General features: G+C 53.1%; 7 protein-coding genes and 1 long non-coding RNA gene across 17 annotated transcripts; 3 read left to right on the top strand and 5 right to left on the bottom strand.

Annotated features, from left to right (window-relative positions):
* Positions 1–2,223: 2,223 nt before the first annotated feature.
* Positions 2,224–81,812, bottom strand: LOC116949536 (cytohesin-1-like). Of its 4 annotated transcripts, none has more exons than XM_076072400.1 (13): positions 81,689–81,812; positions 18,111–18,193; positions 12,487–12,551; positions 9,094–9,160; positions 8,333–8,451; positions 7,687–7,771; positions 7,141–7,249; positions 6,674–6,822; positions 5,793–5,905; positions 4,738–4,816; positions 4,331–4,402; positions 3,072–3,220; positions 2,224–2,343 (listed from the first exon to the last, which is right to left on the bottom strand). In XM_076072400.1, exons 1-13 carry the CDS (start codon positions 81,708–81,710, stop codon positions 2,265–2,267), a joined length of 1,191 nt encoding a protein of 396 aa, XP_075928515.1. In that variant the 5' UTR covers positions 81,711–81,812; the 3' UTR covers positions 2,224–2,264. The 4 variants fall into 4 exon arrangements, with proteins under 4 accessions (XP_075928515.1, XP_075928513.1, XP_075928512.1 ...); XM_076072398.1 differs by lacking the exon at positions 81,689–81,812 and adding an exon at positions 47,966–48,799; XM_076072397.1 differs by lacking the exon at positions 81,689–81,812 and adding an exon at positions 26,197–27,057 and having other exon boundaries at positions 4,738–4,814; positions 5,794–5,905.
* Positions 81,813–92,370: 10,558 nt separating this feature from the next.
* Positions 92,371–122,519, bottom strand: LOC116949553 (ras-related C3 botulinum toxin substrate 1-like). 3 transcript variants are annotated; one of them, XM_032966976.2, is made up of 6 exons: positions 122,218–122,519; positions 119,016–119,087; positions 111,483–111,600; positions 107,198–107,260; positions 99,849–100,008; positions 92,371–98,385 (listed from the first exon to the last, which is right to left on the bottom strand). In XM_032966976.2, the coding sequence occupies exons 1-6, from the start codon at positions 122,250–122,252 to the stop codon at positions 98,255–98,257; spliced, it is 579 nt and encodes a 192-aa protein (XP_032822867.1). In that variant the 5' UTR covers positions 122,253–122,519; the 3' UTR covers positions 92,371–98,254. The 3 variants fall into 3 exon arrangements, with proteins under 3 accessions (XP_032822867.1, XP_032822866.1, XP_075928506.1); XM_032966975.2 differs by lacking the exons at positions 119,016–119,087; positions 122,218–122,519 and adding an exon at positions 113,837–113,859; XM_076072391.1 differs by lacking the exons at positions 119,016–119,087; positions 122,218–122,519 and adding an exon at positions 112,767–112,785.
* Positions 122,520–123,870: 1,351 nt separating this feature from the next.
* Positions 123,871–144,384, bottom strand: LRRC45 (leucine rich repeat containing 45). Of its 2 annotated transcripts, XM_032966931.2 has the most exons (17): positions 144,126–144,384; positions 142,274–142,335; positions 142,043–142,113; positions 141,633–141,811; positions 141,206–141,334; positions 140,628–140,740; positions 139,445–139,503; positions 138,112–138,189; positions 137,450–137,585; positions 137,101–137,178; positions 134,919–135,030; positions 133,904–133,974; positions 132,793–132,885; positions 132,127–132,219; positions 130,864–131,037; positions 130,211–130,358; positions 123,871–129,755 (listed from the first exon to the last, which is right to left on the bottom strand). In XM_032966931.2, the coding sequence occupies exons 1-17, from the start codon at positions 144,382–144,384 to the stop codon at positions 129,544–129,546; spliced, it is 2,067 nt and encodes a 688-aa protein (XP_032822822.1). In that variant the 3' UTR covers positions 123,871–129,543. The 2 variants fall into 2 exon arrangements, with proteins under 2 accessions (XP_032822822.1, XP_032822825.1); XM_032966934.2 differs by lacking the exon at positions 138,112–138,189.
* LOC142930188 (uncharacterized) lies at positions 137,482–142,802 on the top strand. The gene is made up of 3 exons (XR_012946248.1): positions 137,482–137,590; positions 140,652–140,778; positions 142,280–142,802. It is a non-coding gene; the product is annotated as an uncharacterized LOC142930188 (long non-coding RNA).
* Positions 144,385–154,109: 9,725 nt separating the features above from the next.
* TMEM143 (transmembrane protein 143) lies at positions 154,110–189,461 on the top strand. Of its 3 annotated transcripts, none has more exons than XM_076072389.1 (9): positions 154,110–154,382; positions 165,899–166,227; positions 167,662–167,760; positions 171,985–172,281; positions 182,986–183,134; positions 184,378–184,448; positions 185,733–185,881; positions 186,335–186,578; positions 187,523–189,461. In XM_076072389.1, the coding sequence occupies exons 2-9, from the start codon at positions 165,931–165,933 to the stop codon at positions 187,699–187,701; spliced, it is 1,485 nt and encodes a 494-aa protein (XP_075928504.1). In that variant the 5' UTR covers positions 154,110–154,382; positions 165,899–165,930; the 3' UTR covers positions 187,702–189,461. The 3 variants fall into 3 exon arrangements, with proteins under 3 accessions (XP_075928504.1, XP_075928503.1, XP_032822836.1); XM_076072388.1 differs by lacking the exon at positions 154,110–154,382 and adding an exon at positions 161,114–161,722; XM_032966945.2 differs by lacking the exon at positions 154,110–154,382 and adding an exon at positions 161,115–161,722 and having other exon boundaries at positions 187,526–189,461.
* Positions 169,788–181,813, bottom strand: LOC116949543 (tetraspanin-17-like). Its single transcript, XM_076072390.1, has 3 exons — positions 180,956–181,813; positions 175,314–176,098; positions 169,788–173,923 (listed from the first exon to the last, which is right to left on the bottom strand). The coding sequence occupies exons 1-3, from the start codon at positions 181,040–181,042 to the stop codon at positions 173,602–173,604; spliced, it is 1,194 nt and encodes a 397-aa protein (XP_075928505.1). The 5' UTR covers positions 181,043–181,813; the 3' UTR covers positions 169,788–173,601.
* A 449-nt stretch (positions 189,462–189,910) lies between the features above and the next one.
* Positions 189,911–194,086, bottom strand: FMC1 (formation of mitochondrial complex V assembly factor 1). The gene is made up of 2 exons (XM_032966981.2): positions 193,581–194,086; positions 189,911–192,403 (listed from the first exon to the last, which is right to left on the bottom strand). Exons 1-2 carry the CDS (start codon positions 193,701–193,703, stop codon positions 192,158–192,160), a joined length of 369 nt encoding a protein of 122 aa, XP_032822872.1. The 5' UTR covers positions 193,704–194,086; the 3' UTR covers positions 189,911–192,157.
* Positions 194,087–194,541: 455 nt separating this feature from the next.
* Positions 194,542–208,235, top strand: FLCN (folliculin). Of its 2 annotated transcripts, none has more exons than XM_032966939.2 (12): positions 194,542–194,622; positions 195,658–196,182; positions 196,507–196,653; positions 197,159–197,380; positions 197,989–198,155; positions 198,426–198,517; positions 199,015–199,217; positions 199,817–199,930; positions 200,764–200,887; positions 201,190–201,324; positions 201,769–201,871; positions 206,131–208,235. In XM_032966939.2, exons 2-12 carry the CDS (start codon positions 195,766–195,768, stop codon positions 206,324–206,326), a joined length of 1,920 nt encoding a protein of 639 aa, XP_032822830.2. In that variant the 5' UTR covers positions 194,542–194,622; positions 195,658–195,765; the 3' UTR covers positions 206,327–208,235. The 2 variants fall into 2 exon arrangements, with proteins under 2 accessions (XP_032822830.2, XP_032822831.2); XM_032966940.2 differs by having other exon boundaries at positions 194,601–194,645.
* Positions 208,236–215,838: the final 7,603 nt, after the last annotated feature.

Raw genomic sequence — 215,838 nt, 5'->3', positions numbered from 1 at the left:
TTGAACTTTGGAACATCAACGTCACTCCGGAACGCGAGGGTTGCTGTCGCGCGGCGTGACGGGCTAACGCGACGCCGACTCTCGGCCGGCTCCATTCGGTCTCCAGGCACACGCGGTCGAGACAAAGACGGCGGCGGGACTTTTCTCCAAATCCAACCCCCCCTCCCCCCCACCCTCTGCCTCCGTCCGCACCCACCGACATAAATGGGTCCACGGCGGACGCGGCCGATTGGCAAGCAGGTCGCTTGTGCGGTGGGGTGGTAGAAGTTTTTTTTTTAAGTCTCTCCCGCACGTTTTTTCGCGCCCGATCTACACAAACGTGTGGGCCAGCGTGAAAGAGCAGGGCTAAAGAAAGCTCTCCAGAATTTCCCAGCGATCGCGCAGCGGGCGGCCCTTCCGCCGGCGGTGGCGTGAGCGAGCAATCGCGGGGCCGGCGCCTCGAAATGCCGCTCGCACCATTTTTGGTTGTCCGACTTTGTAGCGACGCAGAAGGGGGGCCTCGGCATGAACTCTCGCCCGGAGAAGGCCGAAGGCCAAAGCCCTGCGGTAAACGTAACCGCAACGGAGCCGACCCTTAGCCAGACGCTTGCCACGTATGGAACGCTCTTCGAAGTAAACTGCAGCGCGCCCCCGCGTCTGCACGGGCGCGCGAAATATTTCCCTCCGCACAGACATCGATATATATGTGTGTGTGTAACTCGGTTCTATCCAGACGAAAGTAAGAATGTAATTAAAAAAAGTTATAATAACCGATTAGCGTCCTATACAATAATAATATTACCACTACGTACAAATAGAAAAATGAGGATCGCCATTCACGGTGGTTCCCACCACTTGTGACCTCGCTCGGTTGTCGTGCCCGGCGTTGCTCAGCGCATGACGTCCGGCTCGTAATTGACTTTTCAGGTCAGGTCGGGTCACGCGAACACAATCGCCGCTGTGTGTGTGTGTGTCGTGCTCACTCCTCCACCCGACGCGGCCGGAAACCCCCCACCCCCACGCACACAAAGTTGTCAGTACCTCCGATTAGCACTGTTGGCCACGTACGGTGCGAAAGAAGTTCAACATACACACACTTACGTAGCACGGCCGTATGTTGAAGAGTAATCCGCACAGTTGTTAAACCCGTGCGGATAAACTCCCCATCGCGCTGGCGATCGTCTGCAGCGACATTCATTTGGAGGTGTGCATATTGTCTTCCAGCCGACACACACACACACACAACGCCACTTTTTTATCGAGTGCTCCGGAGAAGACAGAGAACCAGGACGGCGCGGCGACCCTGACTGGCGTGGGCGACCGAAACGACGGACGCCGCGCTGAGCAACACGGGGGAGGGGGGGGGGTTGGGGGGCTGGCCCACAACCCGAGAACGACGTCGCAGAACCGCCGCGGCGCTTACACGGTCAGGCTGTCAAACATCCTGGGAATTGACATACTCCATGTGAATTCCCATGTGCACCCCCCCCCCCCCCCCAACTCCCCCATCACCGTGGACAAGGTGAATCGTTAACACTCGTCATGCTACACGGAAGCCTCGCTCGGCATCCACCCGAGGCCCGGCAGGGGCAGGCCTCGGCAAGTCCCCACGAGCGGTCCTCTCCTCTCTTTAAGACAAAACGACGTCGACGACGTGCGGGGCACGGACCGCACGGCAGGTCCAGCCCCCCCCGCCCGCCCCTGGCGTTCGCCCGCCCGCTCGTGCGGGCGCACCGCAATTGGCACTGGTTTGACGCGGCTTTCTCTCGATCGCTCCCGCATCGAGTGTGGGAACACCAGCCGACTCCCGCGTCCGCCCGAAACGTTGCTCCTCTCACCCACGCGTCGCTCTCACCCACGCGTCGCTCTCACCCACGCGTCGCTCTCACCCACTCGTCGCTCTCACCCACTCGTCGCTCTCACCCACTCATCGCTCTCACCCACTCGTCGCTCACACCCACGCATCACTCTCACCCACGCGTCGCTCTTCCCACCCACGCACAGATTTCTGACGTGAGCCTTAACATTTTTTTGCACCACTTTGCATCCGGAACTGCCAACAGCCACCGCCCCCCCCCACTTACATCCACCCTCACGCACGAGCGGCACACCACCGTGGAAAAGTTACAGCCTCCGGCTTTTGTCGGAATGGTGCCCTGCGCGGGGCCCGAAGGCGTGCAGATGGTCGCCGGGGGAGGGAAAAAGAGCCCCTCCCCCCCCACTCCCCCCCCCCCCACGCCCCCCCCACCCCTAACCACCGGTCCGTGGCTCGACGCGGCGCCATCTTAGCTCGACTTCTTGCTGGCCACCCTCTTTTTCCTTGCCGCCAGCATCTCGTAGAAGGGGTCTTTGCTGATGCTCGCCCTGCAGGGGGGGGCGGGGGGGGAGGCACAGAGCGAAATATTTTTCTCTTTAGAGATTCGTATGCAGCCCCCTTGCCACGAATGATTTGGCGATCGCCGCCGCTGTCGCATTGGCAGCGGTGCACAAGCACGGTTGACGACAATGGCACTGAAACAACAACACCGTGTGAACGTGTGTTCGCGCGTGTGTGTGTGTGCGGCCGAGCGGCAGAGTAGCGGTTAGCGCGCTACGAACCCGGCGACCCGAGTTCGATTCCCTGCTCATGGCCAATGCCATTGGCGATTATCCGAACCGGTCCTGGGCCTCCTCTCGGTCAAATGAGTACCTGGTGTGCGGCGTGTAAACATCGCCACTGGGGAGACAAAGGCGGCAGGGCGTGGTGCTGGCCACCCACCCCCTCGTGTGCCGGCCTTCATAGGTGCTGCTCGCTAACAGCACTTGCCCCAACAGTCTGTTAAGGCTGCACGGGGGATCTTTGTCTTTTTGTGCGGCTTGAAAAGGAAAATTAAATAATAGGCGACGTTTCGGGCAATGACCCTTTTTCATAGCACAACGCTGACCCTCGCACATTTGCTATGACGTAGGGCCCAGAAGGGCCTTCCCACAATGGGCCGACTGCAGGGTGGGACCCCTGAACCTTGGTGTCCCCGTCCCCGCCCCTGGGGGGGTGGGCGGTGGGTTTGGGGGGTCGGGTGGGGGGGGGGGGCAGTGGGGGGGGGGGCACTTACTTGATGCTCTTGATCCACTCGTCACGCTCCTCTGGCGCCGGAGCGGATATGCGGTAGACCACGTGGTTGCCCTCCACCACCCGGCCGTCCGCCTCCGTCTTGCACGCCTTCACCAGGCCACCGCCGTCGTTGTACAGCTCAAAGCAGTTCTGTGTCAGCGGGGGCGGCGGCGCCGAACAAGGGAACGATTGAGAGTTGGAGCGAGCGGTGGAAATTCCACGTTCCCATGGCCGGGGCGGCGGCGAGAGGGGGGGGGGGGGAGTCTATCCAAAGGACAAACCCGCTCGTTTTATCGATCTCGGAGTGATGATGGATCGAAATCAACCCACCACGGTCAGGAGTTCAACTTGTGACCTTCCGATCGTGAGCCGTCCAGGCCTGCGCTAAGCTCCGGGAAATATTTCCCCGCCCCCCCCCCCCCCCCCCCGAACGCACAGCCCTTTTGTTAGTCCACTGCTGGATGAAAGCATCTCGATCGTGGGGGGGGGGTTATTCGACCATACTTCGCCACACTGGTCACGGAGAATGTCGCTGAAAACCGCGGCGAGGATTCGAGTGCGATGGTCGCTGGGTTCGTAGTGCAGAGCGCAAACCGCCACGCTGCCGCTCCACCCAGCACAGGCGCCCATCGGGGCCCACGCGCTGCGATTCACATTCATCGTCGCCCGCCGTGTGGGGTGGAGTGCGCGGGGTGGAGTGCGCGGGTGGAGTGCGCGGGGTGGAGTGCGCGGGGTGGAGTGCGCGGGGTGGAGTGCGCGGGGTGGAGTGCGCGGGGTGGAGTGCGCGGGGTGGAGTGCGCGGGGTGGAGTGCGCGGGGTGGAGTGCGCGGGGTGGAGTGCGCGGGGTGGAGTGCGCGGGGTGGAGTGCGCGGGGTGGAGTGCGCGGGGTGGAGTGCGCGGGGTGGAGTGCGCGGGGTGGAGTGCGCGGGGTGGAGTGCGCGGGGTGGAGTGCGCGGGGTGGAGTGCGGGGTGGAGTGTGCGGGGTGGAGTGTGCGGGGTGTGGGGTGGAGTGTGCGGGGTGGAGTGTGCGGGGTGGAGTGCGTGGGTGGAGTGCGCGGGGTGGAGTGCATGGGGTGGAGTGCGCGGGGTGGAGTGCGCGGGGTGGAGTGTGCGGGGTGGAGTGCGCGGGGTGGAGTGCGCGGGGTGGAGTGCGCGGGGTGCAGTGCGCGGGGTGGAGTGCGCGGGGTGGAGTGCGCGGGGTGGAGTGCGCGGGGTGGAGTGTGCAGGGTGGAGTGTGCGTTGTGTGGGTTGGACTCTCACCGGCTTCTTGGGATCGTCCACCTCCCGAATGCTCAGGTTTTCCAAAGGGATGATCCCACGAGGTTCCTTGTCCTACCCAGACACACGCACGCTCCCCACGGTCAATCGTCGTTCCCCACGGCCGCTTAAAAACACTTCTGCGAGCCTTCTCGCCACTCCACCCTGGCCTCAAAGCGCACCTAGCCTGGCACAAGTGCCGCCGTAGCGATGTTTTAGACGATAGTGCGGATAACCTTCGACTGGACATCTGTGAAAAAAGAGCTTTACAGCTCATCGGATTCCTCCAGTGCAAATAAATATTCTGTTCGTTGTTGGCGAACTCGCACGGGTGCAGGTGTAGACTGGGGGGGGGGCGGGGGGGCAGGGGGAATGGGGGCGGGAGGGGGGGCAACCCCCCACTCACTCACCGTGGTGTACTCAAAGTAGTAGAGGCAGTTGTCGGTGAGGATGAACCACCGCCGCTTCCACGTTTTTACTCGGCCCCCTGCAGCGAACACAACAGGGCCCTCGCGTCAGCTTCAGATAAATAAATGAGTGAATGCGTCGCCGTGCCGACGACGCCGTAGGATCCATTTACAGACACCCCACCGATTTGCAACGGGCCCTCTCGCGCTCTCCCCTCAACGGCCGAGCGGCGAAGGGATCTCTAATGAGCGACCCGAGTCAACGTGATGTTGGTGCCCCGAACCAGTGAATGCTACTCCTGCTCATCGTCATCGCCAACCCTGTCATCCCTGACATCTTGGCCTGGTCTTTCCTTACTCCTCCCCCTTCCTTCTTTCCTGCCCTCCTCCTCCTCCTCCTCTCTCGCTCATCTTGAGCTGCGCCCCGTCCCTCTTTGTCCATCTCATGGGGGAGGGGGGGGGGTGTAGGGGTGGGCTTTCGTCCCGGCCCCCCTTTCCCTCTCCCGCCGCTCCTCTCCCTTTCCCCCAATCATTCTGCAACATCCGGGACTCGGCCGCCCTTCCCCGTGGTGGTGCCGTGCCACGGCTACAACAGATTTGTTTTTTTTTTTGTTACAACGAAACAAGAATAAAACGGGGGAGGGGGGGAAAAAAAGGCGCCCGAGGTGGAAACGGATCGGCGGCGTCGCAAGGAGCGCGTAAAGTGGGGGCGAGGTGAGGGGGGGGGGGGGGGGGCGAGGTGAGGTGGGGGGGGGGGGGGCGAGGTGGTGGGGGGGGGTGATTGGGGGGGGGTGCGAGGTGGGGGGAGCGACGCGAGCGATCGCACGTACCTCCTGCAGCGGGGAGCAGAGAAAGCAGTGAACGGGGAGAGAGAAAGCAGCCGTCATTCACCAGGAAGCCGTCGCACGTTGACATTATTACCACAGTTATTGTTACTATTCGGAATATCTACTGATACCGGAGGAATCCGATGAGCTCAACAACAAAAAAAAGCTCATCGTCTGAAAGTCCAGCGAGAGAGAGAGAGAGAAGCGGCGTCGGGAGCGGCCGCGCACCCACCCAGCTTGAGGAGCCAGCCCTCGCGGTCGGGGTTGAAGAAGGTGTGTGTCAGGTCGTTCCCGTCGTCCTCGGGGATCTTGAACGGCTCGTTCTTGATGCTTTCGTACAGGTTCTGAAAAGAAGGGGGGGGGGGGCGGGAGAGGAGGCGCGGGTCGCACGGAACAACGCCGAGTCAGCCAGGCCCAGTCAGCCACGCCGAGTCAGCCACGCCGAGTCAGCCAGGCCCAGTCAGCCACGCCCAGTCAGCCAGGCCCAGTCAGCCAGGCTGAGTCAGCCACGTCGAGTCAGCCACGCCCAGTCAGCCAGGCCCAGTCAGCCACGCCCAGTCAGCCAGGCTGAGTCAGCCACGCCCAGTCAGCCACGCCCAGTCAGCCAGGCCCAGTCAGCCAGGCTGAGTCAGCCACGTCAGCCATGCCAGGTCCTCCGCTCGGCGGCGGAAAGGCCGGTGTGTAGCGCCCCTGACGATGCCCCTCCACCCCCCAATCACTCCTCCAGAGCCGTCCCCTAAGGGTACGGAGAATCGAGGGGGCGACCGCCCCGGGTCCCGAACTTAGAAATGATGTTTTGGTCCCCGCCCACTGCCCAGGTAGCTCGACCCATCATGGATCGAGCACGAGGCCAGATCATTTGGAGCAGGGCGACAAAGCTCAGATTCTTCACAAATTCTTCACAAATTCTTCACGCGGCCACCGGGGACTGACTTTGTGGACTGCCCAGGCCAAGCCCAGGGCATTCGGTGGCGTCAATAAAAAAAGGAAAGAGATTCCAAAACGGGGAGTGACGGTGATTCTGCGCCTGGATGGAGCTCGCTCGGTGGGTTGCTGTGATGGGGGGGATGGGGGGGGGGGGGAGCGCGGGGGGGGGATGCAGGGCCACTCACCCGGAGCAGCTCCTCCGGCAGGTCGCCCCCGTCGTTGATCCCGCGGTTCATGGTGACGAAGCGCTCCACGGTGAGCTTGTCGCGCACGTTGGGGTTGTGCAGGCTCGTGTTGAGCATGATGATGGCGAAGGAGAGGACGTAGCACGCGTCTGCGGCGGCACAAACACAAAAAGGTCCCAACACCGCCCGTCCAACCCCCCCCCCCCGCCTCCGTGGCCTTTAACGGACTGTCGGGACGTGTGCCAATGGCGAGCACCCGTCGTTGTTGCAGAAAACGTAATGATTGCGAGTTGTTTTTGTTGAGGCGGCGTGCGTGTGTGCGAACGTGAATGCGTGTGTGCGTGTGTACGTACGTGGATGCGTGTGTGTGTGTGCGTGTGTACGTGTGTGTGTGCGTGCGTGTGTGTGTGTGTGCGTGCGTGTGTGTGTGTGTGCGTACGTGTGTGTGTGTGTGTGCGTGCGTGTACCGGTGGACTGGAACACCCCAGGGTTACACTGGCAGTAGCGCGCCGCAAACGCCTCCATCATGCGGTCGATCTTCTGGGCCTCGCCCGGCAGACGGAAGCTCCACAGGAACTGCCTGCATGGACACCGACACCGACATGGTCACTTACATGGTCACCGACACGGTCACCGGTCACCAACACGCTCACCGGTCACCAACACGCTCACCGACACGGTCACCAACACGCTCACCGGCATGGTCATGGTCACCGACACAGTCACCGACACGGTCACCGGTCACCAACACGTTCACCGACACGGTCACCGGTCACCAACACGTTCACCAACACGGTCACCGACATGCTCATGGTCACCGGTCACGGTCACTGACACGGCCACCGGTCAAGGTCACCGGTCACCGACACGGTCACGATCAACCAACACGCTCACCAACACGCTCACCGGCACGGTCACCAACACAGTCACCGACACCGATACAATCATGGTCACCGACACCAACGCTGACACCGGCATCGTCACGTCATCGACACGGAGGAGGTGAGAAGAACTCGCCTGAGAGCTTGCACCAGATTGAGGTTCGTGAACTCGTGGAGGTCGACAAAGGCCTGCAGCACCTTCAGGTTGAACTCGTCCCTAGGTGGATGCGACACGGGAAAAGGGTGGACAGGGATCGACAAGCCAACGGTTAATTCAAGTAAGTTTGTTAAGCGCTTCAACACAACGCCTTCAGTACTCCGATACAATTTCTTCAGTACCCATCTGGTATCCAATGAAACGAAACTTGTTTTTATTTCGCCAGGTAAGGCCTGGTGAGCTACATAGCTGCTGTTTCTCAGAAGCGACCTGGCCGCAGCTCAACAAAGCGGCTTATCATCGCGTGGGAATTTAGAGCAGCCAATTACTCTGAACGCGTATTGATTCTAAATGTGGAGGGGACAACTGGACAACCCGGGGCAAAATCCACGTGGCCACGGGGAGAAAGACACGTAGGTGTAAGGGTTGGGATCAAGCCCACGACCTCCTGTGTACCAAGTGAGGCTGGTAACATCTCGCCACCGTGGGGCCCGTTGATGGATAAAGGCCGTTTACAAGCGGCAAGGCCTCGCTCGCGTGGCCATGGGCCGTGTGAAGTGAAGTGGAGGCCGTGTCCGGTCCGTGGACCGTCGGCCTCCAACCCCCCCGTTAGCGCCGCACCTCTCTCCCAGGTAGTCGCCGATGGCCGTCTTGTTCAGCCCTTCGCCCTTGTAGAGGAACTGAGCGATGTCTTCCGGTGAGCTCTTGAGCAGATCGTTCTCCACCAGGTAGCGAATGCCCTGTGAATAGAAGTGACGCGATCATTACCATCATCATCATCACCGACCATCGTCAGCCACCGTCCATTGCTGGGCGTAGGCCTCCCTGCCAGGCCGTCCCGTGATGCAACGATCCACCGAGCACCCTGCACACGAGCTGATTTATTCGCCTCCACCTACGCGGGGGCTTACGTCCCCTTTGGCTGCCACTCCCGTCATTAATTTTCCACCGTGCTGCTACAGTTGAAGAGTCTTCCGCGTGCATTGTTTCTGCTTAAAACTCGGGACTTTATTGTAACAGTTGTGGCACGAGAAACTGGGAAAGAAAAAAAATCGTGACGTTTAGTCAAGTGCGGCGACCCTAATTTGTGACGATCAAGGAGAGGCCACGTGTTTTGATCGTCACAAAGCGAGCGGCCTCTTCCGACGGACGCCCTCCGACACGCCGGGCGCACACGCTGCTCAGCGCGATATCCGCACTGGGTTCTATGCTCCGACGACACGACGCCGTTATTTTTACGAGTGACGTAAACTGGCGGAAAAAATGAATCCGCAATTGTTATTTTCTTTTACGTAATTTTCGTTTATTTTAGAAAAGTTTTCTAACATGATGAGGGATGATAGTGCCGGAGAAAGACTGATGGCGACGGGAGTTCCGCTTGCCTTTTTCGGGTCCATGTTGAACTTCTTGCGACCGGCTGTCATCTGCTTGTTGCGCTGCATGGTTTTACTGCAGGGCAGAGAGAGAGAGAGAGACCAGAGATGACGCTTCACCGTCACCGCAGAGCGTTTCGCTCACGTTCAAGCCACACTGCCCCCCGTCGCCAACAACGTTTAACACCAGCGGTGAAGAACATACGGAGCCACCGCGACTTTGTTCGCCGCGGTGGAGAGATGGTATAGAGGAGCGCGTGGGTTCGATCCCAACCCTGACGCCAGATGTATATTTGGAGTTTGCATGTCTCTCTCCCCTTGATTTTTCTCCGGTTCCTGCGGTTTTTCCCTTCGCATTTAAAAGCATGCGATTTAGAGTATTTGGCTGTTATAAATGTCCACGTGATGATAAGCCACTTCGTTGAGCTATCATTTGTGATAGCCTGATCGCTTCTGAAAAATAGCTATATAGCTCAGTGAGCCTTACCTGGTAAAATAAAATATATATATTTCACTCATCCCGTTCATCCGTGGGCTATGACCAAATCACCCCAATCACCCTGACGCCTGCTGTAAACTCCAAATATACAAGCAGGCGTCAGGGTCAGGATGGAATCCACGACCTCCTGCATACCAGTCGAGACAGTTAACATCCCGCCACCGGGCGCCCCTAAACAACTTCGAAAGGGCCCAAGAACGATATTCATCCATCCCTGCGAGCGCCCTCCCTCTGGCCTCCCTTCCATTTCGCTCCGTCCGTGGCTATTAACTCGGGAAACTTGGCATGACACACTCCTCCCAGCTCTCCTCCCCCAGCTTCTTGTAACTCGCGTTTACATTTGGCCTCCGAGCCCTGCTAACCGGGGCACTTGAGAGGCACCACTTAAAACTGCCCAAACGGCACTGTGGTTTGAATTTTAGAAGCACGCGCTTCCGTCACCGCAAGGAGGCCTTTGCGTCGCCATCGGTGGCCGGCCACTTGCATTCGAAAGTCCGATTGGGCCCTCGGTGCGGAGTGGGTTTCCCGCAATTCGTTCACACCGTGGCTGCTCACGTACGGCAAGTGGCCCGGCTATCGAGTGCGCAGGCGGTGCAACCGCGCCGAGGGCTCGTGGACCGCAGCGGGGGGAGGGGGGATTGGGGGAGCCCAGGTTTTCCGGGATACAAAGAGGGGGGCCGGGCATAATAAGGGTTGACCAAAAGCGAAATGTTAGATCCTCGCAGCATGGGCCCATGCCAATCAGAGTGTATTACGACACTGCGGCGTGCAGCTGTCTTTGTTTCTTTGTTGAGAGTCACAACAAGGAGTGGGACTTGGCGAGTCCGTTGTAATCCGATCGTCCACTGGGCAATAACACGGGGAGCGGGCAGGGACAAGCGTGCCTTGGTGCCAACACGAACAGGCTCCTGCATTCAACCGAGGCCTGATGTTGTCAGGGCAGCCCAGCTGCTTGCGGCTGCTGTGCCTCTGCTAACCCCCCAACCCCCCCCCCCCCCCACGACATTCACACTTTAGCTCCCACACCACTCTGCAAAAAGCCGAGCGGCGACCGCCTTGGCCAATGCGAGCCGGATCTGTCAAGTGGCTCAACGTGCCAAAGGCTTAAAGGCGGTAGCGGGCCAAGGCAGCTGCAATCCGCCTGTCATCCCAGGCCAATATCAATAGGTACTCCGTGGCCTCACCCTTCGCCCCCCACCCCCTTCCTGAATAGTCCATCCTCAACACCAAAGACAAAGAGCCCCCGCCGTGTAGCCCTTAACAACTTGTCAGGGCAAGTGCTGTTAACGAGTAGCAACCTTTGAAGACCGGCATTGCACACGAGCGGGTGGGTGGCCAGCACCACGTCCGGCCGCCTTTGTCTCCCCAGTGGCGATGTTTACACACCGCACCAGCTGCTTATTTAAGACTAAGCCAACCCAATGTTGGCCACGAGCAGGAATCGTACTGGGGTCACCGGGTTCGTAGCGCAGCGCGATAATCACTACACTACCGCTCCCCAATACCAACACCAAAAAAACAAAGCTCCCCCCTGTAGCCTTAACAGACTGTTGGGGCAAGTGCTGACAGCGAGCACCTATGAAGACCGGCACAGCACATACACACTCACAGAACCATTCAGATTTACATAGCGTCTGAACACAACAACAGCACAGCGGTACATAGTTGTTGAAAACAGTGTGACTCACGCATCGTGTACAATCTCTTCTGTTCTATTTCGGATTGACATCGCGTCCTTCCCAGGGCGCTTTAAAACGCAAGCCGACGGCGTTCAGAGAGGGAGCTGACGGAATGGATGGAGGGGCCTGGGAATGGGGCTGCTGATGTTGCTAGGGTAGGTCAGGCAGAGTATGGTGGAGTGTGATGGTGAGTGACGGTGTCTGATGGGTGCAGCGTGGACGAGAGGCACTGGGGTATGGGGCACGAGCGTGAAGTGGTGAAATGGGCACGGATGAGGGTCGGTTAAGGGTGGTAGGGGCAGAGGTCTGGTGGCCGGGTAGTTGAGCTGATGGAGGAACACGGCGTAGGGCTGGGGAAGAAATGTGGTTAGATGCACAGCGGTTCCCGAAGAAGCTCCCGACGGTTTCACGTAGAGCGAAATGTCGGACATGGTGCCGAACGGCGCGCGGTAGGGCCCGAAAACACGGAGAGACACAGCGAGGGGGGGGGGCTGGGGGGGGGAGTGGTAGTGTAGTGGTTATCGCGCTGCGCTACGAACCCGGCAGGGCCAAGTTCGATTCCCGCTCATGGCCAACGCCGATGACGATTGTCTGAACCGGTCCTGTGCCCCCCCCCTCCCCCCGATGTCGACTCGGCCTCAAATGAGGACCTGGGTGCGGTGTGTAAACATCGCCACTAGGGGAGACAAAGTGCTGGCCACCTGAACCCCTCGTGTGCCGTGCCGGTTTACATAAGAGCTCGCGAACAGCACTTGCCCCTACAGCCTGCTAAAGCTACGCGGGGGATCTTTGTCTTCGGGGGGAGCGGGGCCGGGAACACGAGGCCTCACGGTCTCACGGTCCCAGTGAAGCGGGCCACAACAATAGCAGGCCACCGCTAACTGCCTCCGACACTTATTAATCCGTCCCACGCTTTCACCCCCGGGTGCCCTCCTCCCCCCACCCGCTACCTGTTTCACCTCGTCCGGGCCTCGTTTTCCAGCCGCTGATCCCCGTCGCTCGCCCTGCCCCCCCTCCCCCCCCAATCGGTGCCAGCTCAGGCATTTTTAGCCGGTGTATAAACAAAACAGCTGTTCCCGAAACACCGCACGGCGCGGTGGTCTGCTGGAAGTTGCGGTTGTCATATAGTAGAAAAACACGCACGGCTCTGCAAATTCTTGAGCATTTAGAGGAAAGAGGGAGCGAGGGAGGGAAAGGACTTTGCGCATGCACGCACACACGTACCTTCCATCCATGAATTCAATGGTCTCCATCTCATTCATCACGTCCGCTATCTCATTCTTTAGTCGCTGTGAATCGACAAGACACAAGCGCGCACGCACGCGCGCGTTAAGCGACGATTCAATTCCTACACGTTTACGTTTCAACAAGGATTTTAAAAAGATGCAAGCAAGTATTAACAGAAACCGCGTCTCCGCATATGAATACAAACGCGTTTTTAAGTCCATTGGCCCTATCGGCTTTCCAGATGAATACGATCACCACCACCATCGTCATCATCATCGGTAGCAGCAGCAGATAGCCACCACGCTCCAACGTTGATCAACATGTCTGCCTTTACATCATCATCATCGTCATCGTCGTCGTAGGCGTCACCATCATGCCCCAGCGAGTCGTGTACGCGACATCGTGCTCTACTTTGCTCTACCGCTGGACGTTCCGTCAACTCCGCTTTAACCGCGCGTCTGTGGTGCGGTGTGGAGATGGGGGGGGGGGGGAGTCCCAGTGGGCTTGCTCCGAGTGATTGGGGAAGATTGGGGAAGGCTCCCCCCCCCCCCCCCCCAAGGAGAGAGAGCGGTAATCGACAAGCGGTGAGGTTAAGAACGCGTGACCGCTCGCGAAGCGCTCGAATTTGCATTTCAGAGAGGATGACATTCGCGCCTGCCCGCTGAGCCTGGGTGTGGGGCGGATCGTCGGACAGGGCAGAGAGGACGTGCTGCCTTGCACCACCACCCGAGCGTGCGCGGCTGGCAACAGCGGCTGGCGGACATCGTTGCGATAATAAATCATGGGTGTCAACCCCTTATCAGTGCCCCCCCCCTCTACCTTGTTATGGACCAATTCAGACCTTATAGGTCGCCCCCGTGCCCCCTTGTAAATCTCGACGTTCTTCCTGCAAAGTCCCATCACAAGGGAGAAACGCAAACAAATAAGACATTTTTGTCGCCCCTATTGAAACGGCTGTACGCTGTATGTACCTGAAAACTCAATTTCCCTGCACAAGAATAAGGGGTTGACAGCTGTGATCAATCATAAACGCGGTGGTGGTGGTGGTGGTGCTGCTGCTGCTGCGTTGGCAGTGGTGGTGCACAGAGTCTACAACAAACACTTTCCGCGCCACTAACACGGCATACAATCGGCAACGATTCGGGCCAATGGAGACGACTTCACAGCACTCTGGGTAAATGTTGGCGTGAACAGAAGCAGCCGGAGATTTCACTCTCCCACGAGCGCCCCACTCACTCTCCCACCCTCGCACTCACTCCCCCCTTCTCACTCATCCCCTGTCAATCTCCCCCACTCCCTCCCCCTCACTTCTCCCCCTTTCACCCCCTTCCCACACACACCCCCCCCAACCCTACTCCCCCCCCCACACTCCTCTCCCACACTACACCCTTTTCACCCCCCCCACCCACAACTCTCACCCCCCCACTCTCACTCAATCCCCCCTCTCACTCCCTTCCCATACCTCCCCTCTCACTCCTCCCCCCTCTCACTCCCCCTTCACAATCTCCGCCCCGCCCCCACGCGCCTCCTCCCCCCACGCGCTGCAGGCGCCCCCCCCCCCCGCATTGAGCCGGCAGTGTCGAGTTGATTAAAGCGGCTGGCCCCGTTCAGCTGCGACCACCACCACACACGCCTGTCTGTGTGTGTGTGTGCTTAATAACATTAAACTATTATTGTTAACTTGACTATTAATTTTACCAGGCAAAGCCCAACTGGGTCTATATAGCTCCTATCACAAAATGATAAGCTCCACGTAAGGGGCCGTCCATAAATGACGTCACGCGATTTTGGACGATTTTTGACCCCCCCCCCCTCTCGTCACACGGCGTCACAAAGAGTCAGACCCCCCCTCAAATATGACGTCACAAAGCTCTGCCCCCCCCCCAAAAAAAAATAAAACATGCTTCAAATCGCTTTAAACTTTTGTCATCGTAGTGCGTATTTAATGTGGCGCTGCACTCTGATGTTATAGGAGAAAACATTTATTAAAAAGTCTATTTAATTAAGTAAAACGTGTTGTCTTTATTTAATTAAAGTTGCGCGTTGTGATGTGACGTCACATTTCTCAACCCGTCACACATCGTCACAAATGTCTCACCCCCCCCATCACCCCCAGCTGCGTGACGTCATTTATGGACGGCCCGGTCGTCGTGTGTACAGTTACAGCAGCCACACACTCGAAAACGCGTGGTCGCGTTGATTCTAAACGTGGAGGGGGAAAAAAACCCGGTGGACCCGGAGAAAAATTCATGCGACCACGCAGAGAGAGAGAGAGAGACAGGCACACCTCAAATATTCAGTTTAACACGTGGCAGGGTTTCGTGAACCAATATCCACAATAGAGGTTTTTGGGTTTGATCGCGTAAAAATATAAATTGTGTCGTTAAACTCGCCACCACCCGACACAGCCGATTAGTAAGGTTTGTCACGTATACAAAACGTGCCAGCGAGTTACTAGCACAGCGCACCGCTGTGTGTTTTGGAGAGAAACCCCACTGCAACATTTACAATTTGAGTACGACGTTTCGCCAGTAATTACAAGCAGCACCATCAGGCGGCAACCAGATTATCTGGCTGTTGCCTGATGATGCTAGTTGACACATTCATTCGTACACGGGATCTAACCCAAAAAACGATCGTTATCATTGCGAGCTGTTGTTGCGCGTTGTTATTATTGTGAGAGTTTGGGAAGAAAAAGAGACGACGACGATGATGGGAGGGGGAAATTCCCGCTCACGGCCAACACCGGTAACGATTACCTAAACCGGTCCTGGGCCTCACCTAGGTCGACTCAGCCTCAAATGAGTACCTGGTGCGGTGCGTAAACATCGCCACTGGGGAGACAAAGGCGGCCGGGCGTGCTGCTGGCCTGCACAAACCCCCATCGCGTGCCGTGCCGGCCTTTCACTGGTGCTACTCGCTAACAGCGCTTGCCCCAACAGTCTGGTAAGGCTATACGGGTGGCTTTTATCTTTGTTGTTGTGACCTGCAATGTGGTGATGGTGGTGGTGGTTGTTGAACAGCGCAACTGTGCATGAGATGGCACAGTGAGTCTGGTAGATCCGAGTCCTCCGCATGGTTGGAGCCGTGTGCACGTAGCGGACACACCGTGTCAACCCACACGGTTTCACCCCAACCACCGCGTATTCTTGTGCGTGGAAGTTGAGTTATCAGGTCCATACACGGCGTACAGCCGTTTCAATGCGGGCCAATTTGTTTCGTCTATTTGTTTGTGTTTCTCCCACGTGATGGGACTTTGCAGGATGAACGTTGAGATGTATAAGGGGCACTGCTAAGGGGTTGACAGGTATGCAGTGGTGAGTGTAGTGGTGAGTGTACTAGTGATGAGTGTAGTAGTGGTGAGTGTAGTAGTGGTGATTGTCTATGTGTTTGTGTTTCTCCCACGTGATGGGACTTTGTAGGATGAACGTTGAGATGTATAAGGGGCACGGGGTGACCAATGAGGTGGGAGTTGGTCTGTAATGGGGTTGACAGATATGCGCGGGGGTTACGTATCCATACTTCACCACACTGGTCAGTGTGAGTTTGTGACCCCGGCGGGGGGGAGGGGGCAGCGGCAGGGGGGGGGGAAGCAAAGACAATGGGGGGCGTGGTAAGGAGTAAGAACAATGTACTGTGGCTGCACTAACCTCTGCCGGCAAACACTGATTTTATATTCGAGAAAGAGAGGCAGATTTGTTGTTGTTGTTATTGTTGTTCGTGCAGCGACAGCGGGCGCATGTGCACGACTACCTGCGCGCGTGCGTCACAGCCCGGGGAGTAGCGCGCTGGCGAGAGGCGAGAAAGGCAACGGTGGCAGATGACGACGGAGGAGAAGGAGGCGGAGAGGTCAGGGGAGGCGGGGAGGCAGGAAGGAAGGGCGGGCGAGGAACAAGAAAGGATGGGGAGAGGGGTGGGGAGAAGGGGGGTCACAGGGCCACAATGGAGGCGAGGTTTCACGGCATGAATCACGGGACGTGGCGTCCAACCCACTTCCTCTCCGTTGGGACCGCCAGCCTGGGCTCTCACGGCAGGGCCGTGGCGATACGTACTCCGTGTGATACATACTCCGTGTGATGATACATACTCCGTGTGATACACACTCCGTGTGATACATACTCCGTGTGATACATACTCCGTGTGATACATACTCCGTGTGATACGTACTCCGTGTGATACATCCTCTGCGCGATACATCTCACTCGGCTTAACGGGGGTTCAACGTGAAGCAGTCAGGTTGACTGATGAGCCAGAACCCACCGGTTCACTCTCGTTCACTGGCGGTCAGTCACCCGCGTGTCACTCTTCTATCGCTGCTACCGTGGGTCGCCCTGCCCGTGAACTTGACTCGTCGGTTACTCTGACCAGACACTTGACCGTCAAGTCACTCGCACCGTGTTCAGCGCCTCCTCCTCCTCCTCCTGGGCTCACACGGCGGGACCGTGGCGACACGTACTCCTCCTGCTCTATCCATTGTGCGGGTGGCTAAGCGCAAAAGGTTCGAGCCTCGAAGCCACCCGTAGGGCCTTGCCCCCGTCGTGGTAAGCATCTACAGTTAGGGATCGGCCGTGGCGAGTCGCAGATCAGAGATATTTGTATGCACGGTTTGTTGAACTTCTTTCGCACCGTACGCAGCCAACGGCAAAAGTCAACGCAAAAAGGAGTTCTAGAGCAGTGAGTTTTCAATCTAGATGCTGATTTAAAAGTGCACAGCTCCGGTGGCTTTTGAATATCGGAAGGAGAGAGCGTTCCAGACGGCCCCAGAATCGCATCTGAAAGCGCCGCGCGATGCGGTGACCACCGCCGTCTCTGTTCGATGTTTCGGCCAAAAGCCGCCGCCCGCCGCCACTGCTGCGAGCCTGACCGGAGTTAGCGTGACCGCTTACGCTCCTTGACGAGATCAGCGAGGATTGCGCGGTTCTTTTTTTTAAAGTCACAAATCAATTTCATTTAACCGGGCCGAGAACTCGGGGGAGACGAGGATGAGACGCAGTTGCACGCGTGACCTGGGTCACCGAAATGGCAAACCGCAATCACCAAAAAAAAAGAGACGTTAGCCCATTAAACGGAGACAATCCAGTGCAAATGACATCCAGGATAGAGATTGCATCGACAGGAGAGGTTTTTTTTTTATTTGATCGCGTAAATGTGCCGTGAGACCCGTCACTACCCGACACAGCTAATCAGTAAGGTTTGTCATATGAACAAAACAGCACATCCGTGCGTGTTGGAAAGTAAACCCACAGCATCTACAATTCCATTACTCCGACGTCTCGCCGGTAATTATAACAACCAGCATCATCAGCCGACAGACAGAATTGTGGAGAAATCCTCCTCCTGTTTGGGCCTTTCATAGAGGTGGGGGTGAATGCGATGTCGTCGCTTGTGAAGAACGGGGGGGCGGGGGGGTGCGGGGTTAATGTAGTCACATATCCATTGTTTATTGGGTAATTCACAGTTAATCAACATACTGAATGCGATGTGTGCACATTACCAATGTTAGATCGCGCTCAGCGTGCCAATCAATGCCCCACAGAGAGTGGGGGGGGGGGGGTATTGATTGGCACATTTGGGGGAAAAGGGCTTCGCCAACAGATGATCGGTTCTGCTCAGGGTCTCACCTCGATCTCGGCGAGTATCTCCTGCTTGCGGCGGCGAACACTGCTCAGCTCCAGCTGCTCCTCGGGGGTCAGGTCTGTTGGCACTGCAACGGCAGAGGGGAGGGGGGTGTGAGCCCACAGCCAGGCCATCGTCATGGTCTCGAGTCGGCCAAGTTTGACACCAATCGTAGATCGTTGGGTGCCGCCGGTGGCTCGGAGGCGTTAACTCCCTCGCCTGGTGTGCAGGAGGTCGTGGGCTCGATCCCGAACCTGACGGCTGCGGCTGTGCGTTGGGAGTTTGCGTCTCTCTCTCTCTCTCTCCCCGTGGTCGCGTGGATTTTTCTCCGGGTCCTCCGGTTTTTCCCTCCACATTTAGAATCAACGTCTCTACGCGTTTGGAGCATTTGGCTGATATACATTTCGACACCATAAGCCACTTCGTTGAGCTATCATTTGTGGCCATGTCGCTTCTGAAAACGAGCTACGTAGCTCAGTGGGCCTTACCTGGTAAACTAAACAATTGTTTTATATGAGAATAGGTTTTTCCCCTTTTATCTGTTGCCAGATAAAAGGGGAAAAACCTATTCTCATACTCTTTGGTTCTTTCGGTAAAGTCACGTACGTAGAAAAATAATAGGTCACGACGTTTCGGTCGCAACACAAGCAATCGTCAGCAGGTGGGACAGCCACAGCAATAAAAAAACAAACTTCTGAAGTAGGCGAGAGACCTGCCGTGGCACGAGGTTCTATATTCTCATATTTTGGTACTGACAAAGGAGGTCCAATGATGTAATTGTTTTATAGTTTTTAGTTTACTACGGCATGGTCTTTAAAACTGACCGGGCTACTCCAGAGAGACAGCCTCTGGAGTAGGCCCTCGTCTCACCAGCGGATGTCTGTCACAAATAACTTCATGGCTCATCAGTTTCCTCCGGGACAAATAAAGGGTTCACACCATTCTGATAAACCACGGCGGGACTCCAAGTGACTGTGCCATCGACACCGGCCGGCCCGGGTCGAGACAAATGGAAACAAACCCACGGAGAGAGGGGAGGGAGGGGCTCACTTTCACACTTTCCACGGAGTCCATCAGCGACCGGTGCCGAGCCCCGTCAAACTCGCCCCCCCCCTCCCACCCACCCCTCGAGTTTAATCGCAGTCGACGGCCAAAAGAGCCGGGATTCGAACCCAGGGCTCTCGGCGGTGCCGGCCGAGCGTCTCTCCGAACCGGCCGCTGAGGCCGCGGAGGTCACGAGGACCCAGGGGACCAGGGGCCTTGCTTGCAGGGCAGGGCAGCGGGAATTATCCCCCAGAGTCCCCCATGGGTGAGTCCGCCCGCTGGCCCTGGGAGTCCGCTCATTCGTCGGCAAGAGGAGCGTCCCTCCTCCCACCCCCCGCCGCTGCTATTCACGAACCGCTGTGCCGAGTGCCGGCGGAGCGTGCCGTAACGTATTAGTAGAGCACCTTGAGCTACTTGTGTAGGTAGCCAACCGCGCAAATCGGAGGTATTGGCTTCATCGTGCCCCAACACCCATTTAAGTTGAGAGGCAATGGAAAAAACAAAATATTCTACAAAATATTGTGGGGGGGGGGGGGGGGGGCACGAACCCCTCCACCACTGACGCCGCTTTAGTACTCAAGAAGCGCTATTCAGGTGGAAGCGAACTAAGCAATGCTGTGCACTCCTCGTCTCCTTCGCGGGGAAATGCGTCACAGGGATACATCGCAGATTCATAAAAGGGACGACCGGCTCCTCGGGGCGTGTTTTCTTGTTGCCGGTACAAGTCTGCGGGTCTTGAACCACCGTCGCCAGACACAGCTGCGATTTGCCAAGTTTACCGAAAATGATCATCCACGCATTGCATTTTCCATTTAATTTTTGTTCATCGTTTTACGTCACTCATGCCAACGGCATTCCACGACACGCATTCTTTTCCTTTCCATTCCACGAACCCCTTGAAAAATTACGCCCCTCTCCCGCCCCGCCCCCCACATCTTTCCTCCCGAAGGAGGGCAACCCCCGTGCAAACCCGACGGCCGCGCGGCCGCCAGCGATACCGATGATGTCGCCGAGCACCGCCCATCACCTCCCGTCCAGCGGCACGCTTAGGAACAGGTGCAACTTTCCGCCCCGCCCCCCGCCCCTGCCTCCTCCCCCCCCAAATATCGTTGCATTGTCTTATTGAGTCGAGTAATGGTATCAGTAATTGGTGAAGGAGCCAAGGAGGGATTGCTGAAATAATCGGAAGAGCCCAGCCGGACCGGAGGTCTTTGATCGCTCAAGTCACTGATGAACCCACATTTTGTTCGACCCCATTGGAATCCCCGCCCCCCCCCCACCCCCTCTTGCAGCTCGGTCATGAGATAATGTTGATGAAATCTGTTAATCTCAACGTACGGCCGTGTTCATCGCGAACTGGGTCTCGATAACCTTATGTTCCTGAAGTCTAAAAAAAATGCGTAGCGGCCAGTGGAAACGAACATACAGTGCAGAAACCGCGCACGCACGCACACACAGACGCACGCACGCACGAACACACACACACACGGACGCACACTTCCTGTGCCCAAACAGGAAATTATTTAATAGCATTCACATTTCCTGGCCTCCGCCCGCTGGGGGGCAGGAACTGTATCAGATCGAAGAGGCATGGGACGAGAGGCCCTCCGGAGCCGCAAACCAGCTCGACCGTTTGATCGCGCAAAAGGAGCCGATTGAAGGCATCGTGTCGCTGCGCGCTGCGGAGACGGACAACGTGAGAAGACAAAAAATCAAATATCCTTTACATGAGCGGTTCTCAACCCGTGTGGGACTCGCCGGCCCACCCCCCACCCCAAGCCTTTCAGCTGGAGGGGAGGGTGCAGTCTGCAGAATGGATACCGTGCAGGAGAAATTACAAATGAGAACGCTGCCACCGTTGAAAGTTTTCACCGACGATGGGGGTTTGTTTTTTTGGCTGTTGGTCAGAACAGCCGCCTCCGGAGCAATAACTGGCACACACAGAGAGAGAGAGAGACGCCTCCGAGGGGGGAAAAAAATCAGGGCAGACCCTGGGAAGAAGATGAATATCGCACAATGCCGGAACAGGGGCGATAACTTTATGTGGGGAGAGCTACAAGCATTGTCTTGGGCAGTACATTTTTATTATTTTTTTTATTACACCGCTGACAAAGACCGGGACTTTTTAACGTCTCAGGGAAGACTTCCAGCTTTCCCAGAACGGCCGCTGCCTCCTCGACAATAAATCGGACGATCCTGGGATTAAAAAAAAACCCAGGACAGGTGGCAACCCTGGTCCGGAGAGGGCTTGGACGGTTGACCGTCGTGCGCAAATACGGAGACGTAGGGCTGCAGAGAGTCGTAGGGCTGCAGAGAGTCGTAGGGCTGCAGGGCTAAACCCTATTAGCGGAGGGGTAGTGCAGCATAATCCACTGTTGCGCTGAAATTCTAATCATCTACGTGTGGCTTTCGCCCGGTCTCAGGTGACTATTCGTGGTCTTGCCAGAGTTGATCCAGGCAAGCCCGACTCGTGCCGATGAGACGCCACGTGGGGGAAACCAGGGCCCCCCCCCCCCCGGAGTTTGCTTGCACTGAGCCAACGCCGCTGAAAGTGTGCGCTCCGAGAGAGGGTCACGGGGTCGTGTGAGAAGTATCACTCTCAATGCGTATTATCTATGCACGTACGTTGAACTTCTTTCGCACCGTACGTGGCCGACCGTGCTAATGGGAGAGACGGCTCTGTGAGGGAGAAGGCGCCGTCTGAGAAGCGTGGTTAAACAATCCCCCCCCCCGCTCCCCCGTTCCCACCACCACAACTTGCAAGGGGTGCGGGGCAGAGAGGCCTTGATCCAGCAGTGGATTGACAAAAGCGGCCAGACGTGAACACACGCGTGCGAGTCAAACCTGCCAACAAAATGTACAGCGACGCCTTGAAATTGTCGCACAGCCTCCGTCACCATCGTCGTCGTCATCATCATCGCACCTTGCGCTAAACAGATGAGCTTCAGCGGCCGTCTGGAAACACTCTTCCTTCCGATATTAGGAAGCCACTGGAGCTATGCACTTTAAAATATAGATTGAAAGCTCACTTCTTTCGAACTTGCTTTATGTATTTTAAGATTGTTGTCCTTTCCCCCGCACCTCCGATTAGCATGGTCGGCTACGTACGGTGCGAAAGAAGTTCAACATACATACATACACGTACGTACGTAAACCCACCGGGGTAAGCGCATGGCAGAAGGGCCAGGACTCGGATACATTGGCTGTCTGCCCGTCCGTCCATACCTGGGATGCTAGAATCCACGTACAAATGGTGCCATACGAATGCAGCTTAAAGTGTAAAGTTGTATGCATTACGTCCGCACGGTTGAACCTCTTTCGCACCGTACGCAGTCAACCGTGCTTATCGGTGGCGTAGTGGTGGTGGTGGTGGTGGGGAATTACGCCGTTGAAAACCGGACACGAAACCGAGAACCGGACACATCGATCAAAAGAGAATGCGCGCAGCAAGAGAGGTCTTTGGAAAAAGTCATTTGTTTCCCTGCCTGCTATGGTTGGCTCTGTCTCTCTCTCGCGCACGCTCGCTCGCGGAACAGGAATCGCCTGCAGCCTCGCTCGGCAGCGCCGCTGTTACTGGGAGCCCGGCTTCCAAGCCCGAGTGCAGACAAGCAGAAAATGAACATTACATAATTGCGTTGAGTCCACGCGCACGCAAAACACACCGAGGTTGGCGGGGCTGCCTGTTTATCGAAGCTTGCAATGAAGAAGGTGGGGGAGCCAGGAGAAGGGGGATGATGCGGAGGAGTGACGTTTACCGTCAACTTCGCCGCGGTGTATTTCCACGCCGCTGAAAGTCGCTTCAGGGCTAAAATAATCAAATGCTCGCGTCGCGGAAAATTGTAAACGCTGGACCGATTTGCGGTTAAAGATGGGTGTTGTTGGTGTTGTTGTTTACGCGCTTGCCGAGCACAGGGCCAAAATGGGCAAAAATGGCAATCGGCCAGCAACAAATGGCACCGTTACACTTGCAACGGGTTTTCTGGGAATTGAGCGAGGTTATTGTTGTTGTTGTTGTCGGAGCTTGGGGTGGGAACGATGACGACGATGACGGGAGGAGAGGATTCCAAAGTGGAGTGGTGCGAGGGGAAGAAGGGAAAAATGAGAGGTGAGGTGACCAGCAGTGTGGTGAGTGGTGGTGGTGGTGAGCGGTGGTGAGCGGTGGCTGGACACAGCACGGCCCCGGATGAAACAGTCAAGAGCACCAATTGCGGCTCGCAATTGCTACCCTGAGTTGTGACCAGCGCTCAGATTGGTGTTTACATTTTTGTTTTACGTTTACCAAATTCTTCCAACTGTTGACGCTATCCATCCGTGCATGGGGGGGGGGGGGGGGGGTAGGGAGGGGGCAGGGAGGTATGGTTGGGGGGGGGCATTATCTACCTCGAGCGCCCTTCAGTGGAGTCACTTCCGCCAGCAGTGGCGTGAAGCAAGCCATTTCAGGGCTGCCTCCTCCTCTTCTTTGTCAGCAGTGGCCTGGGCCGCTAATGATAGCTCAACGAAGCGGCTCATCATCGTTGTGGAAATTTAGAGGAGACAAATGCCCTAAACGCGTGTTGATTCTAAAATGCGGTGGGAAAAACCCGGAGGACCCAGAGAAAAATAATGCACGCGACCACTGAGGAGAGAGAGAGAGAGATGCAAACTCTAAATATATAGACGTCAGGGTCGAGATCGAACCCACGCCCTCCTGTATACCCGGCGAGGTAGTTAACATCTCACCCACCGTACCTTAGTAGACTGGTCAATGTGACACACACCATGGTGGTATGGCAATTAATCATGTATGCACAGACACAGCCTACATAATTGATAGACTGGAGACACGGACTTGACAGTTTATGAATTAAGCTTCACTTGGCAAGCTGCAGAGCATCTGTCGCACGAGGTAACGGGCGGACTTGGCGCACGGAAACAGCCGGAACGCCGACATTAAAAGGCAAAAAACAAAGCTCTTCCCCACGAGACTTGGAATCGGAGCGCATGTTGCTCGGCATCATGTCAGAAGTTTTTCTGCAGGTGCTAGGGCGTCACAGATGGTCGTGGATTCGATCCCGACCCTGACGCCTGCTGCTGTATATTTGGAGTTTGCGCGTCTCTCTCTCTCTCCTACCCGTGGTCGCGCGGATTTTTCTGCGGGTCCTCCGGTTTTTCCCTCGACATTTAGAAGCACGAGTTCAGAGTATTTGACTGCTACTGTAAATTTCCACGTGATAAGCGACTTCGTTGGGTTATAATTTGTGACAGCCAGGTCGCTTCTGAAAAAGAGCGACGCGGCTAAGTGGGCCTGACCTGGTCAAATTTCAAATTGTTTAGTCTGCAGTTTTAGTTCAGCTTCTGCAGGAACTGGACTGAGCGGCTCGCTGTCAGTTCCCGGAGAAGCTCCCAGCAGGGGGAGAAAAAAACGTCGGACACCGCGCCGAAAGGGTTGCGCGCGCGGCACGGCACGAGCCGCCAACGCCGTGTGCGGCACGACCGCGAACGCCCAGCACGCGCTGCAGCGTCAACAATTGTTACGTCGAGGAACACACACCGTCATCACACCAACTCCGCTCAGCCTCGCAGCAGCAGCGGCGGCGGCGGCGGCTTTTGGCCTGGCCACCGAACAAAGACGGTGGTCGCCGCATCGCGCGGCACTTTCAGGTGCGGCCGTCTGGAACGCACCTTGCTTCCCATGTTAGGAAGCCGCTGGAGCTGTGCGCTTTTAAATCGTCCGGATTGAAGACTCATTTGTTTAAAACTGCTTTCGGCGCTTAGTTTGTTGTCCTTCACCCTCTCCTCTCCCGCGCCTCCGATTAGCGCGGTTAGCTTACGTACGGAGATGCGGAAGAAGTCCAACATACAGTACATACGGACGGCGAGAAAGTAATTTGATGTTCCTTATCTCCAGGAGTTCACTTCCCTGTACACCGTTGACCTGCTATGACTGCATCAGTGTATACTGACTGTGGTGGTACCTGCTATGATAACAGCAGTGCATGCTGACTGTGGTGGTACCTGCTATGATTACAGCAGTGCATACCGACTGTGGTGGTACCTGCTATGATTACAGCAGTGCATACTGACTGTGGTGGTACCTGCTATGATTACAGCAGTGCATACTGACAGTGGTGGTACCTTCAATGATTACAGCAGTGCATACTGACTGTGGTGGTACCTGCTATGATTACGGCAGTGCATACCGACTGTGGTGGTACCTGCTATGATTACGGCAGTGCATACTAACTATGGTGGTACCTGCTATGATTACGGCAGTGCATACTAACTATGGTGGTACCTGCTATGATTACGGCAGTGCATACTGACAGTGGTGGTACCTTCAATGATTACAGGCAACCGAGCTCACACATTGCCTTCGGAGGACCAGTCCCACTGCGGTTGAGCGATGCATCTCACACAGAGCGCAGCGCACTCTTTGCCCGTTAAAGACAACCGCACACACGGGTCCAAAGTCAACAACAGCAGCAACAGCAACCGCAGCTTCCATTTGCCACCACGTGTAAAAAAGTAGCGGCTGTTCGCTACAAAGTGACAGCGATGTGGCCAAAGCGCTTGCGTCAGGCCAGGTGCACTCCGAGGCCACGTGAAGCATCCAAGACTCTCCGCGCCAGGCCGCCCCCACCGAGGAGACAGCCTCCAGAAGCTGAACGAAAACCAAAGCAACGAGGCAATGCCTACAGCTGGCCACACGAGGCCAGGGTCCGATACAAAGCGAGAAAATAAACGAGCGTGCAGCTGCACCGTGACTCGTGGTACGCACGTATGCGTGTTGAACTTCTTTCGCGCCGTACGCAGCCAACCGTGCCAATCGGAGGTGCGCAGCAGCCGTAGCGGAGAGGCATTACTGGACGTGGTGTGCCGTGCGTGCGCACAAATATTTTCCTCCCGCCCGGCTGAAATTCGTCGCTGCCCGCGACTAAAGAGAGGTTGAGCGCAACGACGGCGACGACGACGACGACGACAACAACAACCGCCGTTCGCCACTAAGTGACGTCTACTGCGGCGCTCGTGCCAGGCTAGGTGCACGGGCGCGACCGACCGGCTACCGACCTCTGCGTCTGCGCGGAGCCCCCTTGGCCCCGTTGTGGTTGAGGCTGTGAGACCGCTGCACGGAGACTCGCGTGGCCGCGGCGCCGCCGCCGCCGCCGTCACCGCTGTCATCGTCAGGCTTCTCGTCGCGGCCTCGCAGCGACGCGGTCCGCGTGAGAAAGCGGGCCACGCGGCCCCCCGAGGAGGACGTGGAGGTGGTGGAGGACGAGGAGAAGGATGAGGAGGAGGCGAGGCGGCGCTGTATGCTGGCCCTCACGTGGGACATTCGCAGCTTCCCTTGCATGGCCAAAACTTGAGCGCACTGATTTTATATGTGTAAAATATTACTTTTTACTCTCGCTTACGTGAGTTGAAATGCAATTGTACGCAGAGTCAGAAGAAATACATTAATTGCCCGCGTTATGAATTGAAGTGAGAAAAAAAAGTCTGACGGACTCGTTCATTGACGTTCGTCAAACAAAAAAAAATACTGATAACAAAAATAAATATCGCCGATCTAATATTTAACAACAACAAAATTACCGAGTAACGATCGCGTTCAAATCGAACACGAAAAAAAAACTCCCAGCGCTCTCCAACGAATAAATACAAACGCAACAGATCGTGCGCTGGGCTACCGACACTATCCCTGACTTAACAACAACAACAACAACAGAGCCTCGCCAATCCGCCGAACTCGCTGAAAGGTTGGCTAACGATCGAGGGCTGCCACAGCACCCACGGAGCGGACGAGCGGAGCGTTGCGCTCGTTGGCACGGCAGCCGGCGTGTGAGAGGCGATCGTCAGCGCTGACAGACTCCAACGGTCGCCGTGACTCACGAGGCAGGACGCAAAAATTCAGTTCCTTCAATTGGACCTCGCACAAATGTACGAGGTGCAGGGTGGGGCCACGATACAACTTGGTGGTGGTGGGGGGGGTGACGGTGGCGGTGGTGGCGGTGGTGACGGTGGGGTGGGGTGCTTTCCAACAACTCAACAAAATAAACCATTACGCCATCGCTGACAGATTTCTTGACGCGGTAGGATAGGACGTCATTCGCAGCAGCAACGGTCGCTGTGGACAATGGTGAATGTATAACGTCAAAAGCTGTAAAACATATATAACATATATATGTTATATATGTAATATATATAACATAGGGAACCGAAGGATAGCAAATGGGCGCTTACTGCAGTGAGGGGCTGCCCCTAATGCAGTAAGGGGCTGCCCCTACTGCAGTAAGGAGCTGCCCCTACTGCAGTAAAAGGCTGCCCCTAATGGAGTAAAGGGCTGCCCCTACTGCGGTAAAGGGCTGCCCCTACTGCAGTAAAGGGCTGCCCCTACTGCAGTAAAGGGCTGCCCCTACTGCAGTAAGGGGCTGCCCCTACTGCAGTAAGGGGCTGCCCCTAATGCAGTCAAGGGCTGCCCCTAATGCAGTAAGGGGCTGCCCCGTTGGGATTTTTTAGCCGGTGCCCAACTTCTCGGGGATACAACCGGACCCGTAGCGTCTGTCCGTCCATCTATCGCCGTGTGTGTGTGTGTGGTGGGGGGGGGGCTGTCACGATAAACTGTCGCACAGTTGATGGACTGTGAAATTAAATACGAGTTCAAAGTTGTGTTGATACTCCAGTAGAGACCTATGCTAGAGAACGCAATACATGGTGATTTTTTTTTTAACCGGTGACAATAAGTTAGACTTTCCGTCCAATGGCGCGTAACATCAGCGGTAGGGAAGGTCACTAATTAAACGCTGTATTTTGCGAGTATGCAATCCTCTTTTTGGAAATCGTCGCAGAAACCCGTGGTTAATAGGCGTTGGTTGTTCTAGCCTCGCTCAGCTACCCCCTCCCCCCCACACCTTATCAGACGGCGCGTTCTCCTTCACATAGCCGTCTCTCCGATGAGCACGGTTGGCTACGTACGGTGCGAAAGAAGTTCAACATACAGACGTACACAGGGATACACTCGTGAGCGACCTCGGGCCGGCCACCTTTCCCACTGTGGACCAAACCCCGGGCGGATTTCTCCGCGCTCGATGACCTCTTCTCGTGAAACCTCGTGCGGCAGTAATCGTGCAATAAATTTCAACAGAAGAAAAACCTCGAGCAGGTCTCGTGCAGTACATAAATTCCTGCTGCCACCCCGAACGCGAATGACGCCAACACCCGGAGCGTACCGGGTCACACCCGGATAGGAGACAATGGCTAAGACTGACCTCTGCTCCCAGTGCATTGACACCTCCTCCCCCCACTCAACACCCCAGAATTCACCCGCAGCTTCGCGGCTCTAGATGCTGCCCGCAGCAGTCCACGCGTAGCCCAGGTGGACGGTGTTTAACTTGGCAGCCCAGCGATGCGTGACCGGTGTGTGCGTGCGTGCGTGTAACAGGGCTGGAGCCCGAACGAAACTTCATGGGCAGACGGAATGTTGGTGCTCCACTTTTTGTGTACTCACTGGGCTCTCTTTATCTTTCCGTCGGTGAAAACCCGTCCCGAGTCTCGGCCAGCAGTGGTTTGACCAAAAAGCGAGTACGTTTAACGGAATTCTTGTAATGTAGGGCGATGTTACATTGTCATCACGACGACGACGTTTATCACCATCATCAGCCATGGTCAATCCACTGCTGGATGAAGGCTGCATTAATCCACCGCCCACGGTAACTACGTTGTAACAATCCACCCGGCACGTGCACACGAGGTTATTCTATAGCTCCATCTCCGCGGTGAGCGTGCTCTCTCTCTCGGACGCGTTCCCTCCCCTGGCTCCAGACGACGTCGTTAGCCTCGACCGCCGTTTCATTGTGCCTTGCCAGTGACGTGTGCGGCCCAAACCCGCTTTTGTGGAAGGTCAAAGTGACGTCTCGGGATTGCGCGTACGCACGTGTACGTATGTTGAACTTCTTTTGCGCCGCACGTAACCAGCCGTGATAATGAATCGGTGGTGTGGGAAGGATGGATGACAAACTAAATACAAAAAGCAGTTCTAAAGAAATGTATTTTCTGTTTAGGATAGTGGTGTAGTGTAAAGTGGTGTAGTGCATAGTGCAGTGTATTTTAGTGTAGAATGCAGTGCGTGGCGTAGTGTGTGTAGTGTATAGTGTAGTATGTATGTTGAACTTCTACCGCACACCGTAACATAGCCAACCAATCGCAGGTGGGGTGAAAGGGCAACACACCAAACACAAGAGGCAGTTCTAAACAAATGCCCCACCGCGTCCACGCGTCCGTCTCTCAGCCACTGACGTAAAATTGGAGAAGCAAAATAAAAACGCCGAAAATTGAGCAAAGAAGCGTGGAGCCGCACACGCTTGGAATTTCACCGAGAGCCAGACGTCCTCGCTAACTTCACTTGGCGCAAAGGGAAATTAATACAATGATAAACACGGTGAATGTCAAACCGATTAGGCGAAAACATCATTTGGCACCGTGGTTTTTTTCGCCCCCCCCCTCTGCGAGCCCTGATCATAAAACATAAAAACCGTGCGGAATTCCTGGATAACACCGCCTCCATACCGAATGAGACTTCTCGCGACACGCCACAGAGCATTCGCCCGCTCGCACAGACCGACAGAGAGAGAGGTGCGAGTGGCCACAGATGAGGAACCCCAAGTTCGATTTCAGGGCGAGTGATATCTGGGCGCCGCAGTGGAGAGGTGTTAACTACCTCGCCTGTTACACAGAAGGTCGCGGGTTCGGCCCCGACCCTAACGGCTGGATTTATCTCCGGGTCATCCGGTTTCCCCCTCCACATTTAGAATCAACGTCACGCGTTTGTGGCCAGGTTGCGTCTAAAAAAGAGCTATATGGCTCGGTGGGCCTTGCCTAGTAAAAATATTTTGTTTTAAAGTTAAGTTTTATTAGAATCGATTCTTATTGCCCCCCCCACACCCCCACCCCCCACCACCACCACCTGACCAACTCTCACTGAGCAGCGTGGTGATGCATGGTCACGCAAAACGACCACAACCGACGCGGCACGGCGAGGCTTCCATGCGGCGGCGGATGATAAAAAGCGCCGTCGCGTCACAATGGTGCGTATGAGCAAGTGAATATAGCAGATCGAACGAACAAAACCTAGGGATATTGAAAGGAAAATATCGACAAACGCTGATTTGGCATCGGCGCATTCCCGATCCCTCGGGGTCACCAAAAGAACCCCGGAGAATCACCACGACGCGAGGGGTTCCGCGTACAGTGCTGCCTTAAGCGGATACGTAGATAAACTATTTGTGGAATTTAATAATAATTACACCACCTGACGACCTTCGCGATGACGCTTGAGCTTCGGGCGTAATCCGAGACTCGTGGAGAGAACCAAAACAAGGGCCACCGTCGCTGTCAAATGAAAAAAAAATACCCTCGCGGTGACGTTTCTACGAAGCAAGAAAATGTATTTTAACAGCCACTTTGCTGGCCACTTAATACGTACGGCGTGACCTGGTGCGGGAGGCAAGGTGAAGCACGGGAGAGGGAGTACCACGTCTGTGGATTGCATATGGACCCACGACTTCACTTCGCACGGCCCACGACTTCACTTCACATGGCCCATGACTTAACTTCACACGGTCCACGACTTCACTTCATCCGACCCCTGACTTCACTTCACATGGCACGCTACTTCACTTCACACGGCCCCTGACTTCGCTTCACATGGCCCACGAACTTCACTTTATGAGGCCGGCGGTCACCTGAAGCCTACCACTTCCAAACGGCCCACAAACAATAATAAACTAAAACTAACTATTTTAATTTTACCAGGTAAGGCCCACTAGAATAGCTCTTTATCAAAAGCGACCTGGCAACAAATGATAGCTTAGCAAAGTGGCTTGTCACGTGGACATTTCTGGCAGCCAAATACTCTAAACGCGTGATGTTCATCCCAAATGTGGAGGGGGGGAAACCGTAGGACCCGGAGAAGAATCCACGCGACCACGGGCAGAGAGAGACACAAACTCAAATATACAGCAGGCGTCATGGTCGGGATCGAACCCACGACCTCCTGTATACCAGGCGAGGTAGTTAACATCTCTACGGGCAGAGAGAGACACGCAAACTCCAAATATACAGCAGGCGTCATGGTCGGGATCGAACCCACGGCCTCCTGTATACCAGGCGAGGGAGTTAACATCTCTACATCAGTGCGAGCGTTATAACCGCACGTCTAACTCCGGAACTGTGACTCGACATCGCCGTGGCCGTGAGAGGAAAGCAGGCGCAGCCAACCAATTAGTGCGGTGAACGTGAGCGCCGATTAGTGCTCGCATTGTTGGTGGGGAACGCCGAGGAGTTGTGTGCGTGTCAAGGAGTGGTTGCCTGCCAAAGGTATTTAAAAGTCCTAATTGGCCCTCGGTAATTTAAGGTTTCCCCGCAACCGGATGTAAAGACGAAAAGCGATTTATGTTATATCAAACCTGTCAAACTCTGTATCGGTGCCCTGCCTTATTACAGACCAATTCAGAGCTTATCGGTCACCCCGTGCCCCATATAAATCTCAACGTTCATCCTACAAAGTCCCATCACAAGGGAGAAGAAACACAAACACATAGACATGTTTTTTTGCCCGTATTGAAACGGCTGTACGACGTATGGACCTCAAAACTAAATTCCCCTGTACAAGAATTTCGGGGTAAACCGTATGGGTTGACAGCTGTGTTATATAGCTCCGGTTGTGTCGCTTCAACGCAAGGCAAGGCATTCCATGTTGGTGTAGTCGGTGTGACCAGGGGGGGGGGGGGATCAGGCCACTTAATTTAGCCCCAACAAAACGCTGCCGCTTTCCCCCACCCGTCCAGCAGCGGATCGATAATGACGCGCGATGACACAGACGATGACGCTGCAGCGTGGCGTGCTATTTTTGGCTGGGGAGGTCGGTTGGTTTTTTGTTTCAGCCGAGCCTGGGTGACATCGACAATCGCCTTTGTGAGTCTTCTCCCGGGCGGTTGCGCACGTGGCCACGTGGCCACGCGCCCGCGCTCGCGCAGAAAAGGGGGAAATGTCACGACTTGACACGGAGAGAGAGACAGAGAGAGACAGAGAGAGAGAGAGACAGAGAGAGAGAAGGACCAACTCCTCCTCGCGCCCCTTCGAGGCACAATGCACGACGCACTCACGTCACCCACCGATGCCGCAGGTTCCGACCTACACACACACACCACGTGCGCGTCGACGATAAACAACACCGCTGCGTAAAGTGCTATTTATAGAACCCCCACCTCTCTCACCCCCCACCCGCTGTGTCAGGCCGTGTTTGCAGTTTTCAGGCTGTGTTTGCTGCGGGCACGCCAGACTGTACAGCGTAAACAAGATTCGCCTCTGGGCTGCTTCGTGAGAGGCAGGCAGGGGCTTGCTTTTGGTCAGAGTGCAGAAACCCGCAGTTCTCGCTCTCAGCCCTGTTGCGGGATTGCTTGTGCCGCAGGGAGGCAAGAGGCGCAGCCCTGCGATTGCATTGCTCACTCCACTGCCGGCAGAAGGGTCACCACTCGGGGGAGCTCTAGAGCCCCCCCCCCCCCCCCGCTCTTACTAACAACCCTCCTCTCTCCCCCCACCTCTAGAGGCTCTTTGACACAATCTTCCACACTCGCAAGATGTATCGGGAGGGGTGGAGAGAGGTTGAGGGTGGTGTGTGGGGTGAATTTATTTCAACTTGCCCAGCGTATCGAACGACCGCTGAATTCCACGTGCGGAGACCGTTACACCGGTGTAGCAACAACAGCAGCAGCAGCGTCCCAACATTCGTTTGAGTCTGTGATGAGAAGGTTGTTCACCCAGTACAATATTATTTCTATCATCATTGGCAGTGCCGAATTTTCCGAGTAGCACAAGTAGCCACGATTGCTACGGGCCCCGCACTTTCAAGAGCCCCGCGCTAAATGCTTTCAAGCTATCAATGACGGTTCAGTGATTCTGCACTTGCTCTATTACTATAGTACTATACCGCCTTCAACTTTTATGAACGACTGGGTGTTTGTTTAAGGTTAGCGATTTGTTGTATTGTCTGGATGTATAGAAAATGAAAAAATGCAATTACTTTACTATGCAAGAAATTGTTTTATGTGCTTAAATATTGACGTGTTTTTATATTTTATTTAGGGCCCCTTTATAACACCATCATGCCACAGGCCCCGCACGAGCTTCATCCGGCACTGCCACAACCACCACCGCCGCTCAACCCCAACTCTTAATCGTCTCGTTCCCGTGTAACTTCCACCCCCCACCCCCACAACCACCGTGCCACGTAACACACCCCACCGGTGGCAAAGCTGGCGTGGCCTCGGCCCCTCGAGCACCCCCCCCCCCGCCACGACTTCCCTGCAGGCTGCGGTACCCACAGACAAACGCGGCGCCGTTGAAAGACAAAAAAACGAGACGATGGGGATCCACGCGCGGGTTTCATCGTCCGCGATGGAAGCTCGCGGTCCGCCCTCAACCGCGTCGGCTGCGCAACAAACCCACGGCAGCAGATTCGGGGATGATCAATACCATGATGCTCGAATGGAAAATAACTAATTGGCATCTTCTATTAACGTGAGAAACCTCACTAGTTGATTACGTCGGGTGGTGGCGGGTTTAACGACACATTTATTTACGCGATCTAACCCCAAAAACACCTCTTATGGATGATATTGGTCGCGAAAGCCTACGAAGTGTTAAAGCAGCGACGATACACTCCTCCGCGCTGCTTCCAACGCCGTTGTCTGGCCAACTTACAATGTGAAGCTGGGCTTGTTTGCTCTGCAATCGACACCAGCCGTACGTACGAAAGAAGAATAAGCAGAAGCAGCAGCTGCGGTATACACAAACTAACAAACAAAAACACGTGCAGCTCCTCCGCTAATTGTCGGGCAAGGCCAACCACGGACGGATGGCCGGGTGGGTGGCTGGTGGGTGGGTGGCTGGTGGGTGGGTAGGTGGGTGGTTGGGGGGAGATTGGGAGGGGGGGAGATTGGGAGGGGGGGGATTTGGGAGCCACACAAATAATTAAACACCCCTCGGCATCTCAATTTCACGGCCGACACCGCGGCGGGGTGGCTGATCCTGGCGCACGTGTCGAGTCGATAAGATATTTAAATAAAAAAGAAAGAGTTGGCTTTTTTTTCTCCTGCTGACAGACGGCTGTGCGCAGGGAGAGAGGGGGATGGGGCGCGGGGGGGGGAGAGAGAGATTGGGCGACAAAGAGAGAGCGCGAAAGACGAAATATAATCAGTGGAAATAGACCGCCCGTGTTTCTATTGCCACAATTGGTGCAGTGGTTCGCAGGACAATACTGTATAGTACACTCAACGCGTCTCTCCCCTGTTGGCAACCCCCATCCGCCTGTACGTCCCCCCCCCTAACCCACCTACTGGTCACTGACACGATAAGAAGGGCACTAACGCTGAACTTTATCCGTTGTTGTTGTTGTTGTTATTATTGCTGTGCTACTGCTCCAACAGATGTTTTCTGCACCGCCCTCTGCTGACAAAGCCGTTCCGCGTTAGGTTGGGGAGCGGAGGGCGCGGGGCTCTTCCAGAGGTTACCCAACGAACGGTGGACCGGCATCTAACACACGAACCTGCCTCCTCCCCGCTTAGCTTCCGAAATCCCACCCGTTGTATGTTGCGCGGCTCAACGCAGGAGTCCCCTTCGCATGAACGAATTTGTCGAGGCGCTGTAATTTGTAATTGGATTACCAATATGCCTCTCAACGCTCATGCTACTCGCCTGCGGTGCCCTGTGACCACGACCCATCTGTTCAACCTGTTACGGAGTTAGTGTAAGAGCATCATTGGTCTTGGTGTATCATTGGATTATTAGTCATTTGGCGGTACGGATTATAGAGGGTTTCCCCCTCCCTCCCCTCGCATCCCCACCTCCTATATCCTGGTTATTTTGCTTTCTTCCCATTCACAAATGTCAGACACCACCTTGACTTACGGCGTTCTAGTCCTGGCCAGGTGGCAGCAACAGGGCAGGAATGTGAACTTCTTCTGCACCGTACGTAGCCAACCGTGCTAATCGGAGGTGCGGGGGAAGGATAACAGGCTAGATGATTTAGAAGTGCAAAGCTCCAGGGGCTTGCTAATACCGGAAGGAAGAGCGTTCCAGACGGCCGCAGAAGCGCATTCGAAAGCAGCAGAGCGAGTAGCTCGAAATCAGATGGTGTGCGAGTTCACAGCCTGGTTCGGGGAAGGAAGGGGGGTTGACTCATCCCATCATCCCTCTGGGGTCGATCCAAATGAGAACCACTCTGTAGGGAAGTCACTAGTAGTTGTCATATGAATGTGGAATTTCCTCCACCGGCTCAGCACTGCAAACGTGAGACGAGAACCACCGTCAATGATCAAATGTTCGTTTGGGCCCCGAATCACTCGGAGCACTATGAGCATGCACCCAGCACTAGGACTAGGAGCGGCGCCTGCTGTCCGTTAGTGTGAGTTAGCGCACCGGGTAGAGCGCCCGGGCACAGAGGGCAGGGGTAAAATCCATGGTGAAATCCATGGTGAAAAGCGTTAGGAAAAACATGGGGAAATCCACGGTGAAATCCCCAGTCAAATCCACATTGAAATCCAGAATGAAATTCATGGTGAAATCTACAGTGAAATCCATGGTAAAATCCACGGTGAATCCACGGTGAAATCAAGAGTGACATCCGTAGTGAAATCCATAGTGAAATGCACGGTGAAATCCAGAGTGAAATGCACGGTCAAATGCACGGTGAAATCCAGAGTGAACTCTATGGTAAATGTCATGGTAAAATCCATGGAAACGAGTGCCGTTGTAATCAGTGGCAATGGGCCACTGAGTTCGGCATCTTTTCCCCCAAGAAACCATGGGGAAATCCACGGTGAAATCCCCAGTCAAATGCACATTGAAATCCAGAATGAAATTCATGGTGAAATCTACAGTGAAATCCATGGTAAAATCCACGGTGAATCCACGGTGAAATCAAGAGTGGCATCCGTAGTGAAATCCATAGTGAAATGCACGGTGAAATCCAGAGTGAAATGCACGGTGAAATCCAGAGTGAAATGCACGGTGAAATCCAGAGTGAACTCTATGGTAAATGTCATGGTAAAATCCATGGAAACGAGTGCCGTTGTAATCAGTGGCAATGGGCCACTGATTTCGGCATCTTTTCCCCCAAGAAACCAGAGCAGGAAGCGGGCTGTAAAGGATTTCTGTTTTTTTTAGGGCTGTTAAAATATACGAGCAACTTTTTTTTGTTTAGCCGTGGCACACACCAGGGCAAGAGGGAACAGAGAAAGAAATGGCAAATGAGGGGAAAAGGTTTGGAAAAGGAACGGAGAATCGGGAGCAAGAGGGGTCAGGAAAGATGAGGAGGGGGATGCTGCATCAGGGACTCTACGCTGCTGCTGTTACACGTAGGAGGGTTGGCGTCTGTTTTCACAGTGGGCGGCGGGGAGGAGAGGGGGGAGGGGTTTAGAGTGGGGGGAGTGGCCACACAGGAGCCACGAGCTGATTTGGATCGAGAGAGAAATACTTCTCTTCAAATTAATGCGTTTAAGTCGCAGCAAATGAGGATCTTTGTTGGTGTGGACGTGCACCCCCCCCCCCGCCCGCCCTCACCCTTGTCACTCCACTGCTGGATGAAAACCTCTCCACAGATCCGCCGCCCACCCCTCGCAACGTTAGCGATGCAACAACAACAACAATAACGACAACAACAGCAGCCTGCGTACAGTACTTCCTGTAAACAAACGTGACACAATCCAAAGACGAGAAATAACATCGTTGTAACGAAGAGCGGCGGATGAGTAGCAACGGATTTCAATCTGTGCCACTGCAGCAGCAGCAGCTTCCGTCTCTTGTGAATAAAAAGCCGGTAAACACACACTTAGCGTTAACTGCAACAACAACGAACTACTACAACAACAACAATGAAATACAACAACAATGAACGTTTGCAGAGGGCGTTTGCTTAGCGTGCCACCGACGCTCCTAACACGAACGCCAAATGCTCTCTCCGAAAGCGTAAGGTAGAGGATCTGCAGTCAGACATAGCAAACACAATGCCCCCCTCCCTTGCCCCAACCCACGTCCCACCACCCTCTTCATTTCTTCTCTCTTCCTTTCTTCTCCCAGCCAGCCAGCAGCAGGGCAACAACAACAACTAGCCCCTAAGTACTTCGTCTGATCTGCCCGATCAGACAGACAGAGGCGCTAGAGTGATGTGCAAGATAACGGCAGTCCCAGACTCTCTCCGCACGCTGCTTTTGATGAAAGGACAAAGCGGCCGCCTTTAGAGGAGGGCGCTGTCGAACGGAGACGGAGGAGACCACCCGCGTGTGGCCTGCAACGCCTCTTTGGCACGAGCGCTGCTATCGAGCCACCCATCGCGGCCGACCCGGCACACGATGGGGGTGGACGTGGCTATAGCACCCCCCCCCTGCTCCCGGTGCTGATGGTTTTGGTTGTTGTTACGCACCGCAGCCGCGTGCTCAGTTGAGGCCGCGTCGACCTAGGGGAGGGCCCAGCAGCCGTTCGAATTATTTTGGCCACCGTTCGTTGGTCGTGAGCGGGAATCTAACTCTGATCATAACCGGGTTCGTAGCGCAGCGCGCTAACCGCTGCACTGCCGCTCCCCACAAAGACAAAGATCCCCCGTGTAGCCTTAACAGACTGTTGGGGCAAGTGCTGTTAGCGAGCACCTATGAAGGCCGGCACGGCACACGAGCGGGTGGGTGGCCAACACCACGCCCGGCCGCCTTTGTCTCGCTCGTGGCAATGTTTTTTACACGTCGCACCAGGTACTCATTTGAGACCAAGTCGACCTAGGGGAAGCCCAGGACCGGTTCAGAAAATCGTCACCGGTGTTGGCCGTGAGCGGGAATCGAATCCGGATCGCTGGGTTCGTAGCGCAGCGTAGCGCTAACCGCTGCACCACCGCTCCCGACACACAGCCACGGACGGATCACCACCACCATCACTCCCGTGCAATTACCTGTCACCCCACTATTTATCAAACGGGCGAAACTTATCACGAAGGGCAAATTCACGCACAAAAAAAATACCCTTACAAACCCAGAATCAGAATCTGTATTCATCCTGGAAATATCCGATGGGCTATGAAGCTCTTTTTGTTTTGTTTTAGATGTCCAGTAGGGGGCGGCTTTATAAAGTTAGAACAACAAGACCCCACCCCCTCCACCCAGCAAATGTTCATCACACGAATTGAAAACGACAAACCCGAAGGCCCTCTCTATCTCATTCGTTATCAGCCACGGGCCCGCCGTGTGGTCGGGTGTCTATGGGCTCTCTGGGTGGCACACAAAGCCACGATAATGACATCACTCCCCCCACCCCGCAATGATTATGACATCACGGTGGGATTTATTTGCAATTGGGTAAAGATTCGGATTGAGGCCCTTCATGAAGTGGCTTGCTAAAGACACCGCCACTCCTCACTCTCCCCATCTCAGTCGCAATTCACGCAGCTGAGAGCCGTCGAGTTTTGCTGTTGCGGCCTGCCACAACTTTCGCTCGCCGTTGCAATCGACGCCATCCACCCCTCTTTGTCTCTTTAAAGTAACCAGCGCGGTGGGGGTACAACGTGGGTGTCCGTGCCTCCTGAAATACTTGAGTGGGATTTACCTGGTAAGATTTTAAAAAGATAATTTATTTTTATTTGTTAAATTTTTGTTAGCGATTTGTTTACCTCTCCCTATACATTGCACGCCTGTCGTGTTTTTGCACTGTTTGTCGTTGTAACATTCTGATCCTGTGTCCCTTGCTGGACATCTGTTAAAAAGAGCTTCATAGCTCATCGGATTCCTCCACTATACATATTAAAGTGATCTCATTCTGACGTCATCTGGCCAGTGCGGCATTGTAGGGCCAAAGTTACCCTCTTCCGGGATGCGCTGAGAACTCCCTCTAGTGGAGACTCTCTTCCTTCCAGAAAACAACATTTGGCGATGCTGCTTCTGCTGCTGCGTTGGCCGTGGTGCACAAGCAGAGTTAACACACACAAACCCAAGTCAACAAGCTCCTCAGTCACAACGCTGTGTGTGTGGCTGTGGCCAAAGAAGATGAGAAAACAGGTCAAAAGTTGGTTGGGGCAATTCTATTCTAGTCTCGCGGGTGGCACTATGCGCAGGAGTTTGACATCACCGATGTTGAGATCTGCTGCTGGTCACGATGAGAGATGGCTTCACAGAGAGATAGAATTCGCGTCATTCTGCTGTTCCTCCTCCGTTGAATGAGCGCAGACCACAGTGGGTTTACTGCACGGCCTATAGCTTGCGTTGCATGGCCACAATGGCACTCCTGTGGGTCTGTCTTTAATGTATCGCTATGGGTCTCTATGCATCTCCGTGGGTCTATGTATCTCTACGTGTCTCTGGGTTTACTATAGAGTCCATAGGTTGGGTTGCATGGCCACAATCGCCCACCTGTGACTTTGTCATTAATGTGTCTCCATGGGTCTCTATGCATCTCCATGGGTCTATGTATCTCTACGTGTCTCTATGGATTTGTTACACGGTCCATTGTTTGAGTTGCATGGCCAGAATCGCACTCCCGTGCCTTGTGTATTTAAATTTTCCATTCGTGGAGGAGATGCGTGCATTGGCCTGCTGATGTTCTGATGCGGTTGATGCTTGCGCCCGCCAGTGTCATTCGAGCAGGGGGAGGAGGAATGTCAAAGCCAGGAGCTGCGACTGCTTTGGGTCTTAAAATTGCCCTTCTTCACGGCACTTCATCCAGCAGCAGCAATTGCAGGGCTGCGCCTTTACCACGACGCTGGTGCGGTCGCGGCGAGGAGGGTAGTGGCGGGGGAGACTCGGGGACTGGTACCAGTTGGCTCCAGCGTCTTCCCCCCCGCCCCCCGCTTCTCCGGAACAAAACGGAACAAACGCCGCTCTGGCACGGATTGACGCCCTCTGTGCACGCAGGCGAGGGAACGCCGTCAGCTGTCGCCCGCCGTCTCGCTCGTCTGGCCGGGCCCAGCTGTTGCCCACGTGCCGCCACGGGTCACTGCGGCGGTGTCAGCGCGCTAATGAATGGGCCGCCCTTGTTGCGCGCCCCGGGGGTGCGGATGACGGGGGGTGCGGATGAGGGGGAGGGGTGCGGATGATGGGGGGCAGGGTGCGGATGAGGGGGAGGGGTGCAATCGTGGGCGAGACGTTGGCTTTAACGACGCGCGCGCCAAATGCCAGCAGAGGAGGGCACGGCCTGGAAAATGGGTTTTCATCTCAGTGTGAATTAATTTAAGCAATGTCCGGTTGTGTTGTTGAGCGGGGTGGCGGGGGGGAGGGCGGAAAACCGAACGGGATTTCGATGTTAAATGTTTATTTCAGCGCTCCGATATGGTCACGTGCTGCCCTGTCGTGTTGTTGTTGCTGTTAGGCACGAATGCCCCCGACCCCCCCCCCCCCCGACTTTTCGCTCCACGTGCCGAGAGCGTGCACCCTCGGGAGCCGAGTTGACGAAGCACGCCCCTGGCGAGTGGAGCGGAACGTCGGACATCGCGCCGAACGACGCCCGCTCGATCACCAACATCAACGGACAGCCGCCTCGCAGCACGGTGGCGAATCCCTACGCCGCCGATGCCAGCCGTCGGTCGGAATCGAACTCAGGTTGCGCGGTTCGTAGCGCAGTGCACCGACCACTACACCGCACCACTCCACCCCCTTCAGCAGAGTGCAGAAAACTGTACTGTACCGGTATCTGTTGTTGTTAAAGAGTGGATATAAGTTATAATAATAGGGATTTTCCCTTTTTTGTCTGGCAACAAAACTGAAACCTTTTTACCAGGATTCATGTTACTGCATTAACCACAATAACTGCAGTCAAAATGCAAACAAAAACCATACTATGATAATATATGTGGCATTGTCCTTGAAACTGATTGGTCCACACCAAGGGACGGCTTTCTTTTGAGCCTCGACCCAATTGGTGCTCGACCAGATGACGCCAATTGGGTCGAGGCTCAAAAGAAAGCCGTCCCTTGCTGTGGACCAATCAGTTTCAAGGACAATGCATATATTATCATAGTATGTTTTTTGTTTGCATTTTGACTGCAGTTATTGTGGTTAATGCAGTGACATGAATCCTTGCAAAAAGGTTTCAGTTTTGTTGCCAGACAAAAAAAGGGGAAAAACCCTATTATTACATTTTGGTACTGGCAAAAGGAGGTCTAATGATGGATATAAGTTCTTTGCGTAACGAGTTTCGGTCACCAACTCTAAATCGTCAACATCGAGGGCACCGCAATGTTTGTTCATCCTTTTCACCTCTCACGACGATTCCCCCCCCCCCCCCCCCCGCGAAATTATGAAACGTAACGATGACTCAGTTGCGCGCGGCGTTCCAACAAGATTTTTGTTCTCTCGTCGCAACGAGAAGCGGAATCGCGAATCTAAACGTGGTGGGGTGGGGGTGGGGGGAGGGGGAGTTGGGGCGCAGCGTGCGATCTGCTGGAGCGCTCCTCTGCATCACGCATAAGCAATGTCCTCCCGACGACACCAAACAACGCAGCCCACGCGCGACATTCCCCTTCCTCCTCCTCCTCCGTCCGGGGCACTCCGTTACAATCACGTAACCCGCTTCGTTAACCGAGCCGCCGCCGATGTCCCGAATACAACTAAAATTAAAACACACATCGATATATTTGGTGACGCTACCCGCTTGCAAGCTGCGTCGGTGCACAGGCGCAGCCAAAGATGACGCGAAAGCCCAACGCGTCCCTCAATAACATCTCCCGTGCGTGGGGAGCGATAGTTCGGCGGTTAGCGCTACGCTAGGCAGACAAAGGCGGCCGGGCGTGGTGCTGGCCACCCCAACCCCTCGTGTGCCGTTGCCGGCCTTCACAGGTTGCTCGCTAACGGCACTGTTAAGGCTACACGGGGGATCTTTGTCTTGTGTGTACTGTGTGAACACGTGTATGTATGTGTGCACACTGTGTATACGGGTGTTTGTGTATACGCGGGCATGGCGTTTCTGTGCATGTGTAGCGGTCTTTTGTGTGTGTGGCCTTAACAGTGAAAATAAAATATCATCGGCGACGTTTCGAGCAACGGCCCTTCTTCCACAGCTCGTAAATTGAGACGCCGGAAAAGAGTTCATTACCAGGGTTGGAGACTGCACTTAACACCATGGGGCCTGATGAGAATACATTTTTTTTAAATCAAAATACATATTTGCTGACGACCAGTCTGTATTTAAATAGGCGTGCGAATTTACACGAACAGCAGCTCGTGACCGAAATAGATAAGCAGAGGATGACGTCTCTTTCGTTTAATTGTCACCACAAGATCTATAAAAAAACATTTTCTTTAACAACTCATCGGCCCCAGCGGTGGCCTTCTGTGAGCGCGCGTTGCAGCGGCACTGATTCAGCAACTGACATTCACCACAGATCACTCAGTACCTGGGTCTATGTTTAAGTCTGTGGGTCTCCCAGGTAATTATCCGGGTCTCTGTGCCAGTCTATAGATCTCCGTACAAGTCTGTGCGTCTCTATGCGCGCCTATAGATCTCCGTGCGAGTCTATTGGGTTTCTATGTGAGCCTATGGGTCTTTATGTGAGCCTGTGTGTCTCTATGCAAGTCTACCGATCTCCGTACAAGTCTGTGCGTCTCTATGCAAGCCCATACATCTCGATGCGAGCCTATGGCTCTCGATGCGAGCCGATTGATCTCTGCGCGAATCGATGCGTCTCATAGGCGGCCGGGCGTGGTTGCTGGCCACCCAGCAGCCTTCACAGGTGCTACTCGCGAACAGCACTTGCCCCGACAGTCTGTTGAGGCTACCCGGGGGGGAGGGGTAGGGGGGATCTTTGTCTTTGTTTCGCGATGGGTGCACGGCAGGGAGAGAGGGAGACGTGCACCAATGCCGCACTTTGATGGCGAGCTCACAGCGAGCTCGTTCACATCTGGCAGTCGTTCAACTCGTGAGGGTGGCCAGCCCCGCCCCCCACCCCCCAAACCTCCTCCCCATGAGCCCCACCCCCCGACAGCCAGGTCAACAGGGGTCACAGGTCATCACATGGAAAATGTTTGTTTTGTGCTAAACTTGGCGAAGTCTGTTGTTTAACACGCGGGATTTCGCAACCAATATCATTCGTAATAGAGGTTTTTCTTTGGGTTAGATCACGTAAATATAAATGTGTCGTTAAACCCGCCACCACCCGACACAGACAATTAGTAAGGTTTGTCACGTAACCAGAACGTGCTGCCAATTCGCTACTAGTACAGCACTCCGGTGCATTGGAGAGCAAATCCACAACATTTACAAATGTTGTGAATTTGCTGGTTACGTGACAAACCTTTCTAATTGGCTGTGTCGGGTGGTGGCGGGTTTAACAACACATTTATATTTACGTGATCTAACCCAAAAAAAACTGTATTATGGATGAGATTGGTTGCGAAAGCCTACGTTTTAAATAGACTTCGCAAAGTTTAGCAAAAAAAACATTTTTCATGTGATGCCCTGTGACCTCTGCTCGCTCGAGGTGCGGGTGGCCACAGGGCGATTATGATGCGCGCCTAATTAAATTATTATTATTGTTGTTGTTGCTGTGCTAGTTTACTCATAGGAAGCTTAACCTGAGGCTGAAAAACTCTTTCTTTTTCAGAATCAGATTCTTTATTTATCCTGCAGGAATCCGATGAGCGATGAAGCTCCTCTTTTCCCAGATGTCCAGCAGAGGCGGGTCAGAAAGTTACAACAACAAAACGATACAAAGGGACGGTAGGAGAGACGATAGGAGTGCAAAGTGTAGGTAAGGGAAGCGAATCGCTAAACAAAAAGGTCAACTGAAACTAAAACTATTTTTAGTGTACGAAGTAAGGCTCGCTGAGCTGCGCAGTTCTCATTTTCAGAAGCGACCTGGCCACAAATCCTAGCTCAACGAATTCGCTTGTCATCACGTGTAAGTTTATCGCAGCCAGGATTTCACAGCGGGGAGCGATTTTGCTTTGTTATAATGCCCCCCCCCCCACCCCCCACCCGTCCCGGTTTCCCCACTAACGTGCGGTATAAAAAAAAGACACGCACACACACATATGGACTCGCTGAAACATCTGAATGTACAGAGGCCTGCAGAGCTTGGGGGATTGCTGGTACGCACCGCGCCACAGCCTGTACCCCCCCCCCTCCCCGCGCTCCTCCGTTGTTCCTCGGCGATCGTGAGATGCGGTTTGCGTGGACGATGACGACGCGGAATATTAAGCTACAAATATTTAACTCCTCATTATTATTGTTATTAAACATTCGAGAGATCGCGTTAATTGAGGACGTCACCACGGCCACACACATGCACGTTAAGGCTGATGAACCGAAACGTCGTAACTCCCATAAGCGGTGGACTTCCCTCGCCCTCCCGGGTGGGGGAGGGGAGGGGGGGTAAAGTCCCCCCCCACGCCACCCCCTCCACCCACTTAGAATTCATTAATTAATCAATCAATTGTCACCAAAGTTCCTCCGTGCCCGGCACAGAGTTGGTTGCATTAAGTGGCAGCGTGTGGTCGACCACCGCATGAATACCGTTCTCGATTTACGATCTCACCTCCCCGCTAAGTCTCAAAAGCCGGCGGTGATTACTTCCACCCCCCCCCCCCCCTGCGTTTATCCTCTTACAATCCAATAACGACAGGGGCAGCTGTCTCTTCACTCTGTCCCAAACCTTCATCATCATCTGCCGTGGCTCTTTAAGGGACTCCTTCGTGAGCGTTTATTTGTTGAAGGAGCCGCCGTGTCTCGCATTCATCGCGTTGCATTGCTGCATCTTGTTATTTTGGTTTGCCGATGCCTGGCCGTGGTCAATCCACTGCTGGATGAAAGCCTCCTCCAAGCCACTGCCACCTCTCATCATCGTCGTCATCACGATCCATGGGTAGATATCCCACAGGTGTTCACTGCATATTTCGTCTTTCGTTTCCACTTTCCTCTGCCTTTAATCTCTAGTGGCGCACATCAATGTAACGATCCACCCGGCACCCGTACGTCAACTCAGTGCATCGCTCCATCCTCTGGATGGAGAAGGTGGTGGTGGTGGCGGTGGTGGACATGCACGTGGCAGCCTGCAATCCACCACTGTGGAAGCGGCAGCGAGGGTTGATGGATCACACACACGCCGTTAAACTCCCTTCCCGTGGGCGTCGAGGAGGTGCCGTGCCATGGTTCACCAGCAGAAGGCAATACAGCAAGTCGACTAATCGCTATCTGTTTCCATCTGTATGGGGATCGAGTGTTGCGCCCTCGCGCAAGAGGGTGGGTTTTTTTTTCCTTTCTCCGGGTGCTTCGGTTTCCTTCCTCCCACTCGAATAACAATCTCGTCATTAAATGGCTGAAAACATTTTAAAGTAAAAACAAAAACCCAATTTGGCAGTACCCTCCTATAAAAAGCCGCACGACTCAGTGTGGCTCTCCTTAATAATATCTTGAGCAACGTCGCAATGCCTTGCCGGGCAAAGGGACTTGAGTACCCTGTGGTACTGGATTGGGGCACCCGTACCAGTGAGGTACTCGGCGAGAGGGAGAGACGAAATAAGTGGATTCTTATTTTCCCTCCAGCAGCATTGGTTTCATACCAGCAGAACCCTGACATTCTGTGTCTCATCAGCGGAGGCAGTCTCGCTTGAACCAATGCTGGTGAACAGCCAGATGGTTATGGAAAAAAGGACCCCTCTTTGTTAGACGCGGGATCCCTCTATTTAAGACCGGAAGCAGGTGGATGGCTTCACTATTCTGGCAAATCGCCCGATGACGCTGGACGTGATTACCAGCGAAACGTCGTACTACTCAAATTGTAAATGTTGTGGATTTACTCTCCAACACACCGGTGGGCTGAAGCCGTAAACTAATTGGCGCCTTGTTCACGTGACAAACCTTACTGGCTGTGTCGGGTGGTGGTTGGGGTACGACACAACATTTATACTTACGCGATACAAACCCACAAACCTTTATTATGAATAATATTGGTCGCGAAAGCCTCCTGCGTGTTAAACAGATGGGATCCCAGTTAGATATTGATCCCACCAAGTTTGACGCCAAAACTACATAACATATAATGATCAACTTTCCCTTGCCTGCATCTATATCACGGCAAATGGCTCTAATCTTTTCAGCCATTTGAGGCCGCCGCCGCCGCCGCCGCCGCCGCCGACGCCGACGACGATGATAACGAGGAGCCCTTCCCCGGTTTGAAATTTTGTCGCCGCAGGCGCAGGATGTGGGACGGAGACGACAGCGGCGATGGGTCGGTGGAGGAGAGAGGCCAGACCGCCCTGGCCGGACCGTGCCCGTGGCGAACGCTCTGGACACCGTTTCCGCAGAGGGCCAAGCCCACAGGCGGCGGGGGAGGGGGGGGGGTTGAATTTGTGCCGAGCACCGAATTCCTTCTCTCCCCGCGGATGCAATTTTTTGTTAGTTTTCAGACAGTCTCTCCCCCTCACTTTTAGAAAGCTGGACGGGTGATGCGACCGCGGTGGAAGGCTTGCGGCTCGAGATGTAGACGTCAACCGGTGTGACTCCAGTTTGGGCGAGTATGCACGTGTCGTTAAACCCGCCACTACCCGACACAGCCAATCAAGTAAAGTTTGTCACGTAAACAAAACGTGACAATTAGTTACTAGTTCAGCGCACCGTTGTGTTTGGGGCTGCGCCTTTGACATCGACTCTCTCTTTTTTTGTTTTTATTCCACAACGAAGCCGTTTTACAATGTAACAAAAAATAAAATTCGCCGCGCAGGGATTCAAAATTACGCAAGAAGGGTCTTCAAAAACGCTCCCGCCTTCATCCGCTCCGACTTGCAAGGTCGAGCGGTGAAGGTCACGACAGCAAAAAAAATATATGTAAATCTTCACACACGATTCTATTTCTGTTCATTTTTTTATTACTTTTTTACGCCGATGCAAATATCTGATTAACACCTTCCCTCTCCAGGAGAGTCCCGCACACCCTCTAATTGGCACCACGTGAGCTTATTTACGATTCATCCCCCCCCCCCTGCCCAAACCAAAACGCAACCTGTGACCAAATCACCCAGGGGCCCCCAGGTGGTTCGCGATCCGAAGGTTGCGAGTTCGAGTCCTGGCTGGTAGGGAGTTTTGACAGAACCCTCGCACGCTAACGCGAGGAGCTCCATTTGAAAAAAAAAAAGAGAAACGGTGAGAAACAACGGTAACCAAATCTGGGCACCAAACCAAATTCCTGCCACCCCCCCCCCCCTCGACAAAACACACAGATCATGCCAATTTCCCTGCAGATTGGTCCGAGGTATTCAAAGCCAGGAGAGGTAGCGCAGCCACATTCCCACGCCCGGAATGAGAATATTTATTTATACTGCAGGAGGAATTCCATGTGCTATAAAGCTCTTTGTTCGCAGATGTCCTGTAAGGGGCGGGTCATAACGTTACAACAAACAACACAAAAAACATTGATTGTTGTGCAAAGTACAGCGAAGGTAAAAAAAAAATCACCCAAAAAAACATACGAATAAAACTAAAACCATCCCCATCCTACCAGGCAAAGCCCATCGAGGTATTAACTTGTTTTTCAGAAGCGACCTGGCCGCAAATGACACCTCAACGAAGTGGCCTCTCATTCGGACATTTATATCTCAGCCGAATAACCGAAATAACAATCTAAACGCACGTTCCTCCAAATGTGGAGGGAGGAAAAGAAACAAACCGGAGGACCCGGGGAGGTAAAAAAAAAATCCGCGCGACCACGGGCGGAAAGCGAGAGACGCGCAAAACTCCCAAATATACAGGAGGCATCGTCAGGGCCGGGATCGAACCCACGTAGCCCCCCAGCGCCACCGGCCACGACAGATCTCCGACCGACCTGACGAGTCGTGTAGAGCCGGCGCGAGGAGCGAGTGGAGGCTGGCAGCGCACAGCTCCGCCACACTGCCCATGGCGCGCACACGCAAGGGCTGGCACCGCCACTGGCCGCTGCTGGGAGCGCCGCTGAGAACAAGCGACGCCTCGCTGCTGCTGCTACTGCTGCTCTTGACGACGACGAAGAAGACGATGGTGGTGATAAAATGATGCTTTGGACTTAATCCTCACACGTCGCAACTTCTCATCTCCACTGGAGGTTGAGTACTGTTACTGTTGATGCTGATGATGAGGCTGCTGCTGATGATGCTGCTGCTACTGATGATGTTGTTACTGATGTTGCTGCTGCTGCTGCTACTGATGATGCTAATGATGATCAGTTAACGTCTTCTGTGTCGAGTTACTCGGACCACAGCGAGACGGAGGCAGGCTTCACGATCACCAACAGCGCCGCCTCCGAGCTGCGATTGCCACTGACAGCAGCTCCACTATAGACTGCGTCTCCTCCTCCTCCTCCTGCTGCTGCTGCTGGTGGTGGTGGTGCGTTAACTCGTGAGGCTCCTGTGCGGGAACGCGGGTTACGGCTCCCTGGCCACGCTGCCTTTCCCTATCGATCGATCGATCGGTGGTCTTATTCCTCCTCCTCCTCTTCGCTTGCTGCTGCTGCTACGCATCAAACGGAGTCCGAAATCTCGAGTGTCTCCGATGGATCCTGCCTTTTACCCCGCCCCCTTTAGCACTTCTCGTTGTTTTGATTCGCCCGTCAGTCGATCTAAGCTGCCCGGGACGACGTGGAATAGGGGAGAGAGGCGGGGGGGGGCACGATGCTGCCACCGCGCCCGTTACTTCTCAATGAGCCGACGAGCAAAGGAAGCGCCCACGGCCACCACCGATCCCGGTCCTCTGCACGAAACGGTGAGGACGGGAATCCGGCATAGGCGGAGGGGGGGGGGCACCTCGGTGTTTGCGAGGCACAGAGAGAGAGAGAGGGAGAGAATAGGGGGCGGCTTACCCCCTTCGCACACACAATCACCACCAACCACCAAGTAACCACCACCAAGTAACCACCACCAAGTAACCACCACCAACCACCAACCACCAAGTAACCACCACCAACCAACAAGTAACCACCACCAACCACCAAGTAACCACCACCAACCACCAAGTAACCACCACCAAGTAACCACCACCAACCACCAAGTAACCACCACCAACCACCATGTAACCACCACCAACCACCTCGTTCCGTGCGGCGGTCCGAGTTTAGTTGAACGCGCGAGGCCTCGTGCGAGCGACGGCCACGCGGCGTGCCGACCTCACTCACGCAAACTCGCAGCCCCCCCCCCCCCACCCCCCACGTGTTCTGTTTTCTCTCCAACTGCCCCCCACCCCACCCAACCACCACCATCGCCGCCACCGTTCGCTCATTCACTTATTCATTCTCTCATTCATCACCCCGCCCCACCGCCCCGTGCGTGCGCGCGCACGCACGCGCACACACACACATGCACACACGCACAAAGGTAAAGATCCCCCGTATAGCCTGTAACAGACTGTTGGAGTAAGTGCTGTTAGCGAGCACCTATGAAGGCCGGCACGGCACACGAGGGGGTGGGTTGGCCAGCACCACGCCCGGCCGCCTTTGTCTCCCTAGTGAAAATGTTTACACATCGTACCGGGTACTCATTTGAGGCCGAGTCGCTCTAGGGGAGACCCAGGACCGGTTCAAATAATCGTCACCAGTGTTGGCCGTGAGTGGGAATCAAACTCGAGTCGCCAGGTTCGTATAGCGCAGCGCGTTAACCGCTACACTGCCGCACGCACACACACACAAAAGATCAAAGATAAAGACAAAGATCCCCCGTGTAGCCTTAACAGACTGTAGGGGCAAGTGCTGTTAGCGAGCACCTATGCAGGCCGGAACGGTACACGAGGGGGTGGGCGTGGGCGGCCAGCACCACGCCCGACCGCCTTAGTCTCCCCAGTGGCAATGTTTTAATCCACCGCACAAGGTACTCATTTGAGGCTGAGTCGACCTAGGGGAGGCCCGGGACCGGTTCAGATAATAGTCACTGGTGTTGGCCGTTCGCGGGAATCGAACCCGGGTCGCCAGGTTCATAGCGCAGCGCGCTAACGGCTACACTACCGCTCCCACACACACGTACACAGACACACACACAGACACACAGACACACACACGCACACACACACACAGACACACACAGTCCCACACACACGTACACAGACACACACACGTACACACACACACACACACGGGTTTGTTTGTTTTTTACCCGGCAGCTGTTCGAGACGCCAAGCGATCGCCGGGCTGCGCCCACGTGAAGGCTCAAATGGGGGGGGGGGGTGGGGGAAACAGGCGCAGCCCCTGCAATTACCGGCCCCGGGCACCGCTGGTGGGAAAATCCCCAGGAGGTGGTCACGTGCCGCGAGAGAGAGAGCTCTAGGGACTACCCCGCGCCTTACCCCACCCACACGTGGGCAGGCAGCCGATCGTCGACAGTCGGGTACTGTGAGTGCCAAACCGTGGTGGTTGTGAAGCCCTCTTGGGCTCACCACCACAACCACCACCACCACCGGCTCGGGGCACCCGTGCCGCATCACCGTCCGTGCGTTCCCAACCACCGCCCCACCACCACCACCTTGTAGAGGAAGATTATGGACGGCCCAGTTCCATACTAATGCTGATTTAAAACTGGCGGCGATCGTCCCTCGAGAGGGAAGATAACGGGACGGAAGCGAAGCGCCCGCGGATATTTCGGCCACCGGCTCGGGGCGATGTTGGGTTCAAGTCGGGACGTCCGATTGTTGTTGTTGTTGTTTATTTTGTACAAATCGTCGTAGCAGCAAATGAGAAAGATGGTGTAGTAGTAGGATAATAATCGTGCGTATTTATTCAGATTCCGTTTAAAAATAGAGACTCCGTCGCCCTTCTCACACCCCCTCCCCTCCGTTCGCCATAGGAGGTGGGGATATCGCTTTAATCGACGCCGCATTCATTCGCGAGGCGCTCGGCTCTGCCCAACTCTCAATTGGGTGTAGAGAAAACAATTAATGAAATATAATTTTTTTCTACTATTTACGAGAATACCGCCCAAAGATACCACTCAATTCTTAACGGAATAATAATCATCACAGCGCGGGCTGGGAACACGTAAACATGGGTAGAGAGCAACCCGCACACAAACGCAGCCTTTCATCTGTGGAAACTTCTGTCGACGTGACCACGATCTCCTCGATGCCCTTGTAATAGGTATCGATCTGGTGTTTGAACATCTTAACGCCAACGTTTTTTATAAATAAATAAATGTGCCGTTTTAAAAATAAATTTATGCAAACCGACACACCTGATGATGACCGTTTGAGTTATGGTCGAAACGTCGTGAGAATTTTTTATTGTTTTATATATATTTTGTTATTTTGTTGTTTCTCTTCAACGTGCCTTTACCGAAAAAACTAAGAATATGAATTACTGCAGTCACGAAAGCTTTAAATCAAAATTTAAATCTTAACGGCTGTTTTATTGCCAGAAAAAAAGGTATAAAGCTTATTCTTATAATTCTTTTGGTTGCAACAGAACCCCTTTTGTGCGTTAAAAAAAAAAACATTACAACAACAAAAACCACCGAGCAGAAGGATTCCATTTTGGTTCCTCCGGGGTCACCGTCAAAAGAGATGTGACCGACTTGACAGCGACGCAGCGACAGGCAAACTGTGGAGGAGCAGCGGCTTTGTCCTCACGAGGCCTCATCAGCGCAAGCGTAGGCCACCCACCGATGCTCACCGCTGCAAAGCGTGCCTCTCGAACAACAGGACCACAATGCACTTGTTCGGGAACGTGCTGTCAGGTCGGTGTAGGTTTTTTTTAATAACAGCACGTGTTTGCCTGTTGTTCTGGAAACCCGAGTGCATGCCGATAACTACAAAGGAGTGGAATACAAGGGGGGGGGGGGAGGGGTATAACAGTTGCAGCGTCGGCGAGCACTTTGTTTTAACATTAATTAATTGAACCCTTGTTTTAATATGACCACCCCGGGCAATACCAGAGCGCCTGACGTCACCACACGTCACAATACCCTCACGTCAATCATTCCAACTCCTCGTGGAGAGCCTGATATTAAAACAAAACAGCTGCGCGGGGGCGATTCCGTCTCGTCAGCACCAGCCGGGCGGCCTTGCCATCGGCGATTCCGAATTCGACGATTTCGAATTCGGCGATTTTTAGTATTATTTTTTTACACGTGGAAACGTTCACACCTGGAATTAATCACGGGAAAGTGTTTTTATTTTATTTTTACCAGGTAAGGCCACACTGAGCTATGCAGGTCGTATTTCCAGAAGCGACCTGGCTATCACAAATGATAGCTCAACGAAGTGGCTGATCGTCGTGTGGAAATTCAGAGCAGCCAAATACTCAATGAACGCGTGACGTTGATTCTAAATGCGGAGGGAAAAACCGACAGGAACCGGAGAAAAATCCACGCGACCACGAGGAGAGGGACATGCAAACGCCAAATATACAGCAGCAGGCGTCAGGGTCAGGATGTAACCCACCACCTCCTGTATACCAGGCGAGGTAGTCAACATCTCCTAGCCACCGTGATGATGATGAGAGAGAGACACGCAAACTCCAAATATACAGCAGGCGTCAGGGTCAGGATGTAACCCACCACCTCCTGTATACCAGGCGAGGTAGTCAATATCTCCTAGCCACCGTGATGATGATGAGAGAGAGACACGCAAACTCCAAATATACAGCAGCAGGCGTCAGGGTCAGGATGTAACCCACCACCTCCTGTATACCAGGCGAGGTAGTCAACATCTCCTAGCCACCGTGATGATGATGAGAGAGAGACACGCAAACTCCAAATATACAGCAGCAGGCGTCAGGGTGAGGATCGAGCACACGACCTCCTGTATACCAGGCGAGGTAATTAACATCGTGCCACCTTGGGCGCCCTATGTATGCAGAGAGAAAGGTGGAGGGGGGGTTATTGAATTCCTTCTGCCAGGGCCCATGTCAAGCATGCGACATGGCAGGATTTCATCTCGGGAGGCTGCCTGCTTGCCGGTCCCCAGAAACGCATGCCACAGCTGGACGATGCCCTTCCCCCTACGCCGTACGGGTCATGTTGGCTTATTAGGCCATACTTCACCACGCTGGTCAGTGCGGCTTGGTGAAGGCTCCGTGCATCGGATGGGGGAGAGAGGTGGGGCGGGGGGGTACGTTATCAGTACCGTCCCGTACAACAATGCAATATGCTGTACTGCCCTCTACCGATCGCCACGTGGCACTGCTTGGCACGCGACTGCCCGTCCGAAGGACCGCAACAGGGCTCGCGCCCGCTGAGCTGCCGAGATCCGACGATGAACGAGAAGGTCGCGAACGCGCCGAGCGACGCGGGGTCACCCTGCCGCTTCCGTGGAAAACGCGAACCGACGTTGCCGCACAAGAGGGCTGGCTACGTTGTCATCCATTTGCCTATTTCTTGCACTTCGACGTTGATGCTCACGTGGAATACTTCCTTAGGCAGGCAGCCAGCCAGCCGCGCATCGGAGGTGCGTTCTCGACGCCGGCACGACTGGAGACCGCTAAGACGCGCGCACGCACGCGGCGAGAAATCATCCGCGCCCGGGTCTCAACAGTCGTGTGCAGCGCGCGCGTGTCTGTAGGTGTGTGAGTTAGCCTCCCCTAGGTCGACTCAGCCTCAAATGAGTACCTGGTGCGGTGTGTAGACATCGCCACTAGGGAGACAAAGGCGGCCGGGCGTGGTGCTGGCCACCCACCCCCTCGTGTACCGTTCCGGCCTTCATAGGTGCTCGCCAACAGCACTTGCCCCTACAGTCTGTTAAGGCTATATACGGGGGATCTTTGTTAGGTCGACTCAGCCTCAAACGAGTGCCTGGTGCGGTGTGTAAACATCGCTACTAGGGAGACAAAGGCGGCCGGGCGTGGTGCCGTGCCGGCCTTCATAGGTGCTCGCTAAGAGCACTTGCCCCAGCAGTCTCCGCACAGGCTATTAGTATGCGTCGGTATAAAGACACAGCTGAGTTTCTATTGAGGAACCATTAAGAGCGCGTCATGCAACGCATCCGTCAAGACAAAGCGAAGACCGCCCCTCGAGGTTACGACCCAACAATCAATCGTCGCGGGGTTTTCCTTCGTTCGCATAAACAACACGGTAACAGCAAAAAAAACATTTTCAACGGCACGTGGTTCGGCCGCCAGAGGTCGCAAACACCGCTCCCGAGAACGACAGACGGACAAACGCGACCACTGAGCACGCGCGCGCGTTCTTTGGGGCCGTCCATAAATGACGTCACGCGATTCTGGACGATTTTTAACAACCCCCCCCCACCCCCCCCATCGTCAAACGGCGTCACAAAAAGTCAGACCCCCACCCCCCCCCCTCAAATATGACGCCAGGTGCGTGACGTCATTTATGGACGGCCCCTTTGTTTATTATGTAAAAAAATACAAATGAGAGAGAGCCGGTGCGATGGGGGGGGGGGGACAAACACAATGCGGTGAGGTTACTACTTTACTCTAAAGAAGGTTACACGTCTCATAGCGCGGCGCGTGGTACATCAAGCCTGGGAAATGCGGTGCAGGAGAGACGAGGTGGAAAGAAGGTGGGGGGCGGGCTAGGGGGACGGCCGTAAATGACGTCACGCACCTAGGGGGAGGGGGGTCAGACATTTGTGACGATGTGTGACGAGGGGAGGGGGGGGTTTGAGAAATGTGACGTCCCATAAAAATGCGCAACTTTAAATAAATATAAACAACACGTTCTAACGTAATTAAATAGACGTTTAAATAAATGTTTTCTCCTACAACATCAGAGTGCAGCGGCACATTAAATACGCGCTACAATGACAATAGTTTAAAGCGATTTGAAGCATGTTTTATTTTTTTTTGGGGGGGGGGGGGGAGGGCAGAGCTTTGTGACGTCATATTTGAGGGGGGGGGTCTGACTTTTTGACGAAGAGGGGGGGGGGTCAAAAATCCTCCAAAATCGCGTGACGTCATTTATGGACGACCCCCGAGCCCAGCCCAGCCCAGCCCCTCTTTTGTCTCTGCGTGACATCCCCGCAGCTCAATGAGCAACGGCGGTGGAGCGACTGCGAAACGTTTGGCACGCGAACGAGCGGTGGCACTCGCCCTCCTCCCGCTGCACACACGAGCCGCCTGCTTGGCTGCGCAGATTTCTGTCGCTTTTTTTTGGTGTTTATGTCGGCGAGCAGGAAAGAGGGCTGGGTCCTCTGACGAAGCGAGACCGTCCGTCTTGCACCATTAAATCAACCAATCAACGGCGGGTAAAAGGCCATCGCCTTTCCAGCCCGCACGCGCGATGGCGCCTTTTTTTAATATATATTTTTCCCCACCACGCAAACCGAGCCGCCGCCGGTGCTGTGCCGAGCCACGGCACCGGCGCGGCTCGTGGAGCCGTTTGTTTTTCCACTGCATAAAAAGCGAGCTGTGCCGGTGACGTCACGCGTTCATTGCGCTGTGCAGGGGTGGGTGGGGATGGGTGGGGGTGGGTGGGGGGAATTTAATCAACTTCGCCCCCCCCCCTCCACTGTTCGCCCCCCCATCATTAACCCCCCCCCGCCCCCCACCGTATCAACTACCGTGTCAGAACCAGCGACCTCCACATTGCAAGCCCTCTGTGCTGGGCTGCTAACCATGCCACCCGCTGTTGCAACATTTGGTAAATGAACGGTAACGTATTCATACCCAGCGGGCAATGGATACCCATTGCAATGTATATGCATTCATTACCCCCCCCCCCCCCACCGGTCTGGCCTTTGCACAAGAAGGACTCACAAGTAATGCCATCACACTTATCCCTCGAGTGAAGGAACGAAACAGGAGGATTTCTCCACAAATCTGGCTGTCGCCTGATGATGACGGTTGTAATTACTCGCGAAACGTCGTACCCGGATCGTAAATGTTGTTGATTTACTCTCGTAACGAATTGGCACGTTCTGCTTACGTGAAAAACCTCACTAATTGGCTGTGTCGGGTGGTGGCGGGTGTAACGACACAACGTTCATATTTACGCGATCTAACCCAAAACAAAACCGGTATTACGGATGACATCAGTCGCGAAAGCGTAAGTGTTCAACTAACTTATTATGAACGAGCTTTACTACCCGGGACTTGGAATCTTGTCTTGGATTAATAGACGGCCTACGCGGAGGGATGGGAAGGGGGGGTGCGTGACGTCAGCAGGCACACTGCGTGACGCTGCTGCATTGCGGGTGACATCACAGATGTGACGTCACCGCTCACTTGCCGTGCAAAATATATCCATTATTGCGCCCCCCCCCCCCCCCCCAAAAAAATACAAAAGTCTATTTTTAGAATTTTTGCATGGTGTACAGTCTGGAAAGTACCCACATGCCAAATTTCAAGTTTGTTGCATGTCGGGAAGTACGCTAACCATTTCGAACAGACACACATTCACAGATTTCCCTTTTATATATATTTAGCTTTACTACGACTGCTATTGCTATACAGTTCCAGGCCCCCGCGGACCGTGTTGCCAATGCAACGCCCCAACACAAACAGTGGAACCATCCAAAGGCCACCACCACCATCTGCGTGCGTCCGATTGAAATTTTGGAGAAAGGCCACTTTTTATACATCCAATTTTGGACGGCGTAACCACCCCTCCCTTCTCCCCCACCACCATCACCACCCCCGCAAACTCCAATGAAATGCCCCACTTATGCTTGGCACTTATGCTTGACTCTCGGGCGTAGCGACAAGTACACAGCTTGGGAGGTGCGTTCCACTTTTACGCACAGCCCAAGCCCTTTTGGACAACACGGCGCTTAACCTCAAATAATGCGAATTCAATGCCGATGAAGCCTCGGGGGAGCTGAATGGGAGTTCAAAAGAACTCACGAACAAACACCACGTCGTGAGAGACCCAAACGCAGAAGATCCCCTGGGTGCTGACCATGCACCACGAAGGGCCCCCCCGTGTGTCCACCCCGAGATCGCACCCACCGCACAAAACCCCACGGGCAGCAGATGCGGATGCCCGGTGCACGGATTGGAAAACTAAAAATAATTAAAACCACACCGGTAGCGGTGCGACACTGTGGGTCATCCAGAACCAGGATCCGTACAACGCACAACGTACGCGACGCGCCCGACGTCACAAATACCAAGCCGGAGACATCGGAGCGATTCCGCCACTCCGCTGCTCCTGACGCGGTTATCTGGGCTCGAGCAGCTGAATGCGAAATTGCAGCTGCTTGCTCTGCATCTACATCGGCCGCCGTACGACAAGAAGAAGATACGAGCTCGGAACGGAATACGTTGCAGAGCCGGGCAGGAATGAAACCTATTTTTTTTTTTTTTAAAACCTTGCAGCGTTGTTTCAACTGCCACGCCAGCGGAAGATCGAAACCCCGGCGACCTCTGAGATTGGCGAGTCCAGAGCGCCGACCATTCCACCACTGTTCAGGAGCACGTACATATCAAGTTTTGCTTTGCCATGCGTAAAAAAAAAAAAAGGCTCGGTGGGTTGTCGAGCTCGATTTGAGATTCGGGGAGGGTCCGTCTAGCGCCGCCTCGCGACTGATTTTCGGTTCGTCTCTTTTGACTTTCCAGCTTGGAGCGTACCATTTCACACAGAGGGGGGTGGGGGGGGGGGGTCCATGAGGTGGAGGGGTCATTTGAATGGGCCTCTTTGTCGAAGCGCACTCCCCCCCCACCACCATCAAATGTGGACTGGCCTCCTGAGAGCCCCTTGGCCTGATGTTATGCATTCCATACATTCCTTATGCAACTCGCCTACCCCCCCCGCTCTTCTCCCTTGTATGTAGGTCTCCAAGCTCAGAATCAAAATGTGTATTTATACTGGAGGAATCAGATGAGCTATGAAGCTTTTTTTCGCAGACGTCCACGACATAATCTATTGTGAGGCATGGGACGAGAATGGCTCCTCGATACCACGGTGGCAATTGCGAGCAAATTCTTTTCTCGAAGAACTTTATCTGCAGATCACGACTGGCTATGATAACAATCCCCTCGTGGTCGCTTTTAACGAGAACATCGTGTCCATGAAGGGCACTGGAGGGTAACGCACGGAGGGTATCGTCAGGAGGGGAAACATCCGATTGACCATGACAACAGACAGCAAGAGTGTGTATGAAACAGACGGTACGCGCGTTAAGAATTCTGCCCACTGTGGACACTAACCATGGTAGATACCAGAAGTATATTCTTGGTTCTTTTGGTAAAGTCACGTAGAAGGGAAACAATAAAATAATAAAAATACACAGCAAGAAAATGTGAAAATTTGAAAATGTTCTTGCTGTGTTTTTCACACCTGATGATGATCGCTTGTGTTGCAGTCGAAACGTCGTTATAATTGTATTGTTTTATATTTTTATTATTTTATCGTTTCCCTTCTACGTGACTTTACCGAAAGAACCAAGAATATGAATCCCTGCAGTCACGAAAGCTTTAAATCAAAAGATACCAGAAGTGTTTTCGAATTTTGGTGGTACCGACCACTTCCCACCTTGGCTCGTGGGCTAACAGACCCAGTGTAGCGAGCGTCGAGCGAGACGGGGAGGGGGTCAGAAGTTGAAGGAGAAAAATATTGAAAAAAATAAAAAAATATTTTAAAAATATTGAAGAAGAAGAAAAAAAACACCCACTACAGCCCGACCGCCAACACAAACTACTACGGTGCAGTGGTGGCTACTACCACTTCGTACAACACGACACAAGCGTTGCATTGCAGCTGTTGAGAATTGTAAAAAAAACAAATCCCCCCCTTTCATTGCTGCTGCATAACGCTGGGTCCGCAATTGGCAATCAGCTGGCCGACTAAAATGCGGAGACACAGCACGGAGCTACCTCTGCTTACAGATGCGTTTAGCTACGATGCTCTACAGCAGTGGTTCTTAACCTTTACTACAACCTTTGGCACCTCTTTGGTTCTCAATCGTAAACATTGTTTTAATATAGATGTAGAATGTGATTAAATAAATAAAAAGTACTTACGTGCCCGTGCTTAATTTGTGTTTAGATTATGTACCTTCTAAAAAAAGATCTTGCCCTCGTCTCGCACCCCCAGAAGGGGCATCTCGCACCTGGGGGTACACTCCAGGTTAAGAACCACGATGCTTTTCAGCAGGGGTGGGGAACGTCCGGCCCGCGGGCCGTGTGAGGCCCGCGAAATAATTTGGTCTCTGGCCCTGCCAAGGCAACCGCAGGCTGGACTCTAAGTTCAATAAATCTAGGAGCACACCTGGAAAAGCAGTTGCGAGTAGCAACATCATCAATACCAGCTAACATCATCCATACCAGCTAACATCATCAATACCAGCTAACATCAATACCAGCTAACATCATCAATACCAGCTAACATCATCAATACCAGCTAACATCGTCAATACCAGCTAACATTATCCATACCAGCTAACATCATCAATACCAGCTAACATCAATACCAGCTAACATCATCAATACCAGCTAACATCATCAATACCAGCTAACATCATCACTACCAGCTAACATCATATCAGCTAACATCATCAATACCAGCTAACATCATCAATACCAGCTAACATCATCCATACCAGCTAACATCATCAATACCAGCTAACATCATCAATACCAGCTAACATCATCAATACCAGCTAACATCATCAATACCAGCAAACATCATCAATACCAGCTAACATCATCAATACCAGCTAACATCATCAATACCAGCTAACATCATCAATACCAGCTAACATCATCAATACCAGCTAACATCATCAATACCAGCTAACATCATCAATACCAGCAAACATCATCAATACCAGCTAACATCGTCAATACCAGCTAACATCAATACCAGCAAACATCATCAATACCAGTTAACATCAATACCAGCTAACATCAATACCAGCAAACATCATCAATACCAGCTAACATCAATACCAGCTAACATCATCAATACCAGCTAACATCATCAATACCAGCTAACATCATCAACACCAGCTAACATCATCAATACCAGCTAACATCATCAATACGAGCTAACATCATCAATACCAGCTAACATCATCAATACCAGCAAACATCATCAATACCAGCTAACATCGTCAATACCAGCTAACATCAATACCAGCAAACATCATCAATACCAGTTAACATCAATACCAGCTAACATCAATACCAGCAAACATCATCAATACCAGCTAACATCAATACCAGCTAACATCATCAATACCAGCTAACATCATCAATACCAGCTAACATCATCAACACCAGCTAACATCATCAATACCAGCTAACATCATCAATACGAGCTAACATCATCAATACCAGCTAACATCATCAATACCAGCAAACATCATCAATACCAGCTAACATCGTCAATACCAGCTAACATCAATACCAGCAAACATCATCAATACCAGTTAACATCAATACCAGCTAACATCAATACCAGCAAACATCATCAATACCAGCTAACATCAATACCAGCTAACATCGTCAATACCAGCTAACATCATCAACACCAGCTAACATCATCAATACCAGCTAACATCGTCAATACCAGCTAACATCATCAATACCAGCTAACATCATCAATACCAGCTAACATCATCAATACCAGCTAACATCACCAATACCAGCTAACATCATCAATACCAGCTAACATCATCAATACCAGCTAACATCATCAATACCAGCTAACATCGTCAACACCAGCTAACATCATCAATACCAGCTAACATCGTCAACACCAGCTAACATCATCAATACCAGCTAACATCGTCAACACCAGCTAACATCATCAATACCAGCTAACATCATCAATACCAGCTAACATCATCAATACCAGCTAACATCATCAATACCAGCTAACATCATCAATACCAGCTAACATCATCAATACCAGCTAACATCATCAACACCAGCTAACATCATCAATACCAGCTAACATCATCAATACCAGCAAACATCATCAATACCAGCTAACATCGTCAATACCAGCTAACATCAATACCAGCAAACATCATCAATACCAGTTAACATCAATACCAGCTAACATCAATACCAGCAAACATCATCAATACCAGCTAACATCAATACCAGCTAACATCGTCAATACCAGCTAACATCATCAACACCAGCTAACATCATCAATACCAGCTAACATCGTCAATACCAGCTAACATCATCAATACCAGCTAACATCATCAATACCAGCTAACATCATCAATACCAGCTAACATCATCAACACCAGCTAACATCATCAACACCAGCTAACATCATCAATACCAGCTACCATCATCAATACCAGCTAACATCAATACCAGCTAACATCATCAATACCAGCTAACATCATCAACACCAGCTAACATCATCAATACCAGCTACCATCATCAATACCAGCTACCATCAATACCAGCTACCATCATCAATACCAGCTAACATCATCAATACCAGCTAACATCATCAATACCAGCTAACATCATCAATACCAGCTAACATCATCAATACCAGCTAACATCGTCAACACCAGCTAACATCACCACACGCCTCGCCAAAGAGAAGCAATTCCAGCCATCGCAATAGGGGTTTGAGTTAATGAAACGTTTGACCAAATATAACAGGGTAATTTTCAAGTTGATATTTTTGTATGGCCCGCGAATGATGTTATAAATACCCAAATGGCCCTTGGCAAAAAAAAAGGTTCCCCACCCCTGCTCTACAGCAACGCATGCATGGGTCTGTGTGCGACATTGTTTGTTACATCGAAGGTGGCAGTGGGGGGAGGGGTAGAGTCCAAACGTTTAGAGCGAGCGCTCTGGCTAATGATATCTGGCCAAATCAACCAGCATTATTTTGTTTATCAAGCCTGACCCTGCAGAGGGTCCCAAAAAGACCGTGAGAGGTGGCGATGGTGGTGGCGGTGGTGGCGGCGGCACGGGGAGGTCTTAATCCAGCAGTGGATTGACCACGGCCGACGAGGACGACACAGTCATTCAGCTCACACGGGGGTTTATTTTTTTTTTTTAAAGCATTGGCTGAGCTCGGCTGGGCAATCTGGAGGGCACAACAAAAGCCAGCGCTGTGGCAATGAAAGAGCTTGAAGCACCACCGCGCCCGCAACGAATGAATTGCATCGCGGGGCGTGGGGCTCGGAGGGCATTCATCAAGCCCCACCCCCCACGCCTTCAGCCCGTAAACCCTCACGACGCTGGCTGACTGTTCAAGCTGGGCGCGGAGTGCCTAAAGCTCCCCGCGGCAGGGCGGCTGGGGAAAAAAACACCTCCGCGTCTCCGATTAGCCACGGCCGGCTACGTGCGGTGCGAAGGAAGTCATGCATACATTCCTACTTACTGTACGTACCTTGCCCCTACCAAGGGGCCCGATCGGGCATTCAGATATTAGCTTTGGCGGGCAGCCGCACATTAACGTCCACGCGTCGTTACCTAAATACGAGACACACACGCACGCACACACGCGTCGTTGATGCCACTGGAGCTATGCACTTTTAAATCGTCTCGATTGAAAACTCATTTCTTTCGAAACGATGCGAAAGAATTTCGACGCATAAACACGTACATGCGGAAGTACAAGTCGCAGCCCTGCGATTTCTTGCTCACGCAACTGCTGGTGGAAGGGGCCTCCAACAGAGGAAGCTCAGGATACCCCTCCCCTCTCTCTCTCTCTCTCTCGAGGGTACTTTGGCCTCCTCTTCCACGCTGACGAGACGTCTTAGAAAAGGTGGGAGTACCCACACTTTACCCCACCACACCGACCTGCCGATCGACTCACCGCAGAAGGAGCGACCGAGAATGGTTAAATGAAACTTGCTTAAATCCATGCAAAATTAAAAATTAATATTTCCCCTCCAGGACCCAATTAGTGCGGCTAAGATGCTCGCAGTGACGGGTAAATATCGTTTGGAGCAAGTGCTGTTAGTGAGCACCTATGAAGGCCGGCACGGCACACGAGGGGGTGGGTGACCAGCACCACGCCCGGACCGCCTTTGTCTCCCCTGTGGCGATTTGAGGCCGACCTCGAGGAGGAGGCCAGGACCGGTACAGATATAATCCGTCACTGCTGTTGGCCGTGATTGGGAATCGAATCGGGTCGTTTTGTTCGTAGCGCAGCACAGCGCTAACAGCTACACCACCGCTTCCCACACACACATAAACACACTCACACGCGCGCACATTCTAACTCCCCCCCACCACCACCCAAAGCAAAATGTTTGGCATCCCTGCGGCAGAGAGCGGAGTGGCTGGACGACGCTGACAATAAAACAAACCGCGTGGCCGCCCTCCCTCTGTCCCTGGCGTCACACAAAGGGGGCCGTGGTGGCATTCCCACGTGACTCTCGGCCCAGCTGTGCACAGGGAGAACGCGCGGGCGACACACCGACGCGAGTTGATCGCACGCACGTGAGCACCCCCCCCCCACGCCCCCAAGTGCCTCCCACCGCCAGACCGCCTCGTTGTGGGGAGGAGGCGAGGCATGGCAGGGAGGGTAGTTGCTGCTGATGCTGCTGCCTAACCGGAGGGAACGCTGAGGAATGCCCGGCTCCTTTTGTTCCGATTCTGCTCCCCGTGAGAACGCGGCCCCCGCTCTACAGGGGACACCGATAGGCGTACGCGTCCAGCCCGTGTCTTTGCCAATCCACTGCTGGATGGATAAGGACCTCTTTCCACCCCCCCCCCCCCACGTGCCGCGTGGCTCGTGGAGGTTTGGTTGGCCGATATCTCGCCGCGGCTCGGGCCAAGGCGGGAAGCGTGCACACGGACGGCATAGATGTACAGTACAACAATGGATATCTATCGTTCGACTGCCCATCACGTATCCCCCACCGCTTAGAACCCCCACCGCTTCCACCCCGCCCCCTGATTTCCCCCTCCCTGCCCAAGAAAATCCAAGACAAATATGTCTCTTGATAGTCATCGCCCATCCAAGCAATTATCCAGGATCAACGCTGCTTCGCTTTCCAGATCTCACGAGATCGGGAAAATTTCCAGGCGATTCGCTCCATCGGCAGGAGCAAGCAACAAGACGGCATTCTGACGATGACCGCAACCAAAGGTCAAATCAAATTAAAAACATTCCCACCCTGGAGCGATTTACATCGGTCGCCTTCAGATGTACATTTGGAGGTCACGTGGGCCATGGTTGTTGTAGTTTGTAGCCGTAGGCGAGCAAAAGTCTTTGATTCTGCACTTTAATTATTAACTTCTTAACTCGTGGATCGGGCATCCACATATCCTTTGAGGTCTTGGAATAGCCGGTAAACCTGGGCGCGGATGTCAAGGGTGACGACCGCGAAACACGAAGAGGCCCGGGTCACGGTTGCTGGCAACGACGCGAGACGTTCGTCGAAAACTGCGGACTGCGATCGCGAAAAAGCGGCGCTCGCTCACTCGCTCCCTCCCTGGCTCGCTCACTCGCTCCCTCCCTGGCTCGCTCACTCGCTCCCTCCCTGGCTCGCTCACTCGCTCCCTCCCTGGCTCGCTCACTCGCTCCCTCCCTGGCTCGCTCACTCGCTCCCTCCCTGGCTCGCTCACTCGCTCCCTCCCTGGCTCGCTCACTCGCTCCCTCCCTGGCTCGCTCACTCGCTCGCTCATTCACACGCTCGCTCCCTCGCTCTCTCATTCACACGCTCGCTCCCTCACTTGCTCATTCACTCGCTCGCTCCTCACTCGCTCGCTCCTCACTCGCTCATTCACTCGCTCGCTCCCTCACTCACTCGCACGCTCGCTCCCTCACTCGCTCATTCACTCGCTCGCTCCCTCACTCACTCGCACGCTCGCTCCCTCACTCGCTCATTCACTCGCTCGCTCCCTCACTCACTCGCACGCTCGCTCCCTCACTCGCTCATTCACTCGCTCGCTCCCTCACTCACTCGCACGCTCGCTCCCTCACTCGCTCATTCACTCGCTCGCTCCCTCACTCACTCGCACGCCGGCCTTCCCTCGCGATCGTTGGCGAGCGTCAATAATTCAGAGGCAATCAGCAGCGCCCCGACAATCGGGAAGGCACGGGGCCGCCAGAGGTTTCACTTCTCACCGTGCGCCTCCTTCTCCCGTCGCAGAACAACAGCGCCGCACGAATTACACGGGGATGGGATGGGGGGTGATGGGGGTGGAGTGATGGGGGGGTGATGGGGGTGGGGTGAGGGGGGGGTGATGGGGGTGGAGTGATGGGGGGGGTGATGGGGGTGGGAGTGATGGGGGGTGATGGGGTGGGGTGATGGGGGGGTGATGGGGGGGGTGATGGGGGGGTGATGGGGGGGGGGGGGTGATGGGGGGGGGGGGTGATGGGGGGGGGTGATGGGGGGGGGGGATGGGGGGGTGAAGGGGGGGGGTGATGGGGGGGTGATGGGGGGGGTGATGGGGGGGGTATCACCGCAGCCCATCCTGAACAAGCCGGACGGTGCTCTCTCTCTCTCGTTCTGCATCAGGTTTCTGGCAGAAATATTCCGCGTCGGTGCACGCGTTGCGTTCTCGTCGGGGTTGCGCCTGCCCGGCGTCCTTTTTGCCTGCATCTCGCCGCTCTGATATCGCTGATAGCGCTGATAGCGCGCGCATTCTTCTCTGATGACACCAGCGCGATAATCTGCCGACGCATCTGGCGATCGAGACATTGACACCCCCCCCCCCCCCTCCTCCTCGGCCAACATCTTGTCGGAATGAATCTTAGGATTGTGTTTTTATTCCGGTTTGTTGTTGTTGTTGTTTTACCGACAGGACCAGTCGTACCGCATTCCTTCCCAGACGCGACTTGAGCAAATCGCCCGGAATGCGCCCAATCTCGCTGCGTCTCGGGAGTCCGAGGCGGTCTGAGCTTGCCGAGCACTTGACCGTGCGCTCCCGCGACCGTCATCCTGCCCGTCGCCCCCCCCACCCACCAACACACCTCCGATGAGCGCGGTCGGCTCCGTACGGTGCGAAAGAAGTTCAGCGTTACGTACGCACTCGCACAGACGCCGGCCGCGAGACGACGTTGGCCCCAGGGAAGGCATCGCCACGAAACTCCACGTAGTCGTCGGACCGCGATTCCGCGCGCCCGCCGACACGCACGCACAGACGCTGGGAAGGCGGGGGGAGCTCCTCATCCAGCAGTGGAGCGGGGGGGAGGGGGGGTGCCGGATGAAGCTAGTGCGGGGCCTGTAGCATTTGTTATAAAGGGACCCTGAATCAAATAAAACAAACACGTTAATATTAGAACACATACATTTTTTACTTGCATAGTAAAGTAATTGTATTTTTTTCATTTGCTATACAGCCAGACAATACGACAAATCGCTAACCTCAAACACCCAGTCGTCGTTCATAAAAGTTGAAGGCGGTAGAGTACTATAGTAATAGAGCAAGTTCAGAATCACTGAGCCGGAATTGATACATTGAAAGCATTTTGATTTAAAGCTTTCGTGACTGCAGGGATTCATATTCTTGGTTCTTTCGGTAAAGTCTACGTGACTTTACCGAAAGAACCAGCAATAAGATTGAAAGCATTTAACGCAGGGGCCCTTGAAAGTGCGGGGTCAGTAGCTGCTAAATGTCTCTACTTGTGCTACGAGGATCATCCGGCACTCGGGGAGGTGGGGGGGGGGGATGGGGGTGTTAGGGGGGGGAGGCTCTCAGTCTCTCGTGGAGTTCCCCTGCACCACGGGCGTGAGCGGCAGTGGGCTACGCTGTCCGGAGTCGCTGCGGCAAAGCCCGTCGTTGTCCTGTACTTCTACGTTCCGCCGCGCGTGCTCCAAGACCTTCACCATCCCACGGTGAAGCGGACTGCGGTCGACGAATCATCCGCGGTGGGATCACAACCCCGCGTCCATCTCGTGCAGGCAGATCCCAGGCAGTGGGCCCCGTGGCGATGCGATGGTTCAGAATCAAACGCGTATGCCCACTCCGCCTTCTTGGGTGGCATCCTACCTCGAAGAATCGGAGGTTGTTGTTATTGTTCAGTGCGTGCCGACGAGTCAACTAGCGATTATCCGGGCTTATGGGGTTGTTGGGTGAGTGGAGGTGGCCTGAGTGTTAAAAACATGCAAAATGCAAATCGTAAGCAAATTAGGCTATGAAAATAAATGTATCATCGACGCAGGGGAGGGGTGTGAGCGCATAGAATGTGCGACTGTTCGTTTGTGCCGTCACAGGACGCCCGGGCAATGAATTGTCTTTGGGGCCATGCTGAAATAAGTAAACAAATAAGTAAACAAATAAGTAAACAAAGAGACCATTCTGGCGCCCTGAAGTGATCGGTCACCGAGTCACGAGCGGGCAGTGACCGAGAGTAGAACCGGCTTCACCACCTCGCGCCGAACGGCGTCGTGAAGCATGGCCACAAAACCCCCGTGCGTTGCGTGTGCGCGTGTGTGCACGTGTGCGTGCGTGCGTGTGTGCGTGTGTGTGCACGTGTGCGTGCGTGCGTGTGTGCGTGTGTGAGCCGTGTGTGAGCGCGCGTATGTGACGTGGCGTGCGGGAGCATAAAACTCAACGCGTTCCTTAATAAGGAACAAAACACATGACGGACAACGTTTCGGGCAATGGCCCTTCTTCAGAGCACGCGTATTCACCCAGCACTAGATTGACACATGCCAGTAACAAGTGGCGTAGCCGTCGAGCGTGCAGGCGGTGCAACTGCACCAGGGCCCACGGGTCGAAGGGGAGGAACTAGGGGGCTGGGGTGACAAAAAGGGAGGGGCGGGAAGGGGTGGGACAGATCATTTATTTATTTATTCTCCCACCAGCCTAACCCGTCGAGGTAGTCCACCGTGTTTAGAAGGGGGGCCATTTCATTCCTTGCACCAAGACGACGCAATGGGGGGGGGGGGGGGGGTGCACACCGCTGGCTCTCGACCCAGGATTACCGCACCTCCGATTGGCACGGTTGGCAAAGGGCGGTGAAGAAATAAGTTCAACTATGTTTCACTTTGCCGGCTAAGGCCAACTGGGTTGTGTGGTGCTCTTTCAGGAGCGACCTGGCCGCAAATGGTGGCTCGACGAAGGGGCTGATCATCACGTGGAGATGTCTAGCAGCCAAATACTCTTGCACGCGTGTTGATTCTAAATGCGGGGGGGGGGGGGACCGGAGGACCCGGAGGGAAATCCACGCGACCACGGGGAGCGCAGAGACATGCGAACTCCAAATACACATTTGTTAAGGTCGGGTTCGATCCCACGACCCACCTGTATATCAGGTGAGGTGGCTAACATCTCGCCACCGTGGTAATAGCACGGACTACTACCACTGCCATCGCTACGGGCACCAAACACCTACCGCGACAGCATTGGTCGTGATTTCATATCTGGAATGAGTAATGCCGTCCTGCGACGAGACAACCGGGAACCAGGCGCAGCCAGAGAGGGGCTCCACGGTGGTTCGGGAGATGTTAACTACCTCGTCTGGTATGCAGGAGGTCGTGGGTTAGATTCCCACCCTGACGCCTGCTGCTGGATATTTGGAGTTAGCCATGTGTCTTTCTCCTCGTGTGTTGCGTGGATTTTTCTCCCCCCTCCAAATTTAGAATCGACATCACGTGTTCAGAGAATTTGGCTGCTGCTGCTGTAAATTCCCACGTGATGGTGATGATAGGTCCACTTCGGCGAGCTATCATTTGTGATAGCCAGGTCGCTTCTGAAAAGGAGCTACGTAGCTCAGTGGGAGCCTTACCTGGTGAAATAACAAAACATAAGTTTCAGCGTAGTAGGTGGAGTGGGGGGCCTGGCACGGTCCAGGGTTTACCGCCCACGAGATCCGGCTTACTGCAGCTTAAACGTCGGCATGTTGCTCGTGCCTGCGTGTGTCCCTGTACGGTCCACCGAGGTCTGCATCGTTTCAGAAGCGCAGCTTCACGTGTGGCTTCTTGTTTGGGGGGGGGGGAGGCGGTAGAGGGGGGTGGAGGGGGTTGATGGGGTCCCAGTTTGCGACAGCGGTGGGAAAAGCAAATGGCAAAAAGAACCGCGGCTTTAACCGTGGGGCATTTTCTCACGGTCGGGTTGGGGGGTGGGGGGAGGACGAGGAGAGGTCGGCCCACATTAGTTTGTGTCCCGTCAGAGGGGGGGGGGGGGGGGGGAAGTAAAAAAACGTTTTGACCGGATCCCAAAAAAAAGCGTGCACATCTATCGGTTAAAAAAAGCGACCCCCTGTCAAACCTTCAGGTAAACATCCCACGGGGGTTGTGCCAGCGAGATTTACAGGGGCTGCTCCCTCCCCGGCCTCGCCGTGCTGTCTCGAGTGGCGCACCGTGTCCCGCCGCTTCACTCCGAGCGCTGCGGAGGGATTCTTCGGGCGCCTGGAGCGCAAACGTCGGGGGACGTCGGGGGACGTCGGGGGACGTCGGGGGACGTCGGGGGACGTCGGGGGACGTCGGGGGACGTCGGGGGACGTCGGGGGACGTCGGGGGGACGTCGGGGGACGTCGGGGGACGTCGGGGGACGTCGGGGGACGTCGGGGGGACGTCGGGGGACGTCGGGGGACGTCGGGGGACGTTGTGCCGTGCCGCAAAAAAAAAACGCGCGCGCGGCAACGACGCCGAAAACGCATCGGCGAGCTCCGCTCCCCAAGCACGACCTCGGGACACAAAGATAACCCCGCGCAGGAGTGGCGTGGTTGGCGTGCGCCCTGGCGCAAGGAATTAATTGTCCAATTCCTCCTCCTTCCCCTCCCCTCCTTCTCCTCTTTGTAGTCAGGCGCCTGCGTCCCTTCCATCTCCGGCCTGTGGTCCCCCGGTGCAGCTGCACCGCCTGCACACTTAAAAGATAGCTACGTCACTGCCACCAACAAGCCAGTGAGCAAAGTGAACTCACGGCTGAGATTTGGAGCCTCCCGGCTGGATGTCCCATAAGTCACTGCGGGTGAGGGGGGGGGGGGAGGGATTTCAAAGGAGCTTTCTCTGTGCATCGCCGACAATCTACAAATAGCCAAGATGGACCTCACAGTGGTCGCAGCGCAATGATTGGCAGAGCCACACACGGTACATGTCACCTGGTTCTGCTCACCAGGGAGAGGAGAACCTGCAGCCCGCGAGCCGGGTGTGACCCGCAGCTTCGTTTCATACGGCCCGTGGCTTCCGTGAGTCTCCATGCGAGTTTGTGGGTCTCCATGCGAGTTTGTGGGTCTCTATGCGGGTCCATGAGCCTCCATGTGAATCGATATCATCTCGAACCACGGCCCAAAGTAACTCCATCGTTCGCCGGCAGAATTTCAGATATTCACCAGGCCACTCCCGAATCGGACTCTGTGTAATTCTATGGGTATCTGTGCAAGTCTCTTGGTTTTCCAAGTGAGTCTAGGGGTGTCCAATTAAGCCGATGAAACTCCATCAGAGTCGATCATTCGCTAGCAGCGTTGCAAATATTCGTTGGATGACTCCCGAATCCGTCCACTGGCTCATCCCCCCCAACCTCGACACGAACGTAAAAACATCGCTGATCAAACTCCCCGTCACTGGCAAGAAGAACACAGTCTCCGAGATGAAGCCATCACAATCACCGACCACTGCCCTGCATCACAGCAGTCCGCAAACAGACGGCCAAGGGCTTAACTTCATACCGGGTCTGTCCAGGTCAGCGACCCGGTATATATTTTCGCACCCGGCACACCATATCCAGGATACCTCTCGCTCTGGCTTGCGGCTACGACTTGCCACGTGCCACCTACTTCCAGACTCGGACTTTAATCCGACTGGTAGGCAGCTCCGGCAGAAGATCGTCGGCGGTTGCGGGAGCTACAGAGGGCACTTGGGGGTGGGGGCATGGAAACTAACAAGTCGACCAGATAACCGGGGAAATATTCCACGAGGAATTAACCCCTGGTTAAGGCTAAGCATGGCTCGCACACACACAAAGACACCGTCTCCCACCCTACTGTGTCACCATCTCCCACCCCGCTGTGTCACCATCTCCCACCCCGCTGTGTCACCATCTCCCACCCTACTGTGTCACCATCTCCCAACCCGCTGTGTCACCATCTCCCACCCCGCTGTGTCACCATCTCCCACCCCGCTGTGTCACCATCTCCCACCCCAGCTGTGTCACCATCTCCCACCCTGCTGTGTCACCATCTCCCACCCTGCAGTGTCACCATCTCCCACCCCGCCGTGTCACCATCTCCCACCCTGCTGTGTCACCATCTCCCACCCTACCGTGTCACCATCTCCCACAACAGCTGTCACCATCTCCCACCCCGCTGTGTCACCATCTCCCACCCCGCTGTGTCACCATCTCCCACCCCGCTGTGTCACCATCTCCCACCCCGCTGTGTCACCATCTCCCACCCCGCTGTGTCAACATCTCCCACCCTACTGTGTCACCATCTCCTACCCCGCCGTGTCAACATCTCCCACCCTGCTGTGTCACCATCTCCTACCCTGCCGTGTCACCATCTCCCACCCTGCTGTGTCACCATCTCCCACCCCGCTGTGTCACCATCTCCCACCCTACCGTGTCACCATCTCCCACAACAGCTGTCACCATCTCCCACCCTGCTGTGTCACCATCTCCTACCCTACCGTGTCACCATCTCCCACCCTACTGTGTCACCATCTCCTACCCTGCCGTGTCACCATCTCCTACCCCGCCGTGTCACCATCTCCCACCCTAATGTGTCACCATCTCCTACCCCGCCGTGTCACCATCTCCCACACCAGCCGTGTCACCATCTCCCACCCTACTGTGTCACCATCTCCCACCCCGCTGTGTCACCATCTCCCACCCCGCTGTGTCACCATCTCCCACCCCGCTGTGTCACCATCTCCCACCCCGCTGTGTCACCATCTCCCACCCCGCTGTGTCAACATCTCCCACCCTACTGTGTCACCATCTCCTACCCCGCCGTGTCAACATCTCCCACCCTGCTGTGTCACCATCTCCTACCCCGCCGTGTCACCATCTCCCACCCTGCCGTGTCACCATCTCCCACCCCGCTGTGTCACCATCTCCTACCCTACTGTGTCACCATCTCCCACCCTGCTGTGTCACCATCTCCCACCCCGCTGTGTCACCATCTCCCACCCTACCGTGTCACCATATCCCACCCCGCTGTGTCACCATCTCCCACCCCGCTGTGTCACCATCTCCCACCCCGCTGTGTCTCCATCTCCTACGCCGCCGTGTCACCATCTCCCACCCTACTGTGTCACCATCTCCCACCCTACCGTGTCACCATCTCCCACCCTACTGTGTCACCATCTCCCACCCTGCTGTGTCACCATCTCCCACCCCGCTGTGTCACCATCTCCCACCCAGCCGTGTCACCATCTCCTACCCCGCCGTGTCACCATCTCCCACCCCGCTGTGTCACCATCTCCCACCCTACTGTGTCACCATCTCCCACCCCGCTGTGTCACCATCTCCCACCCCGCTGTGTCACCATCTCCCACCCCGCTGTGTCACCATCTCCCACCCCGCTGTGTCACCATCTCCCACCCCGCTGTGTCAACATCTCCCACCCTACTGTGTCACCATCTCCTACCCCGCCGTGTCAACATCTCCCACCCTGCTGTGTCACCATCTCCTACCCCGCCGTGTCACCATCTCCCACCCTGCCGTGTCACCATCTCCCACCCCGCTGTGTCACCATCTCCTACCCTACTGTGTCACCATCTCCCACCCTGCTGTGTCACCATCTCCCACCCCGCTGTGTCACCATCTCCCACCCTACCGTGTCACCATATCCCACCCCGCTGTGTCACCATCTCCCACCCCGCTGTGTCACCATCTCCCACCCCGCTGTGTCTCCATCTCCTACGCCGCCGTGTCACCATCTCCCACCCTACTGTGTCACCATCTCCCACCCTACCGTGTCACCATCTCCCACCCTACTGTGTCACCATCTCCCACCCTGCTGTGTCACCATCTCCCACCCCGCTGTGTCACCATCTCCCACCCAGCCGTGTCACCATCTCCTACCCCGCCGTGTCACCATCTCCCACCCCGCTGTGTCACCATCTCCCACCCTACCGTGTCACCATCTCCCACCCCGCTGTGTCACCATCTCCCACCCCGCCGTGTCACCATCTCCTACCCCGCCGTGTCACCATCTCCCACCCCGCTGTGTCACCATCTCCCACCGTACTGTGTCACCATCTCCCACCCCGCCGTGTCACCATCTCCCACCCTAATGTGTCACCATCTCCCACCCTACCGTGTCACCATCTCCCACCCCGCCGTGTCACCATCTCCCACCCTACTGTGTCACCATCTCCCACCCCGCTGTGTCACCATCTCCCACCCTGCTGTGTCACCATCTCCCACCCTACTGTGTCACCATCTCCCACCCCGCTGTGTCACCATCTCCCACCCTACTGTGTCACCATCTCCCACCCAGCCGTGTCACCATCTCCCACCCCGCCGTGTCACCATCTCCCACCCTACTGTGTCACCATCTCCCACCCTGCTGTGTCACCATCTCCTACCCTACCGTGTCACCATCTCCCACCCTACTGTGTCACCATCTCCCACCCCGCTGTGTCACCATCTCCCACCCTACTGTGTCACCATCTCCCACCCAGCCGTGTCACCATCTCCCACCCTGCTGTGTCACCATCTCCCACCCCGCTGTGTCACCATCTCCCACCCAGCCGTGTCACCATCTCCTACCCCGCCGTGTCACCATCTCCCACCCCGCTGTGTCACCATCTCCCACCCTACCGTGTCACCATCTCCCACCCCGCTGTGTCACCATCTCCCACCCCGCCGTGTCACCATCTCCTACCCCGCCGTGTCACCATCTCCCACCCCGCTGTGTCACCATCTCCCACCGTACTGTGTCACCATCTCCCACCCCGCCGTGTCACCATCTCCCACCCTAATGTGTCACCATCTCCCACCCTACCGTGTCACCATCTCCCACCCCGCCGTGTCACCATCTCCCACCCTACTGTGTCACCATCTCCCACCCCGCTGTGTCACCATCTCCCACCCTGCTGTGTCACCATCTCCCACCCTACTGTGTCACCATCTCCCACCCCGCTGTGTCACCATCTCCCACCCTACTGTGTCACCATCTCCCACCCAGCCGTGTCACCATCTCCCACCCCGCCGTGTCACCATCTCCCACCCTACTGTGTCACCATCTCCCACCCTGCTGTGTCACCATCTCCTACCCTACCGTGTCACCATCTCCCACCCTACTGTGTCACCATCTCCCACCCCGCTGTGTCACCATCTCCCACCCTGCTGTGTCACCATCTCCCACCCCGCTGTGTCACCATCTCCCACCCTGCTGTGTCACCATCTCCCACCCTGCCGTGTCACCATCTCCCACCCCGCTGTGTCACCATCTCCTACCCCGCTGTGTCACCATCTCCCACCCTACTGTGTCACCATCTCCCACCCCGCTGTGTCACCATCTCCCACCCCGCCGTGTCACCATCTGCCACCCTACTGTGTCACCATCTCCCACCCCGCCGTGTCACTATCTCCTACCCTACTGTGTCACCATCTCCCACCCCGCCGTGTCACCATCTCCCACCCTGCTGTGTCACCATCTCCCACCCTACTGTGTCACCATCTCCCACCCTACTGTGTCACCATCTCCCACCCTGCTGTGTCACCATCTCCCACCCCGCCGTGTCACCATCTCCCACCCCGCCGTGTCACCATCTCCCACCCCGCTGTGTCACCATCTCCCACCCCGCCGTGTCACCATCTCCCACCCCGCCGTGTCACCATCTCCCACCCTACTGTGTCACCATCTCCCACCCCGCCGTGTCACCATCTCCCACCCTGCTGTGTCACCATCTCCTACCCCGCTGTGTCACCATCTCCTACCCTACTGTGTCACCATCTCCCACCCTACTGTGTCACCATCTCCCACCCCGCCGTGTCACCATCTCCCACCCTACTGTGTCACCATCTCCCACCCCGCCGTGTCACCATCTCCTACCCTACTGTGTCACCATCTCCCACCCTACTGTGTCACCATCTCCCACCCTGCCGTGTCACCATCTCCCACCCCGCCGTGTCACCATCTCCCACCCTGCTGTGTCACCATCTCCTACCCCGCCGTGTCACCATCTCCCACCCCGCTGTGTCACCATCTCCCACCCTGCTTGCACCGCACAGACAAAGCGAGCTGGAAGAGACGCAGTGCCTGGCACTGACAACTACCCGCGCCCGATGCCCTGATGGCCCCCGCATCAAGGACGATCAGTGGGCACATTTATTAATTTCATGACTCACCGCATCGCCAAGCCTCGCCCAAGCCTGGCTCAGCGACCCCACCACCAGACTGCAGGGGCTTCAATCTTCTGCGGAAATGGGCAGCGTTTAATCGGATCCACGCTAACCACGGATGATGTCGATGCCCGATCCACGAGTGAAGAAATGAAGAATCAAACTGCAGAATCAAAGAATCTCGCTCTCCTGCGGCTACAAACTCCAACACATGGCCCACGTGATCTCGCGCTGCCCCAAATATAAATCTGAAGGCGGTGGGTGGGTGAGTGAGTGGGTGAGTGAGTGGGTGAGTGGGTAAGTGAGTGGGTGGGTGAGTGGGTAAGTGAGTGGGTGGGTGAGTGGGTGAGTAAGTGGGTGAGTGAGTGAGTGGGTGAGTGAGTGGGTTGGTGAGTGAGTGGGTGAGTGAGTAGGTGGGTGAGTGAGTGGGTGGGTGAGTGAGTGGGTGGATGAGTGAATGGGTGGATGAGGAGTGGGTGGATCTCCCATTCACCAACTCTCAGACAAGGCAATTGAATGGCAAGTGAATCCCGAAAAGTTGCTCTCAAAAAGCTCCAGCCAACAAAGGAATGCCTAAAGCTTATCCAGCATCTAAGCAATTGCTATTGTTCAGCAGCACCGTGGAATCCATGGTATGCGCGCGCGTGTATGCGTTTACGTACGCGTGTACGTATGAAGGAGAGGTAGTATCGTGGTTCGATCCCCACTCGCAGCCAACATCAGTAACAAAGCGTCGGATATGGTCCCGGGCCTCAACTAGGTCGACTCAGCCTTCAAATGCTTAGCTGCTGCGATGTGTAACTATCAGCAAAGGGCAGCTGATTTTGGTGCAGGCTACACCAATCCCCTTGTGTGCTGTTCCGGCCTTAATAGGTGCTCGCTGACAGCATTTGCCCCAAAAGCCTGCGAAAGGCTACGTGGAAGACCCTTGCCTTTGTACTTATGCAGCATACCCAAAGATGTATCATAAGGGCCGTCCATAAATGACGTCACGCGATTTTGGACGATTTTTGACCCCCCCCTCCCTCGTCACACGGCGTCACAAGAAGTCAGACCCCCCCCTCAAATATGACGTCACAAAGCTCTGCCCCCCCCCCACCAAAACCATATTTCCATTTTGAAAATAAAACATGCTTCAAATCGCTTTAAAGTATTGTCATTGTAGTGCGTATTTAATGTGGCGCTGCACTCTGATGATGTAAGAGTGTTGTTATAACAATTAGTGTTGTTATAACAATTCTATATTTATTTAAAGTTGCGCATTTTGATGTGACGTCACATTTCTCAAACCCCCCCCCCCTCGTCACACATCGTCACAAATGTCTGACCCCCCCCCACCCAGGTGCGTGACGTCATTTATGGACGGGCCCCATACTCGCGTTTGTTACCAGACTCGCGCGGGTATGACGGAGCGGTGTTTGCAGTTCTCTGCGTGCCGCGCTATGAAGCCTGCGGACCCGAGTTCGAGTCCCCTGCCCGGGCTAACGGCGACTGATCTCGACCCGTCGACACGTAGCTGCCCACTGACCCCACAGAACCACGCAGAGGTCCATAGTAGACCCATAGATCACCCCCCCCTCTCTCTCTCTCCCGCCTTCATGCAACCACCCCTCGATAGCTGCTCCGCCGAGCGCAGACGAATCCGGTGTTTGAGCAACGCGACGGAGCGAGCGAGCGACCTTGGGCGGCGCATTTACGCGTTAGCCCCGCGCACACACAGACACACAGACAGGCACCACACAGACACACACACAGACACACACACAGGTACCACACACAGACACACAGACACACACACAGACACACAGGCACCACACACAGACACACAGGCAACACACACACACGCACCACACACACACACGCACCACACACACACAGACACAGACACACACACAGGCACCACACACACAGACACACACACAGACACACACACAGACACACACAGGCACACACACAGACACACACACAGGCACACACACACAGGCACCACACACACACACAGACACACACACAGACACACACACAGGCACACACACAGGCACACACACACAGGCACACAGGTACCACACACACACACAGGCACCACACACAGACACACACACAGGCACACACACAGGCACCACACAGACACACACACAGGCACACACACAGGCACCACACACACACACACAGGCACACACACAGACACACAGGCACCACACACACACAGGCACCACACACAGACACACACACACAGACGCACAGCCACCACATAGACACACACACAGAAACCGCACACAGACACACAGACACACACACAGACACACACACAGGCACCACACACAGACACACACACAGCCACCACACAGACACACACACAGCCACCACACAGACACACACACAGGCACCACACACAGACACACACACAGGCACCACACACAGACACAAAGGAACCACACACACAGGCACCACACACACACACAGGCACCACACACAGGCACCACACACACACACAGGCACCACACACACAGACACACACACACACAGGCACCACACAGACACACACAGGCACCACACACAGACACACAGCCACCACACACACACACAGCCACCACAGACACACACGCACCACACACACAGGCACCACACACAGACACACAGGTACCACACACAGACACAGGCACACACACACACAGACACAGAGGCACCACACACAGACACACAGGCAACATACACACACGCACCACACACACACAGGTACCACACACATACACACACAGGCACCACACACACACACACACGCACCACACACACACTGGCACCACACACAGACACACAGGCACCACACACACAGGCAACACACACACACACAGGCACCACACACACACAGGCACCACACACACACAGGCACCACACACACACAGGCACCACACACACACACAGGCACCACACGCACCGCACACGCTGGGTGCCGGAGAAAAGTGGGACGCGCGCCGAGACGCACGCGCGCACGTCGCGTGTGAAGGTGACAGCTCCCGCTCTCCTTCACGGCGGCGCAGCGGGGTGGTTGGTGGTTGGCATGGGGCCTGAATGCAAAGGAATTAATATTGGGTGCCCCCCCTCCCCTGACCCCCTCCGGCAACGTGGGGTGAAGCGCAGTTGCATCCCCTTGCACACGCGATGCCAATGTCCCACTTGCTCCCCGTATCTCCCCCCCACCTGCCAGCCATCCAATCCTCACGTTTCCACAGTCGTCGCCTCTCCACCACTCTCACCATGTCAATCCATCCCCCCTCACCACCCCTCCCATCCCACTCCGACCAGTGGTGGAGCGTGGCTGATAAAAGAAAAAAGGACCGGGCACTCGGGATGATGGTAGACCGCCAGTCCCAATGTCTCAGACTCCTCTTCGTAGACCGGAGCCCTGGTCCATCCCCGCTCTGGTCCCTACAGGCCCCTTGTGCAGTTACACCGCCTGCACACCCATTGAGAGCCACGCCACTGCCCCGTAGACTCACGTAAGACCAATAGGGTCACCAAGAGACCCGGAGAATTCCATCGAGAACCAGGGACTCTCATAGATCCACGCAAACCATAAACGTTCGGACAAATGATCCACACGGGACGTGCGGGAAGGGATCCTCGTCCAGCAGTGGATAGAGAAAGGAGGCTGTACGTGTGACATTGTAAATGGAAGGCACATTGGTCGTAGTTTGACAGTCACTGTCACCACAATATGTTACCAATTCTCGGACAAGCGGCATCACCTTAGTGATTACCATTTAAACTACTATTACAGCAGCAGCATCATCATCGTCGTCATCGCGACACTGGAATTTACAAGCGCATCAGGGTGGTGGTGCAATTGCACGGTCTGTGTGTGAAGACTCGCGGCCATAAAGATTACACACACAGACAGAGAGGGACCTTTGCATCCACTGTGCACCACTGTGCCTGTGTTCGCAATTCAGTGACACTTAGGAAGGAATGCGTGACGATGCTGGAATCTCAATCTGCGCGGCGTGCGTGCATCGTTCGCATACCAAGATAGATTAATCATCATCATCATCATCCAGCAGCAGCAGCAGCAACAGCTGAGGCCTATCCGCTGCTGGATGAAGGTATCCCCCCCCCTCCCCACTCACTCCACCAGCGAAGGGCCCCGAGATACCCCAACCCCAGTAAACGTGCAACGCTGGGCCAACGTTGGCACGTGAAGGGAACCATTGACCCAACGTTGGTTCAACGTTGAGCCAACGTTCCATTGCTTACTGGGAATCCACATCCATTCCGCTGCTCATGAATCGATCCCGTATATGTACATGCACAGATATATTAATTGATCCGATTGCTACATCTCCGTGGTAGTCGTATTCCTTCATTTGGAAGTTGTTCCGTCACCAGTCTCGACCATCAATCCCTGTACACTTTACTGAACACATTTTTTTTTACACCTTATGCCCCTTTGTCAGAATCAGGAGGAGGAATCCGATGAGCTATCAAGCTCTTTGTCGCAGACGTATTGTAAGGTGCGGGGTCAGCAAGTAACAACACTTATTGTTACATATCTCACCCCACGACCCCTTAACCCCCCTCCCCCACTCATAACCGACACCCTTTTACTTTGTCCCCTCTTCATATTCTCATGATACGGCTCTGACTCATTCCCCGCTCAATCAATCCGTGCATCGTCGTTCGCCGTCCTCAATCTCGCTTTCGCCGGTGTCACGCACCGCCGCTGAGTTGCCCCCATCGCTTCCTCTCACCCATTTCATTCACCTCGTCTCGAACCATTGCATCCGTAACCTCGCATTGTTAACTCTGCGTAAAGCGCCTTGCACGGGGGCGCTATTTAAATGGTTTAAGAAGGGCAATACTCAATTTCGCTTCGCTGCTTCCCGGCGTGCACCTCTCGATGCTCCTTCGCACACTTTTCCCGTGACGGCTTTAGTTCGGCGACGTCGCAGCAACAACAACATATTTTTCCGCCGGTATCCACGTGTGTTTTGACACGTATACCATAGCTGACATGATGCAGCGATTGTAAACTTTTCTCAGCGTGCCACGGTGGTCCTTTACGCTGCCTTGTGTTTTTTTTTGTTTTACCACTCAGCTCCGCGGTCTCAAAAAGCATCACTGACCCCCCCCCCCCTCCTCATTTAATCAATTTCCGACTTCACGTATTCGTCAATGTCACAAACAACAGGGGACATTGCAAAACTGCATGCCGGGGCAATACCGGCGCGCGTGTGGATTACGGTGCGGTTGATGACCATCGCCGATGATCGTGCCGATGATTGTGGTGGTGGTGATGATGATGATGGCGTTGGTGTTTTCTTGAAGGACGTGCTAATTAGCAAGCGCCACCCCAGGACCTCTGCTGTCCTACCAATCACTCAGGGTGTAACGGTGATGGGTTTGATGGGTTACCATGTCCCTTCGGAGGAACAATCTCTGGCAGGGCAATACATGACCCGCCCATCGTAACATCTGTTCGTTCGATGATCATACCCGAACTGGTATAATAATGGTAATCATGCTATGCTCTATTGTGATAATAATGATGATGCTATATGCAGACCGGTGGCGCAGTGGTTAGCGCACTGCGCTTTTAACCCAGTGACCCAATCAATGTTCGATTCAATTCATACGGATTGCGAACATCAACGTGGTATATGCACCAGTCCTCGGTCGTTCCCGTCTTTCACCAAGCCGTGATGACCAGCATGGTGAAGTATGGTCAAATAACCCCCGTGTTCGATACGGCTTAAGGAGGCATTCATATGCAGCTCTGAACTGACAAAGGGCCCGTACATGATGCATTTTAGGATTTCGATGCCGTTGCTGCTGCTGATGATTCTGCTGCCGATGATTGTGCTGCCGATGATTCTGCTGCTGATGATGATGAAACACTAACTGGTGGAACGATGCAGACGACAAGGCACAATTCAAAGCACGCGGAGTGAGACAAATCCACGAGACACCCTCGACTCGCGCGACGCAGACGCACAATGGAACTGCAGCCCCATCCCTGGGGACTTAAGGATGCTGCTGCTGCTGATAATGATGATGATACTGCTGATGATGATGATGTTGCTAATGCTGACGATAATGCCGCTGCTACTGCTCCTGCTGCTGCTGATGATGATAATGATGCTGACCATGCAAACGCTGCTACTGATTCTGCTGCTGCTGATGATGATGATGCTGATCATGCAATCGTTGCTGCTACTGATTCTGCTGATGATGAAGATGCTGCTGATGATGATGCTGATCATGCAATCGCTGCTGCTACTGATTCTGCTGATGATGAAGATGCTGATGATGATGATGCTGATGCGGGTGATGCTTGCTGCTGCTGCTGCTGCTCCTGAAGATGCTGCTGCGGCTAATGCCGCTGCTGGTTCTACCGATGGTAATGCTGCTGGTAATGATAATGTCGATGCTGCTGATGCTGCTGTTGATGCTGGTGATGCTGCTGATGATATGTCGATGCTGCTGCTGTTGTTGTTGAAGCGACACGACGGGGCGACGACTCACCGGCAGAGTCGTCCGCGTCCATGGCGGTGAGTCGGTTCAGAAGAGGCTCGCCGCGTCGCCCAGCCACGGTTCTCGCTCTCTCTGCCCGCACCACTGAGAGTCCCGGTTCCCTCCTCGCCCCCACCCCCACAACCCTCCGCCACCCCCACCTACAACAACCCCCTCCTCCACCTCCCGTAACCTCCATCCACCCCCCCAATCCAGTAACCCCACCCAATCCCCCGCGATCCCCACCCTCAACCCCCCCTCCCCACAACCCCTCCCACCCAATTCCTCGCAATCCTCATCCTCAGCCCCCCCACCCTCACCCCCCCCACAACCCCTCCCACCCAATTCCTCGCAATCCCCACCCTTATCCCCCCACCCTCAACTCCCCCCACCCTCACACACCCCCCCACAACCCCTCCCACCCAATCCCTCGCAATCCCCATCCTCAGCACCCCCACCCTCAACTCCCCCACCCCCCCACAACCCCTCCCACCCAATCCCTCGCAATCCCCACCCTCATCCCCCCCACCCTCAACTCCCCAACCCCCCCCCCACACCTCCTCCTCCACCCACCAACAAACCCCCCACCCCATACCACCAGCACGGCCAACCACCCAAACTCCGCCCAGCTCAATCGCGATTGGCCCAACAGACGCTCGGAAACTGCGCGTCGCGGGCCAATCGCAGCGCGTCGCTGCCGCGCTACCCCCACCCCCTCCGGGCGAGACGCGATTCTGATTGGACGAGACAGACGTAGTAATTTGCATATCAGTAGCGTGAAGGGATACGGGACAGCCATCTTACGTAGGGATTCAATTTGCGTAAACAACTTTTAACGCACGAAATTCCGTAGTTTGTTTGTTAAGATTCAACAGAATGACATCAGACACCTGTGATGACCCGTGTATACGGAGAGGCTCGCGTGCAGCGGGTGCTGGGTGGATTCTAACATCGCGTGGATCGCTAGAGACGACCACGGCATGGAAAAGGTCTTCATCCAGCAGTGGATTGACCGTGGCTGACGATACTGAATGGCGTGACCGCGCCGATGAACAAGAAGCACCTCGTTACCTCTCGGACGCTAAGCGTGGTTGCGCCTGGATAACGCATTGATGGGCGACCACAATGCATACCGATTTATCATCATGGACTCGCATAGAGACCCATAGACTCACACAGAGACCCATAGACTCACATAGAGACCCCATAGACTCACACAGAGACCCGTAGACTCACACAGAGACCCATAGACTCACACAGAGACCCATAGACTCACACAGAGACCAAGAAACTCACACAGAGACCCATAGACTCACAGAGACCCCATAGACTCACACAGAGACCCATAGACTCACACAGAGATCAAGAAACTTACAGTCTCAGAAACTGACAGGCTCACAGAGACCCATAGACTCGCACAGAGACCCATAGACTCACATAGAGACCCATACCCACACAGAGACCCATAGACTCACACAGAGACCCATAGACTCACACAGAGATCAAGAAACTTACAGTCTCAGAAACTGACAGGCTCACAGAGACCCATAGACTCACACAGAGACCCATAGACTCACATAGAGACCCCATAGACTCACACAGAGACCCGTAGACTCACACAGAGACCCATAGACTCACACAGAGACCCATAGACTCACACAGAGACCAAGAAACTCACACAGAGACCCATAGACTCACAGAGACCCCATAGACTCACACAGAGACCCATAGACTCACACAGAGATCAAGAAACTTACAGTCTCAGAAACTGACAGGCTCACAGAGACCCATAGACTCGCACAGAGACCCATAGACTCACATAGAGACCCATACCCACACAGAGACCCATAGACTCACACAGAGACCCATAGACTCACATAGAGACCAATAAACGCACAGTCTCAGAAACTGATAGACTCACATAGAGACCCATAGACTCACATAGAGACCCATAGACTCACACAGAGACCAAGAAACTCACATTCTCAGAAACTGACAGGCTCACATAGAGACCCATAGACTCACATAGAGACCCCATAGACTCACAGAGACCCATAGACTCACACAGAGACCAAGAAACTCACAGTCTCAGAAATTGATAGACTCACATAGAGACCACATAGACTCACATAGAGACCCATAGACTCACACAGAGACCCATAGACTCACACAGAGACCCATAGACTCACACAGAGACCCATAGACTCACACAGAGACCCATAGACTCACACAGAGACCAAGAAACTCACAGTCTCAGAAACTGATACGGCTCACATAGAGACCCATAGACTCACATAGAGACCCCATAGACTCACACAGAGACCCATAGACTCACACAGAGACCAAGAGACTCACACAGAGACCCATAGACTCACACAGAGACCAAGAGACTCACACAGGGATCAAGAAACTCACAGTCTCAGAAACTGATACGGCTCACATAGAGACCCCATAGACTCACACAGAGACCCATAGACTCACACAGAGACCAAGAGACTCAGTCTCAGAAAGTTATACGGCTCACATAGAGACCCCACAGACGGATTCACCGACAAAAGGATGGAGCGATGGGCGAAATGAGGTGGGGGATATTTCCCCAGCATTTGGGTAGTTACAGACGCACAGGTTTAACAACAACAACAACAGCGGCGGCGGTGGTGGTGGTCCTGTATTATTTCCCAATGAGCTTCACTGCTTAGGGGATCGGAGATGTTAGCGACCTCGCGTGGTGTGCAGGAGGTCGCTGGTTCGATCCCGACTCTTGACGCCTGCTTTATATTTGGAGTTTGCGTCTCTCTCTCTCTCTCTCCCCCCGTGGCCGTGTGGATTTTTCTCCCGGGTACTCCGGGTTTTTCCCTCCTACATTTAGACGTGTATTTGGCTGCTATACATTTCCACATGATAAGCCACTTCGTTGAGATGTAGTTTGTGGACAGGTCGATTTAATTTAAAAGAGCAATGCAGCTCAGTGCGCCTTACCTGGTAAAAAATTATATATTTTGAAAAATGTCCCGCCTTCTTGTCTCGAATGCTAAGGGGCCGTCCATAAATGACGTCACGCACCTGGGGAGGGGGGGGGTCAGACATTTGTGACGATGTGTGACGATGTGTGACGAGGGGGGGGCGGGGTTTGAGAAATGTGACGTCACATCACAATGCGCAACTTTAAATAAACATAGACAACACGTTCTACTTAATTAAATAGACTTTTTAACAAATGTTTTCTCCTACAACTTCAGAGTGCAGCGCCACTTTAAATACACACTACAATGACAATAGTTAAAGCGATTTGAAGCATGTTTCATTTTTTTTGGGGGGGGGGGGGCAGAGCTTTGTGACGTCATATTTGAGGGGGGGTTTAACTTTTTGTGACGCCGTGTGACGAGGGGGGGGGGGTCAAAAATCGTCCCAAATCGCGTGACGTTTTTTTTATGGACGGCCCCTAAGCAGATTTAAGCCTGGATAGGGTTGGCTGAGGTCACCGCAGCCCTCTGCTGACCAACCCACACAAAGTCTGACCATACGGGCTGGTAGTTCGCTTAGTCTGTCAGGGTCAGGGGTCGCAGAGAGTTTCGTTACCTAGTTGGCTCGGTGCTAAGGGCTACAGCAGTGGTATTTAAATGTTCGGCATTCGTTTTACGCGTGTGTTAGTCACGCGTTCGCCTCGTGTGTATCAGTGTGTGTTGGTAAGGCATGTGTCATGTTATGCGTGAGTAAGGCACGTGTTTATTGTTGTGCATCGGTGAATTGTCTCACTACGTGGTTCCTGAGCATTGTTCCATGCACCATTCGGCATTCGTCCTGCACGGTATCCACGCCGCAGCCTTCGCCTTGCCCTCAGCAACTCAACCCGCGCCCTGGAGTGTCATTGGCTAGCTTGTTAGGGTTAGTGGGTAAAGTTTAATTGGCTAATACATTTAGGTACGAAAATGGGCACAGATTTCGCCTCCCTCTCACATATGTTTGTAAGTATTTGCGTCCACATTTAATCAGGCACACGGTCTCCCTTCTGGGAGCGCATACATTTCAGCAGTATTGGATCAACGCAAGCAAACCTCGGATTGGTTTAGACATTCAGTGTCTCGTCAGCACAGTCAGCCTTACTTGAACCTTTCCTGGTGAACTGTCAGCTGTTTATAGACAGGGACTGCCTTGGCATGTAGTGTCTTATCAGCAAAGTCATGCTTGCTTGAACCGATGCTGTTAAGGTTCGGGCTAGATTTTGATTGGCTAATCTGGGCCACGACCTGACAGCTGACCCTGTTCTACTTCTTTCGCACTGTACGTAAACAACTGTGCCACTCGGAGGTGCGGGGGAAGGACAACACACGGAATGAGTTTTCAATCTAGATTTCAAAGCGCATGGCTCCTCCAGTGGCTTCCTGCCATCGGAAGAGCGTTCCAGACGGCTGTAGAACAGCGCCTGAAAGCGCGCGTTGCGGCGTCCGTCTTTGGTTCGATGGTTCGCCAGAAGCCGCCGCGAGGATGACGGGAGTTCGCGCGATGGTTTTTTTTGCGCCTTGACGAGATCACCGAGGCTATTGTGAATTATTTGCGGCGAGCACGTTGTGTCTATTCGGCCTAGTCACTTGCAATTCACGTTTTCGGTATTGATGTTCGCAGCACTGACATAGAGAGAGAAAGAGGGCGGGGGGGGGGGGTGGGAGAGCTTTTGGAAAGCAGGAATTCGCTGACGAGACCGGTTCTTTGGGATTACGCGTGAGAACGAGGAAACACATGTTTTGGTTAATATATGAAAGAAAAAAAAGCTAAAGGACACCGCTAATTCCTCAACATTAATTATAGATAGCCAACCATTGCCACCCTACCGCGAAAACGTGGCAGGGCCCTCCTGAAAAGGAGTCCTTGAGACCCAGCGAGACTTTCCTGGCTGAACGAGCTTAATAAAAACGAAAAATAGAGAGATCTTAAAGACCGGCACAAAGGTGGCCGGGGTGGGTGGGTGGGGGGGGGTGAACAGAAGTGTGCCGGGGTGGTACTGAGCTGGGAGCGTGAGAAAGTCCGACAAGGTCTTGGGACTCCCGTGTGAGCGCCTTTCCTCCCTTGCTTCTCTCCTCGTCATCCTTTCTGCGCCCCTTCCCTCCCCTCCCTCCCTCCCTCGTCCTCGGCTCGCTCAGCAGAAAGCATCGTTCACACGAGAGGACATTCCTGGCGAGGCTGGCTGGTGGATAACTCTTCACCGCACGCTCGCATTTGTCAACCGGGGGGGGGGGGGGGGGGGGTTGGGGCGGAAATGTTGCGGCGCTGTCTTGTTTAAGCTGCAAGTCCCCGAGTGAAGGGGGACATTGTGTAACACGTGGACTTCGACTCAGCGTCTCTGCCATTGCAGAGAATAGCGAAGTACATTGAAATGACAAATCACTGGAGTGCCTACTCTTTGATTCTTTCGGTAAAGTCACGTAGGTAGAAAAATAATCATAGATCACGAGGTTTCGATCGCCACACCAGCAATGGTCTCTCCCACCTGAAGACGAGTGCTTGTGTGGCGATCGAAACGTCGTGATCTATTATTATTATTTTCTACCCACGTGACTTTACCGAAAGAACCAAGGAGTATGGATTCCCGCAGTGACGAAAGCTTCAAATCAAGATTAAATCACTGGAGATTAAGGTCAGAACCAAAATGCCAAAAGTGTGAGGTTTTATTCTGCACAAATGAGCAAACGAGGCATCGCTGCGCGCCTCTCGTTTTTCAGCCCCGGGCCAGTGGTGGAAATTCCACGCTACTGTGACGGGCGCGAGTACTCCCATAACATAACCATTGTTGAATTCTCCACTCAATTTTAAACTTGAATAAGAGGTTTGGTCTTTTTAGGTCACTGCTGGGTTCAGTGCGCTTACCAGTGCGCCACCGCTACACCCCCCTACCTTCATTAAAGTTGCTACAACTTTTCCGACGATGGAGAAGCAGCCCTCCCCTCACTCCCAGGCCAGCCGGTCTGGCTGCTCCCCCCCCCCCCCCCCCCCAATACCGCACATCGCTCAGGGTAAACAACTCGGGCACTTCCTTCCTTCACCGTTAAACATTTACCCGCCGTGCATGGGCGTCAACTCACTGCAGCTCAATGGCCAGAGCAAGGCGGAGTGGAGTGGAGTGGGGGGGCCCAAGTAGGTATTTCAAATTAACGTCACAAAACAACTTGAAAAGTACGGTCTGTTCCTCCTATGACGCGTGTTTTTCATAACGCGAATATTGTATATAACGCGATTAATGTATTAGGGAACACATTTTTGTTTGTTTCGTAATGCGCGCGTCGAAATAAGCGGGTCACGCGGCTGCCACTGCGTAGCGTCATCATCGCACAGGGCATTGGGATTCTGCTGGATGCTTCTGGATGCTTCCCAGCTCAAGGTCGGACCGGAATGGAGTTGGAGCCAGAGACCTGCGATTTGTCGGAGGACAAAAAGAACGAAATAGCACTCAAGTAAAAATGCATCTCTTGGCGAGTTACATTGAGTCCATGCTACAGACAGACGGGCAGGGCGAATGCTTTAACGTTTACCAACCAACCGAAGTTGTTTGAGAGCGTCAATGCAAAAGAAAATAAAGACATACCAAAAAAAAACACGTACTTGGGTCCGTCAAAATGAAGAGTCAATCCCGGAGCGGACGATCCGACACAAAGGCAGTGGAAAACTTCAGAGTGCCGGGCTAAACCGGGGCAGCACCAGCACGTGACGTGGAGACGCAAGCGATTTTCAATCTTTTATCTTTGTAACTTTTTTGTGACTTTATTGGGCCCTCAATACCACCCCCTCCCCACCCCCCCCCCATTAAATGCAGGACCCGGTACATCCATCCCACGTTGCTTTAGGCACACACGACAGCGCCAGCGGAGTGCAAGCTGACTGCAGAGCGATGGCTATGAAGAGGAGGAGGAGGAGGAGACCAAGTATTGTGACCTTGACTTACTTTCGGCACCTAAAAATCACCTCAAGTCAGCCCAGGTCTTTCAAAGCTGCGCGGGTGCCGTGCAGCGGAATTAAAGGTCACGCGCACGTGCACGCGCGCGCGCACACACCGCCGGAGCAAGATCTCGATACGAATCAGTTCCTTCCACCCAAACACAGGCCCCGATTCCCAGACTGTCAGGGTTAAACCAGGACAGGTGGAAAGGCCGACCACAAAGCACCTAAGCGTGCGGTGCTTGGTTGACATTTTGACTCTCGTGTCAAGCTTTAATACGGCCGCTGTGCGTAATGTATTTGCGTCCGCACAATGCACTTCGCACGCAAAGTGCACCCTAACCCTGCCGCTACAAGCGCCGACGAGGTGATAGAACATCGTGCTTGTGCCGAATAGAGTGTTTGGCTGCTAGAAATGTCCACATGATGAGAAGCCCACTTCGTTGAAAGATCATTTGTGGCCAGGTGGCTTCTGAAAAAGAGCTACATAACTCAGTGGGCCTTACCTGGTTAAAAACAAAGTGTATAGTGTGTATCGTGTAATAACTCTCCCACGTGTTTTCGGGCTGCACTGCGTGCTGTTTGGCATGTTGTCCGACGTTTCGCCCAGCGTGCTGCGTCATGGAGGGATTTGCCACTCGTTTGCCAAAAGTGGATAATGGGACGATTGTTGCGTTTCCCAATTAAGTGACGTGCAAGAAACCTTTAAAATTGGATACATTTGGACCGCGACGCTGGCACACGCTGACCTCTTCCTTGAATGACATCACGGGATCTTCAACGCCCAATGCGAAACAGACGGCCCCGCAGCATGGCACGCGTAATGCACCCGCAGTGTTAACCGGGGCGACCCGCCGGTGTCTAATCCGCGAACCCCCTGCAACAAATGGCAGACGTGCTAGCCCCCAGCACAACTCACCACACTTTTTTAGACTTGGGCTCAGTACCGGATGATGCTAGTGCTGGGCCTGTACGTGTGTGAGTCCATGTATGTTTGTGTGGGAGTCTATGTGTGTCAGTGGATGTGTGTATGGCAATGTGTGTATGTGTGTGAGATTCCACGTGTGTGTGTGTGCGTCGATATGTGTGTGTGTAAGTTCATATGTCTGTGTGCGAGTCTATGTGTGTGTGAGAGTCGATGTGTGTCTGTAAGTCGATGTGTGTGCGTGGGTCCATGTGTGTAAGTCCCTGTGTGTGTATCTTAGTCGATATCTGTCTTTGTAAGTCCATATGTGTGTGTGTGTGTGTAGGTCAATGTGTCTGTGAGTCTATGTATGTGTGTGTGCGAGTCCATATGTGTGTGTGTGTAAGTCTATGTGTGTGTGTGAATCCATGTGTGTGTGTAACTCCATATGTGCGTGTCTAAAGTCGATGTCTGTCTGTGTGAGTCCATATGTGTGTGTGTGTGCGTGTAAGTCGATGTGTTTCTATGTGTGTGAGTCGATGTCTGTGTGTAAGTCGATGTGTGTGTCTGTCTTTTTCGCCCGGGCAACGCCGGGTACTTACCGCTAGTATGTTATAAAGGGGCCCTAATTAAAAAAAATACACAAATGTTTAACTTGCATAGTAAAGTAATTGCATTGTTTCATTTGCTCTACAGCCAGATAATACGACAAATCGCTAACCTTAAACACACAGTCGTTCATAAAAGTTGAAGGTGGTACATTACTACAGTAATAGAGGAAGTGCAGAATCACTGAACCGAAATTGATAGCTTGAAAGCATTTAGCGCGGGGTCCTTGAAAGTTCGGGGCCCGTAGCTGCATGTGCAGCTACTGCACATGTAGCTACTACACATGTAGTTACTGCACATGTAGCTACTGCACATGTAGCTGCTGCACATGTAGCTACAGCACATGTAGCTGCTGCACATGTAGCTGCTACACATGTAGCTACTACACATGTAGCTACTACACATGTAGCTGCTGCACATGTAGCTGCTGCACATGTAGCTACTGCACATGTAGCTGCTGCACATGTAGCTGCTACACATGTAGCTGCTACTAATGTAGCAACTACAAGTGTAGCTACTACACGTGTAGCGGCTACTAATGTAGCTACTACTACATATGTAGCGACTACATGTGTAGTAGCTACTACTAGCGTAGCTACTACTAATGTAGCTACTGCATGTGTAGCTACTGCACATGTAGCTACTACACATGTAGCTACTACTACACATGTAGTAGCTACTACACATGTAGCTACTACTGCACATGTAGCTACTGCATATGTAGCTACTACTGCACATGTAGCTACTGCATATGTACTGCATATGTAGTAGCTACTACATATGTAGCTACTGCACATGCAGTAGCTACTGCACGTGTAGTAGCTACTGCACATGCAGCTACTACATGTGCAGTCGCTACTTGTGCTACTGGGGTAATCCGGCACTGCTTGAGGCTCTGTGTTGCGCGCGCGGTGCACAACCGAGCGAGTCGGAGGGAAGTCTCCAAAGACGGCGCACAGCGCCCCCTTTTGGGAACTCCTCACAGGGGTCCAAGCTTCGCAGCGATCCCGAGGGTCGTCGTCGTAGGAGGAATTGCGAAGACTCCAAAGACATGGGCAGACTGTAAAGTTTCCTTCCCGCACGTGTCTCTCGATATAAAATATATATTTTTTAAATTTTCCCTTTAAACATCCCATCGTCCACGCGGCCTTCTGGAAGTGCATCTGAGCGGCAGTTGTGCAAGCAAAGCTCTGGACTGGTTTCGACGTTTAGTGTCTTATCGTAGTCATCATCATGATGAAGTCAGCTCTGCTAAAACCAATGATGACGGAACTGCCGTTTGTTTGTCGACAAGGACCCCCCCCCCCCTCCCTCTGTTCTATATATGGGTCACAGTTGCACGGTAGAACAATAATATACAGAACTATTACTCGTTGGTTCTTTCGGTAAAGTCACGTAGGTATAAAATTAAATAAAATTAATCACGCGCGGCATCTCTTGAGAAAGGTGAGCGACTCGTTCAGGTGAGCCCTTCTTGTCTCGCAGTCTGTTAAAAGCTCTAACAGATATGTGAACCCCCCCCCCCCCCCCCCCGTAGAGTCGGTTCAATATTGATATGAAGCTTTAATTTTCTACCTACGTGACTTTACCGAAAGAACCAAAGAGTATGGATTCCTGCAGTCACGAAAGCTTCAAATCAATAATACACAGAACTATCGCCCGCAACGTTGTGGAGAATATAACAAAATAAATAAGCATACAATTCGCATTCTTCCCACATCCGTCTCTCCACGTGACCCAATGCGTGCACGCTGGTAGCTCATCCAATCACCAACCAGGGCTCAAGCCCTGCTTTAGCTTCGGAGATCCGATGAAGAGATGACCAAGAAAAACGCAGCAAACATTCGTCAATAAGCCGACAAAACAGCACGCAGAGAGGCCAGAGAGGTAGTGCGGCCGATGTACTGCGTAGAAGGGCCATTGTCCGAAACGTCGGTCATGGTATACTTTTCTTGTTGAGGTCACACACGGTGTAATGGACGAATGTGTTGAGTGAGTTGTTGTTGTTGTTCACTGTGCTTGTGCACAACTGTCAACGCACCTCCGGTTTCCCCGCACCTCCGGTTTCCCCGCACCTCCCATCAGCACGGTCGGCTAGGTAGGGTGCGAAAGAAGTTCAGCATACGTACAGCAAGCGAATAATGTGTTTAACGTTGCCGAGGTCGGCTGAGATTCCCGACGCATTGCGGGTGAGTGAAATCACAGGTGGTGAATCTCACGCGGAGTGCTGAATGAAGGAACGAGGGACAGGGGATGTACGTAAATCAAAACCATTTTAATATACTGTAAAAAAAAAGAGAAATATTTTCCTTGCAGCCACATTACATTTTTGTTAACAACACCTGAAAACCGGCAAATCTGACACGTTAAAACAGTAGTTTACCAATAACTGCGCGTGTGTAATTGAGCTCTTTTGAAAAATGTAAATCTCAAATGCGTCGTCTGGTTTCTCGCTTGCCGATTGTTCGTGAGCTTGCGACTTCGCTGCTAACGAGCGGTGCGCAGCGGATGCTTCAGGCACCGAGAATTGGCCCGACACCTTGGTTAACACACCTGGCACGATTCTAGAGAAATGCGATTCAACAATGGGTCCCTCCGTCAACCTCCTACAGTTTTGCAGCGGTTCCCGTACGCTCGGGTGCAAGGGCCGTTCCTTGCTTGCCGCCAGTACAATCACGCCACAAGTCAAAACAATTTTGAAATTCTGAAATAACGTTACAAAAAACAACTAACGGCCCCATTGACTTGTATGAACACCCAGCTATAGTCTATGAAATACCTCTTGTTTTCCACCGGCACATCCGAGCCGAGCCAGCGCGAGGCCCTCGTGGTACGGGTGTTTTTTTCCCCACCTGGCTATCTGCTGTGCTGAACCAAAAACACAGGGTGGTCACGGGGGTATCGCAACGTCAAGCGTCAAGCACGACCGTCAGCGGCACGGTTCGGCTTCTGTAGTGGGGTGGAGGCGGGGGGGGGGGGAACTCTTTGGGAGCTTTCCCCGGTGGCACAGGGCTGGCTCGGCACGGCTCAGTTGTGCGGTGGAAAAAAAAGAGGTATAGAAAGGCTCTGGCCTGAGTCTTAACTAAATTGATCGGTTGAACTCTTGATGTAGAATTGTGAATTTGGTGACCCAAAGGGAGTTTCAAGCACTCGATTGCTCAACACGTCACCGCCAATGGAGGCAATGCTTGTTGCCAAACGTTAGTATTATATACAATCAATATTTCAATCAACATAGAGTAAAATAGTACTGCGTAGGTTTTCCTGGTTGTGCTGTGCGGCTCCGACGTGTTTTCGTGGTTAGCCCGCGCGTCGTTCGGCACAATGCCTGACCTTTCGCTCCACGCGCCACCGAAGGAGATCCTGGCACGCGGGCCGAAACGTCGGGCCTCGCGTCGAACTCGTGCTCGGCACGACCGGACAAACGCATCGGGAGAGCTAGAGTAGTGGGACGCTCCTGAACATTCGAACTTGGACCGTGTCACATTATTAAGGTCACACGTAGGCTCTCGAAATGAAATGGCTAAAATAAAATAAAAACATGCAAAGGTTCGATTGTTCTCTTGGTGCAAGCTGCTACGACTCAATCTAATTCGAACCCCGTATATATATAAACTAAGCATCGCCATCGTCGCAGCGCCGAATGTTTTCCACGCGGCGTTTAACATACAACGCTCAAATGGCCCCTGGGGATACAAGTTAATAACCGGCGCCTATTAAAGTTCCACAAAGAGATACGGGACAAACGTGATTACAGTGCTCTATTATATTGCAAACCCATATTAAAAAAAAAATTTAACAAAAATAATTGGCGACGAATTGTCTTTAACAATGGCAACTGTTAGCACATACGACGACGGTACGCGCACACAGACACGCGCACACAGACAGGCGCACACAGACACGCGCACACAGACACGCGCACACAGACACGCACACACAGACACGTGCACGGGAACACGCGTGCCCACAGAAATAACTCTCGACTCGTCCAAATGGCAGCAACGATTAAGGAGTCGGGACCGTAGTCCCGACTCCTTAACCGTGGTCGTCGCGAGGGAACGGCGACACGGGAGGCACGCGACTACGCGCGCACCCCGGCACCACCAACAGCCCCGTGCCTCCTCACGCACGCGGACAAATCGCGTCGCTGGCAGCGAGTCGTCAAACCCCCTCGACTCGAGCAGGTGGCCCGTGACCGGTCGTAGCCAAAGGGAGAGGAATACTCGAGGCGGTGTGCCGGCCCCGCAGGCAATATTTTACGGGCGGTTTTATTTTTTCCGCGTCTCCGGAAGACTCGTTCGGGTGGGTGGCCTCGTGACTAGTTAGCCGCCGCAGACTGCAGCGAGAGGTTGTACGCTGAATTTGGTGTGCCGGCTTGCTTGCAGAAATGTTTTCCGAGCCGCCGACGTATTGGGAGTCGGCGGTACGTTGGGCTCGTGGCCACGGCGAGCGGCAATGCTGGACGCGTGTTGGAGTGCCAGATCGTCACCCGAGGCAGAGCCAGCTGACGTGAAAGCGCCAGTCGCCACGCCGTTCGTGCGCGCAGGCAAAGGTGCTCGCCCGCTCAAACCAACTCGGCCACTTCCTTTAAAATTACGAGGAACTCATCGGACAGAAATATGTGGGGGGGGGGGGGGGGTGGGGGGCGCAGGCTGGAAACAAATAACGGTTATAATTATTTTTACCGAAGGTTATTTCTAGATAGGAAATAAAAAGTGCAGTTGTGACCCAATGGCTTAATTTCTGCTGGGTACGACAATATCTTGGCACCTGGCACACCGCAGCACCCAGCACACCTGTCGCACATCTCCCTCGCCCGGTGCGCAAGGTCGTGGGTTCCATCGTGGACCCTGGCGATGCCTCTTGTTGTATAGTTGGAATCCGCGTGTTCTCTCTCCCCCCCCCACCCCCCCCCACGGTGGTCGTAGTGTGGATTTTCTCCTCCAGGTCCCGCCAGTTTTGGCCCCCACCCCACCCCTCAACATTTAGAATCAACGTGCGTTTAGATTATTTGGCCGCTACTATATAACTTCCCACGTGCGATGACGATGATACCGGCCACTTCTGTGAGGAGTAATTACGAGTGGACCAGGTAAAGCAGTGGACTTAACCTGGTAAAATAAGAAAAATCACAATTCGAGTTACTTTTAGAATGTGTTCCTAGATAGCACCCCGGAAAAATTTCAAAGACATTCATTACAACATTAGGTGGGAGGGAGGGGGGGTGAGCAGGGGGGGGGGGCTCACGAAACCTGGAGTTTTGGATCTGTCTCAGAAACCGACGCTCACCGTTGCACAAAAACGCGCTACCCCTCCCAGACAGAGGCGATTAAAAACGATCGCGAAAACCACGACATCTGCCACAACCACCTCCACGACCACCCTCAGGACCACCGTCACGACCACCGCCAGCTCCATGACTGCCTCCACGACCACCTCCCCTATCACCTACATGACCACGGCCACGGCCACCTCCACGACCACGGCCACCTCCACAACCACCACCACCACCACCGCACATGCATCACCACTCATGCATTTGTTCTCACGGCCAAACGGAACGGCCTTTAGAAGAAAAAAAATGTCGTTGGCGATCCTTGCGACAAAAAAACGATTCAAGCGAGTTGGACTGCTGCCGTGCTACGAACCCAACGCTGCGCTAGCGCCAACAGAAATGGTTCGGACCGACTCCCGAGCCCGGGGCTGGCATCAAGGCCACGCTCGATTCCGCGGGTGCAACGGTTACAGCAATCGTCCCCAGCGATCGCAGCCAGGCGGCTTCCCGTTGGAACAAAAATATTGCCGCCCCAAAATCTGAACAAATCGAAATCGCCGCCTCCCTCCCCCGCCGTGGTAAACTGAGACGGCAGCTTCCAATCGAACGAGAGACGGCACACGTCGGAGGCGGCAGGACGTGACTGCACGACGTCACGTCGCTTCGAGTCCGGTGCGCGAGTGGGATGTTGACGGATGAAAGGGGAAGCCGCCCTCCTGATTTAGAGCGTCTCCATTAAGCAAGGCTTACATTGCAATACACCGGCATAAACCGAGTGACCGGCAATGATGCGCTGCATAATGGGATGACCGTCACTGCATCCCGTCGGCCAGCAATTAGGCAAAGTCGCTCGCGGTTTAACGCGCTGGCCGGCAAAGGATCGCCCCGAAAATCGGTAGTCGTGGATCGCGTTAGGCTTGTGGAGCCCTCACGAGCCTAACGCGGCAGACCTCTAAATACGCGGCTTCCATTTGGAGGTTTAATTCAGAGGCTCCTAACGTCGGCCTGTCCGTCGTGGCACTGAACGTGGCCTCCGACGAACGCGGGAGGCCGCGGTTTCGCGAGGGACGCTGCACGTTCAAGGGGACGGGCGAGAGAATTGGGGACGCACCGTCCCCCGTGTGACTCCGGTGGAGGGGGATGGACAGGCGGCGGTGACGAGGTTTCTAGATGGGGCCCCCTCTTGAAATAAATCGCCCGACACCTCCGGTGGAATGCCACGAGTTAGCGCCGTGGTTAGGGTCGCACACCTCCGGCGTACAGAGCACCGGGGACGTGCCAACGGGGGGACAAGGCGGCGTCGCGACAGCGGACGCGGTGAGGGGGCGAGACTATGCGGCGAATGCATCGCCGTCCTGCGCGGTGCATTTATTTGGCAAACTGACAAAACGTCCCGGCGGAAGATTCCCCGAGGACGGGGGCTACCTCGTCAACGAGAGGGACGGCGGCGCCGGGGCAACCGTGGCGGGTGGCGACCCAAGCTGTAACGCGGGGGGGGGGGGGGCACGGGGCTTGGCAGGCGACAGGCCGAACGTGCAAAGAAAACGCGGCTCGTGTCGCTAGACGAGATACCGGAGCCGAAACGCTCTCACAAGGTTTCGCCCCAACTCGGTCTCAATTCTCAGACGGGTCATCGTTCCTGCGCTCTCCACTCTTAACCAATGCCTCCACTCCCCCCCGCCCCCCCCGCCAAGGCAAATTAATCCTTGTGCCCACTCATCACCGGGCTTCCCCAGCACCTCCCGTTAGCACGGTTGGCTACGTATGGCGCGAAAGAATCTCAACATACGTGTATGACCAGCATGCAACAGTAGGCCCAATTATTCTCTGGATACTCTTTCTAGAGCTCCCTCTGGTGGAACCTCTTGCAGGGGGGTTGCTCCTTTAACCTTTGTAGATTTTAATTAATTCAAACACCACATTAGCTGGATGCTCCACAAGCAAAACAAATCCGTCTAAATTAACCCGCCACCCCCCCCCGCCGCGTCCGGATCATTACGTTGCGATGGAAAACGTTAAAAGGTGTTTTCACAGCAGGTGAAGGAGAGGGTTTACACTACCGCCAGTGTCTGTGTGTGTGTGTGTGCACGCGTGTGCGCTGCGTCACACCACGTCACACCGAATCTACCGTAGTCCCCGTGCAATCTTCCACAAGCGGGTGATCCCTTCCCCCACCTCCCCTTCTTTAGATACAGCCCAAAGCAAAGAGCAGGACGAAAGACGTAAAAATAACAAATAACCCGCGGCAAAAAGACGGACAGGTGGCAGCGGTTAAAGTTACATTTTTAAAAACGTCGTGTGTAACAAAAACTACGTGGGTCTGCTCTGACCGCAAAATTAGCAGAATATTACTTCGCTCCGATAACTGCACCGTGGCAGACGCTGCTTCCGGCGGTGTCTTTACTTCCAACCTGGCCAGAGTGACGCCGTCTCTGCGTTATTGCGCTTTTACAGCATTGGGCACCGAATGGGTCACGAATGAGATTTGAGCGCTTGCGTGAGCGTACACGTGCGGGTGCGTGCACACGCACGCGCGTCAGTACATTCGAGCGTGTGCGTGCGGTGCGGTGCGAGCGTACGGGACTGCGCGAGCGTGCACGAGATCCGCACATCGGCGCGCGCAACGACGGCGTGTCAGTGAACGTGCGTGCGCATGCGAGGCCGTGCAGCGAGTGTCAACGTGCGCGCGCGTGCGCGTGTAGGCGCGTATGTGTGCGTGTAGAGTTCCCCCCCCCCCCCCACCCCCCACCCCCCCCCCACCCCCCTGCATGGACACGTAGAGAGCGCGAGCGAGAGACGAGGAGAGTTGGGGCGTGCGCCGCGCGTGGCCTTGCCCTCCCACCCCTCCGCGAGCACGCCACTACAGCAGCTTGCACTTCTTGGAGGAGCTCCTGACTGGCGGGGGGCAGAGCACGGCGCGGATCGCCTCGTCAAACACCGTCTTCAGTCCCCGCTGGGTCAGCGCCGAGCACTCCAGGTACTTCACGCTGCCTGCTCACGCGCACAAAGACAAAGGTGCCCACCACCCCCCCACACCGAGACCCCGGATAGCCGTTTAACAAACTGTTGGGCGGTGTTGGCGAACTCCTGTTGAGGGCCGGCGAGGCACACGGGGCGGTGGGTGGCCAGCACCGCACAACCGGTCCACCATCGTCAACCCCAGTGCTGATGTTCACACACACACACACCGGTCACTCATTTAAGGCTGATTTGACCTAGGGGAAGGGCTCCCAGGGGACCGGTTCGGAAATATGCCGGAGAGCGGGAGTCGAAACTCGGCTCGCCGGGTTCGTGTCGCGGTGGGCTCACCGCGACACCGCCGCCGCCGCCGCACCCCCTCCGCGCGTCGCGCCGAGCGTCCTTCGGCACCGCGTCTGGTGACGTGTCGCTGCGCGTGCCGGGAGCCTGCTCCCTGGAGGCTCCCGAGTCACCGTGGCACGCTCCGCCACTTCTTGCAGCGGCACAAGCGCCCGAGTTCCGTCATTAACGCAAGGTTAAGGTGCAGCCCTGCAAATTGCTTCCTCGGGCCGCTGCTGGTGGAAGAGCCTCCACTGCTGGCAGCTGCAGAGAACCCCCTCTAAAAGGTTGCTTGGCCTACTCTTCCACGCTAGCCAGACCTTCTCGGGACGAAGGTGAGAGTACCCGCACTTGACGGCACCACACGCCGACGTGGCGATCGACTCTGCCGGGTGGACAGAGGTGGTGGTGGTGGTGGTAAGGGGATTCAAGAAACTTTCACCAAATGGAACCGGCGGCCTCGGGGCGGCACCTCTGAAGGGGGCACGCGGCGCAGCGTCAACACCGCCGATACGGCTACGGAGGCAGATCGTTGTTTTGTCGAATCGCGCGCACGTACCTGCGCGCGATTCAACGACACATCCTGTCCACTCCTCGGTGAGCAACTCGAGCGTTGCGAGGATCGCGGCTATGATGCGGCTGGGGGAAGCGAGGTGGCCGGGAGTGGGCACGCAGTGAGCCCACCGCGCCACGTCCTGACGGGGGATCGCCAGCGCATTGTGAACAACGAAATGGCGGACGGTGGCCATGAACTATTTAAAACTATTTTGTTTGTTTTAGCAGGTAAGGCGTACTGAGCTATATATATATGCGTAGCTCTTTTTTCAGAAGCGACCTGGCCGCAAATGATAGCTCAACAAAATGGCTTATCGCGTGGCAATTTAGAGAAGCCAAACACTCTAAAACACACGTTTCTAAATGTGGACGGAAAAACCGGAGGACCCGGAGAAAAATCCACACGACCACGGGGAGAGAGAGAGACACGCAAACTCCAAATATACAGCAGGCGTCAGGGTCGGGATCGAACGCACGACCTTCCGTATACCAGGCGAGGTAGTTAACATCCCGCCAGTGTGGCGCCCTTTGACATCGACGATGACAAAACGCTTGTCCGCCCCAGGGCCCGTCCCAGGATAGTGGTTGAGGCAGTGACGTACCGATGTCTTTAGCCATGGCGAGCCCCTGAGGGTAGGAGATGGGGGCCAGCTTCTTGTCCTTGAGTCGCTCCGTGGTGTCCTTGTCGTCCCGCAGGTCCAGCTTGGTGCCCACCAGGATGATGGGGGTGTTGGGGCAGTGGTGTCGCACCTCCGGGTACCACTGCACAAAGACACACGGGCCTTATGGCAGGCTGTGGGGGCAAGCGCTGGTAGACAAACAGCCGACCGAGGCTGGAAAAGCGGACCAGGGGGGTATGGGATGGCCAGCAGCTCGCCCGGCCGCCATTGTCTCCGCAGTGCTGCAGTGCTGTTCTATACGCACTGCACCGGGACAGGCACCGATATTCGTCACCGATGTTGGGCGTGAGCAGGAATCGAACTCAGGTTGCCAGGTTCATAGGGCAGTGCGTTAAACACTACACCGCCGCTCCCCGTACCACTATATACACACACACACACGGGCGCAAACACTCTTAAACAAGGCTCCGATAATCAATGAGCTCTTCCTCGCTAATTACTTATTTGGAATAAACGAGGAGCAATATTTCCCTCTAAATGCAGCAGAATGCCCACATGCAGGCCGAGGCCTTCATCCAGCAGTGAATTGACAAAGGGTTGAAATGTATTATTATTACTTTTACTGTACGTCCTGGTGTTTAGTAGAATATCAATAGACTTTTCAAACACCCTTTTTATGGGTCGTCCGCGCGAAGACACTGGAATATTCGGTCAGATCTTATCTCTAGATCTGAATCCATGTGTTCTGTGTCCACACATCACCTACAAACATCTAAGGGCCATATCAAACGGAAGCTCCTGACCTATAGGTGTGACATGCCGACACAGTCGCGTATCCAACAATGTTGTGGGTGTCTCTTAGCCGTGAACAAAAACGCAGTGAGGTGTCTCTCGAACTCATCTAAACGGTCCGCGAGTGCTCGGGACACCCACGGCCACCTTCTGCCACCCGAGGCGACCCCCCCCCGCCGCACGTGGGCATGGACACACGGAGACGTGGAGGTTCGCCTGCCGGAACTTGCATCGACGTCGTCGCAGCAGCTATGCATCCCGCAGGCCCCGAGCACAACAGCCACCGCTGTGACTGCCCGCCCGCACCGCCCCTACCCGCTCAAAACGTCCATCTGCCAAACGGCTCCAGCGGCGCCGCTGAGTTTCTCTGCAGCAAGCGGTTTTGACAGGAATCGTGTGGTTTTGCTGGGGTTTTTGGACGGGTTAAAAATACTGCACCGCTTCCAGGAAATCGCTCGTTCCCCTTTCTGACAGACATCATGAAGTCTGAATCAAATGTTGGTGGAAACGACGGTAGAAGGGCGATGGGCGCGTCCACGATGGCAGTGATGACGACGATGATGACGATGATGACGATGATGTTGGCCGTGGAATCATGTCAAGGGTTCTTTTAGATAAAGCGTGGAGTGGGCCGAGCCGGAAACGTGCCTTCTACCCCGCAAGTGCACACACATCGCAAGTGGCATTGCGCCGTGGGACCGGCAGCTCGCTGCATATGGCCTCGAACACTTTCCAACTAAAGTTGAGAGCGTGTCTGTCCCGTCGGGTGTAACACGGGGGAGGGCACGATATCTCTCATGAAGATGATCCAATACGAATGAAACTTTCGTTAAAAAAAACCTTGCGTTGCTCGTTGGGATGTAACCCGGAGAAAAGCGGCCAAATTGATCAAAGGGTTTGGCAAATATTCCATTGACAAAACCCATCGCTGAAAGTATTCACCCTGGCAGTTGAGGCACACGCGCCTGCCCTCCCCTTTCGCCCTCCCCACACCGTGACCACGTGCGATGTCATCACGCGAAACCACGCCGATCCCCCCCCTGGCCCTTTGCTCTGGCGAACCATCGGACACCAAATATCCAGAGAGACACTCAGCAAGCTGCAGAGGAAGTGCATGCGTTTTATCGACAAACGCCAATGACCTCCTGTCAACCAAGATCTCGACAGTGAACCCCACCGTCGTTTCAAGTCCTGATCGCATCCCTTCTGAGATGAAGCTGCCGCTCCTTCTGCTGCTAGTCACCATCCTAGACGCTCACCCAGATCTGGAAGAACGCTGGTAAACAGCGCGGACGTCCAGAATAATAAACATCTCACTCGGGACCCAAACATCGCACCTCCTGAGTTTGGACATTGCTCGAAGACACTGGCGTTAACCATCAACGGCATCAGAACACCAGCAGGCCAATGCACACCATCTCCTCCATGAATGGAAAATTAAAGACACGAGCGACAATGCTGTGACTGTGGCCATGCAACCTAAGCCACGGACCGTGCAGTCAACCCACTGTGGTCTGCGTTCATTCACCGGAAGAGGAAAAGCAAAATGACACCAACTCTCCCTCTCTCTCCTGAAGCCCTCTCGTCGTGGACAGCAGCAGAACCTCGACATTGGCATCGAGCTCCTTGAATGACACTGCTGCTGCTGCGGGCACCGGGCGCGAGAACAGAACCACGTGACGTCTTGCGACACGCGAGATCGCCTACAAAAGGCTCACAGCGAAAGGCCTGCGCGCGGCCGTCAAACTGAAACGTTGCCGATTTTCATGCGGCGGCGTTGCTGGTTGGGGGTGGGAAGGAGAGGGGGTGGGGGAGAAAGGAGAAGTTGGGCAGCGCGAGAAGCAGAGAGCCAGCGGGGGGGGGGGGGGGGCAGGAGCCCTGCAGGCGCCCGCCACACACGACGTACGGTGCGAAACAAGTACACACAACATACACACGAGCACAGTGCGATTCTAATAATTATAATGCGAGTCTAATGCCGCACCTCCAATTAGCGCGGTTGGCTACGTACGGTGCGAAAGAAGTTCAACGTGCATGCATAATACATTTTAGTGTGACGATGCTGATGGTAACATACCAACTCCGGGTGACCCCCGACTTAGGACGGCTCGACTTGCGAGCCCCCGCCCGCTTTTACGACCTTTCTTAGAGTATTCAGACCCCCCCCAGTAACGACCAAAACTCATATCTACGACCGCCTAACGACTGCTACCGACGCCGAGTCGATTGGCGACGAGTCTACGCTTATCACGTTGCAGTGTATAGTATAGTGGTGTATAGTAGTGTAGTGTATAGTAGTGTAGTGTATAGTAGTGTAGTGTATAGTAGTGTAGTGTATAGTAGTGTAGTGTATAGTAGTGTAGTGTATAGTAGTGGTGTATAGTAGTGTAGTGTATAGTAGTGGTGCATAGTAGTGGTGTAAGGTAGTGGTGTATAGTAGTGTAGTGTATAGTAGTGTAGTGTATAGTAGTGTAGTGTATAGTAGTGGTGTATAGTAATATATAGTAGTGGTGTATAGTGTATAGTAATGTAGTGTATAGTAGTGTAGTGTATAGTAGTGTAGTGTATAGTAGTGTAGTGTATAGTAGTGGTGTATAGTAGTATAGTGTATAGTAGTGTAGTGTATAGTAGTGGTGTATAGTAGTGGTGTATAGTAGTGTAGTGTATAGTAGTGGTGTATAGTAGTATAGTGTATAGTAGTGTAGTGTATAGTAGTGGTGTATAGTAGTGGTGTATAGTAATATATAGTAGTGGTGTATAGTAGTATAATGTATAGTAATGTAGTGTATAGTAGTGTAGTGTATAGTAGTGGTGTATAGTAGTATAGTGTATAGTAGTGGTGTATAGTAGTATAGTGTATAGTAGTGGTGTATAGTAGTGGTGTATAGTAGTGTAGTGTATAGTAGTGGTGTATAGTAGTATAGTGTATAGTAGTGTAGTGTATAGTAGTGGTGTATAGTAGTGGTGTATAGTAGTGGTGTATAGTAATATATAGTAGTGGTGTATAGTAGTATAGTGTATAGTAATGTAGTGTATAGTAGTGTAGTGTATACTAGTGTAGTGTATAGTAGTGGTGTATAGTAGTGTAGTGTATACTAGTGTAGTGTATAGTAGTATAGTGTATAGTAGTGTAGTGTATAGTAGTGTAGTGTATACTAGTGTAGTGTATAGTAGTGGTGTATAGTAGTGTAGTGTATAGTAGTGTAGTGTATAGTAGTGTATAGTAGTGTAGTGTATAGTAGTGTAGTGTATAGTAGTGTAGTGTATAGTAGAATAGTGTATAGTAGTGTAGTGTATAGTAGTGGTGTATAGTAGTATAGTGTATAGTAGTGTAGTGTATAGTAGTGGTGTATAGTAGTGGTGTATAGTAATATATAGTAGTGTAGTGTATAGTAGTGTAGTGTATAGTAATATATAGAAGTGTAGTGTATAGTAGTATAGTGTATAGTAGTGTAGTGTATAGTAGTGTAGTGTATAGTAGTGTAGTGTATAGTAGTGTAGTGTATAGTAATGTATAGTAGTGTAGTGTATAGTAGTGTAGTGTTCAGTAGTGTAGTGTATAGTAATGTATAGTAGTGTAATGTATAGTAGTGTAGTGTATAGTAATGTAGTGTATAGCAGTGTATACTAGTGTAGTGTATAGTAGTGGTGTATAGTAGTATAGTGTATAGTAATGTATAGTAGTGTAGTGTTCAGTAGTGTAGTGTATAGTAATGTAGTGTATAGTAGTATAGTGTATACTAGTGTAGTGTATAGTAGTGTAGTGTATAGTAATGTTAAGTAGTGTATAGTTGTGGTGTAGTAGTGTAGTGTATAGTAATGTATACTAGTGTATAGTAGTGTAGTGTATAGTGTAGTGTATAGTGTAGTGTATAGTGTAGTGTATAGTAGTGTAGTGTATAGTAGTGTAGTGTATAGTAGTGTAGTGTATAGTAGTATAGTGTATAGTAGCGTATATTAGTGTAGTGTATAGTAGTGTAGTGTATAGTAGTGTAGTGTATAGTAGTGGTGTATAGTAATATATAGTAGTGTAGTGTACAGTAGTGTAGTGTATAGTAATATATAGAAGTGTAGTGTATAGTAGTGTAGTGTATAGTAGTGTAGTGTATAGTAGTGTAGTGTATAGTAATATATAGTAGTGTAGTGTATAGTAGTGTAGTGTATAGTAATATATAGAAGTGTAGTGTATAGTAGTGTAGTGTATAGTAGTGTAATGTAAAGTAGTGTAGTGTATAGTAGTGTAGTGTATAGTAGTGGTGTATAGTAGTATAGTGTATAGTAATGTATACTAGTGTAGTGTATAGTAGTGTAGTGTTCAGTAGTGTAGTGTATAGTAATGTATAGTAGTGTAGTGTATAGTAGTGTAGTGTATACTAGTGTATACTAGTGTAGTGTATAGTAGTGTAGTGTATAGTAGTGGTGTATAGTAGTATAGTGTATAGTAATGTATACTAGTGTAGTGTATAGCAGTGTAGTGTTCAGTAGTGTAGTGTATAGTAATGTATAGTAGTGTAGTGTATAGTAGTGTAGTGTATACTAGTGTAGTGTATAGTAGTGGTGTATAGTAGTATAGTGTATAGTAATGTATACTAGTGTAGTGTATAGTAGTGTAGTGTTCAGTAGTGTAGTGTATAGTAATGTATAGTAGTGTAGTGTATACTAGTGTAGTGTATACTGGTGTAGTGTATAGCAGTATAGTGTATAGTAGTGTATACTAGTGTAGTGTATAGTAGTGTAGTGTTCAGTAGTGTAGTGTATAGTAGTGTAGTGTATAGTAGTGTAGTGTATAGTAATATATAGTAGTGTAGTGTATAGTAGTGTAGTGTATAGTAATATATAGAAGTGTAGTGTATAGTAGTGTAGTGTATAGTAGTGTATACTAGTGTAGTGTATAGTAGTGTAGTGTATAGTAGTGTATAGTAATATATAGTAGTGTAGTGTATCGTAGTGTAGTGTATCGTAGTGTAGTGTATCGTAGTGTATAGTAGTACAGGCGGCATGTCATGCGCAGACTCGTCGCCATCAGGCGCTGCTTTGCTCTTCCGCCATGTGTGTGTATATAGAGTATAGCCTCACAGACTGCAGCTGCACCTAGAGCGAACGCAGCAGCGTCTCTTGCTCAACGCTCTTTTGTAAAATTTCTTCAAATTTTTAACAATTTTCGCCTTTCGCTATGTCCGAGAAGAGAAAATGTGATGCGCGTGCAGAAAAGTATTTAAGGATTTTCAAATGAAAGTGTTTTTTTTTACTTAATAAGTGTTTGTAAAGGTTACGTTAAGTTACAATAAATGGTTAGGGTGATTTTCATTTATTTCCGTGGTTAATTGTGGTATTTTTACGGCATTGTAATGGGTTTCCAGGAACGCAACCCCAATGTATAACATTGCACCCTATGGGAAACGAGGGTTCGACTTACGACGACGGCTCGACTTGCGATCGTTGTTCAGGAGCCAATTAGGTTGTAGGTGCAGGGGGGTAGGCGGTCGCCTGTAGTGCAAAAATGACGTTGACGATGTTTGCCGACGATATTTACCAACTGGCTTGGGGAGGCCTTTATCTAGCGGGCCGGTTGACAAAAGGGCCGTAAATTATTATCCTCGTGACGCCGTCGAGGCCCCCCCCAAAGGCACGAAAGTGCGACACCCAAGTGAACTGCCAAGCGGCAGCCGCGGCATGGCCCGCGCGGTCTCGAGTGCTGCAAAACCAGCGGCGCGCAGCGGCGGAACGTGACTGCGGTCGCTTATCTCTGCCGGTGTACGGAGGCCCTGGCCAGCGCGCGCACGCTCGCACGCCACGATAACGAGCCACCACGTGAGCCTCTCGCTTCCTTGTTCCACGGCGTCACCGCTCAACGCCGGCACACGGGCAAAGATCGCCCGTGTAGCCTTCAACGAACGGCGAGGGCAAGTTGCTGTTGGTAAGTAGCACCCTACGAAGGCCGGCACGGCGCACGAGGGGGCGGGCAGGTGGCCCGCTGCCTTTGTCTCCCCAGTGCTGATGGTTTACACACTGCACCAGCTACTCATTTGAGGCCGAGTCGACCTAGGGGAGGCCCAGGACCGGTGCAGATAAAATTCGTCACCGATGTTGGCCGTGTGTTTTATTGTGTGAATTGCGCTCGCGCACTCCTGGCAAAACGCAGTGGGGCAGCAGCACCGACAGAATTAGTTGAATAAAAAAACCAACCTCTTCTCTTTTGTATCTGCAGAACCAGGCCGTGTCTCAAGTTCAACGCCTCGTTAAAAGAGAAAACAAAATAGGAGAAATCCCCGCACGCGCGTGGATTCATTAACGCTTTCCAACACGCGTTTTGCCTGCCTAAGAATTTAATTTGCGGTGCGGAAGCCGATGGGAAGCAGCTGCCAGAGCAAAATGTGTTTGCGCATTTGCAAATGGTCCTTTTTGCCCCCGGGTTTTGGGGGAAATCTTTGATAAACCTGGGCGGATTTCACTCTGACAAGTCCCTAACAGCGACACAACTTTGGGCCCTGGTGCAGCCGCACCGCCTGCACACTCGACGGGCCACGCCACAACCTCACCTTGGCACGAACGTTCTCAAAGGACGCTGGGCTCACGAGCGAGAAGCAGATGAGAAAGACGTCCTGCGGACACACAAAAACGCGCACACAAACGTAAAGATATAAGCCTTTCGTCGTCATCTCGTGACGATGGTCAATGTTCTTGAAACTTCTCTTGAGGAACGAGAGAATAACAGAAAAAACGAGAAACAATATAAATGAGACAGTAAAAAAAACGAGCCCAAAAAAATGTATTCACTCTCGAATCTTCACCGAGGAGACGTTGCATTATTACACACGCCGAGCTAAAACCCCACGGCTGACAAAAACGCAGCCACAAGCGGCCGAGCAAGCCGGGGGTTTACACAGTCCGTCCGTTCCCTGCGGCATCGAACAGTGTCGAGTGGTCATTCGTCACCAGCAATCGACCGACCCAATCGGAGGCCATGGCAACGCAACTCAGATTCTCTCTCTTCTTTGACCTGCCTTCCCCCCCCCCTGCCACCAGATCGATTTTAAAGAGGTTCTGAGCGCACTCGGGGGGCAGCAGTGACCCTGTCATCGGCTCACATGCACGCACCCCCGCCCCGGGCGCGAACTGTGCATTGATCAACTCGTAAATTTCACGGCCGCTAAATGGAAATTTTAACTGCGACATTTTTTTTTACGACCGTTTTATCTGCGATTTTGATATGCCTCTGCTCTGCTCGTACAGTGGTTCGAAAGGGCGATTTCTAGCAGCAGAGTTTCGCAAAATGTACCCATCCGCAGCTCTGCAATAAGCTCTGTTCTCCTAGCCTTAAATGAACCAACATTCATTCATCTTCATCGTCAGCCATGGTCACTCCACTGCTGTATAAAGTGCCTCCCCAAGCCACAGTCATCTGTGACGAGCCTGCAATGTACACCAGTATCCTGGATTAGTGCGGAAAATCCTCGCAGTGCCTCGGGGCTGCCTTTAAGGAGGGTCCTGCATCGGGAAGTTTGGTCAAATCCACAAAATGAGTGCTTCATTTTGTCTGGAAGGAAACCGTAGAACTCGCAGGAAACCCACCATGCATATGTGATGGGACGGGTGGGGGGGGGGGGTTAACACTCAAAGCTCCGCACAGATAGATTCAAAAATCCGTTGCCCTGCTGCCATCTCCTGGTCATATCACAGCCCGAGTGTAGAACACGTGGTGTTCCCAGGCAGTCTCCAATCCCAGTGCTATCCAGGCTCAGGCCTGCTTAGCTTCCGAGATCCGACGAGGCCTGGTACGTTCAGGGTGAATTTTCATTCAGGGCGATGAATGAGCACCATGTCCAGTGTTAACGTAGCCAGCAATGAATAAATGAAAGAAATCCCCAAGAAGAATTTCACTGCAGTTCCACGGGTTGTCGCCGACTAGGCTAAGCCTAAAGTGCTGACTAAATCAACACGTCGACGCAGGCGCGAAACTAACGTGGGTTTTAAAAAAATTTTCATCGGATGTCCGACGATTCGCGCCCACGTGCCGGGGAGCCTCCCCACCCGTGAGGACGTCGGCGAGATCCGCCACGGGCTTAACAACCGCGAGCACCTTCGCGGGCAAGCGTCGGCGAGAGACCGCTTCGCGGGGTTCCGCGGCGGGCTCAAGGGGCGAGCCAAACCGACAGCGGGCTCCGGGTGCCGCCCAAGCAGATCCCGCGCCCGCCCACTGCTCGCCGCCGCGCCAAGACGCCGGTCCTTCGGCGCTGGACTCGCGCGGCGTGCGGCGGCAGAGCCGAAAGCGGCAAGGAGTTGCCGTCAGCAGGTTTGTTTGTTTTTGTTTAATCGGAGGTTGTCTTTTTTTTCTCCCCCCTAACTCGTTATTATCCCGGGGATGCTGCCACAGCGGGGGTAACGGTTAGCACGTCGGACTTGCGAGGGCGCCGGTTGGATTCGATCTCCCGGGCGCCGCGGTGGCGAGATGTTAGCTACCTCACCGGGTATGCAGGAGATCGTGGGTTCGATCCCGTCCCTGACGCTTGTTGTATATTTGGAATTTGCATGTTCTCTCTCTCCGTGGTTGCGTGGATTTTTCTCCAGGTCCTCTGGTTTTTCCCTCCACATTTAAAAACACGCATTTAGTGTGTTTGGCTATTGCTATACATTTCCACGTGATAAGCTGTTTGGTTCAGCTATCACTTGTGGCCAGGTCGCTTCTGAAAAAGAGCTACGTAGCTCAGTGTGCTTTCCGTGATAAAATAAAAGAAAATAGTGAAATTTGTTTTTATATAGTCTAAGAATGAGCAAATCTTATATACCCTTTCCCCCCACCTCCACCCTCCGCCCCACCTATCAACCCAGCAGTGTAATGGGTACTACACAGCTAGTTAATCGGCAGGTAGCACGAGGTAGGGTAAAGTGTGGGTACTGCCACCTATTATAAGACGTGCGGCGAACCGTGGATCAAAATACCCTCAGGCGGGGGTACGAGCCAGCGACTGCGGGGCTGCACCTTTGCCACCGATCCCGATTGTGCTTTTAGCGTCGCGTCACGGGACGCAGCATCCGCTCGGATCGCTCGCACAGCGGCGCGACCCTGCGCACTCGGGAACGCCCCCGTGGCAAAGCGGATGCCACAGGGGTGCCTTCGAGGTGACAATCTGGCACGCGCCCAAGAGGCCAGCACTTTTTTCACCCATCCTGCCATGCGAGAATTACAGTGAATTCTCGTTTAACGTGGTCGACGAGTTCCTGAAAAGTGCCGCGTTGAGCGGGGTATTGCCGCTCACCGAATCACATTTGCGCTTTCACATAATCAGCCTGCAGTCATCCCATAATGGGACAAACTGAGATGTCAGTGCAACGCCACCACGTTAATGTATCATTCCGCGTACTGTATCGCACCGCTCAGCCGTGCAGCTCAAGAAAGCATTTCGTCGTTGGCCGTTCCGCATTGTAACGGCGTGCGTTCCGCATTCCGTAAAAAAAAGTGTTTCCTAATAGAAGAACCGCGTGGTAGGGAAAACGCCCTTTGCGTGAACACGCCCGAAGCGAGGACTTACCGTACTGTTCATTTTGTCAAACAAAATGATCCTCTCAAAGCTGGAATTTCGCCAAAAATTACGCGATTGTGTTTTCTTGTTTATTTTTATTTTGCAGGGTTTGGATGGGTGACCGCAATGGACAAACAAGGTTGTCAATGGATATAGGGCTGCGGGTCTGCATGGTGGGCAGCAGTGAGCAGGTGCGGGAAAAAATTCCATCGTTCTGCTCTACCTCGACGATTCCATGTGGTGTAGTACGCTCCCCTACCTTCACCAAGCCGCGCTTGGCTGACCCGCATGGGTGACGTACGGTCAACTTAACCCCGAGGACCTGCGCAGACCGAGGGGTTGGGTCCTCGTCCAGCAGTTGGCAGATGCGTGGCCGTATACGCACGGCGCTCCCTCGCTATTCACGAGGGATACGCTCCGGAGATGCTCGTGAATGGCACAGTTCACGGACATTGACTTTGGCCGACGAAAACCTTGAATGAATACGCAAATAAGCTAGTACATACGTGAAAATTATAACATAATTTTTTTGGTAATAAATATTAAATATTATAAATAGATCACCATGGGACCTTTCTTGCCAGTATCAAAGATACTGCCAAGAAGTTGCCCTATTATAAATAGATATCAAAGGATCTCATCGCTTTATCTCTCACCACTTTCTTTCTCACTCTCTCTCTCTCTCGATGCAGATGCGTAGAGTTCCAGATGCGATTCGTGGATATCCAAAATCGAGGACGGCAAGTCCGCGTATAACGAGGGAACACTGCACCATGTACTGGAATTACGACGTTGAACAACGTATACCATACCAACCATGAGTCTGGGACCCACACGTCAAACCGACAGGCAAATAAACACACACTGTACGGATGGTAGCATGTGCCAGGGCCTCGAAATTTGGGGGCGTTACCAAACTCCGTGTCAGGTGAGACGACCAGGTGTGGCTCAACTTCATTGCCTCGGCTCTGCTTGTCAACTGCGTTGCGTTTGTTTTTTTTTTCCAGCCATCCCAACAAGCCAAAGTTCACGTACACGACGGCCACCCCGTCGATGATCTCTGCGTGCCGTTAATTCTACCACGGTTGACGGTGATCGTGATGACGATGATGAAGGTGATGATGGTGAAGGTGATGATAACGATTAAGGCGATGATGATGGCGATGATGCTGAAAGTGATCAAGGTGATGATGACGACGAAGGTGATGATGACAATGATGACAATGATGACAAAGGTGATGACGGTGAAAGTTGGTGGGGGGGGGGGGGGCGGCGGTGGTACGTTGCAGGAGCCAGGGCTCACCGTCTGCGGATAGGATAGCGGTCTCAGTCGGTCGTAGTCCTCCTGCCCGGCTGTGTCCCACAGTCCCAGGTTCACCGGCTTGCCGTCCACCATCACGTTTGCCGAGTAGTTGTCGAACCTGGGGTCCAGAAGCCATCGCAAGAGGTGCAGTGGAGAGCACGGAGGCATGAGGATGTGTCGGTACAACCATCACAATGTGTGTGTGTTTCTATTTTCTATGAAGGCATTTTTTACGATATTAATATCATCGAAGTGCGGTGGGACTTTTCTTATCCGTGAAGAACTGTGGGGAGTAGGGGACAACTTCACGGATCCTGTCTGAAATTTCAGAAGCAGAATCTTTATTTATCCTGGAGAAAGGTTATATTCGCTATTAAGCATTTTTTTCACAGATGTCCAGTAGGGGCGGGTCCGAGAGTTACAACAACAACCAATACAAAAACACGATAGGAGTGCACAGAATAGGAAAGGTAAACAAATCACTAAATATAAATAACAAAGATAAAGTGTATGAATTCTAATACACAAGTCCACCAATTCCGAAGCTTGGCCAAGGCAGCAAAACAACAGCAAATACAGTTCCGGACCACAGAAAGACAAGACGGTGAGATGTTAACTATCTCGCCTGGTGTACATGAGGTCGTGGCTTTGATCCTGACCCTGACGCCTGTACATTTGGAGTTTCCCCGTGGTCGCGTGGATTTTTCTCAGGGTCCTCCGTTTTTTTCCCCTCCACATTTAGAATCAACGCGCGTTCCCGAGTATTTGGCTTCTATAAATTTCCACATGATAAGCCACTTCGTTGAGCTACCATTTGTGATGGCCAGGTCGCTTCTGAAAAATAAGCTAACAGCTCATTTTTACGTGGTCAAATAAAAAAATGTGTTTTAGTTTTTAAAAAATTGTCACCCAATGACCATTCGCTGGTGGGACACCTTCAACTTCCAAACGCGTGGCTGTGCCCACGGTAAGAGGACATTGCCAATGCCCTGTAGTTATGCACCGAGGCTGTGTGTCCCGGGCTACTTTACGCGAATCGGAAGCGTCGTCCATGAAATAAATAAACTAACACTTTTAAGCTACCGTCAAGCCATCGTTGCAACATTGAGTGATGTCACCGTGACAACGTAGTCAGTGGTCACCCATCGACGCACAAACGGGTTGCCACAGGCTGCTTCGGGGACACGCGGCAGGCAGCAGAGGGCAGTGCAGTAAAAGCTATTGTTGTACTGTACTTCTATGATCCGGTGTCTATGCTCCCCGCCCGAGCCAACCCGCACTGACCGGCGAAGTGAAGCATGGCCAACTAGCCCACCTCCCCCCCAAGACCCGCACGGTGTTGGGAGGCCTTTATCCAGCAGTGAATTGACCAAAAAAAGGGGGGCCCCGCACATTCTCCAAGAGCTTCGAGACGACGTGACGAGGGCGACCGCGGTGGTATGACGCGCCGTCACTTGGAACTCCCTCTTATTATAATTAACGGAGCTGAACGACTCGTGCACGGGACAGGCTGGCACACGCAGGGGCCCGGAGCACGCCCAAGGTTTGTTCGGAGGTGGGGGTAGGGGTCGACAAAGACGGCTGCTGGCACGGTGTCAGTGAATCACGCACAGGTAGCAGTAAAACACTGGGTAGAGGTGCAGCCCCTGCAATTGCTTGATCACGCCACTGCTTGGCAGAAGGGCCTCCACGAGACGGGAGATCTCGAGGGGCCTCTTCTAGAGGACATTTTTTGGCCCACTCTTTCACACCGATGCCTTGGGAGAGGTGGGAGTATCCACACTTTACCCCACCACACAAAACCAGCTGATCGACTGACCGTGTGGTGCAACCGTTCATAATGCTGGGCGGACGGAGGCAAGAAACGTGCCTATTGTTGTCTGCTGCCACGCCGGGAGATCAAACCGTGCTCAACTATTACACCACGGAAGCATCTCCATTAAAACTAATCATAACGCCTCCTAATTACTCACCGAAACAAAGCTTCACCGAGTCTCTGAGACTCTTTTTCAGGAGGGTGCTGCTACACTGTGCCGTACTTGTGTCAATTACATTCACGAGCGTGTGGCTACGGGCGGTGGAAAACCCGAGTGCTCGGAGGAAACCCATGTGTACAAGGGAATAAAGCTCAAGGCTCCACACTGAGAGTATTCAAGAATCCACCGCTGTGATGCCATCTTCTAGCCAACCGGAAACCCCAGGCCTACAACAGCGCTTGTTGTTTTTGATGCAGTCTCCATTCCATGTTACTATCCAGACTGAGTCCCTTCTTATCTTCTGGGATCAGTGGCATTCTGGACGATTTAGAATTCACAACATATGATGAATCGGCAGCAGCGTACCCATTAACTTACCAAGTCATGCAGTCTGCAGTGTAACACCACCACCACCACCCTCCCACTATTCGCTTACCCTCAAATCTCACGCTGGCACGAGAAAATCTCAAGATGTCTTTGCACCGGCTACACCTGCCATCCCTTGACATTTTCCCTTCCGTCTGCAGCCGGCTAAGCGGCTAGCGACGAGCGCTGTGGCGTAAGTGCAGCACGCTGGTCGCGGGGAAGCGCGGTTAACGAGCGTTTCCTGAAGGCCAAGACGGGCACACAAGGTGGCCGGGACCAATTGGCGGAAGGGCCTCAACAAGAGGAAGCTTTAGAGAGAGCCCCCTCTAAGAGAGTATTGGCCTACTCATCCACGATGGCCAGTACACGTCTTCAAAGAGGTGGGAGCACCACGTACTGTTCACAATGGAAAAGTTGCGATTTCGAATCCTGGTTGTGGTGGCTAACTTTGCCCATCATCCCTCTGGGGGGGTCGATAAAATAAACTGCACTTTTTGCGGACATTAACAGAGAGACTCGCCCCCACCACAGGAATGTGGAATTTCCACCACGAGTTCAGGGCTGTAAACAGGAAATGAGTACCAGCCTCGCTACGAATTTCAGCAGGAAATCGTGTTGGCCTGAAAGGGTTGTGATCACACAATGATATAATTGATATGGAATGTGTACCATTGTATCGAGTTGGCATGGATACATTGTATGCGGTAGATACGTACAGTGAGGGAAAAAAGTATTTGATCCCTTGGCTGATTTTGTACGTTTGTCCACTGACAAAGAAATGATCAGTCTATAATTTAAATGGTAGGTTTATTTGGACAGTGAGAGACAGAATAACAACAAGAAAATCCAGAAAAACGCATTGCTTCTGTGGACAGGTGTCTTTTATACAGGTAACAAGCTGAGATTAGGAGCACTCCCTTTAAGAGTGTGCTCCTAATCTCAGCTCGTTACCTGTATAAAAGACACCTGGGAGCCAGAAATCATTCTGATTGAGAGGGGGTCAAATACTTATTTCCCTCATTAAGATGCAAATCAATTTATAATATTTTTGACATGCGTTTTTCTGGATTTTGTTGTTGTTATTCTGTCTCTCACTGTTCAAATAAACCTCCAATTAAAATTATAGACTGATCATTTATTTGTCAGTGGGCAAACGTACAAAATCAGCAGGGGATCAAATACTTTTTTTCCCCTCACTGTATCCTCTGTACAGAGCCGGCTGAAATTAACCTCCGATCAAACATTAACCGGTTTGAGGCCGCTCAGTCAAACAAACCCAGTGGATGACTGACACCACCGCTCGGTGTGTGTGAGTACACTACATACGGATCATATTTGGACCGCAAACAGTCCAAGGGCTCATTATAACAGCACAAGCTTACGAGGGACCCACACGGCTGCTCACAAACACGGCGCTCGCTTTTGCACGTAATTTTTAATCAGTGTCGCGCAATGGCAGCCCGACCACCAAGGACCCGGTAACATCCCCCCGCCGTTGTAAATTGTGGTTCCGCCCGACGATTAATGGTATGAAAGGTGCGCGAAGAATGACGGGAGCATCGCGTGCTTTGGAAATTGCATTGAGAGGCGGCGGGGGAGAAGCTTGGGTCGAGAAAGAGTGCGCAGGTTGACGACGTCGCCCTATTCTTAGTTTTTTCGGTAAAGTCACGTTGAAGAGAAACAACAAAATAATAAAATATATATAAAACAAAAAAAATTCTCACGACGTGAGAATTTTCACACCTGAAGATGACCGTTTGAGTTATGGTCGAAACGTCGTGAGAATTTTTTTGTTTTATATATATTTTATTATTTTGTTGTTTCTCTTCAACGTGACTTTACCGAAAAAACTAAGAATATGAATTACTGCAGTCACGAAAGCTTTAAATCAAAATTTATGACGTCGCCGTAATTGACGGTTAAGAATCGTCGGGTGGCCTTGGGCCAGGGCATGCGATGGTTTTGCGCGGTGCACTATGAACCCAGGGGGAGACTGCGTTCGAGTCGCCGCCAAGGCAAACGTCAGCGACGAGCGCTATCTGAACCGCTCCTCGACCTTCTACCCTTCACCAGCCCTTATCGGGCAGGACAGTGAAGTATGGTCAAACAATTTCACCGCCCCCCCCCCGCCAAGACAACAGCATGGGACGGAGGTCTTCATCAAGCAGAGGAATGTAAGTTATTCAATTCTTTAAATAAATAAGAAATCAACTTTCAGCGCTATGTCGAGCGACACAGCGGGATGAATGCCTACCCCCACACATTACGGTCAGGTGGGTTGCGGTTGTTTGGACCATACTTCACCATCTTCCGAGGGATTGGTCATAGGCATTAAAAATGCATCCGTAGTCCCTTCTAATAGAATATACTGTGAGCAGAAGCAGCCTTAAACCACACACACACACGCAGCCAACCAACGAGGAAACCCAACCTTGCGTGTCCCAACAAGACTTCCTCACTGTGACAAGAAAACCACACGCATGCACAACTCCGAACTTCCGTGTTCACAGCCACCGGGCCAGAGATACACTCTGGGGGGGTGGGGGAGCGTGGTATGTCATCATTTTGGGGATTTGTCTTGAATGGAAAATTGAAAAGAAACGTGTAATAACTCTCGATTTATATATATCATATATAGGATAGGACTATTCGAGAATTAAGGAAACATATTTCTGACTAGAGTACTCTTGGTCATGATTATAAAGTCATGGTCAATCCACTGCTGGATGAAGGCCTCCCCAACCCGACACCATCTCTCATGATCCTGCGATGTAATAATCCACCCAGCAATTGCGCACGAGTTAATTGCATGGCTCCATCATCCTGGGAAAGACGTCCTCTCTCGGACACGTTCCGTTCGTTGCTAACCGCTCCGTCACATGTACGTATGTATTGTAGAACTTATTTCGCACCGTACGTAGCCAACCATGCTAATCGGAAGTGAGGAGGGGGGAAAGAGGGTGGGGAAGGACGACAAACTGTGATCGTCTGCCATAATCTCGTTCAAGCGACGTGTCCCGCACAGGCCTACTCAACTCGGTAAGAAAAAAAGGCTCCCTGGAAACGGGGAACAGAACGTGTCCGCTTTGTCCGAAGCGTTTAGCAGGGCGCGTCACGAACTGCAGCCCAGGGGTCGTTCGAGCTTGGGCCATTACCGCGTTGGCCTTATCGCGTTTCCCCGAGGAGGGAGGGAGTGGTTGTGTGTGCCATGTAGCCAGGCTGGGCGTGGTGTCAGTGTTTACAGGGGGGAGAGGGCCTCAGGAGAGAGGGCAAGAGGGATGGGGGGCAAGGGGGGGGGAGGGTGGGGGGCAAGGGGGGGGGAGGGTGGGGGGCAAGGGGGGGAGGGTGGGGGCCAAGAGGGGGAGGGCGGGGGCCAAGAGGGGGAGGGCGGGGGCCAAGAGGGGGAGGGCGGGGGCCAAGAGGGGGAGGGCGGGGGGCAAGAGGGGGAGGGCGGGCGGCAAGAGGGGGAGGGTGGGGGGCAAGGGGGGGAGGGTAGGGGGCAAGGGGGGGAGGGTGGGGGGCAAGGGGGGGAGGGTGGGGGGCTGATACTCCCATCCGCGTCACGGGGCAGCACGGCAACTTTAGCCCACGGCAGGACCGACTGCATTTTTGAATGCGTTCCAAGCGAGACCGAACGTGTTAATGCAGTGCAAAACTCAGTGTGGAGCAATGTGGCACGACAGCAAAATGTAAATCCGAACTCCATTGTTTATCTCCAGGTATAGATTTTTCATTTTTTTTAAAGGAATGAGCCTATCGACCTGTTGGGTTTCCAGACCAACCAGCCGGTTCAGAGGTTTCTTGCTTTAAACAAATTTCTGGTGTGGAAAGTCAAAGGGGGCGAAAGACTACGAACGTAATTACAATTTAAGTTTATTTTATGTTTCACTGATGATTCCGTCTGGCCAGTTTCCCCCACTACTTCGCACGGGAGATCCGTGGAGGGGGGGCGTGACCACAGCAGCAGCAACAACAATACCAAGACAGAAACATCAACAATTTCTGAGAACGAGTACAGAGTCTTCTTTGGTTCTTTCGGTAAAGTCACGTAGAATGAGAATAAAATAATAAATTGATAAAATAACACAATAAAATTCTCACGACGTTTCGGCCAAACCGTCGTGAGAATTTTATTGTGTTATTTTATTTTATCAATTTATTATTTTATTCTCATTCTACGTGACTTTACCGAAGTCACGAAAGCTTTAAATCGAGTACAGAGTCCTTATTGAATACAGCAGGCCTAACAAATACTGTCGAATAACAGAACAGAGTTCTGCGTGTGCCGTGTATGTACATTCATTAGTTCTGTTCAACTCTAGATTTGAAGTTTCCGTGACTGCAATGATCCATACTCTTTGGTTCTTTCGGTAAAGTCACGTAGGTAAAAATAAAAAATAAAGTTAATCAAATCACGACGTTTCGGACGACTACAGCAAATTACTTCTTGCTGTGACTATCCCACCTGATGACGGAGGCTTGTGTTGCTTCTGAAACGTCGTGATTTGATTAACTTTATTTTTTTTATTTTTACCTAAGTGACTTTACCAAAATAATCAAACGGTTATGTTTAACTGTCTGCCTGTACCGGGTGTCTGATGAACCCTCGGAAAGATAATCCGATGAGAAGGAAATCTGCGCGTAAAATTACGATGCTGCGAGGGACTAACCCTACAGAATACCGGCCAATTTAGTCAAAGTGCTGCTCTAAACGTGACAGCAAATTCCAGCTCTAAATGGATTAATTCACTTCATCGGACAAGGCGATTTCAAAGACTGTGTACACGTCTCGTCTCACCACGACATCATTACACGTGACATAACCTCGTGACACATCATCATCATCACCACCACCACCGGACATGAACAACCCACTGCTGAATGAAACCACCGGTCATTTATGAGGGTCCCCCTGTGATGTAACACTCCACCAGCACCAACATTCCTCCAAGTGACCTATCCGATCCAAGTCACCTTAACTTAAACATTCGGCGTGCATATATTCCTGGTGTTAATCACAGGGGCTAGATAGAGACTTCAACGGTGGGAATGTAGTTTTTTTTTAATCACAGCTATTTGTTTCCTTCACATTGTAACAGCCTTACTTATATATAGAGCACAGTGGAGTGGAGAAGGAAGACGGGCCGAGGGGAACAGTGGCGGCAACGGAAGTGATCGCGTGGACACTTACACGGTCGGAATGTATTCTCCGGGGAAGGCGTTTGTGGTGTAGCTGATGAGAAGACATGTCTTACCCACGGCACTGTTGGGAAGAAACGAGAAACAAAGACGCCGACGTGAGATGGAGCTTGCGCGCGTTATCAGTTGTCAGTCGATGAAGATGTGTGCAATGTCGGTGTCGGTGACGTGTGCGTCAAGAGTTGATGAACTTGTATATGACATTAAGGGTGGCGGGTTCTTTTTTATCTCTCCAAGTTTGATTGTTGGATTGTGTGCACGCAACGTCATGAAGTGTTTTGATGTGTGGGTTGAGGATGTGCGTGCGATTGAGTTGGTGCATGTGAGTCGATGTGTATGTGTGTGTGTGTGCGCGCGTCGGTGCATGTGGGTGTTGTATATGTGTGCAAGTTGGTGTGCAAGTTGCAGCGGTTGGCACACTGTGCTGCGAATCCGGCGACCCGAGGTGGATTCCCGCTCACGGCTAACACCAGTGACGAACATCTGAACTGGTCCTCGCCCTGGTCGACTCAGCCTTATCTTAGTACCTCGTGTGGCATGTAAACATTAGCACTGGGGAAATAAAGGTGGCCAGGCGTGGTGCTGACCACCACCTTCTTTGTGTGCCCTGCCAGCATTCATAGGTGCTTGCTAACATAACTTACCCCAACAGTATGTTAAAGGCTCTGCTGGGGACATTTCATTTTAACACGTAGGCTTTTGCGACCAATATCACCCATAATAGAGGTTGTTTTGGGTTAGATCGCGTATATTTGTCTGTCTTGCTAGCTTGTGTGATTGAGAGATTGGGAATGTGTTTTCTTGTTTATTAGTGTGTATGTTAGCACGTCTGTATGTATTAAACTAGGCATGTGCTTTGTTACTTATTCAGATTTTTACCAGGTAAGTCCCACTGAGCTATATAACTATTTTATTCAGACGCGACCTGGGCAACAAAACGATAGCTCCACGGAGTGGCTTATCACGTGTAAGCAGCCAAAGTTGAATTGGTTTAAATTATTCGATAGTGATGTGGCCTAACACATCACTATCGACGTCGCCGCTTATTCCAGAAGTTCACGGTTTGAATCCAACAGGTCGCCCCGATTAATACTGCGGTGTCTATTTACCGTAATATTACTACAGCCATCTGCATCCCAGAGTAGGCCAAATCTTTGCCGGATACATGGTCCAAATTTGCCCGATTTTTTTTTATTACATGGCAAATTACTCAAATGGAATACAAATCAACCTTGGCAGTACCCTCCTGGGTTAACATGATAAATAACAAAATAAGAATGCGTGCGAGTGTGAGTGTGTCTGCGAGGTGGTGTCTGATTTGGGAGATGATGGTAGTTTGAGTTTGTGAATGTGTGCGTGCATGAGCGCGCGTGTGCAAGTCTGTGCACGGGTACATCTCGCCCGTGTTAACACTGGCCAAACACGCTGCAAGACAAAACCCACACACACACACGCGCGCACCCACCCCCCACCCCCCTCTCTAGCCGCCTGCAACCGACAGATTTTGCAGAACTTCCTGATTGCGAAGTGATAACGTTTTTTGGCGCAAAGCAAAAAAAAACGCCACCGGCGGAACTTCTCCAAACCGGGCCGAGCAGCACACACACACACACACACCCGGGGGTGATTCACCATCTCGTGCGTAGAAGTGTCGTAGCGATGACCTGCTACTCCCATGAAAATGCGAAAGCGCAGACCTGCAACTGCTCGACTCACGGCATTGCTGGCGGGAGGGTCTCCCGCTCGAGGGAGCTCGAGAGAGAGACGCCTTGCTCGAGGCTATTTGGTCTACTCGTCCATTCCTTTACTGCCTATCCGTCATTACTCTTGGCCATCGGACAAGTTCTACTACCCATTGCCACTTAGCTTTCCTTAACAGTTTTAGTTGAAAGTTGAATGATTGATCTGTCGCAGTCCGGGGGGCATTATCAATGATTAAAAAAACGTCAGGAGTAAGACATCAGCCCAGAATGTGAAACTGAAAGATGTGAACAGCCTGGGATGCGGTAGTGGAAATTCTACATTACTCTGGCGGGAATGAGTCGTGACATTATAGCCATTGACTTCCCACCACGTCTTGGTACTCATTTTATCGACCCGGAATGAAATGTTATGCTGGGTTCCTCCTCCCCACCGATTTGGATTTTAAACTCGCAACAATTATCGAGCCAGAACGAGAGCGAGAAGATTAAGGGAGTATTAGAATACGGCCATTCCGATGTACCCACTGTGATCACATACCGTCATCACGCTATCCACCACGAACAGCGCCACTATCACCACTAACAACACCAACAACAAGCACCACCGGTACCAAAATCACTACCAGCACCACCACCAACAATCACCAACACCACAACCAACAATCACCTACACCACAACCATCACTACCAAATACACCACACCTTAAATGCACTCACCAACACCACCACGACCGTAATCACCACAACACTACAACCAACGTGAACATCACTCACCACCACCACTAAATTCTCAACACGAATACCAAAACTAAGAATACGAATACCATCGTCAACACCATCACCGCCACCAACAATAACAACCACCACCACCGAGATGCCAAGTGTCCCTCTGAACGACGTGCTGTCAACATGTCGTCCCGTCAACACAAACAAATCTATAGTAATTGTGTACTGTTGTAACGTTCTTACCCCGTGCCCCTACTGGACATCTGTGGGGGGGGGGGGGGGGGGCTAAAAAGAGCTTCATAGCTCATCGGATTCCTCCAGTGATTACGATTCTGAAATCCGCTTTCCACGGGCCTTGAGCGTCACGCTGCCCGTGGCAAACTACTTGGTTCACCGACGACGAGCAGATGGGACACCATCGTAACAGACATGTGGACTGACGTTACATCATAATATTTGAGGTTTTCAGTAGGAATGTCAGTTTCAGCTCGCCAAGACCCAGCCCATCCAGGCCCTGCCGGCCGGCCGGCGTCTAAGGCAAATGCCCCCCCCCCCTCGCCCCCTCCCACGAAATCTTGGGTTCGAAAAACCCCAAGGGATGTGCGCTCAAGAGGGGACCCCACGGATTTGGGCTGTAGTCCCAATAGGGTTACGGGGATCAGGGTCCCCCAGTGGAGCCCGTGTGGAGTGAGAGATTTGGGGAGAGAGAGAGAGAGAAGTGAGGGTGGGTGGGTCGATTACGCCAATCAGCGCGCAGAAACTCACCCATCGCCGACCACCACACACTTGATAGCTTGCATTTCACGGGGCGACGGAGAGCGCAAGGGACGAGACGTCAAGGCGGCTGGGTTGGTTGAAGAGAGAGAGAGAGACAGACGGAGAGAGAGAGACGAGATCGAGACTGACGCTATGAGACGCTATAATGGGCTTTACCGCACAGGGCACACAGCTAAAACCCAGCCAACCAACCCAGCCCACCCCGCGTATTGATGGCTCGAGGCTGAGATGTGAGTCGACTTCCTCCTGTTGGCCCGGCTTGGGCTGGGCTGGAGAGGAGGAGGAGGAGGGGTGGAGGGTGGTGGTGGGGGGTGGTGGTGGGGGGGGATGGTGGTGGGGGGGGATGGTGGTGGGGGGGGGCAGTGGCTGGGTTGGTTGCGGCGTGGGCGGAATGGATCCGCTCAAGGCAACCGGGGAGGCAGCGGCGCGGCCATCCTGCTCAGGGAACTTGAGGGCCCGTATCTGAGATGGGGATGGGGGGGGGGAAGTCGCTCCTTTTGCCTGTAAGGTCATTGGTGTCCGACGAGGCTGACTCTGCTGCTGATGAGACACTGAAAGTTGAAACCTCCCCATGCATATAAAGATCTGGGCAGTTCGCCGGTATTAGTGCCAATCGGGCCTGACTCTGCTGCTGATGAGACACTCAATGGTGAAAGCTGCCCATGCATATAAAGATCTGGACAGTTCGCCGGTATTAGTGCCAATCGGGCCTGACTCTGCTGCTGATGAGACACTCAATGGTGAAAGCTGCCCATGCATATAAAGGTCTGGGCAGTTCGCCGGAATTGGTGTCCGACGAGGCTGACTGCTGCTGATGAGACACTGAATGGTGAAAGCTCCCCATGCATATAAAGATCTGGGCATTTCGCCGGTATTAGTGCCAATCGGGCCTGGCTCTGCTGCTGATGAGACACTCAATGGTGAAACCTCCCCATGCATATAAAGATCTGGGCAGTTCGCCGGAATTGGTGCCAATCGGGCCTGGCTCTGCTGCTGATGAGACACTGAATGTTGGAACGGGTCCTTGCCTGACAAACATCTGGGCAGTTGACCAGCATTGGTGCCAAGCGGGGTGGGGGGGGGGCCCTGACTACATCCGCGCCCCCTGAATGAGCCCCGGAGATTTCGAGGACGCGCTCGCTGCTAACAGGGCCTGGGAGTGGTGGCGCAGTGATTGGCGCACCACGCGAATGAATCCGGCGGCCTGCGGTTAAACTATCGGGCACGGCTAACGTCAGTGGCGAGTGGTGTTCTCATACCCGTCAGCCCATACGGTTTACCCCGTATTATTATACAGGGAGATTGTGTTTTCAGGTCCATACGGCGTGCAGCGGTTTCAATACGGGCAACAAAAACACGTCTTTGTGTTTCTCCCTTGTGATGGGACTTTGTAGGATGAACGCTGAGATTTATAAGGGCACGGGGTGACCAATAAGGTCTGAGTTGGCCCGTTTATAAGGTAGAGCACTGATAAGGGGTTGACGTGTATGTGTTCTGTCCTGTATTTGCACTGGTTCCCAAGCGTTTCTCGTTTTTAACTTCTCAATTGGCCACCTTCTGGGAATATAAATTATATTTTAAAATGTACATGTCCTCCTATTCCGGTAATATTTATAAACGACCAGACGTGTTACACATATGTACGCGTTGTTAAGCCGTCTATTTCGTTTAACAAGGTGAGAAATCAACAAGATACTGGGAAGAGTCTCATTTGCAAAAGAGACCCTGGGTCACAAAAACGACAAATGAAGATGCAGTCATCATTGTCATCATCCATGATCAATCCACCGGTGGATGAATCAAATCCACACACAAGCTCCATGAATTTCATCGCTCCATCTCCTCGGGGCGCGTATCTCTCGTATGAGCGCCTTGGAATACGGCGCTTTATAAATGTATATATATAAGACGATGCAATGATGTGGTTTAACACCTCGTAGGCTTTCGCGACTAATATTATCCATAATAGAGGTTTTTGGGTTAGATCGCGTAAATATAAATGTGTCGTTAAACCCGCCACCACCCAACACAGCCAATTAGCAAGGTTTGTCATGTAAACAAAACGTGCCAATTCGTTACTACTACAGCAACATCGGTGTGTATTAGAGAGTAAACCCACAACATTTACACAACTCTGGCTGTCGCCTGATGCTGCTGGTTGCTGTAACTACTCGCGAAACTTCGTACTCGAATTGTAAATGTTGCAGGGGGGTTTACTCTGCAACACACCGGTGTGTTGCAGAGTAAACCCCCCTACAGCATTTACACAACTCTGGCTGTCTCCTGATGATGCTGGTTGTTGTAATTATTGGCGAAACTTCGTACTCCCAATTGTAAATGTTGTAGCGGGTTCACTTGCTTGTACTTGCAACGAATCGTCAAGCAATTGTTGACGAAACGATTTATATTAACACGATCTAACTTAAAACGCGACAAAAACACAACCCTCTGTTGAGGACGACGGACGTTCGCTCTCGTTTCCCCGCGGTAAGATGGCCGACTAAGTTGACCTCGCGTTGTGATGACGTCGACAACCCCCCCCCAACCCCGAACAAGCTGCCGCTGCCTTCTTCCTCTCCCATTGGACCCACCAGCCCACGTATCCAATGGGAGAGGAAGAAGGCAGGGGTGGGGGCGGGGCGTGGAGTTGGGGGCGGGGCCGAGAGGGGAGATGGCAGCGGGGGGTGGGGTTGCCGAGAGAACCCAAAGGCAGGGCGGGCCCGCCGTCTTCGGAGACGTTCGGCTTTTTCCGTAAGGTAATTACGTCACCCAAGTTTCGCCGTTTGTGTTTCCCAGTGCAGATAAGGCGGGATGGGGGGGGGGTGGAGTCTGATCGAGCGCTGCTTATCAATTGTAGGAATTGTTACACGCGCTTGCGGAAGCCGCTGGCATTATTGGTCGCATTAAACCACCATGGGGGTGTTGTTGTTTTTTAAACACCGAGTTGAACGATGTTTAATTGTAATTAGCGTGCTTTGTTTAATTGGTTAAACAGTCTATTTTGCATATTCTATTTTTTGGGGGGTTTCCAACTTCAACTGCACATGTTTTAACCTTGTTTTTTTTCATTTGCACTGTTAAGTCTTTCAGTCTTATTTTGTGAGAATAATTAAAGCAAATAATAAAATCCATATTCTTAGCTCTTTCGGTAAAGTCACGTTGAAGGGAAACAAAATAAAAAAATATATAAAACAATAAAAATTCTCACGACGTTTCGACCATAACACAAACGACCGTTTGTGAATATGAATTACTGCAGTCACGAAAGCTTTAAATCAACATTTAATAAAAATCTAATTTAAAAAATCAGGGCAAACATTTTATTTAGTGGGTTGTTTTTAAAAAAATCAGATAAGAACCACTCAGGCATGTCGCTCTTCTCTTTCAGAAGAGACACTGACCTGGCCACAGCTGCTAATAGCTCAACGAAGTGGCTGATGCTGTTGTTCAGTGACTCATGCGGCCAGCTATGGCTGCAGGGTTTGGTGGTACACGTTGTTTATTGTGAAATTTCGTTCACAGTTCCTATGATCACTGTTACATTGCTTTTATGGCTTTATTTTGGTGATTTCGAAAATGTATTTTTTTGGTTTGGCCATGGTTGTTGTAGTACGGAGTTAGACCGATGGCCTTAATCTAAGTTGTCTTGTGGTTTTTGTTTGACTTGCATCCCACTGGGATTTGTGCGCACAGCGTTGGTGTATGGTGCTTTTTCTGGAAGATTTTTTGCTGTTTTTTCCTGGATTTTTCTGTTTGCGCGTAGTCACTTGAAGATGTTTTCTTGTTCGTGTTTTTGTTTGTTGCAGTTGCACCCGATTCAAGAGCCGAATGGCTCACAGGGCTATACCAAATAAATGAAACTGAGAAAACTGAATCACCATGTGTGAATTTAAAGGAGCCAAATCTCAACGCAAGTTGGTGAATGTTGGCGGTTCGTGGGTTCAATCCTGACCCCGACGCCTGCTTTATATTTTGAGTTTGCGTGGCCCTCTATCACGGTGGATAGATGTTAACTACCTCGCCTGGTATACAGGAGGTCGTGGGTTAGATCCTCACCCTGACGCCTGCTGTATATTTGGAGTTTGCGTGGCCCTCTCATCATGATCACGGTGGCTAGATGTTAACTACCTCGCCTGATATACAGGTCGTGGGCTTGATTCCGACCCTGGCACCTGCTGTGTGTATTTGGAGTTTGCGTGTCTCCCCGTGGTCGCGTGGATTTTTCTCCAGGTTTTCCCTTCACATTTAGACACCTGCGTTTGGAGTTAATTGACTGCTATAAACGTCCACGTGATGATAAGCCACTTCGTTGAACTGTCATTTGTGGCCAGGTCGCTTCCGACAAAAAGAGCCATATAGCTCAGTGGGCCTTACATGGGTAAAATAACAAAAGTAGTTTGGGATGTGTAGCCAGATGGAGGACGTTGTGATCAGCGGGACATGGGGCGGGGAAGAAGAGTTAAGAGTAATGAAAGCGATCCTGGCGCAAGAGCGAACATTCCGGGTGGCAAAACAAAAACTCAACACATGTCAATAAACAATTGTGGGTCCTATGAAGGGGGGCAATTGCCCGAAACGTCACATTACTTCGCTTTAAGGCCACAGTGTTGACAAATGTGTTGAGCATATTTCGTTAACGGATATCTAAGTATGTGGACATTGGTTAAATTCTGTTAGGCTCTATTCTAACGCTTCGAAATAACTGGCAAGTTCAATCGGGTCTTGACAAACACTTCCTCACAATTTCACAAGGTTCATAAAACACATTTAAAACAAAAAAACATCCAAGTAAAAAAATTGACAATTACCTTTTGATTCAATGTACAAAATAAGTCCTGGAATAAACACAAATTTCATGCCGCCCGCCCCCAACCCTGGACATTAAAAAAACCACTGAAATTCATACAAAAAAACTTGTCCGCGTTGACAGCAAAACACCATTGGCCATGTTTTTGTGAACTTTAACCCCCCGCAGCTATGGCAAGGTCTGGCCCAGCAGACACAAACTCTCATTTTGTTGCCAAGCAGAGGCTGGTGGCTTTATTTGTGAGTGCAGTCGAACCCGAGAGGTATCCCCCGGGGTAATGTTGGTGTGGGCCCTGAGAAGTGGTCAACGCGGATAACGCAAGACGTGTAAATTTGGCGACAAAATTAGTGAATGTGTGGATTCTCGCCGGTTGTGGTGTTGGGACAGTTCTGCCATGTGTTCGGTGTAAAGCACTGCGTGTTGTTGAGCGCGTCGTATTCGTTGTGTATGTGTTGTTTACCTGTGTAGAACATCCGACTGATTTTTTTATTGCTTCTTTGAATACTGTATCTACTTGCCATCGTCTTTCTATTCACGTGGGTGCTGAGTCGCCAACTCTCGAACAAGTGACGAGCAGCGACCGATTATGAACCCAGCATGCCCATGTAAAAAAAAAATGCAAGCAGGGTGAATCTGCCTGCGAGTAATCGATAGTTAATTATAACACTTAAGCATTGGAGGCGTGACATCACCACCGGCACATTCACTCAGCCACGCTGGTCAACAGCTGGAGCACGAGTCGGCATGACACGTGTTCGGGTGACCAGCGCTCTCATTCAACATCTTGATAAATCGATCAAGATGTTTAATCGAGCGAACCCAATTTCATTTACCCTGGGATCGACCAACTCTCGTCCATCTACACAGCAGTGCTGAGTGCAGATGACCGAGGCACGATTTGATAAACTGAGGCTACAATTTTTCTGAGAGGCTCAACCAGGACTCGTGGTGAGCTGGCAGGCCATTCTCTTTGTCAGACCCGCCCACTTTATCATGACCATGCCCACTCAACCACGAGCCTCTTAAACAGTTGAGCGGCCTATTTGACTCTTTTAGATGTTGGCCCCACCTACTGCTTGTAGGCCCCACCCACTACCCAGGTAGCAACGCCCACTACCAAGGTAGCCCCGCCTTCTGCCCGCATCGTGAGTTTAGCATGAGGCCAGGACATTTAGAGAAACCGGCAACAAAACCAAAATGTTTGCAAATGTTTCAAGTGGACGCTGAGAAATGACGTTGTGACACCACCGGGACCGTGTCGGCCAAACCAACACATTTGGTGGGCTGACTTATTAAGCTCGCGATAGTCGGGGTTAGATTGGGCAACAGAAACAGGCAGGGATATGCCCCGAGATCCATCCCTGGAGTCGGCGACGCCTCGTGTGCACTCGGTGGAGCCGAAATAATTTTGCGGCTGATTGAAGTTGAGATTGCGTCGTGCCAGTTCATGCAGTGACTCAATTTCAAGACCGCAGAACCCGGTCGCCCTGGTGATTTGATAAGAGGTCGGAAAAACAACGAGCAAACAGTGGGTTCTGTTTGCCAAAGAAGAAACGATTGCCGAGTGGCCTGGCAACACCCACAGACCATTTCCGATAGCGGTCTCCTCCGAGCGTCCACCAGGTCCCGGCTACGTCCACCTACAACTTATGCCCACAAGCAGGACCGTCGAAGGGGAAGGGGAGGGGGGGTGTGGGGCCCGGGCCCCCCCTACGCCGGTAGTATTACGTCTGGACGCCGTGATGTCGAGGTGCGGTGGGGGGGGGGGGGGGGAGGTCACCCCGACTCGCCGTACCCTGGGGTCGGCTCTGCCTGCGAGGGTGGGCGGGGCCAGCGCGCAGGTGGCGCAACTGCACAGAGGCCCACGGGGCCGTAGTAAAGGGGGACAGGCACTGGGCTACGAAGAGGCACTGTGGAGGCAGCAGTGAGGGATGACGGATCGCCGCACAAAAGTTTGTGAAACTCCCTTCCCGTGGGGCGTCGAGGAAGTTGCCGTACCCTGGCATGCCAGGAGAAGGCAGTACAGCAGGTGGACTTTATCGCCGTCTGTCCATCTGCACGGGGATTGAGTGTTGCCCCCTCGCGTAAGGCGTGGATGGGTTTTTTTTTCGGGCGCTCCAGTCTCCCGCATATAAACACAACTCGTAAATAATTGGCTGAAAACGTCCTCAATAATCACCCAATGCAGGACCCTCCTCAAAAAGAGTCATACGACTCAGTGTGGCTTACCTGGATAAATAAGTTGTTGTTGTTATTATTACATAGGAGTGGGGTATGGGAGGGGGTGGGCGACTATTTAATTCCTACCATTCTTTTTGTATTGTTTGCTGTTGTAACTTGCTCACCTGCCCATACTGTACATCTGTGAAAAAGAGCTCCATAGGTCATCGGATTCCTCCAGTCTAAGTCAAGATTGTGATGATTCTGAATTCGCTGCACCAGGGCACAATGCTAACCACGCTGCTACGCCAACCGCCTTTCGCCACGGGCGCCCCCGCAAATTCGGCTCAGGTGCGCGCGTGGGCACTGGCGGCGAGGGGCGACAGCGCCGGCGCGCCGTGCAGGTAGGTGAGCACGGCGGCCTGCAGCCCACGGGCCCGCTGGGCCTCCTCCTCCCTGGCGCGCGTCGCCTCCGCCTCGCGAGCGCGCACGCTCTCGCGCAGCGACGCGATCTCGGCGTCGCGGTCCCGCAAGCTCTCCCTGTGGCTGCTCGCCTGGCCTGGGTGGGGCATGGGGGGAAGAGAAGGAGGCGGCCACGCAGTTATTATTATTATTATTTTTACCGTGTCCTCCGGATGTTAAGATGCTCCGCAACATTAGACGCGCCCCCCACCCATGGCGCTCGCACACCTCCGCCTTGCGCGGTGACAGAAGTAACTGAGCGCACGTAAACAATAATTGGACACGGGGCGCGGCGCGCATTGTTGGCGGGTATAAAATGATCGCCCCACCCCCGGAGTATCCGATCGGTGCGGCGAGGACGCTCGCAGCGACGGGTGGGTCAACGTCGTTTGCGGGCTGTTTGCAAGCCATCGGCCTCGTTGGGCCACGGGCTGCACGAAATGAAGTTGCGGGGACAAATCCCGCTCGTGCGCCTCGGATTCCCTGCCGCCAGTCTCCCGGCCGGGCCCACGCCAAGCCGGTCGCGCCGCCGCGAGCCGAGCGTTTCGTTGCCTTTGAGCTGTCGCTCCAGAGCGGCGATCTTCTCGCGCAGGCCCTCCTGGTGCGTCCTCTCCGCCTCCAGGTGTCCGATCTTCTCCTGCATCTCGAGCCGGACGCGCTGCACCTCCCCCGCCACCTCCTCCCGCTTCCCGGCCAGCTCCTGCACAACAGAGCACGACGCCACCCGTCCCCCCGTCCCCATTCGCGGTCAGAACGACGCGGCCTCGTCGCCGACTTAAGTCAGCGGACGAACGGCTCGGTTACAGGCCATTGTGGACCTCGTGAGACGGGGAGAGAGATAAAAACCCAGGCCCAGGGCTCAAACCCAGGCCTCACAGCAGGCAGGGCTAGGTGAGTGTCTCCGAAACGGACGTTGTGAATCCTCCTACCCACTCCGGCGTCACAGTTTGAGCAAAATACATTGAAATCACAAGTTACCATGGTGACGTACTGTAGATGCAAATGACCAATTCACCGTGCCTTGTGTAAGCCATGTACAAATGACCAACTACTTCGAGGTGCGCAATTTAGACTTGAAGTGCAAATTACAATTGTGACGTGACTGCGCGGTGCCGAAATCGCACGTGCAATTTATAAATTTGCGCGCAATTTCGATTGCAATCCCACACACCCCCCCCCTCCGTCACCGGGCACGCGAGCCTCACATGGCTGAGCTCCTCGGCGCGTCGTTTCAGCGCCTCCGCGTCGAGCAGGAGCCGCGCGTTCCTGGCGCCGGCGTCGGCGGCCGCCTGAGCGTGCTGGGCGGCGCGAGCCTCCGCCTCCTCACGAGCCAGGCCCAGCAGTCGGCACCGCTCCTCCAGCTGGGTCGTGCGCTGGCGCTGTCACCGCGGCACAAGCGTCCGTCCATCCGTCCGTCAGCCAGGGGAGACGGCGCTCCATCGCAGCAACGGTACCAACGTTGTTCATCGAGCGCGGCGAGTGTGCGGCTGTGGTCGTCCAGAGCGGACCGTGGCAACGTGTAACGACGCAACGCCGATCCACAAATACGAAGGGCGGAGACGTCACGGCGATACACTACTCCGCTGCTCCCGACGCGGTTATCTGGCTTGAGCACCTGAATGTGAAATTGTGGTCGTTGCTCTGCTTCTACATCAGCCGTACGAAATACGAGGAAGAAGCGAGCGTGTCGGACAGCCTGGATGAGTTGTCACCGATCATTGTCATCTCCCTCAATGGAGAGTTCACTCACGCATGAGAATCTATTCGCGTGATCAACCTCCACCGTTTAGCATTGCCCACCCTGTCATGTAGCTCCGCCCCCTGCCCTGTAACTCCACCGCCCTTTCCTGTAACACCACCCCTTTTTCCTGTAGCTCCGCCTCCTGTCACGAAGCTCCGCCTCCTGTCATGAAGCTCCGCCCCTTGTCATGTAGCCCCGCCTCCTGTCATGTAGCTCCGCCCCCTGCCCTGTAACTCCACCGCCCTTTCCTGTAACACCACCCTCTTTCCTGTTGCTCCGCCCCATGCCATGTCGCTCCACTCTTTCATATGGCCCCACCCCCCTGTCTCGTAGCTCCGCCCCACATGGCAATGCAAGCCAGGGCCACGCTCACCACCTGCAGTGGTGGCCTGACTGCGAGAGGACAGCGCCGCGGCCGCCTGCGGAGTGGAGGCTAAATAAACATATTTGTTATTGCGTCATCGCAGCCTCACGAGCCTTTGAACAAACTCCACCGCAGATCATTCGCGAAAAGGGGGCCAGAACACCAACGCAGAGAATCTCACGAGTGCCCCCCCCCCCCCCCTACCACCACCAACTGCCCCCTCACCTCCCACCAGGTATTTCAAGCCAGTAGAGCAGAAGCGGCAGACCGGCTGCACAAGCAATGCATCGACCGTAGCGACGCTTCAATGGGGCGACGCTTCCAAGTCCTGTACGGACAACCGAGGCGCTCTCCCCCTCTCACCTCCTCGTGACGCGCCTGGCTCCGCGCCTTCGCGAGCTCCTCCTCGGCTCGCGCTCGCTCCGTCACGAGCGCCGCCCGGGCCTGGCACAGGTCCTGCGTCGTCGTCACACCGACGAGGTCGCTCGGCGTTAAGAGGCAGGGTCGCCACGGTGCGCCGTTGCGGCGATGTTACGATTGTGGCGATGCTACGCGATGCTGCGATGCGATACGTCGTACGTTATTACAAGATCCGGCACGTGCGAACCGTCCGTTTTTGTTTCGGGCGATTATCGTTGCTCGTAGAAAATCATTCACAAAAGCAGTTCGGAATAGCTGTTACCCATTCGATCGGCGCTTTGCAAACGATTTCCGGAGGAATTGATGGCGTGGTGTTTAAGTGATAGCATTGTGGTAGCTCATGTAACGGCGGCTTCATGCTGAGAGAACTGCAGCAGAAGAACTTTATCCATGCTGGGAGTACGGCAAAGTGCAGAATTACAGAGATGTAGCAAACTGATATTGCGATAATGACACTGCGAAAAGTCATCGCGTGTCGGATCGCGTCGATAAAATTTGATATCGCATCGCGAAACTTGATATTGTATGGCATTGCGCAATCCGGCATCGGATCGGATCGCGTTAAACCGACACCGCAGGAAACCCAAACGCTCACGGAACGACTCGGACCTCCTCCAGCGCCAAGCGGGTGTTCTCCAGCCTCTGTATGCGCTCCTGCAGACACCTCTCCGACTCGGACAGGTGGCGGTTCATGTGCTCCACCTGAGGGCAAAGGTGCATGCCACGCGGGCGGCACGGACGACGTGGTCGTCGCTACGGACGACACGGACGACACGGACGAACACGGACGCTACGGACGACATGATCGTCACTACGGACGACACAGTCGCTACGGACGACACAGACGCTACGGACGCTACGGACGACACGGACGCTACGGACGACACAGACGCTACGGACGACACGGACGACACGGACGACACAGACGCTACGGACGACACGGACGCTATGGGCGGCACGGTCACTAGGGACGGCACGGACACAGACACAGTCACTCCGGACGACACGCTCACTACCGGCGTGTGACACGCTCACTACGGACAGCACGGTCACTAGGGATGGCACGGCCACTACGGATGGCACGGTAAATCCAGACGTCACCCTAACTACGGACGGCACGGTCACTCGGGACGGCACGGTCACTATGGACGACGACACGCTCCGGACGTTGGTGCACAGATCGCCACAGGAGGGAAGCTGCAACAGGGCTAGGTCGCCCCTCCAGATTAGCACGGTTGGCTACGTATGGTGCGACGTACATACATACACATTCGTCGATAAACCGACAACAGCACGAAGAGAGGCCAAGGAGGTAGTGTGGCCCATGTGCTGTGAAGAAGGGCCATTCTCCGAAAAGTAGGCCATGATATACTTTTCTTTTTAAGTTCCCACACGGTATTACGGACGAATGTGTTAAGTGAGTGTTGTTGCTGTTGTTCACTGCGTTTGTGCACCACTGCCAACGCACCTCCGATTAGCACGTACGGTGCTCAAGAAGTTCAACGTACGTACAGTTTGCGTGCCAAAAGAACACAACCATCACTGTTAACTCGGGTTTCCCAGTTTGGCAAAATTTCCGGCTGTACAAATGAAAAAAAAATCTGACTGCCAACACCTGTCTGTGGCACTGCGCCGTTGAGCGACGGCCAATAGAATCGCGGGAAGATGCACGATTTGTTTTCTTTTGAACACAAAAGCAAAGCGAACGTTGTGCTGTCACCTCTTTTTGACGAAGGCTCTCGGCGTCTTCAAGGTTCTGCTTGAATCGCTTCTTCTCCTCCTCGACGCGCTCTGTAACACGCGGCCCGACGCCGCTCAGTTTACGTTCCCCGGGCAACGGCTCATCGGCCACAACCACTGAACGCTGCCGGGGTCCACGGAATCCACGTGTGACGTGGATACCCGATGCACAAAGGGGAGAATTAAAGACCTCTCTCTGTGTGCGACTGCCGCTACAAACTCCAAACCGTACACCATGTGACCTTGCGCTGCCCCAAATATTGATTTGAAGTCGGTGGGTGGGTGAGTGAGTGGGTGAGGAGCGAGTAGCGTAGCGGTTGGCGCGCTGCGCTACTAACCCGGCAACCCGAGTTCAATTCCCCTTCCACGGCCAACACCGGTGACGATTATTTGAACCGGTCCTGGGTTTCCCGTAGGTCGACTCAGCCACAAATGAGTACCTGGTGCGGTGTGGAAACATCGCCACTGGGGAGACAAAGGCGGTCGGGCGTGATGCTGGCCACCCACCTCCTCGTGCGCCGTTGCCGGCTTTCATAGGTGCTTGTTAACAGCACTTGCCCCTACAGTCTGTTAAGGCTACGCGGGGGATCTTTGTTTGAGGAGTGGGTAGAGTAGGTAAATCTGCAATTCACCAACTCTCAGCAACTAAATGGCTATCCAGCCGCTCTTCACTGGCCTCACGAAACCATCACTCGTCGAGGTGGACGGTGGCCATGGGTCAGCGCGGAGCTGAAACCCTGAGTTCGAATCCGGGCAGCCACCTGTGATCTAAAGCGGCTTCTTAAATGTGAGTGAACCCGATGGTCTCAGCCTGGGCCACCGATGGCATTCAATCACGTGTTCCTCTTAAATCCTCTGGAGCGGAGGCGTTGAAACGTTGGGTTTGGTTGAATGACGCAGGCGCGATGCACACGGCGGCCAGCCGCGGCGCCCCGTAAGTCCGCGAGAGCGGTGGGCAGCGGAGCGGAGGCGGAGCGGGGTGCGGTGTGGCTCACCCTCGGCCTGCGTGACTCGGAGGCGCAGGTCGGCGGCGCTGTGAGTCAGGTCCTGCTTCAGCTGGAAGATCTGCTCCTGCTGAACGTGGCACCTGCGCTCCAGCTCGGCCGCCTGCGGCGCAAAGGGAAACGGCCACGCGGGGAGGGCTCCAGCCGCGTGCGAGGGTCGAGTGGGAAGAGCTGTGAGTGGAGTGAGTGGAGTGGATTAGTGGAGTGAGTGCAGTAGTGAGTGGAGTGGTGGAGTGAGTGTAGTGAGTGGAGTGGTGGAGTGGTGGTGTGAGTGGAGTGAGTGGAGTGGTGGAGTGAGTGGATTAGTGGATTAGTGGAGTTAGTGGATTAGTGGAGTTAGTGGATTGAGTGGATTAGTGGAGTGAGTGGAGTGATTGGAGTGGTGGAGTGAGTGGAGTGGTGGAGTGAGTGGAGTGGTGGAGTGAGTGGAGTGAGTGGAGTGAGTGGAGTGAGTGGATTAGTGGATTAGTGGAATGGTGGAGTGAGTGGAGTGAGTGGAGTGGTGGAGTGAGTGGATTAGTGGAGTGGTGGAGTGGTGGAGTGAGTGGAGTGAGTGGAGTGAGTAGAGTGAGTGGAGTGGTGGAGTGGAGTGAGTGGAGTGAGTGGAGTGAGTGGAGTAGTGGAGTGAGTGGAGTAGTGGAGTGAGTGGAGGAGTGAGTGGAGTGAGTGGAGTAGTGGATTAGTGGAGTTAGTGGATTAGTGGAGTTAGTGGATTGAGTGGATTAGTGGAGTGAGTGGAGTGATTGGAGTGGTGGAGTAGTGGAGTGGTGGAGTGAGTGGAGTGATGGAGTGAGTGGAGTGGTGGAGTGAGTGGAGTGAGTGGAGTGAGTGGATTAGTGGATTAGTGGAATGGTGGAGTGAGTGGAGTGAGTGGAGTGGTGGAGTGAGTGGATTAGTGGAGTGGTGGAGTGGTGGAGTGAGTGGAGTGAGTGGAGTGAGTGAGTAGAGTGAGTGGAGTGAGTGAGTAGAGTGAGTGGAGTAGTGGAGTGTGTGGAGGAGTGAGTAGAGTGAGTGGAGTAGTGGAGTGGTGGAGTGAGTGGAGTAGTGGAGTGAGTGGATTAGTGGAGTGAGTGGAGTGAGTGGAGTAGTGGAGTGAGTGGAGTGAGTGCAGTAGTGGAGTGGTGGAGTGAGTGGAGTGAGTGGAGTGGTGGAGTGAGTGGAGTGAGTGGAGTGAGTGGATTAGTGGAGTGAGTGGAGTGAGTGGAGTAGTGGAGTAATGGAGTGAGTGGAGTGAGTGGAGTGGTGGAGTGAGTGGAGTGAGTGGAGTAGCGGAGTGAGTGGAGTGGTGGAGTGAGTGGGTTAGTGGAGTGGTGGAGTGAGTGCAGTAGTGGAGTGGTGGAGTGAGTGGAGTGGTGGAGTGAGTGGAGTAGTGGAGTGGTGGAGTGAGTGGAGTGAGTGGTGGAGTGGTGGAGTGAGTGGAGTGTGTGGAGTAGTGGAGTGGTGGAGTGGTGGAGTGAGTGGAGTGGTGGAGTGAGTGGAGTGTGTGGAGTAGTGGAGTGGTGGAGTGGTGGAGTGAGTGGAGTGTGTGGAGTGAGTGAAGTTGTGGAGTGGTGGAGTGAGTGGAGTGAGTGGAGTGGTGAAGTGAGTGGAGTGGTGGAGTGGTGGAGTGAGTGGAGTGAGTGGAGTGAGTGGAGTGGTGGAGTGAGTGGATTAGTGGAGTGGTGGAGTGAGTGGAGTAGTGGAGTGGTGGAGTGAGTGGAGTGGTGGAGTGTGTGGAGTAGTGGAGTGGTGGAGTGGTGGAGTGAGTGGAGCGTGTGGAGTGAGTGAAGTTGTGGAGTGGTGGAGTGGAGTAGTGGAGTGGTGGAGTGAGTGGAATGAGTGGAGTATATCCTTAGGGTGATCAGGGGTTTACTTTGGCGGCTCCCCGGTTGTGGAACTCCCCCACCATTGGAGATGTGGCTTTCCGAAAATACTGCTATCTTTAAGTCTCGACTAAAAACACGTCTTTATGACAGAGCAGCTTTCTTCTCATCGTTCACCATTGCCCTCTGACCTTTATTCTGCCACCCGGCTGCTTCTTCCGTTTCCTTTGATCCTCTCCACGCACGGTGCTGTGAGACGATCATTGTTGTGAACGTGCGAGACAATCGGTACGAACCATCATGGTTGTTGTTGTGTTTATTGGGGGGGGGGGGGCGGGCCTCTGGGCCCCGATGATCGGTGTGCCGCTCACCTTGTGCTGCAGCTCGATGTTGTTCTCCCGCGCTGTGCTCAGCTCCGTTTGCAGCTTGCCCTCCCTGCGGCTCCATTCCTGCGAGGAAACCGCGCGGCACGAAAAGCCGCCGGGCCGTAAGCACCTCTAGCGCATCGCAAAATGTTTCCCCCCCCCCCCACCCCCACTTCGCTTCCGAGTTTTTTTTAGCAGAGCTCTGATGAATGTGCCCAGTTTTCAGTGGGGGTCCGTCCCAAACAACGCAACTTTACACCAAGCTTTGTTCACACTGCTTCATCTTGATGAGACTCATTGTGCCCTTCCCCCCCTGCTTACGGACGGCACCAGATTCAGCAGGCGCTGCCCTCACCTCGCGTTCCCGCGCCAGCGTGTGCGCGTACGTCTTCTTCGCCGTCACCCTCTCGTCGTCGGTGCGCCGCAGCAGCTCGCCGAGCTCGCGCACGCGATGCTCCCCGAGCTTCGCGTTGGATTCCGACATCTGCAGCCTGTGGTGAGCGAGCGAGCGAGCGAGCGGGCGGGCGGGCGAGTGAGCGAGCGAGCGGGCGGGCGGGCGGTTGAGCGAGGGAGTGAACAAGTGAGCAGGCAAGCGAGCAGGCGGCCCAGTCAGCAAGTGAGCGATCGGGCGGGTGGGTAAGCAAGGCAGCGAATAAGTGAGCGAGCGAGTGAGTGGGTGGTCGGGTAAGCGAGCGAGTGAGCGATCGTTCGGGTGAGTGAGCGAGTGAGCGAGCAAGTGAGTGAGCGAGTGAGTGGTCGGGTAAGCGAGCGAGTGAGCGATCGGGTGGGTGAGTGAGTGAGCGAGTGAGCGAGCAAGTGAGTGAGCGAGAGGGCGGGCCAACGGAAGGACGGACGGACTTCATGCAATAACGTGCTCGATCTTAGTTGGGAGTGGAAAAGTGTTAAAAAGAAGTTGGAATCTCAGCAGGAGTGTCGGGATCTGTCCACGAAAGAGGGAAGGAGAGAGGAAGACGGAGAGAGAGCGTAGGAGAGCGGGAGAGAGCGAGACACACTCGCCTGGCCGTAAGCGCGTCGACAGCGGACTTTCTCTCGTCCAAGGCGCTGTGGAGCTGACCAAGGCGAGACACAGAAGTCCTGATCGCGGGAGATGAGGGGGAGGGGTGAGGATCACTGAGACATATTCACAGCTTCTCCCTTAACCTCATTTCCACTGAGAAACCGAGCCAGCCCGACACAGGTCAAGACGCTCAAGGTTGCTTTTCCACTGCAGAAACCGAGCCGTGCTGCCCGGTCGCAGGCCAGGTGCCAAGTTACCTTGTTGCCGCACAGGGGCAGCTGTCACTGGGGGTGCCCTTTCAAACCACGAGGGCGAGATGGTAACTATCTCTCCTGGTATTCAGGAGGCCGTGGGTTCGATCCCAACCCTGACACCTGTATATTTGGAGTCTACATGTGTCTTCCCCCTGTGGTCGCGTGGATTTTTATCTACATTTAGAATCAACGTGCATTTAGAGTATTTGGCTGCTATCAATTTCCACGTGATACGTCATTTCATTGAGCTTATCATTCGTGGCCAGGTCGCTTCTGAAAAAGAGCTACATAGCTCAGTGGCCCTTACCTGGTAAAATAAAAATTAGTTTCGCCTTAGTTTAAACGTTTGAGATGTGTAAGTCACCTCGCTCACGTACAGATGCAACGGGCGCAAGGCAGGGCGCTCTATCCGAAACAAACCATTGCAAACATCGTGAGTGGTCACGGGTTCTGCCCCGTGGTCCGTGGGGATCAACAGGCTAGCGCAAAACGCGCTGCACTCAAATCCACCCACGTTTCCCTCTCGTTTGTGGATTCTTGTGCGGAAAAACGGAGGCTGAAAAGTGCACAAAGAAGCGCAGGAGAGAGGCTACGGCGGTGCACGCATGGAGTTACAAGGGCGAGGCAGAATGAGGAGCACGGGGGGTAGAGGTGAACACACGGGAGGTGAACACGCGGGAGGTGAACAGAGAGGTGAACACGCGGGAGGTGAACACGCGGGAGGTGAACACGCGAGAGGTGAACACACAGGTTCCACACGTGGTCACCACAGGCAGGAAGCGTGAGCGGAGTTGGGCAGGACGCAGCACAAGGAGGGAACGCTACAGAGAGAACTGCCACCAGGACCATGAGGGATGGCCAAGGCTTGGTGAAGACTTCATCCAGCAGTGGATTGATCGTGGCTGATGACGATGATGGTCACGATTACACCGAGGGACTCTGATCGAGACTGGTTACGTGTCGCTGTGGGTCTCGATCACAACAAACCAAAGGCAAAGATCCCCCCGTATAGCCATAAAAAGAGTGCAGGAGCAAGTGCTGTCCGCGATCACACGCACACAATTACACGCTCGCTCACCTGTTAGACCGAGCCATTTCTTCCTTCTGCCTCTCAATGGTGTCCATCAGGTCCAGGAACTGAAAAAGAAAACCAAGTCAATGTAGTTAATTTCACAATCGTTTAACTACAGTGGCACCTCGGTATACGTCGTTAATACCTTCCAGAAGGTAGGAGGACTTGTACCGAAATAAAGTGAAAGGAAATAATCCATTCCAGAGTATAAGAAATTATATTTTATATGGCATATTAAACATTAATGGGGTTGTATAAGATAATGTAGACACTACTTATTACTAAAATGCATACATACATTAAAATAAATGCATAAATCAATTAAAATAAATTGAAATAGTGATCCTAAGCATTTTCTTTGTAGCTTGGCTTTTCTCACTAACTTCTTAGGACCCATCCTGAATGAATTCGCGAAAAATTAACATTAAAATGACAAAAAAAACACGTCAAAATTCACAGAGAGTTACAGCAAGTGTTGGGCACTGAACGAGATCTACAGGCAGACTGAGGAGCGGCGCTTTGTTTCAGTCGTGAACGGGGTCTACGCAGAGACGCGGTGACTCATCCCGACCCATACAAGTTCTAGCAAGCGCGGTGTATCTCAAGCAAGACGTCGTATCCCAAGACATTTTTATTTCTCGTCAAAACACGACGTGTACCAAATTCGACGTATTCCAAAGCGGTCGTATACCGAGGTATGACTGTATATCAAATTCCAATTGTGTTGTCGACAGCGGTGGCTATGTGCCGGTATACCGCGGCATGTCATACCAGAAATTCTCACAACACCAAACAAGTGTACTGGCATTGCTCAAAACGGTTCCAGCAGCAGCATCAGCAGAAACGGTAGCAACAGCCGCAGCAGCAGTAGCAAAAGCAGTGGCATCAACAGCAGTGGCATTAGCAGTAGTAGCAGGAGTGTCAGCAGCATCAGCCAGCATCAGCAGTCGCAACAGCCACAGAAGCAGTAGTTGCAGAAGCAGCGGCGTCAGCAGTAGCAGCAGCAGCAGCACAATCAGCAGCGGCAGCGTCAACAACAGCAGAAGCAGCGGGACCAACATCAGCAGCAGTAGCATCAGCAGCAGCAGCAGTAGCATCAGCGGCAGAAGCAGCAGCAGCAGCAGCGTCAGCAGCATCAGCAACAACACCAGCAAGCGTAGACAGTAGTGGCAGCAGCACGGAGCAGCACCTGCTTCTTGTGTTCGTGCTGCAGGTGGCCGATCTCGCGCGTCAGCAGCTGCGTGCGTCCCTGGGCCTCGCGCGCGCTGGCGTTGCGCTCCGTCGTGCGGCACACCGCCTGCTCTGCACCGCCACGCGATGTCATCACGCACGACAGGAGGGTACGATTCCAATGTAATTAATCACGAGGGGGGGGTGGGGGGCACAGGGCACCGGCGGTCTTGACGGGGGGGGGGGGGGGGGTCCAACGGACCAAGCGAGGCTGGGTAACGTTGTCTCTACAGGGATGGAAAATTGAGAATGGCCCACGGTGCAATTGAGGTAGGAATTGGTGGTGCAAGGAGCAGTCTCGATGCAGGGGGCAGTATCGGTGCAGGGGGCAGTATCAGTGCAGGGGGCAGTATCGGTGCAGGGGGCAGTATCAGTGCAGGGGGCAGTATCAGTGCAGGGGGCAATATCAGTGCAGGGGGCAGTATCAGTGCAGGGGGCAGTATTAGTGCAGGGGGCAGTATGGGTGCAAGGAGCAGTCTCGATGCAGGGGGCAGTATCAGTGCAGGGGGCAGCAGTGGCGGTGGCGCCGCTCGGTACCCATGGCCTTGATGATGTCGCTGGGGATGTTGTTGCCGGCCGCTTCGAGTCGCACGAGCGCGCGGTTCTGCAGAAGGCCCTCGAGCAGCGCGCGGCCTCCCAGCAGCCCCAGGTTGTTCCAGCGCAGGTCTGGGGGTTCACGGCCGACACACACAAACCCGTGTGTCGGGCGATGGTGGTGGTGGCGATGACGGCGATGGTGATGATGGTGGTGATGGTGGTGGTGGGAGCGACGGTGACGATGGTGGTGGTGACAATGGTGGTGGCGATGGTGGCGATGGTGGCGATGGTGGCAGTGATAGTGGCGATGGTGGTGATGATGGTGGTGATGATGGTGATGGTGGTGGTGATGGTGGTGATGGTGGTGGTGATGGTGGTGATGGTGGTGGTGATGGTGACGGTGGTGACAGTGGTGGTGAGGCCTCACCGAGCTCCTGCAGGGTCCCGTTTCGCCGCAGGGCGGTGGCGATGTCGCCGGCGCCACGAGCGTCGATCTGGTTGTTGCGGAGGTCGAGCTGCACCAGCGAAGAGTTGACCCCGAGCGACTCGGCGAGCAGCGAGAAGCTCGCGTCCGACACGCCCAGCGAGTTCCACTCGAGGATCAGCCTGAGAGCGTGCGAACGCGTGCGTTACAACAGCATTGGTGAACTTCTTTCGCACCCTACGTAGCCAACCGTGCTAATCGGAGGTGCGGGGGAAGGACACCAAAACCAAACGTAAAAAGGCAGTTGTAAAGAAATGAGTTTTCAATCTAGATGAACAAGTGCAAAGCTGCAGTGGTTTTCCTAACGTTGGAAGGAAGAGCGTTCCGGACGGGCGTTCGTGCGCATCCCTCACCGCTGGATGCTGCCGTTCTGTCGCAGGAGCTTGGCCAAGGCCTCGGCTCCCCTGCCTCGGAGGTTGTTCCCCTGTGTGACGCAGCGGCACGCGCGAGACACGGGTCAGCCGGGCCGCACGCGAGCGCAGGGTGTCAGTGGGATGCGGGTTTCGCGAGTGGACCGATGACGATGGTGATGATGATGGTGTTGGTGGTGGTGGTGGTAACGAGGCGAGGGCGACTGTCGTCACCTTCAGGTCCAGCACTCGCACCCTCACGTTGGAGCAGAGGCCCTGGACCAGCGCCGCCGCTCCTGCACGCGCGCAGGAACCGCACCGCCCACCGATCGATCGATCGTTCGTTCCATCCACGAGCAGCAGCGCGGCGCTATCAACCGACGATCGATGGCATCTCGCGACGGCCGCTCGTGATTCCTCGTCGCGCACGCGCGTGGGATTTTCCCTTCAGGAGGCTCCTAAGACTCCATGTGGCTTTGCTGCATAAAGCAGTAGCTCAGTACAGTGGTACCTCGGAGATGGAACTTAATTCGTTCCAAAACCCGTGTTCGAACACCGATTTGTTCGAACACCGAATCAATTTTCCCCATAAGAATGAATGGAAATAGCATTAATTGGTTCCCCACCCAAGGATGCTCCTATTATGGGCCATTTTTACACAAAGTTTACAATATTAAAATACAGTACAGTACATAAAAGCATAGAAAAAACCAAGAAACACAGATAAAAATAATAGAATAAATGAACATTGAACGTCACTTTACCTGTAGTAAGGAGAGTGGATGGCTTGAGTGGAAGGTCGTGAGGAAAAAGTTAACGGAACGATGTTTTGCGGGTCTGCGCACTGGGCGAGAGCTACGCGTAAACTGGGTCATTCGCCTTTGTCTCGGTCGCCCTGGTTACGCGTCTCGGTCGCCCTGGTTACGCGTCTCGGTCGCCCTGGATACACGTCTCGGTCGCCCTGGTTACGCGTCTCGGTCGCCCTGGTTACGCGACTCGGTCGCCCTGGCTACACGTCCCAGTCGCCCTGGTTACGAGTTTCGGTCACCCTGGCTACGCGTCTCGGTTGCCATGGCTACGAGTCTCGGTCGCCCTGGTTACACGTCTCGGTCGCCATGGCTACACATCTCGGTCGCCCTGGCTACACGTCTCGGTCGCCATGGCTACGCGTCTCGGCCCACGCAGCTTCTTTCGAGTTGTTCGACCTCCGAATTTTTGTTCGATGTCCGGGGCAAAAAATGGTCGAAAATTTTGTTCGATCACCGAATTGTCCCGAGTTTTGGGGCGTTCGATCTCCGAGGATCTACTGTATAACTATTATTATTCGTATCAGAATCTGTATTTATCCTGGAGAAATCCGATGAGCCAATGAAGCTCTCTTTCACAGAAGTCCAGTAGGGGTGGGGAATAAAGTTACAACAAACAATGCCAAAAAACGATAGCAGTGCAAAAAAATTACAAATTACATAAGTTCAAATTGCATAAGTACACCAATTCCCAAGCTTGGGCAAGGCAGCAAAATAGCAAACACGGTCCCAGACCACACCAAGACAGCACACAGTCCCTCAATAAAATTGCACGTAAAATATATCACTATTGATACATGGGTAATCTGGTGTCCCCGTAATCGAGCGACGCTGTAGCCCAGGGAGTTTAGTTTGTTGTCCTTCGCCACACCTATGATGAGCGCGGGTAACTACGTATTGTGCGAAAGAAGTTCAACATACATCCAAAACGATAAAGTAATTTAATTTTACCAGGTAAGGTCCACTGAGCTGTGTAGCTCTTTTTCCAGAAGCGACCTGGCCACAAATGATAGCTAAACGAAGTGGCTTATCGTCGCGTGGAAATTTATAGCAACAGCCGAATACTCGAAACGCACGCTGTTGATTCTAAATGTGGAGGGGAAAAACCGGAAGACCCGGAGAAAAATCCACGCCACCACGGGGAAAGAGAGATAAACACGCAGCCCTCCAAATATACAGCAGCAGGCGTCAGTGGTCGTGATCGAACCCACGACCTCCTGTATACCAGGCGAGGTAGTTAACATCTCCGAGGGGTAACCCGCCGCGTCGCCCGCACCCACCCTCCTCGCTGAGCATGCAGTCGGCGAGCGACAGCTCCGCGAACAGGGAGTCGTCGGCGAGCGCCCGTCCCAGCACGGCGCAGGCGTCGGCCGGGATGCCCTGCCCGGCCAGGTCGAGGCGCGCTCCCTCCGAGCCGCCGCCACCGCCGCCGCCGCCTTCGCTCGGACCGTCCTCCCGCATCTGCCTCAGCACGCAGTCCAGCGGCTCCTGCCGCCCCTCGGTGCACAGCGCCACGTAGAGGCGCCGGAGCGCGTCCATCGTTGCCGTTTTGTCGTCGCCGCCGCTCACGTCTCTCCCTCTCCTCTCTCTCTTCTCACTCCTCTCACTCTCTCTCTCTCTCACACTCTCACTCTCTCACTCCCTCTCCTCTCACTCTCTCCTCTCTCTCACTCCCTCTCCTCTCACCTCTCAATCTCTCTCACTGTCTCACTCCTCTCACTCTCTCTCCTCTCACTCCCTCTCCTCTTACTCCCTCTCCTCTCACTCTCTCTCACTCTCCTCTCACTCTCTCACTCCTCTCACTCTCTCTCCTCTCACCTCTCACTCTCTCACTCCTCTCACCTCTTACTCCTCTCACTCTCTCTCCTCTCACTCCCTCTCCTCTCACTCTCTCCTCTCACTCTCTCTCTCACTCTCACTCTCCTCTCACGCCTCTCACTCCCTCTCCTCTCACCTCTCACTCCCTCTCACCTCTCACTCTCTTTCCTCTCACTCTCTCCTCTCACTCTCTCCTCTCTCTCACTCCCTCTCCTCTCACTCCCTCTCCTCTCACTCCCTCTCCTCTCACCTCTCCTCTCACTCTCTCACTCCCTCTCCTCTCACCTCTCACTCCCTCTCCTCTCACTCTCTCACACTCTCTTCTCTCACTCTCTCCTCTCTGTTGGGCGCCCGGCCTGATTGTCCACCACCGCCGCTGCGTCGCCCACACGCCCGCCCGGTAGCTGCTACCTGTGCATCCCTAACGACATCATTGCATACGCGTCAACCCCTTACCAGTGCCTTACCTTATTACAGACCAACTTAGACCTTATCGGTCACCCCGTGCCGCTTATAAATCTCAACGTTCATCCCACAAAGTCTTATGACAAGGACAGAAACACAAACAAATTGACAAATCATGTGTTTGTCAGCATGAAAACGGCCGTACGCCGCATAGACCTGGAAATTCAATGTCCCTGTACAAGAATACGCGGTAGACGGTATGGGTTGACAGGCGTGTCATTGTGAAAACAACAAAAAAACAATGCCAACGAGATGGCAAAACCACAAGACAAGTTACACTGTTACAATTCTGACGAGGTGTACAGCCCTTGCGTGTCAATCTACTGCTGGATGAGGCCCTCCCCACGCAGCCCCGAGTCACGAGGGCTATCGTTCGACCGCGCTTGGCCACGTTGGTAAGCGCGGTAACGGGTCGTGGAACCGCTCTGGGCACCGTGAGCACTCGGCCTCTTCACGGCGTTACCATCGCTGGGATGTCCCCCCACTTCGTTCGCTGTCGTCGAATCGTCCCCAGTGTCCAGTTTACCTCGTTGCGGTCGCGGTGTTCACACCACGCCGTGGCGGAGAGCCCGGAGCCGTTTAACGCCAACGCCGCGACCCACGCCGTTCCCATAGCGCCGCTCCTACCTACCCACCCACCCCACCCACCCCTCTCTTCGCGAATCCCAGCGGGCATCGCCGCCCGCACAGAAGCAAAATTTCCACAGTCCCTCTCTGCTCATCCTGGCGGGCATCACCCCGCCCTCACCAACGTGCAGTGACCCAGCGTGGTGAAGTATGGTCAAAACAAACCCTCGGCCGCCAATGGCCCGAACGCTCGCTCGCTGTGCTCTGCTCTGGAGCCGGTGGCGCAGTGGTTTGCAGGCTGCGCTGTGAGCCGGGACTACCTCGAGTCGGATTCCCGAGCGCTGACATGAAAGTGAGAAGTTGTGAATAAAGATAGGGCTTGGGTGTCTTATCTGGTTGGCTTGTCCCATCGCCACATGAATAACCTCTTGTTGTAACAGCTCTCTCGCTGGTTCAGCAGTTTCCACTGCTGGATTATTTATCACACCTTTAGGACGACCGCTTGTGTTGCGATCGAAACGTCGTGATATATATTTGTTTTGTTTTATTTTATTTTCCTACCCACGTGACTTTACCTAAAAATAACCAAAGTGTGTGGATTCCTGCAGTCACGAAAGCTTGAAATCAAGAGGGGTATAAGAGTTAAGAGTTGTTAAGAGGTTAGCGCGAGTGTGTGGCTTGCAAGTTGGTTAGAGTTTGGCGTAAACATATGTACGTTCAACTTCTTTCGCGCCGTACGTAGCCCAGCGTGGTCATCGGAAGTGCAGACAACAAACTAAACCCCCCCACCGCCAACCCTCAACGTCTGCGCGTCTCGCCCTCACCAACCCGGGCGTGGCGACGAGCGTCCTGACGTGTGGCCACGCACCAAACCTCTGCACGAGTCACGAGCGGAACTCGGGCTCGCCATGCGAACGTGGAGTTGCCAGAGAGGGCCGTAGGAGGAAGCAGAGAGAGAAGAGACGGCGACTTCCCCACTTGAGTTTCACGTGGCCTGCGCCTGTGCCCGGGCAGTCAGCTGTTTCCGGTTGCAACGGACGAGCCGAGTGACGCACGTCCGGGGGTTCCCTCGTGGGCGGTGAGAGGGGATTCCCCCGGCCCGCCCCACCACCGTGTAAAAATAACACAAATTTGTGTGTCATGTGTTATGGTCGAAACGTCGTGAGAATTTTTTGTATTGTTTTATATATATTTTATTATTTCATTGTTTCCCTTCAACGTGACTTTACCGAAAGAGCTAAGTATATGAATTACTGCAGTCACGAAAGCTTTAAATCAAAACACCAATCTTATTTTTTTACTAAACGTTATCGTGGGGAGATTTAAAAACTGCCTTTAAAAGGAAAATAACGATAAATAGGTGACGTTTCAGGCAATGGCCCTTCTGATCTTCATGGCACGTAAACCACAGCGTGTATTTCGCTCTCTGGGTAACAGTGAGAGCACGTGGGCTCAAGTGCATTGTGTTTTATCAGCGCCGACTGTTGTAATTTTAGAGGTACAGTACTGTCTAGTTATAATATTGTTTATTTGTGTGGTGACGTCACCGCCACTTAGTGGCGAATGGCGGTTGTTGTTGTTGATGTATGAAAAAGTCAGTGTATGATGTGTGAGTGAGTCAGTGTATGATGTATGAGAAAGTCAGTGTATGATGTGTGAGTGAGTCAGTGTATGATGTGTGAGTCAGTGCATGATGTGTGAGTCAGTGTATGGTGTGTGTGAGTCAATGTATGATGTATGAGAAAGTCAGTGTATGATGTGTGAGTGAGTCAGTGTATGATGTGTGAGTGAGTCAGTGTATGATGTGTGAGTGAGTCAGTGTATGATGTGTGAGTGAGTCAGTGTATGATGTGTGAGTGAGTCAGTGCATGATGTGTGAGTGAATCAGTGTATGATGTATGAGAAAGTCAGTGTATGATGTGTGAGTGAGTCAGTGTATGATGTGTGAGTCAGTGCATGATGTGTGAGTCAGTGTATGGTGTGAGTGAGTCAATGTATGATGTATGAGAAAGTCAGTGTATGATGTGTGAGTGAGTCAGTGTATGATGTGTGAGTCAGTGCATGATGTGTGAGTCAGTGTATGGTGTGAGTGAGTCAATGTATGATGTATGAGAAAGTCAGTGTATGATGTGTGAGTGAGTCAGTGTATGATGTGTGAGTCAGTGTAAGATGTGTGAGTGAGTCAGTGTATGATGTGTGAGTGAGTCAGTGCATGATGTGTGAGTGAATCAGTGTATGATGTGTGAGCGAGTCAGTGTATGATGTGTGAGTGAGTCAGTGTATGATGTGTGAGAAAGTCAGTGTATGATGTGTGAGTGAGTCAGTGTATGATGTGTGAGTGAGTCAGTGTATGATGTGAGTGAGTCAGTGTAAGATGTGTGAGTGAGTCAGTGTATGATGTGTGAGTGAGTCAGTGCATGATGTGTGAGTGAGTCAGTGTATGATGTGTGAGTGAGTCAGTGTATGATGTGTGAGTGAGTCAGTGTATGATGTGTGAGTGAGTCAGTGTATGATGTGTGAGTCAGTGTATGATGTGTGAGTGAGTCAGTGCATGATGTGTGAGTCAGTGTATGATGTGTGAGTCAGTGTATGATGTGTGAGTGAGTCAGTGTATGATGTGTGAGTGAGTCAGTGTATGATGTGTGAGTCAGTGTATGATGTGTGAGTGAGTCAGTGCATGATGTGTGTGTGAGTGAGTCAGTGTATGATGTGTGAGTGAGTCAGTGTATGATGTGTGAGTGAGTCAGTGTATGATGTGTGAGTGAGTCAGTGTATGATGTGTGAGTGAGTCAGTGTATGATGTGTGAGTGAGTCAGTGCATGATGTGTGAGTGAATCAGTGTATGATGTATGAGAAAGTCAGTGTATGATGTGTGAGTGAGTCAGTGTATGATGTGTGAGTCAGTGCATGATGTGTGAGTCAGTGTATGGTGTGAGTGAGTCAATGTATGATGTATGAGAAAGTCAGTGTATGATGTGTGAGTGAGTCAGTGTATGATGTGTGAGTCAGTGCATGATGTGTGAGTCAGTGTATGGTGTGAGTGAGTCAATGTATGATGTATGAGAAAGTCAGTGTATGATGTGTGAGTGAGTCAGTGTATGATGTGTGAGTCAGTGTAAGATGTGTGAGTGAGTCAGTGTATGATGTGTGAGTGAGTCAGTGCATGATGTGTGAGTGAATCAGTGTATGATGTGTGAGCGAGTCAGTGTATGATGTGTGAGTGAGTCAGTGTATGATGTGTGAGAAAGTCAGTGTATGATGTGTGAGTGAGTCAGTGTATGATGTGTGAGTGAGTCAGTGTATGATGTGAGTGAGTCAGTGTAAGATGTGTGAGTGAGTCAGTGTATGATGTGTGAGTGAGTCAGTGCATGATGTGTGAGTGAGTCAGTGTATGATGTGTGAGTGAGTCAGTGTATGATGTGTGAGTGAGTCAGTGTATGATGTGTGAGTGAGTCAGTGTATGATGTGTGAGTCAGTGTATGATGTGTGAGTGAGTCAGTGCATGATGTGTGAGTCAGTGTATGATGTGTGAGTCAGTGTATGATGTGTGAGTGAGTCAGTGTATGATGTGTGAGTGAGTCAGTGTATGATGTGTGAGTCAGTGTATGATGTGTGAGTGAGTCAGTGCATGATGTGTGTGTGAGTGAGTCAGTGTATGATGTGTGAGTGAGTCAGTGTATGATGTGTGAGTGAGTCAGTGTATGATGTGTGAGTGAGTCAGTGTATGATGTGTGAGTGAGTCAGTGTATGATGTGTGAGTGAGTCAGTGTATGATGTATGAGTGAGTCAGTGTATGATGTGTGAGTGAGTCAGTGTATGATGTGTGAGTGAGTAAGTGTATGATGTGTGAGTCAGTGTATGATGTGTGAGTCAGTGTATGATGTGTGAGTGAGTCAGTGTATGATGTGTGAGTGAGTAAGTGTATGATGTGTGAGTCAGTGTATGATGTGTGAGTGAGTCAGTGTATGATGTGTGAGTGAGTCAGTGTATGATGTGTGAGTGAGTCAGTGTATGATGTGTGAGTGAGTCAGTGTATGATGTGTGAGTGAGTCAGTGTATGATGTGTGAGTGAGTCAGTGTATGATGTATGAGTGAGTCAGTGTATGATGTGTGAGTGAGTCAGTGTATGATGTGTGAGTGAGTCAGTGTATGATGCGTGAGTCAGTGTATGATGTGTGAGTGAGTCAGTGTATGATGTGTGAGTGAGTCAGTGCATGATGTGTGAGTGAGTTAGTGTATGATGTGTGAGTGAATCAGTGTATGATGTGTGAGCGAGTCAGTGTATGATGTGTGAGTGAGTCAGTGTATGATGTGTGAGAAAGTCAGTGTATGATGTGTGAGTGAGTCAGTGTATGATGTGTGAGTGAGTCAGTGTATGATGTGAGTGAGTCAGTGTAAGATGTGTGAGTGAGTCAGTGTATGATGTGTGAGTGAGTCAGTGCATGATGTGTGAGTGAGTCAGTGTATGATGTGTGAGTGAGTCAGTGTATGATGTGTGAGTGAGTCAGTGTATGATGTGTGAGTGAGTCAGTGTATGATGTGTGAGTCAGTGTATGATGTGTGAGTGAGTCAGTGCATGATGTGTGAGTCAGTGTATGATGTGTGAGTCAGTGTATGATGTGTGAGTGAGTCAGTGTATGATGTGTGAGTGAGTCAGTGTATGATGTGTGAGTCAGTGTATGATGTGTGAGTGAGTCAGTGCATGATGTGTGTGTGAGTGAGTCAGTGTATGATGTGTGAGTGAGTCAGTGTATGATGTGTGAGTGAGTCAGTGTATGATGTGTGAGTGAGTCAGTGTATGATGTGTGAGTGAGTCAGTGTATGATGTGTGAGTGAGTCAGTGTATGATGTATGAGTGAGTCAGTGTATGATGTGTGAGTGAGTCAGTGTATGATGTGTGAGTGAGTAAGTGTATGATGTGTGAGTCAGTGTATGATGTGTGAGTCAGTGTATGATGTGTGAGTGAGTCAGTGTATGATGTGTGAGTGAGTAAGTGTATGATGTGTGAGTCAGTGTATGATGTGTGAGTGAGTCAGTGTATGATGTGTGAGTGAGTCAGTGTATGATGTGTGAGTGAGTCAGTGTATGATGTGTGAGTGAGTCAGTGTATGATGTGTGAGTGAGTCAGTGTATGATGTGTGAGTGAGTCAGTGTATGATGTATGAGTGAGTCAGTGTATGATGTGTGAGTGAGTCAGTGTATGATGTGTGAGTGAGTCAGTGTATGATGCGTGAGTCAGTGTATGATGTGTGAGTGAGTCAGTGTATGATGTGTGAGTGAGTCAGTGCATGATGTGTGAGTGAGTCAGTGTATGATGTGTGAGTGAGTCAGTGTATGATGTGTGAGTGAGTCAGTGTATGATGTGTGAGTCAGTGTATGATGTGTGAGTGAGTCAGTGCATGATGTGTGTGTGAGTGAGTCAGTGTATGATGTGTGAGTGAGTCAGTGTATGATGTGTGAGTGAGTCAGTGTATGATGTGTGAGTGAGTCAGTGTATGATGTGTGAGTGAGTCAGTGTATGATGTGTGAGTGAGTCAGTGTATGATGTATGAGTGAGTCAGTGTATGATGTGTGAGTGAGTCAGTGTATGATGTGTGAGTGAGTAAGTGTATGATGTGTGAGTCAGTGTATGATGTGTGAGTCAGTGTATGATGTGTGAGTGAGTCAGTGTATGATGTGTGAGTGAGTAAGTGTATGATGTGTGAGTCAGTGTATGATGTGTGAGTGAGTCAGTGTATGATGTGTGAGTGAGTCAGTGTATGATGTGTGAGTGAGTCAGTGTATGATGTGTGAGTGAGTCAGTGTATGATGTGTGAGTGAGTCAGTGTATGATGTGTGAGTGAGTCAGTGTATGATGTATGAGTGAGTCAGTGTATGATGTGTGAGTGAGTCAGTGTATGATGTGTGAGTGAGTCAGTGTATGATGCGTGAGTCAGTGTATGATGTGTGAGTGAGTCAGTGTATGATGTGTGAGTGAGTCAGTGCATGATGTGTGAGTGAGTTAGTGTATGATGTGTGAGTGAATCAGTGTATGATGTGTGAGCGAGTCAGTGTATGATGTGTGAGTGAGTCAGTGTATGATGTGTGAGAAAGTCAGTGTATGATGTGTGAGTGAGTCAGTGTATGATGTGTGAGTGAGTCAGTGTATGATGTGAGTGAGTCAGTGTAAGATGTGTGAGTGAGTCAGTGTATGATGTGTGAGTGAGTCAGTGCATGATGTGTGAGTGAGTCAGTGTATGATGTGTGAGTGAGTCAGTGTATGATGTGTGAGTGAGTCAGTGTATGATGTGTGAGTGAGTCAGTGTATGATGTGTGAGTCAGTGTATGATGTGTGAGTGAGTCAGTGCATGATGTGTGAGTCAGTGTATGATGTGTGAGTCAGTGTATGATGTGTGAGTGAGTCAGTGTATGATGTGTGAGTGAGTCAGTGTATGATGTGTGAGTCAGTGTATGATGTGTGAGTGAGTCAGTGCATGATGTGTGTGTGAGTGAGTCAGTGTATGATGTGTGAGTGAGTCAGTGTATGATGTGTGAGTGAGTCAGTGTATGATGTGTGAGTGAGTCAGTGTATGATGTGTGAGTGAGTCAGTGTATGATGTGTGAGTGAGTCAGTGTATGATGTATGAGTGAGTCAGTGTATGATGTGTGAGTGAGTCAGTGTATGATGTGTGAGTGAGTAAGTGTATGATGTGTGAGTCAGTGTATGATGTGTGAGTCAGTGTATGATGTGTGAGTGAGTCAGTGTATGATGTGTGAGTGAGTAAGTGTATGATGTGTGAGTCAGTGTATGATGTGTGAGTGAGTCAGTGTATGATGTGTGAGTGAGTCAGTGTATGATGTGTGAGTGAGTCAGTGTATGATGTGTGAGTGAGTCAGTGTATGATGTGTGAGTGAGTCAGTGTATGATGTGTGAGTGAGTCAGTGTATGATGTATGAGTGAGTCAGTGTATGATGTGTGAGTGAGTCAGTGTATGATGTGTGAGTGAGTCAGTGTATGATGCGTGAGTCAGTGTATGATGTGTGAGTGAGTCAGTGTATGATGTGTGAGTGAGTCAGTGCATGATGTGTGAGTGAGTCAGTGTATGATGTGTGAGTGAGTCAGTGTATGATGTGTGAGTGAGTCAGTGTATGATGTGTGAGTGAGTCAGTGTATGATGTGTGAGTGAGTCAGTGTATGATGTGTGAGTGAGTCAGTGTATGATGTGTGAGTCAGTGTATGATGTGTGAGTGAGTCAGTGTATGATGTGTGAGTGAGTCAGTGTATGATGTGTGAGTGAGTCAGTGTATAATGTGTGAGTCAGTGTCGGCTCCCTCTGCTCGTGCCGTCGTCCCCCCCTCCAGACTCCGTCCCCCCCCCCCGGCTCCGTCGCCTCCCCCCCAGCTCCGTCGGCCCCCCCCCGGCTCCATCACCTCCCCCCCTGGCTCTGTCGCCCCCCCCCCCCCCGGCTCCCCCGGCCCCGTCGGCTCCATCGACTCCCTCGGCCCCCTCACAAGCGGCCCCCGCCAGCCGCTGCTGGGAGCACGTGCGCCTCAGGCGGCCATCCAACCATTTATTTAATGTGGCACTGCACTCTGGTGTTGTAGGAGAAAACATTTAATTAAGTAGAACCTGTTGTCTATATTCATTTAAAGTTGCTCATTGTGATGTGATGTCACATTTCTCAAACCCCCCTCCCCGCCCCTCGTCACACATCGTCACAAATGTCTGATCCCACCCCCCCACCCCTAGGGGCGTGACGTCATTTATGGACGGCCCCCAAGTGGTTAGTTTATTATTGGGTGGCTCGTTAGGGATGGAGGTAGGGCGAGTGATTGGTTGTTGAGAGGGGAGGGTTCGTGATGGATTGGCTTGTTGGTCAGGATTAGCACAGCAGCTGATTGGCTAATTAACAAGGGGTCGTGTTTGAGTGGCTAATAGGTTACGGATCACGGTAAGGTAACGTCCATAAATTACGTCACGCACCTGGGGGGGGGGGGGGGGGTCAGACATGTGACGATGTGTGACGAAGGGAGGGGGGGGTTGAGAAATGTGACGTCACATCAAAATGCGCAACTTTAAATAAATATAGACAACACGTTCTACTTAATTAAATAGACTTTTTAATAAATGTGTTCTCCTACAACATCAGAGTGCAGCGCCACATTAAATACGCACTACAATGACAATAGTTTAAAGCGATTTGAAGCATGTTTTATTTTCAAAACAGAAATATGGTTTTTGGGGGGGAGGGGGTGGGGCAGAGCTTTGTGACGTCATATTTGAGGGAAGGGGGGGGGTCTGACTTATTGTGACGCCGTGTGACCAGGGGGGGGGGGAGGTCAAAAATCGTCCAAAATCGCGTGACGTCATTTATGGACGGCCCCTAAGGTAGGGGGGGAGGCATTGATAAGTGTCTGACAGGTAATGCCGTTTCACGTTGCAAGTCTCCGCGGATACGCTCGGATAAACCAGTGGTTCTTCACGTGAGAGTGCGAGATGCCCTCTATGAGAAGCATAGCGGTGCGGGGATGCATTAAAGGTGAAGCACCACCGGTTTAATGATACAAGTGCAACGCGATAACCAAACAGGACATATGGAATCGAAACAGAACCGATTAATGGGGTTGCCGCGGGCAAGGAATCGATTTGGAAGGGAACGAAAATCTCAGGCAGCGCAAGTGGAGACATCGCTCACGAGTGTGAGAGGGTGAGCGAGACACAGTGACCCCCACCCTGTGTGAGCGACTGAGACACAGTGACCCCCCCTGTGTGAGGGACTGAGACACAGTGACCCCCCCTGTGTGAGCGAGACACAGTGACCCCCCCCCCTGTGTGGAGTGTGAGTGACTGAGTGAGACACAGTGACCCCCCCTGTGTGGAGTGACTGAGTGAGACACAGTGACCCCCCCTGTGTGAGCGACTGAGACACAGTGACCCCCCCTGTGTGAGTGACTGAGCGACTGAGACACAGTGACCCCCCCCTGTGTGAGTGACTGAGTGACACACAGTGACCCCCCCGCCTCCGCTGTGTGGAGTGAGAGTGACTGAGTGAGACACAGTGACCCCCCCTGTGTGGAGTGAGAGTGACTGAGTGAGACACAGTGACCCCCCCCTGTGTGGAGTGAGAGTGACTGAGTGAGACACAGTGACCCCCCCTGTGTGAGTGACTGAGTGAGACACAGTGACCCCCCCTGTGAGGAGTGAGAGTGACTGAGTGAGACACAGTGACCCCCCCCCCCCTGTGTGGAGTGAGAGTGACCGAGTGAGACACAGTGACCCCCCCCTGTGTAGAGTGAGAGTGACTGAGTGAGGCACAGTGACCCCCCCTGTGTGAGTGACTGAGTGAGACACAGTGACCCCCCCTGTGTGGAGTGAGAGTGACTGAGTGAGACACAGTGACCCCCCCCCCCCCCCTGTGTGGAGTGAGAGTGACTGAGTGAGACACAGTGACCCCCCTTGTGTGGAGTGAGAGTGACTGAGTGAGACACAGTGACCCCCCTTGTGTGGAGTGAGAGTGACTGAGTGAGACACAGTGACCCCCCCCCCCTGTGTGGAGTGAGAGTGACTGAGTGAGACACAGTGACCCCCCCTGTGTGGAGTGAGAGTGACTGAGTGAGACACAGTGACCCCCCTCCCCCTGTGTGGAGTGAGAGTGACTGAGTGATACACAGTGACCCCCCTCCCCCTGTGTGGAGTGAGAGTGACTGAGTGAGACACAGTGACCCCCCCTGTGTGGAGTGAGAGTGACTGAGTGAGACACAGTGACCCCTACCCCTGTGTGGAGTGTGAGTGACTGAGTGAGACACAGTGACCCCCCCTGTGTGGGGTGAGAGTGACTGAGTGAGACACAATGACCCCCCTGTGTGGAGTGAGAGTGACTGAGTGAGACACAGTGACCCCCCCCCTGTGTGGAGTGAGAGTGACTGAGTGAGACACAGTGACCCCCCCTGTGTGGAGTGAGAGTGACTGAGTGAGACACAGTGACCCCCCCTGTGTGAGTGACTGACTGAGACACAGTGACCCCCCCTGTGTGGAGTGTGAGTGACTGAGTGAGACACAGTGACCCCCCCCCCGTGTGGAGTGAGAGTGACTGAGACACAGTGACCCACCCTGTGTGGAGTGAGAGTGACTGAGTGAGACACAGTGACCCCCCCCTGTGTGGAGTGAGAGTGACTGAGTGAAACACAGTGACCCCCCCTGTATGGAGTGAGAGTGACTGAGTGAGACACAGTGACCCCCCCTGTGTGGAGTGAGAGTGACTGAGTGAGACACAGTGACCCCCCCTGTGTGGAGTGAGAGTGACTGAGTGAGTCACAGTGACCCCCCCTGTGTGGAGTGAGAGTGACTGAGTGAGACACAGTGACCCCCCTGTGTGGAGTGTGAGTGACTGAGTGAGACACAGTGATCCCCCCTGTGTGGAGTGAGAGTGACTGAGTGAGACACAGTGACCCCCCCTGCGTGGAGTGAGAGTGACTGAGTGAGACACAGTGACCCCCCCTGTGTGAGTGACTGAGTGAGACACAGTGACCCCCCCTGTGTGAGTGACTGAGTGAGAAACAGTGACCCCCCCGTGTGGAGTGAGAGTGACTGAGTGAGACACAGTGACCCCCCCCGTGTGGAGTGAGAGTGACTGAGTGAGACACAGTGACCCCCCTGTGTGGAGTGAGAGTGACTGAGTGAGACACAGTGACCCCCGCCCCGTGTGGAGTGAGAGTGACTGAGTGAGACACAGTGACCCCCCCTGTGTGGAGTGAGAGTGACTGAGTGAGACACAGTGACCCCCGCCCCGTGTGGAGTGAGAGTGACTGAGTGAGACACAGTGACCCCCCCTGTGTGGAGTGAGAGTGACTGAGTGAGACACAGTGACCCCCGCCCCGTGTGGAGTGAGAGTGACTGAGTGAGACACAGTGACCCCCCCTGTGTGGAGTGAGAGTGACTGAGTGAGACACAGTGACCCCCCCTGTGTGGAGTGAGAGTGACTGAGTGAGACACAGTGACCCCCCCCCCTGTGTGGAGTGAGAGTGACTGAGTGAGACACAGTGACCCCCCCCCCTGTGTGAGTGACTGAGTGAGACACAGTGACCCCCCCCCGTGTGGTGTGAGAGTGACTGAGTGAGACAGTGACCCCCCCCCTGTGGAGTGAGAGTGACTGAGTGAGACACAGTGACCCCCCCCCCCCCTGTGTGGAGTGAGAGTGACTGAGTGAGACACAGTGACCCCCCCTGTGTTGAGTGAGAGTGACTGAGTGAGACACAGTGACCCCCCTTGTGTGGAGTGAGAGTGACTGAGTGATACACAGTGACCCCCCCCCCTGTGTGGAGTGAGAGTGACTGAGTGAGACACAGTGACCCCCCTCCCCCTTGTGTGGAGTGAGAGTGACTGAGTGAGACACAGTGACCCCCCCCCTGTGTGGAGTGAGAGTGACTGAGTGAGACACAGTGACCCCCCCTGTGTGGAGTGAGAGTGACTGAGTGAGACACAGTGACCCCCCCTGTGTGAGTGACTGAGTGAGACACAGTGACCCCCCCTGTGTGGAGTGTGAGTGACTGAGTGAGACACAGTGACCCCCCCCCCGTGTGGAGTGAGAGTGACTGAGACACAGTGACCCACCCTGTGTGGAGTGAGAGTGACTGAGTGAGACACAGTGACCCCCCCCCTGTGTGGAGTGAGAGTGACTGAGTGAAACACAGTGACCCCCCCTGTATGGAGTGAGAGTGACTGAGTGAGACACAGTGACCCCCCCTGTGTGGAGTGAGAGTGACTGAGTGAGACACAGTGACCCCCCCTGTGTGGAGTGAGAGTGACTGAGTGAGTCACAGTGACCCCCCCTGTGTGGAGTGAGAGTGACTGAGTGAGACACAGTGACCCCCCTGTGTGGAGTGTGAGTGACTGAGTGAGACACAGTGACCCCCCCTGTGTGGAGTGAGAGTGACTGAGTGAGACACAGTGACCCCCCCTGCGTGGAGTGAGAGTGACTGAGTGAGACACAGTGACCCCCCCTGTGTGAGTGACTGAGTGAGACACAGTGACCCCCCCTGTGTGAGTGACTGAGTGAGAAACAGTGACCCCCCCGTGTGGAGTGAGAGTGACTGAGTGAGACACAGTGACCCCCCCTGTGTGGAGTGAGAGTGACTGAGTGAGACACAGTGACCCCCCCTGTGTGAGTGTGAGTGACTGAGTGAGACACAGTGCCCCCCCCCGTGTGGAGTGTGAGTGACTGAGTGAGACACAGTGACCCCCGCCCCTGTGTGGAGTGAGAGTGACTGAGTGAGACACAGTGACCCCCCCTGTGTGGAGTGAGAGTGACTGAGTGAGACACAGTGACCCCTCCCCCCGTGTGGAGTGAGAGTGACTGAGTGAGACACAGTGACCCCCCCTGTGTGGAGTGAGAGTGACTGAGTGAGACACAGTGACCCCCCCTGTGTGGAGTGAGAGTGACTGAGTGAGACACAGTGACCCCCCCCCCCTGTGTGGAGTGAGAGTGACTGAGTGAGACACAGTGACCCCCCCCCCCTGTGTGAGTGACTGAGTGAGACACAGTGACCCCCCCCCCGTGTGGTGTGAGAGTGACTGAGTGAGACACAGTGACCCCCCCCCCCTGTGGAGTGAGAGTGACTGAGTGAGACACAGTGACCCCCCCCCCCCTGTGTGGAGTGAGAGTGACTGAGTGAGACACAGTGACCCCCCCTGTGTGGAGTGAGAGTGACTGAGTGAGACACAGTGACCCCCCCCCCTGTGTGGAGTGTGAGTGACTGAGTGAGACACAGTGACCCCCCCTGTGTGAGTGACTGAGTGAGACACAGTGACCCCCCCTGTGTGGAGTGAGAGTGACTGAGTGAGACACAGTGACCCCCCCCCTGTGTGGAGTGAGAGTGACTGAGTGAGACACAGTGACCCCCCCTGTGTGAGTGACTGAGTGAGACACAGTGACCCCCCCTGTGTGGAGTGAGAGTGACTGAGTGAGACACAGTGACCCCCCCTGTGTGAGTGTGAGTGACTGAGTGAGACACAGTGCCCCCCCCCCCGTGTGGAGTGTGAGTGACTGAGTGAGACACAGTGACCCCCGCCCCTGTGTGGAGTGAGAGTGACTGAGTGAGACACAGTGACCCCCCCTGTGTGGAGTGAGAGTGACTGAGTGAGACACAGTGACCCCTCCCCCCGTGTGGAGTGAGAGTGACTGAGTGAGACACAGTGACCCCCCCTGTGTGGAGTGAGAGTGACTGAGTGAGACACAGTGACCCCCCCTGTGTGGAGTGAGAGTGACTGAGTGAGACACAGTGACCCCCCCCCTGTGTGGAGTGAGAGTGACTGAGACACAGTGACCCCCCCCCCTGTGTGAGTGACTGAGTGAGACACAGTGACCCCCCCCCCCGTGTGGTGTGAGAGTGACTGAGTGAGACACAGTGACCCCCCCCCTGTATGGAGTGAGAGTGACTGAGTGAGACACAGTGACCCCCCCTGTGTGGAGTGAGAGTGACTGAGTGAGACACAGTGACCCCCCCTGTGTGGAGTGAGAGTGACTGAGTGAGACACAGTGACCCCCCCTGTGTGAGTGTGAGTGACTGAGTGAGACACAGTGCCCCCCCCCCGTGTGGAGTGTGAGTGACTGAGTGAGACACAGTGACCCCCGCCCCTGTGTGGAGTGAGAGTGACTGAGTGAGACACAGTGACCCCCCCTGTGTGGAGTGAGAGTGACTGAGTGAGACACAGTGACCCCTCCCCCCGTGTGGAGTGAGAGTGACTGAGTGAGACACAGTGACCCCCCCTGTGTGGAGTGAGAGTGACTGAGTGAGACACAGTGACCCCCCCTGTGTGGAGTGAGAGTGACTGAGTGAGACACAGTGACCCCCCCCCTGTGTGGAGTGAGAGTGACTGAGACACAGTGACCCCCCCCCCTGTGTGAGTGACTGAGTGAGACACAGTGACCCCCCCCCCGTGTGGTGTGAGAGTGACTGAGTGAGACACAGTGACCCCCCCACTGTGGAGTGAGAGTGACTGAGTGAGACACAGTGACCCCCCCCCCTGCGTGGAGTGAGAGTGACTGAGTGAGACACAGTGACCCCCCCTGTGTGGAGTGAGAGTGACTGAGTGAGACACAGTGACCCCCCTTGTGTGGAGTGAGAGTGACTGAGTGAGACACAGTGACCCCCCCCCCCCCTGTGTGGAGTGAGAGTGACTGAGTGAGACACAGTGACCCCCCTCCCCCTTGTGTGGAGTGAGAGTGACTGAGTGAGACACAGTGACCCCCCCCCTGTATGGAGTGAGAGTGACTGAGTGAGACACAGTGACCCCCCCTGTGTGGAGTGAGAGTGACTGAGTGAGACACAGTGACCCCCCCCCCTGTGTGGAGTGTGAGTGACTGAGTGAGACACAGTGACCCCCCCTGTGTGAGTGACTGAGTGAGACACAGTGACCCCCCCTGTGTGGAGTGAGAGTGACTGAGTGAGACACAGTGACCCCCCCCCTGTGTGGAGTGAGAGTGACTGAGTGAGACACAGTGACCCCCCCTGTGTGAGTGACTGAGTGAGACACAGTGACCCCCCCTGTGTGGAGTGAGAGTGACTGAGTGAGACACAGTGACCCCCCCTGTGTGGAGTGACTGAGTGACTGAGTGAGACACAGTGACCCCCCCCCCCCGTGTGGAGTGAGAGTGACTGAGTGAGACACAGTGACCCCCCCCCCCCCTGTATGGAGTGAGAGTGACTGAGCGAGACACAGTGACCCCCCTGTGTGGAGTGTGAGTGACTGAGTGAGACAGAGTGACCCCCCCTGTGTGGAGTCAGAGTGACTGAGTGAGACACAGTGACCCCCCCCTGTGTGGAGTCAGAGTGACTGAGTGAGACACAGTGACCCCCCCCTGTGTGGAGTGAGAGTGACTGAGTGAGACACAGTGACCCCCCTGTGTGGAGTGTGAGTGACTGAGTGAGACACAGTGACCCCCCCTGTGTGGAGTGAGAGTGACTGAGTGAGACACAGTGACCCCCCCTGTGTGGAGTGAGAGTGACTGAGTGAGACACAGTGACCCCCCCCTGTGTGGAGTGAGAGTGACTGAGTGAGACACAGTGACCCCCCCTGTGTGGAGTGAGAGTGACTGAGTGAGACACAGTGACCCCCCCCCCCCCTGTGTGGAGTGTGAGTGACTGAGTGAGACACAGTGACCCCCCCTGTGTGAGTGACTGAGTGAGACACAGTGACCCCCCCCCCCCTGTGTGGAGTGAGTGACTGAGTGAGACACAGTGACCCCCCCCCTGTGGAGTGAGAGTGACTGAGTGAGACACAGTGACCCCCCCCTGTGTGGTGTGAGAGTGACTGAGTGAGACACAGTGACCCCCCCCCTGTGGAGTGAGAGTGACTGAGTGAGACACAGTGACCCCCCCCTGTGTGGTGTGAGAGTGACTGAGTGAGACACAGTGACCCCCCCCCCCCTGTGTGGTGTGAGAGTGACTGAGTGAGACACAGTGACCCCCCCGCTGTGTGGAGTGAGAGTGACTGAGTGAGACACAGTGACCCCCCCCCCCTGTGTGGAGTGAGAGTGACTGAGTGAGACACAGTGACCCCCCCTGTGTGGAGTGAGAGTGACTGAGTGAGACACAGTGACCCCCCCCCCCCTGTGTGGAGTGAGAGTGACTGAGTGAGACACAGTGACCCCCCCTGTGTGGAGTGAGAGTGACTGAGTGAGACACAGTGACCCCCCCGCTGTGTGGAGTGAGAGTGACTGAGTGAGACACAGTGACCCCCCTGTGTGGAGTGAGAGTGACTGAGTGAGACACAGTGACCCCCCTGTGTGGAGTGTGAGTGATTGGAGGAGCTAGACCGATCTATTTTTAATGGATCCAGTATAACCGAGCCTGCCTGCTGCTGACTACGGCACTCCCAGCAGTAGCGGCAGCAACAGCAGTAGCAGCAACAATAACAACAATAGCTACAACAATAACAACAGCAAACAGCAGCAACAGCAGGAACGTCCGTGCTATCTCCGAGCTGCTTTGCCCCGAGCGTGTGGAGGAGAAGGCTGAGGAGGTTTAGACGAGGAGGGAAATACTTGTGGTGCGTATGCCGCGTGTGTGTGTACTGTACGCGCTGCGTGTGTACTGTACGTGCTGCGTGTGTGTGCACTGTACGTGCTGCGCGCGTGTACTGTACGTGCTGCGTGTGTGTACTGTACGTGCTGCGTGTGTGAACTGTACGCGCCGTGTGTGTACTGTACGTGCTGCGTGTGTGTACTGTACTTGCTGCGTGTGTGAACTGTACGCGTCGTGTGTGTGTGAACTGTACGTGCTGTGTGTGTACTGTCGCGTGCTGTGTGTTTATGCTGTGGGGTGTTCGCTGCGTACTCTGTGTTTGCTGTATATGGATGATGTGTGGACTGTATGTATGTACGCATGCTGTGTGTATGTATGTACGCATGCTGTGTGTGTGTACGCACACACTACACAGTGTAACATTGTGTGTGTGTGTGCTATACACACTGTGCATATGCTGGATGTATTGAGTACTGCATTGTTCTGTGTGAACTCTCAAAGCTGGGTCTGTGATGTGTGTACTGTGTGTATGTATCCATGCTGTGTGTGTATGTATGTACACACAGATGTGTGTATGTATGCACACACACACGACATGCATACTATAAACAGCACGCACAGTGTACATACACAGCATGTGCTGTGTGAACTCTCAAAGCTGGGTGTGTGATGTGTGTACTGTGTGTATGTATCCATGCTGTGTGTATATATACACACACACACACAGCTGTGTATGTATGCACACACACAACATGTGCCATGTGTATGTGTACGTACAGTACTGCACGTGGCGCGCTGTATACGCTGTAGTGTATACAGTACTGTAGCTATTGTCAAGCTATGCGTGTTGCTGCTGTGATCTTGTCTTTGCTGTTGCAGTCATTGTGCACAAGGCTTCAATGTACATTTGATGTCGTTGCTACTGCTGCTGTTGTCTGTGCCTGGTTCTGATGATTTTACGGTACCTTGCCATGTATTCCTGCTGTCGCTACTGCTGTCTCCCTGGCTGTTGCTTGTATTCTGCTGTATCTCGTTCCAGCTGTCTTGCGCGCTACCGATTCGCCTTCCTGTTACCCCTTGGTGTCACCTCCCCTAATGTCACCTCTCTTGGTGTCACCTCCCTGATGTCACCTCTCTTGATGTCACCTCTCTTGGTATCACCTCCCCTGATGTCACCTCCCCTGGTGTCACCTCCCCTGGTGTCACCTCCCCTGATGTCACCTCCCCTGGTGTCACCTCCCCTGGTGTCATCTCCCCTAATGTCACTCCCCTGGTGTCACCTCCCCTGATGTCACCTCCCCTGGTGTCACCTCCCCTGGTGTCACCTCCCCTGGTGTCACCTCCCCTAATGTCACTCCCCTGGTGTCACCTCCCCTGATGTCACCTCCCTTGATGTCACCTCCCCTGGTGTCACTCCCCTGATGTCACCTCCCCTGGTGTCACCTCCCTGATGTCACCTCCCTGATGTCACCTCCCTTGGTGTCACCTCTCTTGGTGTCACCTCCCCTGGTGTCACCTCTCTTGGTGTCACCTCTCTTGATGTCACCTCCCCTGGTGTCACTCCCCTGATGTCACCTCCCCTGATGTCACCTCCCCTGATGTCACTCCCCTGATGTCACCTCCCCTGGTGTCACCTCCCTGATGTCACCTCTCTTGGTGTCACCTCCCCTGATGTCACCTCCCCTGATGTCACCTCCCCTGATGTCACCTCCCCTGGTGTCACCTCCCTAATGTCACCTCTCTTGGTGTCACCTCCCCTGATGTCACCTCCCTTGATGTCACCTCTCTTGGTGTCACCTCCCCTGGTGTCACTCCCCTGATGTCACCTCCCCTGATGTCACCTCCCCTGATGTCACCTCCCTGATGTCACCTCCTTGATGTCACCTCTCTTGGTGTCACCTCTCTTGGTGTCACGTCCCTGATGTCACGTCTCTTGGTGTCACCTCCCTTGAGGTCACCTCCCTGATGTCACCTCCCTGATGTCACCTCCCCTGGTGTCACCTCTCTTGATGTCACCTCCTTGATGTCACCTCTCTTGGTGTCACCTCTCTTGGTGTCACCTCTCTTGATGTCACCTCTCCTGATGTCACCTCCCCTGGTGTCACCTCTCTTGGTGTCACCTCCTTGATGTCACCTCCCCTGATGTCACTTCCCCTGGTGTCACCTCCCTTGGTGTCACTCTTCTGGTGTCACCTCCCCTGATGTCACGTCCCCTGATGTCACCTCCCTGATGTCACCTCCCCTGATGTCACCTCCCCTGATGTCACCTCCCCTGGTGTCACCTCCCTTGATGTCACCTCCCCTGATGTCACCTCCCTGATGTCACCTCCCCTGATGTCACCTCCCCTGGTGTCACCTCTCTTGGTGTCACCTCCCCTGATGTCACCTCTCTGATGTCACCTCTCTTGGTGTCACCTCCCCTGATGTCACCTCCCCTAATGTCACCTCTCTTGGTGTCACCTCCCCTGATGTCACCTCCCCTGATGTCACCTCCCCTGATGTCACCTCTCTTGGTGTCACCTCTCTTGATGTCACCTCCCCTGATGTCACCTCCCCTGATGTCACCTCCCCTGATGTCACCTCCCCTGATGTCACCTCCCCTGATGTCACCTCCCTTGTTGTTTTCATTGCTGGCTTGTCTCCACTGAGGTCAAATTAATGGATGGCAGTGGCAGCTGCTTGCATCTCTCTCCGCCCCCTGTCCCTACAGCCGCCCGTATCACAAATCACCAAAACTCAGTCACCCCACTCAGTCAACCATTGTACAGTCGTATAAATTCCACGTTGCTATGGTGGGGGTTTGCACCTCCTGAAGAATGAAAAAAAAATCAACGTTGAATTGTCACCACGGAGGTGGTGATGATGTTGTGCTGATGCGACCTTCAACCGGTGTGTCAAGTGTTTCTGAACTTGTCACATTGGCTCGTAAACTTGTTCACAAATCTGCACATTTGTTGAGCTCGAGGCAAACATTCTTTACAAAGCGTTGATACAGTATCACTCCAACAAAAACCTTTACCACTCCAGCAAGGGAGGCCAAGAACGCCTAGAGGTCGGAGCGCTGAGCCAACACTTTCGTGTACCACCTGGGTTTCATCCCAGGTTTCAGACACCAGCGGTTAAGCTGGCTTCTCAGGTGTGTTTCAATCAACCAACCTTGATTTTACGTGCCAATTATAGCCCTCAATAAAGTGGGCGTCAGTGGACATTACAGTGGAATGGGAATCATTACAGGGGGCACGGAGCAGCAACAGGGATGAGATAAATAAACCCATCAGCGGCCAACACCGACTGAAGGATCATAAATTGTGAGCACGCGCAAAAATATTTTAATTGAATGTCTCAGCCGGGTCACGAATAACTGCACGCAAAAGCCGTAAATGAAATATGTTTAAATTGCCGTGGCCAAATTCAGGCACTTGAGAATATTAAACCCTCTCAAGGATGCGACAAAACCCATCTTATCGGACAAAAATATCATAGGCCCAAAAAAACACAAGTTTAAAAACACGTGGATTTTTTTTTCTGTTTGTTTGCGTAAAGTGCAAAGGCCCAGTGCTTCTTGTTCATATTTATGTTGGTTTGACAACAGCAGCTGGCCGCATAGTGGAGTGTGCAGTCACGTGTGCCACCAAGTGCGGAGAGATAAAAAGGCCACGTGAAACGTCGGCAAACGGCTGTAAAGGATATTGATCATTACGACAGTCTAGAACCTTAGTGATCTGGATTTAGACAGCTACATTAAAACAAGCAGGTGACAAGCATCCCCAGCAGGTATATGTGAATTGTCCATGTATCGGCATATCAGCGCTAGAAATACAACATTCCATCACTTCAACGGTTAAATCATCACGAGTAAACTAATGGATTAATATGGATGTTTACTTTGGTGATACATGCATTGAATCCACAATTGGATATGTACCATTTGTGCACATATGAAGTAGATATTCTGGCGTTACGTTTAGGCCAATGGAGCAAACGAAACTGTTCAAATGAAAGGTAAAAAAAAACTAAAATCAGACGATGAAAGACTCAATTATTGAATGAACCCGCTATTCTAAATCGTGACGGTTCGTCGAATCGCCTGGGGGAAAGACGTCAATCGTTACGCACCCAGACATTGAGAACGATCAATGATTTGACACATCGATACAAGTCTACCTAATACCCTGCCTCTGCCATCCCCGTTTCCCCGCAGATTCGGAGCGCCGACCTCTACACCCCATCGTCATGCCCTGCGCCTGCCTCTCCTTGCTGCGCATGCGAGAGGTCGCGTCCAGAGTCGTGGCCAAGAGGTTGGCGGCCGTGACCTTCGCCGGGGTCAGGTCGCGTAGCTTTAGCGAGGCCTCTACCGGGGCAAGAGAGACCTCGGAGGTCGTGGGTGACGTCGCCAGTCTGGTCAAAAAGGTGGAGGAGGCGAAGAGGACGCGGAGGAGGAGGGAGGCGGTGGGAGATGGCGCGCACAGCACCTACACGGAGCGATACGTTCCCGTGACGAGGGCCAAGCTCACGTCGATGCTCGCGAAGGTGTGGGCCTACGTCTGTATGTATGTTGAACTTCTTCCGCACCGTACGTAGCCAACTGTGCTAATCGGAGGTGCGGGGGGAAGGGCAACAAAGTAAACACACACAAAAACAATTTTAAGGAAATTATTTTTCAATGTAGTTGATTTAAAAGTGCAAAGCTCCAGTGGCTTCCGAATATCGGAAGGTAGACCGTTCCAGACGGCCGCAGAAGCGTATCTGAAAGTGCGCAATGAGGTGGCCGTCTTTGTTCAATGGCTAGCCAAAATCCACTGCAAGAATGACCACAAATCGCGTGATGATTTTTGCTCCTTGACGAGATCAGCAAAGTAATGTGGTTCATTTGAGCCAAGCACTTTGTGTGTAATCAGTGCGACCTTATAATGTATTCGTTCCGCAATCGGAAGCCAATGCAACTCAGCGATCACTGGACGGACATGGTCGGACCCATTGGCGGAGCCAGTGGGGGGGGGGGATGGGGTGGCACGTGCCCCCCCAGCATTTTGCGACCCCTACTGCCACTGTGTAGCATATTATTACGTGCCAGGGACTCTATGAGATGATAGGACAATAGTCTGCAATAGTCTGAGTCCCATAATTGGCAATAAGTAACGGCAAAGCAGTTATAAGAGACTCACAGAATTGTGCGCAATTGCGTATACAGTCCACGACTTCCCTGAAGGCAAACACCTTCAGCGAGCGCGATGCCGATCACACAACGCGGTTCGAATTCGACCCTCGATCGATGGCTGCGCCATCGCCGCACACGCGCCGAATAAAAAGGCAAGGGACAAGTCCTTGCTTACTAATAACTCCTTGCTTACTAACAACTCCTTACTTACTAACAACTCCTTACTTACGAACAACTCCTCTGTCATTTTTCATTGCTGGAGGGGTTGCCCCCCCCCCCCCCACCTGAAAATCCTGGCTCCGCCATTGGTCATACCTACAGCAGAGGTGGGGAGTATCTTCCTGACGGGGTGGCAGAGGCCTGGGAGAGGGGTGAAAGGAGGGCATTTGCACTCATTCTCTCTCGGCTAAGACGCCTGCAGTGGCGGATAAATGTCGCTTGTGGGCCGTTTAGAATTGGTAGGCCTCACGTGGCCGTGATCCTGTATGAGATACTGCCCCTTGACTTTATTTCATGCGGCCCACTGTTGCATGACGCCTACCACTTCCAAATGTTATGCATCATTGCAAGCATCTCGGCTGCACTGATTGGGTACTAGAGGGAAATTATTTTTGCCTGGATAAACTGGAGTAAACACACTCGGTCACATCTTGCAGTGACAGAAGTGGCTGGTTGCCCGCCATTGGTGTTTTAAAGTCTCATTCGGCCCTCAGGACTAGCTAGATCGAGGGTTTGGTCCAGGCTATCCTGTGCTCTGATTGTCCCCGTGGGCCCCGCGTCGCATTTTGCCATCCTCTCCGGCGCAGGATCTGCCCGAAGGCGAGCGAGAAGACTTCTGGAAGTTCTCCGAGTCCCTGGACTCGGCGCTGCTGCCGTACTATCACACCACACTGGAGGAGATCCAGGTACCAGCACCCAGCCCAGCCCAGCTGCTCCGCGACCAACCCTGCCGCTTAAGCGCACAATGGAGAATGGCTAAACACGTGGATTGGGCTCATGGTCAGAGGTGAAAGCTTGCTGAAGGAATTTCTGTTGATGTTGCTGTGCGTAATGATGCAGCTTGTGATGATGCAGTGTGCGATGATGCTGGCGACGCTGTATGCGATGATGCTGTGTATGATGATCTAAAAAAGGCCACAGATGTGCGCTGGATACATTTTCAGAAGTGAAAGCTTAATGACGGAAGTTCTTGGAGGAAGGATGTTAGGAAAGAGGCGAATGGGTAAATAAATTAAATAACGTGCTGCTTGACAACTTAAAGGAATTAAGGATAAGGATTTGCATTTCTAGGACATGTGCTTAAATGACTTAGCATCTCAAAGCGCCTTACATCACATCCCATCTCAATTATATTGCCATGTGGCAGTCTAGCATTGGGGGGCCCCAGTGGCAGCCATGCCTACGTGGAACAAGGGAGTACGCATCACCGGCCTGCAAATGGGTCATATTCTGGCAGTAAGGGGCGACCCTGCAACGTGGTTTCATCGCTGAAGTTAAAAGTAAGAGAACGATCTTCCTGGTCTCACCTGCTTAAACAAAGTAAACTTGGCAGCTCAAGATCGGACAGGGTGGAGCAGAGTTTGAGCACTCCTGCGCTAGTTAGTGTGCCCTGCTGACGAGAGCCCAGCGCTGTCATCTAGAGCGAGTCGTCGGCACTGCGCTAGAGTGCGTCATTTTGATTCAGGGCGTCTGTAACGGCGTCGTCTATTCTGAAAAAAATTCTAATTAGACAGCTATTTGCGCTGCGTGGAGGGGTCTGCCAACAGAAATATAATATTTATTTATGCTGGAGGAATCCGAGGAGCTATGAAGCTCTTTTTCACAGATGTCCAGTAGGGGCGGTTCAGAGCGCTATTCAGGCCCCGCCGCCACATGGCAGCACAGTATTTCGGCAGTAATGGCAGCGGTGAGTGCTAACTAGGGTGAAACCAGGTGAACAATAGCATACTCATCCTTCCGCTGACGAAAATTTTAATTGAGAGGTCATGGCCTCCGCGATTGAGATTCTGGCATTCTTGTACACGGGAGTGTGGGGAATATGTGACATGTAAAGCACGCTGAGATGGATTCTGCTAAAGGCACGTATTCCACATAAATGAAAAAGTAACGGCCCTGTGGATGATGACCTCTCGGTACAGTGTTGGTCGTGCGAGGTTGATTGACCATACTTCACCACGATGGTCGGTGTGGGTTTCTATAAATGTCAGGGGGAGCCGGGGGGGTGGTGGTGAGTAGGGGGGGGGGGGGGTGGTAGCTTCGCGGTTAGCGCTACGCTGCGCTACGAACCTGGCGACCCAGGTTCGATTCCCGCTCACGGTCAGCACCAGTGACGATTATCTGAACCGGTCCTGGGCCTCCCCTAGGTCGACTCAGCCTCACATGAGTACCTGGTGCGATGTGTGAACATTGCCACTAGGGAGACAAAGGCGGCCGGACGTGGTGTTGGCCACCCACTCCCTCGTGTGCCGTGCCGGCCTTTATAGGTTGCTCGCTAACAGCACTTGCCCCTACAGTCTGTTAAGGCTACACGGGGGATCTTTGTCTTTGTGGTTCTGGCAGAGGAGCTGGGGAGGGGGGTATGACCAGGACCAGTTCAGATATCACTCGCCACTGATGTTAGCCGTGGGTCGGAATTGAACTTAGGTCACCAGGTTCAGAATGCAGGATGCGAACCACTCCGCCGCCGCCACTCCACCCCTTGAGCAAGCTCGGGGCTTAAACCCTCGCAGAATCTTATCCAGGCCATTGGTAGACTGGAGTGGGTGGCACGTGATTAGTAATAGCCACAGCCATAGCGAGGGGTATACTGGATGTGGTGTGCCGGGCCGAAACAAGATATTATTAAAATACAGTGCGTTCATAATCATCCACAGTGTTTGTATATACATTCGTGTTGTGTGTGTGTGCCAAAGCATTGCACGTGACACCAACGTAATGATGCTCTTCGCTTTAATAAAGCATGCAAACAGGCGGGGCCCAGGAATTGCAGTTGATCACGCAAACAAACACAAGCACCACACCCTATAACCGGTCCGGTGGTTAATTGTAATGTTTTGAGTCAAAATCCTGGTTGAGGGTTACCAACCCTCTGGGGTCGATCAATTTAGTGCGAATTTTCTAGGGCAGTCGACGGTGGTTGTCGTCCTATGGATAGACCCCGCCACAGTAATGTGGAATTTCCGCCTCTTGTCTCAGGGCTGTAAACGGGAGATGAGCACCAATGTCTCACTGCTCATTTGAGCAGCAGCAGCAGCAGCAGGAGGAGGTCGCTTCGACTGGGCCGTGATGCCCTGTAAACCTCCTTCAAGTCTGCGCTAAAGACGCGAGGGAGGGCTCCTCAAGGCCCTCGCGGGATCATTGTGCTGAACACAAGTAGATGATAATAATAATAATCAACATCATGATAATAATAATAATCAACATCAGATCTCGTAAGCTAAGCGGGGCCGAGCCTGCAGATGTCAGCATGGTGGCGTGGTTAGCGTCGACCCACGGCTCGCAAGGAGTGAAGTGGGGACCCATCCCGTCCATTTCCACCCCGGAAGTATAATTTTATTTATAGCGTTTGTTACTTCCCAGGGTATTTTGTGATGAAATAAACGATCTGAGGAAAACACGATGAAGCAACGATGTATAACGACCTATTGCAAAAAAAAAACAAGACGGTATGATCGTCGTACATTCGTAGTAAACGACACTGCCCTGAAGAGGGAGGGACATTATCTACACTCATGTCTCAGAGTACGCGGGGGGGGGGGGGGGGGGGTTAGGTTCCGTGTACCGCCGCGTAAGCGCAAATTCTCGTAAGCTGTGATTCGCCTGTACGAGTGCATACACTTTATACACAAAACTGTATACTACTATGCACTACTTTATACTCATATTACTATATACTACTTTACACTGTTATGTTACTGCACGAGTGTAGTATATAAAATGTAAGAGTGAATATACAATTTTTTTCAATGTACATCTTATTTAATAAAGGACAGTACTGTACGGCAAATGATTCACTAATCATCGGTAGCATCCAGGTCAGGTCGAACACTAGACGATTATTAACACTATATTTTGTTAACAATAGATTAGAACACGATAGGTTTTTTTTTTTACTCGTTTCTGGCGCGGGCGATACGGTTTACACCCCGTCAAATCCACGTGCGCGTGGATGGTGGGGAGGGTGATTTGACTCCTCGCTTTCTGCCCCAGTGCGTGCGGCGAAAGTACGAGTCACAAGGTGTGAGAATGAATCGGGGTCGGTCGCGTATGAGCGGGTCCACGTGCTCTTGAGCCCGCGTACTCTGAGACCTTACTGTTTATTTACCAGAGTTGACATTCCGGGGCAACGGCCCAACTTCATAACAGAAGGATGGACCATTCGTGAAACGTCTCCTATTGTATATTTAGTCCTCCTCGGGGCAGTGTGACCGATGAACGTGTTGAGTTTTTCACCGCTCTGGTTTTCAAATCCGAGTTATTATCCACGTGCCTGGGTTGGGCTTCCTTCTCCCAAATTCTAAACTCCTGAAGATGCCCCCCGCAGTAGTGGTGCGTGGCAAACCCTCGAAACGCAGCCCCAAACCGGTTGGAAACCGCACGCGAGTTCCATCGGCTTCAGAAGTTTATTTCGCACCCCGAATAAAGAGCCTGCCGAGCTAGGGCGCTCTTTTTTTCAAGGGCGACTCATCCGTCAGACAACAACGCAGCATTCATCGGTTACAGACAACAACAAAAAAAAACTTAGCAACAGCTATCTTGGCGTAAGATTACATCCACACTTTCAACCTTCGGTGATTTTTAAGTGAGCAAGCGTAAATGAGGATATAGAGGGCAGAATGGAGATGCCAAAGGAGACAAAACTGAGCGGTGGTTCCAAACACTTTTGGGGAAACTGCACGAAATGCTCTTGATCTAAATTGCGTGCGAAATACGGGAACCATTGCCGGACAATCAAGATGCTCGTCGGCCGGGTCGCCCCCTCGAGCGTTTGTCATTTTGCGCCTGTGCGCCAACAACTCCACCGGCGGCTCCCTCGTTTTTTCTCAAAATATCCTTGTGCGGTACCGCGGCGACCCCCCCCCCGCCCATCGGGTGATCTTGAGCCTCCCCGCCCCGGTGCCGGCTCACAGATGCTGTACGAGCCTCTGAACCCAGACCGCGACACCCTGACCCACCCGGGGAGGCCCTCCCTCGACCGAGGGCGCGGCTGGGAGGACGAGGAGGCCGAGGAGTGGGACCTGGACTGGGAGGCCGAGGAGGAGGCCTCGCTGGCCCTGACCAGGGCGGCCCTCACAGAGCCCGAGGGCCGCCTCTCGGTCTTCCTGCGCCGTCTGGCGGAGCTGGCCGACGCCGCAAACTTCTCCCGGCTCTCGGACGAAGCGGTCGCCCACGCCTTGACGCGCCACCACCCGCTCGACGGGCCGCAGGTGGGTGGGTGGGTTCCATCCCCGGGTGTGGTCCGTATGATGTGTTTTTTTTCCGTAAAGCTTTCCGACGTAAGGTTGAAAAGCGTGGGTGCCATTAGCTCTGCCACGTCACTCAGTCAGTCCGTCCGTCCGTCCGTCTGTCTGCGATGAGTGGGGCACGGTAACTCTCATAAAGATGATGCAAATTGATTTAAGGGTTAGTTCTCCGGTGTGCGATCTTCCATCCCCCGTGAGCGACGGTGCTGCGTGAAGATTAGCGACAGTTAACATGACTGAGTGGATTTTCGCGGGTGGTGCTGCTGCGTAGCCTCCGCGGTGCGTTGCCAGGTTGTACCGCGCGTCGCTCGGCTTCGGTGTCCGACGTTTCGATCCACGTGGAGCACAACCGTTAAATCCTACACGGTGGTACGATCGCTACATGGCATCATAACATGCGACGTCATCTCCCCGTGTGGCTTACAACCTACCATTGTTGTCGCTCACCAACTACCCGTGTGCAAAGAGGTGTTGGAAATCTTCTAAGATTGCCTGCGTGTGCGTGTGACCTTTCTTACCCGTTTTGTTACGGAGGTGTTTTATTAAGCGAGGAGAGGCTGTGAGTAGCTCTGTAACTGCAGGAAAACCTTGTATTGCGAGCATAATTCGTTCCGGAAACGTGATTGTAATCCAAAGCACTCGTATATCAAAGCACTCGTATATCAGTTGTGATCACGTGACGCTCGGCAGACAAAGCGTATACGTACACTACTCGTATTGCAAGACCCTCGCTCGTTTATCAAGTTAATATTTATTTAAAAAATTTGCTCGTCTTGCAAAACACTCGCAGACCAAGTTACTCGCAATCCAAGGTTGTACTGTACATACATGTGCGACGCGTGGTCATAACTGCTCTGCGAATGGGGCAACGCTCCGGCGTCTACACGTACAGCCTCCTTCGTCAATCCACTGCCGGATGAGGGCCTCTTCCGCGCACAGCTATGCGGGTCATGGGGCTTACGTATTATCTTATCACGCTTCACCACGGTGGCCGATGCGGCTGTTGGTAAAGGACGAGGAGCATAAAAGGCGGAAGCGTGGAAGTACGGCACAGCAGTGGATTTCAACGACTCTGCTCACCACGCACCACACCTCCGTAGCCTTCTTAATGGCGACCTGTTTGTGCGTAGCACAGTGGCCTCGAAGGCGTCGATGGTTGAGTAGCCACTGAAGGCCTCACCACCACGCCTTCATCATCTCGATGCAATGGAGATGACGGTGACGATGACGGTGACACGGTGACGGTCAACGTTGACTCGCGCGCCGCCCGCGTACTTTGAGCCCTCACCAGCGCGCCTTCACCATCTCGATGTCGCTCAGCATCTTGGTCGCGAGCCCCAGCGCCGCCACCTGCGCCGACAGCAGCGCGATGGCCGCGGCGCCCAGCCCGCCGGCGTTGGTGTGGAACCACGCGGAGAAGCGCGCCGCGCAGCCCGCGGCGTGCACGCGCGCCAGCGCCTCCGCCTCGCTCACGCGCAGCGCCCCGTAGCCGCACTGCGAGTTGACCACCGGGTCCGGTAGGGCGGCCTCGCCGTCGATCTGCGGCAGGCAGCAGGAGGCCGGCACGCCGCACGCCTGCACGCCCGGCGAGCTGCAGTTGAAGTAGCTGTGGTGGTGGTGGTGGTGGTGGGGGGGGGGGTGGGGGTAGAGGTGCGGCGGTGGCGGAGAAAGAAAATCATCATCGTTGGCATCGTGGGCGGTGACACGGCCGAGCGGGAAGCCCGTTTACAGCTCGTTGCAAAAGGTTTGCGGTTCGAGCCCAGTGGCTGCCCCGGTTAATAATTTTTTGCCATCGTGCGTAGATGCGCGGGTCGTGTGCGCCGAACCAAATCTGCCGAGTTTGAAAGTCACCCTGGATCCATGGCCAATTGGGTAAAAAAAAAACGCAGAGCAACATCACCCTCTACTGCAGACTCTACCTGTCTGTGAAGCATAACCTTGCGGTATGCGAATGGTGCAATAAATACGTGTACGTGTGATGATGATCATGATTACACTATGTAACACAATTTTTGTTCTTGGGGAGTAAGTGTTGTTTTTTTAATTGCTTATGCCTAAAAAGTATATAAAATGGCTATTATTCCCCACAAACTTTGCTTTTGTGACCAGGACTTTACGTGAAGGAACGACACAAATGCACACCACATTTTCTCATTGACAATATGTACATTTCAAAATATCACTGTCCTGGTCACAAAAGCAAAGTTTGTGGGGAATAATAGCCATTTACTGTACTTTGGAGACATAAGCAATTAGTAAATAACACTTACTACCCAGGAACCAAATTTTTTTTTTTTTAACGCAATGTTACTATTGCCTATCCACTGCTGGATAAAGGCCTCCCCATGGCACGGTGCGGTGCTGCGCCCGTCCATCTCACTGCTGCACATGAACCCGATCCCGACGCTCCATGTCGCGGCTGGACGGTGTACGTGCCGTCACGTGACTGAAACAACAAGAGCAAGTCACTAACGACGTCGAGTTTATTTATATGGGAGAGAGCCGCGCCGAGTCTCGCCAAGGCACGTACCAACTTGCTTCTTCCAGCGAATTTACCAAACAAAAGAAAAGTTTTTCCTTTTGTTTGGGGAAATGTCAGTGGGGGCGGGACACACAGAATTTTCCACGAATGGGAAAGAAACACTGCAGCATATGCGCAACCGGCGGGGAGGGGGGGGGGGGCAGTCATTGAAGACGGATCCGGGATCAGAGCGGTTGAACAAAGCGGCGAGTAAGAGCAGTGCGTATAATATGTGCATGTTGAATTTCTTTCACATCGTACGTAGCCAGCCATGGCTAATCGGAGGTACGGGGGGGGGGGGGGATGGACAAAAAACTAAACACAAAAAGCAGTTGTAAATAGGTGAGTTTTCAATCTATATGAAAAAGTGCATAGTTCCAGTGGCTTCCTAATGTTTGAAGGAAGAGCGTTCCAGAGGGGCATCCGAGCAGGCTGGCTATTTTGCAAAACCCGACCCTGACTGCCCACCACTCACACATTCCTCTCCCAGTCGCGGTACGATGCGGCGCCGCAGCACCGCAGGCCGCGCTGCAGCTCGTCCACGATGAACCTCACGTCCGGGTCGTCCCGGTAGCGCTCCACCCCCCTTGCCACCCCTCGCGCCAACGCCTCGCCGACCCACTCCCTCGCCCCGTACGCCGCCAGCGCCCCCACGGCCTCGGCGCACACCAGCGCCCCGAGCCCGGCCGCGAAGGCCCGGAGCAGCGGGGGCCTCTCCCGGAGCGACCCCGCGCAGCCCAGGGCCGCCAGCGCGGCCGAGCCGGCGCCGGCGAGGAGCGGGATGAGCAGCGGGTCGGCGGGGAGGAGCGCGGCGCCACCGTCGGCGCCTCCCGAGGAGGAGGAGAATCGCTCCTTGTCCGCGAGTCCCCATAGCGACACGGCGAGCGTCAGGCAGCTGAGCGCCGCCACGAGGAACTGCGAGCAGAAGAGCGAGTACTTGGCGCAGAGGTTGACGCGAGGACCGCCGCGCCGGTGGTGCCGCTGGTGATGCCGGTGATACCGGTGCTGCGGTAGAGAGTGTCGACGTTGGCTGCGGCCCTGCTGCTGCTGATGCCGCCGATGGTGCCGGTGCTCCTGAGCTTTGGAGCGCCCGAGTGCGAGCCAAGCGCGGAGCCGGACCCTGGCCGTGACCCACCGCGCCGCGAGGCTCGCGGGGGCGACCTCCCCAGCCGGCCTGTCCTCTTCGACCTCTCCGACCTCCGTGACATCCTCCGCGGACCCCTCGGGCCGCCCCTTGGCCTCGCGTGGCGGAGCGGAGACCTGCAGACCCGGCAGCACAATGCGAGGCGACCTCTCGACCGGCATCTGCTCATCGTGGGGGGCGCCCGGCGCTGGGTGGGGGGCACCGGGACGGGCCCGGCTGCCGCTGGGACCCCCAGGAGGAGGAGGGAGGAGAGGTGGGGAACGGGGATCGCTAGCTTCGAGCTACGGCGGCACCGGTCGGGGATGCGACGATCGCCGGCGGCTCCGTGCGGGGCGCGGCGAGGCGCATGCTGACCACCGGCGCAAGCAAGCGGTGGCAGACGCGGCGGCTGAGGCTCTAGAAGCGGATGGGCAGCAGCAGCAGCAAGAGCAGCGGGAAGCAGAATCAGTTGGAAGAGCAGAGAAGCAGCAGCAACGTTTACAGAGGCGGTTGTATTGAAGCAGCGGAAGCACTTCCAGAGATAGCAGTGGTAACTGTCGAAGCGTCAGAGGCTACACGGGCAGTTGTTGAAGCAACAGTTGTTGAAGCAACAGAAGCAGTTGTATCGAAGGAGCAGAGAACGCAGTGGCAGAAGCAGTTATAGAACCTGCAGCGGTAGAAAAAGCAACCGCAGTTATAGAAACGGCAGCAGGAGAAGCAGCAGTTAAAGAAGCAGCATCAGCGGTTATGGAAGCGTCAGCAGTTACGGAAGCAGCAGCTGGATCAAAATCAGTTGCAGCAGCAACAGCAGGAACTACAGAGGCTGAAGCAGGAGCAGAGGCAGCAGCAACAGCAGGGTAGAAACTGTGCTCTTTATTCAGGCCCGGCGAGAGTCCATTGAGATGGAAAGTGTCCCCTCGTTCAAGCGGTACCGTGGCCACAAAGCGACGGAGCGGACACGCGAGGAGACTGGTCGAAGCGCCGCTGATGTCCTCACGAACACTCCCGCAGCAGCGGCAGCAGAAGCAACCGCAGCAGAGGCAGCGACAGCAGCAGCAATAGTTACAGCAGAAGCAGCAGTTGCAACAGAAGAATAAAAGATACTCTTTCACGGAGCTCGGGAGTGAAAGGGTGGCGGTGGGGGTGGTGATGGGGGAGGAGGAGGCAGTGACTGAAAGAGGTGGTGGTGGTGACAGTGGTGGTGGGGTGTGGTGGTGGGGGTGGTGGTGGTGACAGTGGTGGTGGGGTGTGGTGGTGGTAACAGTGGGGGTGGTGGTGGTGACAGTGGGGGTGGTGGTGGTGGGTGTGGTGGTGACAGTGGTGGTGGGGGTGGTGGAGACAGTGGTGGTGGGAGGGGACAAGGAAATGGTGGTGATGGGGGTGTTTGAAGTGCTCGTGGTAGTGGTGGTGGTGGTAGTGGCGGTAATGCTGATAGGAGGGATGTTGGTGGTGATTGTGTTGATGGGCTGTGGTGGTAGTGGTGATGATTGTGATAGGACAGTGAATCATGGTGGTGGTTGTGGTCGTGATAATGGTGATAGTGGTGGTGGTGGTGGTGGACGAGTGGTTGTTGGGGAAGTCAAACTATGTCCGCACCCGGCACACCACGTCCAGTACACGTCTCGCAAGTGGCTGTGGCTAGCTTCGTCTCGCGCCACCTACTCCCGGAAAACCCTCGGTGAGAAATGAAGCGCCCTGGTTATCACTGCGAATGTGAACCATGACGTCCCAGCACTGCGAATGTTTAACACTTGGGTGCACTTTGCAAAAGCGATCCCGGTTGGGTGCACTTTCATAAAGTTACCTCCTTAATATGCGAGCCATTGAGTCTGGTGGTGGTGGTGGTGGTAGGGGTGGGGGGGGGTCACTTAGCATTCCGTGGGCGATGCCCCCAGCGACTCATTGAGGCAGACTCGGGCAGCGGGGAGCAAAGCACAAAGGAGAGAAGCGGCGTGGAGGGGTTGGGGGGGGGTGTTGGCGTTCATTACCACAGACGGAGACACTCCCAGTGGCAAAGGACTGGCAGTGGCAACACGCCCAGTCAAATTAATCCAACAGAGGCACTCTCAAGAGACGCGCTCCCACTGTTGCTGCTGGTGGCTGGTTATGGGTGGTGGTGGTGGTGGTTTTGGTGGTGGGAGGTGATGTTGTGGGGAGCGGTTCGCACTCTGAACCCGGCGACCAGAGTTCGATTCCCGCTCACGGCCAACACCGGTGACGATTTTTCTGAATTGGTCCTGGGCATCCCCTAGGTTGACTCAGCCTCAAATGAGTACCTGGTGCGATGTGTAAACATCGCCACTGGGGAGGCAAAGGCGGCCGCGCGTGGTGCTGGCCACCCACCCCCTCGTGTGCCGTGCCGGCCTTCACAGGTGCTACCCGCTAACAGTCTGTTGAGGCTGTACGGGGGATCTTTGTCTTGGCAGGTGCTTGTGGCGGCCGATGGGGGATTTCCACCATTGGCTGCCACGTGGCCGCAACGGAGGTTTCGGGGCACGGTCTCGAGTCTCACTCGAGCAGGAAATCGCCGCGACTTTCACTCTGCGATATGGCGACGTGTGGATATGGCAATGGGCAGTCGGGGTAATGACCACCGTAGGAATCGGCGGGCCGTCATGACCACCGGCACCGTCGCTGGCTGTCACGGCACACAACTCGGATGCCCGCGTCTGTCTCTCCCCCCCCCCCCCTGCGCCCTCTCCCCCCTGTCCCCTTGTCCCGTGAACCACAATGCATTCTTAAGGCTGCGGGTGCGAGTGGTCTGAGCAACGCAAAGGGGCTCTGGCCCTTTGTCAGTCTGGGCAGGGAGGGGAGGAGCGACCGGCCAGCAGCTCCGTAGGTCGCGAGGGTGCCGGTAGGGGGGTGGCGGGTGAGAGGATGACGAAGACAGAAGGCTGCGGTCACTACCACCCCCCCCCGCCCAACACCCGCTACACTCACATCTCATGTTCACCGCCAACACACCCACTGCACGCCACTTCTCCCTCTCCCCGACTGCTCGTGAGCCGGACCTGGAGCCCAACTCGCGCCCGAGTAGTTTGTTGGCCGAGTGCGTAGTGGCGATTGTCCGTGGAGTCCCGACGTGCGTCTGTTGGGTCGGACAATCGGCCGCTTCTTCTCCCAGCTAATTGCCAGTGATTTAGGTTTTGTGTCGCTTACCAACTAACTAAGGTTGGTGAGCGTGAATGCGTTGGCTCTGTCCGCCTGTAATGGGTTGCGGGGTGGTGGCACGGCGCGATAACTCTTGCAGGCGTGATCCGATGCGGAGGAAACGTTGGCGTAAGGTTGAGTTGCGATCAGGGACATAGGCGATGGTAAATCGGCCACGTTGATCAAAGGGTTGCCCAAAAAATACGTGCAGAATAACCAGCGCCAAAAAGACGTTTCCTTGGCATTCGTGGTATATAGCGGCCGAGGCGGCTTAATACGTAACATTCCAATCGCTAATGAGATGCATCCAAGCACAAAGGCACGTTGGAAAGCATTAAGGAAGCCATGCGAATGCATTATTCTCCTTCTTTGTTACTTAATCGATTGTTGTCCAGGTTTTTAGAACATTAAAATGTTATTCGGCCAAGCATGGGGTGCCAAATATATGTTTGTAAGTCGGCATACCCCAGTAAAATATATTTTAATTCTTTCTCACGGATTCTATAACGAAATTGTACAAATACAATTAATGGGTTTTCTTTTTACACAGCTGTCCCCATTCATTCACCTGTCCGTCTGTATATCTATAACGGGGTGGGCGGCACATGATAACTTTTGTAAAAATCGTCCGATATGAACGCAACTTCACCTTGAAATTGTGGTTGCGAGGAGGGACTCACCCAAATGAAAACTGGCCGAATCGATAGAAGCGTTGCCAAAAAGTGGCCCTCCTTATCCCCCTGGTGCTGTTGCTCACACTATGTATCACCTGACTCGCCCGTACTGGACATCTGGAGAAAAAGAGCTTCATAGCTCATCGGATTCCTCCTCCCATCTAAATAGTGATTCTGATAAAGGTTCTGATTCTGAAATTGGCAGGCAGGATCCGTGAAGTTGTCCCCTGCTCCCCGCAGTTCTTCACGGGCACCAGGAGCCCTCCCGCAATACGATGATATTAATATCGTAAATGCCTTCATAGAGACAAAAACAAACACACATTATGACGGTTGTGGCCCATGTGTCCTCACGGCCATGCTCCCTGCTGATCTCGCCACCGTGGAGCCCCCAGTGGCTAGGAGATGTTAACTACCTCGCCAGGTATACAGGAGGGCGTGGGTTCGATCACGACCCTGGCGTCTATATATTTGGAGTTTGCGTGTTCCCCCCGTGGTTGCGTGGATTTTTCTCCAGGTCCTTCGGTTTTTACCTCCACATTGAGAATCAACATAGGTTTAGAGTATTTGGCTGCTATAAATGTACACATAAGCCACTCCGTTGGGCTATCATTTGTGGTAGCCAGGTCGCTTATGAAAAGCAGCTATATAGGCCAGTGGGCCTTACCTGGTAAAATAAATAATTGTTCATAGTTGTATCATTAGACCTTCTTTGCCAGTACCAAAATATAATAATAGGGTTTTCCCCTCTTTTTCTGGCAACAAAACTGAAACCTTTTTACAAGGAATCATGTCTGCATTAACCACAATACTTGTGGTCAGAATGCAAACAAAAAACACTGATAATATATGCATTGTCTTTGAAACTGATTGGTCCACACCAGAGACGGCTTTCTTTTGAGCCTCGTCTCAATTGGTGCGAGACCAGAGGACGCCAAAAGCCGTCTCTGGTATGGAACAATCAGTTTCAAGGACAATCCATATGTTATCAGTGTATTTTTTGTTTCCATTTTGACCACAAGTATTGTGATTAATGCACGCATGATTCCTCGTAAAAAGGTTTCAGTTTTGTTGCCAGAAAAAAGGGGAAAAACCCCATCATTTTATAGTTTTAGTTTAGACAGAACGAGTGACCCAGTCTGTTGTGTTCCCACCACACCTAAAGCGCACCTGAGCGGTTGGCGACAGCAGCGGTTGGCGCTCCTCCGTGTCCAAGGAGGAGGGAGGCAGGAAGAAACTTCTCCATGGCAGCCTCATCCCTCCCGTCCCCAACGGACGATGCCGGCAGTGGCTCGGGGCTGGGTCTCAGAGTTGAGGCTCTGGCGTCGGAACCGCCTTGAGAAGAGGTCCTCCTAGCTCCTGCAACCAGCCTCGCACCATCTCCGAGATCAAGATCCCATCGCCAGCGATGCCGCTTGCTTTCTACCCTCCGTCGGAGCGCGTAGCTGCTGCACAGAAGATAACGCGACCTCCAAAATCTGCCCGAACCAGTATCCCCGCCGTCCGATGTAGCCCCGATAGACTGTTGGTCGCAAAGTCCTGTTTGCGAGCACCTATGCCGGGACGGGGAGACGCACACACTAGGGTGCTGTGGCCAGCACGACACCCGGCCGCCTTCCTCTCCGCAGTGCTGATGCTTTACACGCCACACCGGGGACTCGTTCGAGGCCGAGTGTACTCACCTTCGGGGGGGGGGTGAAGGACGGGTTCAGTTACTGTACGACTGCGCCACCGGTGTTTACCACGGCCAGGAGTTGAACTCGGGTCTCCGGCGCCTGTCGCGTAGTAGCGAAACCGCTTACAACACCGCTCCCCAAACGGCCACACACAGGCAAACCGTAGTGGTCCAGATTTCACTCACTGATGCCAACTCCTTCCCCAAGCCTCCTCTACTAACCCCCCCCCCGCCGCCCACTGTCCCCTCCTCACTCTGTGTGTCACGGCGTGCCTGCCCGTCCATGTGAGAGTCATGTGCTACGGATTAGTTACGGAGAGGACATAGCCTCTGGTCATGTGTGTGTGAAAATTCCTCTGGCCCACTCCGCCCCCCCCTCTCCCCTCCGCGGATCGACCAGTTGGGATACTGCCGTCACTGACAACTCGGGTTGCCAGATTTTATTTTCCATCAGACGTTTTTTTGTTTGGGTTCGATCTCGTAAATATAAATGTGTCGTCACACCCGCCACCACCCGACACAGCCAATTAGTAAGGTTTGTCACGTAAACATGCCATTTAGTTCAGCACACCGGTGTGTGTTGGAGCGTAACACCGAAACAGGAGGATTTCTCCACAATTCTGGTTGTCGCCTGATGTGGCTGGTTCTAATTGCTGGCGAAACGTCGTACTCCAATTGCAAATGTTGTCGGTTTACTCTCAAACACCAGTGTGCTGAACTGGTAACTGAATGGCACGTTTTGTTTACGTGACAAACCTTACTAATTGTCTGTGTCGGGTGGTGGCAGGTATAACGACACGTTTATATTTACGCGCTGTAACCCGAAAAAAAGCTCTATTATGGATGATATTGGTTGCCAAAGTCTAATCGGTGTAAAACTGTTTTTAGTTTGTTTTCCTTCCCCCCTGCACCTCCAGTTAGCACGGTTGGCTACGTACGGTGCGAAAGAAGTTCAACATACATACAGATTTGCCACGCAAGTTCGCGCTGCTACACCAGCGGTGTAGCTATCGAGTGCGAGTGTGCGGGCGGTGGGAGAAGCACCTTCTTGCTGACATCTTTCCCGCCGCGCGATCGGTCAGCCGTTACGTTCTTCAAAAAGATCAACGATGAAGCCACTGCCGCCACTGCCGCCCACCCCCCCCCCACGATCCCGCAACGCGACAATTCCACCCGGCACCTGCGCACGAGCTGACGTGTGACATCGTGCTTTCGGACAAAAGACAAATAAGTGTTTATCTTGGATCGAGCTATCTCCCTCTCCCCATCTTCTCCGTCCGCCCGTCTGATGGTGCACCGTCGCGTGCGGGCTGCCTCGGAATCAGAATCTTTGTATATCCTGGAGAAATCCGATGAGCCATGAGGCTCTTTTTTTTCTCACAGATATCCGGTCGGGGCACGGGGGTCATCAAGCCCGTTACCGTTTGTCGCCGACGATGACGCGCGCCGTCCCCGCCTGTGCCGCCCGCCGTCTCGCGTGTGTTGCCCTGGCGATGCAAGCGAGGTTGCCTTTTTGTGAGAGCAGGTGTCCGTGAACCTGGACCGGTACGAGGTGGTGGCCTTCTGGGCGATCGGAAGTCGCACGTCGCGTGCCGCGGAGCGCTGGAGGACGCACGGCAGGAGGTGGATGTCCTGGATACCGTGGACGCGCGCGTCCGACCCGTGGCCCGAGAGGTGAGGCCTCGTCCGCGCGTGCGACTCTCTCGCACCGGCGAACGAACCGCCGCCACCAGCGCCGACAACCGGCAATGAGCAACAGCCAGCAGCGGCGACGTCCAGCAGCATCGGCACACTAGCAACCATCAACAAGTAGCAGCCGGTAACAACCAGCAACAGCTAGCAACCATCAACAACTAGCAAGCAGCAGCAGAGGCAACTACAGCCACTCGCTGTCAACCGCCAAGAACGTCAGCCGCTGTGAACTGCCACGAGCATCAACCACCACTGATATCAACCACTGTCAACCACCAATGATATCAACCACTGTCAACCACCACTGATATCAAACACCATCAACCACCACTGATATCAACCACTGTCAACCACCACTGATATCAACCCCCGTCAACCACTACTGATATCAACCACCGTCAACCACCACTGATATCAACCACCGTCAACCACCATTGATATCAAACACCATCAACCACCACTGATATCAACCCCCGTCAACCACTACTGATATCAACCACCGTCAACCACCACTGATATCAACGCCTGTCAACCACCACTGATATCAACCACCGTCAACCACCACTGATATCAACCACCGTCAACCACCACTGATATCAACGCCTGTCAACCACCACTGATATCAACCACTGTCAACCATCACTGATATCAACCACCATCAACCACCACTGATATCAACCCCCGTCAACCACCACTGATATCAACCACCGTCAACCACCACTGATATCAATGCCTGTCAACCACCACTGATATCAACCACCGTCAACCACCACTGATATCAACCACCGTCAACCACCACCAACCACATGGCCCCGCCAGCCTGCATCGCCCATTTGCCTCGATGTTTAACAAATGAAATGAAGGTGATGTGGGATATGTTATCATTCACGTTGACGCTACGATTGATGCTGTGAGCGATGACAGTATTGGTGACGATGCTGTAACGAGCCAAGTCTCTGCGGTATTTTGTGATGATGCCGTACGCGGTGGGCGATGTTGCTCCGAGTGATCATTATTTGTGATGACGCTGCATGCTGTGAGCGATGTTGCCGCGAGTGATGATAATATCGGTGATGGCGCCGTAAGCTATGAATGCTGACGCTGTGATCGCCAATTACGATACTGACGGTGCGACCAGCCTACTGACGGCGTGAGCTGTGGCGCTACGTCTGCTGCGAGTGACTTTTGCAACGAATCCTCTCGCCGTTCACCCCTGTGCGCCCAGACGCATCTTCACGCGGGTCGTCGTCGCGGCGCGGTTGAAGGGCGGGCGCCTGATGCTCAAGGCCTTCAAAGGTGAGAGTCAACTTTGGGAGGAACGCAGAGGAGGAGTGGTGCACCTAACAGGCCTTGAGCCAAGCGCAAGTTAATGCGGGGCAGCTGGAAACTTGAGATTTTATTTCTATCCGATAATCTTGACAAGAGTCATCGTAAACCAACCCCCTCGCCCCAAACCGCGTTACGGACAAACGCATGGATGCTTTCAAACCGAGTTGGCAAGCGGCATTTAAAAGCGACACGTGAATTGTATTCTTGGTTCTTTCGGTAAAGTCACGTAGAAGGGAAACAATAAAATAATAAATATAAAACAATAAAATTATCACGACGTTTCGACTGCAACACAAGCAATCATCATCAGGTGTGAAAACCACAGTAAGAAAACTTTCTTGCAGTCGAAACGTAGTGATAATTTTATTGTTTTATATTTTTATTATTTTATTGTTTCCATTCTACGTGACTTTACCGAAAGAACCAAGAATATGAATCCCTGCAGTCACGAAAGCTTTAAATCAAAACGTGAATTGTATTCGTACACATGTTCTACTAAGGGGCCGTCCATAAATGACGTCACGCGATTTTGGACGATTTTTGACCCCCCCCCTCCTCGTCACACGGCGTCAGAAAAAGTCAGACCCCCCTCAAATATGACGTCCCAAAGCTCTGCCCCCCCCCCAAAAAAATAAAACATGCTTCCAATCGCTTTAAACTATTGTCATTGTAGCACATATTTAATGTGGCGCTGCACTCTGATGTTGTAGGAGAAAACATTTATTAAAAAGTCTATTTAAGTAGAACATGTTGTCTTTATTTAATTAAAGTTGCGCATTTTGATGTGACGTCACATTTCTCAAACCCCCCCCCCCCTCGTCATAAATGTCTGACCCCCCCGCCCCAGGTGCGTGACGTCATTTATGGACGGCCCCTAAGCTCAGTGGGAAAATATTATGATATACTTCACCGATATGCTGAATAACATTTTTACGAAAACTTTGCATGTGTATTTTGAAAAACCGAGAGGCAAACTTAAGCATATCTCATCTCATCATCACCGAACGCCCACGCTGATGTTTACACACCGCACCAGGTACTCATTTAAGGCTGAGCCGACCTCGGGAGGGGAGGCCCAGCGCCGATTCAGACATTCATCACCGATGTTGACCACGAGTGGTAATTGAACTCTGGCCGCCGGGTTCGCAGCGCAGTGCGCTGACCACTCCACTACCTGCCGCACCCCCACCTCGCCCTTCCCCCCCCCCCCCACTTTTCCCCTCCCCCCCACCCTGACCCCCCTCCCCACAGACGTGCCATGGACGGCACTTGAGCTGACGCTGCCCGAGGTGCGGGTGCACATGTCCACGCTGGACAAGACGCTGCTCAACGGCACGCTGGCCATCGGCGGCCTCGCCGTGTTCGTCAACGTCTACATGGTCATCATGACCGACCTCAAGGTCGCGGCGACGCGGGGGGGGGGCACACGGGGAGACACGGGGGTGACACGCGGGGGGACGTAGGCGGGGACACGGGGAGACACAGGGGTGACACGCGGGGGGACGCTTGGGGAGACGCACGGGGAGACACGGGGGTGATGCGCGGGGGGACGTGGGCGGGGACACGGGGAGACACGGGTAACACGCGGGGTGACGCTTGGGGAGATGCGCGGGGAGACGTGCGGGGAGATGCGCGGGGAGACGCGCGGGGAGACGCGCGAGCATCTATGCGCCACTAACCGGATACTATAGCCGGGGGAACATTTTCGACCCGGCAAAAAAAATGCACACCTTGTATGTAACTTTGCCGAACCGCCTCTCGGCAAGGCACTCGGCAGCGGGTGCGCTGGCGCCCCGGACGGTGCCAACGCAGAAAATCCAAAATGATTCGTTCGACCGTTGACGCGGGCGCAGGTGCAGCTGATGCTGGTGCTGGCGCTGTTCTCGCTGCTGCTGGGCGCTCGCACGCTCTCCGCGTACCGGCGGCGGCGCGCGCGCTACACGCTGGGGCTGGCGCGCATGCTCTACTACAAGGGCACGGCCAACAACGGGGCCCTCGTCACGGCGCTGGCGCGGCGCGCCCTGCACGAGCACTGCAAGGACGTGCTGCTCGCCCGCGCCGCCATCCTGCGCATGGTGGGAGGCGGTGGTGTGCCAGGTGAGGGGCAAAACGGTGGGGGGGGGAGGGAGGGGGGTGGGGTGGGTGAGGGTGGGGGGGGGGACTGATGGCAGTTTGCACCGCCTGCGAGAGTCATCCGGAGGGAGGACGGGCGAGGCGAGCGCTGAGCGTAGCGCGGTGGGGGGTGGTTTGAGGAGGCCGAGTGAGAGTTTGAGGGTCATTTGGGCGTGGTGAATGGGCATCGGGCAGCCAAGCCGGCGCGGGGGGAGACAAGTCCAATTCGCTGAGAGTTCGGTTTATAGGCGAGAGGTCAAAGGGGTGAGCCAGATGCACAGTTGAGGTGGTCACCTCACGTCCCCGTGCGTCCCCGTGCGTCCCCGTTTATCCTCCCTGTTCCTTAATGCTCCGTCTTGTCTCGGAGTCTTCTTATCTGTCCCGTCGCATATCCGTGTCCCCTCGCTCGTGTCCCCTGTGTGTCTTCTTCAATCTCTGTGCCTCCCCTCTTGCCCACGTGCCCCCCCCCCCCCATGCATGCATCCTCTTCTATGGTAGCGAGATGTTAACTGCCTCGCCTGCTATACAGGAGGTTGTGGGTTCGATCCCGATCCTGACGCCTGTATATTTGGAGTTTGCACGTCTTTCTCTCCCCGTGATTGTGTGGATTTTTCTCTAGGTCCTCCGATTTTTTTTCCCTCCACATTCAGAATCAACGTGCGTTTCGAGTATTTGGCTGCTTTGAATATCCACACGATGATAAGCCACTTCGTTGAGCTATCACTTGTGGCCGTGTTGCTTCTGAAATAGAGCTACATAGCTCGGTGGGGCCTTACCTGGTATAATAAAAATAGTTAACAGTTTTTATAGTTTCGTTTTTATTTTCACACCGTTGCATCCTCCCTTGTCGCCCGCCACCCCGCTGCACCCCCCGCCCCTGCACCCCCCCCGCCCCCCCCCACCTCCCCGCCCCCCCCGCTTTCTCCCAGCAGCGTCGGTGTCCCCGGCGGCCGTGTCCCTCGAGGTGGAGCGCTGGCTGGAGTCGCGGTGCGGCCTGCGCGTGGCGTTCAGCCCTGACCGCGCCCTGCGCCACCTTGAGCAGGCCGGCCTCGTGGACACGCGGCACGTGAAGACGCAGGGGCCGCAGGCACCGACTCCCCGAGCCTAACAGCACCCACCCCCCCCCCTCCCCCCCTTGGTCTCTCCCGCTCCCCCACAGCGGTGTAGTATGGCATGGGCTCTGGTGCCACGTATTAAATGCCCCATCCCACCCACCAAATTTCCGTAATTCCCCTTCTCTTCATAGCGCAGTGCCTGCGCCACCGCCCATCCCCGCTCCAGCCCGTCGGCCCGGGTGCAGTTGCACCACCTGCACGCTCGATAGCTGTGCCACCGGACGATGAGGCTCTGTGTGAGTCTATGAATCTATACGTGAGGCTATGGTAGAGTGTGTGCTTGCCATGGGTCCTGGTGAAGGGAAGGACATAGGCCACCCCCCCCCCCCATCCAGTTTCTCCCCTCTCTACTTCAAAGCGTGGCATCTGAGACCCTGGATCCGTTTTCTTCAAATGCGGCTCATCCATTGCCGGGTCTTCTTCGTCATCATCATCATTGGCCAATACCTATCCACCGCACCGCTGGATGAAGGCCTGCCCTCGACGCCGTTGCCATCCCTCGCGGTCCAGTGGCGGTGCTGCGATCCACCTCGCTCGCGCGCACGAATTGTTCTCATTGCTCCCATCTCCCGAGCTCACTCGCCCCTCGCGTGTGACGTCCCCGATTAAGCCGCTTGCGCCCTGAACCGTTGGGTTCCTCTTTCAAATCTCTCGCTCTTCATTTCGAGCCGTCGAAACCCTCCTCGCGGCTTCTTCTTCGCCGCACCCTTGCTTCGCGGCGGGTCTCACAGCGGCTTAAGCGACCGCAGAATCCGTCGTGAGCTGGCGCGTGACGATGAAGCCTCCGTTGACCCAATCGCCAGGAATGTGCCCGAACCCCTACCAGACGTCGGGGGCTATGCAGGGGTTGAGCCTGGACGACGGGCAAGCACGTACAAGAGGTGTTGCCGGTGTCGTGGGAAGCGGAGGACACCGTTTCGAAAATACATTGTTGTTCTGTACTCCGCCCCCCCCCCCCCCCCAGCACCTTCACTGACCATCACGGTGAAGTATGGTCAGATAACCCTTGCAGGGGGGGGGGGTTGGGCAGAGGAGGCCTCATCCAGCAGTGGATGGGACAAACGCGCTGTAACGTGTGTATGCGACGATGCGGTGCTTGAGATTTGGGGGTCACGAGTCTAGAATCGATGCTGTTTTATTTGTCACTGTGCACCGGGTGGAATGTATGCATGTTTAACTTCTTTCCCACCGTACGTAGCCAACCGTGGTAATCGGAGGTGCGGGGAAAGGACAACAAACTAAATACGGTGGCGGCAGTGCTCGCATGAACCAATCGCAGCATGGTGAAGTATGGTCAAAAAACCCCATTGACCAGCACGGCGGTGAGATGTTAACTACCTCACCTGGAATACAGGAGTTCGTGGATTCTATCTCGATCCTGCATATTTGGAGTTTGCATGTTTTCCCCGTGGTCGCGTGGAATTTTCTCCACGTTTAGAAACACGCGTTTAGCGTAGAGTATTTGGCTGTTGCTAAACATTTCAACTTAAGTCACTTCGTTTGCGAGAAGCCAGGTCGCTTCTAAAAAAAAGAGCTATACAGCTCAGTGGGCCTTAAAATGTATCATCCACCAGTTAATCATCAGCCATGATCAATCAACTGCTTGGATAAAGGCTTACCCCAGCTTTCACCATCCTGGCCAAGACACCCTTGAAAAGGTCACCCTTGCGTAGGGAAATACACTTCTGGTTCTGATTCTCATGATCACTGTTAAGTTATTATACGAATTGAAAATAAAGAATTCTGAAAAGTGTCTTCAATGAAATCGCGATATCCTAGCGCCGCGAATCGAAATGCTGCCCAACATTCTGCCGTTGCATGTTGGGTAGCACAGGACAGTCCAGAGGTCACCGATTCAATATCCTGGCGCGGCATTTGAAAGGGCAATTTATAACTCCCCAGCATCCCCCCTCCCCCACCGCCTCTATCCTCGCAGGGTGTGCTGCAGTCGATTGGCCAGGTCTAGAATTTCTCAAGCAGTGCATCTTAATAATGTGCAATGACTTTATTTATTTAGCAATATGCTTGTTTACCCGGGAAAGCGTCGGCGACCCTGGAGGGTGCTGCTAGGAGAGGTCGACGACTGCCCACGTCTCGTCACAATCAAGTCATGCAAAAAGGGCTTCACGTGACTAAATAAATGTTATGTTGATGACCAATCCCTTACCAACAGTTACACACAAGAGACAGACAGGACATCTCTTTTGCTTCGGGTTGCCTTGCGAGACCAGGCAGCGTTTTATTGTTTCACAGATGTGACGGTGCATAAAACAGGCGAGGATGTGTGACGTTGAATTTCGATTTAAAGCTTTCGTGACTGCAATGATTCAGATTCGTTCATGAGGCCATTCACATATACAAGCACAGAGACAATTTCAACCGAGAAGATGGATTCAGGCTTAGTAACCACTGGAAAGATGTGTTAAATCATTTCTGTTCTTAATTAATTGTAATTTTACGATGTCCTTCAGACCGCAGCTCTTTCGCCAGCATTGCCTCTTAATACCTCTCACACCACGGTTAATGGTATGGTTTACAACATGGAGCATACTAGGGCCTCGCAGCTGTCTCTCTCCCCCTCCTCTGTTCCGACCATGGACGAACTCGTCCGTCTGAACGGGGCCCATAGCTATCCGTGGTACGGAAATTTGAGGGTAAGAATCCACCCATTTTTTCGCCATATAGCATTGTGATATATAACGACTTATGGTTGGTAGCTTAGCTGATTGGAGAATATAGAGTTTATTGATAACATGAAGGTAATTTATATTTTAGTTTTTATTGGTTCACTATATAGTACTGTGAATAGCTCAGATGTGTAGTCATTTCTGTGACCAGTCACTAGCAAATCACCCAGTTATTTCAATGCTAAATTCGCCTAGTTATTTCAATGCTAAATTCTCCTGTTTGATTTGTACTAAGTGCCTCGGTGAATGTGTATGCTCTGACTTCAACGTAGCTATTTCTGTAGCAGTTACAAGCGAATCACTCAGCCATTTCAATGCTAAATTCTATGCTAATCCCATTGTCAAGGGGTGCCTCTGCGGATGTGTATGCCTTAACTTAGCTATTTCAATGCTAAATTCTATGCTAATTCCTTTTAACAATGGGTGCCTCTGCGGATGTGTATGCTTTAGCTTTTAACATAGCTATTTCTGTGACCAGTCACAAGCTAATCATTCAGCCATTTCAATGCTAAATTTTATGCTAATTCCTGTGTCAAGGCTCTTTGTTCCTCTCACACAGCTTAAAAGCCGTGATCTGAACGTGGCTCTCTCACTCCAGCGCTGTCCTACCAGACAGTCTCGCCCCCTTCACCTGATGAAGGCCGCTTGTGTTGTGGCCGAAACGTCGTGAGAATATTATTGTGTTATTTTATTTTATCAATTTATTATTTTATTCTCATTCTACGTGACTTTACCGAAAGAACCAAAGAAGATGTGTGACGTTGGCCATGTGTCACTCTTCAGGTCACGGCCTTTCGTACTAATAATAATCACAACTCAATGTATTCATCCAGTAAAGTCTCATCCAGTCTTCTGTCTAGGGGGTCCCTGCTACATTGGGACGTTGGTGAATTCCATTCATGAGAGTTTGCAAGCCTTTCGGGGGGTGCGTGGGAAACTGGAGAACCCGGAGTAAACCCATCACCACCCACACGAGATGAGGGGACACTCAAAGCGCCGCACAGTTTCACCACCGCGCAGCCCAAGCCTGCAACACGTGGTACACACCCAGGTAGTCCGCGTTCTCCTTATCCAAGTGCTAACCAGGGCTCGAGCCTGCTCCGCTGCCGAGATGGGACGAGATCGGGATCCTTTGTGAAGGTTGCTGGGCGCGCGCACACACGCGTCCACAATCGGCGCAGTTCGAACGCAACTCTCGGTTTAATTTGATTCTTAACAACTTCAATCGTGAGATAATTGCACCGGTCCTCCCCGCACCCCCATCCCACTTCACCAAAACGCAGTCAAGTAAGGGTTGGTTGTTGGCTATGCATGTGGCCTGTAATCCAGCACTGGATCGCGCACACGTGTTTGTGAAGGCTCCCCCCCCCCACTTTCCCCTGGGCGTCGATATGTTATAATATCCTGGGCTCGTCGGGAGATGGCGGTACAGCAAAAATGTTGGGACTCAAACTGTTCTGAACGTATGGGATAGAGTGTTTCCCCCTCGCACGTATGATGTAAACACTCATTGGCCAATAGCACATGGATACATAGAGGACCCCAGAGCTTGGGCTAGTTGGCGCCGACTCACTACGTGGCCATTCTCGCTCTCTCTCTCTCTCTCTACGAGAGCGAGCGGAATATTAGCACGGTGGGCTACGTCCGGCGCGAATGAAGTTCAACATACACATGTATCTGTTGTTTAAACCACCCCCCACCCACCCCCCGCGTGAACCGCTGGGACGCACCGCGCGCACGCGGAAGCCGGCTGGCCCCTCGTTCAGCGCGGCCCCTCGTCGCCTCCTCCAATCCCACCGCCGCCACCCTCGCCGTGGGGGGCTTGCCTCTGGCGGGGGGGCATGCAGAGACCCACGAGGCGCGCCACGTCCTCGGGAGCGCGCTCCCCTCGGCCCTGGTACTCGGAGTGCAGCGCCGCGTACTGCCGCGTGCTTCGGAGCAGGCACAGGTAGGTGATGGCCCGGTGCTGCATCTCCTCGCGAGCGCGGCACTTCTGCTCCTCCGTCACCTGGTGAAACAGAGGAGGAGGAGGGGGGGGGGGGTGTGATCAGGTGGTGCTGTGGTAGTAGATGGGAATAGCGGGTACACCAGCCGGTGCACCTGCCGGTGCATCTCGGTCGGGTGACACGTGGGCCACCTGGGGGTCTGTCCAGAGACCTCCCCCTGTCAGCGAGCCTTCTGACACTTGGCGTGGCCTCAAAGCGCACGTGGACTGGCACCAGTCGCCGTGTTGCTTTGTCACTTTGTGGCGAATGGCGGGCATTGGATGGGAATATTTGAAGCTATGGTCTCGGTAGTGGCGGAGGCTCAAGCCTCTGTGCTGTTTGAAGTTTTTATTTCGGTAAAGTCACGTAGGTATAAAATACAAAAAATAAAATTAATTGATTTATTTTATAGCTACGTGACTTTACCAAAAGAACCAAAGAGTAAGTCTCTCTGTCCTGTTTAGAAAAACAAACAACTCACTTGGCGATACTGATATGAGGAACGGCCGTTGCCCGAAACGTCGCTTATTTTATCTTTTTTATTTCGAAGGGCACGGCTATCGACAAGGACGTTTCATCTCTTTTTTAGTTATTAGTCCCGCTTGATTTCGTCTGTCCCATTGCCTGGCGATGATCTCTCGTCTCCCTACGGACACGTGCGTACTGTCCCCCTATGTACTGTTCATCTCGTACTCTGCCTCATGTGTCCGGCCCGTATGGATTGTCGCATGTTTACAGGCCATGTGTACTCTGTGCATCTCGTGTGTACTGCCCGTCCCACGTGTACTGCCTCGTGTGTATTGTCTGTCCCATGTGTACTGCCCATTTCGAGTGTACTGTCTGTGTACTATCTGCCCCATGTGTACTGCTCGTATCGCGTGTACTGTCTGTCCCATGTGTACTGCCCAACTCGCGTGTACTGTCCCATGTGTACTGCTCATATCGCGTGTACTGTCTGTCCCATGTGTACTGCTCATATCGCGTGTACTGTCCCATGTGTACTGCTCATATCGCGTGTACTATCTGCCCCATGTGTACTGCTCGTATCGCGTGTACTGTCTGTCCCATGTGTACTGCCCAACTCGCGTGTACTGTCCCATGTGTACTGCTCATATCGCGTGTACTGTCCCATGTGTACTGCTCATATCGCGTGTACTATCCCACGTGTACTGTCCCGCGTGCACTGCCGCAGCCCCGTGCCTGGTTGTCGCGGAACAGCTGCGCCACGTGGCGATACGCGAGGCCGTCTCGGAGCCGCCGCTCCGGGGGTGAGGCCAAGCGCAGCTCCCGCAGCAGCGCGCGGAGGACGCGCGCCGCCTCCATCGCTCACCGACACTCGCCCGCTACTCGCTCGGTGTGTACACCCCGACGCGGCCTACACAACGCGACGCTTCCCCCTCTCCTCTCTCCCCGTGCAGCCTGTTGTATGACGGGCTGTTTGGAGCAAGTGCTGTTCGCGAGCAGGAGCTATGAATGCAGGCGGTACGGCACACCTATGAGGGTGGCCAGCACTACTACGTCCGGCCGCCTTTGTCTCTCTCCCTCCCCGCCCCCCCCTCCAGTGTTGACGCTTTACACACCGCACCGGGTTACGGTTCTCATTTGAGGCCGAGTCGACCTACGTGACCTCCAAAAGACAAACACACGCGAAGGTGGTATGAAGGGAATCGATTCCCCTTTTCGCACACGTTGTAGTCGATTAACTCACGCACGATATCGATTCCACCGATCAGGCGCGCGATTTCTTTCTCAACAGCACGAGGGGGGGGGGTGGGGAATCGATTACTTCAGTCGCGGAATCGATGCGCCGGTTATTTTTATGGAATCGATTACAAATTACTTCCGCGCGCCGTCACCATCGCAATTAACATATCGCGGCGCATGCGCACTCCGTGGTGTCTGATACCCCCCCCACACGCTCACCCGGTCACGTGGGTGCCGCGTTTACCAATCACAGCGCTGGTCTCAGGCGGGATGGGGGGCGGGGGGGGATGAGAGCCGGGGAGGTGAGGGGCCGGGGGGGTGCGGGGAGGGGTCTGGGTGCCTATCCTCACTGGGAAAAATAAACAGGTGGGGGTGGGGGGAAGGTAGGAGACTGGTCACGTGCTCCCCAGTTGTCCAATAGTAGCGCACTTCTGAACCTTATCAGCGCTGCAAAATATAAAGGTACGGGGCGGGTGGGGGGGGGCGGTGTAAGATCACGTGATCCTGTGTTGTGTGGGGGCATCGTTGGCGCGTGATGGTGAGTCTATCGAATATGCAATGGTAATAGTTTATGATATCATCAACGATAACTATTTTAACTTCGCCAAGTTATAGTCGTAACAGTATCACGACGACGTCGCTCAACGGCACCACACTATAACAGCAACAATTGTAACAATCCGATAGTCGTTGTAATACTGTGGCGGTGCTGATAGAAGTGTGAGGAGGAGAGCTTCAACCGCGCGCAAGTTTTCTCGCTCGCGCCAGAATGTTTGTCCTTTGAGCAATCCGATGAGCTATAAAGCTAATTCTTTATTAGCTATAAAAGCTCTTTTTCGATGTCCACTCGAGGCCGCTGTAGAGAGAACCCCCACTAAACAAGAGGGTACGGGGGCACACGACGTCGTTGTGATTCGCCATCAACAACGATGTGAAACGTGATAATTTTATCGTTTTATTTTTATTATTTCCCTTCTACGTGACTTTACCGAAAGATCCAAGAATATAAAAAACCGATGTGTGTGTGTACGTTGGTAACTTCTTTCGCGCCGTACGGAGGCCACCCGCGATAAATAGGAAGTCGTTCTAAGGAAATGAGTTTTCAATCTCAATCACAGGCGACTGAAATCCAGACTCGCACCTCTGATTTGCCCGACATCTGAAGCAATGAACGAGCCAAGGTGTATTTAAACGACGCATTGATTGCTGTGTCCTCGGTGTTACTGACATCGCAACGCAGTACTCGGCACGGTGAATAGCGTGGGGGACCCACTTGTACTGTGACGGACCCCCACACTGCCTCGGCACGGTTGTGCCAGTCTTCTCATTCTCTGGTATCGATCGACTTGAGGGTTCCAGTGGTACACCGCTTTTCAGTGCTCATTTGGACATCAACAGGTTGAGTGCGACGACTTCTGGTCCGTGCTGGTGATGTCTCACGGCTACAGAGTTACACAAGGGCCATCGTTGATGTCCGTAGCACCGGTGCTAATTCTCCCCAGCTTGTGCCTGCCAGTATGTGCCAGTGGGAAAGAAGCTTACTTGTGTGTGCGTGTCTCTCTCTCTCTCTTAGGGCACAGCGACTTGAACCCCACGTCATCTCCGACTCCATCGGTTCGTTCGACCGTTCGTCGTCGTGATCAGCGCCGGTCGGCAAAGAAACCCCAACCAGTGCTTCGCAATGAACGCCATCGTGGCGCTGTGCCACTTTTGCGAGCTGCACGGGCCCCGCACGCTGTTCTGCACCCAGGCGCTGCACTCGGCGCACCCTGGGGGCGGCCCCGACTCGTGTGGCCTCCCAGGGCCGGCCAGAGGAGACCTTGGCCCGACGGGAGGAGAAGCGGCGGGAGCAGGAGGAGGAGGGGGCGATGGTGGGACGCGCGTGATGTCTCGCAGTGAAGCGGTCGACGCTCGAGATTCGATGGCGACGGCTGCGGCGGCTGGGTCTGGCTGCCACCTCGGCGGCGATGGGGGCGACGGCCGCGTGGAGATGGAGCGTGGGTTGGGGCTGGGTCGCGGCACGCGCCCGTCGAGCCTTTCCGAGTCGGACGCCGGTCTCAGTGCCAGCTACGGCCCGATGACCTCGGAAATGTGCGAGGTGTGGCTGTCGTGGGATGGGCAGATCGGTTTCTGTTGAGCTTTTACAACCACGATATTTCGATTTTTAAAGGCTCCTGTGACCCCTTCCCCTCCGACCCCTGTGATCCCCCTGTACTGAACCCTGTGCTAACCCCGTGCTGACCTTTCTAAGACCCTCCTCCAAGCCTACCCCTGGTGTGACCCCATTCCAACTTCTGCAACCCTCTCCACTTACCACCGTGACCCCCTCACGACGACCCCGATGTCCCCTGAATTCTGACGGCCCCCCATGCTCACCCTTCTGACCCCACCCCCCCCCCCCCCCCCCACGTTGACTCCCCAGGGCTGCCGCTCGCTGGCCGCGGGCCACCCCGGCTTTGTGAGTCGCGACCGCGAGGCGAACATCAGCTACGTGAGCCACCAGCACCCGGCGCGCTCCGAGGTGTTCAGCATCGTTCGCCAGGCCTGCGTGCGCAGCCTCAGCTGCGAGGTCAGTGAGGGGTCACGGTGGGGTCACGGGGAGCGTGGGGGAATGGGGTGGAGGTCATGGTGAGATCAGAGTTGAGTCACAGTGGGATCACTGTAGGATCACGGTGGAGTCACGGTGCTGTCAGGGTGGAGTCGTAGGATCAGGGTGTGGTCGGGTTGTGCCCAGGAGCGGGACGGATTGTGGCGAGGCCTGGCCACGAGGGATTGTGGTGGCTTCCGAGGGCCTTAATTTAGCTCTATATATAGACCATGGTTCACGATGAGAATTACCTTGATGAAGGGGGACAGTTTATGCAGCAGTGGACAGACCAGCGAAGGTACGCTGAGGAGGAGGCCGTCATCCAGCGACGGATAGATCGTGTCTCGTGATGACGTATCGTCAAAACGTATTGTTTGTATTTGCTTCTGCTACTCCAGGTACGCCGAAGGGTGAGGCCTTCATCCAGCAGTGAGTCAGAAGGTGGCTCACGACGCCTCTGTCGCTGCTGTCTTTGCGACCATCGCAGGTGTGTCCGGGTCGCGAGGGCCCCATCCTCTTTGGCGACGAGCAGCAGGGCTACGTGTTCAGCCACACGTTCTTCATCAAGGACAGCCTGGCGCGCGGCTTCCAACGCTGGTACAGCTTCATCGTGGTCACCATGGACCGCATCTACCTCATCAACTCCTGGCCCTTCCTGCTCGCCAAGCTCAAGGCCTTCATCGACGACCTGCAAAGCAAGGCCATGAGGGTGGGGCGACCAGCAGTGACGGAACGGGGGGAGGGGGGGTATATGATAAAGTGTGTACGCTCGCGTGTATGTATGCGACGCTCGCAAAAACGAGCGGAGCATCGGGCGGCTAAAATACAGCAAGTTGGCAGAGTAGGGGGCACAGGTGGTGCATTGGCCAGTCATGTCAGTCGGTCGACCCATGGCACCTAGGTCTGCCCGGTGACCTCCTGCCAGTGGGCATTCAACACTTCACATGGCCTTAACGTGCACATAGCCTGGCACAAGCGCCGTGGTGACGTCACCGCCACTTAGTGGCGAATGGCGGTTGTTGTATGTATGTTGCCAGGCTTGGTGCTGGTCACCCACTAACCTCGTGTGCCGTGCCCATCTTCATATGTGCTCACTAACAGCACTTGCCCCAACAGTCTGTTAAAGTTACGTGGGGATCTTTGTGTTGTATGTATGCATGTGCAAATCGGAGGTGCAGGGAAGGACAACAAACTAAACACAGCATTCATAGGCCTTAACTGTAATACACTCAGCAGTACCCTCCTGAAAAAAAAGAGTCTAGAGAAAGTAATAATAATAAGCACGGTTGTTGAGCGTTGCCCTGCGTCGCCGTGCAGGTGTTTGACTCGGAGCAGGCCGAATGTCCCCAGCGAGCGCTGCGCATCAACACGGCGTTCACGCCGGGCTCCTACCTCCACCAGCGCAACGGCAGCGCCGCACGCTCCCTCCTCTCCCTCACCGCCGATGAAGACCTCTGGGCTCATCTGCACACATCCTTTGCCTGGTACCGGCTGCCCTCATCATCATCACTATCACTATCGTCATCATTGTCCTGTTCCTGTCTCTTCCCCTACCCTGTTACATATTATATCTACGATTAGCACGGTTGGCTAGATACGGTGTGAAATAAATTCAACATACAACATACATACTGCTCCATCAACCCTCCAACCCTTACCCCTCCAACTTTTGCCTACCATCTCCTCTTAACGCCCCTGCCCTGCCGTCCTATTTCTGCCGCCCCTCTACGCTATCTGTGGGTCACGTGACCCAGGCTACTGAAGGCTTGTGGGAGCCGTCTTACTGAGAAGCTTCTGGAGGGCGCCCCCACGGAGGACACCCTTGTGGAGATGGAGCAACGTGCCGGTAACTCGCCAAAAGCGCCGAGTTACTCCTGGGTTCTAAGGAATTGAGCTAAATAATTTACTTTCAGAGAGTTGTTCTCAACATTTTTGGTAACCAAGACCACTGCTCACTTGAAATTATCTCAGTGGTAGCCCTGTGAGGTCCGCTTGGATTGGGACGTGAAGTGGTCCACTGCAGTTGAGAGATCTGTTTGGATACTTTGTCTCATGACATGACGCTGGTAGCGAGAACATGAAATTAAGGTAAAAGACTCCAAAACAACAGTCACAGTTATCAGCTTTCTATTGTGCTTATATTTTATCAAAACTCGTGAGCTTGATAAAATATAGGTTGTTATTATAAGTCAATTGGTCAACTTAATCGACTAATCATTCCAGCTGGAACCATTAACATCATTAACACCTTCGTAGGTAAATGGAATTGTCATCATCATTATTATTATTATCACTACTGCTTGCGCTGCCCACCCGATCCCCCTGCGCGTACGACCGCTGAAGAACGCGAAGAGGAGGCGCGGCTGAGGCAGGACGCGGCTTCCGGTTCGGAAGGAGCCGAGTCGACTTCGCCGCCCGCTCCCGCCGACGGCGCCGACGGCGCCTCGCACTCCGCGGTGGGGGACGGAGGAGCGTGGGGGAGCAGCGGAGGGAGAGAGACGTGGTGCGACGCGCCCGTATTCCACTCCCTGCGCCACCTGCGCCAGGTGAGCACGGTAGGGGGTGGGGCGGATCGTGAGTCAGTGGAAAAGATTGTTGCTCCTTTTTTTTTTTTCCCCCACTCGGCAACCGAGCCGGGTTTGGGCCGTGTCAGGAGGCACCAGCTTGTTTTTCCACTGCAGAAGCTGAGCTGTGCCACTGCAACTTAGATTGAAAACGAATTTCTTCAGAACTGATTTTTTATGGTTATTTATTATCCTTCCCCCGCACCTCCAATTAGCACAGTTGGCCGTGTACGATGCGAAAGAAGTTCAACATACATACATACATACAAATAAAGATTCTGATTCTGACGTCGTGCACAACCTGCCAAGTTGAGATGCGTGGAGAGACGTGTCATTAGCCTCGCCCCTGACCCTGCTTGCCCCGAAGCCAATGGAGAAAACAGAACAAAAAATAGCCAGTGGAGGTCACGACCTGTACCGTGAAGGCCATTTTTTGTGTTTATTTGTCCTTCTCTGCACCTGATTAGCATGGTTGGCTATGTACGGTGCTAAAGAAGTTCAACGTACACAAAAGGCCCTGCCCTGGCTCGGGTTCGATGCGGCAGTGGAGAAGAGGCGTAATAAGTGGCGTTTGCCTGCAGGTGTTGGGGCCGGCCTGGTTCCGTGTGCTGGCGTGGCACGTGCTCATGGGGAACCAGGTGGTGTGGCAGGCCGACGACAGAAGAATGATGCAATCGGCCTTCGACGTGCTCAAGGTACCGTGGTGTCCAGGCGCGTCGTTTAAACTAGAAGTACTGCGAGACGTGTACAAGTTGCCGCCGATGAACACGGTTGGCTACATATGCTGCGGAAAAAGTTCAACACACATACAACGGGTGACCCGGAGGTTAGATACACTGTGTAGGAACCGCTGAGATCCCCGGGTTTGATGTCAGGTTTCCGGCGCCAAAGCGGGTACGTGTGCATGCGTGTATGTACTTGTGTGGGGAGCAGTAGTGTAGCGGTTAGCACGCTGCGCTACGAACCCGGCGACCCGAATTCGATTCCCGCTCACGGCCAACACCCGGTGACGATTATCTGAACGGGTCTTGGGCCTCCCCGAGGTCGACTCAGCCTCAAATGCGTACCTGGTGCGGTGCGTAAACATCGCCACTAGGGAGACAAAATCGGTCGGGCGTGGTGCTGGCCACCCACCCCCTCGTGTGCCGTGCCGGCCTTCATAGGTCCTCGTTAACAGGACTTGCCCCAAAAGACTGTTAAGGATATACTGGGGGGGGTCTTTGTACTTGTGTGTGCACAGTGACTGTTGCAGAGACAATTACTTGCGTGATGCTTCATTCCCCCAGCAATTATATGGTTTGTCAAGATTCGAGGATCACAGTTCGATAACCTCTAACCCGTTTTTGTAGTCTCGTCTGCGGCTTGTTTCTCATTTTTTCTGTCTCGCCTTGCGTTGCCTTGTCCACCCTTGTCCGTCCAGTCGGCGTGAATTGAGAGAGTCCGATTCCACGCGCGCAGCCCAGCGAGCGCGGTAAGTCGTCTGACGAGACTCGGCGTGTGTGTGTGTGCGTGCGTTGCGTGCCCACAGACGATGCTGCCTGTGGGCTGTGTGCGGATCATTGCGCACAGCGAGGAGTACAAGGAATCCTACCACTGCAACTTCCTAGGTCTCCTTCCAGGAGTGGCGCTGCCTCCTCACGTGGCCGTCTCCGGTACGCACGCACGCACGCACACACAAAATAACAATAACAACTGTAGCAGAAGATAAGAATACGAGCGATAACGGATCACACGTTTTTGGCCAAGGCCATGACGTCATCACGTGTGATGTCATCTCACAACGTTACACGTCATATGTTGTAGTGACATCATCTCACTGCGCGTCTAGGGGAGCCTGAGTAATCGTCCACATTTTTAGTCGATCAATGGACTGACCTGTACGAGCATGTGCGTGTGTGCATTTGTGCGTGCGTGTGTACGTATGTGTACGTGCGTGCGTGCGTACGTCCTGCAGAGTTCTACGTGCTGGTGGAGGCGCGCGGCCCCGCGCTACGGCGTGTTTACCCCGACCTCTCGGCGCTGGAGCACGACCCCCTCCTCAAGTACGAGTTCTCGCTCAGCTCCGGATCGCCCGCCACCTCCGACAGAGGTGAGGACCGCGCCCGTACACCCACTCGATCGGTTACTCACTCGCTCACTCACTCGCTGGCTCACCCAGTCACTTGTACGCGAATTCAATCACCTACCCGCTCGCTCACCAAACCATCCACTTGCTTGTTTAATCATTAACTTGTTTCATCGCTCGATCACCCACTTATTCATCCACTCGTTCACCCACTCAACGCATCAACTTAACCAACCCGCCCACTCGCCCACTCACTCACTCACTGCCTTTCTCAACAAGTCACTGAGCCGCTCACTCGATCGCTCTCTGATTCGCCGCATCGTTCTCATTTGATCTGAACGTAGTTTTATTACAGGCGGTGCATCTCGCCTCCGGCACAGTGGCCTCGTCATGAGCGATGCATTCTCTCTCCCTAAACCACCCAAACCCCCCCCACCCCCACCAAACCCCAACCCCCTGCGACTCCAGGCCCCACGATACTCAACCGACTGGAGGCGGCGCTGGCCAACGAGAGCCTCTCTCTCTCCGTGGTGGAGCAGTGTGTGCAGTGTCTCAAGGAGGAGTGGATGAAGTGAGTTGCCGCGTGCGGTTCACATCGCCGGCGAGCCACCACGAGCCGTTCCCCGACGCGCCCCCGTGCGGTTTTAAACTAAAACTATTTTTTGTTATTTTTCCAGGTGTAATGCCCACCGAGTTATGTAGCTCTATTTCCGAAGCGAGCTGGCTATCGCAATTCATAGCTCAACAAACTGGCTTGTCGCCACGTGGAACTTTATAGCGGCAGCCAAATGCTCTAAGTGCGCGTTGATTCTGAATGCGGAGGGAAAAAAAAACTGCAGGACCCGGAGAAAAATCCACGGGGAGAGAGACATGCAAACTCCAAATTTATACGCGTCAAGGTCGGGATCGAACCCACGACCTGCTGTATACCAGGCGAGGTAGTTAACATCTCCTAGCCACTGTGTCCCAGGGATGGGGGAACCCACGGTCCGTGGACCGGCCACGGCCCAGGAATTGAGTCCACCGCACGAACCTCGACGACCTCGTTTCGTACCGTGACTTAATTTGATCCAAATACGTCACCGACAAAAAAGACACGGCGCGTTCTGTGTGTGAAATGAAATACGCATCGCCGTGTCAAAAATAACACGCGAGGGCATCTCCTGCAGCTTGCGTCGCAAAACGCATTTGCTAGCTGCTGCTGCCGCTGCTCACCACCCCCACCACATCCGTCGAGCGCCACCACCGCACGTCACGCGACTCCAGTCACGTCGCCGAGTCTCCCGTTGGGCAAAATTAATTTGCGGCTTCACGCTGAACGCGAGAAAGCTGTCGGGAGGAACGCCATCCCCACGGGAACGAGCCTTCGCCGATGTGGACCCCACGTGGGGGGGAAACGGTGCGAAATTGACGCCGGATTCAAAATTACGTTCGCATCAACGGTGCTGCTGCGTCATCATCGTGACGACCTCACTCGTCCTGTAGTAGTGAAAGGCGTAGTCGTGGGAATTAGTTTCCTGTCCGGGAACATTTTGCTCGTCACGGGAGGAAACTGGGAAACCCGTGTACGAGGCAATAACACCCGAGGCTCCGCGCTGATAGGTTCACAACAATCCGCTGTGGTAGCTGCATCCCCCTGGCCACCTCGCGGCCTACACAATCCACCAGCAAGAAACCGAAACCAACCATTCCCTTCCAGAGCGGTGGATTGCTACCGTGCACCGCCAATCGCGCCGGACGCTGCCGGAGGGTAAAGGTCGACACGCCGGATTTGTGCAATCCAAAGGTCTCCGCTCCGATCTCACGGGGGCCGTAGTTAAAATAATGATGCAGGTTTCTGCATCATTATCCCCACCCTTCATCACCCCCCCCCCCCCCATTTATTATACACCCAGCTATATAAATGGGTGCACCCCTCGTCGATTGGCAGTTGTGTGTGGTGCCGTAAAGAGTGGGCACTCCCACCCCGTGGATGAGGAGGCCACAGTGTACCCTCTAAGAGGAGCTCCTTAGAGCTCTCTCTTGTGCGTAGGCCCTTCCGCCAGCAGTGGCATTGAGCAACTAAATTGCAAAAATGAAATCGGTGATTTAATTTGCTGGCGCCCAATCAAGACTACTGGTCCCCGTGCCACCCTGCCCGGATGTGTCCCCCCCCCCCCCCCCCCCCTTCTTCTTCATGTTACTAAGGTCACAATACACGGAGATGTGTGTATGCACTGTACGTATGTTGAAACTCTTTCGCACATCACGTGCCCGATGCCTCTTTAAGTCAGCGCAGCGCCAGTAAGGCCGTTTGTTTCACGTTGCGCACTCTGGTGTATTTGTCGGCGCAAAACGTGTGTGGTGCCAGTGTTTCCCGCGCGCGCATGAAAACAATTAACGTTCCTGTGCGCTAGCCGTGCCACAGCCTGCGCCTTCCCCATCAATGCACGAGGGTGGGGGGGGGGGCAGAGGTGGAACCACACGGCCCACGTGCAGAGAACCGCCGCTTCTCAAATACGTCCCGTCGTATTTATATTTCTTTGCGTGATTTGTTTGCCTTGCCTGTAATTTGCACTCCTGTCGTGTTTTTTTTCTATTAAACATTTTTTTTTTTTTACTTTACCAGGTAAGGCCCACTGAGCTGTGTAGCTCTTTTTCAGAAGCGACTTGGCCACAAGTGATAGCTCAACGAAGTGGCTCACCACGTGGACATTTACAGCAGCCAAATACTCTAAATGCAGGGTTGTAAATGTAAAGGGGAAAACCAGAGGACCTGGAGAAAAATCCACGTGACCACAGGGAGAACATGTACAGTGAGGGGAAAAAAGTATTTGATCCCCTGCTGATTTTGTACGTTTGCCCACTGACAAAGAAATTATCAGTCTATAATTTTAATGGTAGGTTTATTTGAACAGTGAGAGACAGAATAACAACAAAAAAATCCATAAAATCGCACGTCAAAAATGTTAGAAATTGATTTGCATTTTAATGAAGGAAATACGTATTTGACCCCTCTGCAAAACATGACTTAGTACTTGGTGGCAAAACCCTTATTGGCAATCACAGAGGTCAGACGTTTCTTGTAGTTGGCCACCAGGTTTGCACACATCTCAGGAGGGATTTTGTCCCACTCCTCTTTGCAGATCTTCTCCAAGTCATTAAAGTTTCGAGGCTGACGTTTGGCAACTCGAACCTTCAGCTCCCTCCACAGATATTCTATGGGATTAAGGTCTGGAGACTGGCTAGGCCACTCCAGGACCTTAATGTGCTTCTTCTTGAACCACTCCTTTGTTGCCTTGGCCGTGTGTTTTGGGTCATTGTCATGCTGGAATACCCATCCACGACCCATTTTCAATGCCCTGGCTGAGGGAAGGAGGTTCTCACCCAAGATTTGACGGTACATGGCCCCGTCCATTGTCCCTTTGATGCGGTGAAGTTGTCCTGTCCCCTTAGCAGAAATACACCCCCAAAGCATAATGTTTCCACCTCCATGTTTGACGGTGGAGATGGTGTTCTAGGGGTCATAGGCAGCATTCCTCCTCCTCCAAACACGGTGAGTTGAGTTGATGCCAAAGTGCTCCATTTTGGTCTCATCTGATCACAACACTTTCACCCAGTTGTCCTCTGAATCATTCAGATGTTCATTGGCAAACTTCAGACGGGCATGTATATGTGCTTTCTTGAGCAGGGGGACCTTGCGGGCACTGCAGGATTTCAGTCCTTCACGGCGTAGTGTGTTACCAATTGTAGTTCTGGGCTAATTCCTCACCGTTCTCATGATCATTGCAACTCCACGAGGTGAGATCTTGCATGGAGCCCCAGGCCGAGGGAGATTGACAGTTTCTTCCATTTGCGAATTATCGCACCAACTGTTGTCACCTTCTCACCAAGCTGCTTGGCAATGGTCTTGTAGCCCATTCCAGCCTTGTGTAGGTCTACAATCTTGTCCCTGACATCCTTGGAGAGCTCTTTGGTCTTGGCCATCATGGAGAGTTTGGAATCTGATTGATTGATTGCTTCCGTGGACAGGTACCTTTTATACAGGTAACAAGCTGAGATTATGAGCACTCACTGTAAACTCCAAATATACAGCAGTCGTCAGGGTCGGGATCGAACCCACGACCTGCACACCAGGCGAAGGAGATAAGATCTCGCCACCGTGGCACCCCTATTGTTTGTTATAACGTTCTGACCTGCCCCTACTGGACATCTGTGAGAAAAAGCTTTATCGTCATCATTATCATCATCATCGCGATCCATGGGCACAGATAGCCTGTACGTTTCCACTGCACATTCCGTGATTTGTTTCCTCTTGTCTTTTGCCAATATGCCACATCGTTCTGGCACCAATATCCCATGTCGTCAAACCATTCCCTCGCATGCCTTTCTCTCTTTCCGTTGCCTTCAATTTTTGTGAACAACACAATTTTAAATTTTGATTTAAAGCTTTCGTAACTGCAGTAATTCATATTCTTAGCTCTTTCGGTAAAGTCCCTTCAACGTGACTTTACCGAAAGAGCTAAGAACACACTTTTAATTTTGCTGTTATTGCCCATCCTCCATGTGTCCAAAGAGTGCCACTTTCCTTCCCATCACTGCCTGCATCGACGGGTCTTCTTCTACGTGCAACCTTTTCCTAATTCCGATGTTGATCACTCTTTGGGTCCAGCTTAGATGCGGTATCCTGCATCGTAAGCTGGATTTCCCCGGTATAAATAAATATTCTGATTATGAAATTTTGTACCACGACCGGCGCTACCCCGCGACCCTCCAATCCGTTGCCTCTTGACCCAACCGTCCGTCCCTCCGTCCCTGGTCCCCCTGCCCCCCCCCCCCCCCACCGTGCAGCAAGGTGAAGGTGCTGTTCAAGTTCACCAAGGTGGAGAACCGCTCGCGCGAGGACACGCACCGCCTGCTCGCCGTGCTGGGGGCGGCCGACGAGGACAACGTGAAGCTGCTCAAGTTCTGGATGACGGGCCTCAGCTCCGCCTACCGCTGCCACCTCCGCTCCGCCGTGCGCGTGGGCGGCACCGCCTGCACGTGACGGCCCGCGCACAGTGCTGACGATGCTGGCGATGGCTGATGATGATGGTGGCGGTGACGAAGATGGCTCTGCTGTGCCGTCGTGGAGATTTTGGAACTCGGCTAATAAGTGGGGGTGGGGGGGAGGGTTTCGTGTAATGCTTGTGGAAGGGGGTGGGGGCGCGGCACCACCCCATCCGGCTCATGACTGCTGGCGATAGCGATGATGACTCTGCGATATTCCTAATCGTCGTCGGCCTTCGTCAGTGCACGGCTGCGCGAGGGCCTGTCCAGGTCATCGCCACCTCTCGCGATCGTATCGATTTAACGATTCGCCCGGGACCCGCGCGCGACAGCTAATTTCGTCGCTCCGTCCCCTGGGTGGACGTTCTCTCTCGGTTACGTTCCATTCCTTGGCCCGCCACTCCATCGTTGGTCTTGACCGCTGCCACCATCCCTTCTGGGTCATGACGTGTCCTGCCCGAGCGTTTGAATGACCTTCATTTACCGGCGTCTGCTCTCAAATCCCCTTCCTTTCCTTTGTGCACTTTTCAGTGTTTTGTTCCGTTTTGTCAATGACCTACGTTGTTGACACTTGTAGCGCGGATCTCCTTTGAGACGGATGAAACTGTGACGTCGGAGGCCTGCTGTCAGTTCCGTGACTGCTGCGGGGAAATGGCGTTGGCGAAGTCGAACAACGTTGCACCTCGATGTTCCGTTTCACTTGTTAACTGGAGCACGTACCCAGTCACGGTCGGAGCTGCGAACTGAATTATGGTGGAAGGGTTCGGTATCGGGGAGGTACATGCAGAGGGACACTGCCATTCGTTTTATGGGGGGCATTGACCCCATCCCCCCGCCGCCGCCCCCCCCCCCCTGCCAAGGCCTCTCAAAGAATCACCACTGGGTGGCGGTGGAGCTGTATCCTAGCTGTGGCTGAGATCTTGACAACCACAGTAGTGATGCAGAATGCTAATGGGCCCACCTTGGTTGGGTGCCACGGTGGCGAGCTGTTAACGCCCTCGCCCGGTATACAGGAGGTCGTGGGTTCGATCGCGTCCCTGATGCCTGCTGTTTATTTGGAGTTTGCGTGTTGTTCCCGTGGTCGTGTGGATTTTTCTCCGGGTCCTGTTTTTCCCTCCACATTTAGAATCGACATGCTTTTAAGAGTATTTGGCTGCTGTAAATTTCCACGTGATGAGCCGCTTTGTTGCGCTATCATTAGTGGCCAGTTCACTTTTGAACAAGAGCTATTTAGCTCAGTGGGCCTTACCTGCTAAAATAAAAAATAGTTACAAAAATGGTGTATAGTTTGCCGTGTTGCTGGGACGGGGGATTCATAATCGCCGTGCCTTGGCCACTCGGCCAGCACCGCTGAAATGCTGCTTTGGAAATCTGCGTTTCAGCCGCCCACGATTAAACCGGGTGATCGAGTGCAGCGGCTCGATGGCCTTGGCCAAAGTCGACAATGCACAGGAAACAAGCAAGTTTAACTTTGGTTCCGCACTTAATTTGACGATGTTCTAGCTCTTTGAGGATTAAAATGTTGGGTTTACTCGCCCAAGGAACGTTACTTTCGTGTGGCGGAACGAGGTGGGAAAGTGCTGCCCCCTCTCCCCACCACCACCACCCCTATCGTGCGAAATGTAATTTCGGAGAATGACCGTCGGTCTTAATTGACGTGCGGTGTGAGTGACGTGTGACGTGCGCACTTCGCAGGGCGTGTAAACACCCGCGCCCCTGGTGTGGCCAAAGATGTTTTGTTGACGGAGCTACTTGGGTTCTAGTTCTGTGATGTCACCTTCGCCGGGTTTGTTCTGTGACATGGAGTGATGCACTTGCCACCGCGTGAGTGTTCCGAAGCGGTAATGTATTCCGTCTCGGCACAATTTTAAATGTAATTGTAATTAAATGACACCTTGAACACACAATGCGTGGAGTAATCGCGAGTCGTGAGCAAGCTTTTCCGGCAGCGTAGAGCCGATCTGACAATGACCACGATCGACGTGCAACATCGCATAATCCGACTCGCTGGGGACATCAGCGGATAAGAGAACAGGTCGGGTATGTTAGCTTCGGTAAAGATGACAGTTGCACTGTTAAGCACGTACACGCATAGCTTGCTGGACAGAAGTCCCGCGTTGCTTATTAACGCGTGACGGTGGCTTGACTGTGACTTTGAGAACAGATTGTCCGAACGTACGCGAGGAGGTTGGGGGGCGCGTGTGAAACGATCGACTCTGTGAACATCCGAGGAGAACGACGGTTGCGTCCGTGCGCAAATACTGTGCTGGGTGCGCGCGGTTGTTTGGTCGGGGCGGGATATGTGGCGGCCGGACATGCGACGTCTTATTGCGTCGTTGAGCGTGATCACCGTCACGACGATGACGGTGGCGGCTGCAGTGGGTGCCGATGTCGCGTCGTTGGCACGGGCCCTGGCGCGAAGATTCGGCTCTCGATGCCACAAACTGCGTCTCTTTCGTTCGCCGAGCATGAGGCACAACAAGGCTCAACGTTTGCAGCGGACAGCAACAAACGGCACTTAAAGTTGTAACATACGAGTTGACGTTTCTCTGGAAATGAGATCTTGGGGGCGAAAAGAGACGATGAGAGGAGGGAATTTCAAAGTGGAGTCGTGCGTGGGGGGAGACGCAAACAGAGAAGCGATGTGACCTGAAGTGTGGTGGGTGCGTGCGTGCGTGCGTTGAATGAGTTGTTGGGACCTGCATTGTGGTGGTGGTAGAACACAGTGCGGATGAGATGAAACAGCCAGGCAGACCGAGTCCTCAACATGCGTGGAGGAGGAGGAATCAATGTGGGAAGTTCCACGGGAACAGTGGCCGTGGTAGTAGCGATAGCAGAGTGATAAGTCGGCGACTGACGGCCGCCGGTGAGCGAGTGACTGTCGTGAATCCGTGAGTGCTGGTTTATCGATCTTCCAGACCGCTGCGTTACTCTGAATTCTCTAAAGTGCTGCAGCAGCGAGCTAGGAAGCGGGGGGGGTGCTCCAGCCTCCGAGGTTTGCGATGACGGCTGCGATTCTTAATGCTGTTCACGCATCGACGGCCGCAGTAATTGCGTTATGGAAATTGTTTGGAACCTGATCACTCGCTCGCTGCGTTCGCCCGCGGTGTGATTTTTGCAGTCACGTCCGCCACGTCGCGCATGACCCCCCCCCCCCTAAACCGACATCACCGCCCCACCTCCCTGTGCCTGGGTTTTTTATCATTGAGTAGAGGTCACCGGGTGGCTCAGAGGTCAGAGTGCTGAGCCGGCACCGCTGTGACCCCTGGGTTATAATCCGGGTTTCGGCCACTGGCTTTGCTTAAACCGAATTCTCAAGTGCAGCCAGTTCCTTTGACTTGCATAGAGACCCATAGACTTGTATAGTGAAACATAGGTACTAACAGAGAAACGGCCAGTACTTATATACGGATACCCATAGACACGCATACAGACTCCTTGTGCAATTATATAGACTTGAGTTGTGATTAAACCGGGTTCACAAGCACAGTGAGGCTATGGTTTCAGACCGGTCACCGTTGGCTGCACAATAAACCGTCACAATAAATGTGGTGCTGCGTTTAATTTGCCTAAATTGCAGCCTTGTCAATAAAAAAAATTAGTTTCTCCTGATGCCACAAACTTTACCTGTTGTGTGACAGAGCGGGTGGGGAAAAGGGCTGCACCCTGTGCGGAACGGAGGCCGCGCGAGACATTATCTCGGGCAGTAGCTCTGTGGTGTCCACCTCCGTGGGCCACTTTCTAGAACGAAGAAGGGTTGCTGCTGTTCTGCGAGAGATCCGAGCGAATACTTCGTCTCGAGATGCCAGTCGCCGATAGCTTTTTCACAATGAAATTGGTAAAAAAAAATAGTGATCACCTATACATATTTTGAAGGCCTGAGGTGAGGCGAGTCAATAGGGCATTGATTGGGTGCCACCAGTGCCGGACTAAGCTAGTGTGAGGCCTGTAGCATATGTTATAAAGGGGGCCCTAAATATAAAAAAGTATCAAAACACATTTTTTACTTGCACAGTAATGTAATTGTATTTTTTATTTGCTATACAGCCAGATAATACAACAAATCGTTAACATTAACATTAAACGCCCATCACTTTACCCTACATTGCTGGGATCACAAAAAAGATCTCCAAAATCTTGAATAAACACAAGATCCAGGTCCGTTTCAACACATTACATAAAATCCGTGATCTGGTTCCGTCTGTAAAAGATGTGATTCCGGACATACAATACCCTGGTGTCTACAAACTAAGTTGCCTCTGTGGTAGTAGTTACATTGGAGAAACCAAACGCCATATCTCGGACCGCATTCGTGAACATAAAGCAGACCTTACACACGGTAGGACCAACACCTCGGCCGTAGCAGATCATTGTTCTAATTCAGTAGGCTCACATGCCATTGACTTTTCCAAGACGGAGGTTCTTTGTAAGCCATCTGGCTTCCATGAGAGATTCGTTCATGAGGCTATCCACATATACAAACACAGAGACAATTTCAACCGAGAAGATGGATTCTATCTTAGCAATCATTGGAAAGATTTGATAAATCATTTCAGTTCTTGATTGATTGTTCACGCTTACAGTGGCTTCAGACAGCATACATAAAAACAAATTTCGTCTCCCCCCTCCTCTTTTCAAAAAATAGATGGACTAGTCCTGGCAAACTGCCATCGTTGCGCGTGACGCAAACGTTATTTTTATATAAATAAATAAATATGCCGTTTTCGAAATAAATTTATGCAAACCGACACACCTGATGATGACCGTTTGAGTTATGGTCGAAACGTCGTGAGAATTTTTTATTGTTTTATATATATTTTGTTATTTTGTTGTTTCTCTTCAACGTGACTTTACCGAAAAAAAATAAAACTAAGAATATGAATTACTGCAGTCACGAAAGCTTTAAATCAAAATTTAATCGCCTCTACGGGGAGGGTTTTCACATAACTTTAAGATCCTTCAACAAACTCCGGGATAAGAAAGCTCAGCTGATCGAGTCTCTCACCTTCCTGAAGAGATGCCGCGACTCTGGGGTAATACCAATCGCATTTACACTCACCTCTGCTACTGTAACTTCTTCTAATGCGAAACGAATTCTTTTCAAAACTAGCTTAGCTCTTATCTCAGAAAAAATCAGACTTATACGCACAGAACTAGATCAGTTAGACAAGACACTCTACAAATCACACTTATCATTGACGGCAATAATGTCCACATCGGATTGGGAACATGTAGACAATATGACTGCCTCTTCAGCTGCTACTATGTCGACCAAATGTAAGGAAAACCTGATTTCCAAATTTAACCTCCTATTCAACAAAAGACCGGACCCACACACCAAAAAGTTAGACGTTAATAAAGTCGTAATTAATCGCAGTAACAGTTCTATTTCCGATGGTCTGAAATCCGTTTTAGCTAAAGGTCTAAACTTTGCAGTCACACCTAAACACATACCAGTTAATGATATAATTGCCCAAGTAGACGTTGCTCTCAGGGGCCTGGGTCACATCGCTGCAGACGTAGCAAGATCTGAAATCGCTGCAACCCTCAAAAACGCTAAGATGCCAGCTAGCAACCTCAGCAAAAATGAGCGTTTTGAATTATATAAATTAAAAAAGAGGAATGATATTGTAGTTCTCTCAGCTGACAAAGGCAATGCTACTGTTATCATGGATAAAATAGAATACAACAACAAAATTAAAGAATTACTCGACGATGGTAGTTATACAAAAATAAAAAGAGATCCCACCAACAGCCTCGTCACACAAACCAACAAAATAATTTCTGATTCAACCGCATTAATTGATCAATCTAAACAGTTTTCATTGAAACCTTCTGCTGCCAGGCCACCAAGATTATACGGCTTACCAAAAATACATAAAGTTGATACACCTCTTCGTCCCATAGTCTCTACTATCAGCTCCCCCACCTACAAACTAGCTCGTTTTTTGTCTGAAATCCTGCGTCCTTTCACTGGAAAGACCACCTCTGCGGTACAAAATTCTACTCACCTGGTATCAACAATCAAGGGTATTTCCCTGTCCCCAGACGACCTGCTTGTCAGTTTTGATGTAGTTTCCTTATTCACCAAGGTTCCTGTACCTGACACCATTGCAATCATTGAAGACTTGGTTCATCAAGGACTAAACACTGAGGTACCCCCCCTGGTGAGACACTGTTTAACCAATACATACTTCATTTGGAATGGAACTTTCTACAAACAAACTGAGGGCACCCCAATGGGCTCCCCCCTTTCTCCAGTTATAGCTAACATTTTCATGGAGAAATTTGAGACTGACGCCATCCAGACTGCCACTCTACGCCCAACCTTATGGAAGAGGTACGTGGATGACACTTTTGTCATCTGGCCACATGGCCGGCCTGCTCTAGACCAATTCTTCGACCACATCAATTCCATACACCCAGCCATCAGATTTACCATGGAAGTCGAAATAGATGGCAAGATACCTTTTTTGGATGTCCTAATTAAAAAGAGACCTGATGGTTCAATGAGCCACTCTGTCTACAGGAAAGCTACCCATACGGATGCTTATCTGAAACCGGATTCCCACCACCATCCATCACAGAAGAATTCTCTCATCAAGACTCTGTATCATAGAGCCCAATGCATATCCGACCAGGAACACATAAGCAGTGAACTCAAGCACGTACACCAAGCTCTTAGGGCTAATGGTTACTCCGACTATACAATCCGCAAAGCTATCACTCAAACCATGAAGAAGAACCCTCTTGAGGAGCCTTTCAAAACCATCACTTTACCCTACATTGCTGGGATCACAAAAAAGATCTCCAAAATCTTGAATAAACACAAGATCCAGGTCCGTTTCAACACATTACATAAAATCCGTGATCTGGTTCCGTCTGTAAAAGATGTGATTCCGGACATACAATACCCTGGTGTCTACAAACTAAGTTGCCTCTGTGGTAGTAGTTACATTGGAGAAACCAAACGCCATATCTCGGACCGCATTCGTGAACATAAAGCAGACCTTAAACACGGTAGGACCAACACCTCGGCCGTAGCAGATCATTGTTCTAATTCAGTAGGCTCACATGCCATTGACTTTTCCAAGACGGAGGTTCTTTGTAAGCCATCTGGCTTCCATGAGAGATTCGTTCATGAGGCTATCCACATATACAAACACAGAGACAATTTCAACCGAGAAGATGGATTCTATCTTAGCAATCATTGGAAAGATTTGATAAATCATTTCAGTTCTTGATTGATTGTTCACGCTTACAGTGGCTTCAGACAGCATACATAAAAACAAATTTCGTCTCCCCCCTCCTCTTTTCAAAAAATAGATGGACTAGTCCTGGCAAACTGCCATCGTTGCGCGTGACGCAAACGTTATTTTTATATAAATAAATAAATATGCCGTTTTCGAAATAAATTTATGCAAACCGACACACCTGATGATGACCGTTTGAGTTATGGTCGAAACGTCGTGAGAATTTTTTATTGTTTTATATATATTTTGTTATTTTGTTGTTTCTCTTCAACGTGACTTTACCGAAAAAAAAAATAAAACTAAGAATATGAATTACTGCAGTCACGAAAGCTTTAAATCAAAATTTAATCGCCTCTACGGGGAGGGTTTTCACATAACTTTAAGATCCTTCAACAAACTCCGGGATAAGAAAGCTCAGCTGATCGAGTCTCTCACCTTCCTGAAGAGATGCCGCGACTCTGGGGTAATACCAATCGCATTTACACTCACCTCTGCTACTGTAACTTCTTCTAATGCGAAACGAATTCTTTTCAAAACTAGCTTAGCTCTTATCTCAGAAAAAATCAGACTTATACGCACAGAACTAGATCAGTTAGACAAGACACTCTACAAATCACACTTATCATTGACGGCAATAATGTCCACATCGGATTGGGAACATGTAGACAATATGACTGCCTCTTCAGCTGCTACTATGTCGACCAAATGTAAGGAAAACCTGATTTCCAAATTTAACCTCCTATTCAACAAAAGACCGGACCCACACACCAAAAAGTTAGACGTTAATAAAGTCGTAATTAATCGCAGTAACAGTTCTATTTCCGATGGTCTGAAATCCGTTTTAGCTAAAGGTCTAAACTTTGCAGTCACACCTAAACACATACCAGTTAATGATATAATTGCCCAAGTAGACGTTGCTCTCAGGGGCCTGGGTCACATCGCTGCAGACGTAGCAAGATCTGAAATCGCTGCAACCCTCAAAAACGCTAAGATGCCAGCTAGCAACCTCAGCAAAAATGAGCGTTTTGAATTATATAAATTAAAAAAGAGGAATGATATTGTAGTTCTCTCAGCTGACAAAGGCAATGCTACTGTTATCATGGATAAAATAGAATACAACAACAAAATTAAAGAATTACTCGACGATGGTAGTTATACAAAAATAAAAAGAGATCCCACCAACAGCCTCGTCACACAAACCAACAAAATAATTTCTGATTCAACCGCATTAATTGATCAATCTAAACAGTTTTCATTGAAACCTTCTGCTGCCAGGCCACCAAGATTATACGGCTTACCAAAAATACATAAAGTTGATACACCTCTTCGTCCCATAGTCTCTACTATCAGCTCCCCCACCTACAAACTAGCTCGTTTTTTGTCTGAAATCCTGCGTCCTTTCACTGGAAAGACCACCTCTGCGGTACAAAATTCTACTCACCTGGTATCAACAATCAAGGGTATTTCCCTGTCCCCAGACGACCTGCTTGTCAGTTTTGATGTAGTTTCCTTATTCACCAAGGTTCCTGTACCTGACACCATTGCAATCATTGAAGACTTGGTTCATCAAGGACTAAACACTGAGGTACCCCCCCTGGTGAGACACTGTTTAACCAATACATACTTCATTTGGAATGGAACTTTCTACAAACAAACTGAGGGCACCCCAATGGGCTCCCCCCTTTCTCCAGTTATAGCTAACATTTTCATGGAGAAATTTGAGACTGACGCCATCCAGACTGCCACTCTGCGCCCAACCTTATGGAAGAGGTACGTGGATGACACTTTTGTCATCTGGCCACATGGCCGGCCTGCTCTAGACCAATTCTTCGACCACATCAATTCCATACACCCAGCCATCAGATTTACCATGGAAGTCGAAATAGATGGCAAGATACCTTTTTTGGATGTCCTAATTAAAAAGAGACCTGATGGTTCAATGAGCCACTCTGTCTACAGGAAAGCTACCCATACGGATGCTTATCTGAAACCGGATTCCCACCACCATCCATCACAGAAGAATTCTCTCATCAAGACTCTGTATCATAGAGCCCAATGCATATCCGACCAGGAACACATAAGCAGTGAACTCAAGCACGTACACCAAGCTCTTAGGGCTAATGGTTACTCCGACTATACAATCCGCAAAGCTATCACTCAAACCATGAAGAAGAACCCTCTTGAGGAGCCTTTCAAAACCATCACTTTACCCTACATTGCTGGGATCACAAAAAAGATCTCCAAAATCTTGAATAAA

The sequence above is a fragment of the Petromyzon marinus genome, chromosome 37 (genome assembly GCF_048934315.1).
Source record: "Petromyzon marinus isolate PM22_M1 ecotype Great Lakes invasive population chromosome 37, UKy_Petmar_22M1.pri1.0, whole genome shotgun sequence".
Taxonomy (NCBI): domain Eukaryota; kingdom Metazoa; phylum Chordata; class Hyperoartia; order Petromyzontiformes; family Petromyzontidae; genus Petromyzon; species Petromyzon marinus.
This window is presented reverse-complemented; position numbering and strand designations above follow the sequence as displayed.

Bases quoted from the DNA above. Each gene is read 5' to 3' on its own strand.
- LOC116949536 (XM_076072397.1), bottom strand. From the start codon at position 26,479: ATGCAAGGGAAGCTGCGAATGTCCCACGTGAGGGCCAGCATACAGCGC. The intron at 8,452-9,093 runs GCAAGCGGAACT...TTCTATTCACAG, and splicing joins TCAACATGGACCCGAAAAAG to GGCATTCGCTACCTGGTGGA. The intron at 4,815-5,793 runs GTGGGTGCGCGG...TGTTCGCTGCAG, and splicing joins GGGCTGGCTCCTCAAGCTGG to GGGGCCGAGTAAAAACGTGG.
- LOC116949553 (XM_032966976.2), bottom strand. From the start codon at position 122,252: ATGCAAGCTATCAAGTGTGTGGTGGTCGGCGATGG. The intron at 111,601-119,015 runs GTAAGTGTCCAC...TCTGGACCCCAG, and splicing joins GGAGAATACATTCCGACCGT to GTTCGACAACTACTCGGCAA. The intron at 100,009-107,197 runs GTGAGGTTGTGG...GTCTTTGTGCAG, and splicing joins TTGAGAACGTTCGTGCCAAG to TGGTACCCGGAGGTGCGACA.
- LRRC45 (XM_032966931.2), bottom strand. From the start codon at position 144,384: ATGGACGCGCTCCGGCGCCTCTACGTGGCGCTGTGCACCGAGGGGCGG. The intron at 141,812-142,042 runs GTGAGGGATGCG...GCACGCTCTCAG, and splicing joins CAGAACGGCAGCATCCAGCG to GCTGATCCTCGAGTGGAACT. The intron at 135,031-137,100 runs GTGAGCGGCACA...TTTGCGCCGCAG, and splicing joins ACATCGAGCTGCAGCACAAG to GCGGCCGAGCTGGAGCGCAG.
- TMEM143 (XM_076072389.1), top strand. From the start codon at position 165,931: ATGCCCTGCGCCTGCCTCTCCTTGCTGCGCATGCGAGAGGTCGCGTCC. The intron at 166,228-167,661 runs GTGTGGGCCTAC...TCTCCGGCGCAG, and splicing joins TCACGTCGATGCTCGCGAAG to GATCTGCCCGAAGGCGAGCG. The intron at 185,882-186,334 runs GTCGCGGCGACG...ACGCGGGCGCAG, and splicing joins TCATCATGACCGACCTCAAG to GTGCAGCTGATGCTGGTGCT.
- LOC116949543 (XM_076072390.1), bottom strand. From the start codon at position 181,042: ATGAGGCTGCCATGGAGAAGTTTCTTCCTGCCTCCCTCCTCCTTGGAC. The intron at 176,099-180,955 runs GTGCGCTTTAGG...CCGGGTCTGCAG, and splicing joins TGCTGTCGCCAACCGCTCAG to GTCTCCGCTCCGCCACGCGA. The intron at 173,924-175,313 runs GTGAGTGGTGGG...CCACCACCACAG, and splicing joins CGCGACTGGGAGAGGAATGT to CTACTTCAACTGCAGCTCGC.
- FMC1 (XM_032966981.2), bottom strand. From the start codon at position 193,703: ATGGAGGCGGCGCGCGTCCTCCGCGCGCTGCTGCGGGAGCTGCGCTTG. The intron at 192,404-193,580 runs GCACGGGGCTGC...CTGTTTCACCAG, and splicing joins AGCTGTTCCGCGACAACCAG to GTGACGGAGGAGCAGAAGTG.
- FLCN (XM_032966939.2), top strand. From the start codon at position 195,766: ATGAACGCCATCGTGGCGCTGTGCCACTTTTGCGAGCTGCACGGGCCC. The intron at 198,156-198,425 runs GTACCGGCTGCC...CACGTGACCCAG, and splicing joins CTGCACACATCCTTTGCCTG to GCTACTGAAGGCTTGTGGGA. The intron at 198,518-199,014 runs GTAACTCGCCAA...CGACCGCTGAAG, and splicing joins GGAGATGGAGCAACGTGCCG to AACGCGAAGAGGAGGCGCGG.